Source organism: Paramisgurnus dabryanus, chromosome 5 (genome assembly GCF_030506205.2).
Source record: "Paramisgurnus dabryanus chromosome 5, PD_genome_1.1, whole genome shotgun sequence".
NCBI classification, from domain to species: domain Eukaryota; kingdom Metazoa; phylum Chordata; class Actinopteri; order Cypriniformes; family Cobitidae; genus Paramisgurnus; species Paramisgurnus dabryanus.
In genome coordinates this window covers 45,533,729-45,822,086 of record NC_133341.1, presented here as the reverse complement: position 1 = coordinate 45,822,086, position 288,358 = coordinate 45,533,729, and the positions used below count along the sequence as shown (strand labels likewise).

General features: G+C 37.2%; 16 protein-coding genes, 2 long non-coding RNA genes and 1 other non-coding gene across 27 annotated transcripts in view; 5 read left to right on the top strand and 14 right to left on the bottom strand.

Moving 5' to 3' along the window:
- The window catches only part of dlg4a (discs, large homolog 4a (Drosophila)), a 108,652-nt gene extending 35,181 nt beyond the window's left edge, over positions 1-73,471 (bottom strand). Inside the window, exons 1-3 of one of the 4 annotated variants that reach the window (XM_065284421.1) lie at positions 73,020-73,471; positions 22,691-22,852; positions 18,557-18,613 (exon numbers count right to left, since the gene is read on the bottom strand). In XM_065284421.1, the coding sequence (XP_065140493.1) occupies positions 18,557-18,613; positions 22,691-22,852; positions 73,020-73,049 (249 nt within the window). In that variant the 5' untranslated portion in view covers positions 73,050-73,471. Of the gene's footprint in view, positions 1-8,239; positions 8,376-18,556; positions 18,614-22,690; positions 22,853-36,890; positions 37,097-43,109; positions 43,298-73,019 lie in introns of those variants that run through there. The other 3 variants (XM_065284420.1, XM_065284419.1, XM_065284423.1) reach the window with 3 other exon arrangements.
- Positions 73,472-78,154: 4,683 nt separating this feature from the next.
- mepcea (methylphosphate capping enzyme a) lies at positions 78,155-89,894 on the bottom strand. Its single transcript, XM_065284418.1, has 5 exons — positions 89,458-89,894; positions 87,028-88,882; positions 79,998-80,216; positions 79,476-79,599; positions 78,155-79,374 (listed from the first exon to the last, which is right to left on the bottom strand). The coding sequence occupies exons 2-5, from the start codon at positions 88,849-88,851 to the stop codon at positions 79,322-79,324; spliced, it is 2,220 nt and encodes a 739-aa protein (XP_065140490.1). The 5' UTR covers positions 88,852-88,882; positions 89,458-89,894; the 3' UTR covers positions 78,155-79,321.
- Positions 89,895-93,399: 3,505 nt separating this feature from the next.
- Positions 93,400-95,100, bottom strand: her1 (hairy-related 1). The gene is made up of 4 exons (XM_065284679.1): positions 95,059-95,100; positions 94,847-94,942; positions 94,646-94,739; positions 93,400-94,175 (listed from the first exon to the last, which is right to left on the bottom strand). Exons 1-4 carry the CDS (start codon positions 95,098-95,100, stop codon positions 93,400-93,402), a joined length of 1,008 nt encoding a protein of 335 aa, XP_065140751.1.
- Positions 95,101-104,599: 9,499 nt separating this feature from the next.
- her7 (hairy and enhancer of split related-7) lies at positions 104,600-105,888 on the top strand. Its single transcript, XM_065284678.1, has 3 exons — positions 104,600-104,726; positions 104,854-104,949; positions 105,080-105,888. The coding sequence occupies exons 1-3, from the start codon at positions 104,682-104,684 to the stop codon at positions 105,596-105,598; spliced, it is 660 nt and encodes a 219-aa protein (XP_065140750.1). The 5' UTR covers positions 104,600-104,681; the 3' UTR covers positions 105,599-105,888.
- Positions 105,889-116,429: 10,541 nt separating this feature from the next.
- On the bottom strand, positions 116,430-117,081 carry LOC135774552 (uncharacterized). Its single transcript, XR_010543731.1, has 2 exons — positions 117,029-117,081; positions 116,430-116,671 (listed from the first exon to the last, which is right to left on the bottom strand). It is a non-coding gene; the product is annotated as an uncharacterized lncRNA (long non-coding RNA).
- Positions 116,763-116,897, bottom strand: LOC135774596 (small nucleolar RNA SNORA57). The gene has a single exon (XR_010543757.1). It is a non-coding gene; the product is annotated as a small nucleolar RNA SNORA57 (small nucleolar RNA).
- Positions 117,082-117,459: 378 nt separating the features above from the next.
- On the top strand, positions 117,460-139,613 carry ganaba (glucosidase II alpha subunit a). 2 transcript variants are annotated; one of them, XM_065284416.2, is made up of 25 exons: positions 117,460-117,548; positions 118,263-118,355; positions 119,664-119,772; positions 120,399-120,526; positions 123,357-123,536; positions 124,383-124,448; positions 129,920-129,983; positions 130,599-130,671; positions 131,216-131,312; positions 131,397-131,577; positions 132,642-132,795; positions 132,876-133,111; positions 133,194-133,320; positions 134,979-135,058; positions 135,693-135,833; positions 135,918-136,014; positions 136,105-136,206; positions 137,155-137,398; positions 137,978-138,042; positions 138,123-138,199; positions 138,283-138,357; positions 138,440-138,553; positions 138,652-138,761; positions 138,849-138,949; positions 139,088-139,613. In XM_065284416.2, the coding sequence occupies exons 1-25, from the start codon at positions 117,529-117,531 to the stop codon at positions 139,195-139,197; spliced, it is 2,844 nt and encodes a 947-aa protein (XP_065140488.2). In that variant the 5' UTR covers positions 117,460-117,528; the 3' UTR covers positions 139,198-139,613. The 2 variants fall into 2 exon arrangements, with proteins under 2 accessions (XP_065140488.2, XP_065140489.2); XM_065284417.2 differs by lacking the exon at positions 124,383-124,448.
- Positions 127,485-128,649, bottom strand: LOC135774369 (uncharacterized). Its single transcript, XR_010543678.1, has 3 exons — positions 128,135-128,649; positions 127,872-127,920; positions 127,485-127,527 (listed from the first exon to the last, which is right to left on the bottom strand). It is a non-coding gene; the product is annotated as an uncharacterized lncRNA (long non-coding RNA).
- A 1,977-nt stretch (positions 139,614-141,590) lies between the features above and the next one.
- Positions 141,591-149,518, bottom strand: LOC135774551 (solute carrier family 25 member 45). Its single transcript, XM_065284677.1, has 6 exons — positions 149,313-149,518; positions 148,979-149,022; positions 148,820-148,891; positions 146,913-147,089; positions 146,588-146,837; positions 141,591-142,274 (listed from the first exon to the last, which is right to left on the bottom strand). Exons 1-6 carry the CDS (start codon positions 149,347-149,349, stop codon positions 142,003-142,005), a joined length of 852 nt encoding a protein of 283 aa, XP_065140749.1. The 5' UTR covers positions 149,350-149,518; the 3' UTR covers positions 141,591-142,002.
- A 3,023-nt stretch (positions 149,519-152,541) lies between these two features.
- LOC135774367 (uncharacterized) lies at positions 152,542-155,975 on the bottom strand. Its single transcript, XM_065284415.1, has 5 exons — positions 155,781-155,975; positions 154,865-155,019; positions 153,369-153,832; positions 153,071-153,279; positions 152,542-152,935 (listed from the first exon to the last, which is right to left on the bottom strand). Exons 1-5 carry the CDS (start codon positions 155,973-155,975, stop codon positions 152,726-152,728), a joined length of 1,233 nt encoding a protein of 410 aa, XP_065140487.1. The 3' UTR covers positions 152,542-152,725.
- A 4,009-nt stretch (positions 155,976-159,984) lies between these two features.
- On the bottom strand, positions 159,985-169,087 carry LOC135774550 (uncharacterized). Its single transcript, XM_065284675.2, has 7 exons — positions 168,684-169,087; positions 168,533-168,605; positions 168,240-168,436; positions 167,677-167,831; positions 160,791-161,254; positions 160,476-160,684; positions 159,985-160,342 (listed from the first exon to the last, which is right to left on the bottom strand). The coding sequence occupies exons 2-7, from the start codon at positions 168,549-168,551 to the stop codon at positions 160,142-160,144; spliced, it is 1,245 nt and encodes a 414-aa protein (XP_065140747.1). The 5' UTR covers positions 168,552-168,605; positions 168,684-169,087; the 3' UTR covers positions 159,985-160,141.
- An 8,450-nt stretch (positions 169,088-177,537) lies between these two features.
- On the bottom strand, positions 177,538-191,065 carry fam189a2 (family with sequence similarity 189 member A2). Its single transcript, XM_065284414.2, has 11 exons — positions 190,536-191,065; positions 189,801-189,857; positions 188,122-188,232; positions 186,632-186,751; positions 186,427-186,534; positions 185,278-185,411; positions 184,489-184,615; positions 183,334-183,412; positions 180,410-180,559; positions 179,371-179,678; positions 177,538-178,337 (listed from the first exon to the last, which is right to left on the bottom strand). Exons 1-11 carry the CDS (start codon positions 190,833-190,835, stop codon positions 178,041-178,043), a joined length of 1,791 nt encoding a protein of 596 aa, XP_065140486.1. The 5' UTR covers positions 190,836-191,065; the 3' UTR covers positions 177,538-178,040.
- Positions 191,066-194,044: 2,979 nt separating this feature from the next.
- Positions 194,045-203,265, top strand: LOC135774365 (coiled-coil domain-containing protein 158-like). 2 transcript variants are annotated; one of them, XM_065284413.2, is made up of 10 exons: positions 194,045-194,213; positions 197,012-197,180; positions 197,684-197,824; positions 198,836-198,948; positions 201,064-201,222; positions 202,327-202,419; positions 202,504-202,584; positions 202,664-202,788; positions 202,934-203,001; positions 203,126-203,265. In XM_065284413.2, exons 1-10 carry the CDS (start codon positions 194,100-194,102, stop codon positions 203,242-203,244), a joined length of 1,182 nt encoding a protein of 393 aa, XP_065140485.1. In that variant the 5' UTR covers positions 194,045-194,099; the 3' UTR covers positions 203,245-203,265. The 2 variants fall into 2 exon arrangements, 1 of the variants encoding a protein (XP_065140485.1); XR_010543677.1 differs by lacking the exon at positions 202,664-202,788 and having other exon boundaries at positions 203,126-203,187.
- Positions 203,266-203,771: 506 nt separating this feature from the next.
- On the bottom strand, positions 203,772-214,866 carry LOC135774364 (protein FAM47E). The gene is made up of 8 exons (XM_065284412.1): positions 214,592-214,866; positions 208,522-208,894; positions 207,636-207,784; positions 206,223-206,385; positions 205,960-206,127; positions 204,692-204,814; positions 203,997-204,074; positions 203,772-203,907 (listed from the first exon to the last, which is right to left on the bottom strand). Exons 1-8 carry the CDS (start codon positions 214,633-214,635, stop codon positions 203,794-203,796), a joined length of 1,212 nt encoding a protein of 403 aa, XP_065140484.1. The 5' UTR covers positions 214,636-214,866; the 3' UTR covers positions 203,772-203,793.
- Positions 214,867-223,531: 8,665 nt separating this feature from the next.
- On the top strand, positions 223,532-235,618 carry scarb2a (scavenger receptor class B, member 2a). Its single transcript, XM_065284410.1, has 13 exons — positions 223,532-224,005; positions 227,373-227,533; positions 228,355-228,502; positions 228,607-228,801; positions 229,184-229,275; positions 229,526-229,645; positions 229,731-229,909; positions 231,489-231,607; positions 231,862-231,935; positions 232,016-232,067; positions 232,142-232,294; positions 232,621-232,668; positions 232,954-235,618. The coding sequence occupies exons 1-13, from the start codon at positions 223,883-223,885 to the stop codon at positions 233,083-233,085; spliced, it is 1,596 nt and encodes a 531-aa protein (XP_065140482.1). The 5' UTR covers positions 223,532-223,882; the 3' UTR covers positions 233,086-235,618.
- Positions 235,619-239,927: 4,309 nt separating this feature from the next.
- Positions 239,928-256,508, bottom strand: ppef2a (protein phosphatase with EF-hand domain 2a). Its single transcript, XM_065284674.2, has 17 exons — positions 256,329-256,508; positions 255,999-256,016; positions 253,607-253,734; positions 253,478-253,532; positions 253,204-253,379; positions 252,974-253,088; positions 252,142-252,188; positions 251,894-252,060; positions 250,887-250,923; positions 245,576-245,725; positions 245,156-245,497; positions 244,884-245,069; positions 244,593-244,735; positions 242,874-242,980; positions 241,435-241,598; positions 241,241-241,328; positions 239,928-241,116 (listed from the first exon to the last, which is right to left on the bottom strand). Exons 1-17 carry the CDS (start codon positions 256,378-256,380, stop codon positions 240,800-240,802), a joined length of 2,292 nt encoding a protein of 763 aa, XP_065140746.1. The 5' UTR covers positions 256,381-256,508; the 3' UTR covers positions 239,928-240,799.
- Positions 256,509-258,277: 1,769 nt separating this feature from the next.
- Positions 258,278-263,211, bottom strand: LOC135774361 (N-acylethanolamine-hydrolyzing acid amidase-like). Its single transcript, XM_065284407.1, has 11 exons — positions 262,898-263,211; positions 261,989-262,153; positions 261,757-261,880; positions 261,574-261,664; positions 261,429-261,502; positions 260,379-260,551; positions 260,153-260,209; positions 259,870-259,936; positions 259,756-259,784; positions 258,895-258,961; positions 258,278-258,669 (listed from the first exon to the last, which is right to left on the bottom strand). Exons 1-11 carry the CDS (start codon positions 263,065-263,067, stop codon positions 258,643-258,645), a joined length of 1,044 nt encoding a protein of 347 aa, XP_065140479.1. The 5' UTR covers positions 263,068-263,211; the 3' UTR covers positions 258,278-258,642.
- LOC135774362 (flavin reductase (NADPH)-like) lies at positions 262,771-266,782 on the top strand. Of its 3 annotated transcripts, none has more exons than XM_073814770.1 (5): positions 262,771-262,793; positions 264,916-265,073; positions 265,470-265,671; positions 265,921-266,085; positions 266,219-266,782. In XM_073814770.1, exons 2-5 carry the CDS (start codon positions 264,939-264,941, stop codon positions 266,374-266,376), a joined length of 660 nt encoding a protein of 219 aa, XP_073670871.1. In that variant the 5' UTR covers positions 262,771-262,793; positions 264,916-264,938; the 3' UTR covers positions 266,377-266,782. The 3 variants fall into 3 exon arrangements, with proteins under 3 accessions (XP_073670871.1, XP_065140481.1, XP_065140480.1); XM_065284409.1 differs by lacking the exon at positions 262,771-262,793 and adding an exon at positions 263,282-263,417; XM_065284408.2 differs by lacking the exon at positions 262,771-262,793 and adding an exon at positions 263,986-264,249.
- A 9,385-nt stretch (positions 266,783-276,167) lies between these two features.
- On the bottom strand, positions 276,168-287,558 carry LOC135774360 (long-chain-fatty-acid--CoA ligase ACSBG2-like). 2 transcript variants are annotated; one of them, XM_065284406.1, is made up of 14 exons: positions 287,288-287,558; positions 287,058-287,173; positions 286,270-286,544; positions 285,855-285,943; positions 285,642-285,762; positions 283,458-283,538; positions 282,756-282,905; positions 279,846-280,013; positions 279,464-279,645; positions 279,132-279,365; positions 278,831-279,048; positions 278,130-278,269; positions 277,642-277,885; positions 276,168-276,889 (listed from the first exon to the last, which is right to left on the bottom strand). In XM_065284406.1, exons 1-14 carry the CDS (start codon positions 287,356-287,358, stop codon positions 276,813-276,815), a joined length of 2,166 nt encoding a protein of 721 aa, XP_065140478.1. In that variant the 5' UTR covers positions 287,359-287,558; the 3' UTR covers positions 276,168-276,812. The 2 variants fall into 2 exon arrangements, with proteins under 2 accessions (XP_065140478.1, XP_065140477.1); XM_065284405.1 differs by having other exon boundaries at positions 286,270-286,547; positions 287,288-287,557.
- Positions 287,559-288,358: the final 800 nt, after the last annotated feature.

Sequence of the window (288,358 nt, the reverse complement as noted above, 5' to 3'; positions counted from 1 at the left end):
TCAGAAAACTCGCACCAAATCTAAAACATCTTAAACTGTGTTTCGAAGATGAAGTTTGGAACGACATGAGGGGGGAGTCATTAATGACATTATTTTCATTTTTGGGTGAACTATCCCTTTAAGCTATTTCTTGTAACTGTTGAAATAAAATATATATAGAAATGTAACCTGTCCTACTTGCACTATATATGCCTACTTAAGGCTGGTGTAGCAGCCGATCCTGTTCTCCTTGGAATGTCTGTTCCTCTTCTCCCTTTCCGTACACCCAGCAGTTTTATCTTAATATTTATTTTATAGTTCTAATTGTTGTCAGCTGTATAAGTTTGTACAAACTCTGTAATAGGCTATACTATAATAAAAAATAAGAAAACACCCAGCGTTTCTTAGGTGCCTGCGCATGCAGTGTCAGCAGAAAAGCTTTTATCGACTAGGCATTCCGAGGGGAATGGAATTGGCTGCTACACCAATACACAGGGTATTCGGGCTAAATTTGGGCCGATTTTCCCACTTATGAAAATCCTAGGTAAAGTCCCAATCATCTCATGGTTGAACCGATTATCTTATCAGATTTTCCTGTAGTGCACTGAATCTGCTCGGAAGCATGTCGGGGCCACTCAACATGTTGAATATTTACAATCACATAGCGACACTCTGCACACTATAAGAACAAATGTGTTAAATTGTTAATTTTTTTCATCATGTTTGTGGTCTCACATTTTTAAAATCTGATAAGATAAAAAAATTTTGGTGTGGCCCTAGCTTTAGACAAGATGTCAGACTAAGAATGACATCTGTTTGCTTTCCCATGTCATCCTGGGAGTTTCTCTCGATTCTAACGATGGTAGTTTCTGCTGTCTCATTCTCAATAGTAATATTGCTTGGATTTGTTTTGTGGCGGTCCTATAAAATGCGATGATATGCTGCTTGGAATCCTTTTCATTTATTATTTGGCTCTTTTTGCGCTGAAACAGACTATTGGTGCTTGGAGACATTTGAAAAATACGGGCCTGGATTAAAAAAGGATCATGATATAACCTAGACGTGCTGTCAACTGTTGTCACAGGAGCGGAAGCGCTGACATTAATAGATCAATTCTGATTTTACTGTTGTTTGCACTACTGCGTGTTTTTAATTATAAATTAAATTATCTTCATGTTAGGCTGTTTATATGGCAGTATGATGAACATTAATCATGGGGGGGATACATTTTGATCAATAAAAAATTATTCATCAGAGGCAGGGATATAAAGAGGCAGGGATAACCCCCCCCCCCAGCACATCACACCCTGGACTTAATATCCATGCTATTCTTAGGCTACGTTTACACAGAAACGATCTGAAGAGAAACGCAAAAGCGGCGTTGCATTATCACTTTTTATTCCGCGTTTATACAAGCGTTTTGGGGGGGAAATCTGCATGCATATGGTGACGCAAAAGTGTGTGATATTCGATGTAGTATGCACTCCAGATTTTCAATCCTAACAAACCATACATTAATGGAAAGCTTAATAATCCAAATTGGGCTTTAGATGGCAAACATTGTCATTAATCCATAAATTATTTTCAAATGTGGGGGGACCATGGATCACGGATCAACTCTGATTTCTAACATACTGTACCTATTCAAGGTGCTATAGTGGGTTTCCTGTCACTCATTCATCCTTATCCATTAATAAGCATCTGTCATGGTTTCACTCTTCAAATTCAAAATCTCACAGCTCAGAGAAAATTCTCCAGCACTCCATCTCTGCATGATTTAAAAAACACCTCATTTTGCCACTTACATGCTTTGATACAACTGCCGTGCCAAAACAACTTACTCACTACACACAAATATAAAATCTTAACCTCCCAGTTCAAAGACGCACATAAATGCAGAACATACTGAGAGACTGAGAGTGCAATGAGCCAGTAAGAGAAAAAGACAGCTGATAAACAGAAAGAAGAAGAGCGATGACAGAGAAGGAGAATGCTGAGTGTGGATAAGCTGAATAAAGTGATGCCGAGGGAGAGATCGAATGAACATGATGATAGAGAGAGTTTGATGACAATTCATATTAGCCAGGAGTCATTACATAACATACAGACAGGATGATGTTGAGCACTATGTGTGTGTGTGTATACTGTAAAGTGAAATGTCAAAAATTATTGGATTGGGCTTGGCAGCATCACAATAACACTTTAGGAACACAAAGGGATTGAAGTTTGTTTTGCTTACATGCTATCTTCATATTATGCATACACAAATGTAGACCACACACACACAAATATTGCTGACCCTCAGCTTTCATTCAACATGCATTGGCAAACCCCTTGGTGGGATCTGAAGGCTATAGGGAGGAGAAGATATTAGTGAAATAAACTGAGATAGAAGCAGAGAAATCTGGGGAGTCATAAAGACGACAGAATGTGCAGTAGAAAATACAAATAGAGGAAAATACAAGACTGGAAACTGTGTGAAGTGAAACGGGGGGCATCATTTATTCACTCCAACACCTGTATGGGTTTTTCCTCAGTGGAACATAAAAGCAGATAATTTAATGAATATCTCGTTGGGTGGCAAAATGTCTTGGGTAGGTTGGGTAGTTAACTAATCGGTTCATGAACTCATATCAGTCTTAGTTAAAAAAAAACATCATGACACTGAATGATGTGCCATGTGTTGTTTATGTGCAATGTGGCAGTGTTTGTATTCAAACAGATCTGGGGCACCACTGACTTCCATAGTATTATTTTTCCTACTATGGAAGTCAATAGTGCCCCAGATCTCCTTTGTCGGAAGAAAATATTTTGAAAAATGTTTATAACCAAACCGGTGTGGGGCACCACTGACCTTCATAGTATTATTTTTTCCTACTATGGAAGTCAATGGTGCCCCAGATCCATTCTTTATCATATATTTTTTTGTGTTCAGCAGAACAAAAGCATTTATACAACATAAGGATGAGTAAATGATGACAGAATTTTCATTTTTGGGTCAACTATCCCTTTAACAACAGGGAAAAACTTTTCTTATGTAATCTAACAGTCAAATATGTTATTTAACAAAATTATTGGACTCTTAAATGGATAGTTTATCCAAAAAGAAAGAATCTTTCAGAATTTAGTCCCCCTCATGTTGTTTTAAACCTTAGTTTCTTTATTCTAGTGATGCACCGATAGGATTTTTTTGGCCCGATACCAATTTAAACAGACAACTTATGGCCGATGCCGATATTAAACACTTGTTTACAATACTATACAGCTGGTCTATAAGCTAGTTTATTTCTGCATCAAATTATTTTTACTGAACATGGATTGGATCTAATTAACATTTAACTGACCAACATAATAAGAGAGGCACAAATTAAGCTAAAACTAATATAATAAGACAGCATATGACAGCCTTAAAAGGTGTTTTTTGCTATTCAGCATTTATTTTATTAACAACATTAACTAAATTTTTTACATATAATGGATTTCTTTATGCAGTTAATTCATAAACAATCGGTATCGGCCTTTCTCGTGCTATTGCCGATATGCCGATGGTTTCAAATACATCAAAAAATCGGCCGATAAATATCAGCGGCCGATACATTGGTGCATCATTACTTTATTCTGTTGAACACTAAAAAAGATTTTTCAAAAATAATGGTAAGTACACAGTTGACGATACCCATTAACTTCCATAATATTTGTTTTTCCTATGAAAGTCAATAGGTGCCATCAACTTTATTCTTAATATCTTCTTTTGTGTTACAGAATAAAAAAACTCATACAGGTTTAGACCAACATGAGGGTGAGGAAATGATGACAGAATTTTTCTTTTTGGGTGAACTATCCCTTTAAATAGCTACAATAAAGTCATCTACTGTAACTTCACTGCCCTTTACTTTGAATTATAAGTGTTTTGTCATTTCAATAGATGTGGGCAGACTGAGCACAATTTTTAAAGTAACACTGTGACAAGCAAACACTTCCAATAATTGTAACGTTTATTTTGAAAACAACAGAGAAATGTCAACTTAAGTACACAACAGATTTGGTGATAAGCTCACCCGCTTATTCACTGTGTAAGTTTCCTTAACAATACACATCTTTCTCACATTTACTTCATGTTTCCATGTATCAACACTTCCACCCACTCTATCTCTCTCTCTCTCTCTCTCTCTCTCTCTCTTTCTCTCATCTCCTCCATCAATCAACCACATTCTACTTTCCCAGTGAAGAAGAGATGCTATTGCTGGTAACCATGGAGATTTGATCCTCTCATAAAATCAAACTGATGCTCCAGCACACTACTATACAGGATCTACACCCCATGCCAATTCAAGTAGTTTTACTATTCATTTAAGTGTATACTTTGCTAATTTGGCATTATCTAACATTTTATCATCATGTAATATTACACCAAAACCAGAAATAATTTACCACCCGACAAATTTGGCGAATGCACTATAAAGTGAATTCTCAAAACTTAACTCTTACATAGTATGATAAATCACACGTTAACTCTTTCAGTTTGGCAAAATTTCCATCCTTTACAGAAGTAATCCACACTGCTCCAATGGGTTTTTACTTCTGTGAAAGATTGATGGACTTTTTCGGGCTTCAAAATCTCTACCCTGGTTACTACTATTATAAAGCATGGAAGAGCCAGGACATTTTCTAATATAACTTTAATTGTGTTCATCTGATATAAGATGGTCATGTGTATCTCGGATGGCTCGAGAGTGAGTTAATAATTTGGTAATTTTTATTTTTCATTGAACTACTCCTTTCAGAAAGTCTGTTTTCTTTGGTTAAAGCTGTTGTTGATTTGCTCTCCTGTCCTGCTGCATCACCTCAACTTCTGTTCAGCTTCAACTATCAGACAGATGGCACTCAGCAAAATTAGGAACTAATTTCTCTTTCAATGCCAACAAGACTTCTAAATCACCCTGTTTTCTTTATAGTCGTCATCTTTTTTGTGTACTATATGAAAATGCTATATTACAAACTCAATGGCATATTGATATGAAACTGGGCATGGTTCATTGTCACCATGCTTGAAAGGACATCTATTATGTTTGAACATAAAAGTGTGTTGGCAGTGTGTGAACACAACAACCCTAAAGTAAACAAAAATCCACCCACTCCTTTGTAAATTCCCTTTAAACCAAAGCAGTGTCTTTAGACATGCCGTTTTAATTCTCTTATCAATGTGAGGTCACACTGATAAAGCTCCGCCCACAGCCACTGACTAACAGTCCAGCATTACCGTAGTTTCTACCCTCAGCTGAACACTGTCCTCCATATCTCAACAGTGAGCTACTATTGTCTCAGACTGTATTCCCACAAATCAAATCTATTTTAAATAACAGCTCTCACTGTCTGTTGGTAAGGGAGTGAGGAGCTGTAGCTCATTTGCATTTAAAGGTACACACACGAAAACAGCGCATTATAACAGCGTGAGTATTTTGAGCCGAAATGTCACAGACACATTCTGTGCACACCTGAGACTTATATTACATCTTGTTAAAATGGGCATAATAGGTGCCCGTTAATGTTTTAGAGTACTTAATTAAACTTAATTTAATTTGGCCTATTATTTCTTTCTTTGTTTCCTGTGTTGCCACTTTTTGCCAAGTTACTTTACACACTACTAAACAGATTTTCTTAAAATTACATCTGACTATGTTTTTCTTTAGTAGGGGAAGTCGTGGCCTGGTGGTGAGAGAGTCGGGCTTGCAACCCAAAGGTCACTGGTTCAATTCCTCAGACTGGCAGGCTTTGACCGAGGTGCCCATAAGCAAGGCACCTTATCCTCAATTGCCCTTTTGCAAAAGACACTACTCAAGTATGGTTTACCACACATTGGTCAGTACATCACGATTTGGTGTGACTGGTCCAGTTATTGCTGTGCTTTTGTAGTATATCTACTGAGGTTTAGTATGATTGCAGCACTGGTAGATTGATGCACCACAAGCGAAGCTAACAAATTAATAAATCCAAAGTCAGAGAGCATTCAATCCATAAAATGAGATGCAGGAATTAATTAAACTATAATCGCCTGAAAGCGTCTCCTTCATACTTGCTTGTCAAAACAGAAATCAGGACACACACACGCGCGCCCGCGCACACGCACACACACACAAAATGGCATTGCATTAGCTTTAAGTGTACGACACTGATAAATGGGAAAGTGTGAAATCATGACTCTTTGCTTGTGAAAGATTATTTGGTTTGAGATTTTCACAATGACATACTTGTATAGGAGATTAAAATTTGAAACATATGAACCTGAGGGCGCACGGCACACATGAAAATCTACTTATATTAACTGGTGGACTTTCTCTCTCTCTCTCTTTCTCTCTCTCTCTCTCGGTATGTGTGGGAGAAAACAGAATGAAATCCAATCCTACACTTTTACAAGCACCACTAACACTGTACTGTAACAAAAGCAACCCTAAAACAATTTACATGAATAAGAGTGGACAAACAATGCTTTTATTACAAACACTGCCTCCTACATTATAACAATAGTGATCAAAAAAAGATTAGCGAGGAGGAAAAATAAGTAGCTTATCATTGCATTCATCGAATAAAAATCTCTTGAAAATGAGACCTGACATCTGTTAGTAAACATCTTATAATTCTGTGTGCACAATCTTTCTGTACAGTTATGCAATAATAATCCTGCATAAAAAAGATCATATAAATAGTTAATAAACCTTTTTTATGTTATCTGCCTCGTTGTTCACGACCATTTTTCACCCTCTCGCTGAGACTTCGTGTCTTAACCGGAAGCAGTGCACTACTAAAGTGACGAGAGAAATTAGACGAAATCTCTTTAATGATACTCAGAGCTTCTGTCTGTGATCACGACAAGCAATTTTGACAGTCTGTTGTTGTGTTGCATTGGGTATCTCTGTTCACACCCAAATGAATTGGATAAAATGCATTATGCACAATTAATTAACAATACATTTTGACGAATGATTTTAACTTTTAAGTAAGATGCATTGAATTGTGGTCTGACACATTTAAGAATGCAACGATGCAGAGAAATGCCTTTATTTTCACTGAATACTTACATGGCAGTAACCGTGCCATTGAATCCTCGCTCAAAGTGTCTCACTGACAGACTGTGTCTTATAAATAAATGCTTGAAAAACAATCGGATAGAAATGACACCCACAAATTATGATGTAAGCCAAAGAGCTTGGAAAAAACACATTTCTCCCACTCAAACTCGCTCATACACTCGAGGGCAGAAACACACACGATATCTTTATTGCATTTCTCCCTCTCCCTTCTCTTTTCTTCTTCACTGAGAGATTACTACTAGTTTTGCTTTAATGATCATGTTGTGTCGCACTTACTTTTCCTCATTGAAAATGAGAAGATTTGATTTATATATTTGTATATTAATATTAAAATACATAACCAGATACCTGATTTGTTAATTAATAATTACACTGATGTGTCTGATTGTGATGTATTTTTTAGCTATCATTAAATAAGTTTTATCCACTTCTTTACTCTTACCATGTGCACCATTTTTATATTTTAATTTTAACATCTCAGTTTCATTAATCACGTCATCTATTATTCAAGCCGCGGGCCATGTGTGGGGACTCAGAGGCACCATTTCACACATCCAGACTCACTCATTTTAACTTTCCACATTTTGCAACTTCTGACGCACTTCTGAGCACCGTCTGTCTGTTGTGAATTTAAACCTTGAAATCTGTTTCTGTGCTTCTGAATAGTCTTTAAAAGTCTGCTTTGAATAGATATATACATGAGAAATCAAACCTAATAGACTACAGGCAATGATTTTTCAGAGCCTATAGCTAAACTTAACAACATCCCTAGTGATAAAATCCTGGAGAAATTGTTTTGAAATCGCTGTCATAATGTAAATGGTCCTAAAGGGAATTTGGCAACACAGTACAACTATAAAACTACACATTTAAAAAAAAAATAGTTCTCAACAGGACTATTTTGAGTAATTATGGAATATAATACCTCTTTCACACATCATTAAAATAATCATATTGGAACTTAACGCTCTTATAACTCCCCTGTGATATTATTTAACTGTCCAGTAGCAAGACATACAACACTAGTTTTAATACGAATAACACAATAAGACAACACAACGTTCAACAATAATCTAAAATCAAACAAATTCAGATGTTTGTTCTCATTCTTATCAAGATGATGAAACAATAAACTTATCGCAAACCAAAACGCAGCTTGGGTAAATTCCTACCATGATGTGATGCCGTTGCTGTTTAGCTTTCCGGACGTTGTTAATGAAACGACGACCCATTTTCTTTGCGTACCACACGGACACGAACATCCTGCCGGAGCGCCGAACAGCGCGCTACTCTCCAAGCAACGAGCGTTCAGAATGACTGCGCGCGCCTCTCCAAACGACCAGCGCGCGCACTCGCTGAGGAGACGCTCCTTTGACGGGGCGTTCACACGGCGCGCTCTTGCACTTAATAGCGGTCTAGATTATAAAACTCGTTTATAAAAGTTTCGACGTTCATCTCTGTCAAGCGTGTGTAAAATATCGATGAAAGAGTGTAAACGCTCCTCAGTGGTTCTTCTTGCTATTATCTCACCGAATATGATGTGCGTGAGTGTTTAAAGTCTAGACATATAACATGTTTTAGCTGTAAGGAAATTATTTATTTACTATATAGTTCACGCATGCATTAAATGTGTATCAGCTCCAATATAAAACGAAAAGCGAGTGATTCTCTCCAGAGGAGCTTGAGGGGGTGGAGTGTGTCATAAACACACACACTCACACTACTATAGAGATACACATATAAGCCCTATCTCAGGAAACCACTACATGGTTCATTCCAAAGTATGATGTTATAAAGAATCATGTTACATTTTGTACATGAAAGTGTATGAGGGGAATGCTTGTGAAGGGTTTTAAAGGGAGAATGCAGATCACATCGCAAATAGAGAGTGCATGTGACATCACAGAGAGTACATGTGACATCAATGAGGAGGGATCACTGATCTATATAAATGACTGGATTGCGCATGACGTTATGATTGTGAAGCCGCCACCACCCCGCCATATTAGAATGCACAAACATTCTATTAAATTAATAGGAGTTATCAGATTTTAATGATAAAACAGTACTTTATCAGTCTCCGTTTTTATATCTGAAGTCTCCCTATACATTATTACAACGCAACGTCCTAAGCATGTACATAGTTACTGATCAAAATTTGTACATTTTACTTTTTAAACAGTGAGATACTATACATTTATCTTCATTATCAGATCAGCAGACAGAACAAAATAATAATGTATTATTATTGAAAAACGTGCTCATTCTGAAATCTAAATAAATAATCATGCTGTAAGTGTGCATGCAATAACAGTATTGTTTTTGTTCGTACTGTAAAATGCATAAACAATGTTAATGGCATGTATTTTGAAGACAATTTTGTAAACCGTGGTTAAACTAACATTTGATTTAGCATTATACAAACAACACCCAATTACGTTGTTGCAGTGCTTATAAAAAGCCATAAAATATAAGTTTTCTTTACTTTACAACTTAAACTTATCCAGAGAAATAACACTGACCGTGTATCTTAATGTTAAACAACTTTATTTACACCTGTGTCATTACAACAGAATGCAGCAGGCAAACTCACCCTAATGTTTTCTATAAATCCCTTATCTTGCCCGATTTAAACATAAGCATTGCAAATAACATCAAGTAACAATCAATTTACGTACACATATCCTAAAAATGAATCTTGTGTGACTGATACACTGTTAATCTGTAAATAAGTCAATGACGCTCCCGGTAGGTTGGGCATAGCAAGATGGCGGCTCGAACTCTCGCTGTTACGTTAAGCGTTCTATGACGAATCCAGTCATTTATATAGATCAGTGGGAGGGATGCATGTGACAATGTGACATCATTAAGAGTACATGTGACATCATGCTCTGAAGCAGGGTTAGTACCACTTTTGCAGGGTTAAACCCGCATTGTGGTGCCAACCACATGCAGTGTGAAACGAAGCGGGGTAAGAATGTTATGACTCGATTGCTTAGCAATGGACAGCCAATCAGACATCGAAGTGGCCATACATCATATCACAATCTGTTTACTGAAAACACCTGAATTGGAGTAAAAATGACTTAAAACAACCAAAAGAGATTGACTGTGACACCCAGTGAAGGGATGCATGTTATATCACAGAGAGTGCATGTGACATCACAATAGAGGGATGCATGTGACATCACAGTTGAGGGATGCATATGAAATATTTACAGAGAGTGCATGTGACATCACAATGGAGGGATGCATGTGGGAGAGTTCATGTCTGTAAGAGGATTTTTACACAGTTTATTCCCTACCTTGTTCCCTCTCACTATAGTGGATATATGCAGCACTCACAGAGAATGTTAACTTGGTAATGTACAACAGGAATGACCTTTGGGAAATTATTCTTATAATAATGGCCTGCTTTTAACTACATTTGCACATAAATATTGCTAAAAGGGTTTTTATGTTTAAATGTTTTTATTATAGCCTTAAAACTGTGTTCAAGGCTAAAACATAAGCTGCTCTAAAGGATGCTAATTTAGAATGACATTCAAATGATAAAATAATTTCTGAACCGATAACTAGACGCCATGTGCTGATGCGTCAAGTGACTTTTAAAAAATAGTAATCCTTTCAAGTTCTACATTTCAAATAGCAAAAATAAAGTGTGTATTTGCTGACTGACGCTCGGTGTATTGAAAAGCATTGTAATGAAGAGCAATGCCATGGATCTGCTGAGATCGGAAATGCCAGACAATAGTGCACACACAGGTATTACGTAACACACAAGTTGACAGACTTACCTAAATGAGAAATAACAAGGACTCGCTTTTCTTTTCTCTCGCTCACCCACATTGTTTTTTTCAGTCCCTCTCTCTCTGCCTGCATTTCCACCACCCACTCACCCACCCACTCTTTCTCTCTCTCATTGGATTCCCCAGACCATTTGTCTCAGCAGAACTCTGTGCAGTAATTACCTCAGAGCTGCAGGGACAACTTTAAACATTCATTAGCACAAAACCTTTAAACAGACACAGAAGCCTAACATTCACAACAGCAAAAAGAGGATTATTTGATGAAAAATAATGCTAAATGAGAGAGTGTGTGAATGTGGTACCTGGTGGAGACCACTGTACCTCAAGGTAATCGAATCACTTCCAAACACATTCCACACTTCCATAAACCACATCTCTTAAAGTGACACTTCACCCATTTGCATTAAGCTTTGTGTAGTCATTGAAAGAAGGAAGTCCAATATCTTTGTTGAGGGAGTGAGACTACAAACACCAATTTTCTCGGTCAAACAGGCACCAAATTCGAAATGTATGTTACATTTCAACTACAAATATGACACACTTTCAATAAAGATTAATGTATCTATGGGTAAAATGCTCCTTTAAACTGTGATGGGCAAGTACTGAACATATAAGCATGGCATACGGACCTAACGCTCTGCCCCCAGCTTGATTGATCCTGGGCCGTTGTGAGGGGTCGCTAAAGTATTTTGTGTTTATACTGCCATGCAGTTGCTTGGGTGTTTTAAGTGGTTTGTTTAAAGACAATATGTTCCCTAAGTCTCTATGGTATTGTGCAGGTCTCTTCGGTTTATGGGTTTTTCGACCATTTTATCATCCGCCAGAGGAAAATCATAAATCAAATTGTGCAAACAATAAGGAACAAGTTCCATGTCGATTTTTTTTTAAGTTTTACTTAAGATTTATTCAATCTGAGCAAATAACAAACTAATTTATGAAGCAAATAGCACAAATTTAGCAATTGGACCAACAACGCTTTAATCAGACATTTTCTTTAGCAGAGAATGTTACAGTAGCTGTATGCGCAGTAACAGTATGTGCCCAATAGGAACACGGCAATTTCGCAAATATGTTAAAAAAGTTTTTACGCTCGGGTGAGGTGGTTTTTCAAGCAAATCGAAAAAGGAATATAATCACAAAAAGGCGATGGAAACCATATGAAAGACACATGATCGTTCTTTAAATATGGCACAGTATGTTTTATTGGACGAAAAGACAAAAGAGGTGTGGTCAACTTCATGTGGCGTCATAAGAACCGTCAAGTGTATGACATCAAAATACAGGAGTCGAGTGTTATGTATGCTTTCTAGTCACTCTCGCTATATTTTGATGTCATCCGCATGTCGGTCTGTGGCGCTGTATGAAGTTAACCACACCCGTCTCTATAGTTTTTGGTCACATAATATGCAAGAGTTATTGAAAATGTTAAAGGATTAGTCCATTTTCTTAAAAAAACGATCCAGATAATTTACTCACCACCATGTCATCCAAAATGTTGAGGTCTTTCTTTGTTCAGTTGAGAAGAAATTATATTTTTTGAGGAAAACATTCCATGATTTTTCTCATTTTAATGGACTTTAATGGACCCCAACACTTAACAGTTTTAATGCATTTTAAAATTGCACCTTCAAAGGACTCTAAATGATCCCAAATGAGGCATAAGGGTTTTATCTAGCGAAACGCGATCTCACGTAATTACGTAATGACATCGAAAGGTCACATGTTACATATATGAAACGAACATTTGCAGACCATTTTTAACAATCAAAGGACACAAAGACATTAATTAGTATCATTCGACATACAACAACGTCGGAACGGTCCTCTTTCTCCACACTTGTAAACACTGGGGCATAGTTTCGATACGTCATCCATGGCCTCTTGACGTGATGACGTATTACGTGAGGTTGCGCTGGTGTGTCACAGGACCGGAGGAAGACGAGAAGTCGTGGATTAAAAGTGCATAATTTTTTTCTTGCCAAAAATGACAATCGTTTCGCTAGATAAGACCCTTGTGCCTCGTTTGGGATGGTTTAGAGTCCTTTTAAGCTGCAGTTATAAACTTCAATTAAACTAATAAGTGTTGGGGTCCATTAAAGTCCATTAAAATGAGAAAAATCCTGGAATGTTTTCCTTAAAAAACATAATTTCTTCTCGACTGAACAAAGAAAGACTTCAAAATTTTAGAAGACATGGTGGTGAGTAAATTATCTGGATTTTTTAAAAGAAAATTGACTAATCCTTTAATCCTTTGTTCAATACTGTATGTCCTAAGGTATTGGTGATACCCATGAATGCATTATGGGATGCTGCGTCCTTTGAGTAGTCCCACTGTCACACAGATGGGCAAACTGGCACAAACAAACACATTGGCACACTGCTGTCCAGACTGAAGCATTTAACCACCTGGGCAATCTAGTTTGACACACTTACAGAAGGCGGACCTTACTAATGCCCGGTTTAAAGTTAAATGTTAAGTTTGAATCGGTTTTTAGTTTTTTTGAAGAAGTTTCTTCCATTTAAATTCTCTACATTGTGCACTCTGAGTGACTGGCATAAGAAACGCAAGGTTGGTTTACAAGCAATGTGTACAATTTTACCATCTGAAAGGTTTACCAGCAGCCTTACCAGGGTGAAACCTCTAGTCTATACTGAGGGATAAAATTAAAAGGAGTAATCTCTCATAGCATATTGTTTTGTTTAAACCAAGTGTAATTAAATGAAAAGCTGCTTCTTGATGGGTGTGTCCTTAATCTCTTAAATCCCAGTAACCTTTGTGGCCATTAAAACAGCCAAAATTAAATTCATGTTTGAAGGATGAGAGGCTTGTAAATAAGAGTCGGTTATTAACTTGCTCATCTCCCTTTGGACTCATTTGTGTCTCACTTTCATCCTTCACTCATTCCTGCCAGCTCATCTCATCTCAACATCATTTTCCCGCTGTGTCTCTCATCTGTTTCCCTGCGGCGCTGTTACATCTCACTCCCTCCATCCGTTTCTTAGATTTTCATTATCTCAGCACTTTATTTACACTTTTCTTTGTAGGAGAACAACATGGAAATTAATGAATTACATAATTCACTGTTCTTCCTGGATGCATATGGGCATTTCATGCAGGGGTGTTTTTGCAAAGCATTTCTTTGGCATACAATTAAGTCTATAAATACATACAAATGATCAAACTAACAGCCAGATTGAGCTTCAGTCTTAGTAGCAGAACATAACGGGAGTTATGTAACAGAGATGCATCTGTCCTTATACTATTGAGTGTATCATTAACAACTTGTATTCACACATATTATGTTTTTTATTTACGAAAATTACTAGGATTTTTGTGATGAGACTGAAATAATAAAAAATCGTATCGAGTCCCTTATTTCTAGATCCTTCAAAGAAACACGCCAAGCCGCCGGTGATGTACACAGACAACAGACAACAGCACAGGTTTTTACCCAGAAGGTTGGCAAAGAGGTAAATTCATAATGAAGATGTACCAAGCAGAAGAACTAGAAATTTATTTTTAGCTAAATAAATCATAAGCAATATGAAACCATATTAAACAATTGTTAGTACAGCTTGTAGCTTAAATCTGACGTTATGAAATAATGAAATAAAACCCAAAGCGCACTAGAGCCCTATACCGGTTTGTTTCATTCCAGTCCAATGTAACAATACTACGACAAATGTATCATTGTCCTCATCCTCCATGGGTGATTCTTCCGAAATTAGACTCATGAGGTGTTTTTTCCACATTTAAGGGGAAATTTTTCATTACCGCAACGTGTCCATGACTGGATTTGGGTTCTTTGACATGGGAATATTTATAATTAAAAAATCTTAAAAACAAAAAGCTTCAGTGCGTGTTATACTATAAACATTTACAGTAAAGAAACATGTGGTATTTGGTGATTATTGGTTAATGTAGAGACAATAATAAGGAATATAAATGTGTCCAAGACCAATTTTCTCATCCTCCACAAAAATGTTCAATCATTGTTTAAGCCCTCAAGGAACTAACATTTAAAAAAAAATGTTGGAAGGGACAAAATTGACTGTGACACTCAAGATGGCTACCAGGTAAGCAGTTCTTATTTGTCTCTCTAGATAAAAGTTGAAATTTTGTTTGTTGTAGTACCTAGACAACTTTTTACTTCTCATTACCGAAACATGAGTTTGTGTAAATGCATATATTTATGGTAATGTAATATCATTGCGGTAATGATAATTTTTTATAATGATAATCTAAAAAAAATTCAATAATTCTATAGGAAATATTTTTTAAATCCTCTAAAAATACTGGTTATAGTAAGTTCAAAACATAATCTTATATGTGCAAAAAAATTGGCTTCAAGGGCTTTTTAAAAAATCTAATGCTGGACACCTTCTAAGTCTGGATTTCGTGAGAATCACCCACATGTGACATTAAACACAGGTTCATGTGACATCACACACGTCAAGTCGTGCTCTCTCACACACACATTTACCCTGTCTGCTTTTTCTCTAACTCCTTAAAAACAGACAAAGTCATCATTGTGATGGTTCATGTTATGAAAATGTTGCCATCAATGGCAAATCCTACGAAACTACTGCAAGCCATTTCATGTCTACATTCTGGGTTTGTTAAGCAGATGTGACATAAGTAAGATCATTTAGAGTAAATCGATATAAAACAATAAACCCTGCTTCTTTTGTGTTTTTGTATGTTTGTGTATTGTATGCGTGTACTTTCTTTTATGTCACTACCACTCATCTACCTCTCACCTCGCAGCGAGAGAGAGAGAGAGAGAGAGAGAGAGAGAGAGAGAGAGAGAGAGAGAGAGAAAGAGAGAGAGAGAGAGAGAGAATTAGGGGGACTTCACTCCATCACTTGCAACCTTGGCACTTTCAAACCTGTTAATGTCATCAGCAGCAGTCATGTTGCTATGGAAACCGGAATCTCACTGTCTCAACCTGTTTCAATGTGTGTGTGTTTGTGTGTGTGCCAACAGGAAAGAAAAATGCCAAAATGAGATCACTTTAATGTGTCAAATGTTTTGCTTAATTTTCATAATTTGCTCCGAGGAAAAAAAGAGCCCAGTTTCAGGGTTGTTTCAGAACCAGGTGATCTCAAAAACAAATTCTTAAGGCATTTATACCCTTATTGTATGTCAACAATTGTGATGTGTTTATCCAAAAGATGAAAATGAACGAAACATCAGTTCATGTTTGATATACTGCGAATATCAGACATTAAACAATTGAAGTCCTCCTAAGAGCCAACATCTAACCTAAAATATGACAAAACACTGCCCTCTACTGGGGACTATACATGAAGTTGAGTGACACTAAGCAGAAACAGGAAACAACTCTGTACAGAGCACATCGATGTGCTGTCAGAAATAATAGGCTAAAACTGCAAAGAGAATGTAAAAGTATATATAGAAAAGTTACAGTTGTGTGTCCGTGTGTGTGTGTGTGTGTGTCCTTATGTGTGGTTTAAAGGGAACCAGAGACAGCACAGAGAAAATGATGGCTTTAAAGCAATACCATAGAGGATTGAAAGTGAATCTATAAAAATGTGTATGAAAAGTCTATTACAAAACACAGGAAAAAGAAAACCAATGGCAACCAGCATTATGATTTCATTATGATCATGATGTCATCATGGAGGAGATCACTGGACTGTCTGTTAACCTCATACATAACCTTTGTCTCAGCTCCACCGCTTTGGATGTTACTTGGTACACTACAGACCCTTTTACAGCCCACATGATCAAATAGCCTGCACGCGCATTTAGGCAACAGAAGTGGTGTTATTTCCCATTGGTTCTAATGTGTTAGCAACTCAAAAAAGTTTATTAAAACGGTTTCCCAGCATCAAAATGTCTGGTTGTTGCGTTTGGTTGCACTAATATAATGTACTAATATACGTATATATGTATCTGGCCACTTTATATTTGGCCATCTGCTAACGTTTTCTATCTACTCCACTTTAGTACACGGATCTGGTAGCTTTGTTGAAAAAGTTGATAAGTCAACTTTTTAAAATAACTTTGTCTGTCTGTGTTGCTTCACTGCTGATTCTTGCCATACATCCATTGCCAAACTGCCTGCGCATACGTTGCCATGTCATCATTGTGTACAAACAGTAAAAGAGTCTATACTTTTATATAAAACAGAATGTCTGAATATATATCAGGGAGAGAATTGGTCAGTAACAATTTTTTAAGGTGGAGCTTATAAATTCCACTTGATTCACTTTCCATGATGCAGCAGATCTGACATATCTTTAAATTAAAAGCAAATTGTTTATTATTTCAAATATTATTATGTCATACTGCCATCAGTAATGGAATACAATACAATAACATGTAAATATTAAATAATCATTTGAATGAACAGTAAATTAACAGTTTCCATAATTTACTCACCTTAAAGGGACACTCCACTTTTTTGAAAATATGCTAATTTTTCAGCTCCCCTAGAGTTAAACATTTGAGTTTTACTGTTTTGGAATCTATTTAGCTGATCTTTGGGTCTGGCGGTACTTCTTTTAGCCTAGCTTAGCACAATCCATTAGCATCACGCTCAAAAATGATTAAAGAGTTTTAATATTTTCCTATTTAAAACTTGACTCTTCTGTAGTTACATTGTGTACTAAGACCAACGGCAATAATATTACGCACTACCTGAAAATATTCCTCAGCTATTGAAAGTTACCAAGTAACTACAGAAGAGTCAAGTTTTAAATGGGAAAATATTGAGCGCAATGCTAATGATCTAATCAGATTCAATGGATTATGCTAAGCTATGCTAAAAGTGGTACCGTCAGACCACAAATGTTTAACTCTAGGGGAGCTGGAAAACTTTTTAAAAAGTGTTGTGTCCCTTTAATGCGATCCTACACTGTAGAAATTCCTTGTTGGACTTAAAATTTTAAGTTTGATTAATTTGAAATTACAATTAATTTTAACTTTCTTGACTATTGAGGTGTTGCTAAAAAATATAAAAATAAAGTTAAAATAACCTAAGCTAATTCAACTTTATTTTTATATTTTATAGCAACACCTCAATATTTAAGAAAGTTCAAATTAATTGTAAAATTCAAGTTAATTAAACTTAAAAATGAAAGTGCAAAAAGTAATGTTTACAGTATATTATTTCCTTAATTCAGCTGAACACATTTAGGGCCAGATTTACAAACCAGGGCAAATTAGTGTATAAGCGCAATTTAAAAAAAGTCAGTATCAGAGTAGAAATTTCTGTGTGTGATTTACTAACAAGACGCACATTAAAGAACAAAGGCCAAAAAAATCTAATTTCTACAAAACTCATGACATGATTTCCTCTCCATAATATTTAGTGTATTTTAAAGTGGACTGCTGATGGATAAGAGTTGGGGTCTTCACCGTCACCACTAGTGATGGGCAATTTCGAAGCACTGCTTTGTTTCGGTGTTGCTTTAAAGGGTCACACGCAAAAACAGCACATTTTTGCTTACATCTACAAAGTGAAAATTTTAACATTTTATAATAAATTATCTATGTTTTTTTTTAGCTTGAACTTCAGATATGTACTCTGGGGACAAAAAGATTTATTTGACATCTTAAAAAAGTCCCTTTAATGACATTTACAATTGGAGCGCACAGATGTAATTCAACCTCCTGGACAACAGGGGCAGCAGAGTGTCAGTGATCTTACCAGTGTGGAGACTGCAGAGGTGTACAAAGGGGTTTGACCAGATGACAGCAACACTGGCTGTAAAAAAATAACAGGAGAGGAGGGCGGATAACTCAACAGCGGGAAGAGGGACAAACCAACAGATTAAAAAAGCATCAAAACAGAGCTTTTGCTTTGTCTACATAGATTTGCTACATACATCGATCCATCACAATTCATGATACATCAATGCATTGCCTTTATCTGATAATAAAATTCAATCATGTGATTTACCCAATGCAATATACTATGATTTACAATTTTAATGTAATTGCATTTTAATAATAATAATTATATGCATGATAATAATCATATAGAATATAAATAAATTATGATAGATACATAAATCAAAAGCTCTGGGTGGGGAAACAGAAATAATAGGATAATAATAGGTAGAAAGCCACAGAAAGTGCATAGATTTCCTATAGCCTAATGAGTCATTTAGGTGCTGATCTCAGACCTGTTTCTGCATCTATCACATGTAATAGTCATATTAGGTGGCAGTGGTCTTAAATCAGAACTACGCTTTAGTGAGATATTATGTAGTCCAAAGAGTAGCATGCTTCTTTGGGGTGATAATTTTCAGGTTTAGGGAAAAAAGGATTGCAAGTTAGTATTTTTAAAGCAAACAACAAATTACACAAGATGATGCATGAAATTTAGCTGAAATAAAGCAACAGCGTGGGTTGAGGAATAAAACTGATATGAGTGCAACAGTTTGGGTGTGGGAAACAAGACATTCATCAAACCTACAGCTGTCCTTAGTCCTGAAATTTAACCCGTTGGTGTCTCAACAGCAGATGGCGATGTTGTTCAGTCTGACATGTAAGTGATTAAACAGCCTCAGGCATAGAAATGACATATTTTTTAAGGCCAACCCGGAAGTTAGCAGGACACTGGATCCCTCATCAAAAATCCATTAATTTCTCCATTCCGAAAGCTCTTTAAAACTTTATTAAACACATTTAAAAACATGTTCCCTAAAAGGAAATACTCTATGGATGAATCTTTGTTGGGAATTGTGCCCATTTATAAACACTTTTTAGCTTTTAAAGCTTTTAAAAAGTCACGAGTGGGGGTATTACTGGTGTATTTTATGTCATAGAATAAAACGTGCTAACCCAAACTCTTAGTTAAGGAATTTAACCCCATTCACAAAAAACATTGTCTTTTTGGATGATGGAACCAGAAGTGCAAAAATGCTTACTCACTTATGGGTCTTCATTACAAAAATATGTCATCCCTGCAGCACTCTATTTATTATTTCTCAACATGACAAACCCTTTAGATTTATGACAGAGTCAAAAATTTCATTGTGCATATGGCAATACAATTATTTGATAAGAGTTTAATCTAAATTTGGGAAAAGGTTTTGAACATGTTTGATATATAACATTTTTAGATAATCTCTAAAATCTCTTGAAGGCAGGGTATCTGATTTGATCCAGAAACAGTTTTAGTTATGCTGGTTGAAAGTCTTCTCACATCCTGATAGCAATCACTATGTTAAAGTGTCTAAATGTATTTGTGTAAATATACACTCACGTAAAGGATTATTAGGAACACCATACTAATACTGTGTTTGACACCCTTTCGCCTTCAGAACTGCCTTAATTTTACGAGCATTGATTCAACAAGGTGCTGAAAGCATTCTTTAAAACTGTTGGCCCATATAGATAGGATAGCATCTTGCAGTTGTTGGAGATTTGTGGGATGCACATCCAGGACCCGAAGCTCCCATTCCACCACATCCCAAAGATGCTCTATTGGGTTGAGATCTGGTGACTGTGGGGGCCATTTTAGTACAGTGAACTTATTGTCATGTTCAAGAAACCAATTTGAAATGATTCGAGCTTTGTGACATGGTGCATTATCCTGCTGGAAGTAGTCATCAGAGGTTTGGTACAAGGTCATAAAGGGATGTACATGGTCAGAAACAATGCTCAGGTAGGCCGTGGCATTTAAACAATGCCCAATTGGCACTAAGGGGCCTAAAGTGTGCCAAGAAAACATCCCCACACCATTACACCACCACCACCAGCCTGCACAGTGGTAACAAGGCATGATGGATCCATGTTCTCATTCTGTTTATGCCAAATTCTGACTCTACGATCTGAATGTCTCAACAGATATCGAGACTCATCAGACCAGGCAACATTTTTCCAGTCTTCAATTGTCCAATTTTCGTGAGCTGGTGCAAATTGTAGCCTCTTTTTCCTATTTGTAGTGGAGATGAGTGGTACCCGGTGGGGTCTTCTGCTGTTGTAGCCCATCCGCCTAAAGGTTGTGCGTGTTGTGGCTTCACAAATGCTTTGCTGCATACCTCGGTTGTAACGAGTGGTTATTTCAGTCAAAGTTGCTCTTCTATCAGCTTGAATCAGTCGACCCATTCTCTGACCTCTAGAATCAACAAGGCATTTTCGCCCACAGGACTGCCGCATACTGGATGTTTTTCCCTTTTCACACCATTCTTTGTAAACCCTAGAAATGGTTGTGCGTGAAAATCCCTGTAACTGAGCAGATTGTGAAATACTCAGAACGGCCGTCTGGCACGTCCAAAATTGCTTAAATCACCTTTCTTTCCCATTCTGACATTCAGTTTGGAGTTCAGGAGATTGTCTTGACCAGGACCACACCCCTAAATGCATTGAAGCAACTGCCCTGTGATTAGATCATTGCATTAATGAGAAATTGAACAGGTGTTCCTAATAATCCTTTAGGTGAGTGCATGTTTGTTATTATATGTTATACCACGGGCCTGTTGAATGCTGTATACTGATTGGATGAGAAATGGGTGTTGATGGCGATATAAATGGAGGGAGGGCTCGTGATTTCAGTGCTAGTAGGCTAAAGTTAGCATTTTTCTAAATCAGATACCCTGCCTTTAACAGGCAGCTACATTACCTGAAGCTGTAGGATCATAGCTCACTATTATAAGATAATGACTATAAATAGTTATGAACTGAACAACAATAACTTGAATAACACTGAATCGTGAGAAAAAAATGTATGCATCGTGTTTATAAAACAGGGAAAAATAACCAAAGGGATACTGCATGTGTGCATGTATGTATATGTTGTGTTTCACAGGTATGTTTCATATGATGACAGATGGTGCCACAGAGAGGGAAAAAGAGAGAGTGAGAGAAGGAGAGAGAGAGTGTAGTTTGCATACTGACCTTCATATTCATGCAAACGTCCTTGACATACAGTACTGAACACAGACATGTAAATGAGCTTCATGCTTAAGTGTTTGTACAACACACATACAGTAGCGACCTGCTGCTGCTAAGAACCGACATGAGTGAACATACAGTATATAATACATGTGCGTGTGTTTGACTCAGTGTATTATGTTTCATCATCATATGTAACACACCCTGGATATATTCATTTGACTCTGGGGTAAATGATGTCTACTGTGTTATGTCTGTTAAATTATTCAGTCATACTGTAGAGATATTTTCCCAGCCATTACAAGGTCATGGTTTGATTCCAAGGAAACTGGAAATTTTATAAAATCAAGCAAATGCATAAATAATGTCATTTTGAAAGTGCCATACATGAAAATCTTGTTTCATTTCTGTAAATTTAGTAAAAAGAGTTAAAAAAGAGAAGGTAAAGTTAAGCATGTTGCATTGTAAGATACATTACAATACTGCATTTTGGCAAGTGTAGTATGGTAGTATGCCATTCTAAATATAACCAATGTTAGGAAATTACACAGGCCTGAGGGGTGTGTGCATGTGTTTATTAAACTGGAGAGAGACCCTGTGGGTTACAGGAATAGTCCAGAGCGTTTGGATGGGTCTGATGTGACTACACACAGCAGCAGAAGTGAGGACACTACTCCTGTGGACACTAACACACACACGCAACATGACTCACACATACACAAACCTACAGTACTGAAGAAGCCTACAGCGCTAATGAACATAGAGGTCAAACAGAAGGAAGGAAAGACGGACAAAAACAGTAGAGAAGTGTGTAAGACTGACCTACAGAAATATAGTGCAGTAAACCAGGGCATTTCCAAAGACTGTGATTGGATGAAAAACGCAAAATGATGATCAAGATTAAGCAAAACTGTGTGTGTATGAACATGCGAATCCATACCTTTATAGGTGAGATGTGTGTATGAGGAGCGTAACTGTGCATGGAATCCATGGCGGCCAGGTTCTTATCACTCATGTGAAGCATCTCAGCACTTTTACTGTGAGCCAGGTGGGCGGGGCTATGCTCCAAGGGCGGAGTCTCTTCATCTTGATACCTATATTTCTGCAATGAGAAAAGAGAGATGGTAAATTTAGAAGCCCATACTGCTTTTAATATGTTATTTTTGTAAAAAAAAACTTTTTGGAAATAACGTGACTACAAAACAACATTAAAGTCATTTCTGAGAATTGTTTCTAAACACATAATACATGTTTTGCTAAAACACGTTACAAAGACGTGAATAATCCGTTATTCTAGATTATTTGGGCGGGGCAAAAGTGCATGCCCCCGCCCCAACACAGTCGTGAGCATCCATTCAGGCTGTAGCGGTATTTACAGTAAAAGTTGAGAAAGACGGCAACTTTTTTTAAAATATTTTTTAACTTATTTTACTTTTTTTTATCATTCAAATTTGGCTGGGTGGCTAATATCACATTTTTTTGTGATGTCACAAACTGAGAACACATGTAATATCGAATTAATTTGGTACTGGTATACAACACCAGTCTGAAGGCAGTCCTCATGATGAACAGATTTATTATTTTCTCCTTTCTTTCAAACCTATCTGCAATATACCTGTAGGACCTTAATACCTTGGAATGATCAGGACTTTTTACAATCTGGCTTCTACTTTGTATTAGTATGCTCAAAACAGATCCTGGATCCTAAAATCAATCTCTGAAATGTGAAAAATTGAAGAGGGGGAAATTTACAGTCAGCAAGATCACATTACAATGAGCCAGCAATACTACAGAGAGAGAAAGTGAAAGTGAGAGAGACAGAGAGAGAGAGAGAGGGGGGGGAAGAGAACATATTTTACAGTAATGTAACAGTGGTCTCGTACACACTGCATATTAATTCAGTTGTCACTTCACCTTTTAATGCTTAATCCTGTTTTGTACTAAAAACACAAAGTTCAGTAATTTACGGGACTGAAAACCGCATTCTACAACCGAATTAACTCTCGCAAAATGCAGGTAGTGACAACCGCATTTACAGAAACTCTGCATAGTGTGTATGTAACTGAACTGAACAACTAGTTAATAAAGTATTTAAACATACATCATGGACATGACAGGTCTTTTTTCTAAAAAAAAAGAAGGGGAAAAAGTCTTTTGTGTGCGCGGTGCAAAAAATGACAGGCACGAGCGTTTGCTGACTAGTGTTGCCAGATCTTGCACAAAAATAAAACGGCAACAAGAAAAATCCAAAAATAAACCGAAAGAAATCCAAATGCTTTACCTCAAAGATCAAAATATTGGGACTGGAATCTTCAAACTTTAAAAACACAAAACAACTTGATCACTTCATGAGCCAAAAGCCATAAACAGTTAAGTGTCAAAACCAGCAGCGTAACGAGCCAACACCGGGCCCCTAAGCAGGATTATCAAGGCGGGCCCTTTACTACAGCACGTGATGACGCAATGTCCACAAGCAGGCTACAATTTATAGGATAGGATCATAGAGACATTAGATAACTGACAAAATCAGAAATAGCCTACGCGCACCACAACAAAAATATAGCACTGGTGACAGCGCACCATAACATATGAAAAAACACTGCTGGTGACACTGACAGCACACTATAACATATTGTTACTCACTGCTATGACTACACACACATACACATAGGTCTAATTACATAAAAAAGATGCTCACTTACATTATAGGCTATAGCGTTACATTATAACCCCATTATAATTTATAGCGGCATTTTCCGGGCTTCAGTTCTGGATGGCATGATGCACACAGCAGCTCTAAACTTCAACAAAACACAGCTCAATCATTACATACGCAGGATCAATCCATACCGTTTGAAATCATGTGTTTACTTACTGCTGCACTTTGTGCTTTGCATTAGGTGTCTGGTGTAGTGTTTGGGTATTTAAAGCATTATCGTTTCTTGTTTGTGCTAAGAAACCAAAAGATACAAATCATCAAAAGTTTCCACCTCATTCGCGAATGGTGCTTTTTGTGCATTTTGCGGTTCATGCGAATTTGCGGCAGACGCCCGAGTTGAAAAATTTGAACTTTGGCCGCGTTAACCAATCAGGAGCCTGCTTGCTGCTGTGATGGCAGCCTCGCCCGGAGTCACTCATTCAACCTGAAGGAACGCTTGATATTATCCATAAGCAGTCACCCGGAGCTATACGACACAAGTTCTTATTTCTATAGAGGAGACAGGAATAAAAAGGACCTCGCTTTGAAGAGTGTCAGTGAGGACCTGGTAAGTTGTAATACACATTTCACTTTTGAATCACGTGACGTTTATCGACCCGCGCCGTTTATCGACCCTTGCCGTTTATTTCCCCCCTATAGTAAGGTTACCAAATACAAACCGGTAACTCTCTCGATACAGTAAATGCACAATCAACATCAGTCATCTTGCAAACAGACAACCGCATAGCACTGGCCCCTCCCACAAGCAGCGGAGTTTGCCTATGACGCGCGTCAAATGCTTGCTTTTTCTGCAGGGCTACTTCGCTCTACACCCGCGAATGCATTCAAACTGTTCAAGTGGCAAACTAGGCGCGGTAGCGCGATTTTGACACCTGAAAGCTAGACACCTGAAAGCTTGGCTCTAGCAGTTAGTTGATGAATTGCAATTTAATTCACTTCTGTGTTTGAAAATATGAAAAATTTACATTACTGTTATAGTGACCAAAATCACCACGATTTACAATATTATCATGGTTTTGTAAACAATTTCTAGAAATGTGAAAAAGTACTTTGTTTTAACCAAATTTAAAATTGATTTTACACGCATAAACATCAAACAAAAACATTAACATTACTCATGGCACATTTGGGGTTGTGAAATAAATGTTTATCTAGTTCAGATAAAACACATAAGTGCATAAATCAGATTTTCATATAATCACAGGACAAATCAGCAAGTCTGTCTGCGTATGTTGTGAGAAATCGGGCATACTTTATGACCCAGGAGTACGCTGCATGACACCTGCACTCGCAAGCAGTAGAAAGTAATTTTAAACTCATCAGATCACATAATTTATGAATATAAATGAATATAAAATATGGATCTATCTAAAGAAATATTAAGTAAACTGTATGAGATTTTCCTTAATAGGAACATTTTGGGGATTTAAATTCAGTCAGTGAAGCTCTGTCATGGGAACAGTCGTGAATGAATTTGTTTGCTTCACGTTATTGCTTAAATTGGTTGATCCAGGAGGACAGGGGTTTACGAGCCATGACACTGGAACGGTTAAACGGTAATAAAAAAATGATGCAGTAATACTAAACACTGGACATTTTTATTGCGGGTTAACCATTAAAGAGGACATTTCACATAACTTTTTTAAATGTAAAATATATCTTTGGTGTCCCCAGAATACAATGTGAAGTTTAAGCTCAAAATATCATACAGATAATTTATAATAACATCTTAAAAATGTCACTTTGTAGGTGTGAGCAAAAATGTGCCGTTTTTGGGTGTGTCCTTTTAAAATGCAAATGAGCACTAAATGGCAGTGTCGCAGTTGAATAGTGCAGATCAAGGGGCGGTATTATTATAAGATGATCCCCTTCTGACATCACAAGGGGAGCCAAATTTCTATAACCTATTTTTTTCATATGCTTGCAGAAAATGGTTACTGGGTTAATCTTTCTCACATTTTCTGAGTTGGCAGAAGCACCGGGCACCCAATTACAGCACTTAAACATAAAGGGGCTGTTTACACTTGGTATTAAGATGTGTTTTCATCGATCGGATCACAAGTGGACGAGAGAGACACATTACGTTTACACCTGGTATTTAAATCCGTCTCTTTTGTCCACTTTCAAACGCTTCTGTCCTGAATACTGTGAGGGGATGGTCTGTGAGACGCTGGGCGAGTCTCTCTGCTGTCATTCAAACGCGAGCGGGAGTAATTATGAGTTTATATGGACGCAAACTAATATTATGTCGAAGTCCGCTGCTTGTTTAGCAAGTATACATGCTGCACAGTGTTTTGTACGTTTATATGTTGGAGCTTTCTCTGAATTTTCAGCGAAATTGATGAAATAGGATCGCGCAACTTTCACGCTTTCAAAACGAAACTACGGAGAACACCCGCAGTAGTTTTATCAATGAAAGGCTAAAAATAGCGCTGTTCACCGTATGTTCACGCCAGAAGTCAAAAAAAGACGTAAAACTTGTGTTTAATACCTCAGATTAGATAAATGGGCGGAGAGAAGGCGGTCGCGTGTGGCTGTTTGAACACATTCAACCACATTGCGTTCCGCAACTCCAAAGCGATCAGATCGAAAGTGGTTTCGACTACCTCTGGATGTGGTTGAAAGTGGTCGAAAGTGGACACGTTCAAAACGTTTTGAACACCGTTTACACCTGGCATTAACGTCGTCCACTTTTGATCCGATCGACGAAAACGCATGTTAATGCCAAGTGTAAACAGCCTCAAAAATTCACATTTTCATGATATGTCACCTAACAAAGATAACAGACAAAACCTACAAAACTAATTTTTAATTTCATGAATTCTTTTACATATACTATGATAAAACTATTAACACATACAATATAAAAACAGATTTAGATTCCATGTTGGCCTAGAGATAGTAACTAGAATCCCTCTTGAATAGATCTTCCAAAGAATAAACTAAACAGAGATGCTAACACTAAAATATTGCTTGAGTAAACATGCTTTATATTAAAGATCTGATGTGATGAAACCAGCCTTAAAGAGACTTGTGTACTGTAAATGTGCTGAAATACTTTGAAGAAGGAAAACTCCCGTCATGCACGGCTGAAGAAATACGCATGCAAGTACACAAAGTCCTGCCTTAATAATAAAACATCAACAGTTTTGGCTTGGTGCAAAGCTGTATTGATTGTCTGATTCTTCTACTGCAATAAGAACAAGCAGGTTTAATGTCTGCAGAGAGTTACCGGATCCATTAACATCCCTGTTCATCTAAATGGCAGCTGATTGGCTGGCACACGCTGGCAGACAGGAGAAAAAACACCTGGCACTGCCACTTAAAATGATAAGAATTATCTGCAATGCATTTGTTGCCTGCAAAAAATGGGAATTTAATTTCTACATGGAGCAGGTCGCCACTGTGTTGAGATCACCTGAAAACTTATTTCATTTAATCTGTGATAGTGTTAATAACTTAATATCTGTTTTGCATGACACTGAATCAATGCTAATAAGTTAATAGTCTAAGCTACAGTAAGCGTCTTATCCATTCTGCTGAGTCTCACAGACTTAAATACAGCATACATGTTAATGTATATAAGAACTATTGAATGTTACCAAGGGGACTATTTTCAGGCGCTGCACAATATCATTGTGCCTGCTGCACCCATGATACGGCAGCACAGTCCTTGATTATTATGCCAGACTGAGAGTATAGTTCCTACTAGCCATATCTACCTAGAAAATTGCAACTTTTAATTATTTTCCGTTGGTCTTAGTACACAACTACAGAAGAATCAAGTTTTAAATAGGAAAAATATTGAAGCTCTTTGGTCATATGAGCGAGATGCTAATGGTCTAATCAGATTTATTGAACTTTGCTAAGCTATGCTAAAAGTGGTACCGCCAGACCCAGAGATCAGCCGAATGGATTCCAAAACTCAAATGTTTAACTATAGGGGACCTGGAAATGAGCCTATTTTCAAACAAAGTGGAGTGTTCCTTTAGAACCAAAGTCACTCTGGACCCAATATACTGTTACACGTGCGTTTGCTTTTTAAACTGTTCACTTTCTCTTAAGACCTAAATCGTCAAGTTTATGGGGATACTTTTTGATGCATATGTGTATTTAAAGGGGGGTTCAATGGTATTTTAAGCATTCTGACTTATTAACACAGTTATAGAGTTGTTTCCTCATGCTAAACATAGGCAAAGTGTCAAAAAAGCAGCTGGACATGTTACAGAGTATTTCTGTGCCGAATGCAATTCGCCAGGGTTCGTACAAGTTTCGGAAAGTGTTTTTCGATTACAGTTCTAACTGACGTTTCAGGGGTTTTCTATACGTATCACTTCTTTACATGGGCACTTCCCACGGAAAACCCCTCCCACACGTCAATCCGTGGGAGACGCTAGAACTTACAAACATTCACATCACGCGACAGCTCTGTTTAATTTCAAAACTCAACAATGGCACGAATGAAGAAGTGTGTTTTGTGGATGTAAGTAGAAGAAATCCAGCCTTATGAAAACAATGGATATAGTTTATTATCCGGGGTAGCAGCGGAGTTTTGTGTGTGTGTTTGATGCGCTGGATTTTCCCAACAGGGTCACGAGTTGCATGCGGTAAGTAAGACTTCTGTCTTATGTTGTAAATATGCGCGTGCATATTATATAAATGACACGAACATGTAGTGAATCATAAGTTATAAGTGTTGTATAGTGTTGCATGACTCGTACTCGCTCCACCCGCGGTAGTAACTCCTCCTTCATTTTTTCGTACGTTATCGGAAAGATTCGGTAAAGCTAATCTTTCTTTTATAAATCTGATTAAACTAAAGACTCTTCGGAGATATAAAGGATGTCATACTACTCTATAGGTACTCCAGATTAACATCAGAAATGCAGAAACAGCGTGTGTTACGTGAGCTTTAAAGGCTCTGTAGACAGCCCAGGCTTCACAAACGGCAATATCAACATAGTGGCCAAACCTAGCACCACAAAACAAAACAAAGTGTTCCAGCCAATAAACGACAAAAAGGATTTGGGGGTGGGGGTTGGGTGCGTTCATGAAAGCACGGAAGGGAGGGGGAGGAGTTAACTACGCTCCGTCTGTTTGAAAACAATTCAAAAGTCAACAAAAACTAACGTCTCGCAGATTCGCTTAGAACGCCTTTAAGGCCAATAAAGTGCCAAAAATGCTCAGAAGTGTAATAAGCAGCGGAAGCGTGGCTTGCGTGCTCCTCTCCTACAGAAACAGTGCACGCATTAAGTACTGTCGATTGTGTTTCAATGGCTTAAAATCACTTGTTTTTAAACTGTGGATCCTAAATACGTGTACAAAGTTATGTTTTTGTGAACACTCACACAGCAACATAACGTGGGCACGTAACCTCGAGACGGTAGTCCAAAATCTCTACCAGTTGACTAATTTCTACCGGTTTATCATACCAACCGGTTTATTGCCCACCCCTAATGTCAATAAGGTTGTTTCGGAAAAAAATATATGTTGGCTTACATGCTGAATATAGTGTATTAGTACATAGTGTCGATGAAAAAGTTGAAGATTAAAATGAGAATCTGTGGCAAAATTTACTCACCAGCACATCCCTGAAGACTCAATTTGTTTTGTTTGTTTATGTTTTGACATTTAAAGATGTTTTACTATTTAAATTCTGCACAAACATTTAAGGCTTAAAATATCAAAATAGAAAAGATTAAATTTGTAAACCTCAATAGTGTGAGGCCTTTGCACTTTTAAAAGTACACACGTGAATACCATGGACTGTCAAAAAATATAGACGTAGTGTCACCCATAGGTTTGAAAAGAGCTTTTTTGAAGCCAAAAGTTGGCGGGGCTGCCGTCACCATTTTGGCCACACGTGGATAACCAAAAATTGGTAAAGAGGCGAGACGTGGGTGAAGCTGAGATAGCTAAAACCACCCCTGCCTAGCTCAACGATGGTACTAGTGACAGCAGTGGCAGTTCACCCGTCACTCAAGTGGCCACACCCTTAATTATGCAGAACTTTAAAACTCAAATTTAAACGGATGAGTTAGAAAAAAAAACTCACCCCTCACAGTTGAAATGAAGGACAAAATTAGCTGTATAGACCAAAATCTCTTTTTGTACCAGGCTGTATAAATAATTTTCTGCTGTAAGGTTGGGCATTTTAGCATGGGGGTCTATAGGCATTGACTTCCTTTTGGAGCCAGCCTCTTGCGGCCCGTCGATGAATTGCAGTTTAAGTCATTACCGTATTGGCTTCATCAGAGAGTTTGATAGGCTGGCCATTGGTGAATACTCTAATTTATTTTATTTTTTTGCTATCATACGAAATATTGAATTGAGTAATATTAATGCTTTAATATGATAAATCGATTATGAAAATAATCATTAGCAGCCCTACTGTAAATGGTAACTCTTGCTTATGCTTTCTTTAAATGTGCAACTGATATGTGATAGCCCTGTGTGAACTGATACCCTTTGTACCTAAACCTCTGAGGTATTTAAACTTCACATCCTCCTCGCTGCAGCCTGCCAACAGCATCTTTAAAACTTCATCACTTATACAACACATCTCACAATTCTCTGGACAATTTCAAAATATTCACACAGAAATATCACATTCACACACCACTTAAAATCTTATAATAACATAACACAAACACACATTTGTATCATACTTATTATTCATTTAGTTATTTTTCAAGATAACTGATAACAGTATTTTTCAGTTTTATAAATGTCTTGTGTGTTTTAAAAAAATCAATAATGACAGCACAACAGACACGTCAGCACTTCAACACACCTACGGCCAAAAGCGAAAGCACCGTGGACAATAAATAAAACACAGACTGAAGAGTTGGAAAAACTGAAACAATACGATACGTCATGGATTCAAGAGTGGCACCAAACACTCAAATGTCTGACACACACAGTATCAGTAAGAGAGAGACACAGAGACAAAGAAAAAGAGAGAGAGAGAGAGAGAGAGAGAGAGAGTGAACCTGCATCCTTTTCATACCTCTGTATAAACAAAAGTAAAACACAAAACTTTATCAAGACTGTGAATGACCTAACACAGAGCTTTTTATGTGTTTAAAAAACCGAGATAAACACCGATGTTTGACATATAGGGGCCCTATTTTAACAATCTGAAACGCAAGAGCGAAGCGCAAAGCGCAAGTGACTTTGTGGAGGGATCTTGGGCGCTGTTGCTATTTTCCCGGCGGGAGAAATAACTCTTGCGCCAGGCGCAAATCAATAAGGGGTTGGTCTGAAGTAGGTTCATTATTCATAGGTGTGGTTTGGGCGTAACATCAAATAAACCAATCAGAACGCTATCCAACATTCCCTTTAAACGCAAGGGCGCAAGTTCCATGGCAGGTTGCTATTATTATGACGGATTTACCAGGCGCACGCCAGGAGCGGTTCACACCCGAGGAGATCGACGTTCTTGTAAGAGCAGTCAAAGACAGAGAAGGTGTTTTGTATGGGGATAGGAGAAACCCGCCCAAATCAGCGTAGGTTAAACAGGCGTGAGAGGAAATAGCCACAATTGTCTCATCAGCTGGCATCCCCATCGTTGCGCCAAGCGCTACAATGATGTCAGGAGACGGGGGAATCCCAAGCTTGCCAGCATAAATCAGGCATGCCGTGTAACGGGAGGTGGATCTGCCTCAGGACCTGACGCCAGCAGAGGACATCGCTGCGTCCACCCTCACCGCTGAAAGGGTTTGGGGGCTTTGAAATCGGACCCAAGAAACGCAAGCAAGGTCCAACCACTTACAAATCAAGTTCATATACATTAAGGTTTCTTATGAAAACATTTTAATTATTATTTACATAAAATAAACGTAATACAGCCACACAACAAACTTATGAAAATATTTTAATCATTATTTGCATGATAATTTTTTTACGCAGCCACACAATAAATAAAAACAATCACCACAATGCTCACCACTATGATTTCCCTTATGTCATGTGTTAATATTTTTTATTGTAACAATTTATGATTTGCAAAAATAACTGTTGCATCTGTGTAGATTAGATAAGCAAAGTGTATGCGCGTTGTGCATGCTATACATTATGGTCAAGCATGCGCCCTTAAAATAGCATAATGAACTACGCGCAACGCGCCACTGACTTTAGACTACTTTTTTTTGGTCAGTGGCGCAATTGTTTTTTGAAACTGCAAAATAGCATCAGGGATGGTTTGCGCCGGAACACGCCTCCTTTTTTGCGCTGAACCGCCCAGGGAGCGCAAGTTCATTCCCTAGTTTGCCGACGTGCGTCTGTGGAGGGAAAAACCCGCTGTGCGCCGGTGAAAAATACGAATGATACATGCGTCACTGACAAAGTCAATTGCACTGGGTGCAAGATAGGGCCCAAAAAGCCACAGGTCGCTGTAATGTTCATTGAAATGTGTTTAGAAACCATATCACCGTTATTGGACAAAAATCTATATACCGCAAAATATACTGATATTGACTTGTTGTCCATAATCTATGGCTCAAACTACTGAACTGATCCACTTGTTTAGCTGGGTTGATATGATTGGTTACGTGTTTGTGGCGTAGGAAAACAAGGCAATTTCAAAATGCCGGAATGAGTCTGTCTTTGGAAAACTTTAATTTTATGGAGAAAATACTCCGCAATGATGTCGAATGATGAAATTGCCCATTAAAAACCCCACATAGACATATAAATAACAATAAAAACTTGATTTTCACCACGGGGGGACTTTAATGTCTCTAATTGGCATAATAAAGACACAGGAAAAATCTTTTACCATGCCAATAAAACTGTAATATGGGCCAGAAATATCAACACAAGACTTTATTATGTAACCCCACTGACAATATGTGTTTTAACACACAAGCCGTCACTGTTCTCATTATCAAACCACATCATTTAACTCAACTCTGGATCACACATTACTCGCAATCCCCGTGTGCACCACACCAGCAAACCATTTAGCTTTCGAATACCATCTGTTTCTGTGAGTGGTGCAGTGAGATATTGGATTGATAAAGCTGTACACATGCAATACCCATGAGCACAGAAATAGAGACGGTCAGTTGAATGCCACACCCATGAGGTGTGGTTTACATTACATATCATCTAAAAGAAACAAGAACAGATCAGATGATCATAAATCAATTAATCTGAAACATGTAGACAATTACTAATACTTGTTATTTAAAATAATAATAACTTGACAATCTTGGAGGAACTTGACACCCTATGCACTCCATCAGCCTTACAACAGCCCTACTAACAGTGTTAATGCATTCAGAACTGATGCCTGCTGTGTTGAGTCTGAATGCTAGCAGACAGACAGACAGACAGGCAGTAAGAAATTCATCCACCATCATTTATTATTCATGAAACCTCTTTGTGAAAACCTGATTCTGTTCTGTGTGTCTTTAGAGGGCAAGGGACGCATTTATTCTCAATGACAGAAGTGTTCGGAGACTGAGCTCATTATTACACAATGCTTACATTAACACTATAGGTGCGCTCATATTATACCTAATCGGACCGAACAGTGCCCGAGCGAGATTGCCACAAGCTTGCACTCACACTTTTATTGATCTGTGCCCAAGCACGCAGCGCTTTCGTCATGAGGATGTGATTGTTTAGAAGAAAACAGAAAGTAAAGCGCCATCTCAACACTGGACCCCATCATCCCATCAAGTAAAAACAAACAAGACAAGCGCAGTAAGTCCACAGTAAGTCCTGTTACTGACCAAACTAAATATATAACAAATGCCATCAATTCAACCATATCTACAATATGGACTTGTCCTCAATTGTACAGTAATTTTGACAATTCATCTAAAGTTTTGGCTGGTAACTTTCTTACCTTGTAAAGACTTTTGTACAGTTCTTTAGAAGTATGTAAAGGATGAACTCAGCTCTTGACTTTAATCCAAGAACAGGTAGTTTATCTTCTTGACTTTCTTCTTCTTAAAGCAACACTATGTAGTTTCCATGTAAAAATGACTTGCAGCTCCCCCATGTGGTTGAAAAGCGCAACAGTGCCTGGTATCAGACACTCTTCTGCAGGCAGGGGGAGGGGCGGGGCTGTGTTTCCTACCCTCCACCGTCACTTTCAGAGTGTGCTTGTAGCAGCTAGGAGGCTGCTCAGGTTGCAGCAACAGTACAATTTGTCCAGTTAAAAGTTGTTCTATCACTGAAATAATTTTAGAGACATTATTTAAAGGTAAAAAAAAACTACATAGTGTTGCTTTAAAACTGAGTACATTTTTTGTTGGAGCTTCAGTTTATGCACTATTCTGAACAGACAAGAAGCCCCTGTGATGAACAACTATTTATTTACAGTGAGGCACTTTTATCACAGATAAAAGCAGACAGCAATGTTTTCTAAATAGTATAGTAAACTTACAAAGAGTCCACAAGTTCAATATTTCAATATTTTTTTCACTAAATGGGTGCTATAACACAAATCTTGTGTTTTTTAAAAGCTTTTATTCACAGTTACAAAAAAACTATTATGATTTAAAGATGACCTTTGTTTATGTCTCCTCCTATTCACAAATTTATCAGGAATAGGTTCTGCATAGACACATAAATGTGTGCCTTTATTTGGCCAAACTGATGCCACATCCATCTGTCACACTGTGTGTGTGCACATTAAGCATTCAAGCATAAGCCATGAGATCAAAAGATGGGTAAAATCATGAACCAAAATTCACTCAACTGCGTCTAAACCCTTGCAAGGTGATGTAGCTTTAATGAATTAGTGTTCTTAAAAGTAACTAGAATTTAGGAAAAAAACAATTATGATCAACCAATAAAGATCTCAAGAGTGTTGTCTTATAAAATAAGACATAAAGGAAGCACATAAAGCAATATGAATTATCGGACATGGAAAGACTGAGTCTGCAGTACATAAAATAAAAATTCTCTGCGTATCACAGTCAGTACATCTGAGTCCTATACGGTCCTCTCTCCACACCATTAGTTTCTCAAGGTCATCTCAGTCACTATCTGTGTCTCAATCTATTTCACACACAGGAAGTATTGATCCTGCTTGAATCCCGCTGTTCTGACAAAAGAACAAATGCAATTCACGTCTACACGAGTGACATTTGCGTGCTTTAATTAAGCAGTTTTGGCTCATCATGCTCAAACGTTAACCTCTTTTAAAAAAAAAAAAAATTAGTGGTGGAAGCACTGCACTGTGTAGCTGTCTGGTGTCCGGGGCTAGTTGTCACAGAGGAAGTTGTCACAGTAAGGTTTTAAGTCCAATTGCTCGTTTTCTCTGTTGTAAGTATGAAAAACTAATTTTTAACTAAATTTCAATATCACCATCATTTTGTAATGCAGTAACTCTTGGGTAAACAAGTAAACTTAATAAAGACTAATGGAATGCATTAATGTTCAACCGCACACCCATGGTTGTGTCATAAAGAGACAAAAATAACAAAATTACCTATGCTAAAGCTTATATTTGACCCAACCATGGGTCACTGTAAAAAAACTGTAATTTTACTGTTTTATTTTACAGATTTTCCACGTTTTTTGAAATACAGTTTAAAATGATAAATTTACAGAAATATACTGCAAATGTACACATCCACTGTAAAATCAAATGAAAAACACGTCAATGTGCATGAACAGGTTCATTTATAACCCAACACTTGGGTTTGTCCCAATTTTGACCCAACCAAAATAACATATGATTTTTAAAATGGGTCCTACACAAAAGGCTATTCATCATTAATGTCATGTTGTCACATTTGGCAGTGATATTAGGCACACGTGTTTATTACTGTAATATTACAGTTTACAAATTACAATTTCTGAGGATATGTTGCACTTGCAATAAACAGCAGCTCTCCTTTGTGACAACTCACACCATGCATTGTGCCAACACACTCAGCGCGTGTTTGATAAACTGTCATTCGTTTCTCCTAAAATCTTTTTTTTATTCTCCAATAACTGTGGAAATGTGTATCACTAGCTGCTCTCTGTAACACCCTTAAACGTCCAAGTTCCTCTATGGGTTATTCAGTATTGAGATGGACCCTTATGGTGTTTTGTAGAGAGCCATATTGCCTGACATCAGATCCCTGCCCGACCTTCTGATGTCTCTGGCATACAGCTGTAAAGAGACAGGTGGCTATCTGTGGCATCCAACATCACAACGAACGAGTGGGTTGTAAAGGATGGTGGATTTAACAGTGTATCTCCAAAAACCAAGTCCACTGAACCGGTAATGTACAGTTACAGTAATGTCATAAACGTGCATTTTTTTATTCATCATTCACTATCACACACTGCTTTCATCATTTGTGCGAACATATGTCTGAATTCTGTCACCAAACAAACATCATCGTATCGTCTTTCTAACATTCACACGAGAACCCAAACACAAGGAAAGAAAGGGACGCTCCTGGCTTACCTTACAGCCGAACATTAGCGACAGCGCGCGCTTGCTACATATAAGTTTACACTGGCACATCACGGGAGAGAAGCACTTGAGATTCCTCACAGGAGGAAACATCGCGTCGACACCCATAAACACGACACACACCGATTACCGGTTGCCCGCGCTCTCCTCAGCGCGCGGCCAAAAAATAAATCTCGCGACGCTCTGTGTTGCGTGAACCCCGGTGCATTCAAAACTCCCCTTCATCCTTCTTCCACGGTGATGCAGGAGGAGGTGGTTTGACACTGTGACGTAGAAGTTCGGTTTGATCATCAATACAGACGATTAAACGACGCCGACTAGTGGTGTCGAACCGGATTTCGTTTTCAATTTTTGAATTACATTCAAAACGCTTGTGACAAACACGGGTTTACATCGCCTTAATAAACACAACACGAGCACCCTTGTCAGAAACGTGTTAATGGGATTACCAATAGGCAACTGGTCACCAATTATGAGTGAAATATTTATTTACACATGCTGCAGGCGTAAGCATTTGGCAGATGTTTTATCCAAAACGTCATACAAAAATGGGCCATACAACGAAGCTGTTCATACTATGGACGACAGTATGTCCTTAAATACTTATTTGGGAGTTTTCAAAAGGCATCCACATAATAAAGATTCAAACGTTCATATTAATGCTGCTACTGATATACTCCAAGTCACTTCACTTCACTTCACTTGGTATTTGGAAATAAAATGTAGCCCACTCCTAAAGTATTTTTTAAGGTTTACAGTAGCCTAGTTAAAACAGTAAGTCAAACTTTAAGAAAACTACAGGGAAAACTACAGTTACCATGGTAAAATTTCTAAAGAGTGACGTTTGAGTGCCACGTTCAGTAATGTCTCACTTTATCAAACATCAAAATAAGTCAAGAATGCAGAGGTTTCAGGTTTAAAAAGACACGTGCCGTGTAACTATGGCGCCCTCTTGTGTATTAAGTGTAATGCGAACTGTCCATGGTGCTGAAATGTAGATCAAATTAAGCGCAGGTGACTCAGTCCATAATAAATCTTAATGTGAGCAAAACAACAAAACCATGCACTAAACAATTGAATTGGAACCGAAACATATTAAGTTGTTATTAGCTCTGGCCTTTGAAACATAAAATGAAAATGAAATGAAAATCATCTGTCAATCATGACCATCTCATAACCAAGCACTTTTTTGATGGAGTCGTGGAGTTTTGTTGGTGGCGCTAGAGAAGCAGGTGACAGCTGCAGTATTGTGCATTCATCTCAGGAGCGACTGCAGAGAGAAACTCACCACTCAGTGGTGACGTAAGTGCACAAAGACTGCCTGCGGTGGCAATACAGGACATCAAACTGTTGATGTTTCCTTATCCCTTTAACAATATAAATACTTCATAATTGTTAATTACCTTAAACGGATTAAGCCTATGCATTGGTATAGAGTGGCTCCCAAAAGTAGATATGCATGTCAGCCACACTAAAAAAAATGTGCAACAGCTACCATCTGTTTACTTCCATTTTCAATGACCTTTAAGAAATAAATCCTACTTGGTATTTATTCATCTAAGGCAATTAAGCTCAAGCATGTGGCTTAAATACTTGTATATAATAAAATGTTCAAAGAGTAATATTGACTTGTATCTGGTATCTAAAATGAGTAAGAAAAGCATACAGTTAATTCATTGCCATATTGAGACACACTTGAGCATGCGTGTGTTAATCGTTGTCTTTCCAATAAAACACACAGTTTCCATCGATATTTTGATAAGTAGGATAATGTGTACACAGGCTGTGGCTTTAGAATGTTGATGGCTGTGCTTAGGTTAAAGTAAAGGCAGTGAAGGCAGTTAACATCTTCAGTTATTATATATTATTGTGCAGTATCACCACTGAACAGTTTGAATCATGAAATCAGATTGTGGGGGTTAACTGGCAGAAACAGCTGTGCAAACTAGCTTTTAAATGGGATGCATAGTGGTACAAAACACTAAAGGGAGGAGTATGTGCACTATACCCTATCAAGAGTACCAGGACCATGAGAATACACCACTGACTTGGTGACATCTGCAGGATGTTTGACTACATACATTTATAAAACAAGCACATAATAAAAGACATTTTAATAATCAACATTGCAAAGCGCCAATAAACATATGCATAGTATGTTGTTTAATATCTCCCTTGAATTTCACATGCATTGCCTTGCTTCCTGTCCCACAATGCAACAGGGCAGAGCGCTCTGCAGCTGGCAGTGAATATATTTCTCCTATCCAGCTGAAAAAGCAGAGAAGGGGGACTCCATCCCCGGCCCGGAGACTGTTGCCATAGTAACATCTGCAGGGGCGGGGATTTCCTAGCGGTTAGCAAGTTGCAGGCTGTACATATATATGTGTGTGTGTGTGTATCTACACAGCAAAATCACCAGTGTTCAATGTACACTGCTGGTGTTTATATGAATACTACTAGACCTGGTGGTACCCATATACAGTATACACCAGTGTACATGTAACACTGGTGATTTTGCTGTGTATCATGATAAAATCTGACCAAACAGAATATACTCATATATTTATAAATAATGTATTTATTGTAGTTTCTTATCTCAAATCTAAATGAGTAATGACAAATGTATTCATTTAATAATGAGCATATCAAAAACTGCATTACATATTAAAACAAATTGCTGAAATATTAATGGCACGCTATTTGATCAAAAAATATTCATACTATAATCCAGTTTCCTGAAGAAACAACAAATCAGCATTACATTTGAGTTATAGATGGTTCACATTTAAAAAGACTTTATACTGTAAACGATGTCATCAATAAGTTAAAGCAACTCATTATTTATTATATAAGTTTAGATAGTATTTAACGTTTTAAGCAGTTTATAAAATTTATGAAAAAACTCTTTATTTTGTTTAAATACAATAATTTCTAAATAATGGCATCTACACATTCTGTACATCAGAATCATGATGTATAAATTAATCAGATGGTTGCTAAGGTGCTCTGAGGGGTTTCTATGGGATACCTTAAGTCAGATTGGCTGCAGTTTGGCTCCAGGAGTAGTATGTTTGATCTCATGACTGATTCTAGTATGTACAATATTTTTTTGCTTTGACAATGAATTCAAACTTGATTCATTAAAATCCAATTAGGCATTCTACACATGAATAATTTCCCAACGTCTATGTTATGACCTTCATAAAGCACCAAAACTCACTTTTGATTGGAAATATAAGCATCAGCCACCCTGCTAAGAATGACACAATCTTGTTTTAAACAACTTTGCCCGTCCTTTAAATCGTCCCGTATAACGAAGTCCATCAAGTTTCTCCATTAAGACATGAATCTGTTAGGTTGTTAGCATGATAAAACTGTTGGCAGATATTATGTCGTCACAGAGTAAACACCCCGGCCCTTAGCATGCACTGTAAAAAGGTTTTGTCAAGTAGCCTAAAGAATGTGCTTCACATGGTAGCATCAAAATTGTGGCGTTCTTAAAGTAAACAATATAAGGTGCACTCTTAAAAATAAAGGTGTTACAGAAAGTCCTTCACAGTGGTGCCATCTTCTTTAGAGGACCATTGCTTTCCTAACTTTTTTATAGTCTGAAGAACCTTTCTCCACTATAAAGAACCTATTTTGGTTCCTTAGGTGTTAGACCATTCAGCTGGTTCTTCTATTCATGAATATCAGCTCACAGACGTCACTCACATCTCAAACTTGTCTTCCGCCATTTTGAGTACCTGAAGTGGTCGCAAAAGAACTAGAAGCTATGCCTTCAATATGTTGTGAGCCTCAAAATCGCTTTTTTACAACATTAAGAAGGCTCGACACAACATGATACTTTGTTCGAAGTATCACCTGTGTCTCTACATATGAACTCGAGCATTGGGAACAATGTTTGTGTACACAGAGTTGACCACAAAGAAAGGTTTTGAACAACTGACTTTGTCTGTTTTGGCGTCCACTCGCCGCCATCTTGCCAGTCAAGATGTATCGATTGCCGAATGCGACGAAAGGAGGGAGGAGAGTAAAGATGGATAGCTCCTAAAGCATAGTTTCATATAAATGCATGGATAATTCGTTGTTTTGTCGCAAGTAGAAAACAATATTGACCTTCTAGTTGAGAAGGAGCCTCATTTGAGATTCATTAGTTCGCATTCGGAAATCGATTCTTTATGTCTAGCAAAGATGGCGAGCGGACACCAAAACAACCAAAGTCAGTTGATCCAAACCTTTCTTTTTAGTAAACTCCATGTATGCTTGCGTTCATGTTGTGTTGTGCCTTCTTAGTGTTGTAAAATTAGTGGTAGTTCAGTAGCAGCGGACAGCAGCTGGAAGAACGCATCAGGGATCGAGTAGGGATCACACCCTAACGTTGATATTTTTTGACAGTCTATGTGCAAAATGTTGTCGTTTGTAGCCATTTACTGTATCTGTACGAATTATAGACAGTAAAAGATAAGACATCCGTAAATCGTAGCTAGCTAATGCTTGTCAGTAGCCTACTGGTACTCGGTAGGTACTCAAAATGTCGGAAAAAGAGCAGATGACGTAAAAGGTCACATGACGGATATTCATGAATATAGCATCATGTAGCACCATTATTTTTTAAGAAAATGCCTAACTGGTGCATGAATTAACTTAGTCAAAATAATAATCCTGTTTGATTTTCAACATTTCGCCTGATGATGGAGCTTGTTAGGAACCCCAATGAAGACATCACACACGACATTGTCTCACTCCATCTAGATGTCATACAGGGCCAACAACTGACACAAGCATTCTGTCAGATGCTGTCACTATCATCTGTAACTTAACAGCAACCAAAAGCCATAATTTCACCGTCTAGGTTAACTATAGACCAGCTATGAGTAACCCACTTTTAGGCAAAATAAACTTAAAATTAGCTTTTGCTAAATAACTTGTGAGAAGTATGATATTACATGTAAGCAAAGTAATTTATAGATTTTATTTTTGGGCTAGGGTAAGTCGTCACTGACGGCCCAAATGTTGCCCTGCTTTAGCCTAGACGTCTGGGCTGTGTTTGGACGCCTATTAGATATCCTTTAAATGCAAAACTGCAGATCGAAATGAGTCGCCTCTTTCATGTGGTTCCCTTGAATAGTGCTTATATTTGTAGTGCCCATGTCTAAGGGTTCTTCTGGTTGACATAAGACCCTTAAAAATTACATTGGTCTAATATTGTCATTTTGATTCAGTATTTTTAAGTAATTTTTTAACACAAGACCAACTTGGTTAACCAGCATTACTAGAATGACCAAGCAACTTTAGTTTTGCTGGTGAACAGCATGGCTATACTTCATTTAATACAAGCTTGGATGTTTCTGGTACAGTCTACTGTCACCCATTTGACCTTTAACCTTTAGCCTGCTCCTGTCTCTCTCTCTCTCTCTTTCTCTCTCTCTCTCTCTCTCTCTTTCTGCTTTTACAGCATTGTACAGCATAAAGGCAATGAATATTATATGCCCACATTAGTGAAGCTACTTTATCGGAATAAGACGGTAAGTGGAATGGGGGATGCTTTGGAGCTCTACACCCAAACCCTCTGAGGTGCCATACCCACAGATTTTTGTGTTTTATGCAAACCAGCTTTGCCAAAACAACATCCTACTTATATTTACAGACATATGCTTTCTTATGTTTACATCCTTGAGGGATTTTGCGAGCAAAGCGCAAACACACAGACACACACCCATTTTACTTGTGGTCATAAGTAAGTAGGACGCCAAGACAGAAGCAGACTTTTAGACTGTCTAGATATAACGAACACATACACACGCACATATTCAAACCAAACCCACTCTTGGTTTAAAATGTGCACCAGAATGAAATAAAAACAGACACGGATTGCATGAATGAATCGAACTGATCAAACATGCACCACTGTCCCATCCATAAATACATTTTAGTCCAAGACTCACTACGCAGATCTTTACATTTTCATATTTTCCGGTTTTCTGTCTCACTTTCCAGACATAAACACACGCACGCACTCAAACACGTGTGTACGTGTGTGTGCGTTCTTCTGTGTAACATGCATCAACATAAATCAAGTGGCAGTTAGTCAGACACACTGTGGACTTACGCAGCACAGCAAAGCCATCAACAACACAAGCAACAGCGGTCCAGCATCAGCAAGAGAGGGATGAAGAGCTTTTACAGGAAGAGGAAAAACATACGTACCACACAAGAGCAGAGTAGAGGAAGCTTTATGCGAGCCCTCATCAGCCACAAACACCAACCCAAATGCCCGCAATGAGGGGAAAGAGGGTAAGAGACGGAGAGCGGGTAAATGGGGAAGGGAGGGTATGGGGAAGAGAGAGAGAGAGTTGAGGTTGGTCCAGCCTAAACACAATGAAACCTGGTAGACTGTTCTACCTCTGAGTCACAGAGCAGGTTTGTGACAGAGAGAGAGAGAGAGAGACAGAGAGAGAGAGAGAGAGCAGAGAGGGAGGGTGAGATGAGAGGAATATGAGAGAGAGAGGTTGACACCTATCTTTCTGGAAGGTTTCCCCTAAATGAAAGCAGTTGACACACTCTCTACAAAGAAAGACTTAGTAATTGTTTGCAGTCAATTGTAGCCTAAAATGTTCTTAAAGGGCACCTATTTCATTGCTAAAAAACAATGTTATTTTGTGTATTTGGTATTAAAAAACACATTTACCATAGACTCTCGGCTAGAGGTCTTCACGGGTCCCCAAAGTCCAACCCGAGCGGGTTTACAATTAACACGTGTGCCAATTTAACCCGAAGCGACAATGGTTTGAAAATAGGAAAAAGCAGTTGAGTAACCAATCCGTGAGAATGCCATGGAAAAAATTGCAAAAAAATTCTGTGTCTATCCCACGGAACTTTGTGAGATCATGCTGAAACAAACAAAGTCAAACACTTACAGTGTTAAACACTCACAGAGTCATGGTAAACAATTCAAAACCAACTAAATAAGAAAACAAACACTGGGTCAGGCCTGTCGCCCATAACTATGTCTGCAGCCAAACTGAAGGCACAACAGATCCATGCGGTGCTGCTTAGCTCCAGACCGTCCACAATCAGATAATAAAAGACTTAATGAGATGCCATTGCAAATGAAGCTACGAGACCAGGACAAATACCCCTTCTTCTTCAGTCACCCATGATGCCGAGTGCAGTGTAGGCCCTGTAGAGGGATTGCCCTGCAAAGCCTCTGCACCCCACCTCCACAGGTAAGCACCTTGTACCTTCATATTTCGCCCTCTTCCGCTCAAAACCTTCCTCCATTCGATCTTCCCATGGCACAGTGAGCTCCAACATTACCAGGTTCTTTGTTGCCTCAGATACCAAGCCAATGACAGGTCTCAAGGTAGTATTGACGACATGCTGGGGGAACTTAAGTTGAATGGACAAGTTCACTTTCAGCTGCCAGTCCTGTGTGGTGTTCAGAAGCCCTGATATTACCCTGGCAGATCTTTCTGGTTTCTCTCCAGCCCTGATGAAGCTGATGGTTAGCTTGGAGTAGCCTGGATGCTCTCTGCAATTGTTTTGAGCACCTGGTCATGCCTCCAGCGATACAGACCTTCCCACAAAGCTCTTGGACAACAGCTCAAGTTGTGCTCAAGAGTACCTTTCTCTGACACAGGGCACATCCTGATGTATCGACCAGACCCTAGGTGTACAGGTTGGACAGGCTGGGGAGGACGTCGTAGACTGCCTGCAACAGGAACTTGATGCGGTGTGGCTCTGCCCGCCAAAGATCAGCCCAAGTGATCTTCCTCTCCACAGCTTGTTCCCATCTAGTCCAGGCACCCTGGCGTGCCATTCCCACTGCTTTGCTGGACCTTTTCTCTTCCACCGCTGCCCCCGCCTCACCTTGAACTAGCTGCCTCTGCTCCTTTCCCCGAGCCTTGTTGAACAGCCCTTCCTCTGGCCACTGCTACCACCAGAACACCGGAAGTTTAAAGACAAGAATAAGGGTCTTAAGTCGCAGTCACACTAGACTTTTGGAAGTGAACTCATCAGACCAGAAACACAAGCTTGTGCGACAATATTTCGCAGGTCGCTGCATAGCAAAGCTCAAGTCTGGTGAACTCTGAGCTGCAGATTTGTATCACGCGGAAATATGTGACCAGTACAAAACCAGTACGTCACTGAGTGACCTTTCTCTCTACTATGAAGCACAAATGGATGGAGCCAAAGATCATATTGATAAACCGCTCCACTCCCCGAGCTTTAGACATCAAGTGCGCAGGTTGAAAAAACTGGATAGAGGATGAGAAGCAACACGTGTAATGGATACAAGAAGCCACTCAGCTCATTACAATATGCTAACTGGATAACACTTTATATAACTTATTTATAGTTTAAAGGTATAGGGGACGATTTTCTTTTTTTGAGTGGATCATCAAGACTATTGGTCATCCCAGTTGTCAATCAATCTGGTGATATGTTGACGTAAGGCCGTCATATGTGCTCGTCCCTAGGTTCGCTTTCTGCACATGGGCACTTTCAGGTGTATATGTGTGGTGGTCTACGGTTTCAGCCATTCATTGAAGCTCGCATTCTCATCGTGTTTTTTCAAAGGGTCGCAAGAGAAAAAGTGTTTACGAAAGAAACAAGACCACAGTGTTTTTGGGAGACTATTTCACACGCTGGCGTGCGCTAAAAGCACAGGTTGGGCTTCCCACGCAATGTTTCTACTCGACAGTTAAAGTTTGGCATATTTGGAGAAATCCATTTAAAATCACTGCTAGTAAAAGTTGATGTAAGCTATGATTAGCGATGCTAGCGGCATAAGGCACGAACCACGCAGACATGGTAAACATGCCGACAGCAACTTGTAAACAGAATGAAGAGAAGAACTATGCTCGTGCATGCACTCTCTCATGCACATGTTTAATAGGCGTTCCCTCTCTGGAGCAGGTAGAGTGTTGCGCAGGTGCATTTTTTTAAAAAAGTGGAGGGGCGGTTCTTTTCAAAAATTTGGGGAAATCTTCCGCTATACCTTTAATAAAATTATGTATGTTACCTGCAACAAAACCATTACAGATTAAATATAATAATTGTATTTACTAGCTGCTGACCTAAGATCAGCTGGAATCTCTATGGCTAATTTTAATTAAAGATTTGCTGATATGTTGTACCAAATATTTAAAGGAACAATCTACTTTTTTTGAAGAAAAGGTTAATTTTCCAGCTTCCCTAGAGTTAAACATTTGATTCTTACCGTTTTGAAATCCATTCAGCTGATCTCCTGGTCTGGCACTAGCACTTTCAGCGTAGCTTAGCATAATCTATTGAATCTGATTAGACCATTAGACCATTGCGCTCAAAAATAACCAAAGAGTTTCGATACACATGGTTAATTTCAATGGCAATGGGATAATGGGACTATTTTCGGGCAGTGCGTAATATCATTACGCCTGCTGCAGCCATGTTACATCAGCAAAGTCCTTGATTATTACGCCAGAATGATAGTATAGTCCCTGACCATATCTGCCCAGAAAGTCGCTACTTTTAATTTTCTGTCAGTCTTAGTACACAATGTAACTACAAAAGAGTCAAGTTTTAAATAGGAAAAATATTGAAACTCTTTGGTTATTTTTAGCACAATGCTAATGGTCTAATCAGATTCTATGGATTGTGCTAAACTATGCTAACAGTGCTAGCGCCAGACCCGGAGATCAGCTGAATGGATCCCAAAACGGTAAGAATCAAATGTTCAACTCTAGAAGGAGCTGGAAAATGAGCATATTTTCCAAAAACTTGAATGTCTTTTTGTGTATCTTATGCCTAAAAGTAGTCAGTGGGATTGTATGATTCTTTGGTTTATAACTTCTTATTCTGAAAGTTTGATCAACTGTGCATTATTATGTGCAACAAATGCATATAGAGTTACATCTATTAATTATTATTAAAGTATTTCTTAGTAATGCAGTTATTTTTGGGGAAAATGTAAATAACTGCATTGCAGGATGATTTAGGTGTGGCCCTACATTTTCTGCTTGCGCTCCTAAGATTTTCAGTCAGGGGCTACAGTGCTCCTCGTAAAAAGGTAAGTCTGTATCTCTTTACTTTAACAATTAGACCTTTCAAATATTTGGAAATGGGTGGGGCATTCAAACGTGGTCACCCTGGGGCACAACACATAATGTTAATCTGGGCCTGATCTCAGCCAAATATGGTCCTATCCTAACAAACCTTACATCAATTGAAAGTTTATTTATTCAGCTTTCAAAAATATGACCTAAATGACTGATTCAGGGTGACATATGGTCTAGTTATGAGTAACACACTTCTAGGCAAAATAAACTTGAACTTGATTTAATGGCATACAGTAAGTATAAATTACTCTCAGATATTGAGATTTGATTTAAGAAATAATTGCTATTCCTTTCTTTTCATCAAAGCTGACATAAGCCCATTTTCTGACATTGCTGAGATCCCATTTAAACCCAACAGGGTCCTTAATTAAAAGCTAGACACTTAATAATACATCTTCATTTGACCTCCATTGCCAACTACCACTTGAGAAACAACTGAGATGGGATTTCAATTTCAACATCTTCAGATGTGCCGTTGTCAGTTGCCATCTCCTGTACTCGATGCTCTACATCTGCTGCCAAATGAATGTATTTATATTTGCGTGTATCTACGTATGAATACGCCCACGTACAGACGTTTTCATTTATCTATGATTATGTCATCACACACACCTCTCACTAGGTTAAATATAACAAATTTTCCCATTTTATTACCATACGTTTCCAAGCCCTCTTTTTCTGCTCGCTGTCACAAATGAAGTGTTATTATACAAATATACTCATGCATTATTATTTTTTGCTTATTTTTGCAGTCCTTCTCCCCCCTCTCTGTTCTCTACATGACACCCTGCCACGTTGTCATGGCAACAATCAGGACCCAGTCTCGGTTGCCAGGCAACTCACTTCACCCGTAAGAGGAACATGAAGATAAAAAGTCTGAAACAAACAAGCCACATAAATCACAGGTTGGTTTTCTCATAATTTGTAAATGTATTCCAGTACCAGCAGCTCAGTAACTCTCGCATTCCTTAAACAGACACAACTGTCCTATTTCAAACATTAAAACGCATAGATCTGACATCTGCACTGTCAAACTGTAGCAGATGCTTTCTGTACAATACTACAGACAGTACTTTTATCAAACACAACCATCTGGTGATCCCATAGGCATTGTTTTTAGTGAGGAAGCACACAATGGCAGTGATGAGCTGTTTAACAGTTTGTCTGGCCGCTAGAGATTGTGGGATGCAGCTGGCTGACGGTGTAGTTCTGTACCGGGCCACTAAGGGGCAGTGTGTGACAACTCGGCCCTTGAGCTACTGATCTCTTAATTGTGTGTGTCTGTGTGTGTGCGTGCGCACGCGTGTGTAATTGCTGGGCATTATAGTATTCAGTTGTGTCAAACCCCAAGCTACCCACAGAGCTTGAAATCTATCCTTATATAGACACAATAATCTAGCATGGAGATTTTTAAAACCTAAAAATCTGGAATTGGCGCATTATTTGAGCCTACATTTATGTAACACTTACACACAGTCATTTAACACTTACACACACACAGTGATATTTATAGTCAGGGGTTTGTTCAAAGTATGAGCAAGCATCACTAAAACTGCCATTTGACCTTTAAAGACAACGGGACAAATCTACTTTAGTGTTTGTCTTTCTTTCCTGTGATACTGTTGTTCAAGTCTTCATGTCATTATAAAGTCCAGGCAGCCACTGGTGTGGCAGTAGCAGCTTGCATCATTAAAAAAATGAACCCTTTCCTTTTTCACCTTGACACTCAGACAGAACTTAAACTGGAGCCTGTGGAGAGGAGCATATTTCCTGCCAAATCATGACCATACCTCCACTTATTTTCATTAATTACTTTTATTCTAAGCAAACAATTTAGTTTACACTACACAATTTTAGTTTATAATCTACTTTACACTATAAAGTGCATGTGTCCAACCTAGAAGAGTGCAAAAACAAAACAATACACACTGTAAATGCCAACTTAATATTAGTCAAAAAGTTAAAAAAAGGTGGTTCAATTGACTGGCTGACCAATTTTTGACAGTGCACTAATTTGAAGAGCACCTATTTTCCGAATGACGTTTTTTAATTTCCTTTGGTGTGTGAGTGTGTATTAGTACATGTTAACGATATGCAAAAGGTACCCCAAAGTAAACAATGAAGCGAGTTATCGTCTCCAACGCAAATCTATTTTCTTGGACTACAACAAACACACGGATTGTAGGCAACAGTTTACTTCCTGGGATTGGTGATGTAGAAAAGACCGACATTTTCATAATTCCTCCCGCTTCGGACTTGTAAGTTAAGCCTGTAAGTTAACTCCTGTTAGCAACCGAATCTTTCAAACATGGTAGGGAGCATCAAGTTTCCGGCTGAGGTATTCAGGCCAATCACACCGTACAGATTAGCTGGCCAATCAGGGACACAGAGATTTACAAATACATGCGTGTCAGGAAGAGAGTGAAGTCTGGAGCTACAAAAATTTACGATATGTGGAAAATAATGTGTTTTAAACCATAAACATTGTATTCTAACAAATACACAAAATAACGTTGTTTTTAGCAATGAAATAGGCGCACTTTAATTTCAATTCAATTTATTTATAATAATAGAACAATGTTAACCACAGTGCTATACAAATAATAAAATATTAAAATATAATAAACACAATAATTATAAAATATTTAAATTTGCAAACACTAGACTAGACCCTTACATATCAAATTTATGAAAATCTTAAAACAACGTCAGACTCAAAACCAGTAACGTAAAATCAAAACCAGTAACATCAATAACTCAGAACTCATGTAGGATCAAAGGCCAACAAAAATTATTACTACACTACTCACAATCAGGAATCCAGCTGTGCCAATGCTATAAGTTGATGTTATAGGAATCAATGACAAGTTTCCAATCTATTTAATACTAATTCAGTTTACACCAATTTAGTTCACAATTTATTTTACACTAATTCAGTACTACACCATTTTATGTTATAATCCAATTTCTACAAATTCAGTTCACAATTTAGACAATCCAGTTTACAATTCAATGCAGTTTACACATTACACTAAACGGCTCGTTATAGTCGTGCGTAGGTCCTACGGCGTAGGTTCCGCGTCGGTTTTCATTTATACTTTTGTGTCGTCCTACGCGTCGACGTGCAAACACACACGCAAACCACTGGTAGGCAGTATCCACGCGTGTAACCACAGTAGCAGCGCGACCGTCAGAGAAGAAGAAGCTAGGCAAGTTAACCCACAAACGAAGAAGAAATAGCAACTTGTTGTGTATTATTTGAGAAGACCAGCAATGATGGAAGTAAGTAAACAGCTACTTTTGTTGCAGTTTGAGTTAAATCACTCCTCAACTTGGCTCATCTTTGTTTTCACCGTCCCAAACGGAAATACCTATGACGCAGTTATTTTTACCTGACGGGAGGGATCTGGTGGACCAATCACAGCGCTTGCGGTCCGCGTAGATCTGACGCGCTGTTAAATTTTTTGTGAGGTGCGCGTCAGGCTACGCAGAGCTACGCACAGGCTACGGATAGCTACGGCGTAGAACCTACGCACGACTATAAATCGCCCTTATTCAGCCTACACAGAGACGTGAACCCTACGCAGTAACCTATGCAGTAGCCTAACGTGCACCTCTCCCAAAATGTAACAGCGCACCTATGTTAAACGGACCGCAAGCACTGCGATTGGTCTGCTAAAACCCCTCTTTTCAGGCTAAAAAAAAACTTTATCGATTTCCGTATTAACAAAGATGGGCCAAGTTGAGATGTGATATTATCTCAAACTGCAACAATATTCTCTGTTATTCGCTATTTACCTCCATTACTGCTGGTCTTCTTAAATAACATACACAAGCTTCGTCTTCATTTGTGGGTTTACTGGGCAAATTGCTGCTTCTTCAGCTGTTGCTCTGCTATTTTGTGTTACACGTGTGGATACTGCCTACTAGCAGTCAGTACATATCGACGTGAAGAACAACGCAAAATAATCAATAATGCATAGCCTATGGCATCGAGGCTACGCCATAGACCTTACGCAGAAGTATAAAGACACCACTTTTCTTGAAAATATGCTCATTTTCTAGCTCCCCTAGAGTTAAACATTTGATTCTTACTATTTTGGAGTCCATTCAGCTGATCTTCGGGTCTGGCGCTACTACTTTTAGCATAGCTTAGCGCAACCCAAATTAGAAAAGTTGCAATTTTCTAGGCAGATAAGGCTAGAAACTATACTCTCATTTCAGCGTAATAATCAAGGACTTTGCTGCTGTAACATGGCTGCAGAAGGCGCAATGATATTACGCAGCAGCCGAAAATAGTATCTTTCATTAGTATCTTTCATTTGTCACCCCGTATGGTTCTATATGGCACTACAAATGGTTCCCCTATGATTACAAGCTTATTTAGCACCATTTTTATTTTTGAGTGTAGGTAACATAAGATATTGGTTATCTAAACTTTTCAAGACCAATGAGCTCCAGTGTTGTTAAATGATGGTAAGCTCTGTCAAAAGCCACAAATCACAATGATTCCAACATTCATTCTTAAAATCAATAATTAATTTACCCACAATCAGAAATCCACCTCTGTCAATCTTAGAAGTTGCTGTTATGGGAATCAGTATTAACTAGGTAGGTAGCTAACATTGGCTACTGTAGTTACCTATTAAGCTGGCAGGAAATCCCATATTCGGCTTCACTGACTCACAGTCTCTCCAAAATCCAGTTTCACACTTGTGTCTCTCTCTTTCTCTCTCTCTGTATGTGCACTTGTGTGTGTGGGAGAGTGAGAGGTCTGTCATCTAAGTTATGCTGATAAAGGGCACTTTTGTTAAACTGATGTAATCTACCATGTTACTTCTAACTGTAATGTTCCCCAGATCTGTGAACCAATTTATAAAATGTCCTGTTTCAGCAAATTTACTCTCCATGATTTGAGTTGATATTTGCTTGTGTCACTCAAAAATGTTCTTGTCATTTTCTTTTGCTGTAAATGTTGTGATGAAGTATTTGTAGGTAAACAGTACTTTTTATTACTATGCATTGTTGTATTGGTGAACTAATTTATGAAAATGATTACAAACCATTTAGTAAAAAACACTGTGTGAAAACATCTCTAGATTATTTTATTCATCTTATATTTCCACATGCATAAATATCAAGATATAATTTGTCAAAAGACAGGAAAAATTTTCATATGACCCAGCCCAATTACTACACACCTACACATTGTTAGTTCACATGAGATCGGTGTCCAAAATAACATTTGCAAAGTGCCAAATGTGAGTAATAATGGATTTTGGTGACATGCAATGAACAACAGGTAATTTTTCTTCAACTGAAATGCCGTGCTAAATTTAGTTGCTCATGCTCTTAGTTTAAAAGCTATAATCTTTTTATATAGCCAACAAAACCAAAATGTTCAATGACTTTGTTTCAATCCCCCCTTAGCAACACGAACATTCAAATCTCATGTAAATTTGCTAAACTATGCCTTTGACGTGGACCCCAATTTATTCCCCATCTGGCCTTGTTTGGCCCAAGAGTAATCATGAACCAAAGATACTCGGCCATTGGCCCAGAGGAAGCCTGAGGGTCCTGACACACTCTTCCTTATAAGCTCAACTGTCTCCAGTCATACTGATTATATTTGAAAGTAAAGACCACAAAGATTGTTAAACAAAGACTGAAGTTCACGAGGTATTGGTGTATAACTGTATGTACTTGTGTGTCTCTGTTTGTCTTGCAGCAGAAGGTTTGAGAAAGACATCTCATGAGTCTAAAGCCTGCGTGTGCGGTATTTGAATATGGAGGATGAACCTCTGCAGTGAACGTGTGCACTGAAGGTTGATGCATGTGAGTACAGTCACTGAGAAGAAAGAAAAGGATGAGTACTGCGGTGAATACAGAAGGGAGAGTAAACACTGAAGACAGCACATTTCATTTATACATTATAGTCTTTGAATTACAGTAGGACATGTAAGGATACCAATAGATGTGTTTTGTTGGTTATAGCGGTTAAGGATAAGAATAAGGTTATGCTGAGTTTAGTTATGTTGAAATTATCATAAATGAGAAAAAGTAAAGGGCAGCCAAATATTAGTGAGAAACTGTTTTAAGGGCTATTTTTTTTCAGTTTCGGGGCATAAATAAAAAAACTACATTATGAAGTTGTAGATAAAAGATAACCCGGGACCACAAAACTAGTCATAGGGGTAAATGTTTTTTACATTGATATATGGTTTGTTAAAGGGGCAGTGAATCAAAAAATCTATTTTAACTTGATATTCTGTTATATAGGAGGTCACCATGCTTAAATGAACATCCTGCAATCTTCAGAACTGAAAATGTCCTCTTTACTAAAATCTCAGTTTTTGGCACCAAGCCAAGAAAACTGTTGATTCAGGAATGTGCTAAAATGTGACGTCAGATTAGAAATTAAACACCTCCACCATACAATGATCACTTTTGTAGCCCCGCCCACAGCTTCGCCTGACACACATGTGGGCCAGGGGCAAAGCAAACCATGCAGTGTCTCAACAATCAGTAAACATGCTTTAAAGATTGCCAAATGTAACCAAAATGACTTTTAAATACATTCTTCCTGAGAGACTTTTATTTTGACGCGGTGATCTGTTATGAGTACCCCTGAAAATGGAGTGTTCGGTTGTGGAAGAACCATCTGGGAAGAACACAGCCGCTGTATAACCTTAACTTGGAGACTCAGAACATAACATTAGGAATGCGTGGTTAAAGTTTGTTTTTAAAGAAGATCCTGCTCGCGTGGGGAGTCTTTGTTTGCTTTGTGTTCCGAGGATTCATTTGTAAAGAAGCCACAAGTCGATGCTGGATTTGCAGAGAGACTGTGATTAAAAGCACCACTAATACTGGATCTGACAAAAAAATGACACAGCAAGTAAGACATTTTACTTTATTTAAGTTACTGCGTTTCACTATTGCTTTAGAGATCGCTTGATATGTCCTGTTGTAACATCCGTGTCTAAACACGTATATTTGACTGTTTTAATTTACTAAAAACATTAAACGATTAATAAAGGTGCAACACTTAACAATACGACTGTAAAATAACGATAGAAATATACAAAGTTAGTGATACAGAAGGACTTAACAGCCACAATTTAGATTCTGATGCCCGCTTACTGTGTTGTATACGGTAATTTAGGCAAGTTGCGTTTGAAAGGTCAAACACTCAGCAAAGCTTTTATATCATATAACTGTGGTATGTAATGTTATGTGTATGTAAAAGCAACCTCACAAGCACAATATAAATATACAAAGTTCTTGATAAGGACTTATCAGCCGCAGTTTAGTTTCTGATGCGCGCTTACTGTGTTTTATACGGTAATTTAGTCACGTCGAGTTTAAAGTTTTGTTTCTACTTTACTATATGTATTGTCATTAATGTGTATCATCTTTAGCACCCAGAATCTTTTGTGGCTCAAACATATATGTGTTCGGCTGCTATTTTTACACATTAATGTTTTTAAAACATTTCCCCACATAATGACAGGGAATGAAGCTATCCCATCATAGCAGTGGGCGTTTACGTCCAGGTCTTCAATGCGGCCCACCCCTTCAAACAAACCATTTCTCCAGACAGCCACTAATCCATGTTACAAAATAGTCTATTACTTATTGCTTTTGATGTTTTTGAATGTAAAAACCACACAAACATCATAAGTAGACCTCAGACAACAGTATAAAAAAATAAAATCGACAGGTTCATTGCCCCTTTAAAATAGGACAATATTTGGTCGAGAAACAACTAATGGTGTAAAAATCCACATTTATATTTTCAGCTGAAATACTGAAAAAATAGCCTTTAAAGGTGCCAAAAAATGTAACACTGTATTTGCAAAGATGAATAATAAGAGTTCTGTACATTGTAATGACATATTGTGAGCCTTAAACACAATTTTTTCCTCCTTCTTATTTTAACCTTGTGCAAAACAGTTACAGTTTCATCTTGCAGGTCCATATTGAAAAAAATCACAAACATACCATTCAGAAAAATCCATGAACAATCGCCAAATAATTAAATATTCCTCAAATTATATAATATCTTCGTGTGATACAGGCTCAAACATAAGGTCTGTTTGCATCAGGGGCGGAACCAGACATTGTAGACATTGGGGGCTTAGCCCAAATCTGATATTCCCCTGCTGATATTTTTTCTCAATTTACAGCAGCGCTATAAACAATTTTTTAATGGAAGTGTTTTCTATATTATCATTTTGAAACTGTAACATTTTGACAATGACAATATAACTTCTCTTTTCCAAAAATTTGGCAAAATATGTTTGCTGAAGGCTAATCCAGTAAGTATAAAGCTACATAAGAAAGAATAACAAATTCAATCTTGACTTCGCAAGCTAATTTCTCACCTGCTTATGGAAGCGCTCCCCCCCCCTCTCTATCTATCTCTTTCTCTCTCTCTCCTTATTTGCACTGACAGTTATCACACATAAGCATATTTTAATGTAAGAGATTGAGGATTCACATTTAATAACTGTCTATCACTGTATTTCTGAGGTGAAATCATTGGGAATTTCAGTGAAATGCATATGGACAAAACATAAGTTGCAAGTAACTATACTTTCTCACCTGCTTACTTCTGACGTCTTTAAAAAATAAATTGTATATCCATCTATAAAAAATTGATATGTGCAATGAGCAAGTTTTTTTTTCAAAGTTTTAATTCACTGTGATTAAATGTACTTTAAACACAACGTTACCAACAACAGTGTGCAATAGAGCAGCCATACTAGATCAGAGCGCTAACAGTAGCCATTAGCAATGCAGATAATATATAAGTTGACGTTATTTATCAGTATTTACATTACATAACTATAAATATACACTTTAACATTAATAACGAATGCACTGTATAAGAAACAGCATATTAATTTGCCTTCAGCTACAATCTTTCATTCGTTTTCACTGGAGTGGAGGACTGGAGAGTTTAAAGCTGAATGCTGCCACCTAGCATATTGGATGAATTCACTTTACAGATCTGAAAAGATTTGGTGCTTTTGATAAAACTTTTGGGGCTTGAGTCCCAGAAGCCACCCCCTCGCTCTGACCCTGGTTTGCACACACAAAGAGCTACTGAAGGAGCTGCTCTGTGAAACAGCCAATCAGAGCAGAGCTCAACATTATTATTCATGACCCTTTCACATAAGGTAATAATAGACCATTTCAATCTAAAGGTAAATCCTGAAAATGGACTCGTAAAACCGTCTCGGGATAATTTTTGCACCTAATAAAGGCATACCTTCTATGTAGATATCAGAGATCAATTTAATATGTCATTTCAATGCATTCTTTGGATCTTTACATAATATTCTAATGATTTTTGGCATAAAATCAGTTCACTAAGGGGTCAATCACACCAAAGGCGTTTATCGTGAGTTTCTTTGTTCTGATGAATACAAAGGAAGACATTGACTTCCATAGTGGGAAAAATGCTATGGAAGTCAATGGGGCTCCAAAACAGTTTGGTTACAAACATTGCTCAAAATTGAGGGTGAGTAAAAAATTTTTACCTTTGTGGTACCTTTTAAAGGATATTTAACTTTTTGACTCGTTTAGAAGCGTCTCTTGACTGCTTCAGAATGGAAGTCAATGACCATGCACAAACATGTCATTAAAAAAACACTTAAGGTTCATTTTCAAAACTGTGCTACTCACCGAGTGGTTCATGGTGTTCGTTGATGATTAAAAACAAGTTGTGTAGCGAAATACAGTTTCTGTCGTGTTTTATTTGGCATTTTGTAAAATTCCATTGACTTCTCTTGGAAGACTCATTGCTCGCTGATATATCACTCCGCTGCCGGGAAACAGAAAGGGGTTTGTTTACATGTGGTTGTAGTTTTTTCGCTAGGTTTCTCTCAGAAGAAATTTTTCCCATATTTGATGGCTCAGTGACCAGCTTTAGGTTTGAAGTTGAGCTCGATTGTGACTGTCTATACACTAGACACCGAGCGTACTTGTATGGCAAAGTGGTTGTCGCCATCAAGTGGTCGGGAGTGTGCTAACGCTTCAGACTCAAATATAGAGCGGAAGTATATACGCGGTTGTGAGGTATAAAAATAGTTCCACTAAAGCAAATAACACGGATTGAAATCATACATTGTGTGAATATATTTGTTTTGAATCATCAACGAACACCACGAACCACTCGGTGAGTAGTATAGTTTTGAAAATGAACGTTAAGTGTTGTTTTAATGACATGTTTGTGCATGGTCTTTGACTTCCATTCTGAAGCAATCAAGAGACGCTTCTAGACGAGTCAAAAAGTCAAGACACGACCCATTGTCAAAATTTCAGTGTCCATCACTGTAGTTCATCCAAAACAAACCAGAAATGAGACTCAAAGTGTTAAATACCGGAATTATCCTTTAACATTTTAAGTTGTTTTTTTATTTACAGTGCACTGTGACTACAGTATAACCTTTCATCCACATGCCCTCACATGATGTTTTTTTTCAGTGATACCTTTCATGGGCATTTCATGTGTGCAACTCTTACTCCAATAGTGTTGCTTAGGCTAAATCAGGGGTTTTCAAACTGGCGTCCGGAGACCCTGAGGGGTCCCCCAGAATGTTTTAAGGGGTTTATTTACGGGAGTCCCTTGCAAACGGTAAATCATATTTGGAGGTCCTTGCCATCATAACGTTTGAAACGCCCTGGGCTACATTACTAGTATTGCCAATTTAGTATTGTCTGACAAAACAAGACAAGAATTTCTTTATTTCATCTCTGGGGTTGAATACAGCATCACTCTGAGCATGATGTAATTAAGACTACCGAATCTGCGAGCAGGAGCATCCCAAGAGACAGCAGTAGAGTTTAAAGCACTGAATAGACACTGATGTGATGTGTGTTTGTGTGCTCAACTAATCATAAAAATCCAGACTTCAAGAGGGCTCCACTTGGACCCATACAGGGCCAAAACTGGTGGGATGATCTCAGATTATATCTGATAGCATGAGAGAAAGAGAGACTCTGTCCTTGAGTGGGCATCAGATATGACCTCTCTACTCTATCGGCTGACATAAGAGGCGCATTATAAGAGCCCGTTATATTCACTCCCGCTCAAACACACATGAACATTCTGTCTCATGACAACAGCAGGTTTTTCACATCTGAAAACATCTAGCACAAACAGTCTGAATTACAGCTATATCGAGTGTCCTGATACTTGAGCTAATGTTCAATCCGTTTTACAATACAAAAGACACACATTACCATTGTACACACTGCTGCCTACAGACCTGACCATATTACAAAAACATAAATGTGGAAAAAAGCTCTGACACATTATGACCCACACACGTCATCTTAAACTGAAGCTCAGAGCTTTGAAAGCTTGGATGAATAATTAACCCCAGCGGTTTGGTTTCATGCATTCATTATATAAAGATTTGCAGACGTCGTGGTCCAGTTCCCATTCTCGCGCTGCAGGAAGCCGTATGTATACATTGCATGCACATTTTCAAAATGTATGGATTAGTCGGATGACCTACTAAATTGCCAAAATTGAGAGCACTACTGTATGTAATTAGCTGGAAATGATTACAGCATTTTAACAGATCTCTAAGGAGCAATATTTGATTGAGCGTTTTAACAATTGCATTTAAATAATTAAATTCAAACAATGTAGCCTACTGTCGTTTGAAACGCTCATAATTGCATAACGCCTGCTGTTTGACCTAGTAGGCGGTATGCATACTATGCAAGATTCAGTAAGTAGTATGCTAGTACTGCGATCCAAATATGGTTATTATGCACATGCTCACCTGTAAATAATAAAATCCTGCGTTATCTAAGAAATGACTCTGCTGTTGATGTAACCACACATCTAATTTTGGCAAACCGCTCCAACAAAATAGGGTTGTTACGTAATTTAGAGTGGGTTTTGTGCATGCTAGCTGGCTAAAGCGTACAATGCGCTCGTGAGGATACTGGACATGACACAGATCAGCTTAGCTACTGACATTCACCAGCTTACATCTCTTACATGTATTATTCATCTTAACCGGCTGTAATGAGCTAGAAAGCAAAAGAGAGAGGCGGAGAGGCGTGTGCAAAGATGACAGATGAGCAAGAATATACATTTTTTTTAAATGAAGGAAATGTTGGACACAGGCTTAAGTTTTAAAGGTGCCAAAGAATGCACTGACACAATACTTTACGTTGTTCTCTGATACCTATATAGAAGGTATGTAACTTTATTAAGTGCAAAATGAAACGTTTTTACATCTCATTTTACAATCATAACTCTGCATAACTCTCTTGTTTTCTTTTTGATAACAAGCAAAATAAACAACAAGTAGATTACCTTTGTTCAAATCATGAAGCATATCAAAAACGACACTGAGCTAGCGTTACTGTGTAAAATGTGTTATATATAATGTATTCAATCTTAACTAAAGATCGGCTGCCGAAACTTCTTCAAATAGCATGGATCCATGATCGCTGTCTCTCCTTGTTTTTAGGAAACCAAATTATTTGTTATTTTCGACGAGGTATTTGTTCCAGTTCAGTTTAGCCGCTAGCCATACCATTAAACAAATGGTGCTTTTCCATTGCATAGTACCCCACGGTTTGGTTTGGGTCAGGTCGGGTCAGCTCACCTCACCTCACTTTGGCTTGGTTAGCTTTTCCATTAAGTTTAGTAACACTTTGGAGTGGGAGGGATTATAGGCGTGTCGTTATACTTGCGCTGCCTACTGCTGTGACATCCTACAAATGAGAGCGTCGTTGTACATTCCCATACATTCATTTATTTCTCAGTCTGCAACAAAATTTAAATTGACCACCACAAATAGATGTGTGCAGATCACGTTTATCACTACCACGGTTTCACATGACAACAATCGTGGCGTCGGTCGATGCGCTCCGCTGAGCCTCATTTAAGTTGCATTTAAGCATATATGCAGACGTGCGTGTTGTGAATGTGCCGTCACAAACTGCAAGTCTGGAAAAAACTTGTATGGTGTTCCTTATTCTCAACCTGTGGATGTTTTTCATAACTAAAAGAGAGTTTGGGAACTTATAGCAGAGCACAGATGACAGCAGGTTTACTCGAGACAGCGCAAGCTAGCATGAAGGTAAAGCTAATCTTCTACATTATAGCAATGACGCTGCTAGTGACGATTCTTTTTGACCAATCAGTGATCTACACTGTTTCGCATCACATTTTGGTATCAGCTCAGGTTGTTTGGAACCTTGACCAAGGTGGTACTAAAAAAAGTATCGGGTACTACTGCACCCAGTGGAAAAGCCCCCAAAAGTAAGCTGACCCGACCCAAACCAAACTGTGGGGTACTATGCAATGCAAAAACGCCAAAACAGAGACCAGAAGTTAAGTGCCACCCAGACCCGTAACCGCGACAAACACGTGCGTCCGATGAAACCGTCTATACACATTAAACCAGCACACACACAGAGTCTCAATGGACACAAGCAATATGAAAATCCATCTCACAGTTACATCATACTCATGACAACACAGCAGACTGAGACTCAACCCTCTGTTTCTCTCTTGCCTGTCATCTATTTCTCACTCTGCTATTCTTAACTCTTCTGCCTCTTATTCACTTAGACTTCCTCTCCATTTTCATCTCTAATAGACATAAAACCTACAATTTGGAGCTGAGTAATATCTTTAATGGTCACCGATACATATTCTTAAGGCCGTTAAAGGCCAAACACAACCACCCAACAACAACAAAAATACACCATCTCCTTTTTTAACCCTTATTAAACCAAAGCAGTCTCATTGGACATGCTGTTTTGATTCTACTGTTAATGTGACATCACACTGATAAAGCCCCACCCACAACAGCTGACTGACAGTCCTGCATTACCATAGTTTCCACTCAGCGAGTTGTATGCTGTCTGCCCTATTCCCAATGGGAAGAATAAAGCACTGACAACACCAAGGGATGGTTCGATTTTCATTTCGAAGCATCTGCCAAATGTAAATGTAGATTTATAACATAAAAATCATTATCAGCTGTCACGATTTGGCCAAAATGCCTATTACATTACTGTGCTTATTCACCCATTCACACATAACATCTCAGTTTCAGCATGCATGTTTTTGTGTGTGAGACATGTGATATACTGGGTGGTCTGGATCTGGTCTGGTCTAATCATGGAGGGTGAACATCAGTTTGCTTGGCCCGCCATCGAAGTCCTTTCCATTTTAAATAGGCCATCTGCCTCCTGTATGTTAGCCAAACCGCTCCTGTCACAGCCAGTTTTCAGACAAACGCACACGATATCACAAACACATATGCAGACACACAGGTACAAACACACACACTTACTTTTATAGAAGTAATCACACACTGTGCCAATCTCTAGACTTTTCTCGCTCTCACAGACGTGTGAAGGTTTTTTTAAATGGCTTGCTAATTTCCATGGAGACCATCTTCAGATCACATCAAAAAAGTTCTGCTAATACTGTACACCACAGATCTGTGCCTGCACATGTCCTCTTCTTTATAACTAATGAGTTTGACAGAAACAGATTAAAACTGCCGGCATAAAATAACAGTTCACCCAAAAAAAAAAATTCTAACATTATTTATTTAATTTACACAAAAGGAGAAACAGTAAATTTCCTGGTAAATGTGGTAAAGAGTTCAGATGCAAAACCCTCTAAGTGCGTCTGGCATGTTTTCTTGCAAATGAGCCTTTTTATCAGGCTCTTTGGTTTGGTTCAGTAATTTCACTTGAAACGGTTATTAGTCAGTCCTTCCAGAAAAAACGCAGAGTTTTTTTGTGATTGTGGCAGGCAAAACTCCTTGATCTTGCGGCACGTTTTCTTAAAAAACGCGATGGAGTATGCAGGATTTTTATGCAATTTTATGCGATGAAATTGCGGGAGTTTGCAAAAATGGCGGGAACTTGCAAAAATGGCGGGAACTTGCAAAAACTGTTTTCAGCTTTTGTAGCTTTCAATGATGTTTACGTCACATAATCACGTCACTTCATAACGTTCCCATGGCAACAGGGGACATGGCTGCTCATGTGTGAGGTTAATGCAACATTTTCAACTTTCTGCTAAGATATATGTGATTTTTGCTACGAAAATGCGGGGATTATGAAATCATGCAAGTTGTAGTGGACCCCATCCTTATAACGGCCAAAACTTTACTGATGGTCTTAATAAAGTTTTATTAAGCCTTGATAACTCCAACAGATCACCATAAGAGTTACAAAGAAGTGGAAAATGCGTATCAGTCTTTATATCATAAACACTTTGACTGCATTATCGTTAAAAATTTTACATAGCATTTTCTTAAATCAAAAGTTTAAATATATGAACATACACACCTTATGCCCTTTAGGGGGGTGCTAATAAAATATAAAACTTAAAGAGCTGATGAACCGTAGTGCAGATGTGCTTTTTCACAACCGTGACTGCAATGTATGCTGCCGCTTTTCAAAATAAGAGTCCCACCTTTTATTATTTAAATAAATTAAATTTAAAATTATATTTAGATGTGTCTGCTACACCAGTGGTTCTCAAACTGGGGGCCGGGGCCCCCTGAGGGGCGCGAGATGGAGCCAGGGGGCCCCAGTTTTATGACATTTTATAAAATACATTAATTTATCATGATTATCGCGGAGAAAAAGCGCACAATGAAAAAGTTTGAGAACCACTGTGCTACACAAGTCCCGCATATTTTGCCCATGAAAATCTGCAAATTATGCTGTTAAAGTGCGGCGTATTTGAAAAATTCTTCAAGCCCCCCCAGCATAAATATGTACTTTGGCTGGTTTTGTGTTAAATCATGCGATCGCATAATCACGTTTTTCTGGAGGGACTATTTAGACAGTATTTGATGCAAAACCAACATGATCTCAAAAATTTTTACTAATTTATTCATGCCCATGCCACGAAATTCAGCTTTTTTTGTGCCTTTAGCATGAATGTCTTTTCCGTGTCACTCGCATGAATTTCTTTAAATAGTTATTCGTGTCCGTGGCACAGCTTTCTTTTTTTTGTGTCATTCTATGTATTGTTTTATCTTTTTTTTCTATTTTTAAATCATTTTCGGTTGGGGTTAGATTTGGGGTATGGGTTAGGATGTCTAAAAAGGTAACAGAAAGTGATTCTAACCTCAACCCCAAGCGACAATTGTAAGAAAATAGGAAAAAACAATGAGAAAACTATACATAAAATGAAACGAAAAAGAAAGTCATGCAACGGACACAAACAACTATTTATAAAAATTTGTGCGTGTGACATGAAAAAGACATTCGTGCTCAAGGCATGAAAAAAGCTGAATTTCGTGCCATGGACATGAATAAATTAATCAAATTTTTTGTGACTATAACACGACTTTCCGCGAGATCCGTCTCTGCTAAACCATCTAAATGCATGCCATTTTTTTGTAAAAACCTCCACTTCTGAAATGTCAAGGTTGAAGAATGTGAAAGATGAAGAAATCATTAAACTTACCAAAAACTGATACAATAAATAAATCAGACAAGAATGTCAGAAATTGTAATGCAACTGAAACTAATATTATTCTGCTCAAAGTAAGATTTTTCACATACCTACAAATGTATTTTTATGAGTCTTAATAATATCAAAAAATTGTTGCAAGTTGCTTTAAAGCACATTTTTATAAGCAATATATTTATTGCAGGAGGTTTAGTTAATTATCAGCCCTTATTCAGACCCGACATCCATTTTCTCAAGGACAGTTGTCCTCATTTTCTCATCTACTTTTGATATTTACTCATAACAGAACATAATGCATTATGTTTGAATGTGTAAAAGTGTAAATACGTTTCGAGAGCTGCCAGTAAGAAAGATTTTTAAGGATATACAAATTAACTTTCAATCTGCTCCATGCACACAGTGAATGCACCTTTTATCAAAAGGTGATAAAAAACTACTGTGAAAGAATATGATGTTGAATGTGCACCTGTATGGATCTGCACCTGGTGAGCACAAGGTCTTTTAGGCTATATCCACACGAAGCCGGTGCATTCCCTATCCGATCATTTTTTTTCCTTGCTCTAAAAAAATAATCCGTAAACACGAAACCACTGAAACCGACTGAAAGCGGTGTAGTATATATGCCGGACCAGTATGGGGCGCTGTAATTCTGCCACAGATATACACTATACACGGAGAAGAAGACTTTGAGCATGCGCATAGCCAACGTATGGTGTTGTCCATTATCGCTTGTTGGTCACCACAATTGCATAGACGCAATAGATTTTGCTGTAATAAAGCTAGTAGGCTTTAGTAGCTTCTGTAGCACGAACACAATCACGTAATCCGACGTTATTGTTGTTGCTGTTACGTGGGACGCTTCCGACACGTGATGTGATGACGTTTTCGCTTCACAAAATATACGGATTGGCTGTACAGACGAAACCGCAAGGGTGTCGGTTTCAGATTTATCCACTTTAGGACCAGGTTTCAAAAAATAGCGGTTTCACTCTCTGAAATCGCCGGATCCGTGTGGATGAAACGCCAATACGATAACAAATTTATGCGTATACAGTGATTCGCGTCTCCGTGTGGACAGCCCCTTAAACAACAACTTAACACGGAGTCACAACTGTACAAACCATAACTCATTGTGGGATCTATGAATTTCTGCCCAGAAAATTAAAAGAATTCAGATTCCTTAGCAAGTTCGGCTGTGTATTCAGTTAAGCTGTGAACGTGACGTTTTCCCAAACAACTGCTTGAAAATCTGGTCGGTTTTCACTGAAAGTGTGAATTATGACCTTGCTACAGTGACAAATGATCAAATTCAACACGCAAGACAAAGACTGGTGGTGAATGTTTTGTATTCCCATAGCTCATTAGGGTAGTGCATGGATTTTCAATAAACATATGAGGAGCTCAGATGCAAAAGCCGCTAAACCAGTGTCAAAAATGAGATAATGATATTAACTGAATGCTTTTATATGTTCATCAAATACATTTAGTTCAAGCCATTCAGAAATACTGATTTGTTGGAAGAATCCATGAAACGCCACAACAATTTTTCAGCCCGTTTTTTAAGGAAAAAGAACTGGATAAATGATGCACATAGGTGCCAACTCCAACAGACACCAACAACAGACAACCTAGGGCTGGGCGATTCGTCCCCATAAAAAAATCTGAGATTTTTTTATAAAAAACTCGATTTACGATTCGAATCGATTTTTTTTCCCCGACCCCATTTAAAACAAAATAATTGCAAACTGTATATATTTTTTAAATATATATTTATTATATTTAATTAAAATGCATCAACAAAAAATTGGGAAGGAATGAAGATTGGCGAATGCAAAATGTATGTCAGTGTTTCCCACAGATCTGAAATTTACTTGTGGTGGTAGCTGGTGAAAAGGGCAATCATTATAATCCACCGACAAAAAATGGTCTACTATACATGTGACACAGAACTAATAATGTGTGACACAACACAATACTTTGAATTATTGAACATTAATATTAATTTCACATTATAGTTCATTAATCTAACCACCCCAAACTTTCTTTGTCATGAACAAAGCTGACACTGTTTGTCAAAGCACCACGAAAACACTTTCTGTTTTTGCACTGGTATATGAAGCAATTTGACGACCCCTTTTATCAAACTCAATATATACAATACTATGTACAGTATATTAAAAGACAGTGCAGGTCTATAGATTATAAATGTGACTGATGTTATAATGGTAATAATTTCTAGAGATAGGCACTTTTACTGCTTCTGCTTTCTATTTCTCTTTTGCCGATTAAAAAAGCTTAATCCACTCATTATTTCAGATTTAAAAGTTTACTTGCTGTCCTGATGACAGACTTTACATTACAGCTTAGCGTTTTTTCATATCCTGAGTCAGCTTTAGCTTTGCTCGTTCAGTGCAATGGGCTTGACATTAGCACTGCTTTTTGCTACAATCTCTGTGCAAACTTTTTAGATTTTAGAAAAGATATGGTCTATTAATAGTATAGATTAGATTATAAAAAAATGGATTAAAGAAAATGCAGCGCGTGGGCGCAACAAGAGCCAGTTGTCATCGCCATAGAAACCGGAGGCACGCTGAAACTTCACTCGAGCTTTAGGTAGCGCTCACGGCAGTTCTCCGGTCGAATCGGGTTTTACACACAATATTAAACATACTTGGGACTCAAAGTAATAAACTAGGACCGACTGACCATTTCTAATATAAACCCGGAACCGTACGGGTCCTCTCAGGGAAGAAAGACCTCTAATGGTAAAACTCTGCTCAAGTTCAGAAACATAAAGGATACAATGTGACACTGAGCTTGCTTCGCGTCGCACCCAATTCATTGAGAAACGAAGAGCACGTGAACGGACACTCAACGGGAGAGACACAACGTGCTTGCACGCAAAATGAAGCCAACTTGGATGCTATAAACACATATGCACATAAGCATATGCGACCATTTTGGTCGCAGTGTAGTTCCCTGGCTGCTCAGTTACCTCAGTATGTGCTGCAGTTGATCCAGTTTGCCGCGCTGGATGATGAGTTTATGATGCGCTGGATAATGAGTTTATGACGCGTGCATCTTCACGGGCTCTCTCAACAAAACACGGGTCATCCAGTCGAGTTCAGAAAATAAGGAAATTCGTAAAGTGATTTTTTTTCCTGGGCGGGTCCATTTTACCTGGGCGGAATGCCCAGTAGAGCCTATGTTTGGGAAACACTGTATGTACTGCTCTATACTGCAGAGGGGGAGAAAAAAATCTAAAAAAATCGATTTTTTTAAAATATGAATCGATTTGACCTGCCAACTCGATTTTAAAATCAAATCGATTTTTTTCCCAGCCCTAAGACAACCACATTCTAAAGTCTCATTGACTTTGATCCAACAACGGGTCTGTTGGAGTCTGTCTGACCAGTGTGAAGTGGCCTTAAAAGAAATGCAATATACAAAACTATATCATCAGTGGTGTATAAAGACCTAAAATAATGAACTGTTATGTTTTGATTACCTTAGAATGAGCCGTTTTTATCTTCATACACAGCTGGTCCACTTACATGGAAGTTGCCGCCATGTTTCTACATTAGCCCTAAATGGACAAACTGCTAGCGTGTTTTGTTACTACGATCGATGTCTCAGACGATGACATGTTTGTCATGTGATGGCTACCGTAGCTTCACTATGTGTTTCGAAAGGGAGGATGAGCTGTGAACTGAGCCGTTGGAAGCAATTCAGTGTCTCAATGCTAAATGTCATAAATAATCTACACAGTGGACCTTTAAATGTAACCAAACTGTAAAACAGGACTAGTCAACTGGTGGCCCGCCAAAGCGGCCTTCCAATCACCCTTATCTGGCCCGAATTAAAATCTGATTTAAAATCAGCATGGTTACTTTTAACTTTCCCCTGTACATGACAAGTGATGGCCGATAAACCAGTTTATCTGGTTTATCGGCCATCATTTGGAGAGTCAGGAAAGGGGCTGCGTGGGGTGCCCACCATTTGCGGGTGTGTAATTATCGGATCCAATTTGGGTTTTGGATAGTGATAGACCGATATATCGGCCGACCGATATATCGGCCGGCCGATATATCGGGCCGATATTTGCTAGTTTTATGTGTATCGCATCGGCCGATACGTGGCTGCTGTGTTCGTTGATTTTTTCCGGCATTATTTACAGACAGAGTGCCGCAAGCGATTGCAGGTCATGTGACTAAAAACAACCAATCTTTCCATGACCACATCGAAAGCTCAGCCTAACAGCTGATCATAGCTGCACAAAGCGAGTTTGTATTTCTCATCTCTCTATATATTTGTAGTAGTAAAGTGATAGAAATCAATATCTTTTGCTGATAGTTCCTCGTCATTGTGGAGAGTGCAGTTCATGGTTCCATGGCACCCTCACCTGTGTTTACTATTTGTTAAATATATATATATATATATTTTTTAAGTTCAATAAATTTTACTTTTTTAAATTGAGACTGACATTTGGCATCATCGTGTCATTTTTATGATGTAAATTGTGTGAGCAAAAGCAGTATCGGCTTCAAATATCGGCTCAAGAAAATCTGCAGCCTGTATCGGTCATCGGCTAAGGATGATGAAACAAAAATCGGCACAAAAAAAAATCCATATCGGTCAATCCCTAGTTTTGGATGCATTAAAAAAACAACTCGTGCGACTACACCGCATGTAACACATGGACCGGAAGTGATGTATTTCAGTGTGTCCCAATCAAAACACTGTGTGCAAGGTGAAATTTTTTTATCCTTTTTTGTTAATTCTTAAAAATATTAAAAAAGAAAACAGGAAGTGCAATTTTAGTCATTAGGAGAAGACTTGAAATGTAACATATTATGATAGTTAAACAGCTATAAACAAAATAAGTTTAAGAGCTCCGCATAGTGCTATACAAAACTACATGTGTTGATTATTTACACTTGAACTTTTGTACAATGTTCATAGTTGAACTATTGACATTTGGCTCTTGCAATGTTAAACTGCAATTGTTTGTAAAATATTTAAAAGAAAATATGAGTTTTCAGTAATTAAAAGGCAAAATACTGGATATAAGAAGTGTGAATCTTTTTTGAAAATGCATGTTTTTTAATATCTTATAACAAAAAGTAACAAAAAACATTAAAAAAGAGAGATAAAAATAGGGGAAAAAGTTTGGCCCACATCATATTTATACATTTTAAAATCAGTCCCTCAAAGAGTAGTTAAAGAGCCCTGCTGTAAAATGTATTACACACAACCAGGTCTCTTAATGGGACAGATCACTTCAAGTGCATTGATTCTACTTGCTTTGAAAGGGTTAAATATTTGCTGCAATCTATCTCTGTACCTTTACATTCAAACTGCAGTACAGAAAATGTTTAACTTAATGCATGAAAACCGAAATCCACAATACTAAGTAAAATCAGCTGGTTATGTGCATTCCTACAATTTGGGTAAAGTCTTTTTCCCAACAAATGGAACGTCTGAATACATCCATAGACATTTACTGGTCATTGTGTGGTAGATTCATCCCCTCTCGCAAATCTTGGAGCCAGATTTGGCTCAATCTCAGTCACCATAGGGAGAGATCCAGTTTCAGTCTAACCGAAAAGACTTTCAAAGGATAAACCTCTGCTTCTGTGCATATACACACATCCAGCAGAAACACACACAAAAGAACGGCCCATCTTCAACCAAACCAACTAACGAAAGCAATGATGAGACTGAACCCAGATACACACACATATCTTATCAAATGCACACCAAATACATACAAATGTTCAATGGTTTTCCTTGCTCATCTCACACCCACTTCATATTGTCTGCTTCTGTCAACCGATGAGCAGAGCCCGCTTCTGTTGCCAAGGGAACAGGCTTAAATCGAATGAAGCCAACAGGAACCAAGTGACATTCACATGCATCTGTGGCCACAGATGAGCTATCGTGCACACGAACGAAAAACTGATTACAACACAACACACATGCTTAAGAAATATATAGGAAAACACACACACACACACATACGGATTACCACAGTATACAACAAAATGCAGAAAACTGCTCAACAAAACATAATACAGACTTCGTGGAAAGCAGCACATAAGTGAAAAGTCATCGCCGCACAACCACCTTAAAGGGATAGTTCACCCAAAATTTTTTATTCTGTCATTAACTCACCCTTATGTTGTTTTAAACTTTTATGAGTTTATTTCTTCCTATAAAGGTGCAGTAAAATGTAAAATTGTATTTATAGGCATAGGTGAATAAGAGTTCTGTACACGGTAATGACATATCGTAAGCCTCAAACACGATTTTTATGTAAACCTTGTGCATGCAAAAGACAGCTGGAAAACAGGCCAATCTCAACATAACACCAACTGACGTTACAGTTGAGATGTACGCCCCAACATTAAATTACACTTTAAATTAATAACAATGTTGTTACAATGCAAAAAAAGCTGTTACTGCTAAATTAGCGCTATATGCTAGTTAAAGGTGCTCTAAGCGAATTCACGCAAATTTTTTTTGTTTCATACAGTAAACCTCTCCTCACAATCTGCTAGCTGCCGGTCTCCTGAACACACTGTAAAAAAATGCGATCTCTGTAGACAGCCCAGGCTCCACAAACTGCAACAAAAACAAAGTGGCCAAACCTACCACCACGAAACATAACAAAAAGTTCCAGCCAATTAAACGACAAGCAGGATTTAGGAGTGGGGGTTGGGCACGTTCATGACTCTTTCAGAAAGCACAAAAGGGAGGGGGAGGAGTGAGCTACGCTTTGAACACTTTGAACCTCAAAAAGAAGTGACGTCACAGAGATTCGCTTACAGTGCTTTTCATGCTATATGCTAGCATTTAGGCTGAAATTCTACTATTGGCGTTAACTGAGACTTACGTTTTGCAGGTCCATACTGAAAAAAACACAAACTTACCACTCAAAAACATCCATTAACAATCTCCAAACAATTTCTGTATAGGTCTGTTTACACATACACAGAGCTACAAAAAAGAGCTGCTCTGAGAAACAGCCAATCAGAGCAGAGCTCAACATTATTATTCATGACCCTTTCAAATAAGGTACTAAACGGTTTCATCATACGCATATTTTTTATGCATTCTTTGGCACTTTTAAGGTGGTTGTGAGGCAATGGCTTTTGGGTGAACTGTCCCTTTAAGAGTAAAGTCCTATAGATGCAGTTTTTCTCACAAAACTACCATGGTCATACCACATTTAGCTTGTTTTTGGATATGAACCATGCTAATTCCATTGTAGAGTACATAGTTTATTAAATTTAAAAACTTTGAGAGTGAATTATTTTAGCCGCATGTGTGCTTCTAGGTTTAAGTGGGCTGAATTAGATCTTTGCTTATTGCACAAATAATCTACCACCGGGGGCTAACAAACAAAACTAATGTTATGTCTTGTGATTTATTTTGCGCTGTTATTCATAAAAATATATATTAGATATGATTGACGGTTATTGAAGTACAATAGCTGGGTGTTTAAAAGGATTTTTATAAACAGTAATATATCCATGAGAAGATCTACTTCCATTTATGTTAGCTTAGTGATATTACTGGAGTCATGTAAGTTTAAAGGTCATATTAAAGGAAAGTACAAGTTGTGTGTTTAGGGTAAAATAAATGTTTAAACACTAATTCTGCAAAGCTCTGAAAGAGTTTAAGGCTATAACTAAAAACACTGTCAGTCTTTTCTAACCATACATTTAAAGAGCAGTGCACCATTTTCATCTCATCCCACACAGACGATGTGTTAATTTCTCAGCTCCCTCTCTCTCTCTCTCTCTCTCTCTCTTTACCTATGACTCTTACTCATAGATTCAGTGCAGTAGGTCTGTTGGGAGTGAGGTCATTCAAGTGCTGAGGCGTAGCATGTGAGGTGGGAGTCATTGTGAAGACCTCAAAAGAGAAAAAGAAGAAGTGATAGAACAGACACAAGCGCACCGGGCAACGTTACGTAAACCGTTCAGAAAGCTTTGCCAGCAACACGACATGGACAAAGAGGCGCATGCCGTCCAGAGCAGTGGGATGTGTCTCACCTCCACGCACACACACGCATATACACACAGCCCTCAGGGCTCTGCATTTAGATGACGAATCACACAAGCATGCAAGTGTTTATTAATGAAAGCTTTAGCTCGTGGTCGACCTCTCGTCTCCCACACATATACCTCCTCCCCTTTGAAATTTAACAGAACTGCTTTTCTTTGCTCTTCATGTTTTAGTCTTTGTAATCCCTTCCTCCTCATCATCATTATCTTCATCACTGCCGGCACCACAGGTCTGTGAAGAGCCACAGCAGGAATAGAAATTAACAAGGACTTGAGGACTAAAATGGCATTGTGTTTTCTTTTGGTTTTATTTGTGTTTTGATTTAGTTTCCCTCTGGACACTGTAGTGACCTGTAACTGAGTGTACGCAGGGGTAATATGAAGAAATTTTAAAAGTAGTAAAATAAGCTCTTAAAACACTGTAGGGGAAACAGAAACACTACCAATGATGATAAAATCAGTTCACTGTAATGGTAGATGACTATATAAGAATGACTACTGTATCTCAATTTGACATATTTGGAAATGCAAATAAAAACCTAAAAGACACCCTTGAAAATCAATGCCATGGTGTCCGTTTATTTTTAAGATAATTTCTGACTCTGCACCACAGCACGCGCTCCAGCTTCACGCGCTGTCACACAAGACGCGTCTGCGTTCTGCAAGCGGCAGATGGACGACGCTTCCCGCTGTTTATGAAACTCTCTTTATGACGCCTCGTCAAGTTAAAAGTTCAACTAAAAAAAAACGCGTGCCTCCTTTTTTAAACGTGTACTGTCAAAACTCCAGCTTACTATTAGCTAACTGTTACGTTTGGTATTGGTTAGTCAGGTAAGTTTTCTTAACGTAAATAAAACGTTTCTTTTAGGTTTGTTTTTGTGCGCCTAAATTCTTTATTAAGGCGGTATTGCGCACTGATGTCTCCCAAGTCTGAAAAGTTGTTTGTAATTATAAAATAAACAAACCGTTCAACAAAGCTTTTAGATAATGTATTCATTATTATTATTATTATTATCTCACACACAAAAACTGCATGCAGCACCCGGGGTGGTTGTAAAAAAATATAAATAACCACTAGGTTAGGTTACATCTATAGGTTAAAAAAACAACAACACGTTGAGCATCTTAGTTCCTCAACGATAACCAAACAGGAAGCAAATGACAACGTTAGGGAAGGTTTGGTGTTTGCTGGGACGGCCCATCACGCGCAAAACGTGCAGGGATGAAAGAGGGGGGAATTCAAATAAAACAGCCCGGAATTTCATCTCAACGCGAGCTCGTATACGAGAGATGGATGAGACAAAAGAACAAAGAAGTGCTGAAGCCACAAATATCTCCAGATGAGATCGGTGCAACGCGCTCCCTTTACGTTACCAGGTTTACCAGCAGTGCGAGCTAGAGTAAATGAAAGTTTCCCCCTCGCGTCCACACCGCATATTGCGCTGAATCGGCTTACCTTGGTGGTCACTATGCAGAGGCAGTCCATGGCAGAGAGAAGTCAGATGGAGATGTATCCAAACCCCCGTACCCCCCTCACCCCTCTCTCCCTCCAGCTTTTCTCCTTCTCTCTTTCTCTCGCTCTCAGCGCCCGGCGTTCGCTTCTCTTTTCTTCTCTGTATCCCCTTTGACTGACTTAAGCATTGAAGAGAACAGCACGAGTATGAAGGGAGGGGGGACGTAAAGAGGGAGGGGAGGGATGAGAGGAGGTCTGGTTTCTGGATCCGGCAAACGAGGAAAGGACGAGGAGGGATGCGGGTAAGGGGTGAGATCCAAAAATGACGAAACGGAGAGATGGAGGATACGAGCAATTAAAAGGTGATGGCGAGGGGAGGATGAGTGCGGAGACGAGAGGGGGGAGAAAGAAAGAGGGAATGCACTGAAACGACAGAAGATGTAGAGAGGTAGAGAGAGAGAGAGAGAGAGAGCACGCGCGCGGAGGGAGGAGACATCTAAAGATGGAAGGGGAGGTGAAGATGTGTGGAGAGAGAGTTCAAAAGCGAGATTACTCAAAACAGCTTGAATGAAAATGGATCGGCTAAAAAGAGAGGGAATAAACGAATGAAAGATAAGATGAAGATGATAACGAAGGTACCCCGGTTGTCAAGGCTTTCTGTAACCGTTGCCTTGGCAACGCTACAGAGTTGTTTCTGTGTAAAGAATCTGCTGTCATGTGGCAGGCAGTGGCTATGTGAGGATTGGAATACTGCATACTAAACAGTGTATACTGCATACTTTATATGTAGCATGCAACGATGAGCATTTTAACTGTACGTGCTAAATTTTTTCTGAAGACTTAACTATGGTGCCTGCCTAATTATTCAGAGGTTGGTAATAAGTTATTTTCTTGAAAAATTAGGGTTGAATTTCTAATATACTCTATAAACGGCTTTATTAGGAGTAGCCTTTTATTATTTGAAAAACAGCATAATGCATTGATAAGGCAGGTGACCTTCCACATTTGCCAGGATTTGCAGTATACGATTAATGCACACTGCATCAAACAGTGAATCCCACAATGCAATGCACTTGTCTTGACCTTCTATTTCTAGAGTAACATATTAACATGAATTATGATACCCTAATCTTACAGTGACTGTTTTACTTCTCAAAAGGAATGGGAAATGCAAAAAAACCATATATTTTTTATTTGTCAAAAAAATAAAAAAATACGGCATAAATCTGAAAGTAAAAACACAGAAATAAAGGCCTGGTACTAGAGCACAAATTCAAAGTAGAAAAGACATGCTCTCACACACACACACACACGCACACACACACACACACACACACACACACACACACACACACACACACACACACACACACACACACACACACACACACACACACACACACACACGCACACACGCACACACATGCACACACACTGCCACATAGAGCATTTGTATAGAATTTGGCCAATAAAATCATCCCTAAATGCTAAACAAAAATATGAAGGGGTGAGATCTAATGCACAAACACACACAAACACAAAAACTCTCTCTCTCACTATTGTTATTGGTTTTATTTACATATTATTTACACTATAAAGTTAATTATTATATTTTTACACTTAGTTTACTTTAAATAATAATATTTTACTACAATCTGCCTTTAAGTTTTGTCCTTTAGGCGTGTCTTATATGGCATTTTCTGTCAAATTTATGTGGCATTTTTTAAATACAGATCAAAATGCATCAAAAACTATAAGAAATCTACGATTTGAAAGAGCACATCCAAAATGAATGGCTCTTTATGGCCCTCTGCTGGACAAAGTTATTTATTTCCTAAACTGTAATCCTTTTAGATTGGTCTCTAACCAGCAGTTGGCAGAATTCAACACCTAACACTGTCTTAGATCAATATCCAGAAACAACTTAACCCCTTCAGACCTGATTTTTCAGGTGTTTAATCAGTATGCCTTGTTTTGATTGGTTGATCAGCATTTTATTGGTTTGAACCACAAAACATTTAATGTACATTCCAGTGGTCGCAGGGTTTGAAGGGGATAAATTAAATTCAGATCATTTAAGTTATTTTTTTTCCATAAAAAATTAACATTGAATATGCAAGCTAATGGTGTAGTTGAGGAATTCTGTGGTAAATGGGTAAAAAAGTACTTTTATCTCCCAAAACACGCATTAATGTATAGACGAGAGGTAAACAACATTTTTTTATATTATATGTATGGTTTAAAAAATAATTATAAAAAAATATATGCAATCGATTTTTGGGGTCATACTGACCCTTAGTGTCAAGTGTAAACTAGGGGCTTATGAGGGTTACAATATACAATATAAGAAAAGGCAAGACAGTAAGGAAAATGTTTGTTTGTTTTTTATATAAAAAAAGTGTTGAGAGAGACCAATATGAAAGGATCCAGAAGAAAGCTATTTTAAGTGGAACTGCCATCTTTTTTTACTTTTTTTACTTCAATGTTACCACTTCAGGCTGCTCTTCATATATTAGTACTCTGTCATCTATAAATATTTAAGGATTCCTGTTATAAGCAAAACACAGAGTGTGTTGTTAAGGAAGGATATTAAATTACTGTCAGTTTAATTTAAAAACCATTAACACTTTGCCTTTAAGATTATGGACTGTACCATTAGAGTAAGTTGATGGGTAAGTAATATACAAAGCCTTTCATCAGGAGCACCAAGGTCCCTTCATAGTCTGCGAACCGTGATTCCACCAAGGCAAGAGTCAAACAAAAATGTTGTAGCAAAAAATCTATTCCCATTCCACAGGGTGGGAAGACAGACATGATATATTTCAAATGTTTATTTCTTTTATTTTTTGATGATTATAACTGACAACTTAGGAAAATCCCAAATTCAGTTTCTCTCAAAATTTGAATATAGTTAAAAGGTTCAATTTTGAAGACACCTGGTGCCAAACTCTAATCAGCTTATTAACTCAAAACACCTGCAAAGGCCTTTAAATGGTCTCTCAGTTTTCTGTAGGCTACACAATCATGGGAAAGACTGCTGACTTGACAGTTGTCCAAAAGACGACCAGTGACACCTTCCATAAAGAGGGCAAGACACAAAAGGTCATTGCAAAAGAAGATGGCTGTTCACAGAGCTCTGTGTCCAAGCACATTAATAGAGAGGCGAAGGGAAGGAAAAGATGTGGTAGAAAAAAGTGTACAAAAAATAGGGATAACCGCACCCTGGACAGGATTGTGAAACAAAACCCTGGGTTTCAGCTGTCGCATTCCTTGTGTCAAGCCACTCGAACAACAGACAGCGTCATAAGCGTCTCGCTTCTGGACTGCCGCTGAGTGGTCCAAAGTTATGTTCTTTGATTAAAGTAAATTTTGCATTTCCTTCCTAGATTGAAAATCTAATCTTTACTATATGCATAGATATAAATCTAATGTTTACTATAGTACTTTTTCATGTAAAACGACGGCTATGGTTAGGACCAAAGACCAAACCATCACGTAAGTTTGGGGTACTTGAAGGGTTGGAGCTACAAGACAAAGCACTTGGACCAGACAAGTGCCCGGACGTTGGCCTAATGTATGCGCGCCTAGCGCTGTCAACTAAACTTTATAGAGATGCAGATTTAATTCTCACCAGGACCTGTCACCTGCACACAGTCCATAATTGGCCAGCAAACTCACCTGACCTTAACCCCATAAATCTATGGGGCATTGGAAGAGGAAGATACGATATGGCAGACCCAACAATGCAGAAGAGCTGAAGGCCAATATCAGAGCAACCTGGGCTCTCATACCACCTGAGCAGTGCCACAGACTGATCGACTCCATGCCACGCTGCATTGCTGCAGTAATTCAGGCAAAAGGAGCCCCAACTAAGGATTGAGTGCTGTACATGCTCATACTTTTCAAGTTCATATTTTTCAGTTGGCCCAGATTTCTAAAAATTCTTTTTTTTTGGTCTTATGTAATATTATAATTAAAATTTTGAGATTTTCCTAGGTGTCAGTTATAATCATTAAAATTATAAGAAATAAACATTTGAAATATATCAGACTGTGTGTAATGAATGAATATAATATACAAGTTTCACTTTTTGAATGGAATTAGTAAAATAAATCCACTTTTTGATGATATTTTAATTATATGACTTGCACCTGTATACCCTTGTCAAAATTTGAAGTGGATCAAAACTTTTTTGAAAACTTTTCTGAAAGGTTTTGGTCCACTTCGAATGTTGACTAGTGTATATTCCTAAACTTCCTAAACTAAGAAATGTCAGTTTATTGTACAGTTTCTCCATCTAACGATGGTTGTTATTTGCATATCTCAGTCTTTTGTTGACACTTATAATCCCATAGCAACCGCTTAGCAACTGTAAAACCACTCGAAACGCCAAAACCTTTAAGACCCCACCCTTTCACAGCTAAATGTGCTTAAGTACAAGCATTTTTGAAGGCTGTTTTATATCGATGGCGCGTCACCAATATGGACGGATTCAAAACTAAATGTGTATTTTTCTTATTTGTACACTACATTTATGTCTATAATTTAAATGTATTGAAAATAATCGTAACTAAGGTGACACACAAACGTAAATACACATCAATAATGATTTAAAAGAAAAAATCTACCTCACAGTAACATACCTCTTTTTTGGCCCATCGTGCTCCGCGCTGAGAAAAGAAACGGTATTTACGTGACAGCGCTAGGCGCGCGTACGTTTGACCAACGTCCGGGCGCGTGTCAGGTCCAAGTGCTTTGTCTTGTAGCTCCAAGTACCCCTAACTTACTTGGGGGTTTGATCTTTGGTCCTAACCATAGCCGTCGTTTTACATGAAAAATACTATAGTAAACATTAGATTTATATCTATGGATAGTATAGTAAACATTAAATTTATATCTATGCATAGTATTAACTACAGTGAATACAAATTATAAGTGAAATTCATAAACACTATAGTATCTAGAAAATGTAATTACGGTTAACTATAGTAAATACTTAAATATACTACGGTATTTATGTGGGAACAAGTTGATAAATCAAAACCACAATGAAAGTGTTTTATGTGTTAACTGGGTGAATAAAAAAGTTTAGATCATGATTACCAGTTTAAAAAAGAAAACAGACGTGCAAGACAATGTCATATTATTTTGCAGTTTATTTTTGTCAGTTGCTTTGAATTGGCCCTTTCAATGCAAACTGACTTTTTAGAGATTCATCAACTTTTTGCACAAAATACAAATATGGGAGACCAATTTGTTCCCTCATTTTAGTGCAAACTTTTATTATGAATACAACTAACAAGGTGTCATACATCAGTGGAAACTGGTTTAGCTTTAAACAAATTAACAACTTTTAACAATTGACAAATCAGAATACATTCAGATAAAAAATTAAAGACTTTTATTATCATTTCTCGATGCACCACTTCAAAAAGAAGTAAAATCCTTCCAATTCAATAGAAACTTGACTGTTTTTCAGGACATCAGACTGGGAGTCTTGAACTTGAGATGTTTAAGACCAAATTATGTCCTAGGTAGACCAGAAAATATAATGAATGGAGACCTATTGCCAGTTTGTTAGTTTAATCTGGCTGAAAAATCCAGTGATAAATAGACAGATGTTAAAATCGACATAAAAGGGAAATATCCTCTCTTTATTAAAAGCAATGCTGTTGTTTAACAAAAGAAAAATGAAGTCCACGGCAACAAACAAAAGAGCATAAACCAGAGCTTCACATGAACATTTTGGTGAACAGACTCTAAGATTTCCTTTTGAACAAAAAATTTGAAACAAATCATATACATCTTGCAAATATAACCAAACATTTCAAATCCTCAGTCTCTAAAGGTCATAAGAATGTATACATACATTTTTTGTGTGCTTGAAAGACAGATAGCATTCCTTTAGGTTTTACTTTTGGGAATTTCAGCATTATTCCTTTCATTCCAAAATAATTAATTTGTATTTACTAACATTAAGAAAATTACTTGTCGCAAATTGATTTCTTTCCAGCACAGGACTGATGTTTGAGAGAAACCAGTAACACCTGCTGACTGTATTGGAGAAACATCTCTGTAGGTTCATCTGTGTAGATCTTCACTTTTTTGCCTTTTAATAGCCGGAGAGTGAAATTTAAATTTAGCACCAATTATTCAGAATATCGAAAGTGTCAAATTCAGTTTTAGTCTTGTATCAATTTCAAAGAAATATGAAAAATGCTCAAAAGTTACAGAGGCTTTAAATGCTGGTTGCTTTCCATATCAAAGTCTTGGATTTTCTGGTCTGGTGGTCCAAACTGGTGCTATTACTTCTGACGTGAGGGTCCTTTGTGAAAAATGTAGATTGGTCTCTGAAAACCTGAGACAGAAGCAAAAGTGAGATACAGAATAGCCACTAAATGCAACAATATCATTATAAAAATGACAATATTATTTCAGGAGTATTTTTAAAGTGCAAACCTCTAGATAAACTCTGTGAATTTCCAATGAGCTCATAACTGGAGAAGCCAACATCAGTAGTCAGATAGCAAGAGAACTGATCCGGCTTAAATCGGATGCTGTGGTAGTTCTTAAAGATAACCTCCTAAAAATAAAATGAGAAAATCTTAATATTTTGAATAAACTTGGCAACAAAGATTTATCTGAAAATGATGATTGACTTAAAATGAGACATTGTGCACTATATATTCAATGCACTGTAAATTTAATTAGGCAGAATAAAGCAGTCCTTCATGGGTTTGTGTGCTGTCTCAATGTTTTTATGAACATAAAAAAAAAAAAAAAAAGAGGTTGCAAATACATGCACAATGCATTGTCAATTTGCCTGACATCAATAAGCATGAATGTTAAGTGCAAATAAGTGATGCAGAGACACCCACCCACAATAAAAACACATTTGAGATGCGTGTTCATAAAGGTCAAACATCTCAGCTGACCACTTGTGATTACATCATTTGATATGAACATTATTACCACACATACAGTGAGTTTCTTTCTCCTGCCGTAAGAGTTCCATGGCTGAGGCTCTAAGATGAAAAGTCCTCCTGGTCTCAGGTGTCTGTAAACCCTGTGAAAGAGCCGTTTGAGTCCTGCATCACCCCAGTTCAGGTGGACCCATTTAGTCACACTTAAACACAGGATCACGTCATATTCTTCCTTTTGCGTCTGAAGCAACAAGTCACTTTCCAACACGTAATTCCCCTACAAGTCAGAAAAACAAAGATTGTATAGGTAAACTAGATATATTTGCATGTAAACATACACATTTAACAGTCGGCAAGATATTGCGAGTGATTTTGCGAGTGATTTTTAATGTGTGCCCACTGCGATTTTTAATGTGTGTACACTGTGATTGTAAATTCAAGATGGCTGACATGGCTGAGAACTGTGTTGTGCTGTGTTGAGAGATTTCTCATTGGAATAACCATACTTATATTTGTAGTAACCATACTTATATTTTTCCAAAATATACTTCAAAATATATCTGGATTGTGGATTACAAAAGGTGGATGGTTAACAACTAAAGTGATATTTGATAGATTGTATTTAAGGCCTACTCAAGCTGGCCCAGCCTGGTTCTACAAATTAAGCTCTGAAAACATCAAAATGCCAAGAAAAGGTGAGGACGACTCTGTGTCATTTCCTATGGTCCAGGAGATGCTTGAAAAACTAAAGACTTACTTTAAAGAACTTCTTGACCAACAAGAAAAGAGTTTTAAATCATGTGTTCAAGTGATTGTGGACTCTATGTGTGTTCGCATGGATAACCTTTTTAAAGATGTCCAAAGTGCGACAAAAGACATTCAGGACTTAAAAACAAGTCTCCAGTTTACTCAGGCTGAAGTAGATGAGATGAAAACTAAATTGAGCAAGATGGCAGAAAAACATCAAGCCAATGCAGAAAGTCTGGGCGAATACCAAGCTTCTTTAAACAGCTTAATGGGTAAACTGGATTACATGGATAACACATCAAGAAAAAAGAACATTGTGATCGATGGAGTTCCCGATGTAAAGTCTGAAACATGGATTGAAACCGAAGCAAAAGTAAAGAAACTTTTTCTGGAGCATCTTAAAATTGAACCAAAGCATATTGAATTTGAAAGAGGACTTCGAATTGGGAAATACGATTCCACTGGACGACCAAGATCTATTCTAATTGAATTTCTTCGGTATAAGGACAAACAAGAAATACTGAAGAGAGCAAAGTCCTTAAAAGGCACAACCATCTATATCAATGAGGATTACTCTGACAAGGTCCGTATGAAGCGTAAAGAACTGCTTCCTAAACTTAGAGAAGAGAGGAAAAAGGGGAACATCGCTTTTTTAAAGCATGATCAACTGATTGTATATCCTCCTCGATCCAGTTAAAATGCCTTACATGTAAAGGTATTTAACTGCTGCCTTTCGTTTGGACTTTTTTACTCTTAATGTCATTCTTACAAAGTTTTTCGGCAGGACATTTGGTCTTTAATCCAGAGGATAGTGATGAGGATAGATCATATAATGATTTGGTTGATCCAGATAAAAATAGTTTAAATTTAAGATCGAGTGATACATGTCATTATTATAATGAAGTTGAATTTAATGCACGGCTCAAAAATTATGAGCAGGATATGTTTTCTGCCTTTCATTTGAATACCCGTAGTCTACCTAAAAATTTTGACTTATTTATACAGTTTCTATCAACCTTAGAACATCAGTTTTCTGTGCTTGCTTTGACTGAAACGTGGCTGAATGATGACATCAAGCAATTTTACTCTTTACCTCAATACAATGAAGTACATTTATGTAAGACTAATAGAAAAGGTGGTGGAGTTTCTCTTTTTATTCATGAAGATTTTGAATTTTTAGAAAGGAGAGATCTGAGTATTCATTTATATGAAACTGATGTAGAAGCAGTTTTTATAGAAATTCCAAAATGTAGGTGTTTTCATGGTCAAACTGTAATTATTGGTTGCATTTATCGACCACCTGATAATGATATTGACATCTTTAATGAGGCTTTGTCCTCTATATTGGAGATTATAAGTGTTAAGAATAGGACTTGTATTCTTCTTGGAGATTTTAATATTGATCTTTTGAAGCATGAATCAAATTCCTCTTTGGAGTTTTTAAATACAATTTATTCTTATTATTTCTATCCACTTATTGATAAACCAACAAGGATAACATGCTCATCGGCAACTTTAATTGACAATATACTAACTAATCATTTTGTACATTCAATCACATCAGGTGTAATGCTTACTGATATTTCAGACCATCTCCCTGTATTTCTGCTTTTTACAAATTCTCACCAAAAAAAACAAACCCATAGTATGAAACATCGTAGACTTACTTTTAAATCTGTTGAGTCTTTTAAAAGGTTACTTGCTGAGATATCATGGAATCATGTCTTCGGACATCAGGATGCCGAAAAAGCGTATCAGACATTTATAAATACATTTTCATCTTTGTTTAATAAATGTTTTCCACTGGTACAAAGCAGAAGTAAAAACAGGTATATATCTAAGCCATGGTTTACACCTGCATTAAAAAAAATTTCTATTAATAAAAATAAGTTGTATAAAAAATCTCTCATTAGTCCCACACCTTTAAATATTGCTTATTATAAAAAATATAAAAACAAATTCAGCAAAGTTTTAAAGGAGGCTAAGAAAAAATACTTTTCTGAAAAGTTGGGAAATTCATGTGAAAATACAAAAAAGACCTGGAATATTATAAATGAATTATTGAATAAAAAACAAAAAACTCGAGAAATTCCAGTTCAGTTATCCGATGGTATCGAGAATTATGAAAATCCCATCGATATAGCAAACGGTTTCAATGATTTTTTTGTGAATGTTGGTCCTTCACTGGCAGAAAACATTGTGAATACAGGAACATTTAATTCACAAATTTTTTATTTGTCTATTCCTTGTTTAAATGAATTTGATCCTCCAACTCCTAATGAAGTGCTTGAAATTATATTAAAGATGAAAGATACAGCTCCAGGGCATGATGAAATTAGAGCTAGTCTCATAAAGAAAGTAGTTTCCTCTATTATTGAGCCTGTAACTTATGTTCTCTCTTTGTCACTCAAAACAGGTGTTGTACCAAGAGATCTTAAATTAGCTAAAGTAATTCCTTTGTTTAAGTCTGGGAACTCACATTTATTCAATAATTATCGACCTGTTTCACTTTTACCTTTTTTTTCTAAAATACTTGAAAAATTAGTTTATAAAAGGATATTAAAACATTTAATAGAAAATTCTGATCTTATATGATCATCAGTATGGTTTCAGAGAGAATATGTCTACAGAAATGGCTCTTTTGCAGTTTGTTGACAAAATTACAAAAAATCTGCATGAGAAAAATAATTCTATTGGTATATTTTTAGACTTGTCGAAAGCATTCGACACAGTAAATCATAATATTCTTTTAGCAAAATTAGAAAATTATGGTATTAAAAATACAGTTTTAACTTGGGTACAAAACTATTTGGAAGAGAGAGAGCAATTTGTTTATGTTAATAATCTCAGCTCAAGTAGGGGAAAACTTTTATGTGGGGTACCGCAGGGGTCCATTTTGGGACCTCTATTATTCCTAATTTATATCAATGACTTAGGAGTTGTCTGTAAAAAGGTTATGCCACTTATGTTTGCAGATGATACATGTCTTCTATTATCTCATTCTAATATTGATACATTAATAAGAGAAGCAAATGAAGAATTACAAAATATTTCTAAATGGTTTAAAGTTAATCAACTTTCTCTTAATATACAAAAAACTAATTTTATGATTTTTAGTACAAAAAACAAAGGAGATTATCAAGATATTGAGGTATCAATTGATGGTTTTAAAATTAGCCAAGTGAATCAAATAAAATTTCTAGGTGTTATTGTTGATCAAAAACTAACCTGGAAATATCATATTCAATATGTTTGCAGAAAAATAATGAAATCTGTTGGTATATTGAGTAGAATTCGCTCTTTAATTGATATTTCATGTATGAAAACATTATATTACAGTTTAATTTATCCTTATATTTTGTATTGTAATATTGTTTGGGGTGCAACATGCCAAACATATTTAAATAAGATTTTATTAATACAAAAGAAATTCTTAAGAATAATGAGTAACTCAAATAGATTGTCATCATCTGCTCCGCTTTTCATAAAATATAATATCTTGACAATATTTAATGTTAACATCTATTGCATAAACATCTTTATGTATAAGTATGTGAATATAGCAAAAATTATGCCCAGAGCTTTTAAAAACTTTTTCATGTATTCTTCGGATGTTCATGCCTACACCACAAGGCGCTGCAAAGATTTTTATCTTCCTTTTTGTAGAACTACAGCTAATCAATCTACACTAAAATACAGAGGGCCTTTCCTATGGAATCATTTAGATTCTGTATTAAAGACTAAAATCACTTTGACCTCTTTTAAAGGAGAATTGAAAAAAATGTTAATATACAAATAAGTTTATATTGTAAATTTGTTATATTGAAATGATTTATGTATTGATTGTATTGTCTTGTTTGATCATGTAATAGTATGTTTCATTTAATGAGATTTCGGGGAGGTGGTTTTATAAGACCTTAGGGTCTTCTCACTCTCTCCCGCACAGTATATTTTTTTTCTTCTTTTGTTTCCTTTTATGGATTTATTAAAGTTGTATTTTAAATGTGCAAATAAACAAATCAAATCACTGCCCACCCCCAAAATGTCATGAAAATCACCAATAAAAAGCAGCGTTACATATAAAGAGTTCAGATGGAAAACCCTCCAAGTGCATCCGACATGTATTCCGTTAAATAAGCGTTTTTTATTGTACTAAAAAAATAAATAAATAACGAAGCACACATTAGGGTGCCTGTTATGCGAGATGCATACATCTCGAGTGTAGTGTTTTGGTGTTATGATGAGATTGGCTTGTTTTCCAGCAGTCATTTGCATTCACAAGGTTTACATAAGAAGGGGAAAACAATTGTGTTTGAGGCTTACGATATTAGGGCTGGGCAAAAAAATTCGATTTTACGATTAATCGTTTTTTAAAACTTGGTTGATAAAAAATCAAAGAGCAGAATCGATTTTTTTCATATTTATTTCTGCAAACATTGAACGGAGGAATGGAAGCATTTTAGATTTCGCAAGCAAGACATGTAGTGGCTTTTAATTTCTTTTTATTTATTACCCACTTTTAAACTGCTGTTCACTGTTTCTTTTATTAATATAGTATGTGTATTAAATCTATACACATTGAGTTGAATCGAGAATTGAGCATAAAAACCTACCTGAGAACCGGAATCGAAAATTTAACCGAGAATCAGAATCGAATCGATAGCTTGTGAATCGAAATCGAATCGATCTGGAACATCTGAATCGATACCCAGCCCTACACGATATGTCATTACCATGTACAGAACTCTTGTTATTTATCTATGCCTAGGTAATTACAGTTTTACCTTCAGTTACAAACATCTTTTTTTGTACTATTTTGCACATGATTTCAAATGACATCATACAAACCAATTTTGTTGTTTTTCCACATTTTTTTACATAATTTTTTAAAGTTGTTCTTAGGCTGACTTGCTGCTAACGTTCCTGATGCTTTTCTTTGTTTAATATGCCTTGTATCAAAATTTAAATATGCCCCACATTGCATGGATGCGTATGAGGAATTTCTGTTTTAATGTTTAGATATGCTAAATTGTGTTTTGTTGTATCTTGTATGTATAGTTTTTAACCTGTATTAATTGTTTTGCTGTTTTTTTTGTTGTTTTCTGGTCTAAAAACATCTGGCCAAAGGACTGCAGTTGAAAATTAGCCAGCTGGCTAATACTGGCACATTTACAGTAATGTTGATTAATGTGTGTTGTCCTTTATAAAATAAAAAGAAAAGAAAGAAAGAAAAATTTAAGGGGAAATTTTTCATTACCGCAACATGTCTGGATTTGGGTTCTTTGACATGAAAATATTTATAATTAAAAAGTCTAAAAAAGAAAAAGCTTCAGTGCATGTTATACTATAAACATTTACAGTAAAGAAACATGTGGTATTTGGTGATCATTGGTAAATCTAGAGACAATAATAAGGCATATAAATGTGTCCAAGACCAATTTTCTCATCCTCCGCAACAATTTTCACTCATTGTTTAAGCCCTCAAGGAACTAACATTTTCAAAAAAAAAATAGTTGGAAGGGACAAAATTGACTGTGACACTCAAGATGGCCACCAGGTAAGCAGTTCTTATTTTTGAAATTTTGTTTATAGTACCTAGAAAACTTTTTTAGTTCTCATTACCGAAACATGAGTTTGTAAATGCATATATTTAATGTAATATCATGTTGCGGTAATGCTAATTTTTGATAATGCTAATCTAAAAAAATCTAAATAATTGAATTCTATAGGAAATGTTTTTTAAATCCTCTAAAAACAATGGTTATAGTAAGTTCAGACCTTTATCTTATACGTGCAAAAAAGGCTTTTTAAAAATTCTGATGCTGGACACATTCTAAATCTGGATTTTGTGAGAATCATCCAATTGTCTTATTTTTCTCTTTTTTTCTATCAGTATACACTTATAATTTTGGGAATATTGTTCCCCTTCTGGATGACCCATAGTTATGTTTGTGAGTACCAGATGCGCCCCTGAGTGATATTTATCTCTCTGCTAAGTTATATAATAGTGTTTAGTGTTACTTCTTGGCATACTTCTGTGCTGTAATAAAAACATACTTTATAAAGTTCAGCTTTTAAAATGGATGACATGCATGTGTTGCATTTATTGCACAAGTAGCTTTTTAGTTTGTTAGTCACAACAAAATTACACACCCTGCATGTGTACTATATAAATATTGTATGCATATTTACTGTATAATGTAAACTATGTCATTGCATTGCATTGATTGTATTTTGTGCATACTTGAAAACGCACTGTATAGTGTACATTGAACACAAAATGCTTGATCAATAAATCTGCATTGTGGTTAACAAGAGCAAAAATATTCCTTCAAGCTTACCTTAACAAATGTGATGTTGGCAGGGAAATCTCCAGGTGGTAGATTGTTTGTGCTCATGTCAGGCAAAGGAGGGGCAGCTATGGGTCCTCTTGAGATCCTGAGTGACACTGGGAATGAATTTTTCCCATCAGGGAGACCTAAACATGCCCTGTCTTCCATTTTCCAACCTTCTCGTTCCTGATTGTCATCTGTGGACTTATTCTCTGGATCATTCGCTTTATTCTTCCACCTGCCCTCCTTTTCTTTAGGGACTTCAGCCATGCATGTGTTTATTTCATCCACAGCGATCTTCTCTCCAGCTCTCTCCTTTCCCTCAATATCCTCCTCTTTTCTTTCTTTCACATCTTCCACATCCCTCTCTCCATTTTCCCCTGAACGTCGGGCCTGCTGCACATGTACTTCAGACAGGTAATGGCGTATGTTCTGTCGGGCGGCGTGTATCAGCTCTCTATCGATATCCAGACCCACGATTCGCGCTGGTCGCCAGTTCTTGGCGATGGACAGAGTAAGGTGGCCGGTGTTGCAACCCAGATCTAACACGGCCTTCCCTCGGAACCACTCTGGTTTCAAAACCCGGATTCGAGGATCTTCAGTCAGCCCTGGATTCCGATATCCATAGTATTTGTTGTAGTTGCCGTACTGAAATTTCTTTTTCTGCTGCTGCTGGTGTTGCTTGTCATTGCACTGTGACTTGCAATGGCTTGGATGTTGTTGCGACCTGCCGGAACCTCCACAACCCGTTCCTGTGGTGTGAAAGGGCTGTGAATACCTTTCAGATGTTTCACCACAGTTTCTTGCCACATGTGAACCTCCGTCTGAATTCTCCATTCTGCTCCCAGCACGCTTGCGTCTGCGCGGCCTCTTTGATGAAAGGTTGGTGTCGATGCCAGGTGGCACGCTAGGCCTTTTTTCTTTCTCATCATTACCACTATTATTTGAATCAGGCTGGTTTAAACCCAGAGACTCAAGAGTGGAGCTCAATGGCATTTGGTCATCTTTCAGGACCTCAGGGAGATGGCTGTCCACCTCAGTGCCTGACTCCAAACATGACATGGGCACTGATGCGGCTCTATCAGCTTGTACAGCCGAGGAGCCATTCGACTCTGTTAGTTCAGTCTGTGTGATGGCCGCTTCACCCAAACCTCGTGCACCTGCTCCATGGTGCTTGTTCCGATGTCTCCGCCTGCCACCACCGCCACTTTTAAGGGGAGACACCATAAAACTTCTGTCTCCTGCACTTGGACAGTTAAGGTTGAGGGGGTCAGTGATGTCCCTGGGTATCAGGATCTCCACAGGGTCTCTGTTTTTGGCCGGCAGTGGCGAAGACTTGGGCGTCTCTGCATTAAGTGCCCGGTTCACCTCTTCATCCAAAAGGCTGTTAAGGTTGAGTGGGTCAAAAATGTTCCCGCCCAGCAGGAAGTTTGTCGGTAAGACTGAGCTGCTCTCCGAATTGGCACGGCGGCGTCGTTTACCAAAACCGGGGTACTTGAAGCCGACGCTCATAGTGTTGCGCCGCTTATTGATTCTCTGCGGTTGGGTTTTGAACTGCTGGGTATCATTTTGGGCCTGCGTAGACAAATTAGTCTCAAGCAAGCTGCTTTCATTCTCCACTTTGCTACCTGCAGTTCTCTCTTTGTGCTCGTGTGATGTCTCACTTCCTGTTTCTTTACGGTCCTCTTTGCAAAGGTGTGTGTCTGCCGTCTTTATGGGTGAATGGAGGACGATGGAATCATTTCCAGAGAGTTCAGGGTGCTGATGGGAAGGAGGGTCTGTTTTCCCCTCACTTGATAATACAGTTTCTTTGTCAACGGACATCTCTATCATTTTTCAGGCTGCCATTGAAGAGGACATGAAGCTGAAATAAAAGCAAACAAGTCATGTGAATTCATTTCCTTGCCTATAAATAACAGTAATAAAAAACTAATGGGTGTCAAACGTAAAGATCCTAGGGGGAATTTTGTTATTGGATTTACCAGAAACATAGCAGACATTCAATGCAGAGTAGAAGTATAGTCTAGACTCTAATTGTTATAAAGATTACACAATCTTATCCAATAGGCCTTACACGACTTGTATATTTTACTTATATGAAGTCCCGCTGGGGTCTGTTTTAAATAATAACAGAAATTTCTATAGGACACCTGTTTGTTTATATTAAGACACATTGCACATTAACAAGTTAATAAAACAAAAACAAAAAAATAAATAATATTTATAAATTTAAACCTGCACAGTACAGCGTGGAAACTGAGTGTGTGTGCAAGTGTGTGTTAGTACAGTAAACGTTAAAACTACGTCACTCGCCTTTAGCGTACACGTCCTCGACACTATTGTAATTACGCATACGTCATATGAAACGTCACTCATTAATAAAACATTACACAGTTAGATCAACACCAATAAAACAGATGAGAGAAAATAAAGAGGTACCTAAACAGGATCAATATTAGGCTCCACACACAGGCAGGGGCGCGAGTTCGCTCTCTCTCCGCCCTCTCTTAAAGGCACACGTCCCACTGCTTGCCTCGCACTCTCGTATTTATTAACGGAGGACAAAAAAACCCCACAACAGTCTGACCGGTGGACCGACAGCTGTCCTCGCGCATCCCGCACTAACAGCGCCAAGGTTCGCGCGAGCACCAGCACGCGCAGCTGTCCGCTGACATCACGTCCAAAATCAAAATAATAAACTCAGAGGACACGCCCCTTCCAAATAAAGCTTATTGATATGCTAAAAAGTAATGTTTTGGAATATCGACAAGGCTTTGTGGAAATACGGATCACAATAAGCTCAGCTTCTTTACATTTATTAAGTTTAAATTTTCACTAGCAAGCGCACTCGACTGAACTTGCTAATAGGTTGCACAGTCTCGATGTGAAGAATGGGGCTTGCGGTGGCATTTATATTCTTAGCGCCTGATGACGCCGTGATAAGCAGCTGAGACAACCAATTAGATACTGATGTTCTGGGAACGCTCCAATGGGGGAAGCTTTAGGGCGGGTTTACCCTAGTTTCTGTTTTATAGGTGCCCTAAGTAGGCGCCTGCGTTAAAAGTCAACTTTACTTAACAGGTTGTAGCGATGCAAGAAGTGCGGATGGGCTTTGTTAAAACCACTAGTGTTTTACATATGTTTTATTTGACTTCATTACGATAAGACAGTGGTTTTGTACATACGTACTTTCGGATGTTGTTTACAGGCAACCACAAAACCACTCCGCAGCTTTTCTTTAGCCAGCATGTAAATAAATGGCGTTTTAGCCTTTGATAGGCAGGCAGAATTCTAAAATGTACGTCATCTGTATTAAGACAAATACGTCGTTTTGCATTTATTGCATTATTTCTGATCGATTCTGTTTAAATTTGACTGGCAACAGAAGCCGTCAGTTCCCACCCCTCGCGCTGCTTTATGCAATGCCAATGGGATTTGTAGTTTTAGTATGGAGGGAAATTATTTTGGACTACAACTGGCTTGTGCGTTTCCCACGAGGGCATTTGAAGCTCAAAGTAACAAGTGAATGTGGAATCTACCAAAAAGATTACCATTGTGACTTTCAAATATAATTTAAAGGATATTTTATTAGGTATAATCCCATCAGTAAAACCCATTTTGGTGTAAATCTTGTGTCTGCTTGTACCCAGATGGAGCACAATGTGAGGAAATCAGTTTTAAAGATTTTATTTAAATGAATTTGTTTTCTGTTCAGGGGTAGAAATTAATTCTTTTATTCTCTGTCTCCAGCAGATGGCAGTGTAACGTAATTAATTGAGCTCCCCTAACAGGTTCTGCATAATCTTTGCATTTTCTGAACATTAATATATTAATAAGTATTGTCCTGCAGTGTCTGTCATACTTAAAACTGTTTTAACCAGTTAAAATTTGTAACTGCATTTATTAAAATATAATTGCCCCCTCCCTCTTGTCATACCAGTACTCATGGGTGTAGATTTTTAGGGTGGGACACTATGGACATCTTCCCACCAATAGGGAGTGGTATGTGGGTATACTCTTAATTTATGCCCCAAGTAGAAGTGGGTATACCCCATACCATCAAATAAAGAGGTGGGTATTCTCCGTATACCCGCGTATACCCTGCACTACACCACTGGGGAAGACTGAATTGTCCCTAGCAATAATTTTGACCAAACAATTAATCTGTATTAATATATAACCTAAGGTGACCAGACGTCCCCGTTTTCCGGGGCCAGTCCCGTTTTTTGTCATTCTGTGCCCGACTGGAGCTTTCCCCGGTAATGTCCCCGTTTTACAGCACGTCCAAAACAACCAGTAAATACACTGAAAAACCCGATCAACATAGCGTTTGTAGTAGCAGACCGGAGCAATCATGTAATGATTATTTTCACCAGCAGAGGGGGCCGCGAGCTACTGATTACTTGCGCACGCACGCGAATGATTTATCAATGAAGAATTTACTACGAGACACATGAGAAAGTGTCATTATCATAAGTCATCATAAGATATGAACAGTTAAAGTTATCGGGGGTTACTAACTACTTATGTTACTAACTACTTACTACGTCTGTTAAATTAAAGTAATAAACCAGTGAAGTGAACTGATCACAGTATGGTACTGAACATTTGTTTTTTTCTCTTGTTTTAAGTACAAACATCAAAAAAATCTTAAATCAAGATGCATTGTCTTGATAGGCAAAATTAACTAAGAAAATAAGTCTAGTTTTTAGACCAAAATATCAAATTTGTGCTTAAAACAAGCAAAAAATCTGCCAACACTTAATTAAAGAAACAAATCAAGAAAAATATTTTTTTGCGTGTTTTTAGCACAAATTCACATCAATTTATTTTTTCTGTCTTAAAACTAGATTTGTCTTAGGGGATTTTTGCTTATCAAGAAAATGCATCTTGATTTAAGAATGTTTAGATATTTGTACTGAAAACAAGACAAAAATACTATTAAGTAAGAAGTAAGTCATTTTTGCAGTGAACCCACAACAATAAAAAGAAGAAACTTTCAAAAAAAAAAACGTTTTGTCCCCATTTTTTAATTCATAGATAACAACAAATGAGATTTTAATGATATTTTGACCATTTAAGTATAACATATCCCCGGTTTTCATTTTTAAAAACTGCACCTTTATATAACCACTGATGTACATCTGTTTCTTATGTTTTCTATATTATATTTTGTTCAGGAATCATTTAAATGAGATTAGAAATCTTTTGCGATCTATGTTGTACACAAACGGTTAACAGCTCTCCTTCTCTGCAATGAATTCCGCCTCCATCACCCACATCGCAAATATGATTGGATTATCATTTATTGAGTCCCGCCTCTCTAACTTACATCGCTTTATGATTGGCTTGTTTTTACCCCAGAACGTAAACTGCATTGACTTTGTGCATCGCGCGCCAAATCTCGCTCGACAAGACACCCATGATTATTCGGGCTACAGGTAAGTGAGGAAGAAAGCATTAATATACCCACTGTAACTGTATTATGCACAGAATACGGAACAAGTTGCATCACATAATGATTCAAGGACAGTGTTTTCCCCAATACACGACAATGCAATGTGAACATGAGGAGTTGCAAACTTGTGTCAGTATAACTAACGTTAAACATTTTACAAATGGGGTGGCAAGGTTATTTAGGAGGTCCCTAATCCATGAAAGAGAATGACCCCAATTTGGTAGAAGCATAAATTAATGTAATGATACTTCACATAACTGCACTGTGTTCATACTTGCACAGATCTAGACGTAAGGTTGCATTTTAATCTTTTTTTTTCATTCTGATTAACTGTCTGAGTAAATTGAATACTGAGTTGTCTGTTGTTTAAGTCAAGTAAACGGCGAGTAACAGTTTTTGCAATGCTTCAATTTTATTTATGTCCCCACCAATGACAGGATCACATTTATGCCCTTGCCAGTACTCACTTAAATCTAAATTCCCTTAATAATTTTATCAGAGTTATTTATGAACTAACGTCATGACGTTTTATTGTTATAAAAGTGAGTCACACAAATAAACAAAATTATAGAGAGCTTTATTAAGTGATAAATGTACAATTAATTTACAATGTACAAGAGAAAAAAAATAAATATATTTACATCATTTGAAACGAATAAAATAGTCCAGACAGGAAATTAGTAGGCAGAGGAAACACATAAGGAATGTGACAGTGCAATTTAACTACTACAGAGATCACTGCACCTATAAACATTGATAACAACCAAGTCTTACGTTGTGTGTTATTTTCATAGATCAACCAATGTTTCTCTCTCACCTAATGTCAGATGCACAGGAATGCAAAAAAATCCTAAAGCATCTGGACATAGCTCAGTGATTGTTCCCCTGTATTTAACCAATAAGTTTTTAGGCACTGATCTTCCTTACCAAGGCCTCCAGACAGGCTGGTTGTGGAACAGAGCTCGTCTCAGAGTCCGCGGTGGGCAGGGCGGAGATGAGCCAGTGTGTCGCCCTGAAGTGGGTGAGGGCTGTGGATGAGGTCCTGGGACTACAGGCAGACAAGGCGGTGAGATACTAAGAGAAGACGCTGACGACGATGATGATGATGATGAAGAGTCTGTAGAAAGTGGGGAGATGGTGGGAGGGAAAGCAAAGTGGCATGGTACGGTGAGATATGTGGGTGAGCTGGAGAAAGGCGGAGAACTGCTGGAGTAACAAGGAGAGGGTGGAGGGGAGATGGAGTACGGAGGAGACGGGTAGGGGTGCGTCATGGGTTGCCCTGTTGTATGAGAATGGTGAAGCATGAAGGAGCTGGTATACAAAGTACTGGGGTATGAAAAGGGCTCAGGGTTTCCCCTCATGGGTCCAATCACAGGGACATCCGACCTGCACGTCAGCTCAGCACTTTGGACCCAAGGATGGTGGGCAGCTTGGCTGGAAACTCTGCTCTGGGGGAGAGCATTGCTGTAGGAGTCGAGATGGTGATACAGGCCCTGGATGAAGTTGTCTTGCTGGGAGGGCTCCACACAATCAATGAAGTTGGCCAGTCGAGAGATGCACTCCTTGAAACCAGCTTTGTAGATGGGATTTGATGGCATCTGTGCATTGATGGACTCGTGGACTGAAGCGTAGGGTACGCGTGGTCTTCCATGATGCAAAGCAGGGGGTTTGGCGTCATGTGGGTCCTTGTGAGAATCTCCTGTGGCGAGGGATGGGGTAAAGATAGAGGAGGGGCATGGAGAAAAAGGTGAAGTGTGAAGAAAAAGGGATAGATTTTTTTAAATAAGAGGGTTAAAAGTGGTAAATTGAGTCAGAATGAGACACAAGGGCAGAACATTTTTAACACCATAAATAATTATGGTAGATAAAGGTTTTGATCAAGAAAAGTTTAGGAACAGGAGAATCAGAAAAAGTAAGGAAAATAGATAAAGTAAAAGGAAAATTATATTGAGTTATAGATTAAGTCAGAAAAAGAGTTAAATGGAATTTCAGGTTATTTTCAGGTTACATTGAAAAGCAGAGAATGATATGAACAGGAGGGAGGAAAAAGAAGCATAAAATAAATTAGAATTTCTCAGAAAGTTATTTAATGTTACACAAAATTTGATTATTATTCTCAAAATATATATTTTTTAAAATATAATATTAAAATATAGAACAGAAACTTACCTTGAGTTTCTCTCGCACCTTGCGTTTTTTTCTTTATGTATTCAACAGTTAATTCTAAAATCTCTGCCTTCTCCAGTTTGGGATTTTGAAGTCGCTGTAAAAGTAAACGTTCGCGTTATATATTTAAGTTTAATTATTCAAACATGTATGTTTAAAACAATACATTTTAGTTTTAAAAACAACTTGCATTGCATATCTTACCGAGTCTAATGTATTATCCAAGAGAAGAGTCCTCAACTCATCTAAACGCTGGTTTATCCTGTCCCTCCGTTTTTTCTCGATGACAGGTTTCAATATCTAGAAGGACCACAATATATCATTTAATTTATATACAGATACAAACGAGACAAATAACGTATAACTGTAATAGATACGTAAAAGGTAAAATTTCAGAAAAGCGTCCGTAAACTTACTCTCTTGGCTCCTCTACGGCTGGCCATCTTTGGAGTAACCATCATCTGTTTGTCCGATGTTTGGGTTTGGCAACACCAAAGTGGAGCTCGTAAATGCGTAAAAAAAGTCGTTGTACAATAGTATAATCCTGTTGGTCCGCTTTGCTTAGAGTTTTTTCTTCTAGTGAGGATACTTACACGCGCTCGAGCTTTTATTGGAGATGGTGGCCTGTCATTGGTGACGAGGTGTCAATGACGTATCAAACCTTATGGTCCGTATGGCTCTCTGCTGGTCCCGATTAACCTCGTTATATATTCCAAGATAAGAAACTATAAATCGATTAGATTTCGTCAAATAAATTTACCGCGCATGTTGGCATCCTAGAGAACATATTGTATATGCAAAATACAGAATTGCGTGAATCAGTGTCTCATAGAATTTGTAAATGTTTTTAATTAAAAACTGCTATAAAAACTTGATTATGAAAATGAACCACAGGAGGTTGCTTGCTTAATAATAGTTAATAGAAATACAATATAACGCTTATGCTTTTATGGACTATTTTGTTGTGTTTATTGCGCCAATAACGCAATTTAGTAAGACGTCTTAACGCTTGGTTAACCAACACAGCTATCTTCCAGGCACAAGCAATGACTTTATCAGGGATTTATTAATTTGAGATTTCTTTACACTTGTATTTCGATAATGCTTAGTATATGCAAACATCTTTTTCATGCATTAATTCAGTCCCGACATGGTGTTTATGATTGTTTGGACATTAAACATGGATTTATGTTTGTAAAACCTAAATTTTTTCGCTAAAACCAAAGATTACCGAAAGTGCGATGGCAAGTTCAGATTTTCTCGTGGGAACAGAATATTGTGAGACTGGAAATGTGTAAAAACGAACACACTGACACCAGCACAGCAAGACTGGAAGACATTGCATGTGCAAGTTTCGCGCATTGCCCTCGCACCTGAAGCCAACGGTCAGATGAATATATTGCAGAACGATCAAGTGAATAAACATCGAATGCAAAATATAGTCTTTACTTCCTTTCACAGATTTGAGTTCGTAATTTACATGCGTAGTCTACATTAAAATATGCTATCCAGGCTATCCATAATTCTGCCACCTCAATCTATGTTCTGGGTTTGTTCCTTAAAAAAATTGTAAATAAAATGTAATGTAATTTACTAATAGCAATAGCTGGCATGCACACAGTCTGCTCTGTCCAACTAAAAGTTTAAACACCGAAGGTAGCCTTATTGCGGTATTCCGTGCGTACTAACAATATCATAGTAGGTCAGAAATGTAGCTAAATTTTATCTATATTATTATTATTATCATCGTTATTATTGCATTGGCCATGTGGTATTTCACTTTTTGACCTTTGTATGGGCACCTTGCCTCATAACTAACCTCAGGAAAAATCCCGTGGGAAAGCCTATGTTAGATGGAGCAGAGTGATGACACGCGCACCCTCGATCATAATTCCATTAGTATTATGATTCTTTTAACACGTCTGTTTACCAGTGAATACAGCGCAAAATCTACCGTGGACAAAAGGTCGCGATGGGTTGCATAAAGGTCTTGACCTCAGTCAGGGATTGAAATAGGATGGGTATGTTAAAAAATAGTTATGATTTGATCTTTACAAAAATTCAGAAACACAGACGTCAGCATATAGGCCTTTGGCACTGGGAACTATTATTTTGTGCATCAGCACTGGAAAAAAATAACACCAGTAGGCTAAATAAATAAATTATATTATGCAATCCCACAACATTATCTTCCAAATTTCCAAGTTATTGTGCATGCAGAAAAAATGAAAAACACAAGAATGTTCTAAAATGTTTTGAGAACCTTTCTCAACTATTTTGAGTTGTATATGCGAATATCGGAAATCGGACTTTGGTGTTGCTTTGTAGAAAGTGTTGAGTAATTTACAATCATTTTCACTTTATACAAAGTAAAACCATCAGGTAACCATCACGTTGATTTCTGATACGCATTCACTGTCTGATGGCCGTCCATCTCGGTGCGTGCTCACCTGCTGTAGCAATACTGAACAACAGGACAAACGGGCACGTGGAAAGTTTCAGCACTTGAGCGCGTGTTGGGCGCAGGTGTGAAACAGACACGCTTAACATTCTTTAGAGCGAGGTGTGAGCGCGTGTCCTCTGAATAAACTGCTTTAAAAGTTTCGGATAATAAACGAGTTTAAGCAAATAATGGTTTATTTTGTATTTGTATCCAAATATTTTGTCATCATGCTGGCAATGTATATGGAGCTCCAATCGGATCTTTGTTTTATTATTGTTATTAAATTATTTAAGACATTGGCACTATACACATATTTAACAATATCAACCATCTTACAAATAAAAATTAAAGAAATTAGATTTTTTTCATAGGTTATAATACCTTATATTTCAAAGAAAATCTGATAAATTCGATATAAAGTTCAATTGTGTTGGGAAAATAAAAAAAGAAATGCTTTTGTGTATAAACTTTTGTCAATAAAAATAAAAAAGATTTAAAATGTAAATAACACACTTGATTGTTATAACCAAGTAACGAAATATTAAGGTTTTTAATATATATATATATATGGTCCCAAAAAGATCTCACAAATGGGCAGTGCCAGAACCAATGAAGCACATTTTCTGACCAGTTGTTACATAAAAGTGTCTTTTGTATCACTATCATATTTGCATTTTAAAATAAAATATTTTGCTTGATAGATAAATAAGTTTGAATCATAGGCCTATCGTAACTTTTTATAAAATACTGATTAAGGCAAATCTTTTTTCCAAACAATAAAAAAAAAATATATCAGTATAAATGTGCATATAATAATAATATAATATTTCATTATTCAAGTATTTTACAATTCTTTGAAATAATGCTCTTATATGTTTGTTATGGGAGTTAAAGATAAAGAAATATTTATTTAGCAATCTACCATATTTGGCAGGGATCACTGCTGAATGTTAATTATTGATGTCTAAATGGGATTTGTTCCATCGAAAACCTTGGCATAACCCTTTGGCATTGTTACACTGACCATGTTAAGTCACACAGTTACTATGCATTAGTTAAAATAAATATTTAAACAAACCAGCCTGTATAACAAACACTGTTTAGACACCTGGTTTATAACATGTTTATTTTTATAAATATTTATTGTAATGCATGTATTGTTGACAGCAAGTCATATATAAAGATTGGCAAGTGGCACTTTAGAAATTAAATTCATGCATTATGATTATTGCAAAGGCATTGTACACTTTCTGTGAGAATAAAAGGTGTTGATAAAGTAATCCACAGTCTCATATCACTTCAAAGGCTAAAAATTATTTAACAGATGATAAATTATAACTTTTTTAGGTTAATCTTGATTAATGGCAATATAGAGATATAGCCATATTAATTCCACAAGAAAATGTGTCACTATAATAGTTTTTACATGAATAATTTAACCTTTTAACGTTACTTATAATTAATATATATATATATATATATATATATATATATATATATATATATATATACATTATACATTAATATATAATTTCTATAATCGATAACAATATATAAAAACGTTTTAATGAATAAATAAAAAGAACTTATGGAAGTCAGATATTTTCCAGAGGACAACACAATAACAGACGATTATGTAGCAAAGTGTACATCCCCATACTCTTAATGTAAAAGTTAAGATTTTTGTAATAGTTGTATATGAGCCCCCAGTTGTCCTCAGTCTGAAAAAAGCTGAGATGTTAATAGCTGGATATTAACATCATACATTCACAGTGGAGAATATGCTGGAAACCCAAAGTAGAGCACATGCAGCAACTGGATTTTATTAAGAACTCGTGCAGCACTATCACAAAAGTCATGAGCAATTCCAGCATTATGGATGTGACATTTGCAGTCATCAGTGTTAAATGAACACTGAGACCTGGTGGTATACACCAGCAGTGTTGATTTAACACTGGTGATTTTGCTGTGCAAATGCATTTAATACCAATATATTGAATCATCTGTTAATATTTCCCTAAACCCTTAATGACAGAGTCCGGATTAGAAAAAAAGTAGTCTATCCTCATGTCTTTTTTAGTTGAGGAAAACATGCATGCAATATGGATGTCACAAAAAAGTTTTTGGGAGACAACATACTTTGCATGAATATTTGAATTAAAAGGCACAAACCAAAAGCAATAATAACCAATAAATAAAACGCGGCTCTTCGAAGAACATTTAATATATTTTTTATTTTATTTTTTGTATGCACATTAATGAGGAAGAAAGCTGGATGTGACATTTCTCTGTTATGCACATGACAATTCTGAAATTTACACTTAGATAACTATTGAAAATAATAAATGCTTTAATACTTTAACAGAGGCTTTGCATGGGTATTTAAACCACCAAAAGTGACATGAGATCTGAGAGTATGGTTAAAAACATTGGGTAAAAACTTTACTTTTTTAATAATTAGGTTAATTAGGTTCTATCATTAGGGGTTTAGGGAAATATTAACAGATTGTTTAATATATTGGTAATAAATGCATTTGACTGCAAATGTCACATAACGCTGGAATTGCTCGTGACTGTTTTGTGATAGTTCTGCATGAGTTCTTAATAAAATCCAGTTGCTGCAGTGCACTACTTTGGTTTTCCAGCATATTCTCCACAGTGAATGTATGATGTTAAGTTCCAGCTTTCTCAGACTGGGGCTCATATACAATTATCACAAAAAATGCAAACATTCAAAGATTCTTAACGCTTTACATTATGAGTAATGGGTACACTACATAATCATATTGTGTTGTCCTGGGAAATATCTGACTACCATAAATTCCTTTTATTTATTTATTCATTCATGTTATATTGTTATTAATTATATAAATATTACTATCATATTATAATGTTAACATTTTAATTTATTTGTGTAAAAACTATTTTAGTGACATATTCTTGTGGAATTAATATGGCTTTATCTCTATATTGCCATGAATCAATTATGCTTAAGATAAACCTAAAAAAAGTTATCATTTATCATCTGTTAAATAATTTTTAGCCTATGAAGTGACATGAGACTGTAGATAATTGTTCACTTTATCAACACATTTAATAATCACATATAGTGCCTTTGCAAATAATCAAATTTGATTTTTAAAGTGCCACTTGCCAATCTTCATACATGACTTGCTTACATGCAGTAAAATAAATAAATTTTAAACCAGGTGTCTGAAGGTTCTCTTTCCATTTTTTTTTTTTTTTTTTGGCTGGTTTGTTTAAATATTTATTTTAAATAATGCATAGTAACTGTGTAACTTTACATGGTCTTTGTATAAGACCTATGCCATTTTTGATGGAAATTGCCATGACTTGCACAACCAATTTTGCCAGTATGTACCCTTCTAAGCATGCTCATTTACTGTTATGTTAGTATTTTGTGATTTAATATATTAAATTCATATATTAAATGAATATATATAAAAAAAAATTATAAAGTACACCTTAAGACTACAAAATGCAAATCATATCCCTTTTTTTCCATCTTATTTATATTATGTTATTAAGTCAAGTTTAAAATATATTTATTTATTTGCATTATGTGTTGAGGCACGGGTAACTGAGAGGGCAGTCTACCAAAATTCCCGTGGGAAACTTTAACTAGTGAAGGAATAAACACATTCTTCACTTTGTGCTTCTATTCTTATAGCCCATTTGACGCATCTTGTTAACACCAAAAGTGTGGCTGAAGCACGTGTGTCATATGGTCCAGTCTGGACAAAAGCGGACAAAAGACCTACTGGTGCGTTGGGACATTGACTAGTCTGCATATCCCCTGCTGATTCTTGTAGGTTTGAGGGGAGGTAATGGACTAATAGTTATATAGTAACTATTTAGTATACTAGTATTTATTAAGGCATAAGTCATTCATATAATGTTTTTCTATTGATCTCTTAATTAATAAATATATCTCCTAAGTCTCATTGCTACTTTAAAACAAAAATTACGCATGCACCAGAATGCAACCAATCTCGCGCATCACTTATCTGCACACTTTGGTTTTTTAAAGAAATACTGTATTTCCAGTGATTTTAAACATTTTAAGTTTGTGTTCGTTCACGGCTTTTCTATAATGGACTTTCTTTTTGTAAATATCACACCACTGACACACTTTAGCACGCTATATTTAAAAAATAAATAGCCAACAGGTACTTTCAGGAGTGCTACGATGGGAACCAACAATTACATACACTCTCTCAGCAACACGGACTACCTAGACACCTCAGCTTTTTTATTACCTGTCAAAATTTGTACATCGTCAATAGAGTAGAGAAGGTTCCCACGACAGATTCCATTTAACACTGGAGCGCACGGGACAATACAGCATGCGTTCACATACAGTCTCCATTTTCAACACATAGGTGCTATTTGTGATTGGCCAGTAATAGAGTATGGTCAGTTAGTTCATGAACTAGGCTACATATCTACAAAAACGAGGCACAAAATGTTTTTTTGCAGCAGTGACATAAAAGAAAAGTTTTTGTTTGCCAATCCAACCTTTTAGTCAAACGTTTCTAAACGAACCATTACTTGAATAGCTTACTCTGCAAAAAAACTTTTCCTCAAAGTACCTTTTGTGCAACATAATCTGTGGATGTTCATCTTTTTATCAAACCTAGAACCTTTATTATTAGTGTACCCCTTTGAGTAAATTCCGAAGACGCAATTCCTTTAAAAATGTATTTGCGCGCTTACAAGGTTTGGAAAATTGGGAATCTAGCAGATTTGACCCAACGCTACTTGATTTGCACACGAAAGGCAAAGATGAAAGCAAATGGCACGCGTAAGGTCACTGAAGTGTGAGATCACGTGAATGACTCAGGTGGGAAGTCTGTGGAGTGATATTAGCATATTGTATAAGTATTTGCGTTGCGCGCATGGGACGGTTGGTATAATAAATATTAAACAAACAGGTCAATAAAACCGTTTTACCCTATTGCCATCTGAATGAAATTATTATCTGAAGTTTCCACCCCAAGTCAACCCCTGGCTGTCAGGTTTTTTACAATTGATCCTTAGCAGAGAAAATATGAGCATATCATTACCAAGTTTTTAATATTGCCTTTATAATAGAAAATGAGAATGTAATGTTTAAACAATATTTATTTTACAAAAATATTTCAAGTGATAACTTTCTTTTATTGTATTTTACACAACATAAACACTTTGTTTGTTCTTAGGCGTGTGATTGTGTAAATATTTTACGTGGCAAAATTTGCAACCATGTTCAGAAGTGCTACGATGGGAACCAGCTATGAACCAGGCTCTCCCAGTAACACTGATCACTTACACCTCAAAAGCACCGACACCTTTGCTCATTTTTATTACCTGTCAAAATTTGTACATCTTCCACGGAACGCAGGCTCAGCTCAGTTCCCACGCCGCTCACCAATAAACACCTCGGTGTATGAGAAAAGTCTGCCCGATTTCACATATCGTTTCTATTTTCATCACTTTGTTGTGAGGAGTGATTAGTAATTCAAATTATTGTGGTTAATCAGGTCATGTGGGCACAGTGCAGTTTCGATTTTTAAAAAGTTTTGTGTTGCCATGCAAAAGTCTGCGTGCTACTTCTGTCTAAAATACACAAAAATAACTTTATCGAAAAAAGTACCTGTCGGACAGCTATCTCATGTTAATAGAATTGTAGATTTAAGAAGAGATAAACATAAAATGCCTTCCTAAAGGCCCGGGTATACTTTTTTTCCGCGTCCGCGTCCGGCTCGCGCGCGCACGCGTCCGCGCAGCTTTTCGAGTATACTCCCCGCGGCTACACGCGGATGGCCGCGTTCGACACTATACGCAATACAAATGATTTCTTATTCAAATTATTAGTCTAACAGGCTGTCAGGGCAGCACTGATTTGGGGACATGTACAGTACATTAAAACATTAGGTTAGGAGAAGAAAAGTAACTGATCAACCATTGCAAACACAGTTTAGAACAAACAACAAGACAACAAAGAACAGGAATCAAACAAACATGCTCCAGAGCTTTCTGTTCTTGGGAGAAGTAAAAGTTAAAGAAGAAAAACCATAGTGTGTGTGCAAATGCTGTCTATTTCCTTTGTATAATTGTTTATAGTGGAGTGCACTGTCTAAATATTTTCACGCGCATGCGCTGTTGTACGCGGACTGTACGCGGACTGTCCGCGCGGTCTCAAATTTTGGGCTGCACGCGGACGGTCCGCGCGGCCGGCCGCGGACCCTCTTGATGACGAAAATGACGTCATGCGGACGGCGCGCATACGCGGACGTCCCTAGTATACTTTCGGCTTAAGTATCATGGTCGTTTCCTTCTCCCCACCGACATAATAAATGGACAAATGAGTGCATTTCCCTATATGGAAAAACTACAAAAAGCGCATTGAAACATTCTGTGTCCATACCTACATTGAAATGCAAACACGACGACTGTCCGCACGCGCCGGCATTATTCATAGGCGCGAGGTTGCCACGCGCCCAGCAAAATTTGCAAGGAGATCAACTCCTTCCCCCCGATGGTTAACCCCTTTCATAAGACCCAGATGTTGCCCTTGTGCCTTTTGAGCAAAACAAACTTATATCAAAAGGAGAATATGCAAAGTTTCAACAAGCGTATCTAAATGAGATTTTACGCACGAGTACATTGCACATTTTTTTTTTACTTTTTCTTAAAGGGTATTTGTAGTTACACTTATATAGCCTACAATAATATGTAAACTACAATTTCAATTTGTGTTTTATAAATATGTACATTTAGATGCAGGAGAGCTGTTTAGTTGCTTTAAAACGCTGCTAAATAGCGCGCCTACGCGCTCACTTTAAATATTTATATGAATGTTAAAGAAAAATATATACAGACATACCCCACTGTGACTGAATGGGACTTTGGGAGAAAGTAAAATAGCAGCACTCCCCTTGTTGTTATTTTAATAGGATCTGTCTCGCCAGAGACGCGTGCCGTGAGCTATCGATATGCAATGGTAATATCTCACCTTTGTCATGCACACGTGCCCACGGAAGTCAAGGTGTCAACGCGTGTGCCCTCAAAACTTTGATCTAAAGATCGTGCTGCCTGAACGTCTTAAACCAATTCAATGCATATAATATTAGCTAAATACAGAAACAGATCATCAAATGTGATTTAAAAGAACGTCGTGGGTAATGTGATGTAGTTTTATGTTATCTTATACACCATATCCATTAGCCTATTTAGTTAATGGCAAGTAGGCTAAGCTTTATTCTTAATCTTAATATTTAATTATTAAAACATATATTATTAACAATATCTCTGTAGTGTTTTTGTTGTAAGGTTTTTAAAATATAAAAATACAAATTAGATATGAGTGCCGATAATAGAACTTTAAGGTTAAGGAGTGGTCTGTTGTCAACAGTGGGCGTGGTTTGTGACGCCATTCTTGAAAGCATATAAAACCGGTGTTCTGCTGCAGACCTGCATCTTACAATTGTCTGTAGCCTATACTGAGTGACGAAGCCTCTTCCAGCATATAATACAAAACCTTCCTGGATCTTTATTGGATTGTATCATTACTGATAAACACTTGGGAGTACAATGAAAATGCTTGGAGAGCCTGGGAACATAAAAATGGACAGAAAGGTAAAAATCTAGCCTATTTGTGTGCTTAAATCTTAATTTTATCACTGACAACACCTCATGCATACTTTATTGTATATTAGCAAAACCCTATCCACTTACATAAGTCTTTGCTATTTGTTTTCTGCAGCTGTTAAAGCCACAGGTAGAAAGACGAAGAAGAGAGAGGATGAATCAGAGTCTGGAGAACCTGAGAACTTTACTACTGCAAGGTCCTGAGCACAATGTAAGAAAACAAACCATTTATTTTGCTTTATATAATGTCATCTGGAGGAATGTATTTGTAGTGTTTGCCCACTAATATATGTATATCTTGTTTGGAGCTTTATCTAAACTTTCCTTTCCTGCTATTACAGAGCCCCAATCAGCGAAGGATGGAGAAAGCAGAGATCCTGGAATACACAGTCCTCTTTCTGCAAAAGTCTATCCAAGACAGGGCCAAGAAAGCAAAAGATGAAGAAGAAACACAAAAGCATCAGTTCATGGATGGCTTCTCTACGTGTCTTCAGAAAGCTTCCCGTTTTCTGTTAGATGAAGGAGAGGGTCGTGGGATCGAGGGTTCAGTAACAGCCACACTCTGTCAACAGCTGACACAGCCATGTGTGCCCACCCACATCAGACTGCCTGTCAAAGTCCACAGGTCCTCGAGAACGAAAGTTCCCGATTCACATCCACAGCATCATCTGCAGCAGACATCTGTCTGCAAACAAAGACTTTCTCCGGTTCGCAAAGACGTTGTGTTACACCAGAAGAGGATTCCTCTCAGAAGCACAAAGTCCAGTACACTGCAGTGTCAAAACACACACACAGTAGCCCAGTCAACCTCTCAACACCAAGCTCCTGTCAGTCAATCTGTTTGGAGACCTTGGCCTTAAAAGACTTTTAAAGTAATGTACAGAGAAATGGACTCAAATACTGGGGCTTGTGTAATAATCAGACATGGTTTATCTCTTTTATAACAGGAGATATATGTCTATATCTATTTTCTTAATGTGTAATGATTTCATGATCTGACACCACATTGAAAATGTAAAATGTGTATATAGTGTATGATAAATGATGGCAGTATATTTTTACACAGATGTTTTTTTTTGCATGATCTGTACTGGGTGTATGATCTGTAATGCATAGCTTATGTATGTATTTATCTATTTTGCACATTAATTTATTCATATCATTCCCATTTATAGTCATATATATATATATATAGCTGTATATTGCAGGTACTGAAACAAATACATTCCATCATTAAAATCTCAAAAATTAACTGTGCCTTTGTGTGTGTTCTTTTAATGTTATATATTTTTTAATTTAAGTACCACTATTCTTCTTCTTTTATACTTATTTAGCGTAATGACATTTTAATATGCAAAGCGTGCCATTCACATCAAGGGCATTTCACAAACTTGGCTGCACGCGCCGAAGATTCGTTGCACCCTTTGATGATTTGCGCCCTTTGAAATGTGTCTTTGAAGCTTACATATAGTTCACACACGGGCACGCTTCCACAAAACTTCTGTTTTCACACCTTTGGCTTCCTCTGCTCGTTTGTCGCCTCATGCAAATAAATAAATCGTTTGAAGCGGCGCCACGTGTCCCGGCACCTTGGAGACATCCGCCTGACCAGGTGGTTAAGTATAAATATTCACACTGTAAAACTGACTAAAAGAGTAGGTAGAGCTAAGGTTTAGCGCCAAAGGCTTCTAACTATCATCTAAAAGCCAAAAGCATATTTTTTTAAATGCACATAGGCTTATTTCGTGCATTGAACATTTTGTTTAGCTTAATAAAAACAATTATTAGAAAACAATCATAGTAGTCTAACACATCTTATAGGTAAATCTTTTTGTACATATTACTAAGAAGAAAATGGTTTGTGGTTTTTGTTCTGCTGCAGTTAACTTTGTTAACTTTGCTTCTTTCTTTTTTGCTGTGGAAAGGCTCTTAGACATCAGAGAAATGCTAATGATAGGACAAAAGGCTAAACTATAAACTGGGTTAACACGTGCAGTCACCGTTTTGTGCTGCAAGCGTGTCAAGTCCGCTGCGGCACGCGCATTTCCATCCTTTCAAAGAAAAGAAGTGCGATATTTTTTACACAATAAACTTTTCAATGGCAGGGAACCAATATTACATGTCTTTCCCACGCACTTGTATCACACTCTTTTGTTTTCACGCGTTCAGTTTGTCAGATGTTTATAGGCTAAATAACTAGTGCATTTATAGTCTCCACAAAATTGGAGACGGACGTTTCTAATGTTGTTAGTTTGTTCTTAATTTTAACAAACTTTCTAAGTTTTCCAAGTCAGTATCATAATAAACAATTGGTTATGTCTAAACTGAATGTAAACATTTTATTGCATTTGTACACTGTATAACAGTGTTAGAGCATTAGGTTGCAGCGCAAAAGGTCATGGGTTGGTTGCTTTGAACCTAGGGAACACAAGTAGGCCTACTGATAAAAATGTATAGCTTGTAATGCACTGGATAAGTCGCTTTGGATAAAAGCATCTGCCAAATGCATAAATAAATAAATACATTTGGTATAAGTCGCAAGAAACAGTAGGCTACAGTCTCTGTCATTACAGTTAATTAATAACAAAAGAAAATCACTCCGTGTTTCTGACTAACTAATTTTTGTAACTTTGTTACAAAGATGAATATTCGCCTTTCAATAAATTACTTTTTGCCAAAAATCCTGTGATCATCTGTGGTATTAGAAATTTAAGGTTTATCGTGGAGTTTAGAAATAGAGGAGTTAATCAGATGTAAGAAACATAACATTTTCAAATTCAGCCTTACATAATGTTTACATCTGTGCCAGTAATCAATGCAATGACATCTTAAAATCCTAGTTCCACCACTAAGTGTAGGCAAGTCCTTTTTTGTAGATTTTTGTAGATGTAAAAAATATATTGATTCAGGGTCTTAATCTCCAACCTGAGTTACCGTTAAATATAAAAAGAGCTGGTGCCATTTTAAACATTTGGGTGGTCTATCTCCATAAAATTTGACTGGGTGGACTTTGCCTATTCCTATACTTTCCAAGACAAATACTTTCACACTAGTACATCAAAATTGGCATAGTATATAAACAAGTTATTATGTTATACATATATACAAAGTGTCCTACTCCCAGGGCTCACTTTATCAGTACAAACTCCTACTATAATTTTTTTGGAAGGTCAGTGGATTCTACCCATTATGCCTTTATATTCTCGGTAATATTAACATTTTAGAGGCTGTTGGGAGGAGCAATGGGTGATAGAGATATAAAAGAATCCAGTAATCCTGAAATTGAGCAAATCACAAACTCAAGGCTTAACAAATATTAGCCTACATATTGGGGCGGTTTGCCCTGACAAGCTCAGGTCAGACTACAATGCTTGAGTTGTCCCAACTAAATTCACCTTGCACTGATATTAAAATACATCAGTACCATTTGTCTCAAGATACACATCAGAAATTTTACACAGGTAAATTTGTAAAAACTACTCAAATGTCCTAACAAAGACCTAAAGGCCATATTGATACAAAAATCACTGTCTGGGAAACCGGCCCACTAGTAAACCTAGGTAATCAGCGTATGGCAAGCCATTTAAAAATATTTATCATTTACATTTACTAGGATCTATTTTTTAGTTACTAGTTCATATTTTTTAGTTACTAGTATCTATTCGATTAGATATTAGTATCTATTCGATAAGATACTAGTTCTTAATCATTAGATACTAGTACCTAAACATTAGATACTACCTAAACATTAGATACTAGTTCTTTTTCATTAGATACTAGTACTTATTTATTAAATAGTAACTAAAAATTAGATACTATTGCTTATTTATTAGATACTAATACTTATTAATTAAATACAAGTACTTATTCATTAGATACTATAGTACTTATTAAATAGATAGTGCTTATTCATTAGATACTAGTACTTATTGGAATAGAGACTAGTAATTATTCCATTGTTACTAGTTACAAATTTAAAAATTATCCCGTTGATTTCTATAAAGATCGGTCATTCAGATATCAACTATTCAATTCTGACTAGTATGTATTCCAATAGTCACTAGTAACTAAACATTAGATACTAGTGCTTCTTTATTAGATACTAATGCTTATTAATTAGATACTTATTCAATAAGTATCTATTCATTAGATACCTGTTCTTTTTCATTAGATACTTGTACTTATTTATTAGATACTAGTGCCTATTAAACAAATATTAGTACTTATTTGTAAAATACTAGTACCTTTTAAATAGATACTAGTTCTTATTTATTATATACTGGTATTTATTAATTAGCTACTATTACTTATTCAATAAATAGAAGTACTTATTCATTAGACACTAGTACTTTTTTAATAGAAGCTAGTAAGATAATTTATTTTACTAGTAAGATTTTTAATTTTACTCTATAGTGGCCATTTTGACTAGTCATTATATGAAAGGTAAAAAAACAATTGTGACTAGTAATATAAAAAATGTTACTAGTAACTATTGTAAAATACACTACAATGTACAACCCCAAATCAGAAAAAGTTGGGACACTGTAGAAATTGTGAGTAAAAAAGGAATGGAATAATTTACAAATCTCATACACTTATATTTTATTCACAATAGAATATAGATAACACATCAAATGTAGAAAGTGAGATATTTTGAAATGTCATGCCAAATATTGGCTCATTTTGGATTTCATCAGAGTTAGGGTTAGGGACAGGTAGCAATAAGAGGCCGGAAAAGTTAAATGTACATATAAGGAACAGCTGGAGGAGGACCAATGTTTAGGAATAGGAACGTTGTCCCATTCTTGTCTAAAACAGGCTTCTAGTTGATCAACTGTCTTAGGTCTTCTTTGACGTATCTTCCTCTTTATGATGCACCAAATATTTTCTGTGGGTGACAGATCTGGACTGCAGGCTGGCCATTTCAGTACTCAGATCCTTCTTCTATGCAGTCTTGACGTTGTAATTGATGCAGTATGTGGTCTGGCATTGTCGTGTTGGAAAATGCAAGTTCTTCCCTGAAAGAGACGACGTCTGAATGGGATCATATGTATCTAGAACTTGGATAAACCTTTCAGCATTGATGGTGCCTTTCCAGATGTGTAAGCTGACCATGCCACATGCACTCATGCAACCCCAAACCATCAGAGATGCAGGTTTTTGAACTGAGCGCTAATAACAACTTGGGTTGTCATTGTCCTCTTTAGTCCGGATGAAATGGCGTCCCAGTTTTCCAAAAAGACCTTCAAATTTTGATTCGTCTGACCACAGAACAGTTTTCCACTTTGCCAGAATCTATTTTAAATGAGCCTTGGCCCAGAGAAAACACGTGCGCTTCTGGGTCATGTTTAGATATGGCTTCTATTTTGACCTATAGAGTTTTAGCTGGCAACGGCGAATGACACGGTGGATTGTGTTCACCGACAATGTTTTCAGGAAGTATTTTAGAGCCCATGTTGTGATTTCCTTAACAGTAGCATTCCTGTATGTGATGCAGTGCCGTCTAAGAGCCCGAAGATCACGGGCATCAAGTATGGTTTTCCAGCCTTGACCCTTACGCACAGAGATTGTTCCAGATTCTCTGAATCTTTGGATGATATTATGCACTGTAGATGATGATAACTTCAAACTCTTTGCAATTTTTCTCTGAGGAACTCAGAAAACTATTTTTCGCTGCAGCTTTGGGGGAATTGGTGATTCTCTGCCCATCTTGACTTCTGACAGACACTGCCACTCTGACAGGCTTTTTTATACCCAATCATGTTGCCAAATGACCTAATAAGTTGCAAATTAGTCCTTAAGCTTTTCCTTATATGTACATTTAAATTTTCTGGCCTCTTATTGCTACCTGTCCCAACTTTTTTTGGAATGTGTAGCTCTCATGAAATCCAAAATGAGCCAATATTTGGCATGACATTTCAAAATATCTCACTGTAAACATTTGATATGTTATCTATATTCTACTGTGAATAAAATATAAGTTTATGGGATTTGTAAATTATTCCATTCCTTTTTTACTCACAATTTCTACAGTGTCCCAACTTTTTCTGATTTGGGGTTGTATTATACTATTTAAAGTGATATTGATGGTTTAGTAACTGGCTTTGTAAATGTTAACATATCTGGCTGATCGGTTAGCATATGCAAATAAAGACTTTGTTTAATATTTATTGCTTTGGGTGAACAATATTATGTAAAAAAAATTCTTCATCATGGTAGAGAGTTGAATTAACCTTATGTAAAGCGCTTTGAGCACTGGAAAAGCGCTATATAAATGTAACTAATTATTATTATTAATTATTATTATTATGTAATGACATTTGGATTGATTATTGGCAGTTCAGAAGATTCAGGTAGACAAACCCAAGCCTTGTTTGTTGTTATTGAGGTGGCGAAATAAAACATTTATGGAACTTGGCACATGTTTCTCTTAAATGGAAACTCTAACTGCAGAAGATACAAACCTCTTGCATAATTTTTAACCAAAATGCATTTTCTTTAATGCTCCACCCCTAATGTAAAGAAATTGCATTGCCCCACATGTTTAAATGCTTACACTATAATGTCTGACTGGTATCTCTCTCTGCCTCTGACATTTTAAACCTAGCCTTAAATACACACATATATATAATTTTTTGTCATATTATTCTGTACACATAAACAAATAACCCAGGGTCTGTTCTCTTCACACGACAGCTTACAGTCACAGCTCTAATACAGTATGTATGAATATTATAAGGCAGCAGGTTAAACAATAACAATGTAAAGCAATATAATCTGCATTTGACCCTCAGGTGGGGCTGTTTACATTCATTCAACCCCTTTTATCTGTTCATCACAAAAAATGTTCACCCTAAACCATCCTCCTAGCCTTCAGGCTCACATAATTGGGTATCTGCTGTTCTGTGATTGCAATTGCATATTTATGTGTGGTATCATTTTAGGGGTCATGGTGCGAAGGGTAAACGATTTGGTAAACCTTTAAGTCATGAGAACCAACCAAATCCTGTTTGGGTCTTTTATGAATTTTCGTCTAATCTTTGGTGGCTTGGCAAAAAGGTTCAGGGAAGCGCTCTTTTATAAGAGGTTTCCCACACCACTCTGTGTGTAATACTTACTACTGTACATTTATGGAAGCATCTTTATTCAGATGATTTTTTCTATGCTGATCTTTTTAGTTAAGGTGTTTTGCTTGACATTAATGTAAATATTTTTGATTGATGAATTTGAATAACAGAATGGTTGATTTAAGTGTACCCTGACTGCCAAAATAAATTGTTAACGTTTCTTAGTTTAAAAACTTGTCAAGTAATTTCCTTTATGTTTAAGTGTTTAAAATAAAAATACTGGAGGGGGTGTTAGATTAAGTAATCTACTGAAAACACAGATGGAGTAATGTCCCCCGTTTCAGGTTGGATTGAGTATTGCCTCAACCTAAAACTTTCAAGTTATTCAAAACAGTTTTCAGTGTGTTTGGAAAATACATCTGACTTTATTTTAAATTAGGAGAATGCCTCAACACCCAGCTGTATGGTGTATTACCTTAGCACCTACAGATTTACATCTTATTCTCTATGTGAATGGCAGATGGGATTGACAGATATAAAAGCAACAGATGGTTTATTAAGCATACAACACATATCCAACACAGCGATGGTAAATGGTGATATGAACTAGCAGTGGCGTAGCAAGTCAATCCCGGGCCCATATGCAAAAAAAATGTACGGGCCCGCTTAAGCCACAGCCCCCCACCTTGCCCCCCGTAGTAGTCTACGGCAGCCGCGGAGTGCAAAAAAAAGAATAAACGCAAACAAGAAATGACAGGGAGAAATTAGACATTACGGAGAAATAAGAAATGACTACACATGATATGCATACAAAAATATATTTATTGCGGCCCCAAATAAAAATGAAATTGAAAAAAATGTTTTAATTAAAAGCTGGGGCGGGCCCAGGGGCGGGCCCCCATTGGCCCGGGCCCATTTGCACGTGCATACCCTGCATGCCCAGACGCTACGCCACTGTGAACTAGGTAAGATGAACAGAACAAGCAACTGCAAACACTTCTTGACAATCACAGTATAACAAAAGACACTTTCCCGAAGTAAACAATGGATGATAGAGGACAATGATGATGATGATGAAGAGGGTTCAGAAGAAGCCGATAAAGTTCAAGATTTTTTTTCAGTGGCAGATTCTTTTTCATGCAGCTAAATATATGATATGATCTGTATTAATACCAGGTATATACCAGCTAATATATGTAATTTTAGCACACCAAAGTCAATTTTAATAATATAAAATATATTTTTCCAACAACAAAATTGTGGCCAACTTTGGAAAACCACTGGCCCTGTTTACATGCACAAAAGTTTGTCAATACAAATGAATTTCATGATTTAGGTTAAGACAGTACAGTTTACTTGTACCTTAAACATTGCAATCTAATTAAAATGTTTTTTACATTATATATAATACGATCTAAATGATGTCAGCTCATTCCCACAACCAGTGTTGCCAGATTCGCGTATCAAACCAGCCCATTGAACATTAAAAACTATCCAAAAAGCTTCCCAATCACTATTCATGGCCCATATTCCAATAACTAATAAATTAAATCCTTTCATCTTTAACCCACAGGAAAAAATGCGGAGTTCACGCTTTATCTCCTGATAAATGTACAAAGTCAAAGTTGAGTTGGTGAAAGTTGTTCTAACGAAGCTTTCATATATAGGCAATGAAAACACACTTTTTTAAAAGGCAAAAATTCTTATGAAAGACAGGGACCCTGCAGAATGTACAGCATGTGATTTCATGACCTTAATAATGCGTGTTGTCATTGCCTTGCATGTTTCTGTGATGGGAATCATGTGATACGTAAATAAGAGGTAAATATAAGACATGAACTTCAGCACAATTCTTCTGCGCATAATATGCACTAGGTATTTTTGCATCCGGTTGAGAAAATACTACAGAGTTAAGTATGTGCGCTCAATGTACACAGACTCCAGGAAATGTGACTATAAATTGTAAAACATAACCCACCAAACTGGTTAGTGAATTGACATTGTAACAGCTGGACATGATTTTATTCACTGCAACCCTGTTGCAGGCCCCCTCATACCAATTTTAGAAAACTTATTGGATGTAGACTCATCACAAGAATGACCTATTTTGGATCCAAAACAGCAGATTTTGCTGAAATGTGACACGTTTGCATCCCTAGTCGATTAAGGCAGCTGAGAGATGCTAGACAGCGCTCTTTAAAGTATGCACACACTTGGCTTGTTATTAACTAAAATGTCCACTCACAAGTTAATAGCCAATATTTAGTAGTACTTAGTGGCATAGCTTATCCTTGTGTAGCAGTCAACAAACTGTGTGCTGCTTCCCTGCAGCATCACCTGTTATCTAAAGAAAGGTTCCTACCTATATTCTGTGAATTGTTACGCAAGAGTGACCCCTACTGGACACTTCATGACAATGTTTAAAGTTTATATAATTTGCTTCATTATTATGCAGCATATTTGCATACTTAAATCAAAAAGTACTAGTATCTATAAAGTTCAGGATATCTTTGATAAAAAATTGATAGTAACTAAAGAATAAGTACTACTTTTATTTTTTTCTTAACTAGTAAAGTATCATTTAATCAGTCACTATTGGAATAAGTACTAGTATCTAATGAATAGATACTAGTATCTTTCGAATAAGCACTAGTATCTAATAAACAAGCACTAGTATCTAATAAACAAGCACTAGTATCTAATGTTTAGGTACTAGTATCTAATGATCAAGAACAAGTATCTAATCAAATAGATACTAGTAACTAAAAAAAAATAACTAGTAACTGAAAAATAGATACTAATAAATGTAAAAAAAATTCAAAACGGCTTGCCATAATCAGCATGCTGTTGGAAATGGTAATTTTTACTAGTCCCTGAACACATTGCTTTACGATAGCGGTATATTGTGAAAAGTCCACAGACCTTGAAATGTTACACCTTAACTTTTTTTTTTAATAAACGCTGTTACGGGATAAAGTGGAGACATTTAAGACAATGATTTTAAGATGTACACCAAAACTTAAAATAAAACTTAAATTATTAATATAATGTAGACTCTGCAACAAAAAAAACTAAACTTTGAATATTTAACATGGACATGATGGGGTGGCCATGTGCCATAACCTTCTGGAAAAAATGTGGAGTAATTTAGAATTGTTTGGACTACACAAAATGTTTGACAACATTAAAAAGATTACCATAAGAATCAGGGGCGTCGCACCCGTGGGGGATGTGGGTGTTTTAACACCCACACTTTTCCCGGTGAGAGGGTTCAACACCCACACTTTTTATGCAGTTTTGCAAGAACGCCTTATTAAAGTCGCTCCTCCGTTTCTCTGGCCGCTCTCTGTCTGCTGCGCTGCGCTGCATTCTCTCCCCCTCCCCTCTCAAACATGACGCCGGCTTTGAGTGTTACCGGCTGATGATTGGCTGTTCTGCCTTAAGTCCCGCCTCTCTTGGTGGGTTAGATTGATCAGTCAGCTCGCGCTGAGGAGGCGGGAACTTTACATCTCCCTTTTTCAGGTAGGCTACTTTGAATGAGTGTTTAAAAAACTTTATTAAACACTTTAATCAACTCTATGCTTTTGAGGTTTTTGAATAAGCTTGATATGTGTTTGGGACTAATGCTAATTGGGTTATTGTTCAGCAGCTGGCTAAATTCAGTCATGTAGACAATGTGGCATGCAATGTATAACCTGTGATGAAGAAGGCAGGGAATTGATGAGGATGAGGGACAAATTGCAATCGATTTGATATTTTGAGCATTGTTTGTTGATTAGCTGAATACTTTGTTAATACTACCTGTTGTGTATGATTGTACTTGTTGAGGAGAAAACAATGAGAAATTATGACATAGTTCTCCAACAGGTAACTTATACAAACAATGAAAGAAAAGTGTAGCCTATATTATTTTAATGTAAAAACGGTAAATTGTTACATCATTTAGACCACCAGAGAAAAAACTTTTCAGGGCACAAGTAGCAAAATTTAGCAGTCACAGTCCTGTCAGACCCATGTATGTCACTATCGAGCTTTTACCATTATCTTTTTGTCACGCAGTATCAATAAGATAACGTTACAGAACAGAAAGAGGCAGGAGAAGATTGACACCTTTTTCAAGAGAAATCATGTAAGTGAAGTTGAAAGCTGGACGTTGATAAATGTTGACATTAAACAACAGTAGCCTTACCATTATATATTTTTGCATTAATTTAATATATTACTTTTCAAGTTTCAATAAGGTTTGCTAGTACCACAGCCTTATTCCTTTATCACCTTGTTTAGGAGATGAGGTTGCTGGAGGCATCAGTTTAAAGAGAGAGAGAGACACAAAGTTTCACAGGTGAGCAATGAAAAATGAATGTTACAGTTTGTGAAAGAGGTCTATGAAGGAAGAGAGGCTGTGTTTGTGTCATGGGTGGTGCTTAATTCCATCCCAGGTGCACATACGCGTGTTTCTGGTGCGTTAATATCAAATTTAAAATGATATATATCCATCCCCCACACTTTTAAAAAGCTTGCTACGCCCCTGATAAGAATCTTAACCCTACACCAGCAAATCTATAATTGTACTGCTTTAAACTACACCAGCATAGACTAACATCAAAATAAACTGAAACAAAGATATTTGAAAACCCTTTATTGTACAGAGTCACAAAACATACAAATATCAATCAACAAAATAAAACATACATACAGTGGAGTGATGGACACATTTAAGAAAACAAAAAAAGCTTATCTATTACAAGTCGTTCACTAAATTTTTATGAAACCCATGTCATTCAAATACCATTTTCATCAGCTACGTGATTAGGCCGCCACGTGAGAAAGCACCCACTCCTTTCAGCGCCCAGTCCTCAAAGCCTGCTGGAATAACAGAAATCATTGACTATTAGACGTATACTTAAGGTGTTGCATTTAAACGTTCTACTTTTGACAACATGGTAACAAACGACTGAAGTGTTCCAGTGATTGAGGATAGAACCAGTCGATGGAGAACATACTGGTACCGAAGACATTGCACTGGCTATAATATTCCTCCATACATACACACACGAGTACTAAACAACCACGAGCATGCCAAGAATGGAGGGCTACGGTTCAAATACAAAAATTCTCGAAATTATCCTAATTCTTTAAAGTGACTAATTATTAACACAATTACTAACATAAACGTTTTATAAAAAATTAAAAAAGATAAAGGAAAAATATGAATCAACGTACCACCACATGCTGGCTACACGCTGCGAACTGTGCGAAGAGAGAACGGAAAAGACCCGTTTGCGTCTATTTATACATACGGTGTCGTCATTTCCACCAGGACAAAGCCAACCAATCAGCTGAGGGCATAAAAAACTTTTGCGGTACTGTTTAATGCCGCCAGAGGACGCTGTACTACAGCCTAGACAGACCCGCCATCTATTTCAAGAAATACAAGTTGTTATTATTACATACAGTTTATATAATAATTCAAAATATACTAAAGTAACGATCAAAAGCTAGTATAAAAATGGTTAGCTGGGTTAGCAATATCTATTTTGTGGTGCAGAAATATCATTCGTTTTTATATATTAATTTAAGAGTGAACTTCGTACAAGTAAAGCTTAATGTTGTACGATTTAGTTGATTGTTTGGATTAAAATACTATGAATATTTTTTGTGGCTCTTTAACGTTTACGTCTTCGGAAGCGAGCGGGGGCAAAGTTCAAACACAGCGAGGCAAGATGGCGGCGTCCTGTGTCAGGTATCCTGCAGATCATTTAATAGGATTATGTTTATATTGTTTTTAAGACATGTTGATTTGACAACCCCATTGTATTTTTAACCGTTTGTATGATTTATTAAACATTACTATAACTTTGTGCTGTATCCCTTGCGATTTATGATTTTTTTGTCGTGAGTCCAGTGACGGTGCCATTGTATCAGATGGCAATTTTTTTGTACTTTGATGCATAAAATATACCATGGTACTGCCGTGGTAAATGTATGAAACATCAGTTTGGACATATTCAACAAGTATAGGATAACCGTAAATAGTAACATTTCCAATAAACAAGGTAATACTGTAGTGACCAAGTCACTAATAATTATTAAGAGTGCAGACAGGGGATTTATGTAATTGAAAAAGAGTTTAAAGACCTCTCTTTGCGTTCATTTGGCATTAAAAGCAAATGTAATTATTTTCATCTTCATACAATTCATTTGTATTATGCATTTACATTAGGAACTTGATAACTCTTAGTCGTTGTGAAATCACTGTTACACATGATCTTTTGTTGCTTTAGTTGAGCAATACTGTACTATTGCACATTCATGCTTTTGCAGGAAATAGGTTTTCTGTGAATCTTTTATTTTGATACCATTAGTTCACATGAATTTACACAGATTGAAAGATTAAGTGCACACATGTTATTGCTTTATGCCATGCATTCAAGTTAAGTATGATGTTTTCTTTCAGTCTGCTGCCGGTGGTTTTGCTCTTGTTCTGTTTGAGTGCTCATGCTGTGGACCGCAGCAACTTTAAAACATGCGATCAGAGCGCTTTTTGCAAGTGAGTATGAATGTTATATCTTTAAAAAATGAATATGTTTTTTAAAGGTATAGTTGTCCCAAAAATAAAAATTATTTATTGATTTACTCACCCCCAAGCCAAAATATATATACATAGATACAGGTCATTAAGTGCTTGAATCTGTTTTATGCAAAAAGTTTTCTGGGACAAAAATCCATATTATTCCCTGTGTGGTGTTGGTGTAGGATAATATTATAAAATTCTAGACTTTTTAAGCACACGTGCTAAACTGTTCGCTTTAAATGCTTATATCTTCTGTATGCGAATGTTGATACCAAAATGCTTTTTTGCATAGTTGTGTTTGACAAATGAAAATGTCTCGGTGTTACGTATGTAACTGTTGTTCCCTAAGAAGGGAACGAGGCTCTGTGTCTCCCTAGCCAAACTTCCTGCATCCCTGTAACGCCGTCTTTAGCAATATTTTAGATAGCGATATACTTCCTGGCTCCCGCGTCACCCTGTCTTTGTCATTAAGCCTCACCATTGGTTGAATTTGATATACACATTCAGACGCACTAACCCTTGGAGGGCGTCCCCAAAGTGTCACCGCAGTGACACAGCGCGAGTTACCTCAATAGGAAACTGTAACAATGAATCTTTAAAGGTAACCTTGCTCTCACTTGAAATTTGTTCCCACATTTAGTCTAAATTTGAGGGTATTGGACCTGGAAAGTCCTTGAAAGGTCATTCAATTTGAAGTTAACTAAGGTGTGGGAACCCTGTATATGATTATCTTTTATACAAACACAGTCTATTTCCTGATTGGTGTTTTGCTACCCGCATTTCAACGTTCGTCATCACGTCTCATGCGCTACGTCATACTGGTAAAGTTTTAAATATTGATATTTTTCTTACAAAATTGCATTGATTGCCCCCAGAAGCCGTGTGGATTACTTATGTAAAGGATGAATGGACTTTCTTGAGGCTTCAAGCACCATTTACTACCATTATAAAGCTTGGAACAGCCAGGACATTTTCTAATTTAACTCTAATTGTGTTCATCTGAAAAAGGATAATCATATACATTAAGTATGGCTTAAGGGTGGGTAAATCATGGGTTAATTTCCATTATTTGCGGAGCTATCCCTTTAATGCGATACAACAGTTTAAATGCAATAAGATTCAGCTCTCTGAAATGTTAAGTGAACACCTTTAACGTTTCAGAGAAAGCAACATTTACTATCCAGTGGCCCCACACTGATGAACATTAATACTAGAAATGTCATCATTTTCCAAGTTTTCATTTAATTTCAATAATTTGTTTGTCTGTTGTGTGTACGTTTGCAGACGTCAGAGGGAGCTAAAACCAGGTCAGTCTCCATATCGAGCTCTGTTAGACACAATGGAGCTGAGTGACTCCAGACTTACTTTACAGCTCATCAATGACAACAACAAGGTCAGTGCTTTCTGCCCGCATGCACCTGTCCTTAAAATAACACAGCTTTGTGATTCAAGAGTAGAGATCCTCCATTTTATTTATATTGTATAAAACTTTAAGCTCTGATGATGTGGTTGTGGTATAGGTCGGTGTGATTTGATTTCGGCTAATAAAATGTGATCATAAGTAGCATGGGTATATTTATAGCAATAGCTAATCATATATTGTATTGGTCAAAATTTTGATTTTTTTTATTACCAAAAAAATCATTAGGATATTAAGTAAAGATCATGTTCCAAGAAGATATTTTGTAAATTTCCTACCATAAATATATATCTAATGTATTTATCAATGAACAAATGTCCACCAATGAACTCAAACCAATAGAAATGGAAATCTGAGAGTTACTGTACAAACAGTATGCATAGGAAACATTTCATTAATCTTCTAATTTTTGTCTTCTTTGCTTTTGAGTCAGATGTTGTGAATAATCTAAGTGCTGTTTGGTTCGGTTTATGAAGTTGAAAGTCTTTACTGATGAATATTAATCAATTCCTACAAAGAAAATGAACGGCAAGGAAAGCTTGCAGAAGAAAAGCCACACAGTTTTGAGAGGACACACTCTGTTTCTTGTGTTTGTGTAGGTTCGCTTGTTGTTGGAGCTGTACAGGCTGCAGGGAAACATGACCCGTCTGAAGATCAATGAACTTAAACCTCTTAAACCTCGATATGAGGTTCCAGATGTGCTCATCGCTGAACCGCTTACTGAACCGTGAGTCACAAGCTGCATTTCCATTATCCTTAAAATTGCACAAATTAATATAGCGAATTAAAAATGTGAATGGCAATTTCGCATAAACTCCCATATATTTCAGGAAATTCGAAAAAGTAATATATGGCGAATATGCAATGGAAATGCATTTAAAGTGCATAAAAGTCACATGATCGTTCTTTAAAGATGCCGTGGTATGTTTGGTTGGAGGACAAGACCGAAAAGGTGTGTTCGAATTTATGTGCCGTCAAAAGAACCGACAGGCGCATGACATCAAAATACTGCTTTCATCCAAATGTCAGTCTGCACAGTGCTGTATGAAGTCAAGCACACCAGTAGCAATGGTTTAAAGGAAAACACCACCGTTTTTCAATATTTTACTATGTTCTTACCTCAACTTTGACAAATTAATACATACCTATCTTTTTTCAATGCATGCACTTTTAATCTTTGTACAGTAGGGTTGTGCCGATAGACGATAGTATCGTGTATCGACGATCTTCAGCCATATCGCCAATGGCAGGCTTTCATGGCGATAGTCAAGACGATAGTTGGCGAATGGTTATTATTATTATCATCATAGTTTTAGATTAACACCGACAATGCATGCTTTTCCTCACATGAGGGTTTGTGGGCTTCAATTTACGCGGAGAGCTTGTAAAGAAAGAATTCGTTCTTGCACGTACCTGCACTTAATGCGCGCGTCTTGGTCTCCTACCACTCAATCCAGCGCGCCGCGTCATGAGCAGCTGCGCTTCTCTCTTTCTCAGGTGCACGCGCTCTTGCGTCTGTCCGCAGTCTAAACATAAACTAAAGTAGTAATCCTTATTTGTTCAGTTTCATGCGAGCTGATGCAAACTTTACTTTTTGTTTAAAATATGACCCGCTGCATATTAGCGCCTCTCTCTCAATCTCGCGTACGTGCAGAGAGTTGCGCTCTGTCCGAAGTCAGATCACTATTAATCCTGTTTATGATATGCATTTCAATGAGTTGTAGCAACACGTCCCTCGTGTTTAATATATGATTGTGTTTAAAATATGATCGCGTTCCGCTGGACCGATGCGTTTAAAAAGGCACCTCATGAGAGCACCACTGCTTGACACGTGTAGTCTTCTGCAACAGCACTAAATAAATGCATTGAATAGTTTATATGTGCGCGCACGTGTGTGTGCGTGCGCAGATGCATGTTTTTACAGTTATTAAGTAATCATGATAGGGTTTTAATGACGCGCTCGCTTTAATGGCATCAGTTTTAATAAGGTTGCGGTCATGACGGTGTTACAGTCTTGTTTTTTTTGTCCACCCATCAAGTGACTTGTTATAATGAGTAAAAATTAACAAATAATAAAAAAAGAGTAAACTACTGCCACGCCCACCCACCCCCCCCCCCCACCCGATAATATCGTGTATCGCCGATATCACAGGCTGACGATAGGACGATCTGAAAATAGGGCATATCGCCCAACACTATTGTACAGCGCCTCGTGAATGTGTTAGCATTTAGCCTAGCCCCATTCATTCCTATGGCTCCAAACAGGGATGAATTTAGAAGCCACCAAACACTTGTTTTCCCTATTTAAAGACTGTTACATGAGTAGTTACACGAGAAAGTATGGTGGCACAAAATAAAACTTTTGTTTGGAGCCATAGGAATGAATGGGGCTAGGCTAAATGTTAACATATTCAAAAAGTGCTGTACCAAGATTAAAAGGCACGCATTGAAAAAAAGATAGGTATGCATTAAAGGCTCTCTAAGTGAATATGTTCGACGTCACTTGTTGTTGATATTTGAACTGTTTTCAAACAAACGTAGCGTAGCTAACTTCTCCCCCTCCCCCTCCCTTCCGTGCTTTCGTGAACGCGACCAACCCCCACCCCCAAATCCTTCTTGGCGTTTATTGGCTGTAAAACTTTGTTTTGTTTCGTGGTGCAGGTTTGGCCACTGTGTGTATATTGAAGTTTGTAGAGCCTGGGCTGTCTACAAAGATCGCGTTTTTACAGTTTGATCAGCGGTCAGGTAGCAAGCAGATAGTGAGGAGATGTGTGCTGTATGTAACAAAAAATGTTTAATGTCTAAAACGCCTGAATTCGCTTAGAGAACCTTTAATTCATCTAAGTTGAGGTAAGAACATAGTAAAATATTGAAAAATTGTGGTGTTTTCCTCTGTGAGACAAAATTACGTTTTCTTCACATAACATTGTTTGCTAGAAAGCCATCATTTTGCAATAGTTTTTTTCAAAATGTAGAAAATATTGCAAAAGATTTGCGTTAATCTTTAATAAAAACGCAGCCACAGTCACAATCCTAAAGCTGCCTTTCTACTGTACACATCATTCGGACACATCTGTCACCCCCTAGTGGCAGTTTTTATGAATTTTTTTTTTATAATTTTCACATTGCACAGGGTTTTGATTGGAATACACTGAAATGCATCACTTCCGGACGGCGTGCCAAATATGGTGTAGTTGCAAAACTTCAAAATGTTTTACCGTATCCAACTCTCAAAAACGCATTTGAAAATTGGAAGATGGTCATCACCTCACGCAGCCCCTTTGCGAATCTCCATGGGGAATTAATTACGTACGGTGGAAAGGTGGCTTAACACTTTATCAGAAATTGTTTCAAATCCTTCTTGTCTTGACCTTTGTGCAAATTACAACTGCATTTTAGATATTTACCAATATATATCAAGTCCTAGATGTCATTATTCATTCACCCATTCTTTTAAACCTGTTTGCTTTTATTTTTACACATCCTATTTGAGCTTGATGGAAGTTGAACAGAACTTGAGTAATGATGACGGATTTGTAATGATTTTGTGTCGTCAGTCTGTCTGTGGTGGTTCAGGATGAGAACGGTCTGGTTTTGTCTCTGGGTGGACCTGAGCAACGGCTCATCGTAAACGCTCAGCCGTTCCGATTGGACATCATGGAGGGTCGTCAAGTGCTCGTGTCCATCAACTCCCGTGGCCTGCTGGCCTTCGAGCACCTCAGAGCACGCAAGGACACGTGAGTCCAGACACCACCAATCAGATTTAAGAAGTGCACTGTACCAACACAGAATACAACAGTTCATTTATATCAGTGTGAACTAATAAGAGGTCACGCAGCACGCTTCTTTAAATATCAATGCTGATTATGTTAATTACATATAGATGCGATAGCTGCAGCTGATTGATTTATGCAAATAAACTAATCTCTTGAGAGTCTTTCACTCTTTTTACTGTATTTCTGGTCAGCTTTGTGTTTGATCATTTTACCCTCTTTACTGTCCCAACACTTGTTGAGGACACTACAGTATATATAGCCTACACATATACTATATAAATGTTCATCATTTGTTACATTATCTATACTGCTCAATGTGAGCGATCTGTCACTGTTACGCTATAGTTCTTCTTTTCCGCTTCTGTGATTGCTGGATCGTAGCTTCAAAATCAGTAAAAGTCAACTTTGCTGCATTGACAAGTAAAAGTGTGACATGTTATGAAGTATGGTAACCCATACTCGAAATGTGACCTCTGCATTTAACCCATCCCAGTGAGTCGTGAACACATGCACACCCGGAGCAGTGGGCAGCTATAACTGCAATGCCCGGGGAGCAATTGGGGGATAAGTGCCTTGCTCAAAGGTACCTCAGTCGCAGTCTGCCGGCAGTGATACTCAAACCACTACACTAGGCTACGACTGCCCCGAAGACTCTGAATTAAATGTTTTCCTCTGTAATGCTACCGTTGTGTTGTATGGGGATTTTGTTCATATAAGTAAATAAGTATTCATGTAATATTTAATTCTCATTAAGATCTCTTTCCTTCCCCTCTTTTCTCATCTGTGTCTCTTCTGTCCGCTCTGCAGTATCTCACATAAAATAAGTAGCACTGTTGGTAACATGTGGGATTCGCTCAAGAGCATTTTCTCTAGGTAACGTCTCTTTGTCCAGATGTAGTCGTGATTCTGCTTTCATGCATTTAAAGGGATAGTTCACCCAAAAATGAAAATTCTGTCATTATTTACTCACCCTCATTTTGTTACAAACCTGTATACATTTCTTTGTTCCGCTGAACACAAAGGAAGATATTTGTGATAGAAACAGAAGCACCATTGACCAAGAAAGTCAATGGTGCCCAAAAACAGTTTGGTTGCAATTGATACTCATGCTTCTAGATTTGTCTGTATTTTTTCTTTTTACACAAATAAATGCAGTCTTTATATACATTTTTTATATTTTATATTATATTATTTTAATTCAGTACCATTATGAGCTATGCATAAACACACAAATGAGCTACTGCTTTTAATTAAAAATACATCTGATTCCTGTGAATACAGTTTGAGACAATGTTAGCCACATTAGCGCAACAACATGCTAACAAAAACATTTAGAAAAGGTTTTGGCTAAAATTAACCCACGAGTCAGTGGCTGTGGGCAGGGCTTTGTTTGTGTGTCCTGGCATTAACAAGAGAATCAAAACAGCATGTCTAATGAGTCTGTTTTGGTTCAATGGGGATTAAAAAAAGAGGAGTGGATGGATTTGTTTTCATTGTATGGTTGTTGTGTTCACACACTGCCAACACACATTTATGTTCAAACCTTTTTTGCGTGATATGGGCCCTTTAAAGATCATTGCCGTAAGTTACAATCTGGACATGTTAAATGTGCAAACCATGAAGTTATTTGAATTGTGAATTAAAGGCAACCCCAATAGAATTTGGACCTTTTTTTGATAGACCCGTCCCACACATACGCAACCCACACTCAAAAAAATATTTAGGCCTAATTCATAAGATTTATGTATTTTGATTACATGTAACATTTCCATCCATTTGGATTACATACTTCTAATCTAAAAAAAACAAATAAACTTTATATGACAGATATTTTTTAGATATATGTAAATGAAACCAGTAAAATTTATGTAATAGTTTTACTTAATCCAATGTGTTTTAAATGCATAAAAAAAATGGATTTATTATGTATTCTTTATTAATAAACCCAATTCACTTAAAATGCATTACATTTAAGTATCTTCCTAATAAACCATTTATACATTTATATATTCCTCCTCCATTTACCCTAAATCACAATATGCTATAACAAAAAAACACAAAAAAGAAGAAGAGCCAGACCACTTGGTTTTGCATTCAATCAATTTATTTAATACTTCAAGGCATTACTCATAAGGCAGCAAAAAAGAGCAGCTAACAACTAGCATGACAGCCATTGCTTATACACCTCGTATTGTGTGCAAAAATAAATAAATAAGTGTGTTTCAGACATTTCAGCCACAATCAACCTCATTCCACAAATAAGTGCAAACATTTTGAGCAAACAGGCTGCAGAAATACAAAAAACCCTTTAAAACTCAAGGTAGACATAAATCAGTGACAACAACATTACTTTAACATTTTCAGAAATCTGTGACATGATGTAATAATAATAATTTAGAATGATTAGGTGGTAAGAAAAAAAAATGGCACATGGCTTAGTGTTTTGAGTGGCTGTGTGCCATTAACAATTTTCATGCATCTCTAATTACATGTTAGATATACATCAATTACATTTTTCAAAAACTTTTCAACTTTTAAAATTGTTAAAGCAATATTCCAATTTAATAAAACAAAAATCCCAATAATTTTCTAACCCCATACGTTTATGTTTTTCTTTGTTCAGTCAAGAAGAAATAAAGTTTGAGTTAAACATTCCAGGATTTTTCTCAATTTAAGACTTTATTCAACCTCAAGTTTACGGTTTCAATACAGATTTAAAAGGGCTCTAAATTATCCCAAATAAGGCATAATGGTCTTATCTAGCTAAACGATTGTCATTTTCAAAAATAAAAGAGGACTTTTAAATCACAACGTTTTGCACTAGCTGTGTGACACACTAGCATGACATAACTGAAACTACTGTTCCAGTGTTTACAAGCGAGGAGAAAGAGGAGCGTTCAGATGTTGTTGTATGCGAAATGATACTAATTAATGTCTTTGGGTCCGTTTATTATTTAAAATGGTCATTTGTGATGTGTAAACATTTATTACGTAGTACACAATGTCGCACTGTGTGTCACATGGATAATGCAAGACAAGTTGTTGTGTTTTAAAAGTTTTCTTGCCAAAAATGATAATCTTTTGGATAGATAAAACCCTTATGCCTCGGTTGGGATCACTTAGAGCCCTTTAAAGCTGCTTTGAAACTTAACTGTTGAGGTCCAATAAGGTCTATTAAATTAAGAAAAATCCTGGAATGTTTTTCTCAAAAAACATAATTTCTTCTCGACTGAACAAAAAAAGACAAACATCTTGGATGTCAGACAGTAAATTATCAGTATTTTTGTTTAATGAAAGTGCAATATTCCTTTAATGTTAAAAAGTTCACTTGTAAATGTACAAAAATGTACCCACTTTGAGGGGGATGCATCAGCGTGTCTGTCAGGTATTCACTGAAGCATCTTTCAGTGATTGCTTGGTTGTATCAAGTCCAGTTCCATTAGGATTTTTTGAAAGGTCAAAGGTGCACCTGAGGTTCTTCTAGTAGTTCAGTTTAAGTGCATAAATGAGTCCTAAAAGTAATTTCACACCCATGTGTGACACCAAGTAGGTTTTCCAAAACTTCCACTGTCTGTGCAATCCCCAACTCACCATTTTCACAATTCTGGAGAAGAACAACAAAAAAAATCAGTCCCAATAGCAGGCAAAGTGAAATTTTCAAAAATGTGCAGGCAAATTGTTTTACAAACTCTGATATTTAAAATATGTAGACTGATTCAAACGTGTAAAATAATAGAACATTAGTCACAAAACCATCAAAAGACCTGAAAACAGATAATCACCTTGTTTAAACATCTAGTTATCCATAAGATATTTATACACACACACACATACCCATACACATACATATAAATAGATAGATATAAAAATAGAGTAGGTTGACATAAACTTACCACATATTCTTTATTGTGTCTCTCCATGCCTTCTTTGAGGTAGATACAGATGTCTTCAACTAGAACAAGACAAAAAAACACAATATTTAATGTTTTTCTTTAACAATATTTTATGTAGATAATAGTTTATAGAGACAGATAAAGATTTTGTGAGACGAAGAGTATGTATTTTTCTCTTTCAGAAATATTGTGTCCCAGCATGTGTGTACACTACCGGTGAAATGTTTGGAATGAAGTCTCTTATGTTTATCATGACTGCATTTATTGGAAAAAAACCACCTGTTTCCAATATTGACAATAAATCATCATATTAAAATTATTTCTAAATGATCATGTGACACTGCAATGATGAAAATCCAGCTTTGCATCAGAAATCAATATCTTTGTAGCATAACTTACATACCCTGTCTAGCAGGTTGTCCCACCATATAGACGATGAAATGATGCTGTATCTGTAAAATAAAGTTTTAGTTAGACACACACACAATGCACTCAACAACATAGTATAATTGTAAAATTCTTTTGTTAATAAAGTCACAGAGATTATATGATTATTTTATTCTGATAAGTCTCCAGTAGCCTATGACTTTATTTATTTCTTAGGTTTCAAACATTAAACCACAAAAAATAACCAATAAAAGCAACAGACACTGCAGGGTAACTTACATTCCAACAGACCATCTGTGTAGTGAGGTGTATTTTACTCTGAAACATGCAACGCGTCACACATGTAATTAAACAACAGACAATTATATTTTAGATAATCACATCAAACTTGTTAACTTTACTCACCTACAATTTGGCGATCGTAAACTAGTGAGATGACGATCCAGTCCAATGCAAAATGGCGAAGTCCATGTGCTGTAGCGTCTGTTTTTGATTTTGGCGCCACCTCCTGACTGGAGTGTGAATAGACGTCATTTCCGCTTCTGCTAAAGTCAGTTTCCTGACACTTGTATGTAAATCAAACTCATAGAATTTATCCGGTTTGTTTCACGGCTAGATTTATTTAATTCATATTCATACATTTTAACTGATTAAATCTAATAGTTTTTAAATTGAACAGATTTATATATATTCTAATAAATCGGATTACATATATTTTAAAAAACGAGTATTTAAATAAAATCTAAATGATCCAAATACTTAAAAGTAAATATTGCCAGGAATCGTTTTTTTGAGTGCAGGCAACAATGTTGTTTAGTAGACACACAGCTTACTGCCGATTGGCTACATGTGTGTTTTGGTAGTCGGCCCGACTCCCTTTTCCAAAGCGGGTTTTTTTAGAAATCATGCACCCCGCCTTTAAGTTTCTTGACATTAAAGGGGCCATGGCATGAAAATCCATGTTTAACTCTTTCCCCGCCATTGACAAATTATCTCAGCTTTTTGCTCAAAATTTGGTGTTTTTGATGAAACCTACACATATTTGAGAGATGATAAAAACAGAACACATGAATGTAGGATGAAACTGATTTTTTAGTTTGAAAGCAGAGGGTCTGTTCTTTTATTTCTTATATTGTATGTTTATATATTTTCTGGAAGGCATTAAAATTTTGTGAAAATAATAAAAAATGCTGGCGGGGAAAGAGTTAAGTGCTATGATTTCGTCCCCGGTACTTCTATCAACCTAAAAATGTGAAAAAGATCAACCCAGTAACTTAGTTTTGGTAAACCATTCTCTACAAGCACATAAAAAAGGGTGTTAAAATTTGGCTCTCCTTATGATGTCATAAGGAGCTCCTATTATAATAATACCACCCCTTAATCTGCACTATCCAACCACTGCATTGCCATTTAGTGTAGAGAAAAAGAGAGAGAGATAAAATAATTCACAGCACAATTGAGTTTCAATTGCAACAAACCACCATCATTGCACTTCATCCGCTCATTTGCATTTCAAAGGACACACCCAAAACGGCACATTTTAGCACACACCTACAAAGTGGCAATTTTAACATGTTATAATAAATTATCTATGTGATATTTTGATCTGAAACTTCTAATATGTGCTCTGGGGACACCAAAGATTTATTTGACATCTTAAAAAAGTATTGTGCCATGGCCCCTTTAAAATGTTAAAGGTGCTGTAGAATGTAAAACTGTATTTACCTAGGCATAGATGAATAATAAGAGTTCTGTACATGGCAATGGCATATCATAAGCCTCAAACACTCCTTATAAACAGGATAATCTCAGCATAACACCAATTGTGACGTTACAGTCGAGATGTACGCCACAACATTAAAATGACACATTAAAATAAGTACAATGTTGTTACGCTATATGCTAGTTAATGCTATATATCCTAGTGTTTAGGCTGAAGTTCTCAATGCATCTGTGGTGAATAAATTGTATACCTTTAATAGTGATGTAACAAAATAATAGATGACATTTGTTTGATGTTTTAAACAACTGTGTGTATGTAACGCCGAAATGTCTGTTTTGCAGTAAAAGTGAATCTGATTCAGAGGAAACAGCAGGACAGGAGAACGTGGCCACACAAACAGATGAGGTGTGTGTTTATGTGTTTAACCAATTTTTTTAAAATATTTTTATTAGTGCTGGGCAAAGATAATCGCGATTAATCGCATACAAAATAAGTGGGGTTTTTTTGTATAATATATATGTGTGTGTACTGTGTGTAATTATTATGTATATTTAACCACACACACATACATGTTCATGTTCATTATATATATAATAAAAAAATGTTTTATGTATAATATAGAATAAAAATCCAAATAAATATATATATATATATATATATATACACACATGTAAATGTTTCTTAAATACATACATGAATGTGTGTGTGTATTTATATATAAATTATAATTACACACAGCACACACTTGTATATTATGCTAAAAATCACTTTTATTTTATATGCGATTAATCTTTGCCCAGCACTAATTTTTATATAAAAAATAAAATGACATTCAGTATAAGTCGCACAGAAATGTATGCGTTATATTAAAAAAATTATTAATTCATCTCACACATGTGCTAGAAAATGCACATAAATCTGTAGTAGTGTTTGTATTTCGTCCACGATATGGATTCAATTCATGTCTTATATCCATCTCTGTTTATCTTTTCTCTTTGTCTCTCTTTTTCAAATGGTCAGATAAAAGAAGAACAGGACATGCCGGGAATGTGGGAGGAGACATTTAAATCTCACAGCGATTCAAAGCCCAATGGTACATGGACATGTATTTCATATCATGAAATTATTTATTCAATTCAATTTTATTTATATAGCACTTTTCACAATTGTTTAATTGTTTCGAAGCAGATTTACATTAATAAATGCAGGAGAAAACACAGAAAAATCAATGGACAACATAAGCAGAAAAATACAGTGGCTAAGATTACATTAGCGAGCATAGTAATAATGTAACTCATAGAAGAGAGTGCTAAGTTAAGCCAGTGTCAGCTGAATACCTAGGGGTTTAAAAAAAACCTAGGAGAAAAACCTGTTTTTTTTAAAATATATTTATACTTTATATATATTTATATATATTTGAAATATATAATAATAATAATACATTTGATTTATAATGGCTTCTAAAACCCAAATCGCTGCAAACAAATAAAATACAAAACTACATTATAAATGCAATACAAAAAAAAATATTATAAAATAATCATTAAAGTAGGCCTACAAGACAATAAAATATTAATGAAATGATATGTTTGGTTTATTTATTTGTTTAATCCTCAATCCTTTTGCTTTTAATATAGGTCCATCATCTATTAGTTTAGATTTTTCCTTACCGGGTGTTGAACACGTCTACGGTATCCCTGAACACGCAGACACGCTCAAACTGAAAAACACAGAGTGAGTTCTTACACAAACCACAACAGATTTTTTTTTTATACAGACTTGCATTATTTTAATTCATATATTGTTTGTATATGTCAGTGGATCAGACCCGTACAGGCTGTATAACCTGGATGTGTTCCAATATGAGCTTCACAACCCAATGGCTCTTTATGGGTCAGTACCAGTACTCATATCTCACAGTGTCGAGCGCACTATGGCTCTGTTTTGGCTCAACGCAGCAGAGACGTGGGTCGACATCAGCTCCAGTTCTTCAGGACAGGTCAGTGACATCAGAAAACCCCAAATACTTAACATTTGGTCCCACTATATACACTCAACTAAAGGATTATTAGGAACACCTATTCAATTTCTCATTATTTGCAATTATGTAATCAACCAATCACATGGCAGTTGCTTCAATGCATTTAGGGGTGTGGTCATGGTCAAAACAATCTCCTGAACTCATACTGAATGTCAGAATGGGAAAAAAGGTGATTTAAGCAATTTTGAGCGTGGCATGGTTGTTGGTGCCAGACGGGCCGGTCTGAGTATTTTACAATCTTCTCAGTTACTGGAATTTTCGTGCGCAACCATTTCTAGGGTTTACAAAGAATGGTGTGAAAAGGGAAAAACATCCAGTATGCGGCAGTCCTGTGGGCGAAATGCCTTGTTGATGCTAGAGTTCAGAGGAGAATGGGCCGACTGATTTAAGGTGATAGAAAAGCAACTTTGACTGAAATAACCACTCTTTACAATCGAGGTATGCAGCAAAGCATTTGTGAAGCCACAACACGCACAACCTTGAGGCGGATGGGCTACAACAGCAGAAGACCCTGACAGGAACCACTCATCTTCAGTACAAATAGGAAAAAGAGGCTACAATTTGCACAAGCTCACCAAAATTGGACAGTTGAATACTGGAAAAATGGTTTCTTGAACATGACAATGAGTTCACTGTGCTAAAATGGCCCCCACAGTCACCACATCTCAACCCAATAGAGCATCTTTGGGATGTGGTGGAATGGGAGCTTCGTGCCCTGGATGTACATCCCACAAATCTCCATTAACTGCAAGATGCTATCCTATCAATATGGGCCAACATTTCTAAAGAATGCTTTCAGCACCATGTAGAATTAAAGCAGTTCTGAAGATTAAAGGGGGTCAAACACAGTATTAGTATGGTGTTCCTAATAATCCTTTAGGTGAGTGTATATGGTGTTGCTTTTTACTCCTTATCTCAAACTATTAAAGGTACACTTTGTAGATTTTTAGCGCCATTTAGTGGTGAATGGCAAACCAACGGCTCAGTCCATAGCTCAACCTGATTCTGAGCTTATATTTCAGATGATGTTTGGAAAAATGCTGGACTTTGTTCAAGGCCCCAGTGAAGGACCTCAAACAGACATCCGCTGGATATCCGAGAGCGGCATTATTGATGTTTTTATTATGCTGGGACCCAAACCCACCGATGTCTTCACTCAGTACGCTTCACTTACAGGTGCCTCCCTCCTTCGTGTAACATGTTATAATTTAACAATCACAGACTGTGTGGCTAAACCAAAATCTCTCTTTTTTTAGGCACTCAGTCATTTCCTCCTCTGTCAGCATTGGCGTACCATCAGTGTCGCTGGAACTACAACGATCAGGAGGACGTTAAGAGTGTCGATCAGGGTTTCGATGAGCACGACATCCCGTACGACTTCATCTGGCTGGACATCGAACATACAGACGGAAAGCGTTACTTCACTTGGGACCCCATCAAGTTCCCCCAGCCTAAAGAGATGCTGCAGGGATTGATGGACAAGAGACGTAAGGTACGAGCCCTGGTGGGATTTAGATAGACATTTTTATCCCATTGAAACGTATTAATGTCTCAACTAATGTTTTTCTCACCAGCTTGTGGCTATCGTGGATCCTCACATTAAGGTGGACAGTGGCTACAAGGTTCACAATGAAATTAGCTCCAGAAATCTCTATGTGAAGAACAAAGATGGAGGAGATTATGAGGGCTGGTGTTGGCCAGGTTTGTAGATTCTCTCCAGCTGTCAGTCATAGTTACATTAACTCTTTCACCGCCAGCATTTTAAAAAAAAGTTGCCAGCCAGCGCCAGCGTTTTTCATGATTTTCACCAAAGTTTAATGCCTTCCAGAAAATGTTCTTCTTTAAATATATAAACATACAATATACCAAATGAAAGAACAGACCCTCTGCTTTCAAAAAAAAAAAAACGTTTCATCCTACCTTTAGTGGTTCTTTTGTAATCAGCTTTTGTATATGGGTAGGTTTTTGCAAAAACACCACATTTTGAGCAAAAAGCAGAGATAATTCCATTTTTGTGACGGACTTTTTATAGAGATCACATTCAGAGCGATCTTTAAAACAGACACGGACATGCAGCCGCTTGCCATAGGGCAATACTTCCGGGTTTAAAAAGTTGCGGAAGGGCGCCACCTGGTGGATAATAGCGGTATTGGTTAAAGACGGAAAATCTCGTCATTGGCTGGGAAGCGTTTTCTCTTAATTGACGAGATATCTCGTCAATGGCGGGGAAAGAGTTAATTTCAACTGTTTTAAGATTAAAAATAGATAGGTTAGTTAGGCAGTTTTCATAAGTCCCTTACACACATACAGTCTTTACTGGTAATTTACTGGTAAATTGCAGTTAACATGTCTTGTGTGAACAGAACCTTTCCGTTAAATCAGTGCTCCCAATTTACCAGTAAGACAGGTTGTAAGATTACCAGTAGTTTACCGGTAAGTGCTATGTGTGAACGAAAAATATAGGATTTCCGGCATTTAGAACGGACAGATCGGGTCAATCAGAACGTTTTTAAACAGCTGACGCGTTTACCACCGCACTGTTTACGTTCGTTTCCACACCCATGCTGCTTAAAAGTCGAGCACAACTGCAGTTAACATCCACATTTCTTCAAAGATGTTTAAAACAGCTTACCATATATTTGCCAAATTGCTGACGTCCTTAGCACATCCTCGGTGAAGCCTAATGTGCAGACACAGGTTCCGTTTAACGCCGCCTAACGCAATGTTGTTTGGTCACGAGCAACTTCGCGACCGTTTGCCACAGATGTGAAAACAACAAAATACGGACCGCAGATATTAAGTCATAACCCGCCATTGTGTACAAATACGACACGGAGCTCGCGGCCGCGCGCCACAGGTAACTTCCGCTTTCTCTCCGAGTTAACCGGTATTTTGATACTAATGTGTGAATGATGTCTTACTGGTAAAAAGACGGAACGTCACTGCATGTGTAAACAGCACATTTTTGTATTTACTGGTAAATTCATTCTGGTAAATTCATGGTAATTTACTAGAATTACTGTGTGAAAGAGGCTATTTAAACTACTTGGCTTTTAATGCTCATTTTAATAGAATTTAATCCAAATTTGTATATATTTCTGAATATGAAGAAAGATATTTTGAAAAATGTAAGTAATTAAACAGATCTGAGGCACCATTCACTTCCATGGAATTATTTTTCCTATTGTGGAAGTCAGTGGTGCCCCAGATCTACTTGGCTACAAACATTCTTCAAAATATCTTTATATTCAGAAATGTATTTAAATTTGGATGATTATCATTTTTTTGGTGAACTATCCCTTTAATAACTCTGATTAACTGATTACATGATGAAACAATCATTGTTTTCTCCACTGAAGGTAATGCGGGTTATCCTGACTTTACCAACCCTGACATGAGAGCCTGGTGGAGCAGCATGTTTGCCTACGATCGGTATGAGGTGAGGGGATCTCTAAAAACTTTAATTTCTGCCTTAACTTTATTTTAAATATATTCATGATTTCATGTTTTAACCAAAAGTGTTTGCAAAGGTAAGTTAGAACGGTAAGTTAGAGCATGATACTAAAAACATCAAGACCATAACTATTGTCTTTGCTTCTTTTGGGTTTCTTCACCTTTGCTGACGGGTTTCAAACTGTAAGACTTTGGCTACAACAACACGAATCTTTGATAACGTGACTTTATTTATGCGCATGTGTTAATTTAGTCCATAGACCTGCATGAGTATAATCAAAACATCAATCGACTTCATTAATGATTTACATAATTTGGTTGCTTTCTAGTACCGGATTACTTATCTAAACAAACCTGATCAATGCTTTTGCCATCTTGATTGTTTGTATTTATTAATCAGAACGTGTGTGTGCGCAGATGTGTAGTGTTTCTTTACAAAGTAACATCGCCATCTACTGGCCTGGCACGCATAATACAGTGTTTTAGTTGTGTTCGTGGATCTTTTTTAACAGCGTGTTCGTGTACATTTTTCGAAAATCGCAAATGAAACCCTTTTCAGTTTTTTACCACTTATCGTACAAACGACAAGCCTCAAGTATATCTGTCTTTCTCTTGACCAGGGTTCGATGGAGAATCAGTACGTGTGGAACGACATGAACGAGCCATCTGTGTTTAATGGGCCTGAGGTGACCATGCACAAAGATGCTGTTCATGGTGTCTGGGAACACAGAGATGTTCACAACCTTTATGGTTTATATGTGGTGAGAGATCAAGTCACTGTGTTCACCCAAAAATTACATTCTTAAAGAATAAAAAAAATGATAACACTTGTTCTCCGTTTTCAGCAAAAGGCGACAGCAGATGGTTTGATTCAGCGTTCAGGAGGTGTAGAGAGACCGTTTGTCCTCACCCGAGCGTTTTTCGCCGGGTCCCAGCGTTACGGTAAGTGACGAGTTCATGGTGAGACGCTCACGTTTGTAAGGGAGTGTTCAGAGATGAATCCCTCTCTCTCTCTCTCAATCTGTCGTTCAGGTGCGGTGTGGACAGGAGATAATGCAGCTGAATGGGGTCACCTGAAGATCTCCATCCCAATGTGCTTGAGTCTGGGCTTAGTGGGGATCTCGTTCTGTGGAGGTGAGACGTGTAACTACAGGATAGGGCTAGGGTCATTTATCTTGGTCGCTTGCATCACAGGAGCACTTGAAGATTCATCCAACACGTCTGTGTGATGCTTAGGTTCACAACGGAGTAGATTAAAGGGACACTTCACTTTTTTGAAAATATGCTCATTTTTCAGCTTCTCTAGAGTTAAACATTTGATTTTTACCGTTTTGGAATCCATTCAGCCGATCTCCGGGTCTGGCGGTAATACTTTTAGCATAGCTTAGCATAATCCATTGAATCTGATTAGACCATTAGCATCGCGCTGAAAATAACCAAAGAGTTTCGATATTTTTCCTATTTTAACTTGACTCTTCAGTAGTTACATCGTGTACTAAGACCGACAGAAATGTAAAAGTTGCGATTTTCTAGGCAGATATGGCTAGGAACTATACTCTTATTCTGGCGTAATAATCAAGGACTTTGCTGCCGTAACATGGCTGCAGCAGGTGTAGTGATATTACGCACTGCCCGGAAATAGTTCCCTTGGTTACTTTAAATAGCAGGGGACTATTTTCAGGCGCTGCGTAATATCACTGAGCCTGCTGCGGCCATGTTACGGCAGCCAAGTCCTTGATTATTACACCAGAATGAGAGTATAGTTCCTAGCCATATCTGCCTAGAAATTCACAACTTTTATTTTTCCGTCGGTACGCGATATAACTACAAAAGAGTCAAGTTTTAAATAGGAAAAATATCAAAACCCTTTGGTTATTTTTTTGTGCAATGCTAATGGTCTAATCAGATTCAATAGATTATGCTAAGCTATGCTAACAGTGGTACCGCCAGACCCGGAGATCAGCTGAATGGATTCCAAAACTGTAAGAATGAAATGTTTAACTCTAGGGGAGCTGGAAAATGAGCATATTTTCCAAAAAAGTGGAGTGTCTCTTTAACAAAATATTTTTGTGCGCTTCTCAGCTGATGTCGGCGGATTCTTCAAGCACCCCAGCACTGAGTTGTTGGTCAGATGGTACCAAGCAGGAGCATACCAGCCCTTTTTCCGTGCACATGCTCACCTGGACACTCCTCGCAGGGAGCCGTGGCTGTTCGGTCCAGAGAACACGGCTCTTATTTGGGATGCGGTGCGTCAGAGATACGCCCTCCTGCCGTACTGGTACCAGCTCTTCTACAATGCACACCAAACTGGACAACCTGTTATGAGGTGGGTCAGCCACAAGTTTATTCTCTTAAAGGAATATTCCATTTTCTTAAAAGAAAAATCCAGATAATTTACTCACCACCATGTCATCCAAAATGTTGATGTCTTTCTTTGTTCAGTCGAGAAGAAATTATGTTTTTTGAGGAAAACATTGCGGGATTTTTCTCATTTTAATGGACTTTAATAGAGCCCAACATTTAATACTTAACTCAATTTAAACGAGAAGTTGTGCTTTAAAAGTGTATATTTGTTATTTTATTGTCAAAAATGACAATCGTTTCGCTAGATAAGACCCTTATGCCTCGTTTGGGATTGTTTAGAGTCCTTTGAAACAAAATTGGAAAAAAAACTGTTAAGTGTTGAGTTAAGTATTAAATGTTGGGCTCTATTAAAGTCCATTAAAATGAGAAAAATCCTGCAATGTTTTCCTCAAAAAACATAATTTCTTCTCGACTGAACAAAGAAAGACATCAACATTTTGGATGACATGGTGGTGAAATTGAAAATGGAATATTCCTTTAAGTGTATTAGAGATGTACTGTACTACATAACCGGTTTAAATGATTGATTTCCTTTGTTAAGACCTTTATGGGTGGAATATCCTGAAGATGTCACCACTTTTGCTATTGAGGATGAGTACTTGCTCGGTGAGTTTATCAGATGTCATTTTTATTTAAAAGTTTGTCCTTTCAAAGCACACTAGCGGTACATCATCTCTGTTTTTTAGGGAAGGATCTCCTGGTCCACCCCGTTACCGATGAGGGTGCTACAGGTGTTACTGTATACCTGCCCGGGAAAGACGAGGTAATTTACTCGTCAATTTAACTCTAAATCCCACTTAGAATCTCTCTGATGTCTCACACTTGCTCCGGATTGGTTGCTTTCAGGTTTGGTTTGATGTTCACACCTTTGAGAAGCACAGCGGCGCTCTGAGCCTCTATATTCCTGTCACTATGAGTACTGTAAGTTCATGCACATTCAATGACTCAGATTTAAACCAAGCAGTGAAACTATCCACAATCTGGTTTATTTGTTACATTCCAGATCCCAGTTTTTCAGCGAGGAGGATCTATTATCTGCAGAAAGGACCGTATAAGGAGATCTTCCTCTTGTATGGACAATGATCCGTACACCCTGTACGTGGCTCTCGGTTCTCAGGTAATTCAGTGTTGGTTCAAACCTCTCTGAAGGATGATGTCATGTGTTCACAGCATACCCTGTTGTGGTAACTCATTCGGGAATTTATTTTATTTTAGGGCTCTGCTCAAGGAGAGCTGTACATCGATGACTTCCACACATTTAACTTCGAAAAAAATCAGTTTATCCACAGACATCTGTCTTTCTCGGCCGGGACACTTTCCTCGTCGTGAGTCCTGTCCTCTTTCTCTTTATTTCGCTCTTATTTATGCATTTGATTATGGTACATATTTTTGACTATATTTGGACTCTTTAGAAATCTGGCACCAGACTCTCAGTTCTCCACGGGCTCTTGGATTGAGAAGATTATAATTTTCGGAGGCGTCCAGCCGTCCTCTGTCACCCTGACGAATGCAGGTCAGTGTCACTGTTCGTAATCTAACAGACTGAATATTACATTTGTTTGCTAACCTGTTGAACTTTTTATTTGGTGTCTTTTTCATATCGCACTATAATTCACAGACGCCACAACACGTTCAATGTTTGTTCTTTCAGATGGCACCAAGTCGGCTTTAGAGTTTGAATTTGATTCTGCGACAGCAGTCTTAACCCTGCGTAAGCCGGGAGTCAACGCAGCAGCAGACTGGAGCGTGCATCTGCGATGACGTCACCATAAATGCGCAGTCAGAAGAACGAACAGCACTTAATGTCACATGATGACGTAAAGAGTTAATCAGACCAAACTAAGAAAGTTTAAGAGTATGAATTTTTTGGATAGGGGTGTTTTTAAGATGTTGTACAGCATGAATCAGTGATATCGGTTTGAATGAAGGGGACCAGTATGTTAGAAAAAAAACTTGATCATGTGTTTTCACTTGACAAACTGCAAATAGTAGCAGTTTTCCTTTAAATTAGCAGTTGGGTGATTGGTTGGTTGAGGATGTAATTATTATAGGTTTTGTCCAAGGTCGTGAAGTACTTCCAGGACTTCAAAACCTTTTACACTAAGATATTGTATTGCGTCCATGTTAGGTGTTTCAAGAAGAAAAAGGTTGAATAAAATTATGGTAATTCAAAAATATTCATACTCGCCATCCTAGAATATATGATCGGATTGATGTCAAAGAACAAAATGCGCGAATAAGGTAATGCTGTCGCCGACATTACAATTGATTGTTAAGTTCTTGTTAAACGATTTCAAAGAGAATGTCTAAGACGTAGGCAAGTGACACATAACCTTACCTAATTTGCTATTGTTTTGAAAGTTGTTTTAACCAATAAAGATTATCCTTTGGTAATTTTCCAAAAAGAAATTGATAAATCTGTGAAAACACTTGAGCCCAATGAGACGTAAATGAATAAAGGTTTTGTTGTTTAAATAAGTTTTGTTTGCTGGTGTTACTGAGCTAAGACAATAATGGCAACTGTAATCTAAAGATTAAGTCTTGACAATAAAAAGATTTTTAAGTTCATTTTGGAAATGTTTAGCAAATATGAGAATTTTGTTAATGCAAAAGTATTGTCTCGGAGTTGGACTAAAATAAAAGCTAATCAAATTGTTGTTTGGCATTTTATTATTGCAAATACAGACAAAAATATGAGCTATTATACAGATCTTAATGAAACAGATCACAGACATGCTCTTATTCTGTAAGACACTAAATTAAAAACATAAAAATATATTTATATAGAAAATGTCCTGGCTGTTCCAAGCTTTATAATGGTAGTAAATGGTGCTTCTGATTTAAAGCCCCAAAAAGTCCATCCATCCTTCATAGAAGTAATTCACAAGGCTTCAGGGGTTAATAAAGGCCTTCTGCGAGTAACCGATGTGATTTTGTAAGAAAAATATCAACATTCTCTTGTTACCAAAAGCTTTTAAATACTGGTATTTTTCTTATAAAATTGCATTGATTGCCCAAGGAGAAGGCCTTTATTAACCCCTTGAAGCCGTGTGGATTACTTCTGTGAAAGATGGATGCCCTTTTTTCGGCTTTAAATCAGAAGCACCATTTACTACCATTATAAAGCTTGGAAAAATTTAACTCCGATTGTCATCTAAAAAAAAGATAATCATATATACTCAGTATGGGTGATTAAATTATGAGGTAATTTTAATTTTTGGCTGAACCATCGCTTTAATTAAAGGAATGATTGTGAGTGTGGACCGGCTGGTTTGAATGTTTTTACATCTGCAGACCATCTGGGATGTATACAGTTTATATAGCGTCAAAAACAAGATCCAGCAACAGGTAATAGCTTATTATTATTAAAATCATGTCATTCTCTCTGTGAAATCCTGGTTAAAGTCTCATAATATAATGATGAAAGGAACATCAAAGTTTGATTTCAATCTTTGACATGACCTTACTCCGTATTATATCACAGAATGTTCTAGATTTAGAAAACACTTAGTCACAAAATAAATATATATGAAGAGTTTGGTTCCAAAACAAGATTTTTTTTATTACTATGTTATCATGTTTTTGTTGTGTTTTTGTCATGATTCTGCCCTCTTGTCCTTTTTTTACTTTAGTCTTAAGGGAAGGGTCATGACAGCCCCATGTATTTTGTGGTAGCACATGGCCTTTTGTTTGGGCTGTGTGCTTCCCCGTTTCATCTCCTGACTCCGCCCTTTCATCTCCTTTTAAATCACCTTGTTATTGTTTAATGCTTGTTACCTGTTCCACTCCCCCTTCGCTGTGGCGTCCCCTCTCTCGGCTCCCCAGACCCTCCTCCGCTGCGGCGTACCCCCTCTTGGCTCACCAGCCCCGTCTCCGCTGCGGCGTTCCCTCTCTCAGTTCCCCAGCCCCCCTTTGCTGTGGCGGTCCCCTAACTCGGCTGTATTGTATATTGACAGGCCGTGTTTTGGTGTCCATCTAAGCCTGACCTGGGTTCTGTTCCTGAAAATGCATGACAGTTTTATTGTGCTACTTCAAAAGTTTGCATTACCCTTTAATAGATAGGAAATGAGAGAAAGCATATTTGGCATGCTATCCGAGGAGAGGGTTCCGAGCTCGGAATTTTTGCCCAAACTCAAAGTACCCCCCCCCCCCCCATAGATGAGAGTGAGGTGATGGGGTGGAGGAGGGATTCTGCAAGAACTGTCATGGGACAGAGGTGAGGGACTGCTATTTATAAGCACCTCTTCGAGCTGATTGGATGGATCACATGACCATGCTCCTCCCAAACTTAGTTCAATAAACTTCATTAAGCTGTATTTTTTTAGTTATGAAGGCTTAAATCAAAACAAACCAACTGCAGTTTGATTGATATTAATTGAGTTATCTCGTTTTGGAACCAAACTCTTCATATACTATTAGTAGTAAGACCATGTCCTGAGCTTGTCATACAAAAGACATGCAGAACTCTTGGTGCCTCAAGAAATGGTTGTGAATGTGGAAAACGTATTGATCGTCCACTTAACAATTTCAACACAAGCCTGCTAAAGATGTTAACTCAGTCCTAACTCAATCAGTCATGGTTCTCACGATCATCTCAAAACAGAGGAAGGTCACGGCGTTGACGGGAAACGCTCTCACGCTGTTGAGAAGAAGCCCTTTGAAGAAGACTCGTATTCCCTCTTCACGGACACTAACAGTAATGCAGTGCAAGACGCCGTTGTACACCCGACCTCCAGCTCCTGACATCTGCAGGCGGGCCTTCATCACATCCATGGGTGTAGCACAAGACCATGTAACCACACCAGCAACACCACCGCCCATTAATACTGCAAACGTACCTACAGGACACATAACAGTTACTTTACATTTGGAAGTGGACACTAAAGAAAATTATTGGTAATGCTTTACTTGAAGGGGTGTTCATAAGACTGACATGACACATTCATAATCATGACATGACACGTGCTATGAACATGAAGTAAGGGATAATGTAGAGGCAGCCGGTAGTTATTGGGAAATAAGCCCCGACAGTGTGATCAGGACCCGATGCAAAGCGGAGGGTCTTGTATCACACTGAAGGGGCTTTATTCCCAATAACTACCGGCTGCCTCTACATTATCCCGCTTATTACACGGCTACTTGCCACATAAGAAAAAAAACTGGACATGAATATGAATTTGAAACATTTTATTGGCATATTTGTTTTAAATTAACATTTTTATCCTTCCGCGAAACTTTGCACAGATGCATAAAATGATCGTAATACCTTATTAAGATCCTCTGCGTCATACTTGTCTCCATTTTTTCTCTTTTAGCCAGTCTTTGAGAAGTTTTAATGCCCATTCTGTATTTTTTTGTGTGTTGGCTTCGTAGCTGTCATGCTCTATTTTGTCAAGTTCAGTCTCAGCTCTCTGTGTCTTGTCGTGGTTGTCGAGTGTTTGTCACAAGATGGCGCCAAACAGACAGTAATCTTTATTGATCTTTATTGGCGCGGAGCGATTTTACTCGTGAAAGTAGTCCGGCTATGCGTTATTATTTTGGAGCGGTTATTATTTGAAAAGAACGAACCTGCAAATGTCTCAACTGACCAATCAGAATCAAGCATTCCAGAGAGCCGTGTAATAATGAGATTTAATGCACGTTTATGAAAACTGTCATTAAAGGGATAGTTCACCCAAAAATGAAAAGGCTGTCATCATTTACTCACTCTCATGTAGTTACAATCCTTTATAAATGTCTTTGTTCTGATGAACACAAAGGAAGATATTTTGAGAAATGTTTGTAACCCACCCATTTGGGGACCAACCCATTCGTGGACCCCATTTACTTCCATAGTATCCTTTTATTCCTACTATGAAAGTAAATGGGGCTCACAGACGGTTTGGTTACAAACGTTTCTCAAAATATCTTCCTTCATGTATATCAGAACAAAGAAATTTATGTGGGTTTGTAACTACATGAGAGTGAGTAAATGATGACAGCATTTTCATTTTTGGGTGAACTATCCCTTTAAGTCTCATTCACTTTTTAATGCAAAGATGGCATTGTTTGAGATTCTTTGTTATGACAACTTGGCATTAACCAATACATCATAACTTGTCATGACAACATGACATTACTAAGACAACTTAACTGACCACTTTTTTTACCAGTGATTCAAATTGAATTTGTTATTGAAATGTCATTAAGTGTTAATACTCTGTCTTATAATTTTATAACAGCATCGTGAATATTTTTCTTGACCTCAACTACAGTGATACAAATATAATTTGTCATTTAAATGTCATTAAGTGTTATTTATTACATATGTTATATGTAAAGTATAATTTTAAAACAACGTCATGAATATTCAAGTTCATAATGTTTTTTTTTAAGTTTCCTCCATGTGTTTAACAAATAAAACCCATCATTCAATAATAATAATAATAATAATTAAAATTGATAAAATTATACTTTATTGCATTTGGAGACTGATTCACCTAAACTTAAATGAAAACAGAACAATAATGGGTTAAGCCATGCAATGTTGGGTCCATATTGCTGTAAAATTAATTAGATTCAATTAAATTGATTAATTGTTTTGTTAGATTTTTTTCTATGTCAGCAAATGTCAGAACCCTCTGTGTGAAGAAAAACAAGTTCTGTTAGTTGTTTATTTTTTATGTATTGTGCACATACATAAAGTTAAGTATAATATTTTGACGTGTCTGTTGCATTTTGTCAAGGTATTTAAAATTATTTGACATATTATTAACACTTAATAACATTAAAATGACAGTTTTAACCCATAAAGCTAGGTGGTTTCTAAAGTTTGATAATTATTCTGCTATGTCATGTTTATGACAGATTTATGACAAGTTATGATGTATTGGTTTCTGTAAAGTTGCTATAACAAAGACAATTCAAACAATGTCATCTTTGCATTAAAAATGACATAATTGAACAAATGACACTTAGGGCCCTATTTTAACGATCTGAAACGCAAGTGCGAAGCGCAATGCGCAAGTGAGTTTGTGGGCGGATCTTGGGCGCTGTTGCTATTTTCCCGGCGTGAGAAATAACTCTTGCGCCGGGCGCAAATCAATAAGGGGTTGGTCTGAAGTAGGTTCATTATTCATAGGTGTGGTTTGGGCGTAACGTCAAATAAACCAATCAGAACGTCATCCAACATTCCCTTTAAACGCAAGGGCGCAAGTTCCATGGCGGGTTGCTATTATTATGACGGATTTACCAGGCGCACGCCAGGAGCGGTTCACAGCCGAGGAGACCGACGTTCTTGCACGGGGGAATCCCACGCTTGCCAGCATAAATCGGGCACGCCGTGTAACGGGAGGTGGATCTGCCTCAGGACTTGACGCCAGCAGAGGACATCGCTGCGTCCACCCTCACCGCTGAAAGGGTTTGGGGGCTTTGAAATCGGACCCAAGAAACGCAAGCAAGGTCCAACCCCAAAGTAGACTAACAAATCAAGTTCATATACATTAAGGTTTCTTATGAAAACATTTAAATTATTATTTACATAAAATAAACGTAATACAGCCACACAACAAACTTATGAAAATATTTTAATCGTTATTTGCATGAGAATTTTTTAACGCAGCCACACAATAAATAAAAACTATCACCACAATGCTCACCACTATGATTCCCCTTATCTTCTCGTGTATTAATATTTTTTAGTGTAACAATTTATGATTTGCAAAAATAACTGTTGCATCTGTGTAGATTAGATGCAAAGTGTATGCGCGTTGTGCAAGCTATACGGTCAAGAATGCGCCCTTAAAATAGCATAATGAACAACGCGCAACGCGCCACTGACTTTAAACTTTTTTTTCTGGTCAGTGGCGCAATTGTTTTTTGAAACTGCAAAATAGCATCAGGGATGGTTTGCGCCGGAACACGCCTCTTTTTTTGCGCTGAACCGCCCAGGGAGCGCAAGTTCATTCCCTAATTTGTCGACGTGCGTCTGTGGAGGGAAAAACCCGCTGTGCGCCGTTGCAAAATACGAATGATACATGCGTCACTGACAAAAACAATTGCGCTGGGTGCAAGATAGGGCCCTTTATGACAGTTGTCATAAATGTGCATAAACTCGCCTTCATGTTCATGATACGTTTCATGTCATAATTATGAATGTGTCATGTCTGTCTTATGAACACCATTTCAAGTAAAGTGTTACCAAATTATTATTATCACAGCCAAGAGGTCCAAATTGTTAAATTATATTATATAAGAAGAAATAACACACTGAAGGGGCTTATTTTGCGATAACAACCGGCTGTCTGTACATTATCCCGCTTATTACACAGCTATTTACCTCATAAGTAAGGTAAGGAACATTAAATGTTGATTTGAATTTATTTTATTTGCTAATTTTTAACAAATGCAGACCCTCCGTGAAGAAAAACCTTGGGTTTTAAGAACAAAAAGACCTTTAAATGTCAAAAACACACTATTTAATTATTAGTAAATTTAATGTCATATTAAAAGACATAATAATATTTACTTTTTGTGTAATATTAAACTGTACCTGTCAAAATAATTTGCTGCATCCAGGTTATAGTGTGTTAGTTTTGAGCGGTTGTTATTGACCAATCAGAATCAAGCATTCCAACGAGCCGTGTAATAAAATAATAACAGCATATGAAAATCACAAAATAATCTAATGATATTTAGTTAAAACAGATATGATGATCTTTAATTAGAAAATTTGCCCTAATTTTGCCCGAAAATACAAAATTAAAATAATTTTAATACCTAGATGCCCAACAGCATATTTTTGTAATATGCAGTCCTTTCAGTTACTCTTTTTAAAGTCAACATCCATTTTGTTATATGTGATGTTTGATGCATGTCAGTATGTATATTATGTAATGTGATGAGTTTAATTTTTGGTCATTGAAAAAACATAGGGCTACATGCCGGTGACTTACATGTAAGAGGACCAGCGTGTATAAAGATAAAAACGGCTTATTCTAAGATAATAAAACAATACGGTTTATTTTATAAGGTCTTTATACACCACTGATAATATAGTTATTGCATTTGTGCCAAAAGATCCTTTTAAAAAGTTACACAATGCACCTTTAAGTTTGGCTCAGGAGTTTGAAGGCCCCTGTTATTCTACATAACATTATATTTCATGTGTTACCTGGCTGCTTCCCTTTCTCACTCAGCATCCTGCATGTTAACTCGTATGGGAGAAAGTAAAGTCCAAAACATGGTATATCTCGTAGTGCGAGAGCCCAGAATCCCCTGAAAAGTCCTCTCAGTCCGTCTTCTCTTAAGATTACAGTTACACAGTGTATTGGACCTCTGTATTTCATATGTACACCTGATCTCTTCTCTGTCTGATTCTGCAAACGCACCTTCACCAGATCTATCGGAGCTGCAACCAGCAACTGTTTGGGAGCAAAACATTTCAGGTTATTTTAATATGACTATCATTTTGGTGGCCTAACACCAGCTAAACTTACCTGGCTTGCACTTGAAAAGCACCCGGCCAAGAAGACGGCTGTGAGCGGAGGCTGAGATGTTCTGTGATGTGATTTGGTGAGATAACCCAAAGCATTACTGTAGGAACCGAAAGAGACAGCGTTGCTCACAGCGATGGAGAAGACGGGAAACGCCATACCCTTAAAAAATCCATGAAACTAAAGAACGAAGCAAAGAAAAGATCTAAACCATAAACATGTATTTGATAGGAAATTGCTGTTATTGTGGTTTACAAATTATTATTATTATTATACTGTTCAATTGTCGCCATATATTATGAAATGGCCAACCAACTTTTTACAGAGGTCTTTAGTTTAGAAATTTCCATCTTTGTTGTGAAATGCGGCTGACTTTACTGTAAGTGAACTGCTGATAGTAAAGGTAAAAGTCTGATCTGGCTCAAATAACCGAACTATAAATAAGTGAGCTAATAACTAAAACGTTAAAAAATAACTAGCCACGATGAACTGCAATGTGGGGTGCACATAACTTTGATAACTTTGTCACAAAACAAAGAAATTACATTTTAATTAAAGGCATTTAAAAACGAAATGTGTCTCCGAATTCATTTTGAAGCACTTGTGATTTGTTTGAATGTAGATCTAAAACTCGAAAGGAAAAACATCTGTCCTAAACAATATGCAGCGTTTTGTGTACAACCAAACAATAACATTTAACCATATAGGCTACAATGTTAAAGGTGCAGTGTGTAAATTTTAGTAGGGTCTATTGACAGAAATGCAATGTAATATACACAACTATATTTTTTTGTGGTGTATAAAGACCTTACATAATAAACTGTATTGTTTTTAATTACCTTGAAACAGGGGTCTCAAACTCAAACTGGCTTGGGGCCATTTCTAAGACAGACATTTCATCGGGGGGCCGCAAAGCTATTTTAAAGTTTAAAAAGTACTATATTTCTGAAAATGTCATGTTTAATTTCTATTATTTAATGTATAATAAGACTTGAAAATATATAAGCAGTGGTTTTATCTTTTTAAAAAACATTATTTTATAAAAGTAAGTAAAGCTTTTCTTAACCTTATCTTAAATAACTATAAGACCTATAAAACCTTGCACTAAACTAACAAATTCAATTCCTGTATAGATTTATAAACTATTATAAAAAAGTGTTTTTTTTATAACAGTTTCTGTTTTGATTTATTTTGGATTGTTTTCAGTCGTAGTATTGACTTCATTATGCTCTTTGTTATTTCAGTTTTAATGAATTTTCTATTATATGTGGAAAATATTAATAAGTGAAAGTGATCCTAAAACTTTTAAATGGGAAGCCAATGTTATATAAGCTAGTTGGACAGAAAAAAAAATAATATTATTAAATATTATTAAAAAATATATTTTACTTCATTATATATATCAGTATACATACTTTTATCTTCTTTCTCCTCATCTTTTCTCTTTTCTTAACCTGGGCACTTTGATGGCTCTTTTCTTATCTGTAGTTTAAAATGTGTTGCATTACATCTACCGCTCTGTCTCCATCCCTATGCGGTGTCTCCATTAGATGCTGTGACTTGTGGTGAACTAACCCCACCGCAGCTCAATCTTCTCTGAGTAACAGCTGAGTATCTACCTGGAAGTAACAAATCTTCTCTGAACAAACACTACAAAGTCCTGACCAGATTAACTGATCGCATGGTGACAATGATATGACTGACGCGAGGTTCAGTTGAGAAATTAAAATCCGATCGTTCATTCCGTTTGTCTTGTGGCGGCTACCGTAGCTTCTCTTTGCATTTCGAAAAGGGAGGGGTGAGCTATGAACTGAGCCATTGGTTGCAATTTGCAACCTGACCTCTAGATGTCGCTAAAATTAAAGATAAGCATCATTTATATTATATTAGTGTAGTGTTTAAAGACTAACCCCTTCATGTGTGTATGTCTTGAGCACACAGTCATATATCCCACTGTATATAGACTGAGTCTGAAGTCGAACCTGTAACCCAAACAAAGATGCAAATAATATCAGGTTCAGTGTCAGTGTTGTATTTTTTTTAACATGTGTGCAGTCTATATGACCCACCTTAACTGTGTCTAATGGATGACCAACAACCAAACCTACAGCACCTGAGGTCAAACAATATTAACCATTTATGAATCATTCAACATTTTCCAATGTAGAATATAGATATCATAGGACAATGAGAAACTTTATCACAAGAGTACTTTTATAGCTTAATATATACCATGGTAATGAATTATGACTAAAACATAGTAGAAGTACTAATGCAAAATCTCTTATGATTGGACTATGTCATTTTTTGTTACTGATTTAGATGCTTTGTATTTAAATCTCACATCTATTTGCAAAAAGTATTTTAGGGTCATAAACCAAATGAAACAAATTGTAGAATTACCTGAAATCCACCCAGCGATGAATTCAACAAATGGCATGGCAGATTAATTTACCTATGCGAAATAAAATAAAAACTATTAGGCTACATGAATACAATTTAGAGAATAGATAAAAATGATATGCGGTAAATTAATGTATGATGATACTTGAGAATTTAAACTGATTTTCAGACGATGAAGCGGGGTGCATGGGTTGAAAAACAGGCGCAAATAAAAACAATATTAAACACATTAATTAAAAATTCATTGTTCTAGTACGATGAAAAGTGTATTAAACGGCGCGTGTTAAAACTAAACCATCTGTTAAAGTTTAGATGAACCCCGCTTTGAAAGATCTTCAGTCAACAAAAAAACTAAAGTCACAAAACACAGTTAACACTCGAGTTTATGTCCATTTTTCCAAGCAGATGCACAAATCTTCAGTAAACTGAACTTTAACCAGAGACTGACTGCAGGATGCAACTTTGAAACCTTCATATCTGACACAAGAAACTTGCAGCATTAATGCGACCAATGAGGGAGGGAGGGAGCGAGCGAGAGCGAGAGAGCGAGAGAGCGAGAGCGAGAGAGAGAGAGAGAGAGAGAGAGAGAGAGAGAGAGAGAGAGAGAGAGAGAGATAGAGAGAGAGTGAGAGAGAGATTTGTTTTCTTCTATCGTCTAGGGTCTTAAAGGGCCAGTACTCTCAAGTCTCACGCATTAGCCATGAGACACGCGCATTTCATGGTTCAAACGCCACACCTTGTATTTCTCACGCTGGGAGAAGTAAATGATAATTTGGTAGCCGCTATTTAATTAATGGAGGCGCAGGCATACGCATGGAAGATTTCTGAAGAGTTCATAGCCGACAGGCGGATGATTTTAAAGTACCGCGAGAACGATTGGAGAAATCATGTTAAGTAGGCTGATGTCAAATCGCTCTCGCGGTACTTTGATGTCATAAGCATGTGGGTTCTAGCATCCTCACGTGAAGTCAAACACAGCTCTGCAGATTTAATTGCCATAACGGGGAATCAGACTACAGCAGTGTATCCAAATGTACTGTCCAAAAAAAAAAAACAAAAAAAAAAAACACAAAATTAGATAACTTAAAAGAGAAAATAAAGACATTGGTGCTAGGGGGGAGCAATGTTATAAAAAAAGAAAATAGTTACATGCCTGTATCTGACAAGTTTTCTGTTTTTTTTTTAAGGTAAATTTAAATCAACATAGTGCATTATTTCTTCTTTAAATTTTGTAAAATAGGGTTTTCGACCAGACATTTATGTATATGGAATTTAGCTGTCAGTGGAGCTGACTAAAATTGAACTTGTAAATCTTAAAGTTATTGTATGAAATCTGAGTACACTGTAAAACCGACAATTTCAGAGTACTCAAAATTTTTGAGGAAATAAGTTTCAACATCAAAAAATTTAAGTAAACCCACATCAAAAATTTTAGGTAAAGATAACTTAAAAAAATGTCAGTTAACCCAAATTTAAATGTTTACGCTTCATTTTATTTAACATTAAAGTACACTATAGATAAATCTACTGTTTATTATACGAACTGTTTACCAGATTTTTTTATATTTTCAATACTGTCAACTAGGTGTTTGTGATGTGATTGTACCTTTTCATCAGGTAATTGTCTTCTCAATTTGTCCACGGAAAGTGCCAAAACATTACTGTGATCTTCAATGATATCAGAGCTGCTGTTTAAAAGTCAGCTGCATTGCCCCACCAAAAGAAAATAAACACACATCTTGCAAAATTAGACTATATATTATTGCCGAGTGTACTTTTTTTATGCAAGTGAAAAAAGGGGTCTGAATACTTTCCGTACCTGTGTGTGTGTGTGTGTGTGTGTGTGTGTGTGTGTGTGTGTGTGTGTGTGTGTGTGTGTGTGTGTGTGTGTGTGTGCCTGGTGATTAAACACATCTTCTTTTTACCCTATTTTGTATTTTAGTTTTGTAATGTATCCTATAATTTTTTTGACGTAATGATAGAAAGATAAATTCATTTTATTCCTTATAATAAAAGTTGCTTTTAGATTTGTGTATATGTTCTCTGCAGATATAAAGGATGTAATACTATTCCATAGGTACTCCAGATTAACATAAAAAAAGCAGAAACAGCGTGTGTTATGTGAGCTTTAAATGTTTTATTAGGGAAAATTTATTTTGTGCTTTTTTACTGAACCATTTTTTTAAATAAACCTTTTAACGCTTTGATCTCTTTTGGTTGTGCTGAGCGCTCAAAATGCAAACTTTACATGTCATGTAGGCAAATATTTTTTACTCAAGGGCCACATCAGCTTTTGTAATACATTTAAAAGCCGCATACTAGTGTAAGACAAATTTAGAAAATTTATTATTAAAAAATCAACACTCTATTACTGTACTGTTGGAAAAAACTGTTCCTCTGCTCTTTTGCATATCATATTTACAGTTCTAAAGTAAAGATCACAATCAAAGTAATATATTTACCATAGTAAGACACAACTAGTATTTTATATTCATTGTGAGCCATATTTACTGCTATCGTCATGAGGAAAATTAACCATGGCTTTATTTTTGTAGTAAACATGATTTTAGCAGATTAATAACCATTTGTATTACAATAGTTTTGCTACGAATAAAATACCATTGTTATTATGGTAAACACATTTGTAGGTAAATTTGTGGTTACTTATTACAAATAAAACTGTGTTTACTATATGTTTACTATAGTTTAATCATGATTAATTTTTTAATGTCAAATGATCACAAGTGCAGTATTTTAATAATAAGTTTTATATCAGTTATAATGAAAAAAATCTATTAAAACAGAGGAAAGCAGGTTTTGTTTTGTTGCAGTTGTCAGTGAAGCATCAGTGAAAATGTATTATGCGCTCTTTGGCGCCCCCTGCAGCTGCTGGCGCCCTATGCGACTGCTTTTTGATGTTACTATTTTCCTATACTAATTAACTTGCCTTTGATCACTCGTACTTCTCCTCGTGAACACATTACACCCGTGCTTTCACAGTTGCACTGGCTTCCCGTAAGTGCGAGAATTGATTTTAAAATTCTTACTTTAACATATAAGGCACTAAATGGGACTGCACCAGAGTATCTTTGTGACCTCATTAGCCCTTATACGCCATCACATTCTCTTCGTTCTGTTAATTCTTTACACAAAAGCAGTGTAAGATGACAAAATATCTATGACTTTCAGAAATGCAAGATTATTTGAAACATGAACAAGAGTCAAAAAATGATGTAATCAAATTTTATTTGAAGAATAAAGAAGATATATAAAGACCTTAGAATGTATGTTTTAGGCATACATTAGAAATGAATACAGAACCCTGTAAACTTTACAAGTAGGCATATACATCATCATCATACCAGTTGATCTCTATCACAAGACAGAAGATAAATGTAATGTACCTGTGTAGATCAATTTTTAATGGCAGGTGTTTCACAGCTTTTCACAGGTTTTGGTGGGCCTAAGTTCTCCAGTTGTTTCTTTACACTGTTATATTCTTTATCCCATTCCTCTTTGGAGAGAGATGAAGGACTGACCTCCAGAAACTTGTAGGCATCTCTGGTGTTGAGCTTAAAGATGACAGATGCTTTGTTACAGCCTTCACCAAAGGAGCACCAAGCCTATGGAATTAAAACAATTCAAAAGTCACAAAAGTCTTCAGTGTTAAACATTAATAATGGGTGGATACAGGGAAGGAGCCCTCAAGTTTTACGGGAGGTACGAATAATGAGAAAAAATCTAAACATGAATCTTACCCCTTCAGCTGCTTTGATGGAGTCCAGAAATTCATCTTTCAGTTCGGAAAGGTCATCAATAAGATCTTCTCCAACAAAGGTCTTTTGTTCCAGGTAGTCCAGCATTTGAGCAACACTCTCCCAGAAGTTTTTCAGCTGAATGAGAATTGCCTGAATTTTGGACAAGCTACTCTGAACCTCACTTAGATGGATTGGGTCGGGTATGGAACCTGCAGGTGGGAAATAACCGATAAGTTTCGCTCCCTCGGTCTAAAGCAAGAATTGTCATATTTGTAAAACATGAAAGAAAAAGACTCACTTCGTTCAAAACTGGCTCTGGAGACCTTCATCTGCCAGTCAATGATCTGGAGTTGGAGCTCCCACTCCTTGTGTTTCAGAGCAGTCTTATCAGAGATTAAGTTGTTTAATTCAGCTTCAAGACCCTTCATTTTTGCAGCGTTTTCAGGATCTTTGACAGCATCATAAATGCTTTTAACAACCAGCCCGGCGAATGGAACGAGTGCAGCGAAGATGCCGAGGCCTTTACTGGTTTGGGTTACAGATCTGGCAAAATTTTGAAGCTCTTGACTTTTTGCATTTATTTTTTGCTCAGCTTCAGCAAGCTCTTTGCTGGCTTTCTGGAGTTCAGCTTTCAGCTGATTCAGAGCTTGTTCAGTCTGCTTCAACTCCTGGTCTTTTTCTGTCATCTTTTTCTCTGTATCTATTTTTTCCTTAATAACATCGCTGGTGGACGTTGCAACATCTTTGTTGTGTAAATCATACCTAAACAATGTGGAAGAAATGTTAGAGTGTAATTTGATAACGTTATCAGTCACGCCTTATGGCCATATTTGTAGGCAACCTTGAGACATCGGCTATCACATCTGCATTGTGCATGGCACAATGACTGATAAACAAAACCAAAGTATTTTTTTTATGAGGAAATTATGCACAAGTGTATTAGGCGTGAATTCAGAAACTGATCACAATTTACAGGCAGCTGACTCACTCTGTATTTAACCATGTTCCCCTTCTCTCCCAGAGCTGCAACAAATGCCCCATGTGTTTTACATTTGGTATCAGGAAAAAACACCCAATTTACTTTGGTGGACCAGTGTGGCAACCATACACTGCACAGGTTGTAAGCATTTCAAGAAAATTACTCAAATCTATGAGTTTATCACAATTATGCACTCTTTTTTGCCTGACGGCCCATGTGGTGTTTTGTGACATCATCCAAATACTATGGATAACGTCAACCAGTAATATATTAAGTTACTTTACCAAAACCAGCAATGTACCACGTTGAGCTTGAAACATGTGCATACTTTTAATTGATCTTTGCAGTTGAGAAATATTTTACATTTTTAAATTTGTTAATTAATTCATTATTTAAAAAATGTTTAAAAATAAACAAATTTGAAAATAAACAAATTTGAAATTTGAAAATAAACAAATTTGAAATTTGAAAATAAACAAATTTGAAATTTGAAAATAAACAAATTTGAAAATAAACAAATTTGAAAATAAACAAATTTGAAATTTGAAAATAAACAAATTTGAAATTTGAAAATAAACAAATTTGAAAATAAACAAATTTGAAAATTTGAAAATAAACAAATTTGAAAATTTGAAAATAAACAAATTGAAAATTTGAAAAGAAACAAATTTGAAAAGAAACAAATTTGAAAATTATTTTTTTACATTTGTTTATTTTTTAAATTTGTTTACTTAAAAAAATTATTTGTAAATTTGTTTATTTTTAATATTTTATTTCAGTTGATCAAGATTTTTTTGTGAACAAAATTGTCTTACTTTTCCACGATCTTGTCCACATCATGGATAATATCCTTGATCCATTCTCGTGCTTTTGCTAGGTATTTGACGGCCAAAATCGGCTTATTTTTTACCACAGCTTTCTCCAGCATGGGAAACAGCGACTGAACCAGGTTTTCACTGGTCAAAATGCACTGCGAGTAGAAGACATGAGATCAGCTTGAACTATTGTTCAAATTCAGATGTGAGTTTAAGGGGGCGTGCACACCAAAGGTTTTACGCCTGCAGCCGGCGCATGTTTTCAATGGTTTCCAATGGAAGAGTGGCATTTTTCAAAAAAAGCCAGCAGCTAGCGTTTTTTTCCCACGCTGAAAGCCGGCGTTCTGCATTTTTCCTGCGCTCAGCGCTGAATGTTGAGAATTGAAAAATATTTAACTTTGGGTGAAAAGCTCAGCTCGTCAATGTTAGCTCTCACACTGCCATCCAATTACAGTGGAGGAGGGGCGGGACAAATATCACAACAACCAAACGGCGCATCGTACGACAACTGATAAAAAAGCAGAGGTATCACAGCAACCAAAGCACTCAGCTGAAAAAACAGCTTGCATTCGGCATCCTCCAGGCGTTCCAGCTGGTTTTAAAAGCTTTGGTGTGCACACCCCCTAACTTCAAATAATGCAATCATACTGACGGTGCACTGTAAAAGAAAAGTTGGTTCAACTTAAAAAAGTAAGTTACCTGGTTGTCTTAACATTTGTAGTTAATTAAACTTAAAAATACTTTAAAGTATTGTACTATATTTTATTAACTTTTGAGTCAACTAATATTTGGAGAAAAATTAATAAAACATTTTAAGACAACCAGGTAACTTACTTTTTTAAGTTGAACCAACAAATCTTTTTTCACATAGACAACATTGAGGTTAGTTTGTTTCCTGCAGTAAATTAGTGTCCACCTTAAGCATGGTTGCATCAGAGGAGCCAAACAGAAGCTGAGTTTCCACAGCCCGAGCCCTGATGATCCTTTCAAGGGTTGGAAAGTTGGCCAGGCATAGGTAAGAGAGCTGATACAGCAGTGCCGTCTTCTGTGCAGCAGGGAGAAGCTCCTCTATGAATGATGGGCTCCAATGAGCCTTGTTTACATATACCATATCTATTGGGAAAAAAAACATTTAATTTTTCTTAATACTGGAAACTGGTATATTGTTTTCAAATCTGTTTGATGAACTCAGCTAATACTTGCCATGACTGTCGTCAGCCATCCTTAGTAGGTTTATGCAAAGATTCTCTTAAAATGTGCTGAAATCGAAACAGCCCTGTTTAAGGTAAAACATATCTCAGAAAATATAGGGATGAATGAAAAATGTAAATAAAAATAAATATAAGAAGTGAAACTGGCTTACCTTTGTTTTACCAAGTGATATGAAGAACGGGGTTTCTGCTGCTTTTATATTAAATATGTGCCAACACCTTAAAAACACCTCAAAAATGCAAATGAGTTCCAATGAAACATGAGATTGCTGTTTTTTTATGGAATCCGGATATGTAATCATGAGATTATTGACACGAGCTTAGCATGGCAGGGGCTCAAATTTGGGATAGACATGTAGATGCCTGTAACGAAAAGGCTCTTAAGTTAAAGAGACTCAATCTTTTACTAGGTATGTGTGCCTTTGTGTACCGAGCATATAGTGAAGATCAAATCAATCATTGTGAAATAATTTGAAGCTGATTTTTAGATAAGAAAAAAAAGTTTATTGGATTAACTGAAAATGTGCAATATGCATCAAAACGAAATTAGTGTGTTTTGTCAAAATTAGAGCCCGCTGCAGATGCGTCTAAAGGGTTTATGATAAAAGAGATGCTCGCGTTTGCCAGATACTCGCATAATCTCATGCGTAATCAGAGTTTACTGTTAAGGGAGTGTCTTACATGTATGTGAACGTGAGCGTCTCTTTTATTATAAATTGACGTGTGTGCAAAAGCACTTATTTTGACAAAACACGTCATGCACATGGTGTACATGACGCAACAAACACATATTTTGAAAACGCAAGCAACATACATGACACTCCGAACACTTATTTTGAATAAGCGCCCCTTGGAAGAGCAGTCACGACCGCCATAATATGACCATTAGGCCTGTGTTGGTGCAGGTAACTTATGTTAAAACATTAGTTTTGTTTGATCCATGCAATAAGCTGCAAACCAAACAATAATGCCAATTTTTTATGTATTTATTTTGTTTTGTCATTTTGTTAAATTGGAATGTTCTGGCTAGTAGCATAATGTTTTTGTCCCGATGCCAAACTAACTTGCCAACCCTTGAAAACGGTAAAAAACTATTTTTCAAGAAGTTCAAATGAAATAGTTATTTAACTGTTGTGCTCTGTGGAGCACAGTTAAAAAATTGTATTTGGCAGTGCTGAAAATAATCTCTTTTTTTATTATAACAGGTTATAAGAGTTATATGTTTATTTAGCTTACATGCAAATGTGTGTTTGGGGGCCTGGGAGCCCCAGATGGTTGCCTACCTTTGTCCAGTGCTTTTGTTGGCATGAGATTGTAAATACATGCAATCCCCCAACAATCTGGTAAACAAATCCCTGCTATCTCAAATGAGCTGAGCTTATTTACTCTACAGTGACTAAACCCTATAAATCCAATTACTGGCATGATTTATTTTTCCTGCATTAAAATACATGTTTATGCATGTTCTGCTTTAGGGGAAATATTTGAAAAATATGCGACACCCTGCATTTAAGGTTGCAAAATCCAACAGTTTAATTTTTCACATCATGTTATTGCATAAGTACAATTTCGTTTTTGACTTCATTGAGGCTCTAATTCAAGAATGTGTTTATCTTAAGTCCTCTAACAGTCTGTAAAGTTTTATGATTTTGAAATACATACATAAAAGTCGCCATTTTGTGCTGCCATGTTTCTACAGTAGCCCTAAATAGACAAACTGCCCTACAGGGCGCGTTGTGTCGCTACGTTGTCTCAGACGACATTCTTGTCCTGTGGCGGCTACCGTAGCTTCTCTATGGGCTTCGAAAGGAAATGGTGAGCTGTGGAATAATGCTGCGTTCCAGGCAACCTGTAACCCGTAACTCACGACTTCAAAACCACGACTCACGACTCTGAACTGGGAGTACATCGATCTAGTACGAGTTCACGGGTGGGAAGTCACGGGTTTGACTGCCGTTCCAGTGCACTTTCACCGGTATAAGGTTGTAAAAACACGAGTTACAGGCTGCCTGGAACACATAGGGTCGTGAGTCGTGGTTTTGAAGTCGTAACTCATGGGTTTAAAAACCTGCCTGGAACGCAGCATTAGTTTCAAAATATGTTTTCGGCACGTTGAACCTTTTAAACGTATCTCAGTGAATCTCATGCATAATCAGAGTTTACTGTTAAGGGAGTGTCTTGCGTGCATTTTGTGAACATGAGCGTCTCTTTTATCATAAACAAGCCGCCACTGCTTTTCACACACCATGACATTTTAAAGGCACACTTTTAATACTGTATTTCATACTATGTAAATTCAATTATGCAAACTCCTCCTTACGGAAAGGGATAAACATAACCGGAGTCTTCGGCCTGTGTGCTAGAGACTGTAACAGTAATGCTTCAAGTTCTGAGAGAGACAATAACAGATCCCCATCGTTCTAAATCTCTGACCTTTGTGCTAGAGATTGCAATAGTAGGAACAACAAAATCTGGGTGTCCTGCTAAAAGACACTCAAAAAGACACTCAAAAAGATCACACCACATTATGAGTCGCTCGTCCAGAAAGGCAATAACTGACGTCTGAAACAAGGTGAGATCGGGATAGCAAGCCTTCACTTTAAGGTACCATTGTCTGGATGTTTTAGATTGTGCTCGAGGGCCACATTTGCATTTTTACAGATTTATAGGATCCACTGCTCTAGGGTATCAGTGTGAGGACAATTTCCTGAATAAAGATAGTTCACCATGCAGGCCCGTGAAAACAACTCTCTACAATTCACAGTGGACTTCCTACCGAGACCATTTGGTTTTCAAAGATCACACCTTAGGGCGTCATATATCTATATTCTCATTCTCTCAAAGCAAACTGTATATGAAATGCTACATGCACAAAGAATCTGAAACTGATCTTATTTGTTTTTCATTGAAATATCTCATTGCAAGTGGTTACAATGGTCTCACTCTATAACAACAGAATTCAATGTTAAAGTGTTAGCAAACTTCACTCAATGTTGATAGACACCTCCCATCTAAGACATAAACCACTCATCCCCTGTATGCAAATTAAGGACAGCCCTGAGTTTTACAATAACCAATCAGTACCAAATTCCTATATGCTTTGTTCTCTGGTTATTTAAGGAGATGTGGTAAAAGATTCAGGTGGGACTTTCTATATCTAGAGATGCACCCTCATGATGCTGTATCTTTGATGTATTTCATTTTACTATGAGAAATCTGTAACCAGATCTTCATCATTTGCCAGTTATGCAATATTCTAATTTGATTTTATTTGTGTCTTTGTGTTTTAATTGGATTGTGAATTGACTTTGAATTATGACCTTCCTACCTGGCTAATAAATTGTGTTTGGATTTATTCTGTGTTGCTACGAAAGTTATTGACATGACTAGTAAATTACGATGTATCCTTGTTACCGCAATGACTGAAATCAGGCTTGTACCGGACTAAAATCCCAGTCTAGATGGCATAGTGGTACATCAGCAGAGGATTTTGGAGATCCGACTAGCACTTGGCGTTAGTTTAAGTTAAATTAGATGCGTGGAGGCTAATAGTGTATTTCCTGTTTAGAGTAACACATAAATTTTGTCTGACCACTCTAAATCAGATGAGCCTCAACCTCTGGTTATTTCAATATTTATCTATCTAAGTTCCATATTAAATTATGGCACGATTATACAAAAAGCTATCATTGGAGAAGACGGTCGATGTATGGGGATTACATTTTTTACCCTTACCTTATTATTATTAAAATGGTGAGTAAATGATGACAGAATATTCATTTTACTATCCCTTTGTGATCATCATAATGTGATAATTTTTGTGTATACAAAAGCAGTTTAAGATGACAAAATATCTATGACTTAAAAAAAAATATTATTTGAAACAAAAACAAAAGTCAGAAATTATGTCATCAAATTTTATTTGAAGAATAAAGAGGTTATATAAAGACCTTAAAATGTATGTTTACAAGTAGGCATATACAAGTAGGCATATACATCGTCATCATCATCCCAGTTGATCTCTATCATGAGACAGAAGATATATGGGAAGATGTACCCGTGTAGATCAGTTTTTTCCATGGCAGTTCATCTCAAGTTTTGGTGGGCCTAAGCCCTCCAGTTGTTTCTTTACACAGTTATATTCTTTATCCCATTCCTCTTTGGAGAAAGAGGAAGGACTGACCTCCAGAAACTTGTAGGCATCTCTGGTGTTGAGCTTAAAGATGGCAGATGCTTTTTTACAGGCTTTACCAAAGGAGCACCAAGCCTGTGGAATAAATCAATTCAAAAGTCACAAAAGTCTTCAGTGTTAAACATTAATAATGGCTGGATACAGGGAAGGAGCCTTCAAGCCTTACTAGTGGTACAAATAATGAGAAAAAACTAAACATGAATTTTACCCCTTCAGCTGCTTTGATGGAGTCCAGAAATTCATCTTTCAGTTCGGAAAGGTCATCGATAAGATCTTCTCCAACAAAGGTCTTTTGTTCCAGGTAGTCCAGCATTTGAGCAACACTCTCCCAGAAGTTTTTCAGCTGAATGAGAACTGCCTGAATTTTGGACAAGCTACTCTGAACATCACGTAGATGGATTGGATCGGGTATGGAACCTGCAGGTGGGAAATAACAAGTAAGTTTGAATTATGTGACTGTCTTGAGGTCTAAAGCAACACTTGTCATATATGTACTCATTAAACATGAAAGAAAAAGACTCACTTCGTTCAAAACTGGCTCTGGAGACCTTCATCTGCCAGTCAATGATCTGGAGTTGGAGCTCCCACTCCTTGTTTTTCAGAACAGTCTTATCAGAGATTAAGTTGTTTAATTCAGCTTCAAGACGCTTCATTTTTGCAGCATTGCCAGGATCTTTTATAGCATCATAAATGCTTTTAACAACCAGCCCGGCAAATGGAACGAGTGCAGCGAAGATGCCAAGGCCTTTACTGACTTGGGTTACAGATCTGGCAAAATCTTGAAGCTCTTGACTTTTCGCATTTATTTTTTGCTCAGCTTCAGCAAGCTCTTTGCTGGCTTTCTGGAGTTCAGCTTTCAGCTGATTAAGAGCTTGTTCAGTCTGCTTCAACTCCTGGGCTTTTTCTGCCATATTTTTCTCTGTATCTATTTTTTCCTTAATAACATCGCTGGTGGACGTTGCAACATCTTTGTTGTGTAAATCATACCTAAAAAATGTGGAAGAAATGTTATTGTTATTGATCGTATTTGATAACGTCATTAGTCATGCCTTATGGCCATATTTGTTGGCAACCTTAAGATATCGGCTATCACATCTGCGTTTCTGACAAGATTGATACAAAGCGACCCAATTGATATCAACAAGACAGTCCTATATATGTAAGCCGGGCTCACACTACAGGAGTGGTACAATAACTAACCAGTGCATGGCACAATAACTGATAAACAAAACCAAAGTATTTTCTTATGAGGAAATTATCCACAAGTGTATTAGGCGTGAATTCAGAAACTGATCACAATTTACAGGCAGCTGTCTTGTTCTTTATCTAACCATGTTGCCCTTCTCTCCCAGAGCTGCAACAAATGCCCCATGTTTTTTACATGTGGTATCAGGAAAAAACACCCAATTTACTTTGGTGGACCAGTTGTGGCAACCATACAATTCAATTCAATTTTAATGACCACACAGCCAGGCTGGTGAATTTTGTTTTACAGTACAGATCTTTGGTACAGGCAGCATTACATTAAACAATAAACATTAAACATATAGAGTAACATACATAAAAACACTTTAATACATTAATACACAATACAAAGTTAGGGGTTAAGGGGTTGTACTGAATCCAGTCCTCAGCATTCTGACTGTTTATTGCTTTTGGATGAAACTGTTTTTAAAGCGAGTTGTTCTGGAGGCTATAGCCCTATAACGCCTTCCAAAGGGCAATACCTGAAAAGCGGTGTATACACGGCATAGGTTGTAAGCATTTTAAGAAAATTACTCAAATCTATGAGTTTATCACACTTACGCACTCTTTTTTGCTTGCCAGCCCATGTGGTGTTTTGTGACATCATCAAAATGGATAACATCAAACAGTAATATATTCAGTTAATTCACCGAAATTAGCACTGTACCACAATGAGCTTGAAACATGTGCATACTTTTAATAGATCATTGCAGTTGCTAGAGAAACATTTTACATTTAAAATTATTTTTTTTTTACATTTGTTTATTTAAAAAAAATGTTTACTGAAATATATATTTTTTTTTAAATAAACACATTTAAAAATAAATAAATTAAAAATAAACAGATAAAAACTGTCGTGGAAAAATAATACTAATACGTAGGATCTGTCCATCAGAGATGATTTATTTACTTGTACAAGGACTCAACACATAACGACAGTGAAACGATATGTGAAGAAGTGAAGAATCTCAAATCCTTCCTTCATTATATACTGACATTGAGTTTGTACCACCCCCCCCCCATGCTATTCGATCAAAACAACTCCTTATTAGGTGTAGTTTAGACACTTCTGGTTGGTTATATTTACTCTACTTGTATCCAGGCAGACGATACATATGTTTTTTAAGCACATCATCACCCAAACAAAAACCACACTTGCACCTTGCCATACTTCCTATCCCGAGCTCTATCGAGCTAGACTTCCTGTCCTAGACTTCACCCCACGCAGATGAAAATGTCATGACTGACATAAATCATACAATGAAGAATACAAAAATAATATAAATGCATAAAGAATAAATTTCCATTACAATTCCACCCCAATGTCCAAATGACATTTTTATCCAGACTTCCCTGCAGGCTTTTACGCTGCTCTCAGAAGCCCTTTGTTTAAACATTGATTGTAATACTTTAAGGAACTCAGCCAGTTCAAAATCATCCTTCCCCATTTGATCCTCTTCCTCTAATTTACAGTCATAATTACCATAAAAAGCGATCACCTTGGTTGTTATTAGATTGTTAATGCACTTTAAAACAACATTTTAAAGTAGCAATTTACTCATCCCTTGTGAGCTTGCCTTAGGTTTTCAACACATTATTAATGCAATAACACAAGTGACAAACGACACATCAAAAAACATAGATTTCTAAAAAACAACATTAAAGATAAAATGAAACATCAACACACCAAAGCTTACAGGCTGGCCAGTGTAAACATTTCTATATCATGAATCAGCATTTGAGCAATCTCACTGTGAGTATGTTATGCAAATCACTAGTGAGCTAAACATAGTTAATTATATTCCTATATGTGTATGTGTAAAATTGTGTAAGCATGCAGATCCTCTTCAACCCAGGCAGCCCATCTTTAGCCGTAGAGGGTCGTGTGAGGGGCGAGGTTCCACTAGCACCTCCTCATTTGCAGAGCCCTCCCACAACTATCATCCTCATTTTGCTCCTCAATTTTATTCTCAATTTCCTCCTGTTCGACCCGTTGGTACATCATTTTAGTCATACCTTTATCAATTGTTTTCTCGATGAGACCTCTTAATAAATGGTATGCAACAACATCCACACCAATTCAAAATAGCAATCATTACACCTATTGACAACAACACATATGAAATCTACACACTCCATTTACGGAACCACTTTTTTAACATGGAATTGAAAGGATGATCTACATACAGTTCCACGCCCTCCAGGAAAATACTCATAGAAATAAAAAAATTAGAAACAGGTGTGGAGGAAGGGAATTGCCCTCGAATGCGCATGCTCAATAGAACATTTTGGCTATTTTGTGTCATTTTACTTAAATTGGTTCAGTTGTGTGAACTTTACGTTTTAACCTATAAACAACAAGTAGCGATTTTAAGCAACCTCAACATTTTAATTAAAAATAAGTAAACAGCATTTTCATAGTAAGGTATACTTTTTGATTTTACAGATTGTGTTCTGAGCTTTACCTTTACCAACATATTGTAGCAAAGTCAACCCATCTGGGAGGTTTAGGATGGACAGGCTTTTTGCCAGGGTTTAGTGGTATATTATAGTACTCACGGCATATATTATAGTACTGCCCCGGCAAAGGTTAGTGAACATGAATCTGCGGCTGGCGAACATAAACGCAACCCAAAACTGGCTGTCCAGATGTACTGGCACTGATGTAAAATGCGGGGCTCTGTGATATTTGTAACAGGATGGTATAAGGGTTGGGCACGTTTGGAGCCCTTGCTTCTACAGCCGCATTTACTGCCTGTAGATCTTGTACAAATCTCCACTCAGTGGGCTCAACTTTTCCTCTAATTTTCTTTACCGGAAATATTGGTGTATTTTCCGGTTACTACGAGCATGGAATAATAATTCCTTTTGCGAACAACGAATCAAAAACAGGTTTGATACAGTCCTCTGCTTCTTTTTTGAGAGGATCTTATGGTTTTCACTGGCGAAAATCACTCTTTGGTGTGATCTTTACGGACGCACATGATTTAATGAGACCCACATTATACTTATCTGTGGCCCACTGATGGAGTGGCATCGTGGACCGATCCACCCCATGTGTGCTGCCAACTGTCGCTGCGCTGCTATTCCCTGCGCTTTCGCAGAGAATAGCTCTGGTATGCGGTTCTCCGCACACCTAAGGATGGAAAATAAGACATGTCATCATTTTACATATGCCAATTTGCGGCATTTGTGCATGCACTTACTATAGGGCCCACATACTCCCTTTCATATCAGTAGCTTTGGCCAGTGATATGTAAGGACCAGCATTTGCAACATCATACAACATAGAAGCACATTTAGGAAGCATCACACTCAATGCAGCCCAGGCCCCATTCCAGTACAACCAATTTGTGGTCAACTGATCACCAGACTGCTGTGCCCACGCCGCTTGGTAATCTGCTTCGATTTCCCAGGTGACATGAGCTGTGCAGTGCAAATCTTCTGGTGACATAAAATCTGAGGATGGGCGTGTACATTAGTGTGTTTTCAAACCAGCATCACTCTCAGGCCTCTCCCCCACAAACACACTGAGGCACACTTCCTTACACAGAGTCACATTCAACCCAGTCACTTCATCACACCATACCGTCATGTGCAGTTTACACATGATGTCTCTACCGAGCAAGTTATATGGGCAAGTTCTGCTAATTAGAAAAGAGGTAAAAAAAAGAAGTTTGATTATGTTCATATATACATTGTAAAGGTTGAGAAAAAGTTTCTTTAACAACATGCCCTGTGGCACTGAGGGAACATTTTTCAATTTTTTTTTATCATCTGTACAGATTTGGGCATATAATCAGCAATATTGAAGTGGGGGCCCCTGAATCTACAATAAAAAGAATCTTTTTGCCTGAGATAGACAATAAAACATATTGTAAACTTTCAAATGGTTTTCTTGCGAAAGATTATTTAGTATCACAGAGTAAAGTAGGAAAAATACTTCTTACCCCGGCCAAGCATTCTTCATTGCGACAGAGCATAAAAGAACCTACTTCAGTCTCCTCTCCACCGGCCCCCTCCCCGCTATTTAGCACATTTCAGTCTGCATGAGGTTTTTGAACTTTTAGTTCGGGGCATTGATCTTTCCAATGATCCATTGAATCACAGTTGAAACATCCGCGTTGATTCCACCGGCCGTTCCCTCGTCCCCGTCCTCTGCCTTTACCCCTGCCCCTTCCTCTGTGGCCGCCTCTCCCCTGCGGGTTAAGTGTTGGAAAACCGGAGTTACGATCCTGTGGTTGTCGATCGTTAAGGGTGCATTGCATCATGGTGAAATTCATATCTTGTGCCTCCCTGTTCTTTTTGAGGCGTTCTTGTTTAAGTCTCTTCTCGTGGTGTTCCGCATGTCTCACCACTTCCTCCAATGTGGCCGTTTTCCCCCCGTCCAGGGTAGCTTTGATAGGTTCAGACAGTTCAATATCTAGATTTCTCATGAAGTACATTGGTAAGTGCATACTGTACGCTGGGTGGGGTTCATTATTGGGCATTTTTGCAGTTATGCCAGAATGTCTCTCAAAGTCTTTTTCTAATCTTGCCAGGAAATTACTCACGGTCTCTCCATCTTGTTGTTTGCACGTAGGAGTCCCGTGCAGCCACAGCGTTGACATAGAGATCGGCAGGGGGTATCGGTGTAGTTGGCAGCACGGGGCTCCTCCGACTGCTCCATTTTGCTGTTCATCGTATGGGGGTGATGCCGGCTTCGGAGGTAATTGATTGTTTTCGGAGAGGGTTTGGGTGTACAGGAGACTGGAAGTGCGACCCACATTGCCAGGTCCACTCAGGTCACATACATCACAGGAGGAAAAAGAAGAAGAGTCACTATAAGGCATTATTTTAAAATACTGCTTATTCAATCTTTCTTCAGATTCTCTAATGAACATATCCATTACTGTTAACAATCTACCTTTATTCTTAGAATGATCTTTCTGTATTATTTTGTCTCTGAGCTCTTTATTTTTAGTTACACTGAAACTTATTTCCCCATATTTTTGTATCAGAGGTATGGTTTCTATCCATCCTCTCCCATAAGTTCTTATTAAACCGGTTTCATCTCTGACAGACAATCCACTTTCCGTGTTCCATTTCGGACGGGGAGCGCTACTTCCCGTGTTTTCCATTATCTACAGGCGGGTACAATTCCGTCAGTAATTTTAGAAGAGACTTACTCTTCAGTGATTACAATTTCACACAGTGATTTTCCGGGAGAGACCACTCTCCAGTGTTTACTCACTTAGACCCCTTTCTAGAGGTGATTTTCCGGGAGAGAATTACTCTCCAGTGTTTACTCACTTAAACCCCTTTCTAGAGGTGATTTTCCGGGAGAGAATTACTCTCCAGTGTTTACTCACTTAAACCCCTTTCTAGAGGTGATTTTCCGGGAGAGAATTACTCTCCAGTGTTTACTCACTTAAACCCCTTTCTAGATAACGTATTTTTATTTACCGTATTATCTCCACTGGTTCGTCTGGATCCCGTCACCTTCGGATCAGAGTCAACGCCCACGTCCCTTCAGCTGGGGGTTTGGGTCACCTCTCCTATCTATGGTGAGTTGATCAAACCGTTGACCCTTTCCTCGGGTTATTGGGATCCCATCCTCGTCGCCAAATTGTCGTGGAAAAATAATACTAATACGTAGGATCTGTCCATCAGAGATGATTTATTTACTTGTACAAGGACTCAACACATAACGACAGTGAAACGATATGTGAAGAAGTGAAGAATCTCAAATCCTTCCTTCATTATATACTGACATTGAGTTTGTACCACCCCCCCCCCATGCTATTCGATCAAAACAACTCCTTATTAGGTGTAGTTTAGACACTTCTGGTTGGTTATATTTACTCTACTTGTATCCAGGCAGACGATACATATGTTTTTTAAGCACATCATCACCCAAACAAAAACCACACTTGCACCTTGCCATACTTCCTATCCCGAGCTCTATCGAGCTAGACTTCCTGTCCTAGACTTCACCCCACGCAGATGAAAATGTCATGACTGACATAAATCATACAATGAAGAATACAAAAATAATATAAATGCATAAAGAATAAATTTCCATTACAAAACAAATAAAATTAAACAAATGTAAAAAGAAACAAATTTTTTTAAATATTTTATTTTAGTTTATCAAGATTTTTTGTGGAAAAAAATTGTCTTACTTTTGCACGATCTTGTCCACATCGTTGATAATGTCCTTTATCCATTCTCGTGCTTTTGCTAGGTATTTGACGGCCAAAATCGGCTTATTTTGTGCCACAGCTTTCCCCAGCATGGGAAACAGCGACTGAACCAGGTTTTCACTGGTCAAAATGCACTGCGAGTAGAAGACATGAGATCAGCTTGAACTATTGTTCAAATTCAGATGGGAGTTTAAGGGGGCGTGCACACCAAAGCTTTTACGCCCGTAGCCATGCATGTTTTCAATTGTTTCCAGCTGGCATTCAACGTCCTGCAGGCGTTTTTAAAAGCTTTGGTGTGCACACCCCCTAACTTCAAATAATGTCAATCACACGGACGGTGCACTGTAAAGGAAAAGTTGGTTCAACTTAAAAAAGTAAGTTACCTGGTAATAAAAATATTTGACTTTTATTGAGTCAACTAATATTTTGGAGGAAAATGAACTAAACGTTTTAAGGCGACAAGGTTACTTACTTTTTTAAGTTGAACCAACAAATAGAACACATTGACGTAAGTTTGTTTCCAGCAGTAAATTAGTGTTCACCTTAAGCATGGTTGCATCAGAGGAGCCAAACAGAAGCTGAGTTTCCACAGCCCGAGCCCTGATGATCCTTTCAAGGGTTGGAAAGTTGGCCAGGCACAGGTAAGAGAGCTGATACAGCAGTGCCGTCTTCTGTGCAGCAGGGAGAAGCTCCTCTATGAATGATGGGCTCCAATGAGCCTTGTTTACAAATACCATAGCTATTGGGTAAAAACAATGTAATTTTTTAAAATTACATTAATTGCTCGTATATTGTTTTCAAATCTGTTTGAATAATACTAAAAGCTAATACTTGCCGTAACTTTCATCAGCCATCCTTAGTTGGTTTATGCAAAGATTCTCTTAAAATGTGCTGAAATCGAAACAGTCCTGTTTGAGGTAAAACATATTTCAGAAAATATAACTAGATTTTTTGTTTTATAAAAATAAGAAGTGAAATTGGCTTACCTTTGTTTTACCAAGTGATATGAAGAACAGGGTATCTGCTGCTTTTATATTAAATATGTGCCCACACTGGCACCTTAAAAACAAATGCCATCCAATAAAACATGGGATTGCCTGTTCTTAATGGAATCCACATACTGTATGTCATCATGAGATTATTGACACGAGCTCAGCAGTGCCTGGGGCTCAAATTTGGGATTGACATGTACATGCATGTACCCGATAGGCTCTTAAGTTACCGACACTCATTGTTCTACTATGTGTGCCTTTGTGTACCCAGCATATAGTGAAATCAATCACAGTGAAATCATCTGACCTTGATTTTTAGATAAGAGTCTTCTGCATTGTTTCGATATCCAACAGTCCACTGCAGTGCTAGAGAAAAAGATGCACACACTCAAGTTTACACACAAAATCTCTCTGATTTATTGTCTAGGACAGTGGTCACCAATCCTGGTCCTGGAGGGCCGGTGTCTCTGCAGAGTTTAGCTCCAACCCTAATCAAACACACCTGGAACAGCTAATTAAGGTGCTTCAGGTGTGTTTGATTAGGGTTGGAGCTAAACTCTGCAGAGACACCGGCCCTCCAGGACCAGGATTGGTGACCACTGGTCTAGGGTGTAACAATATCTATAAAAATCACAGCAAGGAAATAACAGTCAACATTAACCTTTAAAAACATATTCAAATATACCGTAAAAGGAGACATAATTTCAGCTTTGATGATAATATTTTATATACACTCAACTAAAGGATTATTAGACACATCTGTTCAATTTCTCATTAATGCAATTATCTAATCAACCATTCACATGGCAGTTGCTTCAATGCGTTTAGGGTTGTGGTCCTGGTCAAGACAATCTCCTGAACTCCAAACTGAATGTCAGAATAGGAAAGAAAGGTGATTTAAGCAAATTTGAGCGTGGCATGGTTGTTGGTGCCAGACGGGCTGTTCTGAGTATTTCACAATCTGCTCAGTTACTGGGATTTTCACCCACAACCATTTCTTGGGTTTACAAAGAATGGTGTGAAAAGGGAAAAACATCCAGTATGCGGCAGTCCTGTGGGCGAAAATGCCTTGTTGATGCTAGAGGTCAGAGGAGAATGGGCCGACTGATTCAAGCTTATAGAAGAGCAACTTTGACTGAAATAACTACTCGTTACAACCGAGGTATGCAGCGAGGCATTTGTGAAGCCACAACACACACAGCCTTGAGGCGGATGGGCTGCAACAGCAGAAGACCCCACCGGGTACCACTCATCTCCATTACAAATAGGAAAAAGAGGCTACAATTTGCACAAGCTCACCAAAATTGGACAGTTAAGATTGGAAAAATGTGGCCTGATCTCAATTTCTGTTGAGACATTCAGATGGTAGAGTCAGAATTTGGCATAAACATAATGAGAACATGGATCCATCATGCCTTGTTAACACTGTGCAGGCTGGTGGTGGTGGTGTAATGGTGTGGGGGATATTTTCTTGGCACACTTTGAGCCCCTTAGTGCCAATTGGGCATCGTTTAAGTGGCACGGCCTACACTCTAAAAAACAAACGGTGCTATATAGCACCAAAACAGTTGCTTTGGATCGTAACGATAGAAGAACCATTTTTAGTGCCATATAGCACCGGTGAAGAACCAGTGAAGCACCAGTGAAGCACCAGTGAAGCACCTGTGTAGAACCATATAGTGCTATGTAGAACCATATGTGGTGCTATATGGCCCCTATATGGTTCTACACTGGTGCTTCACTGGTGCTTCACTGGTGCTTCACTGGTGCTTCACTGGTTCTTCACCGGTGCTATATGGCACTAAAATGGTTCTTCTATCGTTACGATCCAAAGCAATTGTTTTGGTGCTATATAGCACAGTTTGTTTTTTTAGAGTGTACCTGAGCATTGTTTCTGACCATGTCCATCCCTTTATGACCACCATGTACCCATCCTCTGATGGCTACTTCCAGCAGGATAATGCACCATGTCACAAAGCTCGAATCAAATTGGTTTCTTGAACATGACAATGAGTTCACTGTACAAAAATGGCCCCCACAGTCACCAGATCTCAACCCAATAGGGCAACTTTGGCATGTGGTGGAACGGGAGCTTCGTGCCTTGGATGTGCATCCCACAAATCTCCATCAACTGCAAGATGCTATCCTATCAATATGGGCCAACATTTCTAAAGAATGCTTTCAGCACCTTGTTGAATCAATGCTACATAGAATTAAGTCAGTTCTGAATGCGAAAGGGGGTCAAACACAATATAAGTATGGTGTTCTTAATAATCCTTTAGGTGAGTGTACATACAGTCGTATGCAAAAGTTTGGTCACCCCTGACAATTTCCATGATTTATAAATTGAGTGTTTGGATCAGCAATATCATTTTGATCTATGAAATAACTGAAGGACACAGTAATATTTCAGTAATGAAATTAGGTTTTTTGGATTAACTGAAAATGTGCAATATGCATCAAAACGAAATTAGACATGTGCATTTATTTAGTAGAGCCCCCTTTAGCAGAAATAACAGCCCTAGATGCTTCCTATAGCCTGTAATGAGTGTCTGGGTTCTGGATGAATGTATTTTGGACCATTCCTCCTTAGAAAACATTTCTAGTTCAGTTCGGTTTGATGGTTGCCGAGCATGGACAGGCGCTTCAAATCACCCCACAGATGTTTAATGATATTCAGGTTTGGGGACTGGGATGGCCAGAACATATCAGAATGTACTTGTTCCTCTGCATAAATGCATGAGTAGTTTTTAAGCAGTGTTTTGAGTCTTTGTCTTGTTGAAATATCTTCTTTGTCTTCAACTTTGTGACTGATTCCTCAACATTATTCTCAAGAATCTGCTGATATTGAGTGGAATCCATGCGACCCTCAACTTTAACCAGATTCCCAGTACCGGCACTGGCCACACAGCATGATGAGACCTCCACCAAATTTTACTGTGGGTAGCAAGTGATTTTCTTGGAATGCTATGTTCTTTGGTCACCCTTTGTTATGACCAAATAACTCAATTTTTGTTTCATCGGTCCACAGGACCTTATTCCAAATGTGCGTTTGCATACCTCAAGTGACTCTGTTTGTGGCGTGTGTGCAGAAAAGGCTTCTTTCGCATCAAAGTGCAAAGTGGGCTGAATTGTTGAACGGTGCACAGTGACACCATCTGCAGCAAGTTAATGTTGTAGGCCTTTGGAGGTGTTCTGTTTGCTGTTTTTGAACGTTCTCACCATCCTTTACCTCTCCAATATTTTACTTAAACACCTTTTCTCATGATTGGATGCACCTGTCTATGAAATTTAAGGCTTAATGAGCTCACCAAACCAATTGTGTGTTCCAATTAATCAGTGCTAAGTAGTTACAGGTACAGGTACATCATATAGTACAGACCTTGACACGAGTCCACAAGGGTGCACCTAATTGGTCTGATTGCTCTTCGCAAAGACTTCCAAGTTGGTAAAGTGCGTGAAGCCTGCAGCAGCGTGGGCTTCGCCTAAAACCGCATCAAGGGTGCAAAGGGGGCACTGATGAGCACCCTTCGGAGCATAAAAATTACAGATGAAACACCCTACGGACTTGTAGACAGGGTTTAAATTGGGCCGGGGCCGTCCGGGGCTAAGCCCCGGCACATAGGCTGAAGGTCTCGCTCTGCTCTTGCCAGTGTACCCGCTGCGCTGGTGCGTGTGCACTGACGCGAAGGGAATAATGTGTTTTCATTCATTATGATGCATACTCACCAACGCAAGTTCAACGATTTGCGCGAGCAGATTACATACAAAGTCAATGCAAAGACGCAACCAGGCGCGTCCTCGCACGGGGCGATGAAAATGACGCGAATTGGGCGCCGCAATTGCCGCGAAAACACGCGCTTTTCCCTTTAAATGCGCCTTCGCGCAAGTTATGCAGCTCAAGCGAAAACACTCAGAACAGAACTTCAAGAACGCGCTCTCACGCAGGATCATTTGACGAGAGAGACAGAGAGAGAGAGAGAGAGAGAGAGAGAGAGAGACAGAGAGGTAAGAATGGTGCCCACGTCGAGAAAACTTCATAGAAGACTAGAAACGTGTAAAGGATTAAAGTTTGTATGTCTCTCATCTAATTACATTATGTTAAGGATAACACTGGATATAACTATTGTATAGTTGAATAAAATAATGTATTTTGATTACACAAATCAAACCTAACTTTATGATTGTTTTAGCTGCTGACCAGCATAGGGAATCTCTATGGCTAATTTCTAAGACATGTTGCTGATACAGTACTGTGTGTTGTACCTCTTCTTGTTAATTGAGTCTTTTGGGGTAGCCTATCTTATGCCTAGAATTATTCAAGGAGGTTAATTCTTTTAACTTCCTTTAAAATTTGATCAATTGTGCATAATGACATGTGCAACAAATGGATATAGGGTGTCAAACTCATAGATTTGCATCATTTAAAATTCAGAAGCTCTTTTTAAAATATTTTGGGTCAACCTCTGGCACAGCTTTAAAGCTGAAACTTATCAAATCCTATAGAGGTCCAGAATGTCATTGAAACACACCAGTGGCTTTGCTATCATCAGTATTAAACATGTTACCCCTTGAAGTACCCCTCCCCGCAGAGCCCACCCACATAACAAATCCCAATTTAACCCCTGCTTGTAGACTACGTGAACACACGCAATTTAAAGCCAAGAGACCGGTTTATGATAAAAGAGATGCTCGCGTTTGCCAGATACTCACATAATTTCATGCATAAGAGTTTACTGTTAAAGGAGTGTCTTGCGTGTATTTTGTGAACGTGAGCGTCTCTTTTATCATAAACGGTTTTGAGGCGTGTGCAGCGGGCACTTATTTTGACAAAACACGTGATGCACATGGTTTACACGACGAAACAAACACATATTAAGAAAACGCAAGCAACGCGACACTCCGAACAGATTTTTTTTAATTAGCGCCCCCTGTTTTAATATGACCATTAGGCATGTGTCGGTGCAGGTAATTTATGTTAAAACAATAGTTTTATCATAAACAATAATGCCATATTTATGTATTCATTTTGTTTTGTAATTTTGTTAAATTGGAATGTTCTGGCCTGCCATCTAGTGGCATAATGTTTTTCTCCTGATGCCAAACTTACTTGCCAACCCTTGAAAACTGTGAAAAACTCTTTTTCAAGGGTTCAAATGAAATAGTTATCTAACTTCCTAAAACTTCCTGCACAATTAAACAGTTTCTGTTTATTTGGCAGTGCTGAAAATAATAATTTTTTGTGATTATAACAGGTTATAAGAGTTATGTTTATTTAGCTTAAATGCAAATGTGTGTTTTGGGGCTCTTTAGTTCTGGGAGTCCAATTGCCTACCTTTGTCCAGTGCTTTGGTTATCTAGTTGTCATGAGATTGTAAATACATGCAATACCTCAACAATCTGGTAAACAAATCCCTGCTATCTCAAATGAGCTGAGCTTATTTACTAAACAGTGACCAAACCCTATAAATCCAATTACTGGTTGCCATGATGTATTATTCCCCACCTTAAAATACATGTTTATGCATGTTCTGCTTTAGAGGAAATATTTGAAAATATTAGCAAAATTGTGACGCCCTGCATTTAAGGTTGCAAAATCCAACCGTTTTATTTTTCACATCATGTTATTGCATTAGTACAATTTTGTTTTTGACTTCATTGAGGCTCTAATTCGAAAATGTTTTTATCTTAAGTCTTACGTTTTATGATCTTGAAAAACATAGAAGTCGCCATTTTGTGCTGCCATGTTTCTACTGTAGCCCTAAATAGACAAACTGCTCTACAGAGCGCGTTGTGTCACTACGTTGTCTCAGACGACATTTTTGTCCTGTGGCGGCTACCGTAGCTTTTCTATGCGCTTCGAAAGGAAACGGTGAGCTGTGGACCGAGCCGCCTCAATTCAATTCTTTTTACGAGGGCGCACAATGCGAAATTTTTAAATATGTGTTCGGCGCATTGAACCTTTTGAACGTATTTCAGTGAATCTCATGCGTAATCAGAATTTACTGTTAAGGGAGTGTCTTGCTTGTATTTTGTGAACATGAGCGTCTCTTTTATCATAAATGGTTTTGAGGCATGTGCAGCAGGCGCTTATTTTGACAAAACACCTAATGCACATGGTTTACATGACGCAACAAATATTTTGAAAAAACGAGCAACACACGACACTACGAACACTTATTTAGAATTTGCGCCCCTCGAAAGAGCAGTCACGAGCTCCCACTGCTTTTCACACACCATGACATTTTAAAGGCACACTTCTAATACTATATTTCATACTATGTAAATTCAATTATGCAATCTCCTCCTTACGGAAAGGGATAAACTTAACCAGAGTCTTCGGCCTGTGTGCTAGAGATTGCAATAGTAGGAACAGCAAAATCTGGGTCTCCCGCTAAATGAGACTCAAAAAAATTATGAGTCGCTCGTCCAGAAAGGCAATAACTGATGTCTGCAACAAGGTGAGCTCGGGAGAGCAAGCCTTCACTTCAAGGTACCTTTGTGCTCGAAGGCGACATCTGCATTTTTACAGATTGATAGGATCCGCTCACTTCTCTAGGATATCAGCATATAGCTTTTCAGATTCAAGACTGTTGAATTGATCAGACCTCCATCCTCACTGCAGCACAGCCCTAGCCACTAAATTTCATTAAGCTTCTGTATTAAGTCTGAGATATCTCCAATATAGTATATGAAGACATCACGTGACCAAACTGGAGAACTGGGTTGATTGCTTCCGGTTTCCGGTATGTGCAATCGTAGCTTGTTATTGTTATTTCGTATTATTTGTGTTATGTTCTTTTTTGTGACGTAGACACTAAGTACTGAATGTAAGATTGTAGTTTACCGCGGACATGTTGTGGAGAATATTCCCGACATTTGCCAACTGAAGCCCGAACAAGAAGAGTGTTAAACATTTTGAATGGAGATTATGTTGTTGCCCTACTCCCAACAAGTTTAATTTATCAAATTTTCTAGAAGTTTCTTTAAAGTCGCAATGAAATTGAAATGAAAAACTATATATATTTTTTTAATATTGTGGTATTATTAACAAATGACTTATCTGTGAGCTTCATTATTTTTTAAAAATTCGTGTGTGCTCATAATCTTTAATCAAAAATGCAAATCTCCTCCCCTCCTCAAAACGATCTCTCTTCACTTCCGGTCAAAAGTATGGCAGGTGGGCGGGGTCCGGGAGAAGATCGCAGCGATTAGCAATTAGCAACACGACCCAACTTCAAACGATCCAATCAGATCTCGATGGACAAATTCAAATCCAGCCCTGCCTTATTTCATCTCAAAAACCGTTTCATTCGGATATACGTCACCACGGGGAAAATAAGGCAATCGCTACTTCCGTTTCATGGCGACTTTAAATGGACACGAGAAATTGAAATGGTGCCAAACTTTTGACTGGGAAAGTCTGTTTAAAGTCTTATATCCTGCCCCTTCCTGATAGAAAAAAAGCAGATTCATACCGTTATAATTTATTTTTATGTTATTGCGTCTCAGTATGTGACCTGAGACCTGTTTGGATGTCGAAAGACCATGAGAAAAAGCCTGAAGCATGTCTCACATCAAATGTGAAATGAAGTAAGATTATATAAGGGCGCAACATGTTCTGTCAGGTGTGCTGGGGTTATAACACAGTTATGCACAGCCTTTGGCAACTTTGGTAAACATAAACAAAGAAGTCTTTAAAAAACAAATCTGCATTGTTAACCTTATAAACGTTCATTCAAAAAAAAAAAAAAAAAAACTTTCAATTGGGTAAAACAATTGAAAGTAGGAGGTAAAATCATGATGAAATAAACATTTTTCTCCAATACACCCTGGCCACATTTATTGGCACGCATAGAAATTAGCAACATTTCTTTGAAGTTGATTCACATTTATATATACTTTTTTAATACACCAGGGTGACCAAGCCATGACTTTACATTTTACTATAAATATGAAATAACACAAATGCCAAAATCCTTTAATCACATGGATGGAACAGTGGCTAAGAAATGTTGCCTCACAGCAGTCCCTGGTTCAAGCCCTGGATAGGTCCGGTGGCCTTTCTGTGTGGAGTTTGCATGTTCTCCGTGTCAGCGTGGGTTTCCTCCCGCAATACAAAAACATGCTAGGTTAGATGTGTGTTGGAGATACCAAGTTGTACCCTCCCCTAACCGGTGTGAATTAACTGAATATAGCCATAGATGCTGGAATGAAATAAAGAAATCATATGGAACATAGATAGATTTTTAAGTTTGTGCTTGGGACACCTACTGGCAAACAAGGGCACTGCAATACTTTGAGATTAGCGTAAGAGTGCAGCTTCATGGTTTTAAATGAATTAAAACGATTGTAGTCTTAAGTTACTCAGTCTACCTATTAAAATATCAAGATTAGACAAATAAAATATGAATTGTTATATTTCTATTTTATTTATAGCTCAGACAAAATCATGAGTTGCTCTGGTCGGGGGGGCAATGGCCCCCCTGCACCCCCAATCTGATGTGCAGCAAAAGATTTTAGGACCTCACAAAGTAGAAAGTGGCCAAAAGAAAATTGTGAAAGCATAAAAAATTCCCAAAAGTATGACAAAGTCTCTTATGACTCATAAAGATGCTGTTTATTTCACATCACCTGTAGGCTGCAGCCATTTTGTTTGAACATTTAATTATTTTAGTATCTAGTATTTTAAGAATTATTTACTGTTAATTCCCTGTTAAAATATCACATGCAGGTTCAAAACAAGGTGTGAGAAAAGTAAATAATGACAGGATTTAAAAAATTTTTGACTTAAGATTTTTATTAATGCTTCTTATCTCTGTGAATAAAGGCTCCAAACGAAAGCTACGAGCTTAAAAGACAATGTTTATTCATCTTCTGTGAATTTTGATTGTCACTTTCACTCATATAATACACAGGAGCATCTCACATTCAACCTGGGGAAAAGTAAAATAACCTAAAATAGTTTAATAAAAAACTAAAACAAAAGAATTGAATTCTTTCTCTTCCTCACAATATTAATACCTTATATCGACCCAAGTAAGGCTTTACATTTGTATCCAAAAGATTTGTGATTAATGTTCTTAATATAATAGTTATTTATATTTGCATATATTTTAAATGTCACTATAATTTTTAAATAAGTAACATTTCCAGTGTTTTACAAGAGTATAATTCATAGAAAATACAAGCAACTGTTTAAAAATCCAACACGATTCAACTACTGAAAAGTAGACACTGACACCAAATCCAGGCACGCTAGAATCCATGGATGTCCTGCTTATCTATAAGCTTTGCGTCCATCATCCAGCATAGGCGGAGTCTATTTTTTCCACTGTAATGCAGTGGAGCTCAAAGGACAGTTTCCCTAAAGACTCCTATAAGGCTGTGTGGACGTTCCTGGTCCAGGCGACGGGACAGAGTTCCTGGCCGAGAGCCCATCCTGGAGTTTGTTCGGGAGTGGGATGCGGGCCTACGCTCTGCCACGTCCTGCAGCTCCGCCCAGGTAAAAGAGCTCAGATCACCGCAGCTGCGCAGATGGAGGATTCCCGGTCGTTTGCGCAGAGGCAGCGTGCTTGAGGTGGGCTTTGTCTGACTGTGTCTGTGTGGGGTGGGTTTTACTGGTGAGGTCTCTGAAACAGTGATGACCTGCAGACATTAACAAAACGTTACTCGGTTAGTTCATGTTTTCTCTATATAACCTAAGCCTGTTTTTATCGTCTCAATAGGAAGAAAAGAGGCGCACAGGATATGATTTTAACGTGAACTATTCCTTTTAAAGAAGAACCCAGCTGTGTTTTTCAATATAATGAATGTGGATGGTGACCAGGCCACAGCTGTAGTCTCCTTTCACTTTTTACAGTAATGTAAAAAAAAACAGCTGGGACATCCTAACGTCTGTGGTTTGCACAAGAAAGTTAATCATATGGGTTTAAAAGAGTCATGAAGAAAAATTAATTTAAAATATAAAAGGTCTTGGTATCAATAACACATCCAGCAAGTTTTTTTTAGCTTAAGACGTCCTCCTTATCAATATCAAAAGCATTTATGTAATTCTCCTAGGGCTGCAACTAATGGTTATTTGCATAATCAATTAATCAGGCGATTATTTTTCTGATTAATCGTCTAATTGGATAAAAACATAAATATTAACTCAATTAGATTTTTCACTTATTATAGCTAAATAAGGCACTTAATGAGGGTATTCACATGTAGAAGTGTATTCACGTTTTAAAAGTGCAAAAGCAACACATTACTAAAAAGTTACTTATATAATGTTTTTGAAATGTTTAGTCATAAATCTAATGCTGCACAAAAAAAAAAACCTTAAAATGCATCAAAGCCAATGTTATTCAATCTTTGACATTCCCAAGACTGTGAAAAATGTTTAAAAAATCCAGTCCACAATCACTTTTTATATTGAAAATCTGTCATTTTGTGTGTTTTCCCCAAATCAGTGACATCACTTACTTGGCAATTAAAGAGTTTTTGTAAACATTTCGTAGTTTTGTTCAGATTTAATTTTATGCAAATAAATCTGAAAAAATATTCATCCGATACATTTTTACAGCCGTAGTAAATGGGTAGTGAATTTGAACAATGCACAAGGGTTAAAAATAAAAACATGTCATGACCCCCTTTAAAACCTATGACTCTACACATCTTCTACCATGATGCTTGCCTGGTCAATGAAGCTGGCACAGCGTACGGCCTCCTCCATGTGTTCCTCATCGGAGCGCAGCACTGTTTTAATGCTGTTCACCAGCTCCTGTACCTCAGGAGTTAAGCTGCTGTTGGACTGCTCCAAAAAGCGAGCCACCAGCAGTTTCGTGTCTCTATAGCTCTTGTAGTCGACCATGGAGTTAGGGCGGGGCTTTCGCTTGCCACGCCCCCGCCGTAACGTAACTGTCTCTTGCTCTGATACAGTCACTGACACAGGAGCGGGACCCGGGCCTAACTCTGTCTGGGTAGCTGCCTCACAACTTATCACTGCAATGGAGAAGAAAAACGACAAAAATCAGTTTCTGGGCAAGTACATAATAATCCTTCCCTTTATTGTAACTTGATTCACAAGAGTAAACTTATAACAATGGTAATTAATAATGAAGTCGTCAGGTACGATTTCGCTAAAAATGTCAGTTTGACTTAATTCGACTTTATTTTACATGTTTTACTTCACAGGATCAAACTGCAATTTTATGTTTCAAACAGCGAGGGCGAAAGTGAGGCAAAAGTTATGGACTGCAGCTTTAAAAGTGCACTATACTATATTTTACAAAAATAAAAAAATAAAAAAACTTGTTAAAGAGAATAAAAAAATTAACATAAATCACTTCATGCACCTTTAACGCATCATCATGATCAGACAAACATAAGAGCACATTTCTGTTTTTGTGTAAAAGTGGCAGCATTTTACATTTATGCATTTTTCGAATTCCATACGATTCAAAACCATGGCCTTTTCGACAATATGATCTCTAAAAAGCATCCTGCACCTTCCATCGGTTATAAAAGTTAAAGTCCTGTATTTACAATTTGCCTAAATTAGCTGCTGACAGAAGGGGTCTCTCTAGATTTACTACTAGACGTGTAAGAGAGGAGCTGAAGTTCAGATGATCATTATGAAGGAATTGTTTTAGTGTATGTTTCTGACAAGACATAACCCCAAACAGATTATTTCAGTCCATGTTGACTATCTTGAACATCTTTATAGGGCTTACCCTTGGCAGCGATGTCCAGAAGGACAGGGTCGCTGTTAGATCTGCGGAGACAAAGTCTTTGAGGTCTTCTGGGAGGCGAAACTGCAGAATGAGGCTGTCTGGATTCTGTTGGTGGTGTTGGACTCTGCATGGCTGTCTGACTGCACCTGTCTGAACAAAACATGTAAATAAAAAATCAACTACATACAGAGATCAGACATGCACTTTTGCGCAGTCAGCAATTATCACGTGAAATCTGATGTAAAGTGCAGATCTGTGGTACATAATCGTTTAGTAACTAGGGCTGTCAACAGATTAAAATATTTAATCTAGATTAATCTCATGATTTCATGAGTTACCTCGCGATTAATCGCAAATTAATCTCACATTTTTATCTGTTCTAAATTTACCTAAATTTAACACTTTTAAAGTTTTTAATGCTCTAATCAACATTTGGACAAATATATATATGCTATATGCAAATGTATGTTTAAATTTTTAACAGAACGATCAGCCATAGTTTTATATAAGATTTTCCCTTTACAAGACCTTTCTCCATTTCTGTTTGCTTCTGCATCATTTGTGACCTGTGCTGGCAAATTGAGCAAATTTTCAACAATTCGTTATTTATATTTTATCATTCTCTATTAAAAAACTTAAAAACAATGCATGATTTGTTGGAATCTGACAAAACATGACAGAACTACACCTGTTTACGCAAAGCAAAAACAATATCAATAGGCTATATGTTAAATATATATTTTTCTTTTATTGTTTAATTTTGACATTGAGACAGACCGCTTTAAGATACTGTAGGCTAATGCAAGGGTTTAATATAATGATACACAACAGATACTTTTCCTCAACAGTTAACCAAACATTCACTTCAGATATAATAGATTATAGGTCATACTTGCATACTTGCGTCCTGCAGTCTATTTCTATCATTTCTGCATGCTTTAAAAACGAAACCAAAATACAAGCAAATGAATGAAGACGCATCTTTGCTTTAGATTATGGATTTGGGATGGTACACCTCTCAGAAAACGTAAAAATAAAGATCATTTTAGATGTTTGATTAGAGCATTGGATTCGCTAGATGAGAGCAAGGGTCAAACAGAAATTGCATGTTGCATTTATCGCATGTTAATAAAATGAGTGTTGTTAAAATAAATTTGCGTTAACGCGTTATTAACGTGTTCATTTTGACAGCCCTACTAGTAACTAATCAATAAAATCGATAATCATAATAATTGATTATGAAAATCTGTGTTGATGAATGTCATTATGGATTAGTTTGTCTGCGCACGTCACAGGGAACTCAATACTTGCTTTGTTTATTTATATTCTAGATATTTAAAGATGTTTGATCAATTCATTTTACTGTTCGACAAATTTTTGTGTTTTATTTAAGATTTAAAATGACAAATTAAAGCTTAAATTAGCTTTAAATATGAAGCTTATATAGATTAAATATAAAGATTATATTTTAATGCACATTTTACCATGGTACGGCAGCAAAGTCCTTGATTATTAAACTGGAATGAGAGTATAGTTCCTAGACATATCGGCCTAGAAAATCGCAACTTTTAATTTTCCGTTGGTCTTAGTACACAATGTAATTACAAAAGTTTTAAATAGGAAAAAATATCGAAACTCTTAAGGGGGTCGCACAGCGGACGCGCAGCTCAGCGCCTGTGCCGTTCTAAAAAAATAAACACATTTTTTAGACGCACACCGGCGCCAAAAGGTGGCACCTGTCCGCGGCACCCAGCTACAACTTAGGAAGTTGCTCAAATCCCTGTCGCTCCACTTACATAGTTTAACATTAAATAACATCATATTTGTTCCAAATCATTAACGATTAACATTGGCTGCTAACGTATATTTTGCATTTTGAAGTAGACGCTATCTGACTAAGCTTGTGCTATTTAATGTGCACTACCCTTGTACAATACCTCCGAGTTGTCCTAGACGTAACTCGACGCGGCGCTGAGCTGCACGTCCGGTGTGCAACTCCCTTTAGGTTATTTTTGAGTGCGATGCTAATGGTCTAATCAGATTCAATGGATTATGCTAAGTTATGCTTAAAGTGGTACAGCCAGACCTGGAGATCGGCTGAATGGATTACAAAACGGTAAAACTCAAATGTTTAACTCTAGGAGAGCCAGAAAATGAGCATATTTTCAAAAAAGTGGAGAGTCCCTTTAAATATAAGCTTATTTTTAAATTGTAATTTTTCAAAACCATGATTTTTCTGAGACCAAAATTCATCAAGTCTTTGACATGGTCTTACTCAGCCAGCATCGAAGATATCACGGTTATATTTTCATCGAATGTTCTCTACTTTATTTATAATAATGACTATAAATGTAAAAAAAAACGTAAATGACTGAAAAATGGCTTTAGCCAGTTTTTATCAGCTACCACAGCTCTTTAAAAAATAAAGGTGCTACATAATGCCATCTAACTATTTTTGGCGGAATGGATATTTTAATGCTTTCCTTCTCGGCTAGTAACAGTCTTAGTTATATGTTTGTGAGACTATTCTTTCTTGTAATGTGTTGAAGTATACAGACCACAATAAAAAGACAACCGAATCCCTTACTGGCGATCAGTAGAGATGATGAACCCTCGAAGTGATGCCACTAAAAATACACATCTTTTAATATGCATATGACGCAATTATGGATGGATACTCTGACATGCCTGTAAGGGTTTAAATAAATACGCCGGAGTATATTTATGAGAGGCCACTAAACCGCTAACAAGAATGTTTCACACAAGCAGTGCCTCAAAGTTGTATAATATAAAGTCAAGTTTTCTATTTCTATAATACATACAGTATATTTGTTGATCACAGTGCTTTTAATAGTTTAAAATACTATTTTACGTAAACTGACACTATAAACAACTTAACAAGTAAGAATACAGCTAGTTGATACCATCAGCAGGTGTCTCTGCTTCTGTGGCGTCTGTGAGGACATCGGTCAGATCTGTCATTTGCACCTCAGCTTGCTGGGCCTAAAGGAAATACAGAGAGTCATCTGACCATACTATGGGCAATATTAGACACAACTGATATGAGGTCAGCAAGGTCGAATTCGAAATCAATCTATTTACAGTCATTGCGACATTAAGAGTCAATGGGAGTTGATGATTTACAGAACCTTGAGCGTCAGCAGCAACCACGTCAATGAGACAGAGTTCAGCAAATGCTTTATTTATGCAGATGAGCGGTAGTGATAGCACAGATGTGGCCAATTCTGAGTTATTTATTAATTACATTTTTTTGTTTCATAATATGAGCGCTTTTCTCTGCAGGATGTCAGTTTAGTCAAAACACATCTTGATTATCCGAACGGCTACTGGATACCAACCACACAGAAACTTGATGACCTCCAGAGATAGAACTTAGTGTAAATGGGACGTAAATTCCAGCTGGCGACATTGACCAAAATTCATTTCTTTGTAATTGTAGAACGAATTTCAATATGCGTTAAATATCTCGGTATAAGTTTACAAAATTTTTACATGCACAGCTTATATTGCAAAGGAAGGTCATATCAAACCATACCGATATAGACGACATTGTCTTATACCGCTGGGAAAAAATACTGACATGTAAAAAACTGGATATACTCCCCAGCCATAACATAAATGCAATATTAAAGGTCCATTGTGTAGCGTTTAGTGGTGAGATTGTGAATTGCAACCAACGGCTCAGTCCGCAGCTTACCCCTCCCTTTCAGAACGCATAGAGAAGCTACGGTAGCCGTCACAGGACAAACATGCACCGTCTGAGACAACATAGTGACAAAACGCGCACTACAGAACAGTTTGTATATTTAGGGCTACTGTAGAAACATGGCGGCGACTTCCATGTAACTGTACGTTCACACCGCCGCAGACTTGAGCTTCCAAAGTTACCGGAAGTCACTCATTTACAGTAAGGGGATCCGCCGTGTATGTAGCTAAAAACGGCTCATTCTAAGCTTATTAAAACATAACGGTTCATTTTGTAAGGTCTTCATATGCCACTTTCAGTAGAGAGATAGAAGCACAACAGATGGATCATGATCATGTAAGGTTCTTCATACCCGTGTTGTTGGCTGTGATGCAACAGCTTCATACGGTGGAGGAGGTTCTAGCGGGCAGAAGACCTCCACACCTTTAATCCTGGCGCCATATATATGAGGAAGAGGAATCACACCTTCACCAAACATCCTGTCAAAAAACACACAAATGTACACTGCTACATTAGAATATACTAGAACTGATTCTAGTTAAACCCATTAAAGAGTGATTACAACATATCATGTAAAGGGTTTAATATGAATTCCCAGAGGCTTTTCAGGACAACTTTAATCCTGTTTTTGGTTGCCAAACCATTTTGGTTGCCTGCCAAACCTCAAACTACAAACCACATGTAATGAATGTTACCAAAAAACGTTTCCGCTTGTGAAAATTCCTTCATGATTTACTCACCCTCAGGCCATCCTTAGTGTAAATGATTATTAAAAAATGTCCTGGCTGTTTCAAGCTTTATAACTGTAGTAAATTGTGCTTCTGACTTAAAGTCCAAACCATCCGTCCTTCAAAGTAATCCACACGGCTCCCGGAAGTTAATAAAAATGTATGCGATTGTGTAAAAAATATCAATATTTACAACTTTACAAACTAAAATAACCGTTCATGAGAGAGTGGGTTTCCAAAAGAAGTATTAGCCAAGGTTAGTTTAACGCATTTATTAGTGTCATCAAATACAACCTGTAAAGTGTAACCGCAAAATGTTTAAGCACATAAAGCACATTATTTTAATTTAGCTTAATATGTTTACAGCCTGGAGGATTGTTTGATTAAGATGGAAGAAGATTGGGGTTTGATACCTGCGGGCCAGGCGTGGGGTGTACGAGGAGAAGGTCGAGAAGTAAGAAGGCGGAGGTGTGGGAGCAACAAACTCGTCCGGGTCTGGAAGACGAGTCTGCTCCTCCACTTCTTCTGGAACCGGTCGGGACTCTTCCTGCCAAAGTTGACCATAACACTGTCACCACATGTATTTAAGATAGAGATTTAAGGTGCTATTTTTGGACTAAAGAGAAGGTTTTGAGATCTGAAGTTTAAGGACAGTTTGTCTTTAAAGGGACATTCCACTTTTTTGAAAATATGCTCATTTTCCAGTTCCCCTAGAGTTAAACATTTGATTCTTACCGTTTTGGAATCCATTCAGCTGATCTCCAGGTCTGGCGCTAGCACTTTTAGCATAGCTTAGCATAATCCATTGAATCTGATTAGACCATTAGCATCGCGCTAAAAAATAACCAAAGAGTTTTTTTCCTATTTAAAACTTGACTCTTCTGTAGATACATCGTGTACTAAGAATGACGAAAATTTAAAGTTGTGATTTTCTATGCAGATATGGCTAGGAACTATACTCTTTAATTAAACTGGCGTAATAATCAAGGACTTTGCTGATGTACCATGGCTGCAGCATGCATAGTGATATTATGCACTGCCCGAAAATAGTCCCCTTGGTTACTTTCAATGGCAGGGGACTATTTTCGGGCAGTGCGTAATATCACTACGCCTGCTGCAGCCATGGTACATCATCAAAGTCCTTGATTATTACGCCAGAATGAGAGTATAGTCCTAACCATATCTGCCAAGAAAATCGCAACTTTTAATTTTCCGTCTGTTTATTACACGATGTAACGACAGAAGAGTCAAGTTTTAAATCTGAAAAATATTGAAACTCTTTGGTTATTTTTTAGCGCGATGCTAATGGTCTAATCAGATTCAATGGATTGTGCTAAGCTATGCTAAACGTGCTAGCGCCAGATCAGCTGAAGAGATCAGCTGAATGGATTCCAAAATGGTAAGAATCTAATGTTTACCTCAAAACAGTGGAATGTCCCTTTAAGTATCTAAAAAATTTTATTCTTTAGTAGGTAAGCCCTACATTTTTACATCACGCATTGATCAATAAAAAAATATAAAGGTGTTTTGGTTTTACGTGTGACTTAAAAGATTTGTCGCACCATGCAGGGTCGTCTTGTGGAGAAGATCTGGAGATATCTGAGCGCCGCAGCGACCAAACACACAGCTGTGGCCAGAGCATTGAGCGCACACAATGCAAAGAGGACTTTCTGAAAAGAGAAAATTACTGATGAGAAGCAAGAATATATTTTTCTCATTCATAACGTGTACTATTTTAAGATTTTGGTTCATAAGACACATACACACCTTAAGTAAGATTCTCATTGTGCCACATGCATAGCTTGCAGAGATCTTTACTAACTTCTCCTCCTGGCATTGGGCGACTGGGGTCTCTGAACAGCAGGAGCAGAAGTCACCCTGGTCAGTCTGAAACACAAACACCCATTCATTTTTTTTAGCACAGTTGACACATTTGATGCATTGTATTGAATCGCCTGGTGCTGTACTACGCAATACAAACATTTGAGGTTGCCAATACGGACGTTGAGAAGTGGAGATGATGAAAGAACATTCTTCAGATACTACAAAGTTTGTAAACGTGACAAACTACATTCATGGTAAATATCATTTCCAGTTTAACTATCTTTGACTGTTGTTGATAAAGTTTAGTTCACTAGGTAGATGGACTTTACTGTTGTTTTTCCACACTGTGCTATTCATACACCAGTCATTGAAGCCTGACCTACTGTATTACATTACAACTATATTATAAACTGTACAATTTTATTTTAATATATTGGTTTATACCACAGGGCTGTTGAATGCTTTATTCTGATTGGCTGAGAAACATTCTACAGGTCCCTACTGAGCATAGGCTGGCGATCTGGTTTTAGCTGGTCTCCCAGCTTGTTTTTAGCTGGTTTTGCTGGTGAAGCAAGCTGGTCTAGCTGTGTTTTGGTCACTTTTTAAGCTGGTCAAGCTGGAAGACAAGCTGACCCACCAGCTTGACCAGCTTTGCCAGGCTGGGAGGACCAGCTTATACCAGCTACTGCCACAAATGAACATATAAAAACAGAACAAATGAACATATAAATACAGAAGAAAAAATATTTATTGATAGGCCAACTTCAAGGCCAATAATGTTCCCATCATCGCTATCTTGCTGTTAAACAATGTTTTGGCATTAGCAAGGGAGACTTTAGATGAGATTTGTCCTACTCGCAATAGCATAACCTGTGAAATATCTTAAAATAAAACACTTGAACAATGTCTTATGGTGTGGTAACCGTCATATAATACCATGGTGTTTGCTGTCTACATACAATTTATTTGCACAATATAGCACTGATTAGTTCATTTTCATTTCGCTTCAGCAGTACGTCTGGGATTGCTCTATAGAGTTTCGTTTTCTCCTGCAAAAATCTGCAGGACCAATCAGCGAACAGATGGGGGTGGCTAAGAATGATGACGTTGAGGTCGTGCGTCAGTTTGAGTTTTAGTTCAGTAATGGCTGCGGAGAAAGACGTGAGAAAAGCTATTCGGTCCGTTGTTGCAAAACTGCCGAATATACAGAAGTTAAAGCAGATCCAATAGTTGATCCTTAACGGAAGTAACGCTTTGCAATGGAGCGTGGCCAGACTCTCTGTACAAATGAAATGAATGTACGAGAGTCTGGTTGGACCAGGCTACTGATTAGTAAATACATCAGCAAATGAAATGATTCATTCACCATAAACAAAAAAATGAATATTTCATGACCCACACTTCGTGCACATATAATCAGATAAATTTCTCACCAGCTGGCAATTGATGGTACTGGAGACCAGCTGAGCTCCCTGACAGCAGAGGATGAACCCAGCCAGGTTAAGTAAGATACACACCACGGACAACAATACAAACAGGTTCACCTGTGTGAGAGATACAGAGAAAAACAAGGTGGTATACATTGTATTAGTATGTTTGTTTCTTTGGGTTCGAACCAAAAACCTTTTGCACTGCTCTTCCACTGAGCCACAGGAACAAAGCAGAACAGAGAAAGCCTGATATCACTTTTTTGCTTTGCTTTTTAGGAGACTTTTCTTTGAATGACAAGAGGAAGAAGATACAGCCTTTGGGTCACCTAAGATCATCAAAACTTTAACTGAACGTCTGGTGCACACAAATCCTATTTGAGGGGTCACATTAGGCCCCCCAAAACCTAATGACTGCTTTTAAAGGGATAGTTCACCCAAAAATGAAAATTCTGTCATGATTTTCTCACTCTCATGTTGTTATAAACCTGTATAAATTTCTTTGTTCCGATAAACACAAAGGAAGATATTTTGAGGAAAGTTTGTAACCAAACCGATTAGAAACCCCATTGACTTCCGAAGTATTTTTATCCCACTATGGAAGTCAATGGGGCTTCTGGTCGGTTAGTCATCTTTTTATACTAGAGATGCACCAATATTAAATTTCCAACCGATACCGTTAAAAACTATTCAGACTGACATCGGGTACAGATAGATTGGTGGTTATATTAACTTCCTTATATTAACTAAATTCTGAAGAAGACAATTTCTAAATGTTACTCATTCATATAATGAGTGTTCTCTTTTGATTGACAGTATATATCGATAGTGAAAAAAAGCTTTTAATCGGCAGTTACCGGTTATTGGCAGATATATCGGTGCATCTCTTTTTTTTATATTCAGAAATGTATAAAAGAGCACCTATTTTATTGCTTAAATATTATTTTCTACATATTGTACATTTTTGTAGCTCCAAAGCTCTGTTTCCCTGATTGGCCAGCTAATCTGTAAGTTGTGATTGGCCTGAATACCTATATAATAATATATGTCAACCGGAAACGTGATGCTCCTTACCATGTTTGAAAGATTCGGTTGCTAACAGGAGTTAACTTACAGGCTGTAAATCCGAAGCGGGAGGAATTATGATAATGTCGGTCTTGTCTACATCAACAATCCCAGAAGTAAACTGTTGCCTACAATTTGTTTGTTTGTTGTAGTCCAAGAAAAGAGATAAATGTTGGAGACGATAAATCGTATGATCATTTACTTTGGGGTTTGTACCTTTTGCATATCGTTAACATGTACTAATACACACCTACACACCAAAGGAAATTAAAAAATGTGAATCAGACAATAGGTGCTCTTTAATTTTAACATGTTATAATAAATTATCTGTAGGGCATTTTAGCTAAAACTTCACATATGCACTCTGTGGACACTAGACTTATTCTACAATTTAAAAAGTATTAAAAGTATTATAATGTCCACTTTAACATCAAATAAGTAGTTCAAAGTCCAAATCTATCAACTTATTCGAAAAGGAATGTATTTTCATTTATGCATTGTGGTAGAAGCATTTATCCAATCCACTTACAATAAATATTGGGCTTAAGGGGGACATAGTTCTGCCAGGCTGTTTACCTTAAACTAAACAGCTTGAAAACAGTTTGGTAAGAGACACGTACCAACAGCAGCATCGGTCGTTTCCATGTGGTCAAGCCTATAATCCCAGAGAGAATTACCTGCAGACAGTAAACACAAACCACACAGACAGATTAACTGATAAACAGTCCATTATTATCCGATCCTGACTCTCAGAAAGGCGTTCTGCACTTTTAAATCCTAATATATTTTTAATATTAAAAGTATGAGTTTATCAAAAATGTAAAACTGAGAGGATCTAAAGATTAAAATGTAATATTTATTATTCCACTACATAAAGTGTGTCCAGAAGTATCTGATATAAATGTCACATTACAGGAGAATAATTTGCGAATGGTTATTTGCTGACCACCATACTGTGCCCTTTACTACTAACTAATAATTTACCACTTATTGACAGATGTGATCTTTCTTCATTGTGTATTAGTGATGACCTACAGTGTCAAATGTCTTCACACTTTCCCCATAAATCCTAACTTTGCACTATACTGTAAAGTATTGTCAATGCACATGACATCAGAACAAAAACATGCAACTGTATCTACAATAACAAATAATATCACTTCACCACTGGCACTGTAGTTTTGGACTGAGTCAATAAATAACTGTGCCTAGAGTCCATAGTGACACATTAATCCACATGCACTTTGATGCAATCTGTCTATTTTTAAACATGCATGTAATGTGTGGTTTCTGGCGTGAAATAAAGATGTTCTGCACTGGATATGGCTGACAACCTTCAGAACTTTAATACTCACAGATGATCCGGCCCAAAACGGACAGGAGTTTCTAATGGGGGGCGAATTGCTGAGGGACAGAGCCCCGAAAGAGAGCGCCACCATGGAGCAGCCGAGCACGAGCTGCAGCAAGCCGAGGGAGAGCAGAGGGCGAGCGGGCAGCAGCGCCGGGATGAGCCGCGTCTGAGATCCAGACATGCGGGACGGGAGGACCGACGCGCACCGGGCGCGACTCCGGTACGACGCGTCTGCGAACTGATGGGCAAAGGCGACGCCCGACAAACGACAACAAGATCCGGGCAGAACTACAGGCAGAGACATCAGAGCCAAACAACAACAACAACAACGCACATTACACGAGTACAGCCGAGCGCACTCATTTTACTCTATAAACGCGACGAGCGTTTTTCTAAACTGCCTGTTCGCTCCATCTGCCATGTTCGCGGTGTAGTTGAGTATTAGTTTTAAAATAACTAGCTTCTGTGACCTACTGCTCGGATTTGGTTTCACGTTTTCTTTTTGGGACTGAGCGAGCTAGAGGGGGATTCGGGGGTGGTTGGGGGAGGGGGCGTGGGAATAGGCCACACACACTCCTATCTCTGTTCTGTTCCTGTAAATGCTAAACGATATTTATTGTGATTAAACACACTAACAGAAAGATAGATTTATTCATTTATTTATTAGATATTGCTTTATTTATTATGTATCTATATCATAATGTAATGTATGTGTAGAATAACTGTACGTATAACTGGATATACTGTGATATTTAATATATTATTATATTTATTTATTTTTATTTTATTGGTTTATTTGATAGAAACCATGAACACAGTTGTATAAAATACACCATGTAAATATGCCAGAATGAGTAAAAATAACTATTTCATCTGTAGTCCTTAGGCAGGTAACATAATACAGCATTCATTCACTATCAATGAAAATAAAAACACATAATAGTGACATTTATATTACTATATATATATATATATATATATATATATATATATATATATATATATATATATATATATATATATATATATATATATATATATATATATATATATATATATATATATATATATATAATGGAAAATACCTTGTTCATCCGCCTCTATAATGCATTCAATTTATTGATGAAACTTTATGAGTGATACAAGTATGACAATTGGGGGGAGGAGGCGGAGCATGGGCAAGGTTATGTACCACTTTATATACCAATTTATGTATTGTATCATGTAGGCATGTATATGTATAGACTAGTAGTTAACTTTCTATAGCTATAGAATTATTAGTGGGAATTATATTGACAAAAATCATACATTTTTATAAAATCAACTCTATTCTGGACCCTCATTGGTTGTCTTTAGTATTAAATCAAATGTTTTGTTTAGTAATGAAAGAAGTTAATATGTTGACATTTAAGCATAGGTTACCCTATCAGAGCATTGTGTTAGGTGAAGAAAAACATTTAAGTGAAGCTATACTTTATTATGGTAGTTTATGTATTGATATGTAGCACATGATGGCAAATAAAGTTTTTTTATGTTAAAAATCTTTTAAGTTGAACTCTTATTGCATTGTTAGCCCTCGGCTAAATCCTGTACAATACATGAAATGAAAATTTTATGTTAAAAATTGTGCATGGTCCCATTATAAATAAATAAATAAATAAAAAATGAGAAAATATAAGTCCAAACCTGAAAAGGTGAGACACTGATATATCAATGACATAAAATATAAACGTAGGTCTAGTATTAATTATAAATTAGTTATTTAAAAAAAATTAAAAAAGGCAACAAATATCTATTTTGCTGTACAAAAGGGAGATTAAAAATAAATAAATAAATAAATAAACGCTGGACATCGTCAGAATGACGTTTAACAAGCTTATTGGTTGCCCTGCTGCAGCCTCCGCGGTTGTCATGGTGACGGGACTGAATTCACAAATCAGCTAACAGGTTAGCTACCTAGCTAATGTGATACCATGTTAGTCATTCACACAAATACTGGTGTGTTTTATTTTATAATAAAAGCAGAAATAAAATAGCAGACTATTATAACAAAACTATCTGTATAAAGCGATCAACGCGTCTAACGTGATGTGTAAGCTGCCGTTTTTTTTTAATGCACTGTAACGTTAAGTATTTTGAATTTAAGGGTCTTTCAATTACATAAGATATCCCGTAATGACTTTTTTACAGCTAAAATGAATGGTGTTTCGTGGTTATTGAGTAATATAAGAACTTGAGGCAACAATATGTAAACTCTTACATAACATTGTGTTTTAGAAAATTGAGTAATAACCGGTCATGACCAGAAGGTGGGGATATAGACCGAGAAACATTACAGCTCATAAAACCAGATGAGTGTGGAGGAGGCTGAGAAACAACACCGGGGAGATACTGAGGTAATGAGGAGTGTTACATCCCTTTTTGGGTTTTCCCAGAACTGCAGAACTTCTATCGCAGATGTTTTACATTAACACAGTTTGACTGATACATTTGGTATTTTATGTCTTTAAGTATAAAAGCTTAGTGTTTAAGAGTAAAATGTTACAAATAACATTCACCCGAGTCATAATAGTTTGCTGGCTTTTAACCTTTGAACTGCAAAGCAATGTTGAGCATAGTGTGCAGTTTTTTAAATACATATATCCCAGCTTGATATTCAAAATCCAAAGTTGTTAGTAAGTTGTTGTAGCACCAATCATTTTTAATAGGAACTTAAAACACTTTTAAGGTCACTTCAGGTAACAGAAATGATCAGAAAAGTTGGCAGAGACAGAGCAGCTTGACTCATTAGCCGAGTGAAGTGAGAGAGAACTGATCAGAGATCAGCCAGTACACTCTGTAACTTTTGCATAATAATTCGAGTATCAACCACAAACATTCAGTCAGAATGTTGCAAAAGAGAGCACTCACTGTTCTATAAACAGTTTAATACAAAGCACATTCCGTTTTGTACACTTTATTTTTTATTAACCCTTGTTATGTTGGGGACGTTTTCATCCACTACAGGGTGATTTTGACTCTTAATTTGGCCACAACTTTCAGCAAAGGGAATGAGTTTGGTGACAGATCTTATATTGACACATATTTTGAGAAAATGCTTTGAAACAATACAGCTGCTCTAAAAGTGCTAAATGACATTATAAAACCTTTAGACAAAAGCAATATTGTGCAGTTTAACCTATTTGATTTAAAGTTAGTTTTAAATACAGTAAAAACTAAATACATGCTATTCACAAATAAAAAATCTTCTTATGATAACCTTGTTTTAATTACAACATCCAAAGGTTCTGTGACAGAGCAGGTGTTTCAATACACACACACAAAAAATATTGATTTGATACATTTTTAGAGCAGTTTAATTTAGTGGATGTTTTCGTCCCAAACATAACGAGAGGGTAGTAAATTTGAACATTGCACAAGATTTAACTTGTCTCATCTGTACTCCTATTGTTTACGGTATGTTCTTCGATTAATGTAATCTTTCCCATGCTTTGATTTCAGTGATATTCGATTTAGGACGATAGAGAACAGGAAGATGCTGAGGGTCTGCTGAAGTTCACAAAGAAAGATGAGCTCAAGACTGATATTCGAAGAGCACAGCCTTAACTCGGATATGATACGAGACGAGAACTTCTTAACCAATCAGATCGAGGTGTTGAAAGTGGAGAATCAGCAACTAAAGGTGCGGGAAATGTCAAAATCTTACAGCAAAATTCACTGGATTACATTTACAATCTGTGACATCTGTCACAATGGGCTTTATAACCATACAAAAATAAACACCTGTGAAACTTAAAGGTCACTTAATATAAAAAAAATACTTTTATATGTTGTTTGGACATAGTTGTGTGTCACCTGTGTGTGTGCACAACTACCTTGTAATGATAAAAATCTCCTTTTTTCAATCCTGTAAAACCTTAACAGTCTCATGGGACAAGCTGTAGGCGTTTTCTGAGCAAACTGACATCACTTTGCGCAGGCCCCGCCCACAACCGTCCACAGTTTGGTCATAATTTCTATTATAAATATTCTTTACATAATTCATTACCACACGTTCATCATGAACAATGATTAAGGTGATTAAAACACTGTATGTTTTTTTGGTATAGATAACAGTAAATGGGGAGGGAAGCAGCCGCCCATTTGCATTTAAAGGGATACACACAAAAACAGCACTTCTTCATGCACACCCAAAAATTTGTCTTTTCGACATAGTAAAATGAATGATTTATAGGGTATTTGAACCTGAAACTTAACAGGCACATTCTGGGGCCTGGGACATTGGCAGTTCCCCTACCTAACATCTTTTTATAACATCTCTGCAAGAAGAGATTGAGAAGGAACATTGTGAGTAGATAATTCTTGTGGTAATTTGTACAGTTTCGGGATTCACTAGAAAACTTACAACTGCAATCATACCAACCACATAATTTTAAAGCACTAACAAACACAACATTTTAGCAAACGTGATTTTCCCCACGGGGAGCATTGTCTTAACTAGCTGCGATTCAATATCTGTCTGTAGAGAATGTAGTGTTTAATTTGCGCATGCACCAGCAGGTGGCTCACGTAAATCATCACTGACAACAGAAACAGGAACTACTGTACAGTCAAGCAGTGCTTAAATTGCACCTATTTCATTGCTAAAAACAACGTTGTTTTGTGTATTTGGTATAATACAATGTGTTTGTGTGGTTTGTGGTTAAAAAACACATTCTTTTCCACATACCGTACATTTTTGTAGCTCCAGATTTCACTCTCTTCCTAAAACGCATGGATTTAAAAAGCTGTACATTGTGATTGGCCTGAATACCTCTGACGTCAGAAGGAAACGTGACGCTCCTTACCATGTTTGAAAGATTCGGTCACATTGCAATGCTAACAGGAGTTAACTTACAGACTGTGAGTCCGAATCAGTAGTCGGTATAATGTCGGTCTTGTCTACATCAGCAATCCCAGGAAGTAAACTGTTGCCTACAATCCGTTTGTTTGTTGTATAGTCCAAGAAAAGAGATTTACATTGGAGACTATAACTCGCATCATCGTTTACTTTTGGGTATGTACCTTTTGCATATCGTTAACATGTAGCGGTGCGGGGCAAAAACTGCGGGGTTATTTGTAACACGGACTGTTTACATTGTTGCACAAGGTTGAGCATTTTGCTTTTCCGTTATTTTTTTATACGTTGACAAAAGACGATCTCCTGCAAATTATTGGAAATGTATAATGTTTTTCCAGAGAGTTATTGACGAATGAGTGTTTTGGTTGCATGTAAGTAAATTTTTTTATCATATGATTTCTAAGTTATGTGTGTAAGATACCTAATCCAATGCTATGTCATATTATTCAGTGTCTTGTTGACTAAAACATAGCATCGTTTTGAAATATGTCTGCAGCTATTAGCAACTTTTTTGGTGGGCTTGAAAATATTTTGACCCAGCGGGGCAAAACGCTGCGTTACAACGAACCCCTCAGCACTTACGATATGAAAACCGCTAACGTTAGCGTAATTCTTGCTGTTGTTTTAAATAGGCTACACACGAATGATTGCTGGCTGGCTGCCAACAAAATAATGTGCCTGTCTTATCAAAAATCGTCTGTCAAATTTATTTTTGTTCATATCTTTAATATTGATTGAATAAGGTCACGTCAAAGATGAAATGAATGGCTAAAATCAGACTTTGATGGTCATTATCTCAGAATTTGATTTTGAAACTGTAGTATGGTTATTACAGACTGGGTCACATATAAAAATGTTTTGTCATAATTGTGCTTTTTCTCACACATTTAGATATTTGTATCCATTTATAATTGAACTATTGTTAGAAAAGGGCTGGATGAATGAATACAGTGTGGATACCTGTCTATTATAGACAGATATATAAACAATATCCACTTCAAGTATGTAGACAAAATAGTATTGAAATATTTGCCGCAAAACTTAATTTTTAGCAAGTGTTACAACTAACCCCCTGCCTGTTACAATGAACCCCACCTATGGGGTAAGTTGTAACATTTGCACTTCTGTCACGTTTGGTGTAATTGTCAAAGAATGGTAAGTACTAGAAACAAACTTCAAATTTGTTTGTTTGTTGCTTGTGTAAAAATAGAATTAATCAAACTCAAATATTTTTGAATGATTGAGGCAAAACCAAAAGTGTTAGGTTGTGCCCTGTTCTCCCCTACTAATACACACTTAGATACCAAAGGAAATCCAAAAACGTGAATCGGACAATAGGTTCTCTTTAAAAAATAAAGTGTTATTATGCCAAAAAAATAAAAAATGTAAGTGAAACCATTGTAATCCTGAAAGTATTCACATTTTTACTAAATGTACCTGTTAAAGGATTACTGTTTTTTTACGTAACTGTAACGTATTACAGTTACAATTTTTTTGTATCCAACAACACTTTGCTTTCAGGCTGAGAGTTTAAATTGCACTACACTACTATGTTATCTGTACATTGGTTGTTTTAACAGGCAGCGCTGAGACGAGTGGAGCTCAGACTTAGTACAATGGAGAGCGAGCGAGTCTGTCGGCAAGTCTCTCTCTCAGAGAAAATCTGCAGCGTTCATCAGCTGACAGCAGAGAAACAGCAGATGAGTGCTGAGCTGGGAGTGAAGCAAACCCAGCTCATCCAGATGAAAGGTAAAATAAATGCATAAATGCATTCAACTATACATACATAGTTACAAACTGCAGATCTTATAACTTAATATAGACTGACTTTACAGTGTACAAGGTTCAAAGTACAGTGGCCCCCAAAAAATAAATGTTTAAAAATGAAAAAAAAGGCCAGTCCCTTATTTTATTGAACAAACATGTCAGGTGATATTATACATATATATATTTGTATGTAGTGTCACACAAAAAAGGAAATTCTTTCAAAATTTACTCACCCTCTTGATGTTTAAAACCTGTATCAATTTCTTTATTTTGTTGATCATAAAATAAGATATTTTGATCATAGATGGTAAGCACACCGTTGATGTAAGGGCTGTGTGGGGTCGAAAAAGGTAGTTTGTTGCCTAAGGGCAACTCCATGCCATAGAGGGTTAAAGGTTCTTTATTAAACCATTCATCCAAAAATGGTTCTTTTGTGGCATCATGAAGCACCTTTATTTTTTGAGCATTTATCTTTTTTTTAATAGAAGAAAAGGATGCTTTGACTGAACTGATGGGCCGTAAGAACGGAGAGAACCTTAAACTGAAGACCCAGCTGCAGAACGTACAAGCTGAACTTAACCGGACCAGAAGTTCTTTGAGAACATTGGAGGGGTCTGAAGGCCATGGTACACATAATGCAAAAAATCTGAGGTTTCATCGCAGTGATATTTTAAGGCCACACGTAAAACGGAAAAGCTGAAAGGAATTTTTCGTCTAGCTAAGCACTCGTATACGCACTCGGTGAACTCGATGGGCCGACCGCTGTGCTTTACAGATATCAAAGCTTTCAGGAAAGTTCTAATTACGATCAAATACAAATATAGACATCCATGTTTATTGGTAGCACAGCTGATATAGTGATAAGTGAGGATATTGGACATCCTCCTCAGGAAAAACCAAAATGGGCCAACCGTATATAAAATAAAGGACGGAAGACCGCACGCTGGATGCTGCTGGATTTTTTTTTACTTTCTTTAAGGAGAACCAGCGTGTGGGCGTCTGCAACGTGGATAATGGCAGGAAAACGGCATACTGAGATTATAGATCTGGCCAGTGTAAGTTCACAGACCTCCTCCTGTTATGCAACTATGTGCTTTTCCAAAGTATTCCTGCATGAGTGTTCCAGCATGAGTCTGACATCAGCGCATGACAATATAGTTAAAGAGCATTTGTTTTCACTGTGTGCTGTTAGATAATGCGGCTATGATTTCTCAGGTCAGAACACTGTAAACCTCTATTGTTTAGTTGAGTCCCATTCAATTGTTGGAAGCGGTGAATAGGAATATGGTCCCATATGACGTAAGCCTTGGTCTATTGGTTCGCCAGACAACGTGTCATTTGTACGGCAGACAATACATAGACAATATAGTATAGATAGAGTTATTTTCTCGTGGCCGTGTGATGCTGACATAATAACTTATTCGTCCTAGCAAACTTTACAGATAAAGCCACAGTAATGCACATTTTTATATTTTTATATATTTAGTGAATGTTAATTTACACAGTTTTGGCCCAAATATAAGAAGACATCCATCAGTGCTATTTCATTAACTATTTAATTTTTTTACATTAATAAAAATATTTAGTTTCTTCCTCATCCTCATGTCTGATTTGAGTGTGCTTCATATGAATTTCAGGTGTTATGGTTGCACAGGGGATGCAGAGACAGATCACCGCTAAAAGAGAGCAGATTGATTTTCTGCAGGTCCAGATTCATCTTCTAGAGGAAACCGTAGAGAAGCTTATGCTGGTGAAGTACATTACATTGAACATCACTAACACTTATGTTTAACACACTGTTGTCCTGTTGCTGTGTTAAAAGAGACAATTTTGTTTGCTTAACTGCTAATAAATAAAGGATAAATATCAGGACATAAATGATGCTCGGGCACAATGTTGGTTCAACTTAAAAAGTTACCTGGTTGCCTTAAAGGGACAATCCACGTTTTTTTGAAAATAGTCCCCTGCTTTTGAAAGTTACCAAGGGGAGTATTTTCGGGCATTACGTAATAAAGCCATGGGACAGCAGCAAAGTCCTTGATTATTACGCCGGAATGAAAGTATAGTTCCTAGCCATATCAGCCTATAAAATCACAACTTTTAATTTAATGTCGGTCTCCATACACAATGTAACTACAGAAGAGTCCATTTTTAAATAGGAAAAATATTGAAACTCTCTGGTCATTTTTGAGCGCGATGCTAATGGTCTAATCAGATTCAATGAATTATGCTAAGCTATGCTAAAAGTGATACCACCAGACCCGCAGATCGGCTGAATGGATTCCAAAACGAAAAAAAATCTAATGTTTAACTCTAGTGGAGCTGGAAAATTAGCATATTTTCAAAAAAGTGGAGAGTGCCTTTAAAATTTTGAGTTAATTCAACTTAAACAATATTTAAATATATATATTTAACTTTTCCCCCCATTGAAGAGTTAACTCGTCAATTAAGAGAAAACTCTTCCCTGCCAATGACAAGTTTTTCCAGCAATCCATATTCCCGCTATTATCCACCAGGTTGTGCTCTTATCCAACTTATAAAACCAGGAAACAGTAAGAACTCCATGTATATTTTGATCATCGCTCTGAATCTGATCTTTATCAAAAGTCCTTCACTAAAATGCAATTATTTCAGCTTTTGCACAATTTTTTACTGCAAAAAAAATTGAGCGGTAACGGCAGGGAAAGACTTAAGTTGAATTAACTTGTAAGAAAACCAGGTAACTTACTTTTTTAAGTTGAACCAACAATTGTTATTTGTGCGTTCAAAAAAGTGTGGCACTGTCAAGAAAGTGTATCACTTGCATTTTTTTTTAAGCCATGCCATTTTAATTTTCAAGCAACGATGACGAGAGATTTTAATGCGCTACTCACGCACTTTTTGAGAAGTTTTGCTTCTGCGCACGAAAAACATCTCAGGGCGCAAATAGTTCAGACAGCGAGCAAATAGTGTAACCTAAAGGGCACAATCATTATCTGTTTCTGAGTTACATGGGTAAAAAACAATAAACAAATGGGCCGACTGAGCCAGTAGAAAAAAACCTTAGGGTTGAGCCCTGAATATGATAAGAGTATACTAGAGCAGTGGTTCTCAAACGTTTTGGTGCGTACGCCCCCCAATATCCTGCCAGCAAAACTAAGCTAAACTCCTTGGTTCTTACAAACACAAATTTTGTGTACTTTGAATGCAACTTAAGTCACTTTAAAAGTTTCTGCCAAATGCATAAATAACGTTTCATTGAAATCTCTGTCCTCTTAGGTTTAAAAAACACTGTTTTGCTGATTTGTAGTTTCACTTTTCTATTTAGTGTCTGCCTTTCTAAACATCAGTTTATTGACCACAGAGCACTTTTTCATTGGGCAAATGCACCATCAGGGGTTTTTCGCTCCCATCACCAATTTGCATCAAATATAGATGAGGATTATCAGAAGACCGTGACAGAGAATGGGAACATTGGCCTGAATCTTAGAAATCAAGGAATCGAAACGATATCTGCATTTCCAGACTCTTCATACAGTGTGGCAGCTATGATGTGGTGTACGAATAAGTTTGGGATGAAAATAATAGCAAATTGTGTCTCCCATATACAGTATAGTTTAAGCAATATATTACCTCAGGTTTTAGTGCATGCAACTTGCTATAGCCTTTTGCCTATATCTATGTACATCTGTACATAAAACAATTCAAATACTTATCTCAATATTTATAGGGTTGCAAGTACTGAAAACCCTGCAGATTTTGCTCTACTTTTTTATTTTATTTTTTATCCTAACAGTGAATTAACACCAACTTTATGTCTGATATGTAAGATAACTTATATTTGGGTGTATGCATGTATAATAAGTGTGCTATGCATGTGTCACAGGAGAAGCATCAGCAGGCATTAGAGGCTCAGAGGCAAGAACAAGAGTTAATGTCAGAGAAAGAGATCAGGAAAACACTGGAAGTTGAAGTGAAGGCATCACACACACAACAGCAAGAGCTCAAAGACAAAGCAGAGAAACTGGAGGCATCATTATACAAGGTGTGATACCAGAATCACTTTTGGGTTTTTTAAAGGATTAGTCCATTTTCTTTAAAAAAAAATTCCAGATAATTTACTCACCACCATGTCTTCTAAAATGTTGATGTATTTCTTTGTTCAGTCGGGAAGAAATTACGTTTTTGAGGAAAACATTCCAGGATTTTTCTCATTTTAATGGACTTTAATGGACCCCAACACTTAACAGTTTTAATGCAGATTAAAATTGCAGTTTCAAAGCACTCTAAATGATCCCAAACAAGGCATAAGGGTCTTATCTAGCAAAACGGATGTCATTTTTGGCAAGAAAAATAAAAAATGTGCACTTTAAACCACAAAAGTGCCAGCGCGAACTCACGTAATTGACGTAGAAAGGTCACGTGTTACATATATGAAACGCACATTTGCGGACATTTTAAACAAAAAACTGACACAAAGAAATTAATTAGTATTATTCGATATACAACAACGCTGGAATGGTGCTCTTTCTCCACACTTGTAAACACTGGGAGTAGTTTTGCATACGTCATTCGTGACCTCTTGATGTATTATGTGGGGTCGCACTGGCGCATCACAGGACCGAAGGAAGACAAGTTGTTGTGGTTTAAAAGTGCACATTTTTTCTTTTTCTTGCCAAAAATGACAATCGTTTCGCTGGATAAGACCCTTATGCCTCGTTTGAGATCATTTAGAGTCCTTTAACTGCATTAAAACTGTTAAGTGTTGGGGTCCATAAATGAGAAAAATCCTGGAATGTTTTCCTCAAAAAAATAATTTATTCTCGAAAAAACCATCAACATTTTGGATGACAGCGTGGTGAGTAAATTATCTGGATTTTTCGTTAGGAAAATGGACTAATCCTTAAAGATTTGCATTGTAAACTAAGGATGCACCAATATAAAATGCATGTGCTGATATTCGATTACTTAGAATGCCATCTACTGACACATATACATACCGATAGTTTTGCTTTTTACAACTTGTTTCAAATTGTCATGAGATCCAAGATGTGCAGAGACAGATCATACAAACGGCAGTTAGTATGGCCAATATATCGGTGCATCCCTATTGTAACCATAACATTATATTTTATTATATCTTGTACAGATTTCTGACAGTTTTTCTGAATGCCAAGATTTAATTCAAAAGCAAGAACATGACATTATGAGGTTAAAACTGCAGCACGCTTTAGATCTGAAGGTGATGATGCAGTTTTTTGTTTCTTTTTTTCTGATTGTATGTTATTCTTTTGCTGGTATGTTATCGTATGTATGTTTTAATCAGGAGTTGCAAAGCCAGAACCTGCGTAATGTCTCCAGATCTCCAGTCGGGCTCCATCAGAGCAGTTTTAAGGACCTATTGGAGGTAAGAAAACAGTCCTGTTTCCTCATACGTGCTGGGATATCTGAATTGACAGGATGTACTGGAATGGATTTCATTCCAGCTGAAAGTTTGTGAACCCAGCATGGGGCTAAAGAGGTTCGTAAGTGAGCGGCGTGATGATGAACATGGATCGCATGTGGGCACAAGCTTCAGGAGAAGATCTGAAGAGGACCGCCAGTATAGACTGTAAGAGCTTCATTCAAAAGAATATGGAGCAAAGCTTGCCTAAAAGGGAATTATGTGATGCAAAAGCTTAAATACATATTGCAAATGATCCATTGTTCCAGTCAGGTGCATTTAATGTATGTACTGTTTGTGTGGCATGTGACAGTGAACCGAGCTCTTTCAGAAGCGCTAATCATGATAAGCAGAATCGGAACAGTAGATTGAAAGAAGACTGTGAGTTTGTGCTTCTACACACATTTATTATGGGAAAGCAACATATTTGGAGTTTTTTGATCCTTAAGAGATTGCAAGATGATGTTAGATGAATAGATAAATAGTGCTGTTTCTTGCTTTACAGATAACACATTAGATCTTGGTGCGGGACGGATATGCTCTGGGCGCAGATCTCCTGTTTACGCTCTTCTCACCTCTGACCTTCCAGCTGAAGGAAACTATAGGCCGGACAATGAGCTTTAACACTTGCACACCCAATGAAGTGATTTATTGGACACAAAGCAGGAGACAGACTCAGTTTTACTCTGTCATCAGGTGTCAACCAAGATAAGGTAAAGACATTCATAATGAGGAATCATGGTCAGCAAGACCTCAGTTTTGTTTGTTTAAGAAACAGACTGAAGAAAAAAGTGCTTGCATTTTACGCATTTCATTATGGAAATGAAGATATTTATTTGGTTTGTGATTGAAATCGTTTTATAGGAAAAGTGTGTCATAAAGGACCAAGACACTACACAAGAATGCATTACTCTGCCTAATTACAAAAAAATTTTTATTGAATATTTTAGAGATATTGATCTTCGTTCACTAAAAGCATGCGCTAGCTGACTTTAGGTCGGTTCTTTTTTACAAACAAAAAAACCCCTTGCAACTCTAACCCGGATGCTGCATGTTTGTTTTTAATGAACATTTTATGAATGAATAAAAAACAGGAATAGAAACCCTTGCCAAATGCGCTCTAGTCAAGTTTTGTGAATAAAGTGAGAATGCAGAGGATTTATATTATTATTATTAGTAAGTAGATTTCTGCTGGGCTCTGCCTTTAGATGTGAATGTGGAACCAGCTGAATTTGAAGATCTGATTCTGTTCTTCTGTTCCTCTTCAGAAAACAGAACGCTGAGAAACTGCACATAACATACAACATAATAATAAGAATAATATTAATATATACTCTCATTACATTTCTGTAGATCAGAACAAAATATGTAGATACCCTCGGCATTTCAACTCCCTTGTTGATAATGTACTGCCTGAACGCCTGGATGCCATAACTTTGCTTCAGCTCCTTATCCTAGAAGGATCATTAAAGGGATAGTTCACTGAAAATGAAGATTTTTTCATCATTTACCAACCCTTGAGTTGTCTCAAACTTGTATACATTTCTTTGTTCTTCTCTTTGGTCTGTTTACAAGTTGCTGCCGGCATGGCTCATACATTGAGATGTTTACTGTGGCTGCACAGTTCGTGACTTTACTAATCATAGCTTACCTCAATTTTTCTTGTTATACAATTTGTACACACTTTTTCTCTTGCGACCTTAAGACATTGTGAAAAATTACGGTGAGAACGCGTGCTTCAATGAATGGTTGAAACTGTAGACCACCACACATATACACCTGAGCATGTGCAGAAAGCGAACCTTGGGACGAGCACGTACAATGGCCTTACATCAACATATCATCAGAATGATTGACAACTGGGATGACCAATAGTCTTGATGATCCACCCGGAAAAAGAAAATCTTCCGCTATACATTGAATCCATGATAGTGCCCCAGATCTACTTGGTTACAAACATTCTTCAAAATATCTTAATTTGAAATTTTACACAAGTTTGAAACAACTTGAGGGTGAGTAAATGATGACAGAATTTTTGAGTTTTTGATGCTTTATGTGTGTTTATACTCGCCTGCTCACTCAACAATACTTCCAAGTCCAGACTATGCGTGATATCTGACGGGGTTCTCCAAGTCTCATTATCAGTCTTCTTCTTGCATGTTTTGGGAGCATTAGGTCTGTTTGATTCATAGGCCTGACAACATTTGAGATGAGACAAAGGGGCACATACGCAGTCATAGGTTTCAATGAATAAAACAAAAACAACCATTACAAAATATACAGTTTTGTGAGCAAGGGCTACCACAATGGATAAAACAATCTGGATGGCTTCTTTTTGATATAGTCTACTCAAAACTTTTTTGTTTTACTTGTTGATATATTTTAGTATTGTTTACAATGTTAACATACGTAAACCAAGCCAAGCTAATATAAAAAATATGTAATAAATAAATGAAAGTGATTTGGCACCTCGTTGGAGAGCCTTGGTCTAGGATATGTGTGTTTATATATATATTCATCTCCTAGACATTCTTTAAGAAAAATATCTATACAATAGGGGCTTGACGAGACAAGACGAGACACAAGATTTGGTTCAGAGACGAGATTTTAAAAATTTTTAAGAAATCCTCAATGATAAACAAAATGAATGGGAAACTGAAATCACATTATTTTGAAATGTTTTAACTAATCTAGGAGGAGTGTCCCTAACAATTATTTTGCTAATTGATAATGAAGTAATTTGATAGTTTTTGGTAGTAAAAATGCACCCAAGAGAGCAATAACCTTTAAAATGACATAATAATGAAGATGCAAAAATAATTGGTTCAAATAAAGCATCAAAACAAGTACACACATTACAATAATATGTACACACAGTTAAAGACAGAATATAATGCATGCACATTGCACTGGAAAAGGTTTAGCCAGAAACTTAACTTTATGCTGATATTAAGGACAGTGGATGTTTCTGACAGACAGCTGCATCCCCGGAGGTCACATATGCAGGCTGCATACGTCATCAAGCGATCGAGGATTACATTTGCAAGTCATAAGCATATTACAACAATTTACGATTAACTAAATATAATAGTAAACTTTATAATTGTTCATATTCTGTAATAAGATTGTCTTTATGTATGCAGTCTACAAATGCGACCTCCAAAGGATGCAGCCTTTTGTTTGAGAAACGGTCAGCATTTCACCTCCACGAGAAATCTTGTGACAATTAATTTCGCAGCACAAGATCTCGTCACACCCCTACTATATATAGTACATACTTTGGTATATCTAAATGATTTCTGCAATGATATCAAAAACAAACAAACATATTTTACCAACCTTTCTCAATTTCAATGTGTCAGTAGTTAAGTCTGCAGACCTGTAGATTATTGCTGGGGTTTTATTACAGTCTGTCATTTTAACAGGGGTCAATCGGAGCGTCTTCTCATAGTCACTTTTAAACAGGTCCAGAATGTCTGACTCTGTCAAATCACTGGTGTCTCCACCCTAAAATTACATTTAAAATCACTAACTTCATACATTTAATACCTAACCGTCTCAAACACATGATAGTACTTTAATGTTTGCACTAAAAATAGTACCAGGGTATTTATCCATTCACAAAAGCGCCTGGCAATCTTCAGCTTTTCATCTTCTTGCAGGTTTTTACCAATGGTCATCTGATCTTTGAGATTAATCTCTTTAGGTCTCCTCCATTTATAGGGATTTATTGTAGTGACATTTTCACATTTCTCCTTTCGAGGTCTTGGAAAATGTAGAAAATGTTATTTCAGGAATGGTAGGTATATGGTAGGTAAATACAAAACATGTATTTGTGTAGTATAATCGCTTTTTGAAACAAACTATATTTAACTTAAAAAGTCCTCTGTCTTATCCGTGATGAGACTATTCAATTCAGAAATACACTCACCTTAAGGATTATTAGGAACACCATACTAATACTTTGTTTGACCCCCTTTCACCTTCAGAACTGCCTTAATTCTACGTGGCATTGATTCAACAAGGTGCTGAAAGCCTTCTTTAGAAATGTTGGCCCATATAGAAAGGATAGCATCTTGCAGTTGATGGAGATTTGTGGGATGGCCATCCAGGGCACAAAGCTCCCGTTCCACCACATCCCAAAGATGCTCTATTGGGTTGAGATCTGGTGACTGTGGGGGCCATATTATTACAGTGAACTTATTGTCATGTTCAAGAAACCAATTTGAAATGATTCGAGCTGGGATGGACATGGTCAGAAACAATGCTCAGGTAGGCCGTGGCATTTAAACAATGTCTAATTGGCACTAAGGGCCCTAAAGTGTGCCAAGAAAACATCCTCCACACCATTACACCACCAGCCTGCACAGTGGTAACAAGGCATGATGGATCCATATTCTCATTCTGTTTACACCAAATTCTGACTCTACCATCTGAATGGCCCAACTGAAATCGAGACTCATCAGACCAGGCAACATTTTTCCTGTCTTCAACTGTCCAATTTTGGTGAGGTTGTGCAAATTGTAGCCTCTTTTCCCTATTTGTAGTGGAAATGAGTGGTACCTGGTGGGGTCTTCTGCTGTTGTAGCCCATACGCCTCAAGGTTGTGCGTGTTGTGGCTTCACAAATGCTTTGCTGCATACCTTAGTTGTAACAAGTGGTTATTTCAGTCAAAGTTGCTCTTCTATCAGCTTGAATCAGTTGGCCTATTCTTCTCTGACTTCTAGCATCAACAAGGCATTTTCACCCACAGGACTGCCGTATACTGGGTGTTTTTCCCTTGCTTGAAAACCATGCCACACTCAAAATTGCTTAAATCACCTTTCTTTCCCATTCTGACATTCAGTTTGGAGTTCAGGGGATTGTCTTGACCAAGACCACACCCCTAAATGCATTGAAGCAACTGCCATGTGATTGGTTGATTATATAATTGCATTAATGAGAAATTGAACAGGTGTTCCTAATAATCCTTTAGGTGACTGTATGTGCTCAAAGGAATTTTTAGAGAAAATTACATTGCAGTGATGAAAGGCTTCTCTTTGACGGATACTGAAGGTGAGATTTCACACTGTGGTCCGCTGTCTTCATTTTTTGGAGAGGTTGTGGCCAATTCTTTGTTCACACTCATATCAGGATCCAGGACTGACAACACCTGGTCAAATAACTTTTGAAAGAAATCTGGATTAAAATCGAATTGCCACTCCTCATTTTATCTTTTGCATACTCAAAACTTTCGTAAGCCACAAATGCAATGCTGGTCAGAATTCACTATGATTTTTTTTAGTTTAGCAGGAACCATACAGCTTTTCGTCACCATGTGTGTACTTACCCAGTTTGAAATCGCATACTGTACCATGTCTGAAATTATGTACTAAAAGTATATACTGAAATAAATGAAGTACCTACTACAGTACTTTCTATCCATACGTTCTCGACATGCTACATCTGCCATGTTTTCATTGTCGTGACCCATTTGTTTGTTCATCTCTAGAACAAATGCTAAAATCTGTACAACTTAAAACGATGGGTAGTACATTTCTTAATACCTATATTACCTACATTTGAAAAGAGTGGGAAGCTTATGGCTTTCTCATTTTTTTTTTTTTTTTTATTTATAATCGGGTATTTCTTTGCACACTGAGGATTTGCATGTGCACTTAATTTTGCATGCTGATTTTTACATACTATTGTGTGGAAGTAGGCGAGAACATGCTCAAGGGCTTTGCATAATGACGATGCAAAACAAGTTTCCATCTCCAGCGATTAAAAAAACAGTATGGCACTGAACTTAGAGATTTAAAAAAAAATGTCTGAGTGATCTATCTGGTTAAGGGCCCGCCATGATGTGAAGTTTAAAAATCCTACATCATCAATGAAGATTGAAATAAAAAAGTGGGTTACCTTTGATGTCATACCGCTCTCCAAGTGTGGATAAAGAGCCAAAGGATGTTGTTTTAGTCTGTGCTCTACAGCATCAATGAACCCACGTTGGGTTTGACTCTGTGGATTCAGCTTTGAGAAACATGCCTGATCTTTACTTAACCTCTTTGGCGTCAACTTCACTGAACAAAGGTGCTTTGGCATACCGAAGACTGCAGGGGCAGGTCCGGATTCACACCGGGTGAACAACTCTTTATGGACAGTGGGGTAACCATCCCTAAAATCATTCAGTCCAGGAGAGAGAAAACGCCACCTTCGACCATCTAATGCACCAGAGAGTTGTTGCTTTTTGCGAAGATCCTGAAGATATTTGGTCTGCAGTCTTTCCTTATACCTGAAGACAAAATAATTGTGGTTATGGTGCACTATAAGTTGTGTTGCCATATCCTAACTGTACGTTCACACCGCCGCAGACTTGAGCTTCCAAAGAAGCACAGGCCGCCCGGTCAAAGGCGCTTGTCAAAAAGTATGGAGAAGCTTGTTGACACTTTAGCCGCTCTGATATCTATTTTCTCTGAACTAGATGCCCAAAACGAGACGCAGATGGATTTGACGCTCCTTGCAGCTGAGATAAGCCAGCTTTTTATTGTACATGAATGACTTCCGGTAACTCTGTGGCGGGGTGAACGTACAGTTATAATTAATTAAAGGAATATTCAATTTTCTTAAAAGAAAAATCCAGATAATTTACTAACCACCATGTCATCCAAAATGTTGATGTCTTTCTTTGTTCAGTCGAGAAAAAATTATGTTTTTTGAGGAAAACATTGCAGGATTTTTCTAATTTTAATGGACTTTAATAGACACCAACAATTAACACTTAAATCAACACGTAACAGTTTTTTTCAACGGAGTTTCAAAGGACTATAAACGATCCCAAACGAGGCATAAGGGTCTTATCTAGCAAAATGATTGTCATTTTTGACAATAAAAATAACAAATATACACTTTTAAAGCACAACTTCTCGTCTAGATCCGGTCGTGATGCGTCAGCGTGACCCCACGCAATACGTCATGATGTCAAGAGGTCACAGAGGACGAACGCGAAACTCCGCCCAAGTGTTTACAAATGTGTTGAAAGTTGTTGTATGTCAACTGATACTAATTAATGTCTTTGTGTCAGTTTATTGTTTACAATGGTCCGCAAATGTGTGTTTTATATATGTAACACGTGACCTCCCTACGTCACTACGCATTTACGTTAGGTCGCGCTGGACCGGATTTAGATGAGAAGTTGTGGTTTAAAAGTGTATATTTGTTATTTTTATTGTCAAAAATGACAATCGTTTTGCTAGATAAGACCCTTATGGCTCGTTTGTAGCGTCAGTAGCTGTGGGTGGTGTAATGTCAAAAGTGAATCAAAATAGCATGTCTAATGAAACTGTTTATTGGGGATTAAAAAGATGGAAAGTGTGAATTTTTTCCCATACCATATTTTTATGATGTTTATATAAAACTCCACGTACTTATCTTTATATGCTATTTACACCCCTCAAAAACGTCATATCATTTTATAAAGTAGAAAAAGTGACGTATTTGCCAATGTATGGCATCCCATACTTGGAATGTGACCTCTGCATTTAACCCATCCAGTCAATAGTTGAACACACAAACACCTGGAGCAGTGGGCAGCTATCACTGCTGCGCCCTTGGAGCAATTGGGGTTATGGTGCCTTGCTCAGTGGCACCACAGTTGCAACCCTAACTGCCCAGTTAACTTAAAGGCCCTGAGCAAGACTAATGTGGTTTTCCTTCTTGTGTTGACATATTTCCTGTTCAAACGGGAAGCCTGGATGGGACATATCAAAGGTTACATCCTCTTTTAGTATAAATATCCAATGGGCTTACAGCTAATAACCATAATTTGTTACTTGCTAGTACCTAGCAAGTCGGTATACTTTAAAGCGCAATTTCATTGATAATAACAGTGCTATTTTGTGTATTTTTTATAATACACAATTTATGATTCAAAAAACTAATTATTTTCCACATACTGTACATTTTTGTAGCTCCAGATGTCCCTGTCTTCCTGAAACGCACTGATTTTGTACAAAACTCATTGATTTGAAAAGCGCTGTGACCCTGACTGGTCAGCTAATCTGTACGTTGTGATTGGCCTGAATACCTCTGACATCAGCCGGAAACTTGATGCTCCTTACCCTGTTTGAAAGATTCAAAATGCAATGCTAGGAGTTTACTTACAGGCTGTGAGGCAGGAGAAATTATGATTATGCCGGTCTTGTCTACATCACCAATCCCTGGAAGTAAACTGTTGCCTTTAATCCGTGTGTTTGTTGTAGTCCAAGAAAAGAGATTTATGTTGGAGATGATAACTCACGTCATCGTTTACTTTGGGGTACGCACCGTTTGCATATCGTTAACATGTACTAATACAAACTTACACACCAAAGGAAATGTTAAAATGTGAATCGGACAATAGTTGCTCTTTAAATGTTTTATCCGATTAAAGTACAGAAGGATATAGATGGTAGGATATAGAAGACAACAATTTCTGTTTTATGTTTCAAAAGATGAACTCAATGTTAGCTACAGTTACATTACAGTAGCCTATATCATACAATTCAAAACCATAAAGTAATGGTCATGAGCATGATTCATGTGATATTAAAGGGGCGGTGAATTTGTCGATTTTATTGTTTTATACTGTTGTCTGAGGTCTACTTATGACGTTTGCGTGGTTTTTATATTCAAAAACATCAAAAACAATAAGTAAAAGGCTATTTTGTAACATGGATTAGTGGCTCTCTGGAGAAAAGATTCGTTTGAAGGGGCGGGCTGCATTGAAGACCTGGACGTAAACACCCACTGCTATGATTGGACGGCTTCATTCCCCGTCATTACATGTGGGAAAATGTTATAAAAACATTAATGTGTGAAAATAGCAGCCGAACACAAATATGTTTGAACCACAAAAGATTCTGGGTGCTAAAGATGATACACATAAATGACAATACGTATAGTAAAGTAGAAACAAAACTTTAAACTCGACGTGACTAAAGTACCGTATACAACACAGTAATTGCGCATCAGATTATAAACTGCAGCTGATTAGCTCTTATCAATAACTTTGTATATTTCTATTGTTCGTGTGAGGTTGCTCTTAGATACACTTAACGTTACATACCACAGTTATATGATAAAAAAGCTTTGTTGAGTGTTTGACCGTTCAAACGCAACTTGCCTAAATTACCGTATACAACACAGTAAGCGGCATCATAATCTAAATTGCGGCTGATAAGTCCTTCCTTATCACTACCTTTGCATATTTCTACCGTTAAATTACAATCATATTCTTAAGTGTTGCACCTTTATTAATCGTTTAATGTTTTTAGTAAATTAAAACAGTCAAACATACGTGTTTAGACACGGATGTTACAACAGGACATATCAAGCGATCTCTTCTAACAAAGCAATAGTGAAACGCAGTAACTTAAATAAAGTAAAATGTCTTACTTGCTGTGTCATTTTTGTCAGATCCAATATTAGTGGTGCTTTAAATCACAGTCTCTCTGCAAATCCAGCATCGACTTGCTTCTTTACAAGTGATTCCGCACAGTACACAAGGTAATCAAACACTCCCCACGCGAGCTGGAACTCTTCAAAAACAACCTTTATCCACGCATTCCTAATGTTATTTTCCGAGCCTCCGAATTAAAGTATTCAGCTTCTGTGTTGTTCCCACGCGGTTCTTCCACAACCCAAGACTTCGTTACCATGGTTACTCTATCATAACAGATCAGCGCGTCAAAATAAAAGTTTATCAGAAAAAATGTATTTAAAAGTCATTTTGGTTACATTTGGCAATCTTTAAAGACATGTTTACTGATTGAGACACACGTGTGTCACGCAAAGCTGTGGGCGGGGCTACAAAAGTGGTCCTTGTATCTGGCTATGGGGAGGTGCTTCAATTCTACTTTGACGTCATATTTCTCCGATTTCCACACTTGGTTGTAAAACTGGCTTGGTGCCAAAAACTGTTATATTTCAGTAGCACAGACGTTTGCAGGATGTTCATTTAACTATGATGACCTCTTATATAACAAAGTATCAAGTTAAAATTGAGTATTTGATTCACCGCTCCTTTAAACAAGCTCACTTTCCCAACCACAGTGAGTTCATGACTCAGTTCATGTAAATTCGTGTAACTTTATCTTACTTTCAGTAATAATGTGTTGGTTGTGTGTGATATCTGCAATGGCCATTCATTTAAACATTTGTGAGAGTAAACACCAAGTAAATACAATTGTGTTTGATTTGCTCTGCACACACTGAAGATAAACTTTAGAAGTAACGTGATGGCGTGACTATTGCCAGGATTCTGTGTGTGTTCATGGTGTAGCCTGTTGACTCCTATAAAGGAGTTTAATATTACATCAATCCTTCATATTGGATAGCTTATTCATTTGGTTGAACTCCTACACACCATTAACTATTAACTTTTAATCAAAATCATAAGATCAAATGTTTTTTGCATTTATATGGCATGGCAAATTAACGTGTTTAAAACAAAAATACTTGCACGGATAAAGCAGGGGCATTGTACTGGTAATTCTTTTTTAGGGTATGATTTTTCCCAAGGGTCTCCCAACTTCAACTGAGACATCTAGACATAACTGGAATTTCCTCTGAGCCAAACCCTATGTAAAGCATTTATGTGATGTTCCAAGGGAAGCTCCGGTTTCCCAGAAAGACAAACACATTATGTAGGTTTTGAGACGGAGCCTGCAAAGGAGGGGTTCTCCCTTTGATGCCTATTGTGTTAGAAAGTCAGGCACATGTAAAATAGATGACAGTACCAGTGATACATTTTGAAAATTTTACTTGGCACTGTGTGAGTACAAGATGATGGTATAAGATAGCATAACATGATATAACATATCCAAAGCTGTAACTGTATCTGAAATCACATACTCTCTTGTACATAGCGAGCTCAAACGGTATGTGAAGTATAAATGAAATCCAGACGTACTACATTTGCTGTGTTGTTATTGTGACCTACTAGCGTTAGTTGTGTTGCGTCGTCTCACTTAAAAATCTTCTCCCAAGGCCTAATGGGATAGCAAAGTGTTCATCAAATGCCACTACAAGATGTAGGTCACCCAGGTACTTTTCACCTACTATTTAAAGAGCAATTATGGTCTAATTCAAGATTTTACATTTCCTTTGGTGTGTGAGTGTGTATTAGTACGTTAACTATATGCAAAAATGTACAAACCCCAAGGTAAACAATGACGCCGTCATCAATTCCAGCTTAAATCTATTTTCTTGCACTACAACAAACACACGGATTGTAGGCAACTTTACTTCCAGGGATTGGTGATGTAGACAAGACCGGCATTATCATAATTCCTCCCGCTTCAGACTAACAACCTGTAAGTTAAATCCTGTTGTTAGCATTGCATTCATTGTGACCGAATCTTTCAAACATAGTAAGGAGCGTCACATTTCCGGTGGACATCAGTGGTATTCAGGCCAATCACAACGTACAGATTAGCTAGCCAATCAGGGACACAGAGCTTTTCCGATAAATGAGTTTTGTATAAAAACAACACTTTTGAGGAAAGCAGGATACAAAAGCTGGAGCTACAAAAATGTACGGTATGTGAAAAATAATGTGTTTTTTAACCATAAACCACGTGAACACATTGTATTATGCCAAATACACAAAATAACGTGTTTTTAGCAATGAAATAGGTGCACTTTAATGGGTACTGTGATCGTTGATACGTATTGACGGAAGTGAGTAAGTTAAGTTTGAATTTTAACAATGTTTTGGAGCACACAAGTGTACAGAAATCCATAAGTGTACCGTATTCATACTAAAAGTCAAACAACTTTACTTTTGACTTCATGGGGACTGAATGCATAACATGTTACCATTGGATAATGGCATCTCGAACCACCTCAATACCCTAGGACTTGAATTAAAGAAATGTATAACATAATTAAAGTAAAAATAAAGATGTAACGTTACGTATAAAATGGTCGAAGTAAACGCCTTTGAACTTACCACGGAAACTTGCTGTTCTCCACCGGTTCAGTTTTCAAAGACATTTCTTTCGTCTTTACTGATAGTTCAAACTTTTAATAAAACGTGTTTAATGTTTAATAAACGTGTCATTATTGTGCTGAACGCTGTTTTAGTCTAGATTCGTGAGTGAGGTGCTGCGCGTGGCTCGTTGCTATGGCATCCCGACAGCACGAATGGCGCGCTGGTACTTGTAGTTCCTCAAGTTAGTAGTTTTTCCAGAAGCGAGTTTTCACCACAAGAGGGAGCTTTGTGATTATGTTAGAAAAGCAACAATGTAGCAAACTGACAAGTGATCTGTCTGGTCAAAATATAGTGTTAAATGTAAAATGATTTGTTTATTAAATATTTAAAAAAACATTTACATGATAGCATTAGATTTATTTCTAAATTAATTTATTTAGCAACTATTTTGCATTTCTGTTTTTGAAAAAGGATTTCAAATGCTTGATTATAATAAAAAATTATTTAAAAAAAATATCAAAGCACCAACTTAGTACATACATAGGCCTATATTTAGGTCTATAGTACTGTATCCTGGAAAAGTTTCCCTCTGTTTCACTATGGAAACAGGAAGAGAAGACAATGGTATTTACATTTCGCCTTATAGATTTGTGTATGTTGAGAATAGTTTTGCATTCATTATTAGACAACTTGACTTGCTTCAGGCACAACGATTTGAAACAGGACGTGGCAACAACAGCACTAAAAATTCTGTCTGCACTGTTTTTTCTGACTTTTCTTATAACATGCTACTTGAAAATATGACAAAACCAGTGACCTTTCAGCTCAGTCAAGCTAGACAGTGTTAGCTCATAATAATTTTGTAGTATGTGGGTCAATGATAAAACAAGCTCCTAAAAACTTATTTTTCAAAACTCTTTTAAAAATGGACGGAATACATATTTTTAAATAAGGAACAATGTGTTTAAAAAGTTTGTTTATTATAACAATTATAGACAACATTTGCTTGCATTTATTAAAACTAAAATTATTAGCTAAATGATTAGCTTATTACAATTATTTAGCTTAATGTGTTTTTTTTCTAAGAGTCATTCATAGCAGTTGCACATTTTGACTTTCCTCTGCAATGACCTCTGCAATGAATTTACATTTTACAATGACTTCACCTTGGATGCTGAATGATGTAATATCATGTTTACTGTCTATACTTGTTACCTTCTTAATTAAACGCCCATGGTTGTGGTTGTACTAATTTGATTTTTGAGAACATCCAAATTGTTGTACAAAAGTTTTTCAACTTTCCTAACATCCAAACAACTACTAATATCCGTAAATATAATTTGTTTATAGGAAAGGTTTTGATAATGCCTATATCATCCTTTTATTTATTTATATATATATATATATATATATATATATATATATATATATATATATATATTATTTTTTTAAAGAAAATGTATTTAAACTAAATAGGTTTATAAAAAGGACAGGTCATAAATATATCAGGTATTTTACAGTACATAATACCACAAAAATATGCATGTCGTGTCATTGACCCATGTATAAGCTGTGCACATGATCATGGTCTGAGTTTACACATGATCAGAGAGGAATGAGGAGGCACAGAGCGAGGTTTGTTCCTTAGGCAACTCGCTGCTGTTTATGGAACAGCTAAAGAGTTAAAGTGGAAAAATACTGCCAGTCTCTTACAAACATTTCAATAATGTCCCCCGAATCCTCTTTATGCACCAAGTAAAGTTAACTACAGTTAATGAGTTACAGTAAGTTAAAACATACAGTACTATATTCAGTACAGTATCTTCAAGTCATCACGGACACGATCCATTTGATATTAAACAACCTACGTTTCACAGTGAGTTTTTTTAATAAAATCAAGTTAATTTTTCAGTTGTGACTCATTTCATGTAACTTTATGTGTCCTTGCCTTTCGCAGTAATGTGGCGCTTGCTATCTGCAATGGGCATTCGTTTAAACATTGGTGAGAATAAACACACAGTTAAATATGTTGCATTTGCTCTGCACACATCGAAAACCCAACTTCAGAAGTAACAGACGGACTGTTCAAAAGTAACATGATGGCGTGACTCTTGCCAGGAATCTGTGTTTGTTCAGGGTGTAGCCTGTTGACTCCTATACAGGAGCTGAACATTACATCAAACCTTAATATTAAATAGCTTATTCATTTGTTTGAACTCTTACACACCTCAAGCTGTTACGAATTTCTTGAGTAAGCAAGTATACAAGATCAACCTTTGGGGATTAATTACGTTTTTGCATTCAAATGGCAAACGGAGGCATTTTGTGCATTACGTAAAATGTTTTTGAAACCGCAATGCTTGAGCAGACAGAGCAAGGATTTTACTGCATCTCAGATTTTTTCCTGGTCCCGGTGGGAATGTTGTGTCATTAGCATAGACTCGAGAGAAATAATGGAAACAGAGGGCATTGTGCAAAGCTGGTAATTGTTTTTTATAGGATATCATTTTCCCAAGGGTCTTACTGCCATTAAGACAGGTAGAAATAAATGGAATTCCCTCAGAGCCAACCCCTATGTAAAGCATTTATGTGATGTGCCATAGGAAGCTTTAGTTTCATACAAGGACGAATACATTACACACTCAAAAATATTATGTTATATTCAAGTGTTGGGTCAAAAAGGGATGAAATCAACCTGTTGGGTTGTAATTTAACCTATGTTAGAACCAAATATGACCAATAATGGGTAAATATTGGACAGACTGTAAAAAAAAAGATGGACGTAGTGTCTGTGAGGTCACCTATAGGTTTTTGATGATTGTTTTTGAAGCTTAAAGTAGGCAGTGCCTGCCGTCGCCATCTTGGCCGCACGTAACCGCACATCACTCACGGATATCCGAAAATGGGTAAAAAGGTGGGACGTGGGTGAGGCTCAGGTGACTGGATGCTTAAACCACGCCCACCTAGCTCGACTCTAGTTACACCAGTGGATGTTCAACCGTCCCTCAAATGGCCACAGATGAGTTACAAAAAAATCACCCTCTTAACAGTTGTCATGAAGGGCAAAAAAACACCAGGGTTTTCTATTATTTTCTACTGTAAAGTTGGCCATTTTAACACGGAGGTCTATGGGAATTGACCCCCTTTTGTAGCCCGCCTTTCGCGACCAGTCTATGAATTACTGTTTAAATTACTTCGGCTTCATCAGAGAGATCGGAAGGTTGCTTCTCGGACAAAGCACACTGCTGGGTTAAAATTGACCAAATGCTGGGTTGTTTTAACCCAACTGTTGGGTTATTATTATACTCCTTGGTTGCATAACAACAACCCAACATTGGGTCATTTTTAACCCAGCCCCAGCTCTTTGTTGGGTCAAGTATAAATATTGAACCCAACGTCTAAAATAACCTAACCTTTTTATAGAGTGCACATTTAAAGAAATGTATTTTGTCCATTGTCGTCACAATTTGACCTACTCTTCGGGCGTGATAGAAGGGCAGTTCAAATACAAATATTTTAGTCTTGGGCCCGGATGCAAACACTCATTAACGGCACAAATCTCATTTATTAAGCTAAGTTTTGGTTCCTCAAGACAGTAATGAACAATATTTCAGGACAAATAACAGGATGACACAAATCTTCAGAGAGGTGTAACTGACAGTACACACAAAGACAAAGAGAGGAAACCGTACTGATTTCGGAAAAAACAAATTACATTTTTGTTTCAACACAAGAGGTCTTTTCCAAAATGTTCTTGACGTTTTTCCAAACATTCAAGGTAGCGGAATTACTTTAATGACTTCCATCTTTCGATAACACGCAACTCCCCTCAACGAAACATGTTGTCTCCTTTTAATAAGGCTACTCTAAATATACACCGGGTAAAATTAGTGTTGAATACCCATGCAAAGAAATCAAACCATAGATGTCCATAAATTAAATGTTATGTGTAACCGTGTAAAATGAGACGGGCAAAAGTATCCCCTAAAGGAGGTGCAAAAAGGCATGGAAAGCCAAGGCAGTAATAATAAAGCAATGCTGCCCCTTGTCAGTGCAAATAATAACAGCTGATTCAGTCCCAACTGATGGCCAAAAATAGTGTCTCATTACCAAGGTGTCATGCAAGAAACATCTCATGATGGGTAAACCCTAACCCAAACACACAGCCAGGGAAACTCAGAGAAAGAAAATAAAGCTGCTAGAATGATCCAGCCAATCAGTTGACCTGAATCCAATTTAAAATCTATGGAAAGAACTAAAGATCAGAGTTCACAGAAGAGGCCCGCAGAAACTTCAAGATTTGGGGAGTGTATGTGTGGAAAAATGAAAGGGTCAAAATCACTCCTAAGGAATGAATGCAACTAGTCTCCATACAGGAGGCGTTCATTTGCAACAAAGGCTTTTGTACAAAGTATTAAATACTTTACTAAGCGTGTTCAATACTTTCCCCCTGCATTTTACATGATTACACATAACTTAATTTATGGACATCTATGGTTTGATTTCTATGAATGTGTGCATTGCATGGGTTACTACTATATGGTGAAAATAAATGAAAAAAAAGACAAATGTTAACTGATATAAATGGTGATGACGTACTTATTTTCCAGCTGTATAGACGGTTTCAGTAACAACATAAACAAGCGGCTTTCGTGGAAAACACGTAACTTCTGGTAAACTTAGCTAAGAATAAAAAACAACAGTACTTTAAGTACTTCTAAAGTAGTTTATTTATATAACAAGCAAATAAACAACACATAGATTACCTAGGAAACCAAAACATTTGTTATTTTGAGGTATTTGTTCAAGAGTTCAGTTTAGCAACTAGTCAGTCCATTAAACAAACAAAAAACGGAAGTAAAGTTCTTTCAGTATATGTATACACACACACACACACGTATATGTATACACACACACACGCACGCACGCACGCACGCACGCACGCACGCACGCACACACACACACACACACACACACACACACACACACACACACACACTATATCATCCTGATCATTGGTCCATTCATATATTAACCCCTCTTTTAAACACTCACATGTGGTTTGTCTTTCAGTAATGAGAGATTTGCCATATACATGAATGCAAACAAAACAATAGATTTATTGTTTATATAAACATAAGAATAAAACATTGCTATTTTTATTTTTATTGATAAATTGTGCATGTGAAAGAAATATATCACATTTCAAACTAGTAATACTTCCCTCTTTGAAACAAAATCTATTTTTGTCAGTATATCTATGAATGTTAATGTACTTATATAATGACAAGGCTTTTTCAGACTCTACACTTGTGTCCTTGGTGAGCTTTAGAATCTCCCAAATATAAATTAAGTGTGCTTTTCCTCACATTGTACTTTATGGCCTGAGGAGGCATCCATCTCCTGAAAAGGTCTGGCGTTTCTCAGTACTCCTACGATCATTCCTGCACCGGCCCGTCCTGGATGGTGCCCAAGAGCCTGAAACAAACACACTGTACCATGCTGTACAGATCTACATCGCCTCACTGTTTCCTTGTCCCTGCGATGTGATTGATTGTCTGCAAATGTGTTTTGTTGGTAAAAACAATAAGGCATTTAAACAATAAAAAAAAATACATGCAGATCCAGTAAATGGTACCTTTACAGAATGTACGACACAATTTGCATGATACCTGCTTTGCTTTTTCACAAACCAGATTATTTGAATCTTGGAGGGTGCTGGTTTTTCTGGCCTTCTCCAGGACTTTCCATCCGTCAGATGCCCAAACTGTCTGTTTTTACCGTCCATGAATAATTCAAGGAATGGAATAAAGTGCACTGTTTGATATGCAACAAAAACAGCATACAGTCGTTCACACTAACCAGACATTGTAATTCTGTTACACGTTATAGGTTTAAGCAACACCACCTCACTATGAGCTAGGGTAAGTGCACACTTAAAAATGATGCACATGCACAATAAATAACATTTATGAGATGAGTACTCAGCACTATACATCTAGGCGAGGCAAACTTTAAACTCATATGCATGCATGGGTGTAGCGTTCAGTGAAATCGTGCATTTTTGTAGGGAGTGGCAGACAGAAAAATGTGACTCCTTGGAAAGGCTCATTACCCTTAGAGGTTACAGATCAACAGAGATCGATTTCAAGCCTTGCATCAAGAAAATGTATACGTGGGACAAACCATGTTCTGTGTCTCATCTTTGACTAAAAGACTTTTATTTTATGAATAGCTGCATTATTCTCATCCTGCATTTGCAGAAAGAAAACCATTTTTCCAGGCTCTCACTTTTTTGCTGTAGTTATGCAGCTTTTTGCCACTAACTTACTGTAGATTTAAATTTATGTTATTTACTAAAAACTGTTTATTTAAAGTTAAATAAACATTAAGAGTCTTTGTCTTAACAGAATAAAATTATAAAAAAATAGCCCCATGCAAAGCATTCTGCGAACCAGAATTCCTCATCCTAACCTTTTTATGTTTTTTCCTTCAGAATGTGGATCCCAGAATGCTTTGCATGAGAGTGTTATTTTAGTTTTATTCTGTAAAGATAATGTTCATTTATATTTAATGTTAATTTAAGTTTAAACACACTGTTTAAATCTACAGTAAATTACTGGGAAACAGCTGATAGTAATACTGTAATTTCTACAGGTTAAAAAAGCAGATGTATGTGCTGTGGCATTTAAATTATGTAGGTTATTGCATAGCATTTAATGTCAAAAATAGTGCAACATACAAGACAGTTTATAGAAAACAACTATAAACCTCTGTGCCGCTCAGGTTACTTTCCATTAAAAGACTTTTGTTCATGTGAATTCACAGTGCTCTAGTATCTTTTTCCACTTTCACCTTTATTTGTTTGAAACAATAGAAAACATAGTGCGTACGAAAATGAATATGCAGAACAAAACAAAGTTACTAAGTAAATAAGCAATGTTTAATTAGGAAATGTTTACTTAACCTGCTCAAGCACTTAAGTGAGTTCCTTTCCCTGCCCTCAACAGGATGCCACCGAAAACTATTTGCGTCAGTGGTGTCACACACAATATGTACACGAGTATTCATGTTTTGTGAAAGTTTGTGTGTTCTTTTCTAAAAGAGAAAAAAAAATTTTTTCTGGCCAAGTCACGCCATGTCTTTGTTGTGTAATGTTTTTGTTTGACAGTTCAGGGCAGTGATGATAACATTGAAGTGATGATTAAGATTTATTCTAGCATTTTTATTGTCACGCATTTTTAAAAAATAACTATTTAAAAGAAATACATTTTTAAAGTACAGTAATGTTAGAGAATTGTTGTTTCTTCACCACCTCCTGTCGCTTTTAATAGTTTGTTTTCACTTCTCTTATTTACACAGATGCTCTCTGGCCTGAGCATCTCTTAAATCCCCCCCAAGACATTTGAAATATCTCTAATTTACCCAAATGAACCCCTGCATCAGTCCATTTTCTTTACTTTTACATTCTTAACTTTGCCTTAAAGCAGTACTGTTTAAAACGTTAGGTAAAAACTTTATGTATAATCATAAAACTTGGTGATTTTCCATGCTTGAAGCCCATGTTTATATTTGACACACTCGTGGCTTTATCTGTCAAAACACGTAGACCCAACAATAAAAAGTGTTGACACTGCTTACAAATAAACTGTACGGCTCAGGCCAGGGAAGGTGAGGACAACTAAAGATAAGTGAAGATGACCTTCTTGCTGCATGATCAGAAAACATTGAGGTTAAGTGAGCCCTATCGAGATGTAAAGATTGTCACATTTTTGTCACAAAAAATTAACTTTGTGTAGAATAATAATGTTGTAGATGCAATAATGTATTGCTTCACTGTGTTTATAAGAATTATTTTTATCAATTTAGTTTATTTCTTAAACTGTCTCCTTAACAATTTATCTTTCTGACTTTAAAAAAAATGTCAATGAGCAATAAAATTATGTTTTAAAACGTATTTTAATCCGTTATTTGCTTTTGTAAATGATTAGCATTAAAAACAAATATAAACGAATACATGTTCAAATTATTCAGTAATAAGTGTAAAATATAAACAGATTTGACACAAACTGTTCATATAATTAAATTGGACCATAACAAAATTCTTCCCATCAGAGTTTGTACCCGGTGATAGTTTTGGATGTTAAACACACCATCATCTCACCCATGTCTTGTCTTTTATGCTAGACAACCACGCGATTTGCAGCGTGCAGCAGCGCCCTTTAAATAAACTCCGCCCCGAAATCAGTCGATCAAATTCAGCATCACACTCTCCGGCCGTAGACCAATCACAGCCTTCGGAGGGTGGTCCTAGAACGGTGGTCCGGGAAGACGTCATCCAATAGAATTCCGAGTTCCTCGGACAAAAGGCTTGCGACAATCATCGTTTACCTTCTGATCCGCCCATTATTCATGTTCACTGAGGTGTTATTTAAGGAGACACTAGAGCAGATAGCGGAACGCACAATAACGGTTTTGCTGAACAATGCCTTTTAAACACTGACGCCCCGCTGTGTTGTAATGTCTGTCCGGAGAGCAATTGTAATGTTTCAGTTGCGCTCATATCTAAAGTAAAGAGATCTAAATGTTAAGATGAGATCATAAATGATGAACTACATCTTACTTGAGTGATGTACTGCACAATAAAACGCAAATGCATTTATTACCGCCAATAACGCTATAAACTTACTTGAAAGTAACATAATACAAAGCTGGCTTTGCTTGCTAGTTAGCAATAAAACATCATGACCAGTTTACTGCTGGAGTTCACTTGGTAATAATTAATTGTCTCTTTCTTGGTCTTCTTTTGGGAATTTTCTCTATAAATCGACTTTACAATAAAAGTATATATTTACTTCAGGCATGTAAACCCGCCTTTAAAAAAAACATTTAAATTATGACCTCAGCTCTGAGGGAGGTTGGTCACGCCCCTCAGTCAAAAAAGTGTTTCGCGTGCATTAGTGGTTCATTTGAATCTTGTGAGGAGGGGAGAGTACCTCCTGTTCCTCTGCATTGGAGCTTATAATCTTGCTTCAGCATCCGAGGAACACTACCGTTAACCGGGCATCATCGGGATCAGGCGATTTCCCGGTGATAAAGGAACCGATACGATATTTTAGTTGAAACACTATCAGAGCAACGGACACATATCGAATGATTCTCCAGTAACGTTAGCTGTTAAAGTTCAGAACAAGTAGCTTCCTTTCAGTGGAGAAAGACAAATCGGGTGTTGAAAGGCTCCAACAGCTGACACGGGAGTATTTTAGTATTTTTTGTGTGTGTAAATCTGCCAATTTTAAATCATCCACGATGACCAGGAGATCTTGTGCCATTTACGCCACCGGTATCGTGTGCGCGCATCTGCTCATTTTGGGAATCGCCCTACTGGTGGCTCAAGTCTTCCAGACAATGATTCAAGAGCGGCTTAAAAAGGTAAGATTTGTCTGGAGTAAAGTCTAATTTGTCCTAAAAATGATCTTAAAACGTATAACCGGCTTTTCATAGTTCCGTTAACGTGTTTCCTGTTCTTTCTGAAGCATCAAGCGGAGTTGCTCGTGCTCAGTTGTGGATGTCAGGGTTGTGAAATCACGCTGATAGTAATCAAATCGACATGTATTTAACATTTCCTAATACATTTTCACACAAAAGCCATTTCAGTTTTGTGGTAACGCTACAAATGTCAATTTTTGAGGGGAAGTTTATACAGTAACACCCGGGCTTTACATTTTCCTGTCAGGTACGTTATCTCGTCGCGTGCATTCCGTATATTACCTAAAACACCTCACGATTTGTCAATGTAATGTTGCCCTTTCAATAAATATGTGATCAAAACACGATATCATATTACCGTGATGTAAATGTGGTTTTGTTTGTAACAAAGTGGGTTGGTCACAGACCACCAAGCCTATCATATTGCGGAAAACATTTTCTGTAACCCACCCATATAACTTGGTAGTGTGGTGCAGAGTAGTAGTTCATGAATGAAGTGCTATCTTCTCTATTCAAGTTAGGGATGGTAAGTCCCTCAAATTTTGTGGAATACGTTGTCACGGATCATAAACGGTATTGGGGGATGTGTGCTATACGTGTGGAGATGGGGGGAGGGTCTCCGTCTCCTCTCCTTAGGAAAATACTTGGAATTCTGACCCTCCACCCTCAGTATTTTTAACCAAGTGTAGTATTTAATGGTCAATGTTATTCCCCAAACTTGTAATAGAGAGTGTGAGTTTATGTGCGGGTTAAGATTGATGGGAAGGTCATGTGCAGGTGTTGACAGATGATACATTGATAGTTACACATTATTTACATTTTATGCACTAATAGGAATTGCTCGTGTATGATACATTCTATGATTTATCTAAGCACTAATACAGTACAAACACCTCACTGTGTCCCGTTAGACTTGAGTTTGAGTAGAAAAAAACTACTTGAACTTAAAACCCTCAGGTCATGTGTGTCTTTTGAGTAGGGCGTGGAGCGCCTGGTATGTTTAAGGAGTTGTGCATGTGACACAGTATGTAGCTTTGAGGCAGGTTTTCTTTAAAACATTGTATTTATCTCATGTGACAATGAAAACGCATTAACTTGGTTATAGCAGCTTGTTTATAAGTTGAAATACCTGTTTTATGTAGACTTAGAAGTAAGTAAATTGGTTAAAATAACATTGAGAGTCCTGTCCGACCGTATAAGGGCTTGGGAGATAGTACTATGTCAACTGTGTGTAAAATAAACTGTATACACTAAAAAATGCTGGGTAAAATAAATGAAGAAAATGTTTATATTAGAGTTAAAAACAACGCAGCATTTTGGGTTGAAACAACCCAGCATAGGTTTAATTACAACCCAAACTTTTGACCCAACGCTGTTTTGAAAATAACCTGACTTTTTTTAGAGTGTAATTCACACTGACTAGTCCCATCACTTTAACGTGGGTGTTTTATTAACTACATAGATCTAAACGGGTGGCAAAGGAAAAAATACATTTAGTAAATCAAAGTGCATTCAAGATACACATTTCAGCAGTATGTGTGTTGCTGTGTTCCCTAGGAATCGAACCCATGACCTTTTGCATTGCAAACGTAATTCTCCACCATTTGAGTACAGGAAGTATTTCACTATCAAATTCAAAACATTTGTTGTTTTTCTTACCTTGCCGATCAAGGCTTTAAAAATGTTTTAATAGTTTGATGTCCGCTAAGGACCTTCAAAGACCTTTTTTCTCAAGGTTGTTGACCACAGACGGTTTATAAAGCTTGTTTGTTTGTTAACTAACAGTTTTGATTCCTAAAACTAATGTCTATCAGAATATTTGCATCTTTCCAGAAGGACTTGTTTATATGTGTGACCAAACAATGGGTTAAACCAATTCTTTCTGGGTTGAAGATAACCGAGTACAGGAATGTGTGGTGTGATGTTTCTAATAAAGTAATATTAATTGTTCGATGTCTATGTGCTTAAGATGTTTGTTTTTGCACCAGGAGTAAATAAGTGCTGATGCCGGGATGTTTTAAAGAAAATCCCAAGCAAACCTTCTCAGAAATGCTTAAAGATTAAATAACCTTACTTTAAAGAATACCTATAGTCTGATTTTACTACACATGGTCGAACACATTGAATAGCTGCGAGTACACAGGGTGACTCCCAATAAAAGAAAGTCCATTCAGTGCTTGCATGTGACTGATTCTTCAGTTCAAATGACAGGTTTCCTTTTAAAAGAAAGATAAAAACATAATAATATCAAAGTTTTTAATAAGAAGACACTGAGACTTTGGGGTGGTTTCCCGGACAGGGATTAGACTAGTCCTGAAAAACAACTTGCACTGAGATATCTTAAAATACATTAGTGCCCTTTGTTTTACCTCAAAATGCACACAAGTAATGTTTTTAGTGAGGCATGTTTGTAAAAACCAGTTATTTTCCTAATTAAACAAAGGTCTAGTCCTGTCCGGGAAACCACCCCTTATAGTTATAGAAGTGGGTATTGGTGATCATGCATAATTTCTGCATAATGCTTCCGTGACTAATGTGACTAACATTTGTTGTTGAACAAATTCATTTTAAAAGCGAAGCAAAACCTGGCAAGTAATTTTTATGGAAAGACCTTCAGACCTTCTTAAAGGGGCCAATGAGTTTTGTTGTTGTTTTGGTAAAGCGCCTGCCCTGTTAATGTCATGGCTTCTGATCTCTGATAGTGTTATCTACATTTCAAGGCAACATTAGGATAAAACCTTCATGGTGTATCTTGGGTAACCCTTTGGAGCGTATTTGTTTTGTCAATTACTATGTGCACTTATGTTGTAGTCACAAACAGCATTATGTACTGCATTAACATTTGTTAGTCATTTTAAAATCAACATTTGTTCAAATAAAAGTAAAGAGACATGAGAACTGGAAAGTGTAACCGCTGAAGGTTCGTTTTTATGCTGAATTAAGAAACCTGATTGTTTGTCTGGACTGCTGATGTTGATGTATTTGTTTTCTCTTCTTCTTTAACTATGAATCAGCCAGACTCTCAGATGAGCTCTTTCCTCTTTATTACCCCATCCCAGCTTTTTTTTCCACCGTACGTCTGCGTTTTTTCGGTCATTGACATTTCACCTGATAACTCAGTCAGCTTTTAACAGATCTTCAAGCTTTCGTGTACCTTCTTCCCTAAAAAAACCCCAAAAACCCAGCTTTAACGTTTAGTGAGTGTCACGCAGCACAACCACGTGACTTATCTGTCAAAGCAAAAAAGTTAGATCTTATATAGACCTTATAATGTCACAGTTTTTGACCTTTGATTTTGTTTGTTTTGCAGGAGATCACATTGGGTCAGAATAGTCGAGTATTGGAGGGCTGGATAAACCCACCACCTCCCGTTTACATGCAGTATTATTTCTTCAACGTTACCAATCCAGATGAGTTCTTGGCTGGAAAAGCGAAGGCCAAAGTCACTCAGATGGGACCGTATACTTACAGGTGAACTGATGTTGCCAAAAATGTAGAAGAAATTTAGTAACCCCTTTGTTGAATGCTAAATTGTTCAGACACGGCATGTTTGTGCAAGGCAAAGTCATTTGTTTTCTTAAATGTTGTGCTCTGTTGTCAGTGACAACAATTTGGGTACCACGATCAGGAAGTGACTCATTAGTTTTAGAAGATGGGAAACAGGAAATGTTAAGTAAATGTCAAATTTTATGCGCTTGAGTATTTTAGTTTAATTTTTCCTGTATTTCCTTAAGTAACTACCCCCCATCCCCTTTCAAGTGTGGGGGTGAAATGGTAATGTTTACTTTCAATTTGATAAAACACTTTCTAGACTCGCATTCTTTGGTCTAAAGGCCTAATCTTGGTCTCTTTATAAAGAAGACTCTTCGAAGTTTAAGTTTAGTTTTTAATTTAAAAAGAATGCTGTAAACTATAAAGTATAAATTTTATATAAAAAACATAAAAAAAAAAAAAATTCACGCCACAAATGCTAAATAAAGCCTTAAATCTCAACTAGTTTGAAAATAAAGGTTCAAGTTAAAATCACAAAAAATAAGGTTTTGTGACCTTACCAACAATGTCCAATAGGTGTCATTGGTTTGCATACTCTTATCACGAATTAATACATTACTGTCACTGCATTTTTATTATTGCAAAAGGCTTTGAACTATGAAAACCACATTCTTGGAGCTTTCCAATGATATAAAGGTTGTCATGATTAGAACCGAGGTTAAACGGTGAACAGCCATTTTTTTAAAAGCATACACTTCATTTTCTAGATAAGACCTCAATGTTTATCTTGACTCTTCCAGGGAATACCGTCCAAGGGAAAATGTCACTTACCTTGAAAATGGGACAAAAGTCTTTGCCACGAATCCCAAGAGCTTTGTGTTTCTGCGAAACATGTCTGCTGGAGATCCCGAGGTTGACCGTGTGATAACGGTTAACATTCCCTTAATTGTAAGAACATATTAATATTATTTTATTCTGTTTATAAGATTTTTGTCATTGTCTAAACTCCCAACGCAAGGAATTTGGTTGACGTTTCTCTTATCTTTGTTCAGGCTGTGATGAACGAGTTGAAGACCTACAACTTCTTTCTGAGGTCTGGCGTGTCCATGATCTTGAATTCCATGGGCATTGAAGTGTTCATGAATCGTACCGTTCACGAGATCCTCTGGGGTTTCAAAGATCCACTGCTGACCAAACTTCACAGCATGAGACCAGAAGTGGAGGAATATTTTGGCCTTATGTACAACGTAAGAGCCGGTGTCTTATTCATTTAGGGTGATATGTTTTGTGCACATAAAGATCAGAATGGGATAAGCAAATGACGTTTTTATGATCCCGTCAGTCACAGACAGCAGATGTTGACCGGTTTTCCAGGTTTGCCACAGTGGCCTGGTTTACTCTAATGTGTTTGAAATGCTCTTGAGGGATTACATGAGGGATCAAATTAGATTTAGAAAAAAGCCAAATGTTGTGTAATATTAGGAGCAATATCATTGAGTTTTTATTAAAAGAAACATTTTGACTTAACCTCGTTGCGTTCATGGCAGCTATACAGCAAAAATATGACGTATCAAAATCTGCATCCTCAAACATAGTTTTAATCCTAGTCTGTTAAATCCTGTTGTGCAGAAAAATGGGACCCATGAAGGCGAATTTGTCTTTCACACTGGAGAACAGAACTACATGGACTATGGCAAGATTGACACATGGAACGGTATAAGGTACGATTCTTGCGTAACCTCAAACTGACACATCAAGATGCACACTCACTTGCTTCCAACTTTTGGAAATTGGGTTACACACAAGTCAATAACGGAGCCTAAAGTCCAGTTTGTGAAATACATCAAGACTTGCATTTTTTTTTAAAGTAGGTCAGATTGTATTTCACATTCCTCCCATCAAATCACTTACCATGCAAAATTTTATCAGTATGCAAGCTTGATATAAACAACATGCTGTTGTTGCCCACAGACATATGACATGGTGGTCTGCCAACCAGAGCAACATGATCAACGGTACCGACGGCAGTGTCTTCCACACCTTCCTGTCCAGGAAAGAGCTCCTCTACATCTTCGCCGCAGATTTGTGCCGGTACGGGCCGCTCTTAAACACTTTCAAATTACTTGGAGACTGAATTACTTGTACACACTTGCTCAAAGACGTTTTGACTTCGCAGATCCATTCATCTCGCTTATGTGAGGGACATGGAAGTGAAGGGGATCCCTGCCTTCCGATTCGCTCCTCCTTCAGATGTTTTGGCTCCCCCCAGTGAGAACCCCAGTAACGCCGGTTTCTGCGTGCCTGCCGGGGATTGCTTGGGAAAAGGAGTCCTCAAAGTCAGCGTATGTCGGCAAGGTACGTGCGTTCAACCCCATACCGCACCTTAGCTTCAGGGGGTCTGGGTTAAACAAGTTTTAAAGAGGTATAGAATGTTATAGTTTTGAAAATCACTGTAGTGGGGTTATGTACAGGCACATTTGCAGGTACGATAGTCTAGTATTACACACTACAGTGCCCCGAATAGCCGACCTAGACTGATGGTTAACTCGAGTGAACCACATGTGTAAATAGTATTGAAGTCCTTGGTGTCCAATAGCGATCTGTGACCCGTTCATGTTAGATAACGCTGCTTTTGTTTGCTCTTTTCTGGACTATGAAAGAGAAATCAGGGTTCAACGCTTAATAAATAACTTTGAGTACGATTTTATGACTTAATGACTTTATTCGCGCTAAGTGACCTCCAACAAAGTCCTTTATCACAACTACTATTGCTTCCCCCATAAACTATTCAGCGAATATTATTATTGAACGATTGTAAACTCTTATCACACAATGACTGATATGTTTCAGCTGTTTAAATTTGCATATGCTTTGATTTGTCATATTTCTTAGATGTTATGACAGGTCATTGATGGTTATATGTGAGACATTATTTTTAAAAAGGGATCCAGAGACTACACTGAAATATGACCAAACATTTCTTAATTTTACGACTTAATGGTTAATTTAGCTTCACTTTTCAAGGTCACTTCTCTTTGTGACATTGACTGTGTTTTCTTGGTTCAGTGTTTCCGTGCTGGACGCGTTTTGGAAAATTGTCAAAACATGCCGAGATAAGAGGCTTGCACAAACTTATGCAGTCCTTGCCAGCTTAAGCGCATGTAAAATAGGGACGTACCAAATACTAGGAAAAGAAGCTTTTAGTAAAATGTGTAATGAATACTTGGATTAGATAAATGCAAAAAAATCATGTGGTTATAAACTTTTGGCCCCTTTTGTGCAGATGAACTACTTATCATTTGTATTTGGTAACTATTCGTGGAAATGATGTCACCATCAAAAAGAGGAAGTATCATTTTCTGTTAAAGGGATAGAAAAGTTTGTCATCATTTACTCACTCTCATGTTGTTACAAATCGGCATAAATTTCTTGGTTTTGATGACACAAAGGAAGGTATTTTTTAAGAAATGTTTGTCACCAAACCGTTCATGGACCCCATTCACTTCTATAGTAGGAAAAAAAGGGTCCGTGAACGGTTTTGTTACAAACATTTCTCTAAATATCTTCCTTTGTGTTCATCAGAACAAAGAAATTTATACAGGTTTGTAACAACATGAGGGTGAGTAAATGATGACATAATTTTCATTTTTGGGTGAACTATCCCTTTAACTAAACTGAAAACTAAAAACCCCTAAATTTTACACGCCTACTTTAAGGGTTTGATAACATTGATCATTAAAAAGCATGTGAGATCTAAAAATGGCACATTAGCATGTGACCGTATAATTTTATTTATTTAATGGTCGGTCATGAGCAGAGTACACATACACATGGATATTTTTGGATCTTCACAGGACCTTATTGTTTCTAAATAAAGTGGCACTATAGGAATTGATGTCATCTAATCCATTTTCCCTTCTTGTTTCATGTACAGGTGCTCCCATTGTTGTATCATTCCCTCATTTCTACCAAGCCGATGATGAGTACATCAATGCCGTCGAAGGGATGAACCCGAATGAGGAGGAACACGAAACCTACCTCGACATCAATCCAGTAAGCCCTGATGTTTTGGATTTCATGGTTTCGTAATCTGTAAATAGCCCGCACCCCTCCTTGCCAACTGAGTTGTTATTCACTCTGGTTTAACCACAAGTGAATATTAAAACCACATTTGACTTCCCCAAAGTTCCCTTGATTGAAAATGTGCCTATTACATCACTTAGCACTGCTCTAGTGAACCTATGTGATGCATATGATGAATTTTACTACATATGTTAATGATTAAACACTTTGCTTTTTTTCTGCAGACCACAGGGGTTCCTATTCGCGCATGCAAAAGAGCTCAGCTCAACGTCCTCCTGAAGAGAGTCACCGGCTTCCCGTGAGTTAAACATCTAAACCATCTAAATCACAATGATGCCCTTTGGGAATAATAATTAACTTCTGGAATTTTCTTTTTAGCAACACAAAATTCCTCAATGACACGATTTTCCCCATCATGTACGTCAATGAGGTGAGGGTTTTGCCTTTGTCTCACCTGTTTGTTTACAGTGTTTGCACGGTTCACAGCATTATGTTCAATTTTAGACGGCGACCATCGACGACGACTCGGCAAGCCAGATGAGAACGCTTCTGTTGATCGTAACGTTGGTCTCCAATTTCCCCGTCATCATTGTAGGGATGGGGGTCATTTTACTGGTGGTCCTGTTCGTACTTATATGCAGAAACCGTCAGAGAAAGGTAAAAAAATCCCTTTTCTGTAACTTTGAGAAAGACTTAAAAGGTTCATGGGTTATTCTTGGTGTTTAAAAAAACTGAAACGTACACACACGTAGCTGGGAAGTTTGAAATGTGTCAACATCCTCAAAGGCGCTTTCCTTAGTTTTAATTCTCATGCATGCGCCCGCACGCATTACTTTATGAAATAAAGTATTCTTTTATTATTATAATTTTTTTTATTCTTTTATATACTAATAATCTGACGTTTATTTTATCATATTAAATGCTTAATGCTGTTATGTTTTAATTTCCAGTAACATTTTTCCTCCCTTTTTGTTTCTATTCAGAATGAAGTAAAACGTATTGATTTTACTGAGGCTTTTCATTCTTTTGCTGTAAGTCTTCATTTTTCCCCTTCCAACACACACACACACACACATTTTGTTTTTAAAATGATAATTATTATTATTTTAGTGGTTTGTGTTTTTTTTATTGGTACGATTACATCATACAAACACCCTATCATTATGCATTTGTTTCCACATGTCATCCTGGTTATTGTTTTGTATGTGTTGCATCAATTGTGCAATGTGTTCACTGCTCACGGTGTTATATGTAAAAAAATTCAACCACTGTCTACAAGCAAACACCCTAAAGCTCCTCTCCTAATATTCCTATAGACGACGAAAGACGACACGGCTTACACCCAGGTCAGCAACCAAACGGAGGAATCGCCCGAGAACCGCAGCAATCAGCCTTTGAGGAACGGATCTTACATCGCCATGTCGCCTGTGGAGGCGCAGAAGTGTTGATGAAGATCCCCGCCCCGCCACTCTTCACTGTGCGATTCGGCCACACACGCTCACCAAAGTCCGCCGAAGGTTATGACATCACAAACTCTCCCAAATCTCTGGGTTTATGGAGACGTCTGTCGCCTATTCATGAGAGGCCTCGAAACACTCTTGCCTTTAAAAAGAAAGAATATGCATCGCATGCTCACCGAATTTATAGTCATAAACCCCCGAGGGGGTTTCACTGGAGGTGCTGGAAACACTCATGACTAGGACAGCTTCAAGCGTTTCGAATCTCTTCCCACACTACTGTATGCAGGTCTGCGCAAGCAGGCCTTGTACTAACAAAGCTCTTTATTTCTCTTAGCCTTTGAAAATGAGCGGATAAATGCAAACTGTATCGTAAAAAGAGGGATAAAAGGTCTAATATGCTAAAAAAAAGAAAAAACTGGGTCCAATCCAGTCTTTGGATGTGTGTGTGTGTGTGATACCAGTATGTATGTATATATTTGTATGTCAGCAGGCATGTCTATGCTTGCATGTTTTGTCACACGGCAGTGAACTGCTCGGGTGGATCACGGTCTGCCGTTTTGCACGACGCAGTGTGACAAGAAGCGGACACTAGTGGTCTTTGATTTCAACCGGAAGCGTTGTAATGACGACAGCTACTTTAGAGAGGTTAGACGGTCTCTTGCTATAGAAATCTTACGCGTTTTATATTTTCATACTGAAAGAACATCAAACGTGAGACTTGAAACTTCCTCTGCCTTACTTACAAACACAAAAAGTGATTTCGCATGGCAACATCTGGCTACCTCACATTTGTGAATCAGTGTCGCCACCCATTTCGCAGCCAAGCGTCTTGTTTTGTTATCACAGGACCGCACTGAACCCGAATGAGAGCAGAAAGGGTTAAAGATCAGCAGGTTTGGGGTTATCAGTGATGTTTGCACGTGTCTTTCTGTGCACGTTTAGTTTGGCTGAACCCTGCTCTGTGGCCAAAAGAGACTTTAGCACATGTGTGCTCTTCGTCAAACTGAGGCTATATATCCATCGAATTGAAACCGATGTGATAGCTGCCGACTTTACAAAATCTTGTACTTTTCTGTTATTTTGTGTCCACTCGGTTGAAGCATTAGAAACTGTGTTAAACACTTGTCGTGAAGATGTTACATTAACATAAGCATCTGTTACCTGCCGCATTACGGCAATTTTGCTCGTGCCATGAATCTATCTTTGCGTTAAAACCGGAAACAATATGTACAAAAGTATACAAACGGACTATAAAAATATGAAAACCCTGCTGGACTATTTGATATCTTTAAGCGTCGAGTAAGTACAACCTGAGCCATATCAACGCCGTTTCCGGATTCCTAACGGTGACTTTTGAAACGTGCCACCCCTTGTTCACCTCCATATACGCTTGACCAAAGATAACATTGGTTTAGTAGATAACCGCTTTGTTGACTTACCCCAGTGATATGTACAGTGCCATCGATTTCCCATTTGCAAAAGCAGCATCCCATTATCTACACGGAAAAAGTTCACAAAACAGTTTCCAGAACTTAAAGTGTGTTTAATACTGCAAAAAACGAGAACTTTAAAGTGCTCAGACGGCAGACGACTCCGCGACGGATCGGTATCGAAGTCCGGCCCAGAGTCGTCTGCTGTCCGGGTGTTGCCACAGTGTGCACATAAACTCTCAGTATTATGTATTGATGCAGCAATACAAGAATATATGTATGAAGCAAATTTTATAATGAAGTAAGTTTTGTAATCAGACAAAGGATATTTATGTATTCATATGTTCAATGGTATGTACATTATCTGAATTTCTAAGGTTTTTGGTCCTGTTCATTTCTGTATATTGTTTTTAATTATTTTGTGATATATATAACGTGGGTTGACAAAGCACATTTCTTTCCTTTTTTCCTTTCTTCCTCCACAAAGTTGAATATTGTGCTAAATCCAAGATGAAACGGTGTATGTGCCCGTGAGATTGTAACTTTGACAAAGGCTTGTGTTGTGTCTGTGGGGTTTGAGCCAACCGTGTGTAATGATCTCCCGTAATAGGACCTTCCCAAGCTGTCGACGCACTGTTTTGTCCAACTGGAATAACAAAGGGAAGGCTGAGTGTCTTTGAGTTTGGTTTCGGGGGATTGCCGTAGTGCCACGTTGGGTACAAGGGAACTTTCTATTGCAATCTAACCTTTTTTTTCTTAGATGAATGACGCCCTCCTCCTCCAGTGCCATATGATCCTGTTTATTTCATTTGCTTCGGTAGCGTTTTTTTTTTTTTTTTTTGCCTTGCTGGTAAATTCACCCCAGCATCTTTCAGGGTGGTCTTAAAAACACTGAACATTTCAACACCTGAGATGCGTGTCACCTTTTTTGCTGCTGAGAATGACAATCCTGGTGTCATGTTAGGTGCAAAATCATTTCAAGTAATGTTCATTTTTAGTTTTGATAATTTACACTGCACAAATCTTTCTATAATGCTTTTGTAAACATTTTTAGTGTTATTTTCAAATAGTAAAAACCGTTGAAAAGCAAACCTTGTGTCGTGTTTTTAATGTTTTGACATTGTGGCTTCCTTGTGAACCTTTCTTTGCCATATTTTGTAAGATGGTGTTTATTATAAGATAAAAAAGTGTGCATTTGTTTTACTACGTAATGTGACACTGACTAACTAATCCAACAGTATGGAATTTTATCAATAGTAAAACACTTTTAAACGTGGGTTGGGCATTTAAACATTTTTTTATGGTTTATTAAGGTAATGCACTATTAAACTAAATCAAAAAGGTTCTATGCTAAAGGTTAAAATTTTACCAGAAAGGCGTGGTAATCCTTTTTTTTAATACCTGGAACAGGTAGACTGTAAGATCTGATAAACCTGCAGGAATGGAAGTTTTCCCACAATATGCTGTGAATCAGCAGACATGTGAGGACATGAGTGCTTTGATGTTTTTAAAACTTGTTCAGACCTTTGACCACCCCCACCATTCCATAATGTGCTGACAAAAGACATCATGAACTGAGTCTGAACAAATAAAGAACATTATGTGTGTTCAGGCCAGTCACGATGAAGCTCATTCCTCGCACGCGGGCAATCATTACACAGTGATTTTAACATGATACACAACAGCGCCCCCTGCTGGTACATCACAGTTATCATTTTCATTTCTACAGCTGTTGAAATTTAAAGGCAGGGTGCATGATCACTGAAAGCCAATTTTGAAATTTTAAATCACCTAAACAAACACGCCCCTACCCCAATAGAATCTGTACCTTCTCTTGATAGACACGCCCCACACATATGCAACCCAGGCAATGATGTCGGTTAGTGGACACAACCCTTACCACTGATTGGCTACAAGTGTGTTTTGGTAGTCGGACAGAATCCCTTTTCCAAAGTGTTTTTTAAAAATCACACACCCTGCCTTTAAGGAATTAATCTAATTCTGTCAGACTTTACCCACCCTTATGCCATCCCGGATGTATATGACTTCGTTTTGTTAGTTAATGGGATTTAATAAGGAGGAGTAAATGATGAGAGAATTTACATATTTGGGTAAAATATTCCTTAAACCCACTTTTCATTTTGTTATAAACAGCTGTCGCAGGGATGACGTATTTAGGCCTTAGCGTAAGGGGCATGTCTACCCAGAAGTTAGCGGGACACTGTTTCCTTTACTAAAAAACCCATTCATTTTTCCTATAGACTTTTGGATTAAAGGATTAGTCCATTTTCTTAAAAAAAATCCAGATGATTTACTCACCACCATGTCATCCAAAATGTTGATGTCTTTCTTTGTTCACTCACTGGAGAAGAAATTATGTTTTTTGAGGAAGACATTCCGGGATTTTTCTCATTTTAATGGACTTTAATGGACCCCAATACTTTGAAACTACAGTTTCAAATTACTCTAAATGATCCCAAACGAGGCATAAGGGTCTTATCTAGTGAAACAAATGTCATTTTTGGCAAGAAAAATAAAAAATATGCACTTTTAAACCACAACATCTCATCTTCCCTGGTCCTGTGATGCACCAGCGCGACCTCACGTAACACGTCATCATGTCAAAAGGTCACGGATGACGTAAGCGAAACTACGCACGAGTGTTTACCAGTGTGGAAAAAGAGGACCTTTTCGATGTTATTGTGTGTTGAATGACACAAATTAATGTCTTTGTGTCAGTTTATTGTTTAAAATCGTCCGCAAATGTGCATTTCATATATGTAACGTGTGACCTTTCTACGTCATTACGCAATTACGTAAGGTCGCGCTGTTGCGTCACACAACCGGAGGAAGAAGAGAAGTTGTGGTTACAAAGTGCATATTTTTTATTTTTCTTACCAAAAATGACAATCGTTTAGCTAGATAAGACCCTTATGCCTCGTTTGGGATTGTTTAGAGTCATTTGAAACTGCTTTGAAACTGCAATATTAATCTGCATTAAAACTGTTAAGTGTTGGGGTCCATTAAAGTCCATTAAAATGAGAAAAATCCTGGAATGTTTTCCTCAAAAAACATAATTTCTTCTCGACTGAACAAAGAAAGACATCAACATTTTGGATGACATGGTGGTGAGTAAATTATTTGGATTTTTTTTTTTTTAAAATGGACTATTCCTTTAAGCTCTGTGTTAAACACAAGTTAAAGATACTTTTTTTCAAACAAGATAATCTTCAAAGATAAACACAACTATACATTTTAAGTTTAATATGTTTGCTAGAAATGAAAAAGCTACGGCTACAAGGGATGTCTCTTGACATCAGTCATTACCAAGCTTCCGACAGCTCTTTCCAATTTTAAACACGTTTACCATGTTTGCTCATAAGGAAATACTGTATGGATGAATGTTTGTTAGGAATTGATGTGATGTTATTGAGATCTTCATGCATGGCGTTTAAAGTCACAGATAACTTCTAATTTTAGTCCAATAGCAACTATACTTTTAGAGACATGTAAAAGCTTTAAAAGTCACAAATAGGGGTATTGCTGGACTGGTGTTTGTTATGTTGAAGAATAAAACATGAAAAAAATGTGTGCTTATAGACGGTGTCAGCAGTAACAACATAAACAAGCGGCTGTCGCGGTCCGCACGTAACTTCCGGTAAACTCCGCTAAGAATAAATAACAACAAAGTTCTTTAAACGTAGTTTATTTATATAACAAGCAAAAAACAACACATAGATTACCTAGGAAACCAAAACATTTGTTATTTTCGACGAGGCATTTGTTCAAGAGATCAGTTTATCAACTAGTCAGACCATTAAAAAAACGAAACCGGAAGTAAGGTTCGGATCCAGACGTGTATCACGTGCATCCGATGAAACGGTCTATATTAAAGCAACACTAAAGAGTTTTTGCTCTTTGCTTCCCCTACAGGTTAAAAGCGGAAATGTCCATTACCACTGTGGTAAATACTGCAGCATAGCTGGCTCTGATTGGATTGTAGGTCTGCCGTAAAGCAAGTTTTTGTAGTTTTTACTCGAACTACAGGACCGCGACCCGACGGTTGGAAACTTCTTTAGTGCGGTTTTGGCCGATAGATGGCTGCAAAGCGAATGTGAAAGTGCCGTTAACCCTGTTTCCAGTGGATGAACGACTGAAACTTTTTTGGAAACGTTATTTTAAGGTAAAAAAAAACTCTCTGGTGTTGCTTTAAGCTCTCATTTTTTCTGTGTTTTTGAAGCTTTGATTGTGTTTACAGTGCGCAGTATAACATGTGTTCATGTTTCACATGTAAACAATGTGGTATTTTTCAATTTACTTATCTGTATTTACTTATTATTGAGGACTGTTTTCACTGTCCTCAAAACGGGCTGATGTCTCCCTTGTTCTATGAAGTCCCTCCTTCAGAAATACATAATGAGTTCTAATTGTGTAATTTGTTTGTTTAGTGTGTTGTGATCAACTTGATCTCACGAATTTGTGTGGCATAGTCACTGAATTTTTTGCTAATTTTTCCGTGGCATTCTCGCGAATCTCCGCATTTTTTCTGAGCCATTTAACCTTAGCTGGCGACTGATGTATTCCTGTGGGCGGAGTTTAGTCAAAAACACTTTTATTGACGTCATTCATCCAGGAAGCTGTAGTCCAAACCGGCTGTTCGCTGTAGGCTTTGAAACTTGGTACTCGGCCTGACTCACTTTTCCAAAGTGTTTTCCAAAATCTTTCATTGTGAGGCAAAAGTTTCTGAAGTTACAAATCTCTTAAAAACAGATATGTGAGGGAAAGAACAAACACACAAAAACAGCATAGGCAGAGTTTCGTGTTTGTGCTTGGGGGACACCTACCGGCAAACAAGGGTACTGCAATACTTTGAGATTGCGAGCGAGTGCATCTTCATAATTTTTAAATATTTTAAGCTCACATGAGTTCCTACAGCATAAGATTACTTCTTCCCTGTTGTGTAAAGAGATTTAGGTAGGCTTTTTACCAACTTATATTAGATTGTACAACATACAACCAGCGTTATATAAGATGATAAATTATATGTTATCATGTGGATGTCTAATTATAACGCTTTGCATTTGATACTGCACAAAAATTGGATGGTGTGTTGTAAATTGTATTTTTATGATGTATTATTCATGTTTTTACTCATTATTAATTTTTATACCATTTGGTGAGACTTGCTGCTATGACCTGCTAAATTTACCTCTTGGATTAATAAAGTTGATCAAATCAAATAAAAATATCAAAAATATTCAAATAAAATAGGAATCTCTTATATTTCCATTTCATGAATAGCTCAGACAAAATCATAATTTGCTCTTGTCTAGAGGTCAATGCTCTCCTACCCCCCCCCCCAACTCCTCATGTGACAAAGAATACATGTTTTTTGCTTACTTGATATAAAAGTCGTTTTATGTCAGCATTATGACAACACAAAAAGACTGACACTGTAAAAGTGTGAATCAGCGACTGTGGTAATAACATCCTCAAAAATCATTTTCCGTAATGTGAGCCGCACACATGCTAAAATAAAAAACCTTTCCCAGCTTACTAACAGATGGCATAACAATTTTTTGCATATAATAGATCTGAAGTCTTACACCACTCTATTTCATGGGATAAATTGGTTTCGTGTAATAGCACAGGGCCAAATATCATCACGCCTCTTTGACTAAAATGAATTTCACTGGAAACCGACTTGCTCAGCACACTTATACAGAAATAAAATACATTTTTACAACCATACTGAATCTCAGATATGTTAAGGACATTTTTTATATACACTCATTATTTCCCAATAAAGGGACATTTTAAAGGTTTACCAGAGTATCATCTTGATTTTCCAGTTTATCTGCACATACACGTTTACAAGACATTAATCCTGGACCAAACCTAATATATATATTTATATATATATTTTACAAATGAAGATATATTAATAAATGATGATTTGACAACACCCATTGACTTCCATTGTATTTTTTTTTTACTACGGAAGTCCATTGGTGCCAACAACTGATCCTGTAGTTATTATAATTTTTTGGGTACAAAAATTTATTTCGATTACATATGTTCGATTGTAGGCCATTTGCAGCACATTGTTAAAACATTTCATATGAAAGTGCACATCTGTCAATCCAAAAACATCCTTTCCCAAATCTGTATCCTGATTATAAGCACTGTAGGTATAAAGCTTCAACCATAGATTTTACAATAGTGTCACTTATCAATAGTTATTGTGGTGTAAGAAAATACATTTCAGTCTTTCAATCTGAACAATCGGCAGTCTGTGGATCTAAAGAGCCTGTGATCTGTGGATCCGGAGATTCAGCAGTTTGTGGGGTTTGTTCCTCTTGAGGTTCATCCTGGTTTTCTTGCTTAAACCTTAACAGACTTCTGCTTCTCTCAAGCCTTTTGTCCACTAACCGAAAAGCCTCCATGAACTCATCAATGTCGATGTTACCGTCATTATTTGTGTCTGTGTTGACAACCAACTCATTGATGGCTTCGTCAGAAATCTCCATTTTAAGATAGGCACTGAGCAGTTTCAATGTCTGACGGAAATCCTCCAATGTGATAAACCCTGTCGGAGATAATTTGTATATGTGTGAAAACCAAGCTAAAGTCATTTTTTGTATATTATATAAAAGAACATTCTGTGAAAATATAACCTTGATATCTTTAATATTATTTTTTGAAGACTATACCTGAATTATCTGTGTCCACTATTCTGAAGATGGTCTCCATTGTGGATCGATGTCTGTACAGAGTCTCCAGCAATTTCTGCTCAATGTGCTGCAATGAAAAACGATTATGAGTCTTTTTTGTACAAGTACAATACTAAACAGCCATCAAGAAACCCTGAAGACAGAAGATTAATTTCTATAAATCAATTCATTACCTCACAGCTGGGCTTTTTTAGGGCGAGATCGCGGAACCAGGCGTGATAATCAAGCGTCTCATCAGAGCTGTTGGACACTAACTGGGGATGGAGAACTCGCCAGGGAAGATCCAAGTGCAGAACTCGCTCTATAGCACCGGCCCAGTCATCCAAAGAGATCAATCCTGTGAGATCAAAGATCAGTGAAAGAATATAAAATATAAATAATAGTGACCCTGTCTGTGAAATCCAGGCTAAAGTCTCAAAAGGATCATCAAAGTTTGATTTCGCAATCTCTGAGATGATCTTACTCAGTCAATATTAATGATTTCATGGTTATATTTTCACAGAATGTTCTTTACATCATGTAGGATGATTTTATGTAGAAATTGGTAATCACACAAATGACTTTAGCAGGGTTTTTCCTGGCAGGGTCACACATTAGTCACATCTTTTCTCAAAAAGCAGTTTTGTTGTTCTTACGAAACTTACGGTATGAAACATCAAATAACAGACCACAAATGTAAAGTATTGAGAAACCCTAATGTTTTCAGATAATATACCGCCTGTACACTTTAAAGGTCCACTGTGTAGATTTTAGTGGCATCTAGCGGTGAGATTGTGAATTGCAACCATTGGCTCAGTCCACAGCTCAACCCTTTGTTTCAAAACGTACAGAAGTTACAAAAGCCCCCACAGGACAAACATGTCACGCTCTATAGACCAGTTTGTCCGTTAGGTTTACTGTAGAAACAGGGCGGGGTGAAATGGTGACTATCACGTAAGGGGACCCATGGTGTGTGTAGATAAAAATGGCTCATTCTAAGGTAATAAACACAATAGCGACTGTGGGTCTTTACACATCACTGATAATGTCGTTATGTATTTTATTCAGGGCCGTTTCTAGCCATTTTGACACCCTAGACCAGTGTTTCCCAACCAGGAGGTAGGGGCACACAGGGGGGCCTCAGCAGATTTCCAAGGGGGCCTCAAATAATCAAGCAAAAAATATAAATGTTTCTTATGTTTTTGGCCAATTTAGTAGTGAATATACATCTGCTAGGCCAGTGGTTCCCAAACTTTTTCAGCGTGCGGCCCCCCTTGTAAACGATGCATTCCTTCGGGGCCCCCCAAAGAAATTTTGTGACAAAAACTGTTCTAAAACTCTAAAATTATACAAAAAAGTAGTGGTTTTGGTTAGAAGCCTTATTTTTTTAGGTTTAATTACACAGAATTCATGATAAATTAATGTATTTAATAAAATGTCATAAAACTGGGGCCCCCCTGGCACCATCTCGCGGCCCCCAGTTTGAAAACCACTGTGCTAGGCGACCGCCTAGTTCGCCTTTGCAACGGCCCTGATTATATTGCATTTCTGTCAAGAGGTCCTTCTAAAATCGACATAATGCAGCTTTAACACACCAAAAATTTGCATTTATTTATAGGAAGTTTTTCTGTACCTGTGTTCTCTTGATCAAACTCTTGAAAGGCACTGATTAGATCAGACTTGTGTGCAAACAGTTGCTCTCGCAGGACTTTAAGAGCTGTGTGCTCTGAGCCTTTGACACTAAAAGAGCATAAACGAATAAGGTGATATAAAGATAAGATGAAAATGAAACTGTACAGCGAATCAACTTTGACATCTGATTTAAAATAGATTATCTGATCTGAACATATTCTTTTCTACATATTAAACATACCAAACTCTACATTTACACTGTCAGAAAAATGCTCCCTAGCTGTCACTGGGGCGGTATCCTTTCAAAAAGTACATCTTTGCACCTAAATAGTTCATATTAGTACCATTTTGGCACCAAATGTATACACTCACCTAAAATAGTATTAGGAACAGCATACCAATACTGTACTTGACCCCCTTTCGCCTTCAGATCTGCCTTAATTCTACGTGGCATTGATTCAACAAGGTGCTGAAAGCATTCTTTAGAAATGTTGGCCCATATTGATAGGATAGCATCTTGCAGTTGATGAAGATTTGTGGGATGCACATCCAGGGCATGAAGCTCCCGTTCCACCACATCCCAAAGATGCTCTATTGCGTTGAGATCTGGTGAATGTGGGGGCCATTTTAGTACAGCGAACTCATTTTCATGTTCAAGAAACCAGTTTAAAATGATTCGAGCTTTGTGACGGTGCATTATCCTGCTGGAAGTAGCCATCAGAGGATGGGTACATGGTGGTCATAAAGGGATGGACATGGTTAGAAACAATGCTCAGGTAGGCTGTGGAATTTATACGATGCCCAATTGGTACTAAGGGGCCTAAAGTGTGCCAAGAAAACATCTCCCACACCATTACACCACCACCACCAGCCTGCACAGTGGTAACAAGACATGATGGATCCATGTTCTCATTCTGTTTATGCCAAATTCTGACTCTACCATCTGAAATCGAGACTCATCAGACCAGGCAACATTTTTGCAGTCTTCAACTGTCCAATTTTTGTGAGCTTTTAAAATTGTAGCCTCTTTTTCCTATTTGTACTGGAGATGAGTGGTATCCGTTGGGGTCTTCTGCTGTTGTAGCCCATCCGGCTCAAGGTTGTGCGTGTTGTGTCTTCACAAATGCTTTGCTGCATACCTCGGTTGTAACAGCTTGAATCAGTCGGCCCATTCTCCTCTGACCTCTAGCATCAACAAGGCATTTTCACCCACAGGACTGCCGCATACTGGAGGTTTTTCCCTTTTCACACAATCCTTTGTAAACCCTAGAAATGGTTGTGCGTGAAAATCCCAGTAGCTGAGCAGATTGTGAAATACTCAGACCGGCCCGTCTGGCACCAACAACCATGCCATGTTCCAAATTGCTTAAATCACCTTTCTTTCTTCTTTCTGACATTCAGTTTGGAGTTCAGGAGATTGTTTTGACCAGGACCACACCCCTAAATGCATTGAAGCAACTGCCATGTGATTGATTGATTAGATAATTGCATTATTGAGAAATTGAACAGGTGTTCCTAATAATCCTTTAGGTGAGTTTATATCTGTAACTAAATGGTACATATTAGGACCTTTTTAAACTAAGGGTACTGCCCTAGTGAGAGCTAGGGACAATTTTTCCGAAAGCATCTTTGTAAAATGCTAGATTCTTTTCAATTCTTTTTGTCCCTTTCTTACCCAATAATGGGTTGAAAGCATTAGTGTATGATCTGATGTCAGTACCTCTGTGGAAAGTTCAGTCCTCGGGTCAAACGTGTGGCTTGATACTGAACAAAGTAAGGCACGAGATCAGGACCGAGTCTGACGAAAGCTCCTCTGTTGCTGCCGACTTCATAGTAGTTAGAGGCTGAAAAGAGCGTGAGGACCTGAAAATCACATATAATACATAGAGACATCTGTCAGATCGGTTTCATAGCATAAATAAAGTTGAGACCATTTTTACATACCTTGCAGAATCTGGAAAAAGGGAGGAATGTTACCTTTATTATAAATTTTAAATCATGAACCCCTCACCTTACGATTATGGCAGAACTCATATCCATCCTGCTTGCACTCATGTGAGCGGATGATCAGCTGGAGGTTGTGTCTATTCAGAAAGTCTTCTGTGACATCCGGACCCCAGTAACAGCCTCCACCACGGACCTCATTGGGAATACAGCCGTCCTGAGACATGGGGTCACTCCATAACAGATCCAAAATCTGATGGGACCAAATGTTGGTTGTACACAGACCCAACTTACAATGCTGCAATAATTCATATCCACACATTAAACCAATGAACCCACCTGTTTCCACTCATCAATGTTGGTGTCTGCGAATTCTGAGGATTCTGGTTCAGACTCGGAGGAGAGAGTCGAGGCGAGAAGGTTATGAGACTTGCTGAAGCTGGACAGACTTGCTTGTCTGCGACGGACCTCGAGCTCCTCCTCGACTGTCCGAACGATGGCAGCTGAGAAGTTCTGCAGCGAGCGTCTCTGGAAACAATCTCGAGAGCCGAACGTTTTAGGGAACGTCATGGAACCTCGTCTGTTTTTACAGATCATCGACTCGTCGTAGACCTCAGCGGGTACATACAGGTTACTGCGTGATGTGTTGGTCTTCTTTGAAGGCCTCAGGGCAGAGACGTACTGAAGGAAGCAAGTGATCACTTTCATCAGGTTGTATCATTGGGCTTTAAGGACTAGCTGAACATTTATTCGACCCACCTTGTGCCTGTCCACTCGAGCTACCAGAGCAAGATCAGTCGAGTCTGAGATTCCTCCATGAACCACCAGTACTTTGTGGTCAATCACCGTCACTAAAGGCAACCAGCTAAAGATCTTCTGAAGTAACTTGAGGATTCGCTTTCCATGCATCTTAATTGAATTCAGGATGAGAGGTGTTTATCATATATACTGTATTGTACAAATCCATTGTTGTGTATACTCTGTATTGTGCATTCTAAATTGTGTACTGTATTATGTATAGTTGTATAGATGTGTATATTTTGTATTTTTTGTAAATATTGCATATAATTTATTGTGTATAATGTGTCTGCTGTATTATGTAATGTATAATGTGTATATTATTGTGTATTTTGTGTATGAAGTATTATGTACAGATGCTGGCCATATAATTAGAATATTATCAAAAATTTCTATTTCTAATGTTTATTTCTGTTAACTTTGATGATTAAAACTGACAACTAAGGAAAATACCAAATTCGGTATTTCAGAAAATTAAAATATTGTGAAAAGGTTAAATTTTGAAGACACCTGGTGCCAGACTCTAACCAACTAATTTAACTTAACACACTTGCAAAGGCCTTTAAATGGTCTCTCAGTCTAGTTCTGTAGGATACACAATCATGGGGAAGACTGCTGACTTGACAGTTGGCCAAAAGGCGACCAGTGACACCTTGCACAAGGAGGGCAAGACACAAAAGGTAATTGCAAAAGAGGCTGCTGTTCACAGAGCTCTGTGTCCAAGCATATTAATAGAAAGGCGAAGGGAAGGAAAAGATGTGGTAGCAAAAAGTGTATAAGCAATAGGGATAACCACACCCTGGAGAGGATTGTCAAACAAAACCCATTCAAAAAAGAGTGAACTGCAGCCGGAGTCAGTGCTTGAAGAACCACTCAGATGTATGCAAGACATGGGTTTCAGCTGTCGCATTCCTTGTGTCAAGCCACTCTTGAACAACAGACAGTGTCAGAAGCGTCTCACTTATGGACTGTTTCTGAGTGGTCCAAAGTTATGTTCTCTGATGGTAAATGGTAAATGGACTGCATTTATATAGCGCTTTCAACAGACCCATGGCCATCCAAAGTGCTTTACAAAATGCCTCACATTCACCCATTCACTTACTCACTCATACAACGACAGCGGTGTCAGCCATGCAAGGCGTCATCCAGCTCGTTGGGAGCAGCTAAAGTGATGAAAATAAATTTAGCATTTCCTTTGGAAATCAGGGTCCCAGAGTCTAGAGGAAGAGAGGAGAGGCACACAATCAACATAGTTTGATGTCCAGTGTAAAGTTTCCACAGTTAGTGATGGTTTGGGTTGCCATATCATCTGCTGGTGTTGGTCCAATTTGTTTTCTGATGTCCAAGGTCAACACAGCCGTATACCAGGAAGATTTAGAGCACTTCATGCTTCCTTCTGCTGACCAACTTTATGGAGATGAAGATTTTATTTTCCAACAGGACTTCACACAGTGCCAAAGCTACCAGTACCTGGTTTAATGACCATGGTATCCCTGTTCTTAATTGGCCGGCAAACTTGCCTGACCTTAACCCCTTTATAAAAAATCTATGGGGTATTGTGAAGATGAAGATGCGATATGCCAGACCCAACAATGCAGAAGATCTGAAGGCCACTATCAGAGCAACCTGGGCTCTCATAACACCTGAGCAGTGCCATAGACTGATCGACTCCATGCCACGCCGCATTGCTGTAGTAATTCAGGAAAAAGGAGCCCCAACTAAGTATTGAGTGCTGTACATGCTCATACTTTTCAAGTTCATACTTTTCAGTGGTCAAGAATTTTTAAAATCCTTTCTTTGTATTGGTCTTAAGCAGAGGCGCACCTTGTCAACAGGCAAGGCAGGCAACTGCTTGGAGCCCCGAGCCACTAGAGGGCCCCCGAGTTTGTTTCTCGGATGGCCAGCTACACCCGGTAGATGAACATAAATACTCAACATGACTGCATATCAAAATTCCGATTGGATGGAATGTTGATTGACATTGGCTTAGCCCAGTCAAAATCCAACCCAGGTGGATAACTTGCCAGTTTCGAAAATGAACGTAGCGAATGGGTGACGTTGTATCGTTCAGTAGTGCTGTCGCAGTTGATCCGTACGGATCACGACTCACGGTTCGGCTCGCATGTGATTCCCAGATTAATAAGCAAATTTAAATAGGAAAAGTTTATAATTTGCACGTGTTTCAAAGGCTTGCAAATGTTAACACTCAAGTGATTTAAAACAATTTAACCGCAAAAAGGTGCTAAAGTGAGCAGCCCTCTGTATGCACATGTGGTTTAATGTGTCCAGTCCAGCTCCAGTCAGGCACGTGCCCAAGTGTAAATATCAAGTTTAAATTTAAGCAGTTAACTAGTGCAATCCTTTACAAAGACAATCGCGGCAAAAACAGATCTATATGCAATGTAGTTACCCAATTTACGCTTGTAAAAGCGACGAAGCAGTCGCAATGACGCGTGCACGCAGGTATTCATGTCCGCGCGCATCTTTGCGTTCATTCGCGCACAACCGAAATCAAAAGACGCCACATGAGTGAGTTATCTTACGAAAACATGACGAGACTAAAGGAAGTTTCTAAATAACAATGCTAATCCTATTTTGACTCGATCACTGTTGGCTTCTGTAGCTGTACATCAGAAATGTTTTGTGCAAAGCAGGGAAAGGGAAGAAGAAAGGAAATATGATGAGTTTAAGCGAGGTAAGACAAATTACATCCTCACCCTTTCAGGTCTCAAACATTAGAGGAAAAATCTCAGGAAAACCTCTTGTCAAGTCTATAGAATTGCATTGTTGCTGAGAAAATCAACAGATGTATGCGTTATACTGTTCTGTATTTTCAGATATTAAATTAATATTTAGTTTACTAATATTTAACTCTAGGACAGTAACTTACATAACAGTTAGAAGTAACTATGACTGAGATTATTTAGAATAGCAGTCATACTGTAAAATGACTGGTTTCTTAAAATATTCTTGTAAAAATAATTTATTAATCATTGCTATCATTGTTTAATGTAGAAAATATTTCTCTGCTGTCATTATTTCCAAACATGTTATGCCATCTATGCATCTAAACATGTTATAATGTTAGGTATGATGATGATTACATTATTATGTATCTTTCGCAGTAACTGTTGCACTGTAGAATAATGGGTTAAGCAAAGGACATTATATAGAAGTTTTGCACACTTCTTGCACACAGGGAATTTTCTGTTTGGGGCCCCCATAGACCCTAGAATCGCCTCTGGTCTTAAGTAGGGTTGGGAAATGGGAACCGATTTTTAAAAGGAACCGATACCGCACGTAATTCTTAAGTTTCGGTTCTAAAAGCGGTTCTGATGCGAGGCACGTGCAAAGCGCTTATGTCTCTTACCTCATGAATATTAATTACGTTGAGCCATTGTTTATAGTCACTCGCGCGCGCAACCAAATTAACGCAGCTTACCACAGAAAACACTCGGGCTGCTGAGGTAACGTTAAGCTTTGTATACTTCGTGTTAAACATGTCTAAAAGTCAAAAGTGTGGATTCTAGGGCTGTTGACGGTACAGTGCGACCCGCGATGTCGTGCACTTCACAAACTATGAAAAATATAAAGTACAGTCTCACCCATTGAGATGTCTTCAAGTTCGCGTGAAAGCAAACGGACATAAGACTCAAGAGTTAATGCGCTATAAACTGATATCAGTGATGACCCGCTGGCTTTGGGGCGGAACAATGAGGTAAGATATTGGTCAAGGTTGCACTACCAGTATAGTAACATGCGTTTTCAGCACTGTGCAGACATTATAACCCCAAAAAGGTTCCTCACTGTGTTGTTTCACAGATGAAAGTGATAAAAAAAACACGCACATAGCCGCGCCGATCACGTGGTCGCTCCGGGGCTCGAGCATCACCCACCGAAATGGCCATGCACATTATGCTCAATTGCTTCACATTTCGCATCTAAAACCACGCGGAAAACGTGATCGCGCCACTTTTCTCCAAAGCGCGTGGACGCTCCAAAGCGTCTGTCGTTGCTAAGTAACCTAAGCATTGCTTGATGTTGTGACGAGCAGCCTCCGGCGAAAAGAAATCAGCGCATATGAACACGCATGTTTGTTAAGAAACGTATATCTGATCCTCATTTACATTTTTACATTTCAAAATATATGTATGCTATGCATTATATATAAGCCTATACGCATGCACATACAAAAATTATTACTTGTACAGCAGCCTTTTCAGGATATATGACAAAACACTTGCTCCAGCATATAAATCTCAAATCATATGTTTGAGAGCTACTGCTGCTATCATGTTCACTTCAACAGGTAGGATCTTACGAGGACTACAACAGGAATAAATGATATAGGCCTAGTGACTGAAAAAGTGAAAATATTAATCATTTTACATTTAAAATATTTTATCAGTAATAAACACAAATTGAATTGTTTAAGTATTGTGCATTATTTTTTATATGGAACCGGAATCAGAACCGGAATCGTTAGGCAGAACCGGAATCGGAAAATTTCTAACGATTCCCAACCCTAGTCTTAAGTAATATTCTAATTTTCTGACATACTGAATTTGGGTTTTCCTTAGTTGTCAGTTATAATCATCAAAGTAAAAAGAAATAAACATTTGAAATATATCAGTCTGTGTGTAATTAATGATTATAATATACAAATAATCAACTTTTTGATGATATTCTAAATATATACTGTATTGTACATGCATTGTGTATACCTTAAATTGTGTACCTTTGTAAGTTACACTGTCATGCATGCATATGGACCAAACTTTTGTAGTGTAACATTAAAGGTGATTTGAAATTTCTAAGGTTTATAAAATCAATAATTTGCTGATTGGCCAAAAGCTGTGGTTTATTTACAATAATGCACAGCTACGAATACTACTATGTACTATATACATATCTACTATATGTATCACTAGCCAGCATTCGCAGGAATAATAAATTAGATATTAATGAGATTCTTGTAATGTACTGGTTATGTTAAGTAATAAGGGAGTCAAAGAATGTCCAACGTCTTTAAGTCTTTTTGCTGTAATGAGTGTAATCCTCTTAACATGGACTGACCCACAAATAACTGCAGGAGAACTCAACCGAGTTTCCTCCTTTAAACTTTAAGCCTGCTGACTATATTGGCCACTTGCAATTTATAGATGCCATTCGTGGAAAGAAAGTACTGAAATATCCCTTAATGTTTAATAATAAAGATAAGCAACCTAACACCACATGGTAGATTGTGTACAGAGCTTGTAAAGAAACCAACCTTGTATTTCTTCAGCACTTCTTTGGTGAAGCCATACCTTTAAATAGATAAAGATTTGTTTACAATGATCTAGGTTTCAATCTGAAAGACACCATGTATTAAATAAACCATAAAAACAGTAAATAATTGGTAAAGCAAGTATTTTGTATGTATTATGGTAACAATATATAACAATTTATGATAATAAAATAACAATAAAGGTCATTTGATTTGACATTTCTAAAGTTTATAAATTGAATAATTATTTCAATTTGCAGGGGATATAACTGAGATCTTTTAGCAAAATTAGTTAGGTAAGCAGTGGCGGGTTGTGACTGCTCATCTGAGGGGTGCTAATTCAAAATAAGTGTTCAGAGTGTCATGTGTGTTGCTTGCGTTTTTAAAATATGTGTTTGTTGCGTCATGTTAATACTGAAGCGAGAGACGCGCACATCCAAACACTAGCAGGTGCCGGAATCCAAAAATACAACTAAATAAGAAAAAAAGGCATCCGCACACTGAACTCACAAAAAATATATAGATTTATTAAATTGAAGTAACGTTTCGAGCTACCGCCCTTCTTCAGACTTCCAATGTTAACCATGTTAACCATGCGCATAACTTGCTTTGTCAAAATAAGTGCCTGCAGCACACACGTCAAAACAGTTTATGATAAAAGAGACGCTCACGTTCACAAAATACACGCAAGACACTCCCTTATCAGTAAACTCTGATTACGCATGAGATTATGCGATTACCAAACGCGAGCGTCTTTTTTTTATCATAAACCTATTAGACGCATCTGCAGCAGGTACTTATTTTGACAAGACATGTGATGCACACAGTATCTCTCGAGGCGCAGAAAAAAAAACAAAAACGAACCACACACATGACGGGCTACATACATGTTGTGACGAACTTCGCATCAAGCACCCTCAAAAAAAGAAGTCACCGGCCGTCACTGCAGGTAAGTAATCTATATAATATTTGTTTTAAATAGTTTTTTTCTAAGTGAATGCATTTGTTACCTCAGATTAATAATGTGGTCTTCATGGTTTCCACGATTAAGATAAACATCTCCAGGATATACAAGTAAAAATGCAAACAATGTGAGAAGAATCTCAATTGAATCTTTGCCTCGGTCCACATAGTCTCCATTGAAGATGTAAGGTTTTTCCAGGGATGGCATTCCATTCTGTAAGCATTCAGAATAACCAAAACACAAATCCAAACCTTATATCCAAATCCAGTTGTGTGGAATGGTTCAATAACCCACCTTGTAAAATATGAGTAGCAAGTCCTCTAATTGTCCATGTAAATCACCTGCAATAAAGTTTTAAAAGTGACACTTCATGAATAAGGATTCAGTCCACACCAAACCACAGAGACAGCACTGCTTTTAGTTACTAATGACCTCCTTTCAATATCCAATCGAAATGCAATCTCAATTTTTATATTACTAGACCTTAGTGCAGCATTTGACACAATAGATCACACAATCTTACTCAATAGACTAAAAAACTATGTTGGCATAAGTGGTTAGGCGTTAACCTTGTTTAGATCGTACTTAACCGTTTGCTATCACTTTGTTTATGTAATTGAGAAAAAGTCATGTTACTTTCAGGTTAAATATGGCGTACCGCAGGGTTCCGTTCTAGGCCCTCTCATTTTCTCGTTGAACAGTCATATGCAAAAGTTTGGGCACCCCTGACAATTTCCATGATTTTCATTTTGATCTATCAAATAACTAAAGGACACGGTAATATTTCAATAGTGAAATGAGGTTTATTTGATTAACAGAAAATGTGCCATATGCATCAAAACGAAATTAGACAGGTGCATAAATTTGGACACCTTTGTCAATTTGTCCGATCTGATTAGTTCTGCTTATCGGACCCTGAACTAATTTGCGTTGCTCTTAGTTGATTGCATTGGTCGTTATGAAAATCAGTTTTTATGCCTTTGTTATTTAATTTGCGCTTTTTTGTAAATAACCTGCAGATATTACCACTCCTACTGGCGCTTTTTGAGAATTGCGTTCTCATGCTTATTTGCCCCATTTAGTAAATCTAGCCCTTAATGTTCACATGTATGTATCTGAAACTCACCACAAATTGTGATTTCTTTGCTATGGCACGTGGAGACTCGGTTAATGTTTGGCATAACGCGGAGCACCTTCCACGTTTCCAGAAGAAGCTGAAGGACGTAACGAGAATGAAGCTGCTGCTTGGAGAAGCAGACGAGCACATGGTTAAAGACTGGGATGATGACAACATTTCCTAGATGAATGGATCTATGTTTGTGACATTTAAAATGCGTATTTAAAGGATTCTCCTACTTGTTTGTTTTTAAAGGCCTCTACAAGATTTGCAGTTTGATCCATGTCTAGTGGAAAGGTCAACCGTGGACCAGAGTAAATGTCCGGCACATCGATATTAGTGTAGCTGAAATATCTCTCCCACTCCGCGTCTCGGCATACATGGTGCTCTCTGAAGATATGTGAGATCAGGTTTCCTACAATATAGAAAATGCCTGTACACTGAGAAATTTTATAGTGAACGGCTTGTAGTCGAATATGTAGTTTGTGTGTTTGTTTGTGATAGGTGCTTTACGTTCACTGCTTGATGGAGTGAAGTTATCCACCAGGTATCCCAGAAAATTGTATAACTGTTTGGAAAAAAATACATAAATCAACACTTTATTGCAGTTGAAAAAAAAGTTCATAATACATTTATCCATACTTTGATCTGATCTTGAAGGTCTGAGTACTCCATAGACTGGAAGATGTTCCAGGTATATCTGCGCCTCACCTCCGTACGGGACACGTACTGCCGATACCAACGCTGGATTATTACTGCGGCCCTTATTGCTTCCAAGAGACAAGAAAAACATATTTACTACACTTTAAATAATGCTGGGTTATTATCAACCCAGCGTTGGGTCAAAAAGGGACAAACCCAGTCTGTTGGGATGTAATTTAACTTATGCTGTGTTGTTTTAACCCATTGTTGGGTCAAATATAAACATACTTTAACTCAACAACTGTGTTTGTTCCTTCTTGACCTAATGTTTATATTTTATTTTATGGTAGTTTGCATTTATATCACTTTTTATCTTTGTGTGTTCTCTAGGATCAAACCCCTTGACTTTTGCAATGCTCTTTAATGTGTTTGTTATCAGTGTATAGGTTTTAAAGTCATGACACTAAGATTACATATACATGCCATAGACAACTAAGAATCAAAATATTGACTGATATGAATCTGACTGAGCTCCAGCCGATGTTAGCAGTGTCATTTGCAGTGTTGGGGAAAGTTACTTTTAAAAGTAATGCATTACAATATTAAGTTACTCCCCAAAAAAGTAACTAATTGCATTACTTTTCATGGAAAGTAACGCGTTTGTTACTTTTAAGTTACTTTTGCGTTACTTTTTCTTACTTGGCTGAGGCTGGATCTCTTTCAGTCCTTGCAAGTGTTTTTTATGATTGCAAAAATGTCAAGCTCTGGCATGCCATCTCCGTTTCTGATTCAAACGGTTCCCGCTCAGGCGCACAGAGTGCTTATTTCTATGTTAATATGTTCAGTTTAATTCAGTACATTATTTTATTTTTAAATTAAATGAATTAAACTGAAAAGTAACTCGCATTACTTTTTTTTTAAAGTAACTCAAAAATTAATGTATACATTTATATAGTAATGCGTTACTTTACTCCTTACTTCAGAAAAGTAATAATATAACGTAATGCGCGTTACTTGTAATGCGTTACACCCAACACTGGTCATTTGTGCCAGTGATGGGTCAAGCTTTACAAACTCTAAAAATTTTCACAAACACAAATTTTGTGTCTTGAAATAAATAAATTCACTTACTTGTGGCAGCTGCATTAAAAAGACAAGAACATTTGTTACATATATAATATGTTACTCATATTGGCATTGCACATGATTAATTTGGCAACTACACTGTTAACCCAGATATTGTCTTTATTTAAAGATGGGGTGCATGATCTCTGACAGCCAATGTTGACATTTGAAATCACCTAAACAACACGCCCCTACCCCAATAGAATTTGGACCTTCTTTTGATAGACCCGCCCCACACATACGCAAACCCGCCAGCGATGTCGGTTAGTAGACACGCCCCTTACTGCTGATTGGCTACAAGTGTGTTTTGGTACTCAGCCCGACTTCCAAAGTGTTTTTCAAAAATCATGCACCCTGCCTTTAAACAATGAGGTAAACATCACTTAACCTCCTAAGACCCGAGCTTTAGTTTATCTTTTTTCAGATTTCTTCCGGCTATTTTGGGACTAGGAAGAACCAATAAATATAATAACCAAATATTTTTCTTTGAACATGAAGCAGTGTAATTGTCCTTGTTTGTGTACAACAGGTTCCAGTTACACAGAATTAAGAATTATGGGGCAAACAACAAAAAAATGTGATGTGATAAGTCTTAGAAGGTTAATATTGTTAATACTAACATTTAACTTTTTAGCGAATAAAATCCATTAAACTAAAACATTCAAGTGAAATGAACTTAAAATTATCAGTTGTAAGTTATCATGTTGTAAGGAATACCCATCATTTCTTGTGCTTGAATATTTTGATTATTTATGCTTTTACACAATAAAAACTGATAAGAACTTAAATATTTGTTGATAAAATGTCATAGAGGTTTACGTTCTTCTATTTTTGATGTTGTTTTGTTTCACACAGATGCAGCAAAAACAACTTTGTTTCGCAGGTCAATTCAACTTACTTTTTAAAGTGTTGGCTTGTGATAAGTTGAGATAATTTACACTGTGAAAAACTTAAAATTTTTGTTAAATCAACTTAGATTTACAAGTCATGTCAACAGAAATGAGTTGTCACAACTCATAAAATATAGTTGAGAAAAGTCAACTTAATTTTATAAGTTATAACAACTCACCTGTAGTTATACTAACTCATCTCTAGTCAAGATAAATAATAGTAAGTTGAAATGACTTGTAAATCCGAGTTGATTCAACAAAAACTTTTAAGGCAGCAAAGTATTTTTTACAGTGTAGAAAAACAAGTTGAAATTGTTTTATATATTACAGTGCAGTTAAATAAATCTAATTGTAATAATAGACTGGTAACATCTTACCTGGGATGACATTTCCATCTGTTTTATAAAGAAGACATTATAGTTACACATGCTGTAAATTAACATTTAAGAGTTATAATCATTGTCTTAACTCTATTACTATGTTTATAAACATCACTAGACACACTCTAAAAAAATGCTGGGTTATTTTCAACCCAGAGTTGGGTCGAAAAGTGATAAGCTCAGCAGCTGGGTTGAAATTAACCCAGAAAATGTTTAGATTTGATCCAGCAATGGCTTAAAACAACCTAGCATGGGTTAAATTACAACCAAGCGGGCTGGGGTCGTCCCTTTTTTAGAGTGCATACATGTGAATTTAAAGCGCTTTACCTTTGTCATATCTTTTATTGAATTCACTTGTTTTCGTGACCCCACACCCCATAGCTTTTCCTATAGACAAAGAGAAAAGCTGTATTTATTACATAACAAGCATATTAATATCATCTTTTTATTATTGTTAGATTGTCTGACAGCCTCATATCATTTGACACCATTCCCAATAACCCAACATTTTGTCTTTCCTTGCTTCAATTCAAGACTCATCAAACTAATTAGAAGGAATATATCATATACATTTAATTATATATAATTGCTATGATATAATTATAGAAATAATATTATATATAGAAGCAATATAACTGTTAAGTACTTTATTAACTATAAGTCAAACCTCATAAGATTCATCTGTGGTTAAAAAGTTATCACAAATGTGGTAATCAAAATATTGTGAAGCTTTTGACATCAGCAAACCCTCCATCAAATGCCACACTGTTGTGTATGTTAAGAAGATCTGGTGAGTGAGTTAATCCGAGTTCATTCCTGTGTTGTATTGACCAGCGTCTGGCCTCAATCATCCTCTTTAAAGGGCAGACGACGTCAACGCACACTCAGGATCTGACTCACTTTAAGCAAAACTTCATATGGAAAACTGCCTGAATAAAATCATGTTGTCTTCAGCATTGCTTAGATAAATATTGTCATTCTGTTTCTTGAAAAACAATGAATTTGGACATGCAAGCTTTCGGAAGGCCTGCAATGATATCCTTGATAATGAAGATCACGGATTTTGTGTTTCGTATAACTTTGAGTTTAGACCACTTAAAGGGCTAGTTCACCGAAAAATGAAAATGCTGTTGTCATTTACTCACCCTCAAGTTTTCCCAAACCTGTATACATTTCTTTGTTCTGCTGAACACAAATGAAGATATTTTGATTAATGTTAATAACAGATCTGGGGCACCATTGACTTCCATAGTTATATTTTTTCCAAGTCAATGTTGCCACAGATTTGCTTGTTTACAAACATCCTCAAAAATATCTTTGTGTTCAGCAGAAAATACATTTATACAGGTTTAGAACGATTGGAATAAAGATATGAGCTTGATTATTTCATAATATTTTAAAGAAAAATTGAATGAAGACTGCTATTATTACTTTTTAAAATATAAACATAGATTTTCTTTAGTTAAACTATAATATTTTAATGTAAATACTATAAATGGTAATAAATCAATTTCTGAAATCTTTGCTTATTTAAATATTTCATCCTTTAAAAGATCCAACTTAAATTAACTTTGAAACTTTATTTTGTACAATCCAGTATTTCTATAAATTACAATATGAAAGTTGTTGCCTTTTCCAAGCCATCACAGATGACGGAAAAACATGACATATAAAAAATAACCAACCTCAGGATGATTAAAACTCACCTGGTGGCTTTCTCTTCAAACCAAGAAAATCCCTGAAATATCCTCAACCTAATTTCTTCAACATCCCCCTGTCATAATCCATTGGTGCACGAGTTAGTCATTACAAATGACAAAAATGCAAATAAACCTTTCGGAAACTTGGAAGGATGTAAAGAAAACGGTTTCAAGCTTCCCCATGTCCCTATCGAATCTCAACGTCCTGATAAAAATTTGTATTTTCCATCAAAATAAAGAGATTGTGTATAAAGCTGAGACCTTCAGCTTGTGGTTGTTTCTCTGGTTCTTAACATTGGTCTGTTGTGGAGCTGAATTAAGTGAAGGGATTACAGTAATATCTTGATGCGACTTGACTGGACTTTGTCTCTCTGTAAAGGGCACCATTTGGTAACAGATGGAGAAAACTTGCATGTGTAATCAATTCAAAGTTGCAAGCCATAGCTTAAAAGAAGTAAACATTTAGTAGGTAACTATTGTTATTGAAATACAGTACATATCATATCATAGTCTGTCATGTTCAAAAAAGTATGTGACTGTGTATAATGTACATGGATGACAAGAAATAAAAAAAAACACTTTAAAAAGTTAAAAATTTTAATTATATTGTTTTATCTGTGCTAACATTCAGCAATAAAATTGTGAATTTCAGAAAATTAAATAAAAATGTTTACTTTTAAAAATACTTTTTCACTTACTTTTATACAAATATTTCTGAATGATTGTTAGTCAAATTTAAATTTTTACAATCATAGCACTTGATTTTAAAATTATTTAAGTAGTAAGATGTCTTCTAAAATCCCTCCATTGTGATGACTACCACCGTTAAGTAATCTTTACCACCTCAGGTTCTCCAAACATTAAAATCACAATTGTTTCCATTATTAAATATCAAAAAAGAAGGATTTGCTGGTTAGGTTCAATAGCACGTCATGAAAATTTTAGCTGATTGAGCTGTTTTTACACGTCTGTAAAAAGACAGAAAAGGCCATTAGACTATTTAAAAAAACAACAACATGTAAAAATATTGCTGATGATGTCAGAAAATTAGACCGGTCAAGGTTCCTTTGTGACATTACAGTGCAAGTGGCATCTGATCACAAAATCTTGTGATGCTATTGCAAAACTCCCCAGAATGTCAAAATGCCTTTTACTACAGCGAGAAAAAAGTGGAAGTTGTGGTTATTTCTTACGTCTCTGACGCGTGTAGTGTATTTTCCGGGTGCAGCTGCGCTCATGACTGTTGTGTAAACTGTATGGCTGTAAAGATCATCACATAAAAAAAACTTTAGCATACTTTTATAATGAACCAACAACCTAGCGTAAAATTTTGGTTTAAAAGATGTCTAATAGACATCCAAACATACAGTAGCCCAGATATCTGAGCTAAAACAAAAATTGGGCTGTCAGTGATAATTTAATAGACTCTAAAATAAATTATATATTATAATATATATTTATTTGATTTATTTATATAGAATATAAAATATTTTTTCAATCAAAATTCAATCACAAAAAGAGAATTTATTTACTTATTTAATGAATAACACAAACACACACACACACACACACGTAAATGTTTCTTACATACATACAATAATAGTTGTGTATTTATATATACATAATAATTATACACAGTACACATAAATTATGCAAACACAAACTTTTATTTTGTAGGCGATTAATCGTGATTAATCGTTTTACAACCTTACTTTAAAGTTTAATTAAATTATCTGAAATTTAAAAAAACATCTGGATATAAGACATAAAGGGTATTACAGCTTTGACTGTTCTGAACCACCGGCTTAAACAAAGGATGTCTGTGAAGATGCAAATAACAGTCTGACAGATTCACATGACTGATTCGTCTGTCTGATTCACAGTAAACTTTGCATTGTGTGGTTTGTCATTGTGCAACCTTCATGAGGAAGTGCTGGAATGTACACTGAAGTATGTTTGCACACATATAGGCACATAAATGAAACCAAAGATACAAAATATCATGTGATAGAGGAAATGTGAGCAGCAATAAAATAAAATGAAATCCTCCTTACCTTCTACATACTGGATTCACGGACAAAACCTGTGACATGATATTATTTCATGAGAATGCATACGATCACATGCACTATATCACAATGCATATGCCTTATAATTTGCTCACATACCTGATACAGAGAATTCATATCTATGTGGTCTTGGCCAGTAGTGTTCAACGCTTTCATGGCTGTGTTTCTAAAATAGAGGAAACAAACATCAATGATAAATGGTCAGAGATTGACATTTATGTATTGGGAGATGCTTTTATCCAAAGTGACTTTCAGTGCATTCAAGCTATACATATTAACATTATGTGTGATTCTAGGATCAATCCAGTGACCTTTGTCTTGCTAATGCAATGCTTTACCAGTTGATCTACAGCATTTTGATGTAAAAAATTGTTATACTTGCCTTCGATCGTCTTCACTAGGCAGCCAATGGTCAAAATTTGTTTCGACGCGATACCAACTAAAATAAGCAAGCATTCACATAATAAATTTAGTGAAGTAAATAATTTCTAGCCTAAATGCTTATCTCTTAGAAAGATGGACCAAATGAAAGCCTGTTGGGTAGCATTCATAAGAAAAGTAACATTATTGATATTAATCGCTAAGTTTTTTTATTAATATTTACATACTTTTCATTGAGTGGATCCAGAGGCCAGATATCTGCTGATCCGGTCCGGTCTCTGGTAATGACCACGCCCTCACCAGGACGAACTCCTCCCACAATGTAATACACATCTGCTATGATTGGTACCTTTCCAAGTCTCATGACTGCATTCTGAAAATCTTCAGCTTCTTCAAGAGTCTAAAGGTAACCAAACAAGCCAGTTCAACAAAAAATGTCTCCGTTTGATGACAGAAAAATGGCTCATTCTAAGGTAATAGAAACAACAGATCATTTTGAAAGGTCTTCATACACCACTGATAATATAGTTATGTATATTATATTTCATGTCAGTCAAGAGATCTTCCTTCTAAAAGTTACACAATGCACATTTAAAGAAGAAACACCACCCTTTTTTAATATTTTACTATGTTCTTACCTCAACTTTGATGAATTAATACATACCTATCTTTTTTCAATGCGTGCACTTAATCTTTGTACACCGTGCCTTGAATGTGTTAGCATTTAGCCTAGCCCCATTCATTCCTAAGGATCCAAACAGGGATGATTTTAGAAGCCACTAAACACTTCCATGTTTTCCCTATTTAAAGACTGTTACATGAGTAGTTACACGAGTAAGTATGGTGGCACAAAATTAAACTTTTGTTTGGAGCCATAGGAATGAATGGGGCTAGGCTAAATGCTAACACATTCAAGAAGCGCTGTACAAAGAAAAAAGATAGGTATGTATTAATTCATCTAAGTTGAAAAACTGTGGTGTTTTCCTTTAAGTAAATAATTTGGGCCCATCTGTGGGCCGGTGACAGTTGAGCATCTCAGTTTGGGATCTCTAGAATCTGACAGATAAAATGATTTATTAATTTTTTATCATCACATAATTCCCAAAGTTGCAATTGTGTTATTCAATGTTTTTGATGAGTTTGCAATTATTTAAAAATGTGGAAAAAAGAACAACGAAGAAACCATAAACTTTTAAACAGTATGTGTATATAATATATATTAATTCTCAAAATGTTTGTATCGACATCATCATTATTATGTGTGTGTGTTGACTGACCTCTCGTACTAGCCAGCTAACCGGAGATCTTTTTAATAAAGCTGAAATTACATTCTCCCACCAATGTCCCTTATCTGTTGAAATACAGGTATGAATAAAACTTAAGCAAAAACTCAATATTTTATTTTTATAAAGCTCTACCTACCGCGCTGATTGCCAGACACTGTAAACTTGTTGTCACTCTGTCCTGTCCACAATCCAACATAGCCAACAAATGTGGTCCCCCTGTATGCCAACTGTACAGGTAAATAATAAAAAAACAATTTATGACATACTTAAATCTTTATGAATAATTCTGGTATTTTTTACTCTTAACAGTCAACAACACCTGTCCATTTTTAATAAAAAGAACGTCCAGAGTTAGATTTTTTAACACACTGTGGGGATAATCCAGGTTTCTGCCATGGTATATATTTCCCTTTATATCCTGAGTGACAATACTGGTGCAAAACCTGAAATAAAAGCAAACCAACCACAATAAATGTTACAATAATATGTTACACTTATTACATGCATTGAAAGCACAGAAATTATTTGTGTATAAAAAAAACTTTACTTACGCAGACACTTCATAAGCAAAGTTTAAAAGCACAATATCTGAAATGTCACTTCCGTAGATTGATGCCATGCCCCGTATTTCTTCAGCATATGGTTGCGGGATGTATTTCTCAAGAGCTCTCACTATAGGTTTAACAGCATCATGAACCCATTTGGGAACAGTTGTGCTGAAACAAACAGGGAGTTTCGTTCTCATTTAAAACATTGTTTTGGCATTTTTTGCTATAAATAAATTGTATACACATGATAATTTCCCCTTCACTTTATGATAAATAATCTTAATAAAATGTATATGCATTTTATAGTTAACTTTTTTCTAAATGTATTACATTTATTCGTTTTCATGTAATTCCAGCTGTGTCGTTTGCAGCTCTTTAACTTCATTCATGACAGCTTTTAAAGGGATAGTTTACCCCCCAAAAAGAACCAAACCGATCAGAAGCACCATTGACTTCCATAGTAGGCCTACTCATTTTTCCTACTATGGATGTCAGTTGAGCATTTCACTTTGGTTACAGACAGTCCTCAAAATATATTCCTTTATGTTAATCAGAACAAAGAAATGTATACAGGTTTGTAACAACATGAGGTTGCGTATATAATGACAAAATTGTGATTTTTTTTTGGGTGAACCCTTTAAGAATCAAAACTGAACGACTCCAGCATCGCTATGCGCTCGCTCTTTAGAGTCGAATCTTTTGAGTTTCCAGTTCATGCGTTTAATATCGAATAATGATAAACAACGCAATCATTCACTGAATCGCGTGCAGCGAAAGCTACAGCAAAATATAACCTTGCTGTTGACATGTAAGTTATGTTAAAGGATACAAACACTGCACAATTGTGTAATTGGGCTTTTGACTTAAAACCTTTAAAGTTAACCTACTGAAAATAGTCACTGAGCTACTTACTCGATCACTTCAGCTGCTGCTTTTTTTAAAAAGTCAACGTCATAGAGGTTTTTTAGAGGAGCCCATCTCTGATCTGCAGGCACATCCAGACTGATGTTCACCACTGGAGGAGCAAAACTTGCTGTCGATACGCAGAAATAAGTCAACAGTGGAAATATCTGAAGCTTCATGATGAATTCAACAGTTTATGAAGACTTTTTTGTGCTGTTGACCTAGAGCTTGTTGTGATTTCATCTGACATGCATGTAACGTTATGCGTAACCAAACAGCCCTTTATAACTTTAGAGGTTTGAAGATAAGGAAATGATGTTTGGGAAAACACCACAACAACCACAAGGGGGAAGTGTAGGACCACTTTTGTTTGCGTGTGCTATTTAAGGATGAAGTGAAAGTAGACCAAGAGAGCTTTTGGACGAAAGGTGGACAATGGCAAAGACTATAGATATCAACACCTTCGGTTTTAATTGGGAATAGTGCCTTTAATTGCGGATGTTTTAACGAAGGAAATCCTGCCTTTTCGGTAAAAAGAGCCTATCATCAATCGATAATGACTCGCGACGATTCTCTGGCTTGCCAGTATATGCGCCTGCGCAGTAGCTGGAAACATCTGGGAATTTTTTTTAATACAATTTAAGTTTAGGAAACTAAATGTATGGTACTTTTAATTCAAGGATTAATTGTTTGTTGAAAATATGTTATTTTATTGTGACCTTACACCAATGTTCCCCATTCAAGTACATAGGACTAGTCTTGTGTGACTGAAATAGCTGCCCGGAAGTGGTGCAAATTTGAAAGCCGATTGAGATGACTTTTCTAAAATGGACTTTGACGACAGGTCCAGTTTGATCGTTAAGCTCGGTTCGTCTGACTGTTGTTGGGTTTGAATGCTAGTAATGCATAGGGGCTAAAGCGGTCATGAAAGCAAACCTCTATTGATTATATTTTGTTATCCTGTCGAGCGTGTCATATTTTTTCAAAATCAGCGGAATATTAGAATGGTCACGAACTGAGGAAACGAAAACGTAAAGTAAAATGCACAAAAAAAAACTAAAATGCGTACTGTTATGGTTTTTCCTGCGAGCACAAAACACATTTTGCTTACAAACGACCACAACTGGTACTCGTGGCTCACCATGATAAAAACAGGACAGGTCTCTTTTTTAAATGCTCAAGAAGGTCACAGTGGTATGCACGGTTTTCGTTTTTATTCGACTTCATATTATTATTACAACGTAATGAATCTAGACTACGGTAACTAACTTGCTGAGCATGCGCAGTAAGATTAACCGCAGCTGTCTTGAGGACACCAAAGCGCACGCGGATGTTTACACTTGATGCGACTTTGGTGTACAGTAAGTGTCAGGATTTTGCTTCTGTGTTTGTCTGATTTGTACCTTTATGTACATTTATTTACACTTTACGTTTGCATAACAGCTTAGTTTGCAGATTTCTTTAAACTTGTTTGACAAATTGAAATTAGATGAGTTATGTCATTGACGTTTACTTTTGTCCATGAATGTTTACATATTTTGGTTTGGCTTTGATTATATCACATGCAAACTATTTGATAGTGTTTTATGTAAGCGTTGTGTGCATTTGTGTGACGTGGTGCATTTGAAAAAAAATATTTTCGAAATAATTGTAATGCTTCCTTATTCGATGCTGTTGCGTAATTTTGTGATGTAATTTGGCTGTTTGGTAACATTCCCGACTGAGGTTATACTGTAGCATGAGCAGATGACATCAATCAACAGATATTAAAGGAATAGTTCACTACCAAAAAAAATCGGATTATTTTCTAACCCTCACGTTGTTTTGAATAATGTTAATAACCAAACAGACCTGGGGCACCATTCACTTCCATAGTGTTCTTTTTTCTACTTTGAAAGTCAATGGAAAGTCGTATTTTGCAGAACAAAGGAATTTATACAAGTTTAGAACAATTTGAGGGTGTCTAAATGTTTTCTGTGTGCGAGTCGGTTAAACAGAAACTTTATTTTTCATTAATGTCCTGACAGGAAAAAACTGATCCTAACTAAAGATGAAGATCGCTGTGCTTGGTGCAACAGGTCAAACAGGACAGCAGCTGGTATTTCAGGCTTTACAACAAGGACACACTGTCACAGCCATTGTCAGAAACCCTGCAAAACTCACTGTAACACATGACAATCTCAAGGTACAATTTACACAGATATTTATAAGAAAACAACCTGCTTATTGTTATTATGTTCGTGATGTTAATTATATTTATGCATAGGTGTTTCAGTTAAGATTATGATGCACTGAAGATGAAAAAAGCATGACAGTCACAAGGATGCCATAACATTTTGATGTGTTCCCTTCATGGCTTCATATCACATGATTTGATTTTAATTCAAGTATTAAAGATTTCCTTTATGGTAAATTATACATGCAACAAATAGAAAAAGATGCGATCGACACAATGCTGCCCCACAATTGTGAACACGGCAGTTCAGATAATTCTAGCCATATGATGCTTGCTGTAAGTCAATAAGCACATTGTAACCATAACACACCATGTCCTGTTTAACTGCATGCACTCATGTGATAGGTTGTTGAAGCAGACATTTTTTCGGAAGATGGTCTAAAACCGCACTTCAAAGGTCAGGATGCTGTGCTATCCTGTCTTGGCTTTCCAATCTCATTTTTGTATGGAGTCACCGGCTACACCCAATCTATGAAGGCAGCAATAAATGCAATGCGTGATGTCAAAGTTAATCGAATCATCACCATGACATCATGGTACACTGATCGTAAGTGCCGTTATGTAGATGGCCATTAAAGGCACAATATGTAAGATTTTCCCCTTAAAATATCCAATTCAAATCCAATTTTATATAGTTTGTTTAGATCTTACAAACAACATCATCAAGCTATGCCATTGTTGTTGTTTAACGACAACGAATCTAACAAAAATAACATATTGTGGCTTTGGAAAGTAGTTTATTTGGTGTTATTTTTTGTCTGAAATAGTAATTGGACTACTGTGTTACACTCCGCAGCTAATTCAGGTACCAATGCTTCCTATTTTATCCGCTTCATGTTGCTACCGATGATTAGAAGTGTCCTGAGCAACATGTATGAAATGGAAACCTTTCTGACCCAGACAGATGACATCAACTGGACTGTTGTCAGGCCTCCAGGTCTCAAAAACATACCAACAACAGGTGCGCTTTAGATTTCAATATATGTGAAGCAAATTCCTGATCAGTTATTAGAGTTTCTTCAGACCGTGTGAAACCTGCATGCACAGGATTGTGAATCGACATAAATCAAAGTTTTGTCTCTCTGTTTTCAAAGCCAATGAGTTTCTAACTCACGAAGGTTACTATGTCCCTGATGAAAATGGTCTTCCTATTGGCCAGACTGTGTCGAGGGGAGATGTGGCACGCTTCATGCTCTCGCTACTCAACAACAATGCTTGGATGAAGAAGGCTGTCGCTATCATCACCAAATGAATTTGCACTACACATCATTTTTGTATACATTTTGTACACATTATACATTTTATAGCACTTTCCTAATAGCACTAATTGTTTAATTTAAAAAGATTAAAAATATGCAGTTTTTTGTTAGCCTTCCTTTCACATTGACTGCAGCAAAAAAACTTATCCGATTGGAATTGACCTGCATTGTGTCTCTTTTTAACAGAGATTTGACATGCTTGTCATCATAATTAGTGAAGTGAAATGCAATATTTTCTATTTATGTCCGAATAGCGATAATATGATGTAAACATATTCAAAAGCATTTTTTTCCTTTTATCTATGTATGCAAAATATAGAAAGCAAACACTTAAAAACAAGGACTGACAAAATAACTACTAACATAACACTAAATAAATAAAAATGACATCTACTAGCGTTTGTAGCTCCTCATATCATCCACTGTGTAGCGCTCTTATAATTAGGGGTCAAGCCAAGAAAGAGCGAAGACCCCTATTGTATTCATTAGTTTTCTTACTATTCTTCCTTTTTCTTCTGCCATTGCGGTCTATGGAAGCCAGTAGAAGCCTACATAGGAAAGTTATGAATTTTGGCACCCTGATAGAGGTCAATCCAAAAAGTTTCCACAGCAAATTTGAAGTCTCTATATCAAACCCGCTAGCGCCACCAACAGTCCAAAATTGCACTTACGTGTTTGCTTATTACTTTTGATCCGTAAGTCCTAGAAACAAAATTCTTGTTTCTTCTGATTCCTTGGCTCATGCCGATTCAACTGCACCATATGTCGTCATGAAAATTTTCCCGCCATTTTGAATTATTCATAAAACCTACTTTTTCAAACTCCTCCTAGAGCGTTTGTTCGACTGGCATGAAAAGACACAAATCATCTTCAGACCATGGAGGCAAAATTTTATTATTATCCATTTTCAAATAACAGGTACACAAATTTGTCATAACTTGCGCAAAAAGGTCATCACACTATATCTCTTTATCGTATTAACACCATAATTGGTGATTGTCAACAACACAGTCATGACCTGAGACAACCTGCATTGTTTCAGTGCATTGCCCCCTTGTGGTCTCGAAATATGAAAAATTGCTGTTTTTGCTTATAACTACTGCAAGTTAGGACTAAAATTATAAAAGTGCTATTGTTAGATTCCCCAAAACTTACCCTGGAGGGCCGGAGCACTACAGAGTTTAGGTCCAACCCTAATCAAACGTACCCACCTGTGATTTTCTAGTGATCATGAAGACCTTGATTAGCTTGCTCAGGTGTGTTTGATCAGGGTTGGAGCTAAACTCTGCAGTGCTCTGGCCCTCCAGGGTAAGATTTGGGAAACCCTGCTGTAGGTCAACACCATTTTATTGGCTATTCTAGTATAACATCAATGAAGTTTCATGCTTGGTTGGATTATTTTACACACTACATCCTGTGTCTGGATAATCTGGGGAACTAATAATATCATTTTCTTTTATTTTGCTATTTTTAGTTTTAATGTTTATTGTATTATTTCCAACGCAGACTTTTAATCTAAAATGATGAAAAAACCTCCAATATGTTCTGTATATATATTTTGCGAATAATTATCCCCTCAGGGCTGTCGCTAGTGTGGTGAAATGTGGTGACAATTATAGGGGTCCCCACTGCCCAGAGGCCTCCTAAAATTCGTTTATACTATACAGCCTCCAATTCTGTTAAAGGTGCCATAGAATGAAAAACTATACCTATAGATGAATAATAAGAGGTGGTGATATTTGACAGGTTATATGTGCGTTTATAGAAAAATAATGCATACCCGTGGAACATTTCTTATCAGAATAAAGCATTCAACAGCTCTGTGGTATAATAATATATAATATAAGTTGTATTTTAAAATATTTTAATCAAAACCACAGATAAAACTGCACTTTGGTGAAAAAGGTTTACCAAAAATATTCCCCGTTCCCCTCCATTTAAATAGTTTAATCTGATAAGTTATTTCAGGGTTACAAGCCCTGCTCTCTAGCCATTAGGCCACGACTACCCTAAAAAATAAAGTCTCCCCGTCGGGGAATCGAACCCCGGTCTTCCGCGTGACAGGCGGAGATACTGTCCACTATACTAACGAGGAGTGGGTAATGTTAAGGACGGTGGAAGGACAGAAGACTATTTGACTGAGGTATGTTAGGAGTGTTGTTGTATATTTTCATCTATTAAGATATTCTTTAAAAAGACGTGAGTGTATTGTCTTCCCGCTGCCCGATTAACTTTTGTGGGAAAAGGAAGTGTAGCGGATTTGCTGGTGTTGCCACGTCATTTTCTTTACTGTAACTTTCCCGCGGGCGGCGCGGTCGACCTTAACACAAGAATGATTACTCCATCAAAGTAGTAGTAGTCCCTATCTTTTTTGCGCTATTGGGAAAAAAATTGGAAAAGAGAGGCATTTCACAAGCATTACAGTAAGCATGAATAGGACACCACACTGTGGATACGTGTATTAGCGTTAATATATTATGCAGTCTTTAAGTGGTTTGATTTTTACATTTGAGTGCATTTGTTTAGTGTTTTATTAAAGACAAATACAACTATTGGGAAAATATACTTCTGGAATTCTAGTTACGGCCCTGCCTATGTTAAGTGTCACTTGTTGCCGTTAGGATTAAACAATTATCTGGATATGGAAGTGAAAACGCTGCATTCAGTTGGGATTGCATTAATTTTGCAACCATAAACTTTAAGACACTATTTGAGCTTTTTATAACCAGTGTGTTGCTAACTTCTAAAGAAAATTATCAGTAAAAATATTTTTAGGCAGCTGGTGTGCGGTGTTGTCTTTCGACCAGATGAGAGCAGCATTGTACTGTTTTTCATAACTGGTCAAAGATTATGCATACTGTAAAGCCTATTAGTTCACAGTAACGTTCATTAGGCAGTAATACAGTACGTTCAGTTCACGTTCGCCCAAAATATGAACGAGTTTGTATATTAAAATATACATATTCTTATTTTGCCTTTACACGGACCACCTGCAGTACCCTCACGGACCACTAGTGGTCCGCGGACCACAGTTTGGGAATGGCCGGCCTATATTACTCTGGCCTTAGGGGTCAGGGAGGCAAAAACTATTTCAGAAATTACATCTTCCTGTCCTCTAAGGACCACTGTACAGTTTGTCCCATGTTGTCATAAAATGATATAACAATAATCTGATAAACATTTGTATTGTTGAGGTAAGATTACTTAAAGGGACACACTTTTTTAAAATATGCTCATTTTCCAGCTCCCCTAGAGTTAAACATTTGCTTTTTACCATTTTAGAATCATTTCAGCCGATCTCCAGGTCTGGTGCTAGCACTTTTAGCATAACTAAGCATAATCCATTGAATCTGATTAGACCATTAGCATCGCGCTCAAAAATAACCAAAGAGTTTTGATATTTTTCCTATTTAAAACTTGATTCTTCTGTAGTTACATTGTGTACTAAGACAGTGGCGTAGCAAGTCAGTCCTGGGCCCATATGCAAAAAAAAAATTACGGGCCCCCTTAAGCCAAGGCCCCCTCCGACCTTGCCCGTTGGCACTGTTAACTGTGGCGCGCAGGTCTGTTAACAACATATACTTTTAATAAGGTAGTCAAATATTTTTACTTTACTTTTCTACTTTAAAGGGTAGATTTAAATAAAGAAAAACTAAATGTTTTGGGTAGTTTTTGACTCGTGACAAACTTCTCCGCCTTCTCTTTTCTCTTTAAGGCCCCACTTTTATGTTTATATTTGTCCATCCTTAATGTTCATGTAGATAGCCGCTATAATAACCTCTCACACTGTGTTTTCTTTTTTTTATGGCCCGGTGATGCGTCATGTATTAAAATGATGGCGTAGTAGTTTATGGCAGCCGCAGAGTGCAAAAAAAAATAAATAAACGCAAACAAGAAGTGACGGATAAATTAGACATTATGGAGAAATAAGAAATCACTACACATGATATGCATACAAAATATATTTATTGCGGACACAAATAAAAAATTAATAGAATTTTTTTTTTTAAAAGCTGGGGCGGGCCCAGGGCCGGGCCCCCTATTGGCACGGGCCCATTTGCATGTGCATTACTGACTAATATCGACGGAAAATTAAAAGTTGGGGTTTTCTATGCAGATATGGCAAGGAACTATACTCTCATTCTGGCGTATAATAATCAAGGACTTTGCTGCCATAATATGGCTGCAGAAGTCGCAATGATATTATGCAGTGCCCGAATATAGTCCCCTGCTACTGGAAGTTAGCAAAAAATAATTTTATATAGGAAAAATATCGAAACTCTTTGGTTGTTTTTGAGTGAAATGTTAATGGTCTAATCAGATTCAATGGATTATGCTAAATTATGCTGAATAGATCAGCTGAATAGATAGCAAAATAGTAAAAATAAAATGTTTAACTCTAGGGGAGCTGGAAAATTAGCATATTTTCAAAAAAAGTGGAGTGTCCCTTTAAGGCTGCACGGACTTAAAACACTTTGGATGTTCTACTAAAATATCCTTTTATTTCCTTTTTTATCTGTTTTGTTTTGTTTCAGTTGATGTGATGTGAGTCCTTTAAATGGTTTCGTCTTAAATTTAACTCAATAAATGGGGTAATTGGGTTTACATTAATAGGTCAAATGTTCATCCAAAATCAACATGAGGATTGTAATTTTTAGGGACAAGGTTTTCAAACTAGACAGTTTTATGTTGCAAGAGCCAACTGCAATAAAGATTCAGACAGAGTCAGTCTGATGAATTACTGCAACAGATCAGCACACATTACAGTTCAGCTTCAAGCTTTGTTATTGTTTATAGGATTATGTGCATTAAAATATCATCAGGTTACACTTATTTTTAGTTTAAAGTCCACTTTCTATTACAGCAGGGACAGAGTGACTGAAAAACAAATCATCTGTTGCATTTCGTTTGCAGACAACACTGTTAAAAAGGTTCTTATAAGGTTTTACTTTTACCTTTTTGCTGGGTTCTGTCAAAGGTTCTTTAGTGGAAAGGTATTACAGACTATACAGATAAGAAAGAAATGGTTATTTTTAGGACCTTCGACTGAAAGTATCTTTGGGAATGGTTTCTCTATGGCAGGGGTGGGCAAACTTTTCTTACTCGAGGGCCACATCTGGTTTTGAAATAAAGGTTGAAGGGTTGCATATACAAATGACAAAACTGTTACTATACTAAAGACTTTCATCATCACACCACTTTTAACAAAACTTCACTACTTTTATATTTAAAAAAAATTCTCTCCAGTGCGCATATATATATATATATATATATATATATATATATACATACAGTCTTAAAGAAAACATCATAGTATTACAGTCTGAGTAATAATTTTAGCCTAGTAAGTTTGTAAGACATTTTTATAATTATAATTATTAAGGGAGAGTAATGGTTTTATTTAAACATAGCAACATCTTTTGGATTATTGCAATAAATGAGTTATTTGTAGCACAACCTTACAACTTTATATAACGTGTCTACTAACCAAAATCGTTGCCTGGGTTGCGTATGTGTGGGGCGGGTCTATCAAAAGAAGGTCCAGATTCTATTGGGGTAGGGGCGTGTTTGGTTTAGGTGATATAAAATGTCAACATTGGCTTTTAGAGATTATGCACCCTGCCTTTAATGCTTTACTGCTTATTTTTTTCATGCAACAATGCTTATTGTTGTAACCATTTTAATAAGCAATATTATTTGAACAAGAACAGGATTACTTTGTTAAATGTTAACTCATACATTGAATGAAATAACCTAGAATTCTTATGCTCTGGCGACATAAGCTTAACTTTTTTACTGCATGGGGTGTTAACATATTTGGCATATTTCACATATTTAACCCAATTGTTCTACATCTTTGTACCCGACTTACTTTCTGTTTTTTGATAGTGTTTATACTATGGATAATCTTACAAACATAATCATGATTACTGCTTTTGTCTTACCGAATTATGTATCCTGTCAGAAATAACTTGCGCCTTGTATTTGATAACTGTTAGTTTAGGTGCTGATCACACAGTGTTGCCAGATTTTAGCAATATAGTCTTTTTGAAAAACTAATTAGTCATTCAGAGAACTTCATAAATTAAAATGTTATTTATATGAAAAATGTACCAAGGTCAAAAAATATTTATATATTATGAATACAATCCTTTCTTTTACAAGTGTAAGGTACATTAGCTAACTGATAAAACTGATAATCTTGTGATGCAACTAGATTGTGATTCTGAGGACTTTGAGTCCTTTACCAAATACCATTGCATTTGGTAATCAGAAGAGCTATAACCAGACTGTTGAGAAAGAGAATGAGGTCAAATGTCATCGGTCAAAACATCAGTCAAGTTTTCCCCTAGAGACTTTAAAGATCCTGTGAAGGTAACATGAGAGTTTTGTGGCTTTTAAACTGTGCGTTTAGCTAAAACCTGTATGTTGGTGGTGTAGTCCTAAACGTCAAGATTCACTTTTAGCAAACATGAATTTAAAATCTAAATTAAAAAAGTTGCATAAGATAAAAGCTTAAATGGATAAATGTAAGCAATAATGCAAAACTGCAAAGTTTAAATCACACTGCAGCAAAACTGAATTATGCATTGTTACATCTTGCACATTAGCGCTTGATGCAGACATTTTTGTCATTGCATGCTAGTCTGTGTAAACAATATAGCTGTTACACAATAATTCAAAGATTAAACAGGTGACAAGTGATTGCCTTTGTGTATTTTATATTTCCATGATAGCATTTGTTTATTCACATTAAGTAAATTTAAAATCACCTCGGTAAAGAGGAAGCAGAAAGCAAAATTCTTGTATATGATAGATATGAAAGAAATGTGTCGCAAGACTCTACAAAACAGCTTTGTGACTATGATTATATCTCTTTGTTATGGTTTAAAATGCCAATCTCCATGTCTAAGGCCATTTACCACCCAAAGATATTTAACTATATCTCAGACTTTTATAGATAAAGGAAACTTGTATGGGGACTCATGAAGCCTTTAGAGGTATTAAAGGAACAGACCAGCAAAAACCATCTATCTACCTCTCTATGGGCCTTGATTATATACAAAGCGTGCATACATATACGCAAAAATCCAAGGTAAGGTTCATATTTATGGAAAGGTATTTTAATGTAGAAAAGTCCATTGGGGCTTGTCAGGGTCTAAGCAGATGTAGCCTATGGACGGTTTCATCGGACGCACGTGATACACGTCTGGATCCGAACGTTACTTTCGGTTTCGTTTTTTTAATGGTATGACAAGTTGCTATACTGATCTCTTGAACAAATGTCTCGTTGAAAATAACAAATGTTTTGGATTCCTAGGTAATCTATGTGTGTTTTTTTTTTTTTGCTTGTTATATAAATAAACTACATTTTAAGTACTTTGTGGTTATTTATCATTAGCGGAGTTTACCGGAAGTTACGTGCGGACCGCGACAGCCGCTTGTTTATGTTGTTACTGCTGAAACCGTCTATACACACTTTTGATGGCTTAGCACTTTTTGGAAAGAGCGAGATGGGAAGTAGTCTGGAGTGGTGATGTTACTGCGCCTGAGGTCAAATTGCTGCAAACTAAGTGCTCTTCTGTCATACAATATAGTTCTCATTTGTTATCTGCACGTTTTAATTTGAGCCACCATATTACTCGTGTAACAGTCTTTAAATAGGGAAAATATGGAAGTTTTGGTGGCTTCTAAATTAATCCCTGTTTGGATCCTAAGGAATGAATGGGACTAGGCTAAATGCTAACACATTCGCAACGCGCTGTACAAAGATTAAGTGCACACATAAGAGATAGGTGTGTATTCATTAGTTTAAGTTGAGGTAAAAACATACTGAAATATTGAAAAAAGGTGGTGTTTTCCTTTAAGGGCGCACTCATATGCCAAACCATGACCAAGCGCGATTGTCTCCTGTATAGGCCTACTTCTCGCGAAATAGGCACTCACACTGTCCGATCGATCCCGGGCACGCTTTTTGTCATTAGGGTGCGATTGTTTTGAAGAAAACAGGAAGGAAAGCGCTCTCTGGAACTCATCGTGAAGTTAAGTCCCGTGCTGCGTCCGAAACCGCCTACTACATACTATATAGTACGCGAAAAGCAGTAGGCGAGGCGAGTAGTATGTCCGAATACATAGTATTCGAAAAACAGTATGCGAAAAGTACCCGGATGACCTACTACTTCCGGTTAGATTTTGCAGTGTGCATACGATGGACGCTTCACTATCCCATGATGCCCCGGACGAGGAGTTATCCAACGAAGAAGAAGAGGCACGCGGCTGTTTTCGCGCTGAAATGACACGACGTGATGACGACGTATGTCACGTGATGTAACAACATGGCGGATGTAGTACGTCCGAATCTCATTCATACTACCAGGATTCATACTATACATTACCTACTGTTTCAACGCCAAGTAAGTAGGTACTTCATCTAATTCAGTACCTACTATACAGTATGCGGTTTCGGACGCAGCGCCGGTTTTTTATTTACTCGGAGTTTGGTGGGCGATGACACACTCCCATTTTTACATGCTGGCGCGTGTGCAGCTCAGACATTCAAGTAACCTGCTGTGCGCATCAGAAGGTTTTTACGAAGGCAAATAAATGTGAGTGGTCTCTCCGTCTGATTTGCGAGTCCACCTCTGCAAGCCGGTGTCATGAGCAATCCAGTCCCCCCGAGCAATTCTGCCCCCCTAGGACCCCAATTGGTACCTAGCAGTAATGCCTGGTCAAAAACTTGTCATCGCGATATCTTGATGCTAATGGCTAATCGAAGCTGCGTTAGTGGTGTAGGTACTTTTTACAAAATAGAAGCATACAAAATATTTTTAAAATAAAAGCTTACAAAAATAATATAATTAATGAACTAATATTCATGTTGCAAACACGTGAGCAGCACGTAATGACACACGTAATCGCCTAAAAACCCAATTAATTGCCTTACACAACAAAAACACATTTCAATTTTATGTTATTGATTACTAAGTTATCTGAACGTGAAACATATTTTTTTAAACCTCAGGATTAAAAAAAATGACATTACGTTATTACGGTGAGTGCAACTGGTGTTTGTGTTAAGCTATTTTACCCGATAGCTGTATGCTAAGCTGGTACGTCACGTTAAGCTAATTAAAAAAAATCTAAGAACGAGATTTGGTAGATCTCACCACCTAGAGCATCAGTTATATACTACTATATTAAACGGATAATTTAAAATAGACCAATTGTAATTTTAACAACATTCTAACGATATAAATCATCACGAAATTTTGAAGGAATTGTAATAAGGCGCTACAAAGGCTACCCATGAGGAGTTTTTTCAGCCAATGGAATTACGCGGGGTCCTAGGGGGGCAGAATTGCTCGGGGGGACTGGATTGCTCACGACACCGGCCAAGGCACATTTAACCAAACCGCGGCGCGCGTTGGGATAATGTGAGCATGCCCGTATAGTTTCACGTTACACCAGACAGACTTAATTATTATGAAAGGAGCTCCAACAATTGAGAACGCAAAACACAGCAGGTGTCCAACTTGACGCCCTTTCACAGCAGGATAAAGTTACTTGCCGAAACCTGCTTGTGTTACTGCATTTTCTTTCAAATGGTTCAAGGACACAATACAAACAATGGCGGGTAATATAGCTCATAATGCGCTTTAATAAGTGCGGTGCTTTATTCGTGAGAGTGTTTTGTGTTATTGTGTTTTGTCTGTGAGAACACCTCGCACTTTTCTTGCACCTGCTTACATTCTTATTGTAGGAGAAATAATTCATACACACAGACTTGAAAAGAAACGCATCCAAATATATCATTTATTATTCATGGATATATTATTCATTTATATATATATTTCAACATGTGCTGATAAGCGTCACTCATAAATATCCAATGTGCTCGGTGAAACTTAAAAGATAAGAAAAACGTTCATTACATATCTGCTTATGTACAGTTACACACTAGTTTGAAGTGTTGCAAGCAGCATTATTAACCCTGTACAGATCCCAGTACAGTCAGTCAGCCTATTTCTTTTTAGAAAGTGTGACTATTTTACAGTAATTAACAGTAATGCGCACAGTAGTTTCAGTCTCGTTTCATTTCTATATCGTATATACAAAACAAATGATCGGTTCAAATTATAAATCATTTGGATCACCTCATCTATGTTACGAGTGATATGTACTGAATAACAGAAATGGTTAGAAAAAAGTGAGTGGCTTAAATCAAATCTGCTATGATTCAGTCCATTCGACAGCATATACAGATAGCATGCACAAGGACAGTGAGCTTTATAGATCGTATGATCCGTCAAAAGCCCTGGAGTGAGCGAAATCCACACAGATTACTGAGCAAAGGCGAAGAATGAGAACTCATCCACTGTTGCTTTAAAGCAGCATAACAGTTTCATTGCTTTCCAACAAATTTTCGATGTTATTCACCATAGAATTTGTTGATTTCTTCTGTATACATTTTCGTGACCACAGGCCTCTTTAGCTTCATGGTTGGACCTGACAGAAAAAAACAGCAACTTAGCACACTTAAATAAACAGCTGTGTTTCCACAGATTTGTGCAAATCGTTTGCATTATTTTCTAAATAACAACAAAAAATGACAGTGATTACATTAACCAATGTTATGCGACTTAAACGTAATGTTGTTGTCTTTCGATAAGTGATTCCAAAAACGATGTGTCATGTGTTGACTTCCTACAGCGCCGAACAGACATGCAGATGACACCAAAATGCCACAAAAGTGACTTGAAAGCATACACAGCAGTCAGCTCCCAAAGTGGTATTTTGACGTCAAAATTTCTGTGTTTCCATTAGGTGCATTTTCAATTTGCGCAATACTGGAAACGAGGCTTATGTCACCAATTTGTTTACACACCTGACACCACAATGTTGCCAGGAATGCAGTCAGGCATCTATGCTGTAAGCATCTTAGAGTCTTAAATTGTCTTTGACTAGCTAATTGAATGATTGTCATATTTGTGTCTCAAACCGATATGGAGTTTATGCTAACATAAAATGCTGGGTTATTTTCAACCCAGGGTTGGGTTAAAAAAATGGACGAACTCAGCTGTTGATTTAAATTAACCCAATAAAATGTGTATGTCAGACCCAACAATGGGTTAAAACAACCCAGCACAGGTTAAATTACAACCCACCTGGTTGAGTTTGTCCCTTTTGAACCCAACACTTGGTTTAAATTAACCAAGCATTTGTTTTGTAAGTTTAGTCTTAATAATAAAAGAACTCACCAAGTTCTCCGCCAGATATTGAGAAGTCCCGTGGCAGTATAGTCCATTTCTGTACTCTCTGGGCATTGGATGTGGCTTTGGCATTCACACGCTCCATGCCCTCCTGGATTGCTTTGTAAATGGCTGGCTCTTTTTTGTTAATGATCTCCGAGACTTTGCTGGCGATTACACCGTGCTGTCGGCAAAACTCGACAGCAAGCGGGGTCAGTTCATCTGTTGGGTCTCCATTCTCGTCCATGTTACACTGGCAAAACATAAAATTCAAGACTTTACATTTCATGCTTTTTATCCAAAATGACTAACTTTGCATTTAACTTATACATTTTATCAGAATGTGTGACTCTTGTGATCAAACCCATGATCTTTGTGTTGCTAATGCAATGCTCTACCAACTGAGAGCACATTAAGCAACATATAGCACTTATATAACATCTAAGCTTTTTTTTAACGTTTTGGTGTACTGTTCTTTTAAGTAAGTGTTTCCTTACTTTCAGAGTGAGAAGCATGGACAAGAACTTCTTTTTGTCTCCAACTAACATGGCATTGCTGATGATTGACACCTCCTCTTTTATAGCATCCTCAGTGGGGACTGGTGGCACATTTTCTCCACCGGCAGTAATGATTAACTCTGCAAAGACAAACCAGTTAGATGCGCATTAATAGGTTTTCACTTGTTTTATATGAGACAATTTCCTGCTCAGAAACATAAATCTATTCTATAAACTACAATGAAATTACTACTAACCCTACAAAAAAAAAATCCACCCTCTCCTTCTTTTTTAATCCCCATTAAACGATAGCAGACATGCTGTTTTGATTATCCTGTTAATGTGATGTCACACTGATAAAGCCCCGCCCACGGCCACTGACTGACTGGCTGGTTAATTTTACCCAAAAGCACATTGTAGAGCTAATCTGGCTAAAGATACTACTGGCTCATACATTAAGATGAATTTACCGTGTCTGTACGGTTCGTGACTAGTGCCAGGGCTAGCATCGCTAATCATAGGTTACATCAACTTTTACTAGCAGTGATTTTAAATGGATTTCTCCAAATAGCATGCCAAACTTTACCTGTAGAGTAGAAACTTCACGACTTCCGCTATACCTTTAACTCAAAGCACTGGAGGAGCTGTAGCTCATTTGCATTTAAAGGTACACACATGAAAACAGCTCTTTTTCGCTCTACCTTTTATCCTGCCTGTGATGTACAAGAAGCCATCGTTGTCTTCTTTGCCCAGGTCTCCCGAGTGCAGCCACCCATCTGCATCGAGAGCCTCTTCGGTTTTATCCGACATGTTCAGGTATCCCATGAACACATTCCTTCCCCAAAAACAAATCTCTCCATTTCCATCGGCGTCTTGCTTGTCTAGCTTGGTTTTGCAGCCTATCAACACCTTACCACAGCTGAAAAAGACCACAACATATTGTCACCAAACCATAAGTAGACACCTCAATCCTATACAACATGAGAGAAGCGAGATATTGACCTCATAATGCGAAAGTCCTCGTTCCAGGAGATGGTGTGAGGTCCTGAGCTCTCACTCATACCATAAAGCTCGAAGATGGGAATGTACAGGCTCATAAAATACTCCAGCGTGTCTTTGGTGATGGGAGCCGCACCCGTGAAACAACCCCGACATCGGTCCAGACCTAGAGCTTTCCGCACGTTTTTAAAAACCAAGTTATTTGCCATCGTGAAGCCCCACGGCACACCGGAGTCACTGTGGACGTATAAACAAGGCTTTGTGTCACGATTCAAGCTATTTTAAAAATGAAACTTCAAATTGGATTATAATTCAAATCTGCATTTTAAACTCACCCGTTCATGTCACAGTAGCTTGCCGAAAGTCCTATACCCTTGGCCCAGTCAGCGATCTTCTTCTTCATTATGGATGACTTTGCACCGGCAGCTTTCATCGCCTCTTGCATTTTTTCCCAGACTCTGGGAACTCCCAAGAAACTTGTGGGACGAACCTCTCGCAAAGTGTTGGCTAAAGAGCCCTGTGGCCAAAAAAGACACTCTTGGAATGAATCTGTTTACTTTCATTTGACACTTGCTTCGGATATTTCAAAGTGACTTAAATGGCATGCGGGCTATACATTTTATTTAAATGTGAACTCTTTTGGATTCCATTTGAGCAGCAGGTAAGCAAACTATCATACAGTATTAAAAAGGCACAAACGGTACACATAAGACTAACCTTAAGGGCATCTGGGTCAGCAAAATTGGTTGTGCCAGCAAATCTCATGCAGATCCACATGTCATTCATTTGGGCTGCCACGTGACTCAGAGGCAGATAGCTCACAATTGCCTCCTCACCCATCCTCTGTCTGCTCATGACACCTGCTGCATTGGCAGTCCATGTGAGCTGGGAAGATAAGGGACATCAGATATTTGAAACATCTGGGATATCCCAGAATGACAAATGTTTAAGTTTATTCATTTAGCAGTCCAGGGTGACTTATTTACATACTTTCATCCAAAGCAATTTACATATGAAAGAACATTTAACATATTGCCTTAAAGGGGACATTTCACAAGACTTTTTTAAGATGTGAAATAAATCTTTGGTGTCCCCAGAGTACATATATATACGTTCTAGCTCAAAATACCATAGATAATTTATTATAACATGTAAAAATTGCCACTTTGTATGTGTGAGCAAAAACGTGGCGTTTTGGGGTTTGTCCTTTTAAATACAAATGAGCTGATCTCTGCATAAAATGGCAGTGCTGTGGTTGGAAAGTGCAGATTAAGGGGCGGTTTTATTATAGTTTAAGATCAGCTTCTGACATCACAAGGGGAGCCAAATTTCAATGACCTATTTTTTCACATGCTTGCAGAGAATGGTTTACCAAAACTGATTTACTGGATTTCGGCTGAATGGATTCCAAAACGGTAAAACTTAATTGTTTGGACATATCATGAAAATCTGACTTTTTCCGTGTTTAAGTGCTATAATTGGGTCCCCAGTGCTTCTATCAACTTAAAAAAAGGTAAAAAAAAAAAACAACCCAGTAACTTTTTTGGTAAACCATTCTCTGCAAGCATGTGAAAAAATAGGTAATTATCAATTCGGCTCCCCCTGTGATGTCAGAAGGGGATAGTACCACACTCTAATCTGCAATATCCAACCACCGAACTGCCATTTAGTGCAGAGATCAGCTTATTTGCATTTTAAAGGACACACTAAAAAATGCACATTTTTGCTCACACCTACAAAGTGTCAATTTTAACATGTTATAATAAATTATCTATATGATTTTTTTCACCTACATACTCTGGGAACAGAAAAGATTTGACATCTTATAAGTAGGGATGCACCGATACCGATACTGGTATCGGGTATCGGCCTCGATACCACATTTTCTAAAGTACTCGTACTCGTTAAAAGTCCCCCGATACCTCGATACCACGGTCTGAGAAATGTCTATGTTTGAGCGGCGTGTAAGGGGTTAATGCCTCTTGTGTTGTCCAAAGAGGCAGAGTTTACAACAAACTGGAAAACTAGTCCTTTGTTTTTTTGTTAAATTATATGACTAAAGCTGTTACCTGTAAATTTAAATCATGTTTTTTTATTAAGTACTCGGTATCGGCAAGTACTGAAATGCAAGTACTCGTACTCGTATTCCAAAAAAGTGGTATCGGTGCATCCCTACTTATAAGTATTGTGAAATGTCCCCTCTAGGGGAGTTGGAAACTTAGCATATTTTCAAAAAAGGTGGAGTGTCCCTTTAATGTTTTTCTTTCATTCATAGCATTCATAGCAGCTTTCACCTTTTGACTTTCTGGTTGCACCACCTGACCTTTGCAATAAATCTACCTTTAACAAACTTCTACTTGGATGCGAGTCATGCGTATTACAAGTTTAGGTGCAAAATGCTGTGCAAGAGTCCGAGATTTTGACAAGACGCATGATGTTTCACATGACACAGCAAACACATATTTTGTGAACCACACACATGACGGGCTAAACACATGTTGTGTCGAGCTTCGCATCGTGCGCCTGTGTAAAAGAATGCACCGGCCCCCATTGCTACCTATTACATAGCTTTTATTCAGTATTTAGGAGAAAAACTAAATTTTCATTCAGCCATACACTGCAAAAAATGACTTTCTTACTTAGTATTTTTGTCTTGTTTTCAGTAGAAATATCTAAAAATTCTTAAATCAAGATGTATTTTCTAAATGAGCAAAATGACCTATGAAAATAATACTAGTTTTTAGACAAAAAAAATATACAATTTAAGTGAATCCGTGCTTAAAACAAGCAAAATTATCTGCCAATGTGGTGAGAAAATGTTGAAGAAAAAAGAAATCTTATTTCACAATTTTTTTCTCACCCCATTGGCAGTTAATAAAACGTTTTAAGGACAATTTCACTTAAATTGTATATTATTTGTCTTAAAACTTATTTACTTAGGTCATTTTGCTCATCAAGAAAAAGCATCTTAATTTTAAGAATTTTTAGATATTTCTACTGAAAACAAGACAAAAATACTAAGTAAGAAAGTCATTTTTTGCAGTGTAAAGATCACCTGGGGTTCACTGGATGATGCAATATCATGTTTCCCATTTATATTTGTTAACTTCTTAATAAAAGCCCCATGATTGCGGTTGTACTACCTTGACATTTGAGAACATCCAAATTGTTATAAAAAAGTTTTTTTGTTATCCTAACATCTCAACAGCTACTGATGTTTGTGAAAGTTTGTTTATAGGAGGTTTTGAAAATAAATCTTCTTTTACATTTTTATAATTTAAACACTATTTGTAACAGTTGTCTTAGACTGCTGATTTGTATGGATAGTTGGTATCTGCCAAATAATATTAAATGATATTAAAGAAAAACTAAAAAATGTATTCAAACTAAACGTGTTTTATGGAATAAAGTGACACGTCATAAAAGTTATTTTGATAGTAAAAAATGCCCCCGGATAAAAAACTATGCATGTCATGTCATTGACCCACATGACAACTAGTCAATGTTTGTGTTCAACTGAAGAAAGAAAGTCATATTTTGGCGATGGCACAAGGGTGAGTAAATTATGAGACAATTTTGGTGTTTGGATGCTTAAGCGTTTAGTGAAATACTAAAGATGACACTCACATTATCGTGACTGAGCATGACCCCTTTGGGATTTCCGGTGGTCCCTGATGTGTAGATCAATGTACAGCACTCATTCGACATCTGACTGTCAATCACTGCATCCAGTTGTGCATCAGGGACGTCGTTACCAACCGCCATGAATTGAGTCCACTGATAGATAAAGAAAGCAAATTTAAATTCATTTAATATAGATTAACTATATGAAATGTGTTTCTCATCGTGGTGGGTTCTTTGGGAATGACACATTCACAGTCCCTAGATTTAAACCTAAACATGATAAATAAACTTTTGACATTGACATTTATTCATTTAGCAGATGCTTTTGTACACTTTCAAAAATGCTAAGGTTTTCAACTCTGGTTTGTGTAAAAAAGGGAGGAGCCCAGCCCCTTGGGTTGTAATTTAAGTGGTTTTAACCTATTGTTTGGTCTAGTGAGATCACTTTAAATGTTTCACATGCTCCACATGCCGCGCTATATTTCTTTAGATGCTTTTGGTAAAATTAGCATGCACACACACCCTGTGTCACATGTTATGCATAATGTTGTCTAACTTCCTTGAATGAGGACAATGATTTGTCTCAAATTACTATTTGTGAAAACATCCTGGGACCAGACTGAAAGTAAAGTCATTGTTCATGCACTTTTTCTATTTTCCATGTATACAAACTAGATAGATATAAAATATTTGTATCAAGCTTACCGTATATACATCATTCAACTTCTGTTCCAGTTCACCCTTGTACTGAACAATAGCCTTCAAATGTGGTAGCTGATCTCTGACCTGTGAAGTAAAAGTGAAGTTTTCAGATGATTTACAGGTCATGTGAAAGTTATTTTCAGACACTGATTTTAAAACGTGGAGATGTTTTAGTGACAGCTTACATTTATGTCATATTTGTGGTGTATTCATTGGAAATCAGACATCTTATTATATAAGAAAAGCTATGATATGTTACATTAGCTGTAAGTTATTTTACCCGAGGGATCCCATAATGATGTTTGTTTAGTAACACTTAATAGGCGATTCAATGCATATTAATAAAAATTAAAAAATGTACTCCACTTTGAGCTGAGCACCTCTTTTGTTATAAGTCATTATTGTTCCCATATTTAACCATTTCTGTAAAGCATTTAAAGGGATAGTTTGCCCCAAAAAATGAAAATTCTGTCATCATTTACTCGCCCTAAAGTTTATCCAAACCTATATAAATTTCTTTGTTTTGCTTAACACAAAGAAAGATTTAGTAAACAATTTTTGAGCACCATTGACTTCAATAGTATTTTTTCTCCTACTATGGAAGTCAATGGTGCTCCCGTGTCCTGCTTAATTACAAATCACATCTTGCTTTGTGTTCAGCAAAATGAGTAAATGATGGTTAACAGTTAACAATAAGGTTGTATTTGTTCACATTAGTAAATGCATTAGCTAACAATGAGGAAAATAGTTTTTCAGCATTTATTAATCTTGTTAACGTTTGTTAATGCCAATACACCTGTTCGAGGTAGTTCATTGTGTATTAACTAAACAGATACAACTTTTGATTTAAAAAATGTATTAGTAAATGCTGAAGTTAATATGAACGAAGAAATGATCTGCAGTATAATTCGAGTTTTTGTAGAATTGGACATGCCTAAATTTAAAAGAGTCATCTATCCACATAATTTGGAGTAAATTGATAAAAATGGTTTTATTTTATAGAAAACTTTGTACTCTGCAACTTTTTGATAATGCAGTTTTGGATACGTCCTGGGTCCGCGGAGTTTAAGGGGTTAATAAATGCTGTAGAAGCATTGTTCATTGTTAGCTCATGCACTCTCGGTGTACAAAAGTTGTCAATAGGAGGATACCTTTTAAGAAGGTCCTATGTACAATTTATATGTAAATTTATGGTACCTATATGTACCTCTTATGGCGCTTTTCTATTGCATAGTACCCCACGGTTTGGTTTGTATCAGATCGGGTCAGCTCACCTCACTTTGGCGTGGTTAGCTTTTCCATCGAGTTTAGTAACACTTCGCAGTGGGAGGGATTATAGGGGTGCTTTATATTTGCGCTGCCTACTGCTGTGACATCATACAAGTGAGAGCGTCGTTGTACATTCCCATACATTCATTTCTCAGAGTCAGTACGCCACAAAATTTAATTGACCACCACAAAAAGATGTTTGCACATCTTGTTTATCACTACCTCTGTCTCACATGACAGTTTCTGTAAAAACACGTGTGGCGTCGGTCAGTGCGCTCCGCTGAGCCTCATTTAAGTTGCATTTAAGCATATATGCGGACGTGCGCATCGCGAATGTGCTGCCACAAACTGCAAGTCTGGAAAAAAACTGGTATGGTGTTCCTGATTCACAATCTGTGGATGTTTTTCATCGCTAAAAGGGAGCTTGGGAACTTACAGCAAAGTATAGATGACGACAGGTTTACTCGAGACAGCGCAAGCTAGCATGAAGGTAAAGCTAATCGTTTACATTATAGCGATGACGCCGCTAGTGACGATTCTCTCAGACCAATCAGTGATTTACAGTGTTTTCGCATCATGTTTTGGTATCAACTTGGGTCGCTTGAAACCCAACCGAGGTGGTACTAAAAACAGTATCGGGTACTACGTACTGCACCCACTGGAAAAGCCCCCGAAAGTAGGCTGCAATGGAAAAGCGCCATAAGGTACCTTTTTAGTACAAAAGGGTACTTTTTGAAACATACCTCTCCAGTGACAACTTCTGTACCTTCTTGTACCTTTTTTCTGATTGTGTGTTAACTAAAATACAACCTTATTGTATTAAGTGTTACCAAATGATGACACAAACTTTTTATGGGGTGAACTCATAGTCCACTTTTTAAAAAAAATAGTTGGCAAAATAGATTTGTGTCAAACAACCTGGAGGATTTTGATCAGTTGTTTGTGGTTTTCGACCACCAGAACATTAGCTTCGCAGTTTTCAGCGACATACTGACACGCTTCTGGTGTGTTGGTTGTGTAGATTCCAGTGGCGAGTCCCCTGTAAAACAACAGATATGATTAAAAACAACATATTTCCTCATTCTTCAGCCTCACCTTTGACAGTAATGTAATGGACAGATTAATGAATACCCTGCCAGGATGCATCCAACATCTGCTATAAACCATTCGGGAGAATTAAAGCCCAGAATGCCGACACCGTGGAATCGCTGCAGACCAAGCTGAAGTTAACAGAAAAATAATACGTCATGAATAAATGAATGATCAAAACTTTTTAACCACCTGCACTTATTCAGAACTCTGACATACAGAAAGAAGACTTGATAAAGCATTGAATCCACAATGCATTAAAGCCAATACCTTGATCCTGTGGACACAACAAAAATTTGTGACACATAAAAGATTAATTTAAGTGATAAAATTCAAACGGTAGGCCATTAAGTGTCAATCATTCACAGTAAAAGAGTTTTGCTTATGAAGAACCATTAAAGGAACACACAGCCAGAATGGCATCACTGTGACGCACTCAAAAAGTGTCTTCTCGTACCTTCAAAAAACTTTTTGCAGCATCTCTGCAATGTTGATAGTATTCCTTATAGGTCAGGGTGACCCACGTCCCATCAATCTTTGAACGGAGGGCAGGTTTGTCTCCGTATTTCTCCACAGAGGCCAGAAACATCTGATGGACCGTCATTGGATGTTCTGAGCCCGGTCCTGACGCTTCCATCCTCAACTTGACAGGTTTGTCTCTGGCACTGCTCCATAGTTCCTGGGCTGGAGCGATGCGGGCATTTCTGACCTCCAGTAGTACAGGCGGCCCATCTGCTTTAGTATCGGGACAACAAGGACAACAGACAGGAGACATGACTATTGTTAATAAGTGCTAAGAAACTCCTCCTGTATGCTCTGATTGTTCTGACACAGACTGGCAAAAGCATGAGGAACTTGAAAGTGCACTGTAGGTCGGATTATCTTTTCTCACCAATCAGGTTTCACGTGTGAACTTGTCACTACACAACCAATAAACAGCTTGCTGTCCGGTCAGAGGAATTCATTGTATAAAGAATGGTGCTGAAATATGTGACGTGCAATGTTTATCAGTTGACTGACCTAATTTTTTACAAATCAAATAATTTGGACTTTAATTGAATAATTTGGCAACAATTTAATGCATTGCAACATAAAACTTTGACAATTAATTTGTGAAAGGATGTTGTGGTTTTTTAGGAAGTAAGTAGTGATCGGAGGAATATTCCTCAGAATTTACACAAAGTAATTTTATTGATAAATAAATGCAAATATGTTATGGTTGCATGTTTGCAGAATAGACAGTACCTGTGTTACGTTTCATGACGGAGGGTGAACAATTTCCATTTGGTTGACTTTTGGGGTTATCGAGTGGCACGTTGTGATATTCATCATCAGTGCATTTAAGAGCAGATTTCACAGATCTAACAAGACAGAATCAGAACATGTCACCATGACAAAGTGATACAAAGTCATCAAACAAAAAGAGACAATGATTTAGAATAGAAATGATACACATTTTGTTTAAGAATACGTACCCTTCAGCAGAATTTTCCAAGGGAGGAATTTCCTTGAGATCACAGGATGGTATAAAACCATTGGCAGACATTGTCCGAAGTCTTAAGACAACAAATCAAATATTGTGCTCACAAATACACTGTTAACCCTGTATTTAATATAATGAATATCTTGGTATGACATACAGTAAAAGATCCAATATCTTATACTTTGACCATACACTCCACCACTGGTGGTTTCAAAATGTGATTATCTTTTATATGTACCCCAAATCTTGCAAAATGTGCCAATGGATAGAGATGATGAAAGCAACGGGCAGTAGACAGAATAATATCAATCTCTCATGAAGACCTTTTACCTACATTAGGAAATGCAATTGTGACAGTTTGGATTTGAACTTTTGTATTATATAAAATGATTATATATTATAATTATTGCATTTATAATTATATATCAGCCTATGTATGGGAAATATGTCATTTATTTTAGTTTCAAATGCTTAGTTTTAAAAGAATGCTCATGTTGTGAGGTTTACACAATTGTGCCATCTAGAGCATGGGTAAAGTATTGCCATTAATGTTGGGTAACTAGGCATGCGTTTGTGTTTCTTTTTTATATTTTGGGTTATTGGGAAAACATATTTAACTTCAATAATTTATTTAAATGATTTCAAATACCACTGACCAAAATACATAAAGAAAAAATTAAATAAGTTCGAAAAAAACAGACATGATGCATTAGGCAAGTTCGTGACTCGACTTTACTGGAAATTGCTAATGGACAAAGTTCATGATCATTTCAAAATCAGTATGAACACATCACAGTCGGTGTCCAGCTGAATTTCTCCACAAAGACGTGACATTTAACTCGGACGTTGGCGCAAAGATATTTATTCAGGACAAAATTGCAAAATATAGGCATGGTAAAATAATCATTTTTAGTGACTTTAAGTAACCTGATGCATGTATTGAATTATTTTTACTTGTAGATACTTATTGATAATGGAATTTTTTATATCTATAAGTAAAAAGATCCATAACGTTTTTCAGCAATCAATTACATTGTGAAGCATGTTTCTTCACATTTAGTGG

What these genes read in the sequence shown, in the direction of transcription:
- fam189a2 (XM_065284414.2), bottom strand. Translation starts at nt 190,835, where the DNA reads ATGTCTCTGCCTGTAGTTCTGCCCGGATCTTGTTGTCGTTTGTCGGGC. An exon ending in AGCAGAGACACCTGCTGATG is followed by an intron (nt 180,560 to 183,333) that starts GTATCAACTAGC and finishes TGTTTTGTTCAG; the next exon opens with ACAGGTGCAGTCAGACAGCC. An exon ending in GTGCCAGCTTCATTGACCAG is followed by an intron (nt 178,338 to 179,370) that starts GCAAGCATCATG and finishes TAATGTCTGCAG; the next exon opens with GTCATCACTGTTTCAGAGAC.
- LOC135774551 (XM_065284677.1), bottom strand. Translation starts at nt 149,349, where the DNA reads ATGCCATTTGTTGAATTCATCGCTGGGTGGATTTCAG. An exon ending in CATCGCTGGGTGGATTTCAG is followed by an intron (nt 149,023 to 149,312) that starts GTAATTCTACAA and finishes GTTTGACCTCAG; the next exon opens with GTGCTGTAGGTTTGGTTGTT. An exon ending in AGACATACACACATGAAGGG is followed by an intron (nt 147,090 to 148,819) that starts GTTAGTCTTTAA and finishes TTCGTTCTTTAG; the next exon opens with TTTCATGGATTTTTTAAGGG.
- ppef2a (XM_065284674.2), bottom strand. Translation starts at nt 256,380, where the DNA reads ATGGGGTGTGGGGTCACGAAAACAAGTGAATTCAATAAAAGATATGAC. An exon ending in AGGCCTTTAAAAACAAACAA is followed by an intron (nt 253,089 to 253,203) that starts GTAGGAGAATCC and finishes TTCTCCAAGCAG; the next exon opens with CAGCTTCATTCTCGTTACGT. An exon ending in TAAAAAAGCCCAGCTGTGAG is followed by an intron (nt 241,329 to 241,434) that starts GTAATGAATTGA and finishes TTTTCATTGCAG; the next exon opens with CACATTGAGCAGAAATTGCT.
- mepcea (XM_065284418.1), bottom strand. Translation starts at nt 88,851, where the DNA reads ATGATAGAGATGTCCGTTGACAAAGAAACTGTATTATCAAGTGAGGGG. An exon ending in CCAACATCACATTTGTTAAG is followed by an intron (nt 80,217 to 87,027) that starts GTAAGCTTGAAG and finishes TCTGACTTGTAG; the next exon opens with GGGAATTACGTGTTGGAAAG. An exon ending in TTCACAGAGTTTATCTAGAG is followed by an intron (nt 79,375 to 79,475) that starts GTTTGCACTTTA and finishes CTTCTGTCTCAG; the next exon opens with GTTTTCAGAGACCAATCTAC.
- ganaba (XM_065284416.2), top strand. Translation starts at nt 117,529, where the DNA reads ATGGCGGCGTCCTGTGTCAG. An exon ending in TGAGGATGAGTACTTGCTCG is followed by an intron (nt 138,043 to 138,122) that starts GTGAGTTTATCA and finishes TCTGTTTTTTAG; the next exon opens with GGAAGGATCTCCTGGTCCAC. An exon ending in TGTCACCCTGACGAATGCAG is followed by an intron (nt 138,950 to 139,087) that starts GTCAGTGTCACT and finishes TTGTTCTTTCAG; the next exon opens with ATGGCACCAAGTCGGCTTTA.
- her1 (XM_065284679.1), bottom strand. Translation starts at nt 95,100, where the DNA reads ATGGTTACTCCAAAGATGGCCAGCCGTAGAGGAGCCAAGAGA. An exon ending in TGGATAATACATTAGACTCG is followed by an intron (nt 94,740 to 94,846) that starts GTAAGATATGCA and finishes TTACTTTTACAG; the next exon opens with CGACTTCAAAATCCCAAACT. An exon ending in AGGTGCGAGAGAAACTCAAG is followed by an intron (nt 94,176 to 94,645) that starts GTAAGTTTCTGT and finishes CCCTCGCCACAG; the next exon opens with GAGATTCTCACAAGGACCCA.
- LOC135774365 (XM_065284413.2), top strand. Translation starts at nt 194,100, where the DNA reads ATGAGCTCAAGACTGATATTCGAAGAGCACAGCCTTAACTCGGATATG. An exon ending in CCAGCTCATCCAGATGAAAG is followed by an intron (nt 197,181 to 197,683) that starts GTAAAATAAATG and finishes TTTTTTTAATAG; the next exon opens with AAGAAAAGGATGCTTTGACT. An exon ending in CAGTAGATTGAAAGAAGACT is followed by an intron (nt 203,002 to 203,125) that starts GTGAGTTTGTGC and finishes CTTGCTTTACAG; the next exon opens with ATAACACATTAGATCTTGGT.
- LOC135774361 (XM_065284407.1), bottom strand. Translation starts at nt 263,067, where the DNA reads ATGAAGCTTCAGATATTTCCACTGTTGACTTATTTCTGCGTATCGACA. An exon ending in GCAGCAGCTGAAGTGATCGA is followed by an intron (nt 262,154 to 262,897) that starts GTAAGTAGCTCA and finishes TGTTTGTTTCAG; the next exon opens with CACAACTGTTCCCAAATGGG. An exon ending in TTTGCTTATGAAGTGTCTGC is followed by an intron (nt 261,881 to 261,988) that starts GTAAGTAAAGTT and finishes CTTTTATTTCAG; the next exon opens with GTTTTGCACCAGTATTGTCA.
- her7 (XM_065284678.1), top strand. Translation starts at nt 104,682, where the DNA reads ATGAAAATGCTTGGAGAGCCTGGGAACATAAAAATGGACAGAAAG. An exon ending in ACATAAAAATGGACAGAAAG is followed by an intron (nt 104,727 to 104,853) that starts GTAAAAATCTAG and finishes TGTTTTCTGCAG; the next exon opens with CTGTTAAAGCCACAGGTAGA. An exon ending in TGCAAGGTCCTGAGCACAAT is followed by an intron (nt 104,950 to 105,079) that starts GTAAGAAAACAA and finishes CTGCTATTACAG; the next exon opens with AGCCCCAATCAGCGAAGGAT.
- LOC135774360 (XM_065284405.1), bottom strand. Translation starts at nt 287,358, where the DNA reads ATGTCTGCCAATGGTTTTATACCATCCTGTGATCTCAAGGAAATTCCT. An exon ending in CTGACCCAGATGCCCTTAAG is followed by an intron (nt 279,646 to 279,845) that starts GTTAGTCTTATG and finishes TTTTGGCCACAG; the next exon opens with GGCTCTTTAGCCAACACTTT. An exon ending in CATCACAGGCAGGATAAAAG is followed by an intron (nt 278,270 to 278,830) that starts GTAGAGCGAAAA and finishes TTGTCTTTGCAG; the next exon opens with AGTTAATCATTACTGCCGGT.
- LOC135774367 (XM_065284415.1), bottom strand. Translation starts at nt 155,975, where the DNA reads ATGGTATATGTAAACAAGGCTCATTGGAGCCCATCATTCATAGAGGAG. An exon ending in CTGATGCAACCATGCTTAAG is followed by an intron (nt 155,020 to 155,780) that starts GTGGACACTAAT and finishes TTCTACTCGCAG; the next exon opens with TGCATTTTGACCAGTGAAAA. An exon ending in CCATCAAAGCAGCTGAAGGG is followed by an intron (nt 152,936 to 153,070) that starts GTAAGATTCATG and finishes TTAATTCCATAG; the next exon opens with GCTTGGTGCTCCTTTGGTGA.
- scarb2a (XM_065284410.1), top strand. Translation starts at nt 223,883, where the DNA reads ATGACCAGGAGATCTTGTGCCATTTACGCCACCGGTATCGTGTGCGCG. An exon ending in TTCAAGAGCGGCTTAAAAAG is followed by an intron (nt 224,006 to 227,372) that starts GTAAGATTTGTC and finishes TTTGTTTTGCAG; the next exon opens with GAGATCACATTGGGTCAGAA. An exon ending in ATGGGACCGTATACTTACAG is followed by an intron (nt 227,534 to 228,354) that starts GTGAACTGATGT and finishes TGACTCTTCCAG; the next exon opens with GGAATACCGTCCAAGGGAAA.
- LOC135774364 (XM_065284412.1), bottom strand. Translation starts at nt 214,635, where the DNA reads ATGTCTTTGAAAACTGAACCGGTGGAGAACAGCAAGTTTCCGTG. An exon ending in AGAGCGGTATGACATCAAAG is followed by an intron (nt 207,785 to 208,521) that starts GTAACCCACTTT and finishes TTCTTTCAAAAG; the next exon opens with TTATTTGACCAGGTGTTGTC. An exon ending in AAGTATTGTTGAGTGAGCAG is followed by an intron (nt 204,075 to 204,691) that starts GCGAGTATAAAC and finishes TGATCCTTCTAG; the next exon opens with GATAAGGAGCTGAAGCAAAG.
- LOC135774362 (XM_073814770.1), top strand. Translation starts at nt 264,939, where the DNA reads ATGAAGATCGCTGTGCTTGGTGCAACAGGTCAAACAGGACAGCAGCTG. An exon ending in TAACACATGACAATCTCAAG is followed by an intron (nt 265,074 to 265,469) that starts GTACAATTTACA and finishes CTCATGTGATAG; the next exon opens with GTTGTTGAAGCAGACATTTT. An exon ending in CAAAAACATACCAACAACAG is followed by an intron (nt 266,086 to 266,218) that starts GTGCGCTTTAGA and finishes CTGTTTTCAAAG; the next exon opens with CCAATGAGTTTCTAACTCAC.
- LOC135774550 (XM_065284675.2), bottom strand. An exon ending in CTGATGCAACCATGCTTAAG is followed by an intron (nt 167,832 to 168,239) that starts GTGAACACTAAT and finishes TTCTACTCGCAG; the next exon opens with TGCATTTTGACCAGTGAAAA. An exon ending in CCATCAAAGCAGCTGAAGGG is followed by an intron (nt 160,343 to 160,475) that starts GTAAAATTCATG and finishes TTTATTCCACAG; the next exon opens with GCTTGGTGCTCCTTTGGTAA.